Source organism: Ranitomeya variabilis, chromosome 4 (genome assembly GCF_051348905.1).
Source record: "Ranitomeya variabilis isolate aRanVar5 chromosome 4, aRanVar5.hap1, whole genome shotgun sequence".
NCBI lineage: Eukaryota > Metazoa > Chordata > Amphibia > Anura > Dendrobatidae > Ranitomeya > Ranitomeya variabilis.
In genome coordinates, this window is record NC_135235.1 from 383,174,465 (window position 1) to 383,462,822 (window position 288,358).

The window sequence follows — 288,358 nt, forward strand, 5'->3', positions numbered from 1 at the left end:
TTGGTAACCAGGGTAAACATCGGGTTACTAAGCGCGGCCGTGCGCTTAGTAACCCGATGTTTACCCTGGTTACCCGGGTGCTGCAGGGGGACTTCGGCATCGTTGAAGACAGTTTCAACGATGCCGAAGTCGTTCCCCTGATCGTTGGTCGCTGGAGAGAGCTGTCTGTGTGACAGCTCCCCAGCGACCACACAACGACTTACCAACGATCACGGCCAGGTCGTATCGCTGGTTGTGATCGTTGGTAAATCGCTATGTGTGACGGGGCCTTTAGCAGAAAGGATTTAGATTCTGAAATGTGGCCTGATTTCACGGACGTGGCTCGCGGAAAGCCTGGTGGGGTGTGACTAAGCGATCACCAGGCTGTTTACTAGAGCCTCTGAGGGTGAGGTTAGACTAGACTCCCGATGAACGCCAGGTGCCACTCCAGGACAGACCAATGGTCGCGCAGCAGCTGGACCCAGAAGGACAGACTGGATGGAGTAGCAGGCAGAGCTTGTGTCAGAGTGCAGCAGACAGGGTCTGCACCAGAGTGCAGCAAGCAGGATTTGTACTAGAGTGCAGCATGCAGGAATTGCACTTAGATTGCAGCAGGCAGTATTTGCATCATATGCAGCAGGCAGTATTTGCATCAGAGTGCAGCAGGCAGGAATTACACTGGAGTGCAGCAGGCAGGATTTGCATCAGAGTGCAGCAAGCAGGATTTGCACTAGCGTGAAGCAACCAGGACTTGCACTGGTTAGCAACCTTGCACAACATAGACTGTAAACAGGAAGGTTGCTCAAGCACCTCCCCGGTGGGGAGGAAGCAACATATACATAATGTCCCACAGCCATTGGCTGGGGAGGAAATAGCAAGTGCAGGCACTGACCCTTTAAGAAGGCTGGAGCACACGCACGCATACCCTAAGGATATGGTTAGAGAACTGGCTGGAAGCATGCAGAGCATGGGGAAGGGAAGAACTGTCTGCAGCATGGGTGACTGAAGAGACATGCCGGAGACCCTGCCTGTCAGAGCCGGCATGGTGCTAACACCTGATATCTGGACCACACCATTATCAGAAAGAATTTAGATTCTGAAATGTGACCTAGTGTCTGGACCATTATTATTAGGGATTAGGGTGTGTAACACCCCAGGAAGCCTGTTGTTACAGTGGTATTGCCTTCCTCACGGGGAAGGGTGATGCCATGCCTGGAAGCGACAAGGATCCCTTTAACAGGTAACATGTACATACAACACTGTTCTGACTCCAGGCCAGAAAGGGGAGCTCTAGACCTGGTGTCAGGGTAGCATGCCTTTATATATTCTGGCTGAAGGAGGAGTTAGCTAGTCAGTCAAGAGGAGAGCTGGAGCTAAGCAGATGTCTGGTTCTGCAACTCCTGTCAGAGCAGTCTGTAGGAGACTGTGAGGGGAGAAAAAGTAAAGGAGAGAGAGAAACTGGAGTGGAGCTGCGACTGGGCTCACTCCAGGCTCAAGTGCAGAAACCGGAGGCCGGAATTCCGAGGTTGTGGGGGTAACTGTATGCCCAACAGCAGAAACCAGCGGGCAGGAGATTCCAAGTCTCCTAGCCACCATTACACCAGAAGGCACAGCAGCAGATAGAGCCCAGAGTCACCACGAGAAGGGAAACATGTAAAACAGCTCGATTTGCCTGCCTTGCGGGTAGTGTCCACCTAAAAGGGACAGAGAGAAAGAGAGGACCTTGTATGAAGTCTCAGACAGCGAGGAACTTAAAACACTGCGCAGTAAGGAAGGCTTCCAAACCCACCTGGCTAGGGGGATTCCGAATCGCTTCCAGGCTGCCTGGATTCCAAAGACCACCTGTAACCTGTACCTGAACTGCATCCATAAAAGGTAAAGAGACTGCAACCTTGTGACCTCCAATTCTTTCCTGCACTTCACCATCTATCATCCTTACCAACTGCACCGGGAGCCCTCGGGACTAAGTTCTACCTGTGGGGAACTATACCATCTCTGCTGCAATACCATCATCCCCAGAAGACCCCTTTAAGCAGCGTCGGCCATCCCTGGCTGAGTACCACAGGAACACTACTCATTAGACTTTATTTTCTCACTTAAAAACCCCTTTTATTGGATGCCCAGGGCCACGGACCGGGTCACTGCCACTGTAACACATCCCTTTAAGAACTGTACTGACCCGGTACCGAGTACCCCAAGGTCCTAGTGGGCACTCCAGGGTGCACCAAAGTGCCATAAGCATATATAACCAAATATAATACTAAACTGGGTGCTACACCCTGCATTGAAGGTACAATAACATTAATGGGTGAAGAAAGAATGCTATTAGGATGTGCACACCTAATCTATATATATAATTGTCTAAGGGGTACTTCCGTCTGTCTGTAACGGAAATCCCGTGCAGTCCTGCCGCGAATTCGCCCTTCCCTACTCCCCTCCAGTCAGTGCCCCCTCCCTACTCCCCAGTCAGTGCCCCCATAGTGGTTTAGCAGTCCGTTAAACGGACCGCGTTACACCGCGGCATAACGCGGTGTAACGCAGTCTGCTAACGCTGCTATTAACCATGTGTGACCAACTTTTTACTATTGATGCTGCCTAGGCAGCATCAATAGTAAAAAGATCTAATGTTAAAAATAATAAAAAAATTAAAAAAATAATTATTCTCACCTTCCGGCGCCTTTCCCGTTCCTCGCGACGCTCCGGTCCCAAGAATGCATTGCGGCAATGCCCGGACATGACGTAGTGGTCTTGCGAGATGATGACGTAGCGGTCTCGCAAGACCGCTACATCATCACATGTTATTGCCGCAATGCATTCTTGGGACCGGAGCGTCGCGAGGAGCATTGTTAAACGCCTGGGCTGGATCCGGGGGCCGCTGGAAGGTGAATATATAACTATTTTTTATTTTAATTCTTTTTTCAACAGGGATCTGGGGCCCACATTCCTATATACTACGTGGGCTGTGTTATATACTGCATGGCCTGTGTTATATACTGCATGGCCTGTTATATACTATGTCTCTCTGCTATATACTATGTGGGCTGCGCTATATACGTGGCTGTGCAATATGCTACGTGGCTGTGTTATATACTGCATGGGCTGTGTTATATACTGCGTGGCCTGTGTTATATAGTACGTCTCTGTGCTGTATACTACATGGGCTGTGTTATATACTGCGTGACCTGTGTTATATAGTATGTCTCTAAGCTATATATTACATGGGCTCTGCTATATACTACATGGCTGTGCTATATACTACGTGGCTGTGTTATATACTACGTGGCTGTGCTATATACTGCGTGGGCTGTGCAATATACTATGTGGCTATGCAATATACTACATGGCTGTACTATATACTATGTGGCTTTGCAATATACTACGTAGCTGTGTTATATACTACGTGGCCTGTGTTATATACTACGTGGCCTGTGTTATATACTACGTGGGCTGTGTTATATACTGCATGGGATGTGTTATATACTGCATGGGCTGTGCTATATACTACTATACATATTCTAGAATACCCGATGCGTTAGAATCGGGCCACCATCTAGTACATGAATGTAATTGCCTTGTAATGTTTTCATTTACCGTTCTGTCCAGATGTCATCGTATCCCAGAATTCCAAGTGGAGGAAGTTCACTGACTGCCATATTGGGACACCTAAGTGATGGGTGTCTCAATATGGAAACTGCTGCTGCTACCAACCTATTGCGCGGTACAATCAGCGGAACACCATCGCACCACACACACACACTCACACTCCCACACACACAATCTATACACCATACACACTCACACACACGCTATACGCCTCACACACTCACACACACTCTATATGCCTCACCCACTCACACGCACTCTATAGACCATACACACTCACACACTCTATACGCCTCACACACTCACACACTCTATACGCCTCACACACTCATGCACACTCTATACACCTCACACACTCACACACTCTATACGCCTCACACACCCTCTATATGCCTCACACACACTCTATACGCCTCACACACTCACACACTCTATATGCCTCACACACTCACACATTCTATACGCCATACACTCACACACACACTCTATACGCCTCACACACACTCCATACACCTCACACACTAACACAAACTCTATATGCCTCACACACTCACACACACTCTATACGCCTGACACACTCACACACACTCTATACTCCTCACTCACTCACACACACTCTATACACCACACACACTCTATACGCCATACACACTCACACACACTCTATACGCCTCACACACACTCTATATGCCTCACACACACTATACGCCTCACACACACACTCACAAACGCGCTATACGCCATACACACTCACACACACTCTATACTCCATACACACTCACACACTCACGCAGCCTCTTGCACGTTACCACCGGTGGAACACTGTCGCGAACACACCACCAACGGGATCAGATGAGTGATTCACTGACTGCTGCCATCTTTGTACAGGAGGAGCACATGCGCAGTTTTAATGTGACTGCCGCTATCTGTCTGCACAAAGATGGCGGCAGTCTGATTTACTGTGCCTGCACGAATTACGCACAGGTGCAGTGAATCATTTGGCTGATCCCGGCAGCAGATGTGCGACGTGTCTACAGGCAGAGGAAGCCAGTCACATTAAAAATTGACTGTGTCTGACTGTGTACGGAGCATACCACATCTCCTGGGTAGGGGAGGAAGCAAAAGACAATACTGACATTACAGCAGGGCATCACAGTGGATTCATTTTGTGAGGTAAAATATTTCACTAACTATTTTTAAAACATATTTTACCTCAAAAAATGTATCTGGAGCGCCCACAAGGGCAATGGAGTACTCGGTACCGGGTCCTTCGGTTCACAGGGGGATGTCACGGTGGCTGACCCGGTCCAAGGCCCTTGGGACGTCCGTGTTTTAGGGAAAGGTCTTTAAAGGGATAGAGTTTATATTCGTGACGCCACCTGTGGTTTTCGGTCAGGGTGACCGACGCGGCTTAAAGGTGCCCGCTGGGGTGATGTTATGGCAGCTAGATGGTATACCTTCCCACAGGTGAAGTATGTCCCCAGGGCTTCCCAGTGTGTAGATGATGGATGGTGTGAGGCGCAGTGAAGAACGAGGACACAAGGTTGCAGTCTCTTTACGTTTTACTGAAGGCTTCAGCATCTATAGTCCAGAGCACTGGATCACAGGGCAGGCAGAGTCCTGCTGGTTTGGATGCAAGCAAAGAGTCCCCTTGTCCAGGTAGAAATCAGTAGCCTTCCTCTAGCACCTTGGTGTTGTAGTGCCTTACTGCTAAGCATCTCATAAGGTCCTCACAGATGTTGTAGATGTTGTGTCTCTCTCTCTGTCCCCCAGATGGATAGGACAAACCTGTATGACCGGTGGCTTGAGGTGTTTTACAGGGACTCTATCATGCCTCAGCCTCTAAGCGGTGCCACCTTGCCTACTGGGTGTAGGGGCGGATCAGTAACATGTAATTAGCTGTCCTGTCGGTCTCTGGAGCAAGGCATAAAGGACTGTTGCTCCCTCGGTGTTCCAGCTACCGGGATCCTGCGCCTCAGAAGGAGGCAGCCTGTATAGGGCAGAACTCCTCCTGGTATCCACACCTTTGCTATGACTTCTTCACCCTCTCTACAATACAGTTCTCTTTCAGTGTCCGTTCTTAGGAACTGCCGCACTTAGGGCAGGCACAGCTCCGTGTCCTTCTGTCTCAGCCTCTGACAGGCTCCCACCCCTGCCAGGGACCAACTACCTAAGCGAAGCTCAGCCAGCAACTGCCTAACTTCCTCCCCAGGCAACCAGTTTTACCTAAGTGTGAAGAGTGCCCCAATAAATAGGAGCATAGCTCCCCCTGGTGGCCTGGTGGAGTGCGAAATGTGTTGCATGTTTGTGATACCTGGATTCGGTTGTCATCCCTTGCCTCCAAACGTAACATCACTCCCCCCTAGAGGAGAATGATATTACTGCAACGACCAGGAACCTGGGGCGCTGCATATCCTCTGCGATCTAGTGTAATGTCAGTATTGTCTTTGAGGCGAGAACACAGCACAGGAAGGAGAGAAATGGGGGGGATAGCACATGGGGTAGACAGGTCAAAGAACAGAGCACAGACGGGAGAAGTCAGCACATGGGGAAAGAGAGAGTGGATAGGTGGGTGAGCACCTGGGGGAGAGATTCTCAATGCTGCAAAGCCTGCCCCCATCGCGACATTATCCCATCGGGCCTCCATCTAGTACATGAATAAGTATTTAACTTTCTTGATACAAATGGGACTCACATAAGAGTAATAAAATCACTTAAAAACATGCAATAACCCAAAACCATACCCCTACCCATATATATATATAACTAACTAGCCATGAGCTCAAATAGCCATGCACTAGAGGAGAAGTCATATGAATGCAGTGCCTAGTGACAACAAGGGTATGAAGAAGACCTATAGGGCAATTACATGAATAATTAAAGATGAGAGTGACCCAAGCTACTAATAAAGGTATATGTTGTAATAAACACAAGCTACAACCCTAGGCGTCCACAAGGAGGAGCAATAGAAACACAGACTGTGGAGAGAAATAATCTCCATGAGACAAGTCACAAGCAGGTCACAGGCAGAAACACCTCCTGCAAGGCAAACAGATGTGATCTAATAACATACCCATGGAAAGAGACAACTAAAAAGCACAATGGAGTTTGACATCAGGCTAGGGTAAGCCTGATAAAAAGGAGAGAGCCAGCATGTATTAGGTCTGCTCCCATTAGGGTATGTTTCCACGGTTAGGAACCGGCAGCGCTTTGGACGCAGAACATGTCCGCTGCGTCCAAAGCGCTGCCGGCTTTAGAACGCAGGTGATTCCGCATGTGTTCACTAAACCATGTGGAATCACCATGCCCAATACATTGAATGGGAAATTTATCTTGTGGAGATGGAGCGTCTCTGCAAGATAAATTGACATACTGCAGTTTCAAAAGACGCGTCGCATGTCCTTCACTGCAGGGAAGCCGGAGGCGTACCTGCACACATACTGGAGATGGGATTTCTTCAAATCCCATCCACTATGCTGTAACTTCTGGCTGCTGCGGGTTTGATGCTGCGGATAAACGCAGCGTCAAACCAGCAGCGTTTACTGACCATGAAAAAATACCCTTAACCCCTTAATCCCATATGACATACTATCCCGTCGAGGTGACCTGGGACTTAATTCCCAGTGACGGGATAGTACGTCATATGCAATCGGCCGCGCTCACGGGGGGAGCGCGGCCGACCGTGGCCGGGTGTCAGCCGACTATCGCAGCAAAATGTTACCAATAAAAACGTCAACTCGTCCCGCAAAAAACAAGACACCTCACATGACTCTGTGGACCAAAATATGGAAAAATTATAGCTCCCAAAATGTGGAGACGCAAAAACTATTTTTTGCAATAAAAAGCGTCTTTTAGTGTGTGACAGCAGCAAATCATAAAAATCCGCTAAAAAACCCGCTTTAAAAGTAAATCAAACCCCCCTTCATGACCCCCTAAGTTAGGGAAAAATAATAAAATTAAAAAAAGTATTTATTTCCATTTTCCCATTAGGGTTAGGGTTAGGGCTAGGGTTAGGGTTAGGGCTAGGGTTAGGGCTAGGGTTAGGGTTGGGGCTAGGGTTAGGGTTGGGGCTAGGGTTAGGGCTACAGTTAGGGTTGGGGCTAAAGTTAGGGTTAGGGCTGGGGCTAAAGTTAGGGTTACGGTTGGGGCTAAAGTTAGGGTTAGGGTTCAAGTTAGGGTTAGGGCTACAGTTAGGGTTGGGGCTAAAGTTAAGGTTAGGGTTTGGATTACATTTACGGTTGGGATTAGGGTTAGGGGTGTGTCAGGTTTAGGGGTGTGATTAGGGTTATGGTTGGGATTAGGGTTAGGGGTGTGTTGGAGTTAGGGGTGTGGTTAGGGTTGGGATTAGGGTTAGGGGTGTGTTGGGGTTAGGGGTGTGGTTGGGGTTAGGGGTGTGGTTGGGATTAGGGTTAGGGGTGTGTTTGGGTTAGGGTTTAAGTTACAATTGGGGGTTTCCACTGTTTAGGCATATCAGGGCTCTCCAAACACGACATGGCGTCCGATCTCAATTCCAGCCAATTCTGTGTTGAAAAAGTAAAACAGTGCTCCTTCCCTTCCGAGCTCTCCCGTGCGCCCAAACGGGGGTTTACTCCAACACATGTGGTATCAGTGTACTCAGGACAAATTGGACAACAACTTTTGGGGTCCAATTTCTCTTGTTACCCTTGGGAAAATAAAAATTTTGGGGGCTAAAAAACCATTTTTGTGGGAAAAAAATATTTTTTTATTTTTAAGGCTCTGCGTTATAAACTGTAGTGAAACACTTGTGGGTTCAAAGTTCTCACAACACATCTAGATAAGTTCCTAGGGGGGTCTAGTTTCCAATATGGGGTCACTTGTGGGGGTTTCTACTGTTTAGGTACATCAGGGGCTCTGCAAATGCAACGTGACGCCTGCAGACCAATCCATCTAAGTCTGCATTCCAAATGGCGCTCCTTCCCTTTCGAGCTCTGCCATGCGTGCAAACGGTGGTTCCCCCACATGTAGGGTATCAGCGTACTCAGGAAAATTTGGACAACAACTTTTGGGGTCCAATTTCTCCTGTTACCCTTGGAAAAATACAAAACTGGGGGCTAAAAATTAATTTTTGTGGAAAAAAAATGATTTTTTATTTTCACGGCTCTGCGTTATAAACTGTAGTGAAACACTTGGGGGTTCAAAGTTCTCACAACACATCTAGCTAAGTTCCTTGGGGGGTCTAGTTTCCAATATGGGGTCACTTGTGGGGGTTTCTACTGTTTAGGTGCATCAGGGGCTCTGCAAATGCAATGTGATGCCTGCAGACCAATCCATCTAAGTCTGCATTCCAAATGGCGCTCTTTCCCTTTCCGAGCTCTGCCATGCGTGCAAACAGTGGTTCCCCCCCATGTAGGGTATCAGCATACTCAGGACAAATTGGACAACAACTTTTGGGGTCCAATTTCTCCTGTTACCCTTGGGAAAATACAAAACTGGGGCTAAAACATTATTTTTGTGGAAAAAAAAAGAATTTTTATTTTCACTGCTCTGCGTTATAAACTGTAGTGAAACACTTGGAGGTTCAAAGCTCTCACAACACATCTAGATAAGTTCCTTATGGGGTCTACTTTCCAAAATGGTGTCACTTGTGGGGGGTTTCAATGTTTAGGCACATCAGTGGCTCTCCAAACGCAACATGGCGTCCCATCTCAATTCCAGTCAATTTTGCATTGAAAAGTGAAAAGGCGCTCCTTCCCTTCCGAGCTCTGCCATGTGCCCAAACAGTGGTTTACCCCCACATATAGGGTATCAGCGTAATCAGGACAAATTGCACAACAATGTTTGGCATCCAATTTATTTTCTTACCCTTGGGAAAATAAAAAATTGAGGGCGAAAAATCATTTTTGTGAAAAAATATGATTTTTTATTTTTACGTCTCTGCATTATAAACTTCTGTGAAGCACTTGGTGGGTCAAAGTGCTCACCACACCTCTAGATAAGTTCCTTAGGGGGTCTACTTTCCAAAATGGTGTCACTTGTGGGGGGTTTCAATGTTTAGGCACATCAGTGGCTCTCCAAATGCAACATGGCGTCCCATCTCAATTCCTGTCAATTTTGCATTGAAAAGTCAAACGGCGCTCCTTCCCTTCCGAGCTCTGCCATGCGCCCAAACTGTGGTTTACCCCCACATATGGGGTATCGGCGTACTCAGGACAAATTGTACAACAACTGTTGGGGTCCATTTTCTCCTGTTACCCTTGGTAAAATAAAACAAATTGGAGCTGAAGTAAATTTTTTGTGAAAAAAAGTTAAATGTTCATTTTTTTTTAAACATTCCAAAAATTCCTGTGAAACACCTGAAGGGTTAATTAACTTTTTGAATGTGGTTTTGAGCACCTTGACGGGTGCAGTTTTTAGAATGGTGTCACACTTGGTTCTTTTCTATCATATAGACCCCACAAAATGACTTCAAATGTGATGTTGTCCCTAAAAAAAATGGTGCTGTAAAAATGAGAAATTGCTGGTCAACTTTTAACCCTTATAACTCCCTAACAAAAAAAAAATTGGTTCCAAAATTGTGCTGATGTAAAGTAGACATGTGGGAAATGTTACTTATTAAGTATTTTGTGTGACATATCTCTGTGATTTAAGGGCATAAAAATTCAAAGTTGGAAAATTGCGAAATTTTCCAAATTTTTCCCCAAATTTCTGCTTTTTTCACAAATAAATGCAGGTAGTATCAAATAAATGTTACCACTGTAATGAAGCCCAATATGTCTCGAGAAAACAGGGTCAGAATCACCAGGATCCATTGAAGCGTTCCAGAGTTATAACTTCATAAATGGACAGTGGTCAGAATTGTAAAAATTGGCCCGGTCATTAATGTGCAAACCACCCTTGAGGCTTAAGGGGTTAATGTTATTGGACCACACTATTAGCAGAAAGTATTTAGATTCTGAAATGTGAACTCTCCTGCTTGCACCACACTATTAGCACAAATAATTTGGATGCTGGAAGGTTCAATTGACACAGTACCCTATCTGGCTAAACTAGCTGACACTAAAATGCCTAGCTAACTATCTGACTACTTGCAGCAACAGCAGAAGCAGCCTCTCTGTGCTATCACACTGACAAAATGATGCAAAAACAACATATCTGCTTTTTATATGGAGAGGGACATGTGACTTCGGCAGCCAATGACAGAAGCCCTTACGTCTGGATGTTGTGGATAGTTTCTGCGCCCTCATTGGGTCCCGGAATCTCCACACATTTAAGTTAATAAAAAAAAAATACAGTCATCCGCTCCTCTGACATCTCCCCACCCGCTCCCCTCATCAAACACATCCCCCACTCATCATACAGCACCACTATCCTAGCCAAAGTTCTAACAAAAGCATTAGTGGAAACTCCCTGATTTACTGAGCTTTGCCAATTTTGAGTAAAAATGCTCTGGAATCCGAACACAAATCCAAATGTAGAATGTTCGTGCCGAATTTGAGATTGGCGTACATTTTCTAAACAAGGTTGCTTATTTCTAGTCCCGAACCTATGGGTGGAGGACATCTCCATGCTTGACAAAGTAGGGGACTTGGACACCCTCTTCCTTGTATTTGAAAATCTTGCCATCAGTACCTTCTGCCTGAGGACCAGTGGATCTGGTTCTTAATCCCGTGGCTCAGGATAAAGGCCCTGGAAATCTTTTGGTACCTCTGCCCAGCGAGACCACCCCAAGCTATGAGGAAATCAAGTAGGCTCTGGTCTGGCAGTACAATGTGACCCCTGAGATGTACTGGAAGAAGCTCCGGAGTAAGCAGCGGAGTCTTGCAGACAACTGGGCTGATCACATGTGGACCCTACTGAGAGCAGTTGATCAATGAACCTCAGGATTGGAGCTCACCTCCGTCCAGCAGTTGAAAAAGCTCATCATGACTGAACAATTTCTGTGAAACTGCCCGGAGGACCTTCAGCAGTATCTCAAAGACCGGAAGCCAAAGGGGCCCTCGGCAACAGCGACACATGCAAACAAGTATTCCAACAACAGGACTCCAGAGGCCAAGAAACTTTCTGGCTGGAGAGGGAGCAAGATGAACTTGGTGTCTGCTGTCCCTGCCCCTAATCCCAAGGGGGCACCTGCCCATGCTTTCCTCTCCACGTCGGTAGCAGAGCTCCGACATAGTCATCTCAGATAACCTGGACACTTCAAAGCCATGGGTTCCCAGTGCCAGAAGGGTCCGTCACCATCCCTGAAACTGATTATTGCTTTTTGTGTGGGAGGGGGTGGTATGAGGTTCCTTGATAACCATCAGCCAGTCAGCATAGGCCCGGTCATGGGACCTGAGCTGGTGTCCCCACAGGATTTGGTACGTGGAAACAGCACTGTCTATCGCCATAGTGTATTTGTACTTGGGCGCCAGGAGGGTAGTGCAGGAGGTGGTGGTTATCTTTAATATTCCCATGAGTGTTTTGCTGGGGACAGACTGTCATGTGAGATTGTCACAGAGGGAATAGACAGCTAGCTAAAGGGGAGCATGCAATTGAGAGCAGGGCAGTCCAAGGAGAGGTAGGGCTCCCAGGCGAGTACTCATTGCAGAGTTCCTCCAGAACTGGGATGTCAGAGGGCCAGGTCAGTCAGTCTCGACTGGCGACTTGGCCGGAAGAGGAGGAGAAGCGGGCACTACCTGCTGTTGCAGTGGCCGTGGCCACTGTTAAACACAGTGGTAGCACCAGAGCCCAAGAGGCCATTCAGGAAACCAACAGTTTCCCCTCTTCTGAACAAGTGACTGCTGTGTCAGACGGAAGCCAGGAGACAGGTCCCGGGGAACTGACAGAAGATGTGGTGGTCTCGTCTTAGGGTTAGGGTTGGGGTTAGGGTTTGGGTTAGGTGTAGTTTTAGGCTTAGGGTTGGGGTTGGGCTTAGGGTTACAGTTAGTATTGGGCTTAGGATTAGTTTTAGGGTTTGGTTTAGGCTTAGGGTTCGATTTAGTGTTGGGCTTAGGGTTAAGTTTAGTGTTGGGCTTAGTGTTACAGTTGAGCTTAGGGTTAGGTTTAAGGTTGGGTTTAGTGTTAGTGTTGGGCTTAGGGTTAGTGCTGGGTTTGGGTTAGGCCGGGGTCACACTTGCGAGTGTGATGCGAGAAACTCGCACGAGTCTCTTGCATCAATACCCAGCGCTTCCGCTGGCACTCAGGACTGGAGTGTGCAGCCGCATGTATTTCTATGCAACCGCACATTCCGGTCCCGAGTGACAGCGGCAGCGCTGGGAATTTATGCAAGAGACTCGCGCGAGTTTCTCGCATCACACTTGTTAGTGTGATCCCGGCCTTAGGGCTGGGGTTGGTCTTAGGGTTGGGTTTAGTATTAGGGTTGGGCTTAGGGTTAGGGTTAGTATTGGGAGCCCTGTAAATGTGACATGTCGGCCGCAATCTATATCAGCCAATTTGTGTTCCCTAATTCAAACTGTGCTTCTTCCGTTCCGATCACTTCCATTTGTCCAACAGAACTTTTTGGTTATGTGTGGGGAATCGCTATGCTATAAAAAAAAAGTGTGTAACAAAGGATGGGGTCCACATTTTAGTGTTACCTTTTGCAAAAGTGAAACATTGGAGCTAAAGCAACATTCTAGAGGTAATTTTTTTTTCATTCCACTTTGCATTAATTCCTGTGTAGCACATGAAGGGTTAAAAAATGACAGTTTTGAAATATTTCAGGGGGTGCACTTTTTAAAATGGTATCACTTTGGGGGAGTTTCCAATATATAGGCCCTTCAAAGTTAATTTAAATCTGAATAGGTCATAAAGAAACAGGTTTTGTAAATTTGTGGAAAAAATGAGAAATTGCTGCAAAACTTTTAATCCCTCTAACATCCTAACAAAATAAAATAATGTTTGAAAAAGATGCAGATGTAAAGTAGACATAGTGGAAATGTTATTTATTAATTATTTTATACAGCATGACTAACTGTTTAAGAATATAAAGACTGAAAATGTGAAAATTGGGATTTTTTTTCAACATTTTCACCAAAATTGCGATATTTTCACAAATAAATGCAAATCATATCAAACAAATTTTACCACTATTATGAGGTACAATATGTCACAAAATAACATTCCCAGAATTGGTGGGATCCATTGAAGCATTCCAGAGTTATTACATCAAAGTGACAGTGGTCAGATTTAAAAAATTTTGCCAGGTCAGTAAGGGCAAAATTAGCTTGGTAACTAAGGGGTTACGGTGATAATGCTGTTTTTCTGATTATCATAGCTGGTTGGAAAAGCTGGATATTGAGGAATAAGAGCTACTGCAGAAGAAGTTGAGACTCCCAAATGGGAAACTGTTGGATGAATGTTGTGGGCCAAGCCATCAGTCTGCATTACAAAAACCTGCTGGGGAAGAAAAAATAATTATTAAATACCTTGACGTACAAAGATTGCTATATTCCATTTTTTAAAGTATATTTATGCTTGAAAGTTTGTGAAACCATTAGAATTTTCCATAAATGTTTATCTAAAGCTACAAAAATGCAGAATTGCAGTTTTTTGGTCATCCCCAAAAGAATTAAAGGGAACCTGTCAGCAGGATTGTGCACAGCAACCTACAGACAGTGTCAGGTTGGCACTGTTATACTGATTAGGCCGGGGTCACATTTAAGGTATGAAAAATCGGTCCGAGTCTCCCTGCCGAGAGTCGCACAAGTGTTCTCCATATGGTCATCCGTGTGTACTCTGTTTGCAATGCATTGATGCAATTTCCTCACATATATGTATCCGTATGACATCCGTATGCAATACGATTTTAACATGAGCTATTACATACAGCAGCTCTCTGTCATTTACACATCGTTTTAAAACGAAATATTCTTCAAAACACACACATATGCAGCTCTGGCACAAATTAAGAGACCACTGCAAAATGTTCAGTTTGTCTGATTTTTCTCTTTATAGGTATATTTTTGAGTAAAAGGTAAATTTTTCATTTATTCTATAAACTACTGACAACATGTTTCCGAATTTCAAAGCAATAATTTTGTATTTTTTTCTGAAAAGGAGAAATGATCAAAATTACAAAAAAAAACAAGTGCTTTCAGACCTCGAATAATGCAAAGAAAACAAGTTCATAATCATTTAGAAACAACAATATGAATGTTTTAACTCAGGAAGAGTTCAGAAATCAACATTTTGTGGAATAACCATAATTTTTAATGACAGCTTTCACGAGTCTTGGCATGCTTTCCACCAGTCTTTTCACACTGCTCCTGGCGCAAAAAATTTAAGCAGTTCTTTGTTTGATGGCTTGTGACTATCCATCATCCTCTTGATTACATTCCAGAGGTTTTCAATGGGGTTCAGGTCTGGAGATTGGGCTGCCCATGACAAGGTTTTAATGTGGTGGTCTCTTTTTGCCATTGCTGTGTATCTATCTATCTATCTATCTATCTATCTATCTATCTATCTATCTATCTATCTATCTATCTATCTATCTATCCCTGTCCCCATTGCTGTTCTGCATAGGAACCCCTCAGTCAGATAATTACAGAGTCTTGCTATGGATACAAGATCAAGAGTGGAAGCATCATCCGCCACCTCCTCTACATGTATGACATCAAGCTATATGCAAAAAACCAACAAGACGTCAATTCATTGATCCACCTGACAAGGATTTACAGCAAAGACATTGGGATGTCCTTCGGACTGGAGAAGTGCAGCTGGTTGGTAATAAAGAGAGGCAAGGTAGTCAAGACTGATGGAGTGGAATTACCAGCAGGGCACATAGCAGATGTAAGGACAAGCTACAAGTTCCTCAGCATCCCACAGGTATACGGTAACCATGATGAGGAGGCAAGGAAAGCAACAACATCCAAATACCATCAAATGGTAAGACAGGTCCTGAAGAGCTAGCTCAATGCAGAGGCATAGCTAGGGTTTTGGTTCAGGGAGGGCGAAACTTCTGAGCGGGCCCCTAACCAGGTAACCTTGATTACAACTTGGTGACACACCCTAATAGTGGAGGAGAGCCTCTGCAGATAACCGCACTGTTGCTAAAAATAATCTCTATATATAGACCAATATTGATATTACCGCCATATGGTCAGTGGTAGATACCAGTCCTACAGAACATATAAGAGATTTCAGCACAGTTACAGATGGTGACTTACAGAGGACGATCTTTCTGATGGAATCATTCACTTTTCCCGATTTCTCCATCTGGCCCAGACCCACATGACTTTTTCCAGCCAGGACTTGTCTGCAGAGATTACAACAAAGATACATTTCGCTTCTCATTTTCCAGCCCCATCACCATCTATTCCCAACCTGCACAAACTCCTCAACCTGCTGATACTCTAAATACTGAGCCGCTGCTGCCGTATCTGTCCCTATTACTGCATCTGCTCTGTGGAACAGTGTGCCTCTAGATGGTAAAAAAAACCTCTAGAATATAGTAATGCCAAGTGCAAGTGCCCGATAAAACAGTGCCCACATTTTGTCCCCTAGAAACCTAGAAAGTAATAATGCCCTCTCTGCCCCTTTGACAGTCACAGTAACCCGAGTTCCCTATAACAATAAGTGCCCACTTTACATGTAATAATGTCCCGAGTCTCCCCCTGTACAGCTCCCTTATACACAGTTTAATGACCCCTCACTATATACTACCACTCACACAGTATACTGACCGCTTAGTAGCCACTAAACTGTTTAATGTCTCCAAAATTGAATGATGCCCCCCTCAGTGTAATCTCTACACTGTATGATGAACCCCTAGATAGCCCCCATATAGTATAATGCACCAGATAGTTCTCAATATAGTACAATGAACTCCTCGTAGGCCTCTGGAGCATTACAATTTGTTGGTTCCATTAAACTCTCAAAATGGCCAGAAAAAAAAAACTTTCATGTGAAACTCGACAGTCTATTCTTGTTTTTAGAAATGAAGGCTATTCCATGCAAGAAATTGCCAAGAAGCTGAAGATTTCCTACAACGGTGTGTACTACTCCCTTCAGAGGAGAGCACAAACAAGCTCTAACCAGAGTAGAAAGAGAAGTGGGGGGCCCCGCTGCACAACTGAGCAACAAGACAAGTACATTAGAGTCTGTAGTTTGAGAAATCGACCCCTCACAGGTCCTCAACTGGCAGCTTCATTAAATAGTACACGCAAAACGCCAGTGTCAATGTCTACAGTGAAGAGGCGACTCCGGGATGCTGGCCTTCAGGGCAGAGTGGCAAAGAAAAAGCCATATCTGAGACTGGCTAATAAAAGGAAAAGATTAATATGAGCAAAATAACACAGACATTGGACAGAGGAATATTGGAAAAAGTGTTATGGACAGACAAATCCAAGTTTGAGGTGTTTGGATCACACAGAAGAACATTTGTGACACGCAGAACAACTGAAAAGATGCTGGAAGAGTGCCTGACGCCATCTGTCAAGCATGGTGGAGGTAATGTGATGGTCTGGGGTTGCTTTGGTGCTGGTAAAGTGGGAGATTTGTTCAAGGTAAAAGGGATATTGAATAAGGAAGGCTTTCACTCTATTTTGCGACACCATGCCACACCCTGTGGTCAGCGCTTGATTGGAGCCAATTTCATCGTACAACAGGACAATGACCCAAAGCACACCTCCAAATTATACAAGAATTATTTAGGGAAGAAGAAGGCAGCTGGTAATCTATCTGTAATGGAGTGGTCAGCGCAGTCACCAAGTCAACCCCATTGAGCTGTTGTGGGAGCAGTTTGACTGTATGGTACGCAAAATGTGCCCATCAAGCCAAACCAACTTGTGGGAGGGGCTTCTGGAAGCATGGGGTGAAATTTCTCCAGATTACCTCAGCAAATTAACTGCTAGAATGCCAAAGGTCTACAATGCTGTAATTGCTGCAAAGGGAACATTATTTGACGAAAGCAATACTTGAAGGAGAAAATTACTATTTCAAATAAAAATCTTTTTTTTCCAAACCTTGTCAATGTCTGGACTAGATTACCAATTCATTTGGCAACTCATTTGATTAATAAAAGTATGAGTTTTCATGGAAAACACAAAATTGTCTGGGTGACCCTAAACTTTTGAACGGTAGTGTCTATATCTAATATACAGTTATATGAAAAAGTTTGGGCACCCCTATTAATCTTAAGCTTAATGTTTTATAAAAATTGTTTTTTTTGCAACAGCTATTTCAGTTTCATATATCTAATAACTGTTGGACACAGTAATGTTTCTGCCTTGAAATGAGATTTATTGTACTAACAGAAAATGTGCAATCTGCATTCAAACAAAATTTGACAGGTGCATAAGTATGGGCACCCTTATCATTTTCTTGTTTTAAATACTCGTACCTACTTTTTACTGACTTACTAAAGCACTTTTTTTTGTTTTGTAACCTCATTGAGCTTTGAACTTCATAGCCAGGTGTATGCAATCATGAGAAAAGCTACTTAAAGTGGCCACTTACAAGTTGTTCTCCTGTTTGAATCTCCTCTGAAGAGTGGCATCATGGGCTCCTCAAAACAACTGTCAAATGATCTGAAATCAAAGATTATTCAACATAGTTGTTCAGGGGAAGGATACAAAAAGCTGTCTAAGATTTAACCTGTCAATTTCCACTGTGAGGAACATAGTAAGGAAATGGAAGAACGCAGGTACAGTTCTTGTTAAGGCCAGAAGTGGCAGGCCAAGAAAAACATCAGAAAGGCAGAGAAGAAGAATGGTGAGATCAGTCAAGGACAATCCTCAGACCACCTCCAGAGAGCTGCAGCATCAACATGCTGCAGATGGTGTCACTGTGCATCGGTCAACTATACAATGCACTTTGCACAAGGAGAAGCTGTATGGGAGAGTGATGCGAAAGAAGCCTTTTCTGCAAGCACGCCACAAACAGAGTCGGCTAAGGTACGCAAAAGCACATTTGGAGAAGCCAATTTCTTTTTGGAAGAAGGTCCTGTGGACTGATGAAACCAAGATTGAGTTGTTTGGTCATACAAAAAGGCGTTATGCATTGCGGCAAAAAAACACAGCATTCCAAGAAAAACACTTGCTACCCACAGTAAAATTTTGTGGAGGTTCCATCATGCTTTGGGGCTGTGTGGCCAATGCCGGCACCGGGAATCTTGTTAAAGTTGAGGGACGCATGGATTCCTCTCAGTATCAGCAGATTCTTGACAATAATGTTCATGAATCAGTGACAAAGTTGAAGTTACGCAGGGGATGGATCTTTCAGCAAGACAATGATCCAAAACACCGCTCCAAATCTACTCAGGCATTCATGCAGAGGAACAATTACACTGTTCTGGAATGGCCATCCCAGTCCCCAGACCTGAATATTATTGAACATCTGTGGGATCATTTGAAGAGGGCTGTCCACGCTCGGCGACCATCAAACTTAACTGAACTGGAATTGTTTTGTAAAGAGGAGTGGTCAAAAATACCTTCATCCAGGATCCAGGAACTCATTAAAAGCTACAGGAAGCGACTAGAGGCTGTTATTTTTGCAAAAGGAGGATCTACTAAATATTAATGTCACTTTTCTGGTGAGGTGCCCATACTTATGCACCTGTCAAATTTTGTTTGAATGCAGATTGCACATTTTCTGTTAGTACAATAAACCTCATTTCAAGGCAGAAACATTACTGTGTCCAACAGTTATTAGATATATGAAACTGAAATAGCTGTTGCAAAAAAAACAATTTTTATAAAACATTAAGCTTAAGATTAATAGGAGTGCCCAAACTTTTTCATATAACTGTATAAAGCTGAATGTGTGTGTGTGTGTGTGTGTGTGTGTGTGTGTGTGTATGTGTGTATGTATGTGTGTATGTCCGAGATTTGCATCTGCACCGTCGCAGCTACAGCCACAAAATATTGCACAGTCACATGTCTGGACCCCGAGAGCGTCATAGGCTATGTTGTGAGGCAAAATTTTAACCCTGCGCTTTCCAATTCACCAAACAATTTTGCCCCTATCTACATAATGGGGAAAAAGTGAAAGGAAAAGTGTTGAAGACAAATTGACAGTTGCCAGATGTGAGCAAGGGGGACTTAAAGAATGAGAGTGATGGCGCCAAAGAGTATATACCGTACAGTTGCTAAGGTGGGGCCCCGACATGGGATACTCACCACACATGGGGATATGAACACACACAAAACGCGCCACACACTACCACGTGCTTGAACACATATACCACCTTCAGTACACATTTCACCACACATACACCAACCTCACCACATAAAAGTCGAAACACAAAAGTCACAGCTCAAAACTCACCACGCGCAAAATTCGCCACATGCAAAACTAGGCTCATGCAAAATTAGGCTCACGCAAAACTAGCCACTCGTGCAAAACTCACCTCATGGAAAACTCGCCACACGCAAAACTTGCACATGTGGAAAAATTGCCACATGCACAAAAGTTGCAACACATGCAAAAGTTGCCTCACAGAAAACTTGCACATACTCAAAACGCACCACACAGAAAAAATTCACCACGCGCAAAACACGCCATGCGCAAAACTTGCTGCACACAACTTGCTACTAGAGATGAGCGGTGTTCGAGTTGAACTGTTCGCCAATTTCAAATTTGAGCTGTTTTGGGCGGTGTTCGAGTCATTCGACGAACCCGAACAATTTGCTTAAAATTCGGCTGTTCGAGTTTCTGTTCGATAACTGTTCGTTCACCAAAAGCCTAGCTTGATTTGCACATTAAAGCTGTTTATCATTGTTAATAGACTGTTTCAGTGTATAGTGGGCGGTGGGGGATAGAAAATAACGCCGATCTCCTTTTTTTTTTTCTTTCCCGCATTTACAGAGGGGCGGTGCAGTCTCTCAGCCTATCAGCAGTGCACACACACACAGCAATGTGCATGTGATGCACACAAGCAAGGGCATGCGTCATTGGCTGTGTATGTCACATGTCCTTGCCCTATAAGAACCAGCCATTTGCCCCGTCGCCACCATTTCCTCACTGCTGCAGCTTAGTGTTAGACGGCACCGCTGCTGCTGTGGGCGCTATACAAACTAAGAGTGTTTTTTTGGAGCGAATTGTCAGAGAGATAGGTTTAGGGAGTCGGGAGGAGTCGGGACTAGTTGTAATATCAGCCCTTTTCAGGGTAGGTTACAGCAGTTCATAGCACTGTTTGCTAGGCAGGTCTGAGCCAGTGCTGTGCAAGTGTTAGTCACAGCATTTGGTGTAATCTAGCTCAGCCAATCCTTTTGGGCTAGTAGCATTGTCTGATAGTCATCTGAGTAGCCCGCCTGTGAAGCTAGCTACACCGCCTGTGTATCTCAATTTTTACTGCATCTAACCTAATAAATCGTTTTGGGGTTTAGGGCTTAGTAGCAGTGTCTGCACGTCAGCAGAGTAGCCCGCCTGTGAAGCTAGCTACACCGCCTGTGTATCTCAATTTTTACTGCATCTAACCTAATAAATCGTTTTGGGGTTTTGGGCTTAGTAGCAGTGTCTAGGGTTGAGCGACCTTTACTTTTATAGGATCGGGTCGGGTTTCACGAAACCCGACTTTTTCAAAAGTCAGGTCGAGTGAAATCGTCCGATCCTATAAAAAAGTCGGGGTCGGGGTCGGCCGAAACTCGAAACCCAATGCAGTGCATTGGGTTTCCAATGGTTCCCAGGGTCTGAAGGAGCGGAAACTCTCCTTCAGGCCCTGGGATCCATATTTAAGTGTAAAATAAAGAATTAAAATAAAAAATATCGCTATACTTACACTCTGACGGGCCCTGGTACTAACCGGGAACTTTCTTTCCTTAGAATCAGCCTTCCAGGACCTCGCGGTGACGTCGCGGTGACGTCGCGGTGACGTCGCGGCTTGTGATTGGTTCGCGGCCGCCCATGTGACCGTGACATCACCGGAGGTCCTGGAAGGGCTGATTCTTAGGAAGGAAGGCTGCCGGAACGAAGCCGAGGGTGAGTATATACCTATTAGGTATATACTCACTCTCGGACACGCCCTGCGTCGTCAAAAAATCAGATTTTTGTGATCAGTCAAGATCACCACACGATGCTTAGCTCCCTCGAGCCAATGTCGCCACTCCTCAAATGCCCACTTCATAGCCAACAACTCCCGATTACCAACATCATAATTCCGCTCGGCAGGCAAAAACTTTCTTGAAAAGTAAGCACAAGGCTTCATCACAGAGCAATCAGAGCTTCTCTGCGACAAAACAGCCCCTGCTCCAATCTCAGAAGCATCAACCTCGACCTGAAAAGGAAGAGAGATATCAGGCTGACATAAAACTGGAGCCGAAGAAAACCGGCGCTTCAGCTCCTGAAAGGCTTCCACGGCCGCAGGAGACCAATTAGTCACATCAGAACCCTTCTTGGTCAAATCCGTCAAGGGTTTAACCACGCCAGAAAAATTAGCAATGAAGTGACGGTAAAAATTAGCAAAACCCAAGAACTTCTGAAGACTCTTAACAGATGTATATGTACCTCAAGAAAATATTTACTGACAAATCAATAAATAATTTTTAATCAAATTCATTTTATTTATATTAAAAGAACATTACACAACAATTATCAATGTTTTATTAAAAAGATTTTTTACCGTTAAAATAACTGAAAATATATAAAAGTATATAAAAAAAAAATATATATATAAATATATAAACTGTATGTGGGGGGCTGTGGTACACAAAACTCGACTGGCAAAATCAGTAACAATAAATCACATAAAGTGCTGATGCAATCAAATCAGGATTAAATGTACATTAAATATTAAAAGTGCAGTCATAAACCGGCCATAATGTGCAAAAATATGCAGAAGAATTGGAGGAAAAGTTTTTTTATATATGAATGATACAAATATAAGCACCTAATTGATATACAATTGGAAAAATCAAATAAATATATAAATAAATATAAAAGATATATAATATAAAAAAAGATAAATGATAAATAATAACCCAAATGAATATAAACAAATATATAGTGAATGTGTCGAGTGTAATCAATTATATTGTAGCCAATTGTACATCTATAATCATGCACATAGTATGCAAAGGCATACACAAATGGAAGCCGGACCTTACCAACGCGCGTTTCGCACCTGCTTCGTGACGAAGCAGGTGCGAAACGCGCGTTGGAGTGGTGTGTGTGGGGCACTCCCTGACGAAGCAGGTGCGAAACGCGCGTTGGAGTGGTGTGTGTGGGGGCTGCGGTGCACTTGTCCGTTTGGTAAGGTCCGGCTTCCATTTGTGTATGCCTTTGCATACTATGTGCATGATTTGAAGAGTGTGTTACAACTAATAACATTATTATTGCACTTTAGAATTTGGAGGGTTAATAATATACTATGGCAGTATTATAGATGTACAATTGGCTACAATATAATTGATTACACTGTTATCAATTGTTCACATTCCGACACACATATATATATTATATATACTTTTTTTATTCACATTCACAGGTATTTGCTTGATGTGTTCATTTATATAAAATTTAGAGTTATTGCTTTTTTAGCTTTCTCACATATGATTTTGCAAATTGTGTGTTAATTGCAACTTTCACACTTATTATTTATTAGTATATATACATATATAGATATTTATTCATTGCACAGTATTTACTTCAATATATTACATCGACACATTCACTATATATTTGTTTATATTCATTTGGGCTATTATTTATCATTTATCTTTTTTTATATTATATATCTTTTATATTTATTTATATATTTATTTGATTTTTCCAATTGTATATCAATTAGGTGCTTATATTTGTATCATTCATATATAAAAAAACTTTTCCTCCAATTCTTCTGCATATTTTTGCACATTATGGCCGGTTTATGACTGCACTTTTAATATTTAATGTACATATAATCCTGATTTGATTGCATCAGCACTTTATGTGATTTATTGTTACTGATTTTGCCAGTCGAGTTTTGTGTACCACAGCCCCCCACATACAGTTTATATATTTATATATATATATTTTTTTATATACTTTTATATATTTTCAGTTATTTTAACGGTAAAAAATCTTTTTAATAAAACATTGATAATTGTTGTGTAATGTCCTTTTAATATAAATAAAATGAATTTGATTAAAAATTATTTATTGAGTTGTCAGTAAATATTTTCTTGGGGTACATGTTTGTTGTGCAATATTTACTGGATAGATTATATTTTGAGAATTATTTGGTATTTCTTTTCTATATAGGATTTTTTTCTTAACAGATGTAGGCCGAGTCCAGTCATGAATAGCCTGGACCTTGACTGGGTCCATCTCAATAGTAGAAGGAGAAAAATTAAACCCAAAAAGGAAACCTTCTGTACTCCGAAGAGACATTTTGAGCCCTTCACAAATAAGGCATTAGCACGCAGGACCTGAAACACCATCCTGACCTGCTTCACATGGGACTCCCAATCCTCAGAAAATACCAAAATGTCATCCAGATACACAATCATAAATTTATCCAGATATTCTCGGAAGATGTCATGCATGAAGGACTGAAACACAGAAGGAGCATTGGAGAGTCCAAAAGGCATCACCAAGTACTCAAAATGGCCTTCGGGCGTATTAAATGCTGTTTTCCATTCATGCCCCTGCTTAATACGCACAAGGTTATACGCACCACAAAGATCTATCTTGGTGAACCAACTGGACCCCTTAATCCAAGCAAACAGATCAGACAATAATGGCAAAGGATACTGAAATTTGACCGTGATTTTATTTAGAAGACGATAATCTATACAAGGTCTCAGAGAACCATCCTTCTTGGCCACAAAAAAGAATCCTGCACCAAGAGGGGATGAGGACGGCCGAATATGTCCCTTCTCCAAAGACTCCTTTATATAACTCCGCATAGCGGCATGTTCTGGTACAGACAAATTAAAAAGTCATCCCTTAGGGAACTTACTACCAGGAATCAAATTTAAAGCACAATCACAATCCCTATGAGGAGGTAGGGCACCGGATCTGGGCTCATCAAATACATCCTGGTAGTCCGACAAAAACTCAGGGACCTCAGAAGGAGTGGAAGAAGCAATTGACACCAAAGGAGCTTTGCCATGAATCCCCTGGCAACCCTAACTTGACACAGACATAGCTTTCCAATCCAGAACTGGATTATGGGCCTGCAGCCATGGCAGACCCAAAACGACAACATCATGCAAATTATGCAGCACAAGAAAGCGAATCACCTCCTGATGTACAGGAGTCATGCACATGGTCACTAGAGTCCAATACTGAGGCTTATTCTCAGCCAATGGTGTAGCATCAATTCCCCTCAGTGGAATAGGGAATTCCAAAGGCTCCAGGACCAAACCACAGCGCCTGGCAAACGACAAATCCATCAGATTCAGGGCAGCACCTGAATCCACAAAAGCCATAACCGAGTAGGATGACAAAGAACAAATTAAAGTAACAGACAAAATGAATTTAGGCTGTATAGTACCAACAGTGACAGGTTTAGCGATTTTTTTTAAGCGCTTAGAGCATGCTGAGATAACATGAGTAGAATCACCACAGTAAAAGCACAACCCATTTTGACGTCTATGACTTTGCCGCTCAATTCTGGTCAGAATTCTGTCACATTGCATAGACTCAGGTCTCTGTTCAGAAAACACCGCCAGATGGTGCGCAGATTTGCGCTCCCGCAAACGCCGATCAATCTGAATGGCCAAAGCCATTGAGTCATTCAGACTAACAGGCATGGGGAACCCCACCATAACATTCTTAATGGCTTCAGAAAGACCTTCTCTGAAATTTGCAGCCAGGGCACACTCATTCCATTGAGTAAGCACCGACCATTTCCTAAATTTTTGACAATACACCTCTGCTTCATCCTGTCCCTGACAGAGGTCCAGCAAAGCCTTTTCTGCCTGGTTCTCAAGATTAGGTTCCTCATAAAGCAGTCCAAGCGCCAAAAAAAACGCATCCACATTCAGCAATGCAGGATCTCCTGGCGCCAGGGAGAAAGCCCAATCTTGAGGGTCGCCACGTAACAAGGAGATAACAATTTTAACTTGCTGAGCAGAATCACCAGAGGAACGAGGTCTCAAGGAAAGAAATAATTTACAATTATTCTTAAAATTCAGAAACCTAGATCTATCTCCAGAAAACAACTCAGGAATAGGTATTTTTGGCTCTGACATAGGACTGCGAACAACAAAATCCTGAATGCTTTGCACCCTTGCAGCAAGATGATCCACACTAGAAGTCAGGCTCTGAATATCCATGTCTGCAGCTGAACTCAAAGCCACCCAGAGATTAAGGGGATGAGAGAAGCTGGACAGACTGCAGCAAAGGGAGAAAAAAAAAATTGAACTCAGGACTTCTCTTATCCCACTTCTGCGATGCATTAAACACTTTTTGGCCTGCTGTACTGTTATGATCCTTAGTGGCTGAGGATCACAGAACTGACTAGCTAAGTTACTGAACACAGAACGAGCTCTAGGGAGGTGGTAACTGGACTGACCGCAATCCTGATCCTTACCGAACACACTAAAGGTAGCTGGTGAACGTGCCTGAATTCCTAGACGTCTCGACGCAGCCTGAGAAACTAGCTACCCCTAGAGAGAAAGAAAGTAAGACCTCACTTGCCTCAGAGAAATAACCCCAAAGATATAGAAAGCCTCCAACAAATAATAACGGTGAGGTAAGGGGAAAATACAAACGTAGAAATGAAACAGATTCAGCAAATGAGGCCCGCTAATACTAGATAGCAGAAGACAGATAGGAAACTGTGCGGTCAGTAGAAAACCCTATACAAAATATCCACGCTGAGAATTCAAGAACCCCCACACCAACTAACGGTGTGAGGGGAGAAACTCAGCCCGCTAGAGCTACCAGCAAGCGAGGAAATCACATATTAGCAAGCTGGACAAGGACAGATAATAAACCAAGAAACATATTGAACACTGATGATCAAAAAATGAACAAACAGAAACTTAGCTTCTCTTGGAGAGACTGATAACGAAGGTAGTCAGGAGAGATCAAAATAGCACTGAATACATTGACAGCAGGCAACAACTGAAAGTCCAGGTGAGCTAAATAGGAAACCAACCAGCAGATAATGAGACAGCTGATCCCAGCCACAGACCTGCAGAATGACAAAAAGAGCCACCAGAGGGAGCCCAAAGATAGCACTCACACAGTACCACTTGTGACCACAAGAGGGAGCCCAAAAACAGAGTTCACAACAGAGCAGTGTCTGCATGTCAGCAGAGTAGCCCGCCTGTGAAACAAACTATACCGCCTGTGTATCTCAATTTTTACTGCATCTAATTCAGTTAATAGTTTTGGGCCTAGGAGCAGTGTCTGCACGTCAGCAAAGTAGCCCGCCTGTGAAACTAACTACACCGCCTGTGTATCTCTATTTTCACTGCATCCAATCCAGTTAATAGTTTAGGGCCTAGCAGGAGTGTCTGCACGTCAGCAAAGTAGCCCGCCTGTGAAACTAACTACATCGCCTATGTATCTCTATTTTCACTGCATCTAATCCAGTTAATAGTTTTGGGCCTAGGAGCAGTGTGTGCACGTCAGCAGAGTAGCCCCCCTGTGAAACAAACTGTACCACCTGTGTATCTCAATTTTCACTGCATCTAATCCAGTTAATAGTTTTGGGCCTAGGAGCAGTGTCTGCATGTCAGCGAGTAGCCCGCCTGTGAAACAAACTATACCGCCTGTGTATCTCAATTTTTACTGCATCTAATCCAGTTAATAGTTTTGGGCCTAGGAGCAGTGTCTGCACATCAGCAGAGTAGCCAGCCTGTGAAACAAACTATACCACCTGTGTATCTCAATTTTTACTGCATCTAATCCAATTAATAGTTTAGGGCCTAGGAGCAGTGTCTGCACGTCAGCAGAGGAGCCCGCCTGTGAAACTAACTACAACGCCTGTGTATCGCTATTTTCACTGCATCTAATCCAGTTAATAGTTTAGGGCCTAGGAGCAGTGTCTGCACGTCAGCAGAGTAGCCTGCCTGTGAAAAAACTATACCGCCTGTGTATCTCAATTTTTACTGCATCTAATCCAGTTAATAGTTTTAATAGTTTTGGGCCTAGGAGCAGTGTCTGCACGTCAGCAGAGTGTCAGGACTCTGAACATTTTAATTACCTTTTGTGCATTACTGCCCTTTTCCAAGATGGCGTCTTTGGTCTCATGTGCACTGTGTCTTCCTGCTATATAACTCCACCCCAGCCTTTAGTCTGTGCTAGAGTATTCTGCCTTGCATCCAGCTCCTGACGACTCCCTGGCTTTGCACCTTCACCTGCACATGCTCCAGTGAATCTGTGTGGAGATCCTGCTACTCAGCTCTGAGTTTCTGCTGCATACATCGGTTTCCAGTAATCCTCCATCTGGCTGCTTGTGTTTGTTTCCATCTGCATTTGCTGGACATGTAAGCTGTTGCTGCTCTGCTTAAACCTGAGACTTTTACCCAGGCCTCCCTGGTTGTGGTAGATATTATTTGAACTGCCTTATAAGCATATCTATCTGTGTTTGGACTACCAAGGACTTATTCGTGTCAAGTATCCTCAAGAATAATTGTGCATCATAGACTTTCTGCGTGATTGCATTTTCCTCTGAAGTTTCCTATAGACTGTTAAGCTACGTTTAATATTTACACCAAGTGTTGTGGACTTGAGTTTCTCTTTGCACCTGTTTGAATCACCGTGTGATAATATAGACTTTACCACTTATAAAACTGTGTCCTGTAGTTGTCTTGTTCCATGCAATGAGTCTCCTGAGTTATCCCTTATAATCTTTACAGGATACTCTAGCCTCAAAAGAGGAGACTGCTGGAACAATGACTGCAGAAAGCAGACTAGAGCAGGTGTTCTCTATAATTAGATCACTGCAGAAAGATGTGGAAGGTCTGCAAAAGAAGTTTGGAAGCTTTGAACACAATGAACAAGTGTTTGGACAAACTTTGCAGGACTTAAGCACCCGCATGGCAGCCCAGGAAAAGAAACTTGCTGGTATAGAGTCCCATTATGGACGGGCTTTTCAGGACATAAGCACACAAATGGCTGCACAAGCGACTTTACCATCTGGGCAACCGCACCAGCTAGCACACCTAAGTTGCCCCCATTCAGATTTAATGGTGATCGCGACAAATTTCGTGGCTTTGTGAATCAATATATGCTATATTTTGATGTGCATGCTGACTGTTTTCCTAATGATAGATCCAAAGTATTGTGTGTAATAATGCTGCTGACTGCACGAGCGCTCGCCTGGGCGAATCCGATGATTGAGTCTCGTGACCCGCGGTTAAATAATTTGGACGATTTTTTGGCCGCTATGGCATTAATGTTTGATGACCATAATCGCCGTGCAACCACTGAATCTGCTTTATTGTCTTTACGCCAGGCTAAACGTTCTGTTATTGAGTATGCTACTGAATTCAGGAGATTAGCGGTAGATACTAATTGGGACAGTTATGCACAATTACCTATTTTTTAAAGGGGTCTGTCTAGCATTGTAAAGGATTAATTAGCTCCCTCTGAATCACCACAAGAGCTAGAAACATTTATACAGCATTGTGTGCGCATTGACATTCGCCTTACTGAGCGTAGGCAGGAGAAGTTTGCTGCATATAACCGTATTTCTAACTTTTCCCTTCCTTCCAAAGAGCCTGCAGGTAAAACATCTCGAGAGGTAGAGGAGGTGCCCATGCAAATTGATTCTGTTCAGAGGCGCGAGAGTAATGAGCACCGGGAGCATCGCCTTCAAGAAAGTCTATGTTTCTACTGCGGCCAGTCTGACCACTTTCTAATCAACTGTCCCAAGTGTCCCAAGCGGCCTAACAAGGTGCTAGCAGCAGTAGGGGAGTATGACAACTATGATGATGAATCTGACATCTCTGAATGTAGCCTGCCTTTAAACGCTGTATTCCATTCACTTTCTATGACTTCACCAGCCAAGGAGCTAAATGAAAAGAACTCTCACTGTTCTCTCCCAATTAAGATCCTGTGTACAGGACAGTGGATTTCCAGTGCAGCTATGATTGACTCTGGTGCAGGTGGCAATTTTATGGATATCGCATTTGCCAAGGAACATGGTATTGAAATTCAGCAAAGAGCCTCTCCAATTACCATCGAAACAGTGGATGGGTCCCCTTTAATCTCCGGGCCTGTGGATCAGGAGACCGTACCCCTTGAGATTTTGTTGGAGCCTAATCATCAAGAGCAACTCTCTTTCTTCTTAATTTCTTCTCCTCATTTTCCTGTGATTTTAGGCATCCCTTGGCTGCGTTCTCAGAATCCAACTATCAACTGGGAGACCAAGGAGATTATCTTTCCAACAAGGAGCAAATCAGCATTAACTGAAGCTGTCCCCAAGTCCACAGCTACGGAACCACCGGTACAGGTATTTACTTTACCTTCAGCATATAAAGAGTTCTCTGACATCTGTGACAAGAAGAATGCAGATCAGCTTCCTCCACACAGGCATTATGACTGTCCCATTGAGTTGCTTCCTGGGGCAGCTATTCCTTTTGATAACGTATATCCTTTGGCGGCACCTGAACTTCAAGCCGTAAAGGAGTATATTGATGAAAATCTGGCCAAAGGCTTCATACGTCCTTCTTCTTCACCAGCAGGGGCACCTATTTTTTTTGTAAAGAAGGATGGGTCCCTGAGACCCTGTGTGGACTATCGAGAGCTCAATAAGGTAACCGTACAGAATTGTTACCCTTTGCCTCTGATTCCCGAATTACTGGAAAGAGTCCACCATGCTAAGGTGTTCTCTTAACTGGATCTTCGTGGGGCTTATAAATTGGTGCGTATTCGTCCAGGGGATGAGTGGAAGACAGCATTCCGATGCCGGTATGGACACTTTGAATATCTTGTGATGCCCTCCGGGCTTTGTAATGCCCCTGAAACGTTTCAACACCTTGCTAATGACATTTTCAGAGATTTGTTGAACCAGTTTGTGGTGATCTATTTGGACGATATTCTAATCTTTTCTGACTCTCTACAGGAACATGAAGAACATGTCAAAACTGTTTTAAGATGTCTGAAAGAGAACCAACTGTATATCAAGCCGGAGAAATGCGAGTTCCATCGTTCTGAGATATAGTTCTTGGGTTATATTATCTCTCCCCAGGGGCTGAACATGGAATCTGGTAAGATTCAGGCTATCCTTGACTGGCCGGTACCCAAGAATGTTAAGGAGTTGCAACGCTTTATTGGTTTTGCAAATTTCTACAGACGTTTTATTCGAAATTTTTCTGATATTGTCCGTCCCATTACTTCCTTGACAAAGAAGGAAAAGCCCTTTAAGTGGTGATCACAGGCTCAAGAAGCTTTTGATCGGCTTAAGATCTGTTTCACATCAGCACCGCTGTTGATACATCGAGATCCAACACTTTCTTTCATTGTGGAGGTGGACGCTTCTAATAATGCTTTGGGGGCTATTCTCTCCCAAAGAACTGGAGAGAAGGGTGTTGTGAATTTGCTTTTTGCTCCCTCTAGTGGTTACTAATTTTTTGACTCTGGTTTTTCTGTCATTCCTTTTATCCGCACCTGGGTCGTTAGTTAGGGGTGTTGCTATATAAGCTCCCTGGACCTTCAGTTCAATGCCTGGCAACTTAGTTATCAGAGCTAGTCTGCTGTGCTCTTGTCTACTGATCCTGGTTCCAGTTATATCAGCTAAGTCTGCCTTTTGCTTTTTGCTATTTGTTTTGGTTTTGTATTTTTGTCCAGCTTGTTCCAAATCAATATCCTGACCTTTGCTGGAAGCTCTAGGGGGGCTGGTGTTCTCCCCCCGGACCGTTAGACGGTTCGGGGGTTCTTGAATTTCCAGTGTGGATTTTGATAGGGTTTTTGTTGACCATATAAGTTACCTTTCTTTATTCTGCTATCAGTAAGCGGGCCTCTCTGTGCTAAACCTGATTCATTTCTGTGTTTGTCATTTCCTCTTACCTCACCGTCATTATTTGTGGGGGGCTTCTATCCAGCTTTGGGGTCCCCTTCTCTGGAGGCAAGAAAGGTCTTTGTTTTCCTCTACTAGGGGTAGCTAGATTCTCCGGCTGGCGCGTGTCATCTAGAATCAACGTAGGAATGATCCCCGGCTACTTCTAGTGTTGGCGTTAGGAGTAGATATATGGTCAACCCAGTTACCACTGCCCTATGAGCTGGATTTTTGTATTCTGCAGACTTCCACGTTCCTCTGAGACCCTCGCCATTGGGGTCATAACAGTTTGCCAGGCCAGTATTAAATGTTTAATGCATTGCAGAAGAGGGATTATAAGAAAGAAGATTCTGAGTTTTTTTTTTTTTTTTTTTTCTTCTTCCCCTTTACCTCAGAGTGGCTATGCTTGCTGCAGACATGAATGTCCAGACCTTGATTACAAGTGTGGACCAGCTGGCTACTCGTGTGCAGGGCATACAAGACTATGTTATCAGAAATCCTAGGTCAGAACCTAAAATACCGATTCCTGAACTGTTTTCCGGAGACAGGTTTAAGTTTAGGAATTTCGTGAACAATTGTAAATTGTTTTTGTCCCTGAGACCCTGTTCATCTGGAGATTCTGCTCAGCAAGTAAAAATTGTTATTTCGTTCTTACGGGGCGACCCTCAGGATTGGGCTTTTTCGCTGGCGCCAGGAGATCCGGCATTGGCTGATCTTGATGCGTTTTTTCTGGCGCTCGGTTTACTTTATGAGGAACCCAATCTTGAGATTCAGGCAGAAAAGGCCTTGCTGGCTATGTCTCAGGGGCAGGACGAGGCTGAAGTGTATTGCCAAAAATTTCGGAAATGGTCCGTGCTGACACATTGGAACGAGTGTGCACTGGCCGCTAATTTTAGAAATGGCCTTTCTGAAGCCATTAAGAATGTTATGGTGGGTTTTCCCATTCCCACAGGTCTGAATGATACTATGGCACTGGCTATTCAAATTGACCGGCGGTTGCGGGAGCGCAAAACCGCAAATTCCCTCATGGTGTTGTCTGAACAGACACCTAATTCGGTGCAATGTGATAGAAAAACCGCAAATTCCCTCATGGTGTTGTCTGAACAGACACCTGATTTAATGCAATGTGATAGAATCCTGACTAGAAATGAGCGGAAAATTCATAGACGCCGGAATGGCTTGTGCTACTACTGTGGTGATTCTACACATGTTATCTCAGCATGCTCTAAACGTATAGCTAAGGTTGTTAGTCCTGTCACCGTTGGTAATTTGCAACCTAAATTTATTCTGTCTGTAACTTTGATTTGCTCACTGTCATCTTATCCTGTCATGGCGTTTGTAGATTCAGGTGCTGCCCTGAGTCTCATGGATCTCTCATTTGCTAAGCGCTGTGGGTTTACTCTTGAACCATTAGAAAATCCTATTCCTCTTAGGGGTATTGATGCTACACCATTGGCAGCAAATAAACCGCAGTATTGGACACAGGTTACCATGTGCATGACTCCTGAACACCGCGAGGTGATACGTTTCCTGGTTTTACATAAAATGCATGATTTGGTTGTTTTAGGGCTGCCATGGTTACAGACCCATAATCCAGTCCTTGACTGGAAGGCTATGTCAGTGTCTAGTTGGGGCTGTCGTGGTATTCATGAGGATTCCCTGCCTGTGTCTATTGCTTCTTCTACGCCTTCGGAAGTTCCGGAGTATTTGTCTGATTATCAGGTGTCTTCAGTGAGTCTGAGTCCAGTGCACTGCCTCCTCATAGGGACTGTGACTGTGCTATAGATTTGATCCCAGGCAGTAAGTTTCCTAAGGGAAGACTGTTTAATCTGTCGGTACCTGAACATACCGCTATGCGTTCATATATCAAGGAGTCTCTGGAGAAAGGACATATTCGTCCGTCTTCTTCCCCTCTTGGTGCGGGATTCTTTTTTGTGGCAAAAAAGGACGGATCTTTGAGACCTTGTATTGATTATCGGCTTTTAAATAAGATCACTGTCAAATTTCAGTATCCTTTACCGCTGTTGTCTGACTTGTTTGCCCGGATTAAGGGTGCCAAGTGGTTCACCAAGATAGACCTTCGTGGTGCGTACAACCTTGTGCGCATTAAGCAAGGTGATGAATGGAAAACCGCATTCAATATGCCCGAAGGTCATTTTGAGTACTTGGTGATGCCTTTTGGGCTCTCCAATGCGCCTTCAGTTTTTCAGTCCTTTATGCATGACATTTTCCGGAAGTATCTGGATAAATTTTTGATTGTTTATCTGGATGATATTTTGTTTTTTTCTGATAATTGGGATTCGCATGTGGAGCAGGTCAGGTTGGTCTTTAAAATTTTGCGTGAAAATTCTTTGTTTGTCAAGGGCTCAAAGTGTCTCTTTGGTGTACAGAAGGTTCCCTTTTTGGGGTTCATTTTTTCCCCTTCTGCTGTGGAGATGGACCCAGTCAAGGTCCGAGCTATTCTTGATTGGACTCAGCCCTCGTCAGTTAAGAGTCTTCAGAAGTTCTTGGGCTTCGCTAACTTCTACCGTCGTTTTATTGCTAATTTTTCTAGCATTGTGAAACCTTTGACGGATATGACCAAGAAGGGCTCCGATGTAGCTAACTGGGCTCCTGCTGCCGTGGAGGCTTTCCAGGAGTTGAAACGCCGGTTTACTTCGGCGCCTGTTTTGTGCCAGCCTGACGTCTCACTTCCCTTTCAGGTTGAGGTGGATGCTTCGGAGATTGGGGCAGGGGCCGTTTTGTCGCAGAGAGGCCCTGGTTGCTCTGTTATGAAACCTTGTGCCTTTTTCTCTAGGAAGTTTTCGCCTGCCGAGCGAAATTATGATGTGGGCAATCGGGAGTTGTTGGCCATGAAATGGGCATTTGAGGAGTGGCGTCATTGGCTCGAGGGTGCTAAGCATCGTGTGGTGGTCTTGACTGATCACAAAAATCTGATGTATCTCGAGTCTGCTAAACGCCTTAATCCGAGACAGGCCCGCTGGTCATTGTTTTTCTCCCGCTTTGATTTTGTTGTCTCGTATTTACCAGGTTCAAAGAATGTGAAGGCCGATGCTCTTTCTAGGAGCTTTGTGCCTGATGCTCCTGGAGTCGCTGATCCTGTTGGTATTCTTAAAGATGGAGTTATCTTGTCAGCTATTTCTCCGGATCTGCGACGTGTGTTGCAGAGATTTCAGGCTGATAGGCCTGAGTCTTGTCCACCTGACAGACTGTTTGTCCCGGATAAGTGGACCAGCAGAGTCATTTCCGAGGTTCATTCCTCGGTGTTGGCAGGTCACCCGGGAATTTTTGGCACCAGAGATCTGGTGGCCAGGTCCTTTTGGTGGCCTTCCTTGTCAAGGGATGTGCGGTCATTTGTGCAGTCCTGTGGGACTTGTGCTCGAGCTAAGCCTTGCTGTTCTCGTGCCAGCGGTTTGCTCTTGCCCTTGCCTGTCCCGAAGAGACCTTGGACACATATCTCCATGGATTTCATTTCTGATCTTCCGCTATCTCAGGGCATGTCCGTTATCTGGGTGATATGTGATCGCTTCTCCAAGATGGTCCATTTGGTTCCTTTGCCTAAGCTGCCTTCCTCTTCCGATCTGGTTCCTGTGTTTTTCCAGAACGTGGTTCGTTTGCACGGCATCCCTGAGAATATTGTGTCAGACAGAGGATCCCAGTTCGTTTCCAGGTTCTGGCGATCCTTTTGTAGTAGGATGGGCATTGATTTGTCGTTTTCGTCTGCTTTCCATCCTCAGACTAATGGACAGACGGAGCGAACCAATCAGACTTTGGAGGCTTATTTGAGGTGTTTTGTCTCTGCTGATCAGGACGATTGGGTGACATTCTTGCCGTTGGCTGAGTTTGCCCTTAATAATCGGGCTAGTTCCGCCACCTTGGTTTCGCCTTTTTTCTGCAACTCTGGTTTCCATCCTCGCTTTTCTTCGGGTCATGTGGAGCCTTCTGACTGTCCTGGGGTGGATTCTGTGGTGGATAGGTTGCAGCAGATCTGGAATCATGTGGTGGACAACTTGAAGTTGTCACAAGAGAAGGCTCAGCGCTTTGCCAACCGCCGCCGCGGTGTGGGTCCCCGACTACGCGTTGGGGATTTGGTATGGCTTTCTTCCCGCTTTGTTCCTATGAAGGTCTCCTCTCCCAAATTTAAACCTCGTTTTATTGGGCCTTACAAGATATTGGAAATCCTTAATCCTGTATCTTTTCGTCTGGATCTTCCTGTGTCGTTTGCTATTCACAATGTATTTCATAGGTCCTTGTTGCGGCGGTACATTGTGCCTGTAGTTCCTTCTGCTGAGCCTCCTGCTCCGGTGTTGGTTGAGGGCGAGTTGGAGTACGTGGTGGAGAAGATCTTGGATTCTCGCCTCTCCAGGCGGAGGCTTCAGTACCTGGTCAAGTGGAAGGGCTATGGTCAGGAGGATAATTCCTGGGTGGTCGCCTCTGATGTTCATGCGGCCGATTTAGTTCGGGCCTTTCATGCCGCTCGTCCTGATCGCCCTGGTGGTCGTGGTGAGGGTTCGGTGACCCCTCACTAAGGGGGGGGTACTGTTGTGAATTTGCTTTTTGCTCCCTCTAGTGGTTACTAGTTTTTTGACTCTGGTTTTTCTGTCATTCCTTTTATCCGCACCTGGGTCGTTAGTTAGGGGTGTTGCTATATAAGCTCCCTGGACCTTCAGTTCAATGCCTGGCAACGTAGTTATCAGAGCTAGTCTGCTGTGCTCTTGTCTACTGATCCTGGTTCCAGTTATATCAGCTAAGTCTGCCTTTTGCTTTTTGCTATTTGTTTTGGTTTTGTATTTTTGTCCAGCTTGTTCCAAATCAATATCCTGACCTTTGCTGGAAGCTCTAGGGGGGCTGGTGTTCTCCCCCCGGACCGTTAGACGGTTCGGGGGTTCTTGAATTTCCAGTGTGGATTTTGATAGGGTTTTTGTTGACCATATAAGTTACCTTTCTTTATTCTGCTATCAGTAAGCGGGCCTCTCTGTGCTAAACCTGATTCATTTCTGTGTTTGTCATTTCCTCTTACCTCACCGTCATTATTTGTGGGGGGCTTCTATCCAGCTTTGGGGTCCCCTTCTCTGGAGGCAAGAAAGGTCTTTGTTTTCCTCTACTAGGGGTAGCTAGATTCTCCGGCTGGCGCTTGTCATCTAGAATCAACGTAGGAATGATCCCCGGCTACTTCTAGTGTTGGCGTTAGGAGTAGATATATGGTCAACCCAGTTACCACTGCCCTATGAGCTGGATTTTTGTATTCTGCAGACTTCCACGTTCCTCTGAGACCCTCGCCATTGGGGTCATAACAGAAGGGTCTGCTACATCCTTGTGCTTTATTTTCCCATGGACAAACCTCAGCAGAGAAGAATTACGATGTGGGAGACAAGGAATTGCTGGCTATTATTGCGGCTTTCAAGGAATGGAGGCATCATCTGCAAGGAGCTGCACAACAGATCGTAGTGCTTACTGACCATCGCAATCTAGAGTTCCTCAGATCCGCTAGATGTCTTTCTCCTCGTCAGGCTCGTCGGAATTTATTTTTAAATCAATTTAATTTTGTTATCTCGTACCGTCCAGGTTCTCGTAATGGGAAGGCTGATGCTTTATCCCGAATCCATGCTGCGGATTCCGTACCTGGAGCCCCATCCAAGACCATTCTATCTGATGCCAATTTCATCGTAGTTATCCACGATCAGGACTTGTGGAAGAAGTGCAGGGAGACTTATGACGGTGATGTATTTCTGGCCAACCCACCTGTTGATATTAATCTTGTCTTTAAGGGTGGCATGTGGTTCAGAGATCGACGTATCTACATCCCTGAAGCCGTCTGTCTGCAGATCCTCAAGTTGGTACATGACTCCAAGTTGGCTGGTCACAGGGGGGTACAGAAGACACAAGAGTTCCTAAGCCGATTTTTCTGGTGGCCAACTTGCCTGAAGGATACTAAGGACTATGTTCTCTCTTGCGAGGTATGTGCTCATTACAAGACTCCTCGTGTGGCACCTACGGGTCTCCTGCAACCGTTACCTGTTCCGTCGTGACCTTGGGGGTCTATATCAATGGACTTTATTGTGGAGCTGCCTACATCGGGGGGCATGAATACGATCATGGTAGTAGTTGATCGCCTGACTAAAGCCGCCCATTTTGTTCCATGCACCGGCCTCCCCTCAGCTAAGGATACAGTGAACTTGGTTATTCAGAATGTCTTCCGGCTGCATGCGGTCCTGGATGAGATCATCTCTGACCGTGACGTACAGTTCACTTCAAGATTCTGGAAGGGGTTTTGCTCTGCACTCAATATTAATGTCTGTCTCTCTTCCGCTTACCATCCCCAGACAAATGGTCAGACTGAGCGTACCAACCAGACGTTGGAACAATATCTAAGATGCTATGTTAGCCATCTCCAAGATGATTGGTTGGAATTACTGCCTTTAGCCGAATTTTCATACAATTCTCAGAGCACCTCCACTAAGTTCACTCCTTTCTTTGCCAATCTGGGTTATCATCCATGTATCTTACCTAGGTCTCCGATTAATTCTCCGGTTCCAGCAGTTGAGGAAAGGCTGACTGAGATGAGGCAAAATCTGGAGGTTCTGAAGGAATCCCTGACCACGGCTCAAGAACGTTATAAGAGATCGGCTGATAGATTCCGGAAACCTGCACCCATGTTCAAGGTAGGAGATTCCGTGTGGTTATCAACTAAGAATCTGAAGTTAAACGTTCCTTCACAAAAACTTGGACAGAAATTCATTGGCCCTTTCAAGATCAACGGTATTGTGAGCTCTGTGGCCTGCCATCTGAAGCTGCCTAGGACTATGAAGGTACACCCAGTTTTTCATGTATCTCTAGTAAAGCCTGTATCCTAATACCTTCCAGGGACGTGTTGTGCCAGCTCCGCAGCCTGTGGTGATTGATGGGCAAGAACAATTTGTGGTGGAGGAAATTATTGATGGCTGTGCTAGATATTATTTGAACTGCCTTATAAGCATATCTATCTGTGTTTGGACTACCAAGGACTTATTCGTGTCAAGTATCCTCAAGAATAATTGTGCTTCATAGACTTTCTGCATGATTGCATCTTCCTCTGAAGTTTCCTATAGACTGTTAAGCTGCATTTAATATTTACACCAAGTGTTGTGGACTTGAGTTTCTCTCTGCACCTGTTTGAATCACCGTGTGATAATATAGACTTTACCACTTATAAAACTGTGTCCTGTAGTTGTCTTGTTCCATGCAAAGAGTCTCCTGAGTTATCCCTTATAATCTTTACACAGAGTAGCCCGCCTGTGAAACAAACTATACCGCCTGTGTATCTCAATTTTTACTGCATCTAATCCAGTTAATAGTCCAAACAAAAGATAATATACTCGCACTGCTGTCCCATGCGATCACCTATTAGCGTGCTACAATACGCTGTACCAGCTCCTATACCCCCTACTCAGTGCATGGGCGTATGGGGTGCTCAACCAAAAAGAGGTAATAATATAAAAAAGAAAAAAAAGTGATCAGCACTCACCATTCCTGATGCTATAAAAAGTCTTTATTAGGACATGGACACGGACAGGGAGAGCATGGTGTCCAGGGATGACAGCTGTTTCGCGCTACATGCGCTTCCACAGATCCCGATGTCCATCGGGATCTGTGGAAGCGCATGTAGCGCGAAACAGCTGTCATCCCTGGACACCATGCTCTCCCTGTCCGTGTCCATGTCCTAATAAAGACTTTTTATAGCATCAGGAATGGTGAGTGCTGATCACTTTTTTTTCTTTTTTTTCTTTTTTTCTTTTTTATATTAATCCAGTTAATAGTTTTGGGCCTAGGAGCAGTGTCTGCACGTCAGCAGAGTAGCCCGCCTGTGAAACAAACTATACCGCCTGTGTATCTCAATTTTTACTGCATCTAATCCAGTTAATAGTTTTGGGCCTAGGAGCAGTGTCTGCACTGTCCGATGAGCCCTGGTGCAATATGTTAGGACGTATAACCTGGGCCAATGAGCTCAAGAGATGGGGCAAATCACGCTGCAGGAGTGGTCTCAGATCAGGGACCTATGCACCCTTCTGCACAGTTTTGAAATAGCAACGAAGATGTTTAGTGCTGACGATGCCATTATCAGCATGACCATTCCGGTGATTTACATGCTGGTGCACACCTTACACAGTGTTCTGAGTCAGGTGGTGGAACAAGAGGAGGAGGAGGAACAGGATGAGTCATATGCAGAAGGAATCATATCTCCAAGGTCAAGAAGGTTGGCAGCACCAAGGCGGCTGGCATTGGTGGCTGGGGAGAGGGATTAACAAGGGCGCATGGTAGCAGCCAAACTGTTGAGGAAGGTGCAGGAGGCGAAGAAGTGGAGGATGAACTGGCGCTGGGCATGGAAGACTCATCAGATGAAGGAGACCTTGATCAAATTTCTGTTTTGCGAGGTTGGGGGGAGAGGGCAGACGAAGGAAGCATGATTCTCACCTCGCCACCACCAAGACAACAAGGACTTGGTCCTCCTGGATGCACAAGACACATGAGTGCCTTTTGCTGCAGTACCTGCAACATGACCCTCGGATTGTCAGAATCCGAAGTAATGCCGACTACTGGGTTGCCACACTCTTAGATCCCCGGTACAAAAGCAAATTTGGCAAAATAATTCCTGCCATAGAAAGGGATTCACGCATGCAGGAGTATCAGCAGAGACTGTTACAGAATCTAACATCTGCTTTTCCACAAAATACCAGTGGTGCACGTAGTCAATCTCTGAGTTCTAACTTGCCAACCGTGGGACTATCGAGTCATCACTCTAACCGTAACAGTAACATCGTATCTGGTGGTAACAGCAATTTTTTCCAATCGTTTCAAGATTGTTTTAGACCATCCTTTGCAAGGCCACAGGAGACAAGAAGTCTGACAGCCAACGCCTAGAGAGGATGGTACAAGAGTATCTCCAAGTTAACATTGATGCCATGACTGTGGAACTGGACCCTTGCTCATTTTGGGCTTCCAATCTTGAAAAATGGCCTGAGCTCGCCACTCACGCCTTGGAGATCTTGTCGTGCCCCGCAGCCAGTGTTCTCTCTGAACGTGTGTTCAGCGCTGCTGTTCGTGTGCTGACAGATAAGCGCACGCGGCTGTCCAGTGACAATGTAGACAGAATAACGTTCATCAAGATGAACAAATCCTGGATCCTCAAGGACTTTTCTACCCCTGTGTCATCTTGGGGAGTCTAAAAGCTTGATGATTTTTGAAAATCACCTCACCAACTGTTTTAAAAAACTCTGGCGAAATTTATGCCACTTAAGTGGTGTCTGTGGCCGAATTTTTTGAAAAAATGGAGACTCTTTTATGTAGTCCCCTTGCTGAGTTTTACATGACGTTGCCATCATCAATTCCAGGTGGGTGGGGTCATCTGCAGAGTTGTTTACTCATACTATGGCCTGGGATTCAGAGATCTGCTCCAAAGCTTCAGTGTCTGCTAGTCAGCAGAGTAGTCCAGCCACCCACCGCCTGTTTACCTAAGTACTATTTTTAACGGCATCTGGCCCAGGAAATCCTTTTGGGCCTAGTAGGATTTAGTGCTGCTCAGCAGCGTACCCCACCCATGAAGCAAGCTACACCGCCTGTTTACCTAACTACTATTTTGTAACGGCATCTAGCCCGGGAAATCCTTTTGGGCCTAGTAGAATTTAGTGCTACTCAGCAGCGTACCCCACCCATGAAGCAAGCTACACCGCCTGTTTACCTAACTACTATTTTGTAACGGCATCTAGCCCAGGAAATCCTTTTGGGCCTTGTAGAATTTAGTGCTACCCAGCAGCGTACCCCACCCATGAAGCAAGCTACACCGCCTGTTTACCTAACTACTATTTTGTAACGGCATCTAGCCTGGGAAATCCTTTTGGGCCTAGTAGAATTTAGTGCTATTCAGCAGCGTACCCCACCCATGAAGCAAGCTACACCGCCTGTTTACCTAACTACTATTATGTAACGGCATCTGGCCCAGGAAATCCTTTTGGGCCTAGTAGTAATTTCTGCTACTCAGCAGAGTACCCCACCCATGAAGCAAGCTACACCGCCTTCTTTCTCAATCTAACCCCTCGGCTCTGGGGTGTCCACTCACCCTTCAGCTCTCTTCTTCTCACAGGTGGACTACTGTTGTGAACTCTATTTCTGGGCTCCCTCTTGTGGTCACAAGTGGTACTGTGTGAGTGCTGTCTTTCTGCAGGTTTGTGACTGGCATCAGCTGTCTCGTTATCTGTGGGCTGGTTTTCTATGTAAGCTCACTTGGACTCTCAGTCTATGCCTGCTGTCGTTGTATTCAGTGCTATTCTGATTGCTCCTGTCTACATCCGTAATCAGTCTCTCCATGAGAAGTTAAGTTCTGTTTGCTTATTCTTGCTCATCTATGTTCAATATGTTTCCTAGAATATTATGAGTTTTGTCCAGCTTGCTAATATGTGATTTCTCTGCTTGCTGGTAGCTCTGGGGTGTTGAGTTGCTCCCCCCACATCGTTAGTTGGTGTGGGGGTTCTCGCATTCTCTGCGTGGATATTTTTGCATAGGGTTTTTTACTGACCGCACAGATCCCTTGCTATTTTCTGCTATCTAGTGTTAGCGGGCCTCATTTGCTTAACCTGTTTCATCTCTGCGTTTGTCTTTTCCTCTTAACTCACCGTTATTATTTGTGGGGGGCTGTTCTATATCTTTGGGGTTATTTCTCTGAGGCAAGTGAGGTCTTACTTTATCTCTAGGGGTAGTCAGTTTCTCAGGCCGTGAAGAGACGTCTAGGATTTCAGGAAACGTTCCACGGCTACCTTTAGTGTGTTTGGTTAGGATCAGGTTTTGCGGTCAGTCCAGTTACCACATCCCCAGAGCTAGTCCTATTTTCTCTGACTTAGCTGGTTAGATTTGTGATCCTAAGCCACTGGGATCATAACAGACTACCGCGTGTTTTCACACTGTGGTGAATCTTTTGGGCCCAGGCATAAGAAGTCGTCGAGGTAATGGATAATATGTGCCGCCTTACAAACGTCCATGACGACACATTCGAGGAAGCAACTAAATGCCTCAAATAGTGAGCAGGATATGGAGCACCCCATGGGCAAACAGCGATCTATGTAGTATGCTCCTTCACAGAAGCAGCCCAATGGGAGGACACTATTTGGAGGCACAGGTAGTAACTGGAACGCCCCCTCAATGTCTGTTTTGGCCATTAGGGTGCCCCTTCCCAACTTCTTGACCCGCCTGATTGCCTCATCAAAGGAGTAGTACTGTACTTGGTTCTGCGTCGATGTTGTCGTTTACTGACCTGCCCCTTGGATATGACAAATGGTGGATTAGTCTGAATGTATTGGGTTCATTTTTTGGCACAACTCCCAACAGGGGTACCACTACGTCTTCTAAGGAAAGTGTTCTGAATGGACCCGCCGCCATTCTACCTAAAGATATTTTTTCTTTTTTTTTTTCTTTTCAAGACGTCTGGGTGTTGGTAGAGAGAGTTTAGATTTTTACTCTAGCCTTTCTTGATTTTAGAAGGGCATGACATGCCTATATCTGTGTCTCCTCCTCCTTTTGCTCCTCCACCTCTTTTCTTTTCGCATGACTATATGTAGTTGTGACTAGTGTTGAGCGATACCGTCCGATACTTGAAAGTATCGGTATCGGAAAGTATCGGCCGATACCGGCAAAGTATCGGATCTAATCCGATACCGATACCCGATACCAATACAAGTCAATGGGACTCAAGTATCGGACGGTATCCCTGATGGTTCCCAGGGTCTGAAGGAGAGGAAACTCTCCTTCAGGCCCTGGGAACCATATTAATGTGTAAAATAAAGAATTAAAATAAAAAATATTGCTATACTCACCTCTCCGACGCAGCCTGGACCTCACCGAGGGAACCGGCAGCGTTCTTTGCTTAAAATGCGCACTTTTCCTTCCTTCCGTGACGTCACGGCTTGTGATTGGTCGCGTGCCGCCCATGTGGCCGCGACGCGACCAATCACAGCAAGCCGTGACGTAATTTTCAGGTCCTTCTAGGCATTCAGTATTTTAAAATTACGTTCCGGCTTTGTGATTGGTCGCGTCGCGGTCACATGGGCGCGACCAATCACAAGCCGTGACGTCACGGGAGGCAGGAGACGCGCGCATTTTTAAAATTACGCCACGGCTTGTGATTGGTTGCGTGCCGCCCATGTGACCGCGACGCGACCAATCACAGCAAGCCGTGACGTAATTTCAGGTCCTGATGCCTATTTCTGCATTCAGGACCTGAAATTACGTCACGGCTTGCTGTGATTGGTCGCGTCGCGGTCACATGGGCGGCACGCAACCAATCACAAGCCGTGACGTAATTTTAAAAATGCGCGCGTCTCCTGCCTCCCGTGACGTTACGGCTTGTGATTGGTCGCGTCGCCCATGTGACCGCGACGCGACCAATCACAAAGCCGGAACGTAATTTTAAAATACTGAATGCCTAAAAGGACCTGAAAATTACGTCACGGCTTGCTGTGATTGGTCGCGTCGCGGCCACATGGGCGGCACGCGACCAATCAGAAGCCGTGACGTCACAGAAGGAAGGAAAAGCGCGCATTTTAAGCAAAGAACGCTGCCGGTTCCCTCGGTGAGGTCCAGGCTGCGTCGGAGAGGTGAGTATAGCAATATTTTTTATTTTAATTCTTTATTTTACACATTAATGTTGTATTTTACACATTAATGTTGTTTCGATACCGATACCCGATACCACAAAAGTATCGGATCTCGGTATCGGAATTCCGATACCCGCAAGTATCGGCCGATACCCGATACTTGCGGTATCGGAATGCTCAACACTAGTTGTGACTTTTCCATGTGTTTGTTGTGTCTTCTGAGCAGTTTGTCAGCTTTTGGACACCTTTTAAGGTATTTTCTATGTGTTTTCCATGTGTTTGTATGTGTTTGTGTTTGCCTGGCATTGGTTTCGACGAACCGAACTGAACCCGAACACTAGGGAGGTGGCTCATCTCTACTTGCTACACTAACCTGTCACATGCAACTTGACACACAAAAAGTTGCTACAAACATGTCGCCACACAAAACTCATCTCACAAAAGTCACTACATGCATGTCGCCACACGCAACTCAACACACACAACTTGACACATGAAACTCGCCCTAAAACACACACAAGTATTATCCTTCAAAATTAAAAATCTGATTAATAAGCAGACAAACTACAAGAGCAACAAATGTACCATATAAGAAATACGGCAGCTGTCAGTCATATGACCTGTCTATTATGTGTATGTGTGAGCTAATATATACTGCCAGGGGGGAGGGCTTCCTGTTGGCTGGGGATTTATCAGGCTGCCAATTTAGCTTACAAATACTGAGGTAAAAATACTGACCAAATAACGTGTGAACGAGGTCTAATACAGGAGGAGATGACATACAGGTACATACTATATACAGGGGAGATGACACACAGGTATATACTATATGCAGGAACAGATGACACACAGGTATATACTATATACAGGAGGAGATGACTTACAGGTATATAGTATATACAGGAGATGACATACAGGTATTCACTATATATAGGAGGAGATGACATACAGGTATATACTATATACAGGAGGAGATGACACACGTATATACTATATACAGGAGGAGATGACATACAGGTATATACTATATAAAAAAGGAGATGACACATAGGTATATAGAGGAGGAGATGACATACAGCAGGTATATACTATATACAGGGGAGATGACATACAGGTATATTCTATACACAGGAGATGACATACAGGTATATACTATATATAGGAGGAGACGACATACAGGTATATACTATATACAGAAGAGATGACATGCAGGTATATACTATATACAGGAGGAGATGAAACATAGGTATATACAATATACAGGAGGAGATGACATACAGCAGGTATATACTATTTACAGGAGAGATGACATACAGGTATATACTATATACAGGGGAGATGACATACAGGTATATACTATATACAGGAGATGACATACAGGTGTATACTATATATAAGGGACATGACAAACATGTATATACTGAGGGGAAAATGAGAGGTGTGAGGTGAAAATGAGAGGTGTGAGGTGAAAATAAAAAGGTATGAGTGCAAAATGAGAGAAGTGAGGAAAATAATGGAGTGATGGGAAAATGACAAGTGTTAGGGGGGAATAAGAGGAGTGGGGGGGAATGAGAGGAGTGAGGGGGAAAATAAGAGGCGTGAGGGGGGAAATTAGAGGTGTGAGGGAGAAAATGAGAGATGTGAGGGGGAAAATGAAAGATGTGAGGGGGAAAATGAGAGGCGTGATGGGAAAATAAGTGAGGTGCTATAACTAACCACAGATATTTACTATGCCCAGGCAACGCCGGGCTCTTCAGGAACAGATGACACACAGGTATATACTATATACAGGAGGAGATGACTTACAGGTAAATAGTATATACAGGAGGAGATGACATACAGGTATACACTATATATAGGAGGAGATGACATACAGGTATATACTATATACAGGAGGAGATGACACACGTATATACTATATACAGGAGGAGATGACATACAGGTATATACTATATAAAAGAGGAGATGACACATAGGTATATAGAGGAGGAGATGACATACAGCAGGTATATACTATATGCAGGGGAGATGACATACAGGTATATTCTATACACAGGAGATGACATACAGGTATATACTATATATAGGAGGAGACGACATACAGGTATATACTATATACAGAAGAGATGACATACAGGTATATACTATATACAGGAGGAGATGAAACATAGGTATATACAATATACAGGAGGAGATGACATACAGCAGGTATATACTATTTACAGGAGAGATGACATACAGGTATATACTATATACAGGGGAGATGACATACAGGTATATACTATATACAGGAGATGACATACAGGTGTATACTATATATAAGGGACATGACAAACATGTATATACTGAGGGGAAAATAAGAGGTGTGAGGTGAAAATGAGAGGTGTGAGGTGAAAATGAGAGGTGTGAGGTGAAAATGAAAAGGTGTGAGTGCAAAATGAGAGAAGTGAGGAAAATAATGGAGTGATGGGAAAATGACAGATGTGAGGTCGAAATGACAAGTGTTAGGGGGAAATAAGAGGAGTGGGGGGGAATGAGAGGAGTGAGGGGGAAAATAAGAGGCGTGAGGGGGGAAATTAGAGTTGTGAGGGAGAAAATGAGAGATGTGAGGGGGAAAATGAAAGATGTGAGGGGGAAAATGAGAGGCGTGATGGGAAAATGAACGCCGGGCTCTTCAGCTAATATATATATATATATATTTATATATATGTAAAGACTATTACCCCACTTGCCACTGCTACAGGCAAAGAGGGAAATCTTAGAGATGCGCCTTTTCTGGGGTGGCTGAATGCTAATATTTTTAGCCGGGGGGGGGGGGGGCAGTATCCATGGCTCCTTCCTAGACTGTTAACATCAGCCCGCAGCTGTCTGCATAGCCCTTGCTTGTTATTAATTATTTTTTTGGGGGGTCCATTATTTTCATAGCTAGCAAAGGCTAAGTATACAGTTCTGAGCTGATATTAACAGCCTGGAAAGCTCCATGGGTATTTACCCCTTACCAGGCTATAAACATCTGCCCCAGTCGCTGGCTTTCCCTCTGTTGGTTAGGAAAATTGTGCGGGAGCGCACGCCATTTTTTTTCCGAAAACTAATTTTTTATTAAATACATGTACAGTAATTTGCACACACACTATACTAATTGTATTTGTCACATACATCTATATATCTACCTATTCTATTTGTATTTACTGTATGCAATCCATCTGTTTCTATCCTGTTGGCTGTTGCAGTGATTTTACAGAACACGGCAGATAATTTACCAGCTTTTCTTCTATCTATCTCTCAATGCAATATATATATATATATATATATATATATATATATATATATATATATATATATATATACAGTACAGACCAAGTTTGGACACACCTTCTCATTTAAAGATTTTTCTGTATTTTCATGACAATGAAAATTGTACATTCATACTGAAGGCATCAAAACTATGAATTAATATATGTGGAATTATATACTTATCAAAAAAGTGTGCAACAACTGAAATTACGTCTTATATACTAGGTTCTTCAAAGTAGCCACCTTTTGCTTTGATGACTGCTTTGCACACTCTTGGCATTCTCTTGATGAGCTTCAAGAGGTAGTCACCGAAATGGTCTTCCAACAATCTTGAAGGAGTTCCCAAAGATGCTTAGCACTTGTTGGCCCTTTTGCCTTCACTCTGCGGCCCAGCTCACCCCAAACCATCTCGATTGGGTTTAGGTCTGGTGACTGTAGAGGCCAGGTCATCTGGCATAGCACCCCATCACTCTCCTTCTTGGTCAAATAGCCCTTACACAGCCTGGAGGTGTGTTTGGGGTCATTGTCCTGTTGAAAAATAAATGATGCTCCAACTAAACGCAAACCGGATGGAATAGTATGCTGCTGCAAGATTCTGTGGTAGCCATGCTGGTTCTGTATGCCTTCAATTTTGAATAAATCCCCAACAGTGTCACCAGCAAAGCACCCCCACACCATCACACCTCCTCCTTCATGCTTCACGATGGGAACCAGGCATGTAGAGTCCATCCTTTCATCTTTTCTGCATCACAGAAAGACACGGTGGTTGGAACCAAAGATCTCAAATTTGGACTCATCAGACCAAAGCACATATTTCCACTGGTCTAATGTCCATTCCTTATGTTCTTTAGCCCAAACAAGTCTCTTCTGCTTGTTGCCTGTCCATAGCAGTGGTTTCCTAGCAGCTATTTTACCTTGAAGGCCAGCTGCACAAAGTCTCCTCTTAACAGTTGTTGTAGAGATGTGTCTGCTGCTGGAACTCTGTGTGGCATTGACCTGGTCTCTAATCTGAGCTGCTGTTAACCTGCGATTTCTGAGGCTGGTGACTCGGATAAACTTATCCTCAGAAGCAGAGGTGACTCTTGGTCTTCCTTTCCTGGGGCGGTCCTCATGTGAGCCAGTTTCTTTGTAGTGCTCGATGATTTTTGCCACTGCACTTGGGGACACTTTCAAAGTTTTCCCAATTTTTTGGACTGACTGACCTTCATTTCTTAAAGTAATGATGGCCACTCATTTTTCTTTACTTAGCTGCTTTTTTCTTGCCATAATACAAATTGTAACAGTCTATTCAGTAGGACTATCAGCTGTGTATCCACCCGACTTCTGCACAACACAACTGATGGTCCCAGCCCGATTTATAAGGCAAGAAATCCCACTTATTAAACCTGACAGGGCACACCTGTGAAGTTAAAACTATTCCCTGTGACTACCTCTTGAAGCTCATCAAGAGAATGCCAAGAATGTGCAAAGCAGTCATCAAAGCAAAAGGTGGCTACTTTGAAGAACCTAGAATATAAGACATAATTTCAGTTGTTTCACACTTTTTTGTTGAGTATATAATTCCACATGTGTTAATTCATAGTTTTGATGCCTTCAGTGTGAATTTACAATTTTCACAGTCATGAAAATACAGAAAAATCTTAAAATGAGGAGGTGTGTCCAAACTTTTGGCCTGTATTGTATATATATATATACACTCACCGGCCACTTTATTAGGTACACCATGCTAGTAACGGGTTGGACCCCCTTTTGCCTTCAGAACTGCCTCAATTCTTCGTGGCATAGATTCAACAAGGTGCTGGAAGCATTCCTCAGAGATTTTGGTCCATATTGACATGATGGCATCACACAGTTGCCGCAGATTTGTCGGCTGCACATCCCAAAGATGCTCCATACAAGGCAGGATGGATCCATGCTTTCATGTTGTTTACGCCAAATTCTGACCCTACCATCCGAATGTCGCAGCAGAAATCGAGACTCATCAGACCAAGCAACGTTTTTCCAATCTTCTACTGTCCAATTTCGATGAGCTTGTACAAATTGTAGCCTCAGTTTCCTGTTCTTAGCTGAAAGGAGTGGTACCCGGTGTGGTCTTCTGCTGCTGTAGCCCATCTGCCTCAAAGTTCGACGCACTGTGCGTTCAGAGATGCTCTTAGGCCTACCTTGGTTGTAACGGGTGGCGATTTGAGTCACTGTTGCCTTTCTATCAGCTCGAACCAGTCTGCCCATTCTCCTCTGACCTCTGGCATCAACAAGGCATTTCTGCCCACAGAACTGCCGCTCACTGGATTTTTTTTCTTTTTCGGACCATTCTCTGTAAACCCTAGAGATGGTTGTGCGTGAAAATCCCAGTAGATCAGCAGTTTCTGAAATACTCAGACCAGCCCTTCTGGCACCAACAACCATGCCACATTCAAAGGCACTCAAATCACCTTTCTTCCCCATACTGATGCTCGGTTTGAACTGCAGGAGATTGTCTTGACCATGTCTACATGCCTAAATGCACTGAGTTGCCGCCATGTGATTGGCTGATTAGAAATTAAGTGTTAACAAGAAGTTGGACAGGTGTACCTAATAAAGTGGCCGGTGAGTGTATATATATATATATAATTGTCTCCACGTCTCTGATTGGTCGAGGCCGCCAGGCCTCGACCAATCAGCGACGGGCACAGTATCGACGTAGATGTCATAATGGTTGCCATGGCGACGATGATGTCATAAAGGTTGCCTCGACCAATCAGCGACGGGCACAGTCTGCCGCGAATTCTGGAATCATCATTGTCCATATACTACGGGGACATGCATATTCTAGAATACCCGATGCGTTAGAATCGGGCCACAGTCTAGTATATATATAATTGTCTAAGGGTTTTTCTGTCTGTCCTGGAAATCCCACGTCTCTGATTGGTCGAGGCCGCCTGGGCCTCGACCAATCAGCGATGGGCACAGTATCGACGTAGATGTCATAATGGTTGCCATGGCGACGATGATGTCATAAAGGTTGCCTTGACCAATCAGCGACGGGCACAGTCTGCCGCGAATTCTGGAATCATCATTGTCCATATACTATGGGGACATGCATATTCTAGAATACCCGATGCGTTAGAATCGGGCCACAATCTAGTATATATATATACATGCAGTGCCCCAGGGTCCTGGTCGTTGCAGTAATGTCATTCTTCCACCAGGGGGAGTGATGTTACGTCTGAAGGCAATAAAGGAGATCTTCTTACCAGGTATCACAAACCATACACCACACTTCACACTCAAGTCCACTAGGGGTAGCTATGCTCCTATCTATTAGGGCACTCTTCACAATTAGGTAAAACTGGGGGTCTGGATAGGAAGTTAGGCAGAAGCTGACTGGGCTTCACCCAGGCAGCACCTGTCAGGCAGCCAGAGGGGAAGGAGGAACATCTAGGAGCTGCAGACAGAGTGGTCCTTGACAGGGGTGGGATCCTGTCAGAGGCCTAGACAGAAGGCCATGGAACTGCGCCTGCCCCACATGCGGCAGCATCCTAAGAAAGAGACACAAACAGCGAATTGTGTTGTAGCGGGTGAGAAACGAAGTCATAGCACAGGAGAGGAAACCAGAAGGAGTTCTGCCCTGCAAAAGGCTGCCTCCTTCTCAGGCACAGGATCCGGTAGCCGGAACACCGAGGGAGCAATCGTCTCCAAGCCTTGCTCCAGAGACAGGCAGGACAGATAATTCCACGTTACCTGCCCGACCAATACCCAGGAGGCATGGTGGCAGCTTGTGGGGGCTGGGGCGTGCTATAGTCCCTGTAAAAAGCCTCAGGCCATCAGTCATACCGGTTGTTCCTATCCATCTGGGGGACAGAGAGAAAGACATTACATCTAGAACATTTACAACAGTTGTGAGGACCTTATGAGAGGCTCAGCTGTAAGGTACTACAACATCCAGGCACTAGAGGAAGGCTACTGATTTCCACCTGGATAAGGGGACTCTGGATTTGCCTTCAGACCGACCGGACTCTGCCTACCCTGTGGTCTGTACCCTGGACTGTGGATGCTGAAGCCATCAGTAAAAAGGTAAAGAGACTGCAACCTTGTGTCCTCGTTCTTCACTGCACCTTACATCATTCACCATCTACACTCTGGGAATCCCTGGGGAATCACTTCACCTGTGGGAAGGTATACCATCTAGCTGCCACAACATCACCCCAGCGGACCCCTAAGCAGCGTCGGTCACCCTGAACGAATACCACAGGTGGCGTCACAAACATTATCCCTTTAAAGACCTTTCCCTTATTTTCAACGGACGTCCTGAGGGCCACGGACCGGGTCAGCCACCGTGACATTCCCCATCGAGAACCGAAGGGCCCGGTACCGAGTACCCCATAGCTCTACTGGGGCGATCCATACACACATCTATTCGAATATTCTATGTGTATACATCTATTCTATCTATTCTATTCTAACCTGTCACTCTGTGATTATACTGTACGCGGCAAATGATTTGCCAGCTTTTCTTCTATCTATGTCTGTGTGAGTCACTGACATCTATATGCAGCCCTGGCAAAAACTAGGAGACCACCACATCAAAACGCTGTCATGGGCAGCCCAATCACCAGACCTGAACCCCATTGAAAACCTCTGGAATGTAATCAAGAGGATGATGGATAGTCACTCACAAGCCATCAAGCAAAGAAGAACTGCTTACATTTTTGCACCAGAACCAGTGTGAAAGACTGGAGGAAAGCATGCCAAGACGCATGAAAGTGGAGCGGCCCCCAGACGCAGGGCAGCGGGGTACTCGGTACCGGGTCTCTCGGTTCTGGGAATGTCACGGTGGCCCGACCCGGTCCGTGGCCCTGCTAAGGGGCGCCCAATAAAAGGTGTAGGTGATGGTGTTGGTTTCAGTAAATGATGAGGACACAGGGTTGCAGTCTCTTTACCTCTTTACTGAAGGCTTTGGCATCCACAATCCAGAGCATGCTAACAGGGCTAGCTGAGACCGGCCGGTCCGAAGGCACATCCAGAGATCCCTTTCCAGGTGGAAATCAGTAGCCTTCCTACTAGCGCCTGGGTGTTGTAGTACCTCCCTGCTGAGCACCACGGGATAGTCCTCGCAACTGTCGTGTATGTTTCTGTTCTCTCTCTCCGTCCCCCAGATGGTTTGGATAGGATGCACCCGTATGACGGGGTAGGCCTGGAGTTATTTTATAGGGACCCTAGAGACGCCCCTCTCCCACAATTGCCTCCGTTGTCTTCATTAGGTGTAAAAGGTGAGACAGCCAACCTAAAGTTACTGTAACTGCCCTGCCGTAGTTCGAAGTAATGCGTAGAGCCTATTACTTCCTCGGCGTTTTGGCCGCCGGCTACACGCCTCAGAAGGATGTTGCTGATCTTGGAGCACGACTCCTTCTGGTTTTATCTCCTTTGTGCTGTGATCTCGTTTCTCACTTCTCCACAATATACCTCGCTTCGTGTCCTTTCTTAAGATGCCGCCGCAATGAGGTGCAGGCACAGCTCCGTAACGATCTGTCCTTTTGCTAGGCCACTGTCACGATCCCACCCCTGACAGGGACCCCCCTGAATCTTCCCAAGTAACGCTCTCCTCTCACTAGATGTTACCTGGGCAAAACCCAGTCAGCTTCCCTCTAACTTCCTGTCCAACCCCCAGTTTTACCAGAGTGTGAGGAGTGGCCTAATACATAGAACCCTTTGCTCCCCCTGGTGGCCGGAGTGTGAAGTGTAATGTGTGACTGTGATACCTGGTCAGGTGAACTCTTTTAGTACAATCAGACGTACCATCACTCCCCTTAGCGGCAGAGCGACGTTACTGCAACGACCAGGACTCTTGTCATTAGAAATTATGGTTATTCCACAAAATGTTGATTTCTGAACTCCTCCTGAGTTAAAACATTAGTATTGTTGTTTCTAAATGATTATGAACTTGTTTTCTTTGCATTATTTGAGGCATGAAAGCACTGGGTTTTTTAAAAATTTTCGACCATTTTTCTTTGTCAGAAAAATAAAATTACAAAATGTATTGCTTCGAAATTCGAAGACGTTGTCAGAAGTTTATAGAATAAAAGAGCAATTTATATTTTACTCAAAAATATACCTATAAAGAGAAAAATCAGACAAGCTGAGCATTTTGTGGTGGTCTCTTAATTTTTGCCAGAGCTGTATATATGTATTCTATGTGTATATATCTATTCTATCTATTCTATTCTAACCTGTCAGTGTGATTTTACTGTACACCGCACATGAATTGCCAGCTTTTCAAAGGACACCAGTGTGTAAACTTTGGACAGCACTCGCCTGGTCCGTGTGATGTCCGATGTTTTCTCGCACTCGTAGGCTTGCATTGGCGAGACTCAGCTGATATACGAGTAAAATCGCGGCATGGGGGGTCTTAATGTGGTGCTAGGTTTATGTATTCATCAGTATGGCTTCTGACAGGTCACTAATCGCAGTGACCTGCCCCCTATTATAGATAAAGAATATATAAATATATATATATATACAGTACAGACCAAAAGTTTGGACACACCTTCTCATTTAAAGATTTTTCTGTATTTTCATAACTATGAAAATTGTACATTCACACTGAAGGCATCAAAACTATGAATTAACACATGTGGAATTATATACTTAACAAAAAAGTGTGAAACAACTGAAATTATGTCTTATATTCTAGGTTCTTCAAAGTAGCCACCTTTTGCTTTGATGTGACTGCTTTGCACACTCTTGGCATTCTCTTGATGAGCATCAAGACAGAGCTAGATGTGGCCTGTGCCTGCCACGCACTGATACTCTGAAGGTGGTGGCCCTGATTGTAGCTTGCAGCAGTTGGGACCTCGTAGCCGGTGAGTTTTGCAGGTTGGCTTTTGTGGTGAATGTGTCTCCGCCCCTGTGAACTAACAACATGGGCCGTGTGTATGGAGCTTTGCGTGTGGAGTGACTGTGGCTATCAGAGAGGGCGGGGATATGTGGAATGGGCGTGGCTTGATACATACACACATACATACACTCAGCTTTATATATATATATAGCCACCGCCATTTTGGAGAAGGACATTTTTTTTCAAAAATATATATATCCATATACTGTATATATACAGTACAGACCAAAAGTAAATCATTCAGCTGCCGCAATGAAAACTAAATCTCCGAGCAGTCATAAATACTCGGAGGTCACCCGAGCGTGCTCGGGAAAACCCGAGCAACGAGCACACTCGCTCATCACTACTTAACAGAATATAAGAATCTTCTAAAAAGTCTATATTCATTATTTTTGCTGACATTTAAGATTCCTTCCAGAATGTTTTGTGTGGGATACTCAAGGCCAGGGAGTGATTCCTACTCCCAAGACATGTGGATGGTTATTAAAAACAATGTTCTCATTAAAAATATAATCAACCTGTGAGAAAAGGTTTCTCTTATCTTGTAGTAATGGAAATGTTCCAAATGTACAGTGGGGCAAAAAAGTATTTAGTCATTCAGCAATAGTGCAAGTTCCACCACTTAAAAAGATGAGAGGCGTCTGTAATTTACATCATAGGTAGACCTCAACTATGGGAGACAAACTGAGACAAAAAAATCCAGAAAATCACATTGTCTGTTTTTTTATCATTTTATTTGCATATTATGGTGGAAAATAAGTATTTGGTCAGAAACAAACAATCAAGATTTCTGGCTCTCACAGACCTGTAACTTCTTCTTTAAGAGTCTCCTCTTTCCTCCACTCTTTACCTGTAGTAATGGCACCTGTTTAAACTTGTTATCAGTATAAAAAGACACCTGTGCACACCCTCAAACAGTCTGACTCCAAACTCCACTATAGTGAAGACCAAAGAGCTGTCAAAGGACACCAGAAACAAAATTGTAGCCCTGCACCAGGCTGGGAAGACTGAATCTGCAATAGCCAACCAGCTTGGAGTGAAGAAATCAACAGTGGGAGCAATAATTAGTAAATGGAAGAAATTCAAGACCACTGATAATCTCCCTCGATCTGGGGCTCCACACAAAATCCCACCCCGTGGGGTCAGAATGATCACAAGAACGGTGAGCAAAAATCCCAGAACCACGCGGGGGGACCTAGTGAATGAATTGCAGAGAGCTGGGACCAATGTAACAAGGCCTACCATAAGTAACACACTACGCCACCATGGACTCAGATCCTGCAGTGCCAGACGTGTCCCACTGCTTAAGCCAGTACATGTCCGGGCCCGTCTGAAGTTTGCTAGAGAGCATTTGGATGATCCAGAGGAGTTTTGGGAGAATGTCCTATGGTCTGATGAAACCAAACTGGAACTGTTTGGTAGAAACACAACTTGTCGTGTTTGGAGAAAAAAGAATACTGAGTTGCATCCATCAAACACCATACCTACTGTAAAGCATGGTGGTGGAAACATCATGCTTTGGGGCTGTTTCTCTGCAAAAGGGCCAGGACGACTGATCCGGGTACATGAAAGAATGAATGGGGCCATGTATCGTGAAATTTTGAGTGCAAACCTCCTTCCATCAGCAAGGGCATGGAAGATGAAATGTGGCTGGGTCTTTCAACATGACAATGATCCAAAGCACACCGCCAGGGCAATGAAGGAGTGGCTTTGTAAGAAGCATTTCAAGGTCCTGGAGTGGCCTAGCCAGTCTCCAGATCTCAACCCTATAGAAAACCTTTGGAGGGAGATGAAAGTCCGTGTTGCCAAGCGAAAAGCCAAAAACATCACTGCTCTAGAGGAGATCTGCATGGAGGAATGGGCCAACATACCAACAACAGTGTGTGGCAACCTTGTGAAGACTTACAGAAAACGTTTGGCCTCTGTCATTGCCAACAAAGGATATATTACAAAGTATTGAGATGAAATTTTGTTTCTGACCAAATACTTATTTTCCACCATAATATGCAAATAAAATGATAAAAAAACAGACAATGTGATTTTCTGGATTTTTTTGTCTCAGTTTGTCTCCCATAGTTGAGGTCTACCTATGATGTAAATTACAGACGCCTCTCATCTTTTTAAGTGGTGGAACTTGCACTATTGCTGACTGACTAAATACTTTTTTGCCCCACTGTATGTAACTCGTATATCGATGTCCTTCGATGTTGATTGTAAAACTAGATGTAAACCCAGATGAATCAGACACTCTGCCTTATCCTTTCTGAGGTGATTTTTGAGCTGTCTCCTCATATATGAGATATAGACCTGAGTGTTGATTCGATCTCAGTCATGTCTGGCCATTTCATTACATAAAAAGATTTTCCTTACAATCACTACTTGGGTAATCATTTAGTTAACTTGTGTTGCAAATCTGTAGTGTTGAATATATGATGTGAAATGTTTTTATGTGCAATATAATCATTATAATTTGTTATAACTAACCATAGTTAGTTACTATGCCCAGGCAACACCGGGCTCTTCAGCTAGCATATATAATAATCATTATGTAATATAGGGGGCAGGTCACTGAGGGATCAGTGACCTCTCAGAAGCCATACTGATGAATACATAATCCAAGCACCACATGAAGTCCCCCCACAGGACGCCCCGTAGCACGAGCATATCATTAACTCAAAACTGAAAATAATGAATAAACAACAACCATAAGACGGATTTCATCACCAGGTATCATTTTAACCAGTATAACGGCGCCGACCTAATAGTGTCTGTAGGTCACTGTGCACAATCCTGCTGACAGGTTCTGTTGAAGAAAAAGTTATCATAAAGGCATATGTACTCAAAACTACTATTCTAAGGGAAGATGATCTATATCATAAGCCTGGAAAAGCCCTTTAAGAATAAAGGCCCCGTAAAGCACTTTGAAAATTCACAAAAATTTTGTGTGCAACACGAAGTTGATCAAACATTTGATTTTTGGTATTTGACCAGTTTCAGACAGCTCTGCCAAAATGACCCACCCGTCAAATTCTTCAAAACTGGCAGTGTTATTTTGCACCAAAAATGTTACTCCTGGTCTTAGGCTACTTTCACACTAGCGTCGTACGACGCACGTCGCAATGCGTCGTTTTGGAGAAAAAAATGCATCCTGCAAAATTGCTTGCAGGATGCGTTTTTTCTCCTTAGACTAACATTAGCGACGCATTGCAATACGTCTCAACCGTCGTGCGATGGTTGCGTCGTGTTGCGTCGTACCGTCGGCACAAAAAAAGTTGCATGTAACGTTTTTTGGTGCGTCGTGTCCAGCATTTCTGACCACGCAAGCGCGGCCGGAACTCCGCCCCCTCCTCCCCGGAGCTCACAATGGGGCAGTGGATGCGTTGAAAAACTGCATCCGCTGCCTCCGTTGTGCGGCACTTTCACAGTATGCGTCGGTACGTCGCCACATCGCATTGCGACGTGCGTCGTACGACGCTAGTGTGAAAGTAGCCTTAACTGAAGCAACAGTTCTGGCAAGATGCACAAAGGCGAAGGAGACTGATAAGGTGGACAAAATTCATTAAAGGTGTTTGTCCAGACTTGGGATTCTAGTCTGCAGTCATTCTATGCCTATGTTCTTTCAATTTGCATACATGTGGTCACATGCCAACTCGATGTGTGTGGCCTCAGTACAAGTGAATTGAGCAAAGCCTGACACGTTTAGTCTGAATGTGGCCAGAAGTATGCAAATTGATGATGTCAACACAGAGAATCTTGACAGCATGCACTATGAGGATTCACAAGTCTACAGTCACATATAGTGATTGCAGACTTGAAGCCAAAGTCTGGGAACCCCTTTAGGTGGTAGTACCTCTTAATGAATTTGGCACATCTTATTGCAGCATGTCCCTCATTTAGACTTGCGTACGAAATGCCAGTCTTAATGAATCAGGACCAAAATGTCAATGGTGCCCATTCTTTCTGAACAAAGCCACTCCTCTTACCTGTTGGGAGACAGCATTCCCTATCAGAGAACTACATCCAAATGATGAGATGGCAATAGACACACACAACTCCAAGACGGTGGCAATAATCAATGATATGAATACAATCTCCCTGACTACCTGTAACCAAAAACAACACAGTCCACAGTCACATTTTTTATGTGTCAACCAGACACAATTATATTTTGTAAGTTACCTATTGAACTGTATAAATGAATTAATAAAAAAACTAAACGGAATTATATCAATAACTAGAGAATTAAAAGATAATAAGTAGTCTAACTTTAAGCTACGGTCTTGCACACGTCATGTTGTATTAGATCATAATTGCATTAGATCATAAATGTCATTGCAAATAAAACACCTAACCTGTGTCCATAATAGCATCCCACACTGTGTAACCTTGTATCCTCAAATGCATGAACCGCCTTCAGACACGGATAAGCTAACAGACAGGGACAGGAATCTCCCGCACGGCAACAGATTTTAACTGATCGTTCATCTCAGGGTGCACTGAAGCGGCAGGATCCTGCCCTTGGGGCCCGGTGAGCAGAAGAGTGGCTGCTTGCCGGGCCCCATACGCCAGTATGGGCAGTAATGCCCTGATGGCGACCCTGAAGTACACTTCTGATAAGTGATAACACCTACTTACCGTACATTTATCGAAAATGGGCTAATTACGGGCCCATAAATTTATCTTGATTGCTAATACTCAAAAAAATGGTCCAAGTGTCATCAATGTTTTAGATCGGAGTTTCCTCAGTGTTTGGTCCGTGTGTCAGTTTTTACCATCAATTTTCATCAATGATTACGTATGTTTGGATATAAATAAACAAAATTACAAAGCTTCTCCTATCCTTAGAAGTTTTAATCATGGACAGCACACGAACTGCAAACAGATGTCATCCATGTGCTGTCTGAGATTTTATGGATTTGATACTTATAATATATATAGTATTGATCACGGTACAAAACGGACATGTCCATGATGCACGGACACTAGGTCAGCCAAAAAAATACCCAGCCCCATAGATTATAATGAGTACTTGTTCTATTCGTGAAAACCATGGATAGAACATGTATGTGAAAAACAGACATCTGAATGAGGCCTTTGAGAAAGTAATTAAATGATGTCACACAGAAAATGAGGAGAGGAGGAAAAAGGGTTTTGCACCATAAAATCTAAATAAGCAACAAGTATGATTTCATCTTATACTACAAGCACTGGCCTGTTTTACAAGGGTTCTTCCTATGGTACCTGGTGTAGAAATCAACCTATAATTTGTAACAAGTGATCCCAGAATTTAAGTGACTTGTTGGTGAATGCCGATATCGGGAGTTTACGGCCTGGTCCACAACAAACATATCTTTTCACATCCAAAAAAGGTATTTACCCATGTTTGAGTTGTGGCCAGTGCTCTAATGTTATGAATGGTGATCACATTATTCACCCTTACTGAACCTTAAAAAATTCTGAATTGTTCTGGATACATGAATTACAGATAGTAGCGTAACTTGAAGCTTGTGGACCTCAATACAAAATCATAGGTCTTTAATTACTGTCTGTTCATATTGGCCATTTGAGAGCCCCCAGTGTGCTGTGCCAGTGTGCGATTGCAACCCCTGCACCTATTATAGCTACGCCCCGGATTACAGACCCCTATCCCCACAGGGTTAAATCGTGAAATTGTTTTAATCTTTTGACTAACTATACTAGGGATAATTAACATTTTTTTCTGTCAAGGATCATTTGAATATTTATACCATCATTCGGGGGCTGTACAAAATTATCAATTAATTAACTCACCCCTAATATGATGGCTGGAGCTGCTGCTCAGTGGCAGCACCATGCTCTTGCTTGCTCGCCACTGCCATCCGCTCCTAAGTCCGCATCCTCAGAATGCAGTCAGTGGTAAATCCATTGGTGGAGGACAGCCATTCAGCATGTGAGACAGCAGACGTGATGACATCATTACATTGTGTCTGCTGTACGGAGACTCAGTGCACTAGAGACCAGAACAGAGTGCCGGGGGAACAGAAGCAAGGTAAATATGTGTTTTTTTATGGGATGTGTGCATATATATAGGAGGCTATGTGGGGACTTATACTGTATTTGGGAGGCAATGTGGGGGCTCATATTGTATATAGAGAGGCTGTGTGGCATGGGGTTAATATTGTATATGGGAGACTATGTGAGTGCTCATAGTGTATATAGGACACTATGTGAGGGCTCACACTGTATAAAGAGAGGCTATGTGGGGGGCTTATATTGCATGCAGGGGGCTATGTGGGGACTTTTGGGGTGGCAATTAGGACTTCTGCTACGGGGCCCCATGATTTCTATGCATGTCCTCGTGTACTTATGAATATATGATTCATTAGATACTTTTGACATGTTACAGTATTACAGTTTTTTCTTTCTGGATTTTTAAATTACAGCTTTTATTTTATTGATATTTATATAATTCTTAGTCAGCTCAACTTTCATTGGACGCCCGTTAGCAGGGTCACGGACCGGGTCTAGCCACCGTGACAACTCCAGAACTGAGACAGAGAGGCCCGGTGCTGAGTGTCCCGCGGCCCTGCGTCTGGGGGCGCTCCACATACATGGTTTAATGCATGAAAAAAAATCAAAAAGGGAGCTAAGAAAAAGAGGTAAGGGTGTACATAGTCACATGTTGTAAGTCAGAAACACATAAAAAATATAAATGTGTACATGTCTCCAATCCTGCCCCATGTCTCCAATCATACCTCGATATCTTTCACCCTGCCCTCTATCTCCATTCTGCCCCATCTCTATTCTGCCCCAATAATGGGGCGATCGATTTTCCTTTCTGGCTGAAAGCGCGCACTCGCCAGCGAATGACGATAATGTCAGATGCCAGCGACGTGCACGCTGACGTCAGCTGCCAGTCTCCTATTGGCTCATGGCTTTAACTATTGTTATGCGGGCCCGGGCCCTCATGCAAGGGAGTGTAACTGAACCCTGCCACCGTAATGCCCTGATGGTGGCCCTGAATGTGTATATATACCTATCTTTTGTTTAAGGAAAGAATGAATGTACTTAAGAAAAATGTGTTGGAGAGTGAAAATGTGCCAATATAGAGAGAGGAAAAAAAAAGAAAGAATGATGTGAAGGAGAACACAGAAATTTTCTAAACACAGGGTTTTTCCTAGATTTACTGTGTTCTCCTTCACTTCGTATACCGGCATCATTAAATAGCTATATGCATAACAAGGTACCCTTAGAAGTTTTCTTTCTTTCACTCACCGGGTTGCTATTATAATTTCTTTTTTCCTCTCTCTATATTGCCACATTTTCACTCTCCAACGCATTATTCTTAAGTACATTCATTATTTCCTTAAATTAATGATTATATATATATATATACTGTATATATATATACCGTATATATATTTTTTCATGTGTTTCATTCTGGCTCACGACATGTGACTATGTACACACCTGCCTCTTTTCCTTAGCTCCTTTTTTATTTTTTTCATGCATTTAACCATGTAGGTGTACTGTTATTGATTCTTTGTATGGTGTCCTGAAGAAGGAGTTGGTGTGACTCTGAAACGCGCTGACAATAAACCAGCATTTACCAATCGTGGATGTCATTTTTCCAGTAAGCGCAGAATACTTCCATTGCCTGAGCAACTTTTTTCTAAGATTAAAAATAAGGAAACATGGATACAGTCTTTAAGCTTTATTGCATAGTAATAAATATAAAATCCCCATGCTACTGGTCAAAAACAGCCCTGATGCGTTTTGCCATATACAGTGCCTTGCGAAAGTATTCAGCTCCCTGGAACTTTTCAACCTTTTCCCACATATCATGCTTCAAACATAAAGATACCAAATGCAAATTTTTGGTGAAGAATCAACAACAAGTGGAATACAATTGTGAATTGAACGAAATTTATTGGTTATTTAAAATTTTTGTGGAAAATCAAAAACTGAAAAGTGGGGCGTGCAATATTATTCGACCCCTTTAACTTAAAGGGACTCTGTCACCTGAATTTGGAGGGAACAATTTTCAGCCATAGAGGCGGGGTTTTTGGGTGTTTGATTCACCCTTTCCTTACCCGCTGGCTGCATGCTGGCTGCAATATTGGATTGAAGTTCATTCTCTGTCCTCCATAGTACATGCCTGCGCAAGGCAAGATTATGATGCCATAATTTATATAAGGGGGCTGTGTATGGACTCATACTTTATGTAGAGGGTGCTGTGTGAGAGCTCATATTGTTTGAAGTGGGTGCTGTATGGGGTGTGGTAGATCAGCTCACTCAGCAGTACATGGAGGTGGACATGAGAACAGTGTCTCTTTAAAAACTTCCTTTTATTTATTTATTATAAATAGTATAAATAAGCCAAGGTTTAGTAAAACAAACACGTCCCTGTAGGCAAAACAGCAAAAGAAAGCAAAATCGTAGCACAAAGCACAGTTCCTTCATCTCACCGTTAGCAGAACACACAGTTCAGGTTGGTTCCAGCATAACCACTTCTCTGGAGTGTTCCTCTCCAGATACTGAACATCTACTGCCTGTGGAGGCCAGCTATTTAAGAACCAGACCACATCCTGGGGTAGAGATAAGGTGGAAAACCTCCCACCCACTCCATGGATGTCCACATAAAACCCAGCCCATTAAACAAATTAGCTGTAAACCCCTCGCAGCACTTAGTGTGGTGGAGGAAAATCTCTTGGCTTTACATCACTGATGCCATTAAGCACAGCAAAACATATCTCCTCTCCAGCACTTTACCAGTGACTTTGTCACAGGGGGATCATACTGTATATAGGGGGCTATGTGGGGACTCATGCTACATATAAAATGCACATTCTAGTGGGTTAAAACACTAAGTGGCTTCAGTTGGGAAACTATTTCTTTATATATGCTGCAATACATGCCCCTGTAAAGCCAAGGAACAGACTCACTCACAATCTAAGGACACTTCCATGAATAAAGAATGGTATCTAATCATCATCCAGTAGCAAATTCTCCCAATGATCCAGGAGCAATTTTGTGAGGAACAATTCTTTATCCAGAAGTGGAGTGTCATGTCTCAAGGCAAACGTTATAACTAAGTGGCTCAGTGAATAAAGCACTGACATTTTGGTTCCATGGACAAGACACTCCCCAGATCTTAAACCCATTGAGAATCTGTGGTCAATCATCAGAAAACACAGAAAGCTGTCAATCAAGTACTAGGCGTAGGGTTATTCACATACCTAGCTCTGATCCTGTGGTGCTAATATCTTGTTGATAAAACACAGTCTGGTGAGTGACATATTTTTGGAATCAGGGTGTCATGGTTAGGACAAGGTTATGTTCTGTACTCTCAGGGTTAATGTTCTTAGCCTCTCTTTCAAGATGGGAGGGCTATTTATACTTGCTCCTAACCTGGTATCCTTGTCAGCTATAGGTTTTTCTGCAGTCTGTATGCTTGACCTCTGAAGTGTGTGCTGGCTTGCTTTGTGTCTTGCTGTCACTTGCTTTATTCGTTTTCCTGGATTACTGACTTCTGGCTTGGCTTCTGACTATTCTTTGACTCTCCCTGTTAGTATCTTGTAATCTCCTGGCTAAGACCTCTGTTTGTTTCACTATTCTTTTATGCTTGTCCCTTCTCTGTTTCCCTGGAGTCTGGCTCCGCCCCCGGACCGCCTCCCACTCTGTCACATGATCGTAGGTCCTTTTGCTTTACGTGGTCACTCTGTCTCATGTAAAAGGTCCCGTTGGTGTTCATGTTATTTATCCGGTTTCTGGTCCAGCTCCGTTGCTGCTGGGTGCAGTTTCCCCTGCAGCATTAATACCTGGGTATCGTGACACAGGGTCTCTGTCCCTACTTCATGCTACTGTGAGATTACACAGCAAAAAACTGCTGATAGTTGAAAATAAACGGTCAGGGGTGGGCTTCTTTCCTAAAGCAGCCATGTTTTTCTAATTCTGGAATGCTCGTTTAAATATGCATACATAGACAGTAGTCATCTTGTTCCTCCAGTGCAGCAAATCAATAAGCTTTCAGCTTGTGGGAACTTCCAGAGCCATCACATCTATGCCAACTATTGGCATGGCTGTGTTGAGCCATCTCAACATGTGACCCGGCCTGTATGAACGCTGGATCATGGGTGGCACCGCCATTGTGCTCTGACTAGTGTAGGGACAGTATAAAATAAATAAATAATTTTAAAAAAGACATGGGTCCGCCCTATTTTAATAGCCTGCCAAGGAAAAGCAGACTTATGTGAGCTGGTCTTGTTATACTGAGAAGTGGGCAATATCCATGGACTTTCCCAGACTATTAATATCAGCCGCCAGCTGTTTGCTTTGCCTTTGCTGGTTATTAAAAATGTGGGGCGCCCCCCAAAAATGAAGTGGGCTCCCACCAATTTTTAATAACCAGCTAAGGCAAAGACGACAGCTGGGGGCTATTACTAACCCCTTCCCGACCTGTGACGCCACATAGGCGTCATGAAAGTTGGTGCCAATCCGACCTGTGATGCCTATGTGGCGTCATGGAGGGATCGTGTTCCTGCAGATCGGGTGAAAGCGTTAACTTCAATTTCACCCGATCTGCAGGGACAGGGGGAGTGGTACTTTAGCCCAGGAGGGGTGGCTTTGCCCCCACGTGGCTTCGATCGCTCTGATTGGCTGTTGAAAGTGCAACAGCCAATCAGAGCAATTTGTAATATTTCACCTATGAAATTTGGTGAAATATTACAATCCAGCCATGGCCGATGCTGCAATATCATCGGCCATGGCTGGAGACCGTGATCTGACCCCCCCACCGACCGTTGTCAGTCTTTCCTCCCCTCTGTTTTGTGCTCCGCTGTCCTCCGCTGATTTCCTCTCCCCTTCTTTCCCCTCCAGTGTCCCCCCGCTGTCCGATCCCACCTCCCGTACCTCTGGAGTCCCGGGACCCTCCCGGTGTCCGTCCGGCATCTTCGATGGGCGACACCATCTTCCTAAATGGCGGGCGCATGCGCAGTGTGCCCACCGAATCTGCCGGCCGGCAGATTCATCACAGGTACATTTTGATCACTGTGATAGGTTATATCACAGTGATCAAAATAAAAAAAATAGTAAATAAATGTTATGACCCCAATGGCGAGGGTCTCAGAGGAACGTGGAAGTCTGCAGAATACAAAAATCCAGCTCATAGGGCAGTGGTAACTGGGTTGACCATATATCTACTCCTAACGCCAACACTAGAAGTAGCCGGGGATCATTCCTACGTTGATTCTAGATGACACGCGCCAGCCGGAGAATCTAGCTACCCCTAGTAGAGGAAAACATAGACCTTTCTTGCCTCCAGAGAAGGGGACCCCAAAGCTGGATAGAAGCCCCCCACAAATAATGACGGTGAGGTAAGAGGAAATGACAAACACAGAAATGAACCAGGTTTAGCACAGAGAGGCCCGCTTACTGATAGCAGAATAAAGAAAGGTAACTTATATGGTCAACAAAAACCCTATCAAAATCCACACTGGAAATTCAAGAACCCCCGAACCGTCTAACGGTCCGGGGGGAGAACACCAGCCCCCTTAGAGCTTCCAGCAAAGGTCAGGATATAGATTTGGAACAAGCGGGACAAAAATACAAAACCAAAACAAATAGCAAAAAGCAAAAGGCAGACTTAGCTGATATAACTGGAACCAGGATCAGTAGACAAGAGCACAGCAGACTAGCTCTGATAACTACGTTGCCAGGCATTGAACTGAAGGTCCAGGGAGCTTATATAGCAACACCCCTAACTAACGACCCAGGTGCGGATAAAAGGAATGACAGAAAAACCAGAGTCAAAAAACTAGTAACCACTAGAGGGAGCAAAAAGCAAATTCACAACAGTACCCCCCCCTTAGTGAGGGGTCACCGAACCCTCACCACGACCACCAGGGCGATCAGGACGAGCGGCATGAAAGGCACGAACTAAATCGGCCGCATGAACATCAGAGGCGACCACCCAGGAATTATCCTCCTGACCATAGCCCTTCCACTTGACCAGGTACTGAAGCCTCCGCCTGGAGAGGCGAGAATCCAAGATCTTCTCCACCACGTACTCCAACTCGCCCTCAACCAACACCGGAGCAGGAGGCTCAGCAGAAGGAACTACAGGCACAATGTACCGCCGCAACAAGGACCTATGAAATACATTGTGAATAGCAAACGACACAGGAAGATCCAGACGAAAAGATACAGGATTAAGGATTTCCAATATCTTGTAAGGCCCAATAAAACGAGGTTTAAATTTGGGAGAGGAGACCTTCATAGGAACAAAGCGGGAAGAAAGCCATACCAAATCCCCAACGCGTAGTCGGGGACCCACACCGCGGCGGCGGTTGGCAAAGCGCTGAGCCTTCTCCTGTGACAACTTCAAATTGTCCACCACATGATTCCAGATCTGCTGCAACCTATCCACCACAGAATCCACCCCAGGACAGTCAGAAGGCTCCACATGCCCCGAAGAAAAGCGAGGATGGAAACCAGAGTTGCAGAAAAAAGGCGAAACCAAGGTGGCGGAACTAGCCCGATTATTAAGGGCAAACTCAGCCAACGGCAAGAATGTCACCCAATCGTCCTGATCAGCAGAGACAAAACACCTCAAATAAGCCTCCAAAGTCTGATTGGTTCGCTCCGTCTGTCCATTAGTCTGAGGATGGAAAGCAGACGAAAACGACAAATCAATGCCCATCCTACTACAAAAGGATCGCCAGAACCTGGAAACGAACTGGGATCCTCTGTCTGACACAATATTCTCAGGGATGCCGTGCAAACGAACCACGTTCTGGAAAAACACAGGAACCAGATCGGAAGAGGAAGGCAGCTTAGGCAAAGGAACCAAATGGACCATCTTGGAGAAGCGATCACATATCACCCAGATAACGGACATGCCCTGAGATAGCGGAAGATCAGAAATGAAATCCATGGAGATATGTGTCCAAGGTCTCTTCGGGACAGGCAAGGGCAAGAGCAAACCGCTGGCACGAGAACAGCAAGGCTTAGCTCGAGCACAAGTCCCACAGGACTGCACAAATGACCGCACATCCCTTGACAAGGAAGGCCACCAAAAGGACCTGGCCACCAGATCTCTGGTGCCAAAGATTCCCGGGTGACCTGCCAACACCGAGGAATGAACCTCGGAAATTACTCTGCTGGTCCACTTATCCGGGACAAACAGTCTGTCAGGTGGACAAGACTCAGGCCTATCAGCCTGAAATCTCTGCAACACACGTCGCAGATCCGGAGAAATAGCTGACAAGATAACTCCATCTTTAAGAATACCAACAGGATCCGCGACTCCAGGAGCATCAGGCACAAAGCTCCTAGAAAGAGCATCGGCCTTCACATTCTTTGAACCTGGTAAATACGAGACAACAAAATCAAAGCGGGAGAAAAACAATGACCAGCGGGCCTGTCTCGGATTAAGGCGTTTAGCAGACTCGAGATACATCAGATTTTTGTGATCAGTCAAGACCACCACACGATGCTTAGCACCCTCGAGCCAATGACGCCACTCCTCAAATGCCCATTTCATGGCCAACAACTCCCGATTGCCCACATCATAATTTCGCTCGGCAGGCGAAAACTTCCTAGAGAAAAAGGCACAAGGTTTCATAACAGAGCAACCAGGGCCTCTCTGCGACAAAACGGCCCCTGCCCCAATCTCCGAAGCATCCACCTCAACCTGAAAGGGAAGTGAGACGTCAGGCTGGCACAAAACAGGCGCCGAAGTAAACCGGCGTTTCAACTCCTGGAAAGCCTCCACGGCAGCAGGAGCCCAGTTAGCTACATCGGAGCCCTTCTTGGTCATATCCGTCAAAGGTTTCACAATGCTAGAAAAATTAGCGATAAAACGACGGTAGAAGTTAGCGAAGCCCAAGAACTTCTGAAGACTCTTAACTGACGAGGGCTGAGTCCAATCAAGAATAGCTCGGACCTTGACTGGGTCCATCTCCACAGCAGAAGGGGAAAAAATGAACCCCAAAAAGGGAACCTTCTGTACACCAAAGAGACACTTTGAGCCCTTGACAAACAAAGAATTTTCACGCAAAATTTTAAAGACCAACCTGACCTGCTCCACATGCGAATCCCAATTATCAGAAAAAACCAAAATATCATCCAGATAAACAATCAAAAATTTATCCAGATACTTCCGGAAAATGTCATGCATAAAGGACTGAAAAACTGAAGGCGCATTGGAGAGCCCAAAAGGCATCACCAAGTACTCAAAATGACCTTCGGGCGTATTGAATGCGGTTTTCCATTCATCACCTTGCTTAATGCGCACAAGGTTGTACGCACCACGAAGGTCTATCTTGGTGAACCACTTGGCACCCTTAATCCGGGCAAACAAGTCCGACAACAGCGGTAAAGGATACTGAAATTTGACAGTGATCTTATTTAAAAGCCGATAATCAATACAAGGTCTCAAAGATCCGTCCTTTTTTGCCACAAAAAAGAATCCCGCACCAAGAGGGGAAGAAGACGGACGAATATGTCCTTTCTCCAGAGACTCCTTGATATATGAACGCATAGCGGTATGTTCAGGTACCGACAGATTAAACAGTCTTCCCTTAGGAAATTTACTGCCTGGGATCAAATCTATAGCACAGTCACAGTCCCTATGAGGAGGCAGTGCACTGGACTCAGACTCACTGAAGACATCCTGATAATCAGACAAATACTCCGGAACTTCCGAAGGCGTAGAAGAAGCAATAGACACAGGCAGGGAATCCCCATGAATACCACGACAGCCCCAACTTGAGACTGACATAGCCTTCCAGTCCAGGACTGGATTATGGGTCTGTAACCATGGCAGCCCTAAAACAACCAAATCATGCATTTTATGTAAAACCAGGAAACGTATCACCTCGCGGTGTTCAGGAGTCATGCACATGGTAACCTGTGTCCAATACTGCGGTTTATTTGCTGCCAATGGTGTAGCATCAATACCCCTAAGAGGAATAGGATTTTCTAATGGTTCAAGAGTAAAACCACAGCGCTTAGCAAATGAGAGATCCATGAGACTCAGGGCAGCACCTGAATCTACAAACGCCATGACAGGATAAGATGACAGTGAGCAAATCAAAGTTACAGACAGAATAAATTTAGGTTGCAAATTACCAACGGTGACAGGACTAACAACCTTAGCTATACGTTTAGAGCATGCTGAGATAACATGTGTAGAATCACCACAGTAGTAGCACAAGCCATTCCGGCGTCTATGAATTTTCCGCTCATTTCTAGTCAGGATTCTATCACATTGCATTAAATCAGGTGTCTGTTCAGACAACACCATGAGGGAATTTGCGGTTTTTCTATCACATTGCACCGAATTAGGTGTCTGTTCAGACAACACCATGAGGGAATTTGCGGTTTTGCGCTCCCGCAACCGCCGGTCAATTTGAATAGCCAGTGCCATAGTATCATTCAGACCTGTGGGAATGGGAAAACCCACCATAACATTCTTAATGGCTTCAGAAAGGCCATTTCTAAAATTAGCGGCCAGTGCACACTCGTTCCAATGTGTCAGCACGGACCATTTCCGAAATTTTTGGCAATACACTTCAGCCTCGTCCTGCCCCTGAGACATAGCCAGCAAGGCCTTTTCTGCCTGAATCTCAAGATTGGGTTCCTCATAAAGTAAACCGAGCGCCAGAAAAAACGCATCAAGATCAGCCAATGCCGGATCTCCTGGCGCCAGCGAAAAAGCCCAATCCTGAGGGTCGCCCCGTAAGAACGAAATAACAATTTTTACTTGCTGAGCAGAATCTCCAGATGAACAGGGTCTCAGGGACAAAAACAATTTACAATTATTCACGAAATTCCTAAACTTAAACCTGTCTCCGGAAAACAGTTCAGGAATCGGTATTTTAGGTTCTGACCTAGGATTTCTGATAACATAGTCTTGTATGCCCTGCACACGAGTAGCCAGCTGGTCCACACTTGTAATCAAGGTCTGGACATTCATGTCTGCAGCAAGCATAGCCACTCTGAGGTAAAGGGGAAAAAGAAAAAAAAAAACTCAGAATCTTCTTTCTTATAATCCCTCTTCTGCAATGCATTAAACATTTAATACTGGCCTGGCAAACTGTTATGACCCCAATGGCGAGGGTCTCAGAGGAACGTGGAAGTCTGCAGAATACAAAAATCCAGCTCATAGGGCAGTGGTAACTGGGTTGACCATATATCTACTCCTAACGCCAACACTAGAAGTAGCCGGGGATCATTCCTACGTTGATTCTAGATGACACGCGCCAGCCGGAGAATCTAGCTACCCCTAGTAGAGGAAAACATAGACCTTTCTTGCCTCCAGAGAAGGGGACCCCAAAGCTGGATAGAAGCCCCCCACAAATAATGACGGTGAGGTAAGAGGAAATGACAAACACAGAAATGAACCAGGTTTAGCACAGAGAGGCCCGCTTACTGATAGCAGAATAAAGAAAGGTAACTTATATGGTCAACAAAAACCCTATCAAAATCCACACTGGAAATTCAAGAACCCCCGAACCGTCTAACGGTCCGGGGGGAGAACACCAGCCCCCTTAGAGCTTCCAGCAAAGGTCAGGATATAGATTTGGAACAAGCGGGACAAAAATACAAAACCAAAACAAATAGCAAAAAGCAAAAGGCAGACTTAGCTGATATAACTGGAACCAGGATCAGTAGACAAGAGCACAGCAGACTAGCTCTGATAACTACGTTGCCAGGCATTGAACTGAAGGTCCAGGGAGCTTATATAGCAACACCCCTAACTAACGACCCAGGTGCGGATAAAAGGAATGACAGAAAAACCAGAGTCAAAAAACTAGTAACCACTAGAGGGAGCAAAAAGCAAATTCACAACAATAAAGCCCCTCCTTATCACCCCCATAGGTAGGGAAAATAATGAAATAGATAAAATATATTTATATTTATTTTTCCACTAGGGTTAGGGCTAGAACTAGGGTTAGGGTTAGGGCTAGGGTTAGGGCTAGGGTTAGGATTAGGGTTAGGGTTAGGGCTAGGGTTGCAATTAGGGTTAGAATTAGGCTATGTGCACACGGTGTGGATTTGGATGCGGATACGCAGCGGATTGGCCGCTGCGGATTCGTGGCAGTTTTCCATCACGTTTACAGTACCATGTAAACCTATGGAAAACCAAATCCGCTGTGCCCATGGTGCGGAAAATACCGTTCGGAAACGCTGCGTTGTATTTTCCGCAACATGTCAATTATTTGTGCGGATTCTGCAACGTTTTACACCTGTTCCTCAACAGGAATCTGCAGGTGAAATCTGCACAAAAAACACTGTAAATCCGCAGTAAATCCGCAAGTAAAACGCGGTGCATTTTACCTGTGGATTTTTCAAAAACGGTGCAGAAAAACCGAACACAATTCCGCAACATGGGCACATAGCCTTAGGGTTAGGGCTGGAACTAGAGTTAGGGTTGGAATTAGGGTTAGGGTTGGAATTAGGGTTAAGATTAGGGTTAGGGGTGTGTTGAGGTTAGGGTTAGGCTTGTGGTTAGGGTTATGGTTAGGGTTGGGATTAGGGTTGGTTGTGTGTTGGGGTTAGGGTTGGGATTGGGTTAGGGTTGGGATTAGGGTTAGGGTGTCAGGACTCTGAAGATTTTTTACCTTTTGTGCATTACTGCCCTTTTCCAACATGGCGTCTTTGGTCTCATGTGCACTTGTCTTCCTGCTATAAAACTCCACCCCAGCCTTCAGTCTGTGCTAGATTATTCTGCTTTGCATCCAGCTCCTGATTAATCCCTGGCCTTGCACCTGCACCTGCTCCTGTGAACCTGTGTTGGAGATCCTGCCACTCTGCTCTGAGTTCCTGCTGCATACACCAGTGTTCAGTAATCCTCCTTCATCTGCTGCTCGTGTTACTTCCATCTGCATTTGCTGGACATGTAAGCTGTTTCTGCTCTGCAAAACCTGAGACTATTAACGAGGCCTCCCTGGTTGAGCTAAGATATGATTTGAACTGCCTTATAGCATATCTATCTGTGTCTGGACTAAGTCAAGGATCTATTCGTGACAAGTTTCCTCAAATATAACTGTTGCTTCATAGACTTTCTGTTTGTTTGCATCTACCTCTGAAGTTTCCTATTGACTGCTAAGCTGCGTTTATTATTTGCACCAAGTGTTGTGGACTTGAGTTTCTCTCTGCACCTGCTTGAATCACCGTGTGATAATATAAACTTTACCACTTATAAAACTGTGTCCTGTTGTCTTGTTCCACGCAAAGAGTCTCCTGAATTATCCCCTATAATTATTACAGGATAATCTAGCCATAAAAAAAAGAGACTGCTGGAACAATGACTGCAGAGAGCAGATTAGAGCAGGTGTTTTCCATAATTAGATCACTGCAGAAAGATGTGGAAGGTCTGCAAAAGAAGTTTGGAAGCTTTGAACACAATCAACAAGTGTTTGGAAAAACTTTGCAGGACTTAAGCAATCGCATGGCAGCCCAGGAAAACAAACTTGCTGGCATAGAGTCCCAGTATGGACGGGCTTTTCAGGACATAAGCACGCAAATAGCTGCACAAGTGACTTTACCCTCTGGGCAACCGCCACCAGCTAGCCCACCTAAGTTGCCCCCATTCAGATTTAATGGTGATCGCGACAAATTTCGTGGCTTTGTGAATCAATGTATGCTATATTTTGATGTGCATGCTGACCGTTTTCCTACTGATAGATCCAAAGTATTGTGTGTAATAATGCTACTGACCTCACGAGCGCTCGCCTGGGCGAATCCGATGATTGAGTCTCGTGACCCACGGATAAATGACTTGGATGATTTCTAGGCCACTATGGCATTAATGTTTGATGACCCTAATCGCCGTGCAACTGCTGAATCTGCTTTGTTGTCTTTACGCCAGGCTAAACGTTCTGTTATTGAGTATGCCATTGAATTCAGGAGATTGGCGGTAGATACCAATTGAGACAGTTATGCACAATTGCCTATTTTTAAAAGGGGTTTGTCTAGTATTATAAAAGATGAACTAGCTCGCTCAGAGTCACCACAAAAACTAGAGACATTTATACAGCATTGTGTGCGCATAGACATTCGCCTTACTGAACGTAGGCAGGAGAAATTTGCTGCATATAACTGTATTTCTAACTTTTCCCTTCCTTCCAAAGAGCCTGCAGGTAAAACATCTCGGGAAGTGGAGGAGGTGCCCATGCAAATTGATTCCGTTCAGAGACGCGAGATCAATGAGCGCCGGGAGCATCGCCTTCGTGAAAGTCTATGTTTCTACTGCGGCCAGTCTGACCACTTCTTGATCAATTGTCCTAAGTTTCCTAGACGGCCTAACAAGGTGCTAGCAGCAATAGGGGAGTATGACAACTGTGATGATGAATCTGACATCTCTGAATGTAGCCTGCCTTTAAACGCTGTATTCCATTCACTTTCTATGACTTCACCCCCCAAGGAGATGAAGGAAAAGAACTCTCACTGTTCTCACTGTTCTCACTCTCACTGATAGCCTCTATCTTTACTACGGCCACTGTACCCCTGATGAACCCCCGTTATACAAATGGGGGGGAAACACGTCGGGTAATACTTGGGGAGATGGATGTCCAGCATTTGATGTGACACTGGAATCTTTGCAGAGATGCACACAATCCTTGAGAAGCCTGCAGATGAGTATTAAGGCTATGATATCTATTCTATGGCAATGGTGATAATTATGTCTCCATCTGGGAAGCATTGTCTTTCTGGGATCCCAGGCTTGAGTGACATACTGGATTGATTACTGCATTATGTATGTTTGAGCAGTAGTAATTTTATATGCTGCCCTAAGGTTATATCATGAGCACGTGCTGATTGTTACTAATATTTATTGCTGGTTTCATCCTGTCTTGGTTTCCGCTTTTTTTAGGAGTAGATACTTTTTACTGATATTTGTTATTACTGTTATCATGATGTCTTCATATGATTGAGACTTCTATCATCTTTTCACTCCTTTATTTTGGAAACTGAGTATTTGAGACATCTTGAACAAATTTATCATTAATACATCTTGTTCACCCATTTTCCTTTTTTTGGGCTAATAAGGATTTATTTTGTCTTATCCTAGATGCCCAATGTTGAATCAAATGATCCTTGTGTGGATTAGTTGAGATACAGTCTATTTTCCTTATCATTTTTTTCTCGTTTTGTATTTTTGTATTTTTGGTTTTTGGGTGTTTGTGGGACATTTCTTTATTCTTTCCCTATTTTAGGGACTTTGTAGGGTCCCTAGGGTTAGTCGACGGTGAGTGGGGGCGCCTACCGTTTTACATTAGGGTGCCAACCCCCACTGATAGGTAGGGCCCTTCCATAGGGTTCTTTTAGGGCCTTTTTAGGGTTCCATAATCAGGGAATCCTAGGGATTTTTGAGGGCGAGTCGACGTTGAGTGGGGGCGCCCACCGCAGTAAAGTAGGGTGCCTACCCCCACTGCCAGGTAGAACTAAGTTTAGTTTTTTCCTAGGGCTCTTTAGGTACACAAATTATTGCCCCAATATTATTTCTTCTATTTGTCTGGAAAGAGTTTTTTATTATTGTATAATAAAAGTTACATTTTAGGGATCCTTGTTGTTTTTTGGTTCTTGCAGCTATGATGATGACTCTGGTGCAGGTGGCAATTTCATGGATATCGCATTTGCCAAGGAACATGGTATTAAAATTCAGCAAAGAGCCTCTCCAATTACCATGGAAACAGTGGATGGGTCACCTTTAATCTCTGGGCCTGTGGATCAGGAGACCGTACTCCTTGAAATTTTGTTGGAGCCTAATCATCAGGAGCAACTTTCTTTCTTGCTAATTTCTTCTCCTCATTTTCCTGTCATTTTAGGCATTCCTTGGTTGCGTTCTCAGAACCCAATTATCAACTGGGAGACAAAGGAGATTATCTTTCCAACAAGGAGCAACTCAGCGTTAACAGAAGCTGTCCCTGAGTCCACGGCTACGGAACCACATGTACAGGTATCTTCTTTACCTCCAGCATATAAAGAGTTCTCTGACCTCTGTGACAAGAAGAATGCAGATCAACTTCCTCCACACAGGCATTATGACTGTTCCATTGAGTTGCTTCCTGGGGCAGATATTCCTTTTGGTCACCTATACCCTTTGACGGCACCTGAGCTTCAAGCCTTAAAGGAGTATATTGATGAAAATCTGGCCAAAGGCTTCATACGTCCTTCTTCCTCACCAGCAGGGGCACCCATTTTTTTTGTAAAGAAGAAGGATGGCACCCTGAGACCCTGTGTTGACTATCGGGAACTCAATAAGGTAATAGTACGAAACCGTTACCCTTTGCCTCTGAATCCCAAATTACTGGAAAGAGTCCGCCACGCTAAGGTGTTCTCTAAGCTGGATCTTCGTGGGGCTTATAATTTGGTGCATATTCGTCCAGGGGATGAGTGGAAGACAGCGTTCAGATGCCGGTATGGACACTTTGAATCTCTTGTGATGCCCTTCGGGCTTTGTAACGCCCCTGCAGCATTTCAACACCTTGTTAATGACATCTTCAGAGATTTGTTGGACCAGTTTGTGGTGGTCTATTTGGACGATATACTAATCTTTTCTGACTCTCTACAGGAACATGAAGAACATGTCAAAACTGTTTTAAGACGTCTGAAAGAGAACCAACTGTATATCAAGCCGGAGAAATGGGAGTTCCATCATTCTGAGATACAGTTCTTGGGTTATATCATCTCTCCCCAGGGGCTGAACATGGAATCTGGTAAGATTCAGGCTATCCTTGACTGGCCGGCACCCAAGAACGTTAAGGAGGTCCAAAGTTTTATTGGTTTTGCAAATTTCTACAGACGCTTCATTCGAAATTTTTCTGATATTGTCCGTCCCAGTACTTCCTTGACAAAGAAGGAAAAGCCCTTTATGTGGTCATCACAGGCTCAAGAAGCTTTTGATCGGCTGAAGATCTGTTTCACATCAGCACCGCTGTTGATACACCCAGATCCAACACATCCTTTCATTGTGGAGGTGGATGCTTCTGATAATGCTTTGGGGGCTATTCTCTCCCAAAGAACTGGAGAGAAGGGTCTGCTACATCCTTGTGCTTTCTTTTCCCGTAGACTAACCTCAGCAGAGAAGAATTACGATGTGGGATACAAGGAATTGCTGGCTATTATTGCGGCTTTCAAAGAATGGAGGCATCATCTGCAAGGAGCTGCACAACAGATTATAGTGCTAACTGACCATCGCAATCTAGAGTTCCTTAGATCCGCTAGATGTCTTTCTCCTCGTCTGGCTCGTTGGAAATAATTCTTAAATCAATTTAACTTTGTTATCTCGTACCGTCCAGGTTCTCGTAATGGGAAGGCTGATGCTTTATCCCGAATCGATGCTGAGGATTCCGTACCTGGAGCCCCGTCCAAGACCATTCTATCTGATGCCAATTTCATCGGAGTTATCCACAATCAGGACTTGTGGAAGGAGTGCAGGGAGGCCTATGAAGGTGATGTATTTCTGGCCAACCCACCTGTGGATATTAATCTTGTCTTTAAGGGTGGCATGTGGTTCAGAGATCGATGTATCTACGTCCCGGAGGTCGTCCGTCTGCAGATCCTCAAGTTGGTACATGACTCCAAGTTGGCTGGTCACAGGGGGGTACAGAAGACACAAGAGTTCCTGAGCCGATTCTTCTGGTGGCCAACTTGCCTGAAGGATACCAAGGACTATATTCTCTCTTGCGAGGTATGTGCCCATTACAAGACTCCTCATGTGGCACCTACGGGTCTTCTACAACCATTACCTGTTCCATCCCGCCCTTGGGGGTCTATATCAATGGACTTTATTGTGGAGCTGCCTACATCGGGGGGCATGAATACAATCATGGTGGTAGTTGATCACCTGACTAAAGCTGCTCATTTTGTTCCGTGCACCGGCCTCCCCTCTGCTAAAGATACAGTGAACTTGGTTATACAGAATGTCTTTCGGTTGCATGGGGTGCCGGATGAGATCATCTCTGAACGTGGAGTACAGTTCACTTCAAGATTCTGGAAGGGGTTTTGCTCTGCACTCAATATTAATGTCTGTCTCTCTTCTGCTTACTAACCCCAGACAAATGGTCAGACTGAGCGTACCAACCAGACGCTGGAACAATATCTAAGATGCTATGTCAGCCATCTCCAGGATGATTGGTTGGAGTTGTTGCCGCTAGCCGAATTTTCATATAATAATTCTCAGAGCGCCTCCACTAAATTTACACCTTTCTTTGCCAATCTGGGTTATCATCCGTGTATTTTACCTAGGTCTCCAATTAATTCTCCGGTTCCAGCAGTGGAGGAAAGGCTGACTGCGATGAGACAAAATCTGGAGGTTCTGAAGGAATCCCTGACCACGGCTCAAGAACGTTATAAGAGATCGGCTGATAGATTCCGTAAACCTGCACCCATGTTCAAGGTAGGAGATTCCGTGTGGTTAGCAACTAAGAATCTGAAGTTAAATGTTCCTTCACAAAAACTTGGACAGAAATTCATTGGCCCTTTCAAAATCAACGGTATTGTGAGCTCTGTGGCTTGCCGGCTGAAGCTACCTAGGACAATGAAGGTACACCCAGTTTTTCATGTATCTTTACTAAAGCCTGTATCTCCTAATACCTTCCAGGGATGTGTTGTGCCACCTCCGCACCCTGTGGTGATTGATGGGCAAGAACAATTCGTGGTGGAGGAAATTATTGATTCCAGGATTTGCAGGAATCGGCTCCAATATCTGATAAGATGGCAGGGATATCCCCCTGAGGAAGACTCTTGGGAACCTGTGGAAAACATCAATGCCCAACAGAAGATTTCTCGTTTTCATCAGAGATTCCCTGAGAAACCAGGTCCAGGATCGTCCTGAGGCCGCTTCTAAGGAGGGAGTAATGTCAGGACTCTGAACATTTTTTACCTTTTGTGCAATACTGCCATTTTCCAACATGGCATCTTTGGTCTCATGTGCACTTGTCTTCCTGCTATAAAACTCCACCCCAGCCTTCAGTCTGTGCTAGATTATTCTGCTTTGCATCCAGCTCCTGATTAATCCCTGGCCTTGCACCTGCACCTGCTCCTGTGAACCTGTGTTGGAGATCCTGCCACTCTGCTCTGAGTTCCTGCTGCATACACCAGTGTTCAGTAATCCTCCTTCATCTGCTGCTCGTGTTACTTCCATCTGCATTTGCTGGACATGTAAGCTGTTTCTGCTCTGCAAAACCTGAGACTATTAACCAGGCCTCCCTGGTTGAGCTAAGATATGATTTGAACTGCCTTATAGCATATCTATCTGTGTCTGGACTAAGTCAAGGATCTATTCGTGTCAAGTTTCCTCAAGTATAACTGTGCTTCATAGACTTTCTGTTTGTTTGCATCTACCTCTGAAGTTTCCTATTGACTGCTAAGCTGCGTTTATTATTTGCACCAAGTGTTGTGGACTTGAGTTTCTCTCTGCACCTGCTTGAATCACCGTGTGATAATATAAACTTTACCACTTATAAAACTGTGTCCTGTTGTCTTGTTCCACGCAAAGAGTCTCCTGAATTATCCCCTATAATTATTACATAGGGTTGTGATGGGGTTAGGGTTGTGGTTAGGGGTGTGTTGGGGTTAGGGTTGTGATTACTGTTATGGTTAGAGTTGGGATTAGAGTTAGGGGTGTGTTGGGGTTAGTGTTGGAGTTAGAATTGATGGGTTTCCACTGTCTATGCACATCAGCGGGTCTCCAATCACGACATGGCGCCATCATTGATTCCAGCCAATCTTGCATTCGAAAAGTCAAATGGTGCTCCCTCTCTTCCGAGCCCCGACGTGTGCCCAAACAGTGGTTTACCCAAACATATGGGGCATAAGCGTACTCAGGAAAATTGTACAACAATTTTGGGGGTCTAATTTCTCCTGTTACCCTTGGAAAAATAAAAAAATGGGGGCTAAAAAATTATTTTTGTGGGGGAAAAAAAGATTTTTTATTTTCACGGCTCTGCGTTATAAAATTCAGCGAAGCACTTGGGGGTTCAAAGTGCTCACCACAAATCTAGATAAGTTCCTTGGGGGGTCTAGTTTCCAAAATGGGGTCACTTGTCGCGGGTTTCTACTGTTTAGAAACATCATGGGCTCTGCAAACGCATCGTGACGCCCGCAGACCATTCCATCAAAGTCTGCATTTCAAAACGTCACTACTTCCTTTCCGAGCCCCAATGTGTGCCCAAACAGTAGTATACCCCCACATATTGGGCATCAGCGTACTCAGGACAAACTGGACAACAACTATTGGGGTTCATTTTCTCGTGCTACCCTTGTGAAAATAAAAAATTGATTTTTTGTTTTCATTGCCATGCGTTATAAACTTTTGTGAAGCACATGGTGTTAGGAGTCGAGTTTCCTCTGCTGCACAGGGGGAATCTCGATCCGTGTCTGCTGCGGTCTCCCATTCTGCATCGGCCGCAGTGGAGCCTGCTCAGCGGAGACGTCGGTCCCAGCGTCTCACTAAGACTGATACTGTGCAAAGGGTTACTGCTGCCTCTCCAGGCTCTGCTATTGTACCCTGCACTGATCTGCGGCGAGCAGGCTTTTTTGGGACTAAGTCCTGCTTTGCACACACTGAGCATGCCCAGGGTAAGATCTCTCAGTGGAGATCAAAGGTCACATGCTCACGTACTGCAGCCAAATCTATTGGTCCTTCTAGGAAGGTCCTGTAGGTGCGCAGGCTCTGTAGCAGCCTCTCATTGGTCCTTCTAGGAAGGTCCTGTACGTGCAGCAGCTATTTAAGGCTCGCATGGCCACACGGCCATGCGCTAGTATCTTCCTAAGTTATGTGCTTTGCGCCAGTGTGGTCATGTGTTTGTATGTGTTCAGGGACCCGGCTGAAATAAGCCCCTAGAATGCTGGCACCTCCGGCGAGGAGATTGTGTTTGTGTGTATTCAGGGACCTGGCTGAAATAAGCCCCTAGAATGCTGGCACCTCCGGCGAGGAGTTTTGTGTGCATGCATGACCACTGACTGCTCTCATTTGGGTAGTTAGCCTGTGCCTCTGTGAAAGTTTAACAGGGCACAGAGGTTTGCTTTCCTGGCCGCTCTGTGAAGCTAACAGAGCTGGTTCATACCACCATATAGTGCCGCCAATTACTTAGCAGCAGGTTCTTTCCTGCACGGTGGATCCCGGGTTGCGAACGCACCAATCCCATCTAATAAATATATTCGGTGCGTTCCGCCAACCCTAACACTTGGGGGTTCAAAGTGCTCACCACACATCTAGATAAGTTCCTTGGCGGGTCTAGTTTCGAAAATGGGGTCACTTGTGGGGGGTTTCTACTGTTTAGGCACATCACGGGCTCTGCAAACGTAACATGACAACCGCAGACCATTCCATCAAAGTATGCATTTCAAAATGTCACTACTTCCTTTCCGAGCCCCAACGTGTGCCCAAACAGTGGTTTACCCCCACATATGGGGCATAAGCGTACTCAGGAAAATTGGACAACAATTTTGGGGGTCTAATTTCTCCTGTTACCCTTGGAAAAATAAAAAAATGGGGGCTAAAAAATTATTTTTGTGGGGAAAAAAAGATTTTTTATTTTCACGGCTCTGTGTTATAAAATTCAGCGAAGCACTTGGGGGTTCAAAGTGCTCATAACAAATCTAGATAAGTTCCTTGGGGGGTCCAGTTTCCAAAATGGGGTCACTTGTCGTGGGTTTCTACTGTTTAGGAACATCAGGGGCTCTGCAAACGCATTGTGACGGCCGCAGACCATTCCATCAAAGTCGGCATTTCAAAACGTCACTACTTCCTTTCCGAGCCCCAACGTGTGCCCAAACAGTGGTTTACCCCCACATATTGGGCATCAGCGTACTCAGGACAAACTGGACAACAACTATTGGAGTTCAGTTTCTTGTGGTACCCTTGTGAAAATAAAAAATTGCGGGCTAAAAAATCATTTTTTAGGAAAAAAATGATTTTTTATTTTCATTGCCCTGCGTTATAAACTTTTGTGAAGCAGTTGGGGGTTCAAAGTGCTCACCTCACAACTACATAAGTTCCTTGGTGGGTCTAGTTTCCAAAATGGGGTCACTTGTGGGGGGTTTCTACTGTTTAGGCACATCAGGGGCTCTGCAAACGTAACATGACAACCGCAGACCATTCCATCAAAGTCTGTATTTCAAAAAGTCACTACTTCACTTCCGAGCTCTGCCATGCACACAAACAGTGGTTTACCCCCACATATGGGGTATCAGCATACTCAAGGCAAACTGGACAACAACTTCTGGGGTCCAATTTCTCCTGTTACCCTTGTAAAAATAAAAAATTGCAGGCTAAATATAATTTTTGAGGATAGAAAAATGATTTTTTATTTTCACGGCTCTGCGTTATAAACTTCTGTGAAGCACTTGGGGGTTCAAAGTGCTCACCACACATCTAGATAAGTTCCTTAGGGGCTCTAGTTTGCAAAATGGGGTCAATTGTGGGGGTTTTCTACTGTTTAGGCACATCAGGGTCTCTGCAAACGTAACATGACAACCGCAGACCATTCCATCAAAGTCTGTATTTCAAAACGTCACTATTTCCCTTCCGAGCTCTGCCATGCACCCAAACAGTGGTTTACCCCCACATGGGGTATCAGCATACTCAAGGCAAACTGGACAACAACTTTTGGGGTCCAATTTCTCCTGCTACCCTTGTAAAAATAAAAAATTGCAGGCTAAAAAATAATTTTTGAGGAAAGAAAAATTATTTTTTATTTTCACGGCTCTGCGTTATAAACTTCTGTGAAGCACTTGGGGTTTCAAAGAGCTCACCAGACATCGAGATAAGTTCCTTGGGGGCTCTAGTTTCCAAAATGGGGTCAATTGTTCGGGGTTCCTACTGTTTAGGCACATCAGGGGCTCTGCAAACGTAACATGACAGAGAAAAAAGCAGAGATGGTTACCTGCTGAAGCCTCCAAACAAATGCACCAGCAGGGCGCATCGGACCCGATTAATGATGGCAAAAACACAGGTGCAAAAAATACCGATGAAACAACCACTTTCAATCCAGTATTGGTTGTTTGGCATTAGTGCACAAAAAGATAAGCGATAATAGTCTGTATGTGGCATTGTTCACACAAGCAATGCAGAGCATCTGGTCTACAGCCTATTACTAACGCACATACAGGCGGGCTGCCCAGTGCTACAAAATGCATGCTGTGTGAATAGAGGCCTACAGTTTACAGAGCCATCTTGGTCCGACTGCGCCCTGCAAGATAAAGTGCAAAAAAACCATATATCGATGTATGTAAGGTATTAGTTTATATTGAGGCCTCAATACATAAGCCGGCAACCCACGTCAAGTGTCCTTACATTTTTGCCGGTCCTAACGCTAAACATTGAGTAAAAGCTCACAGACACAAAAAGAGGACTTAAAAATCCTCCAGAAAATTGACAAAAAAAAATCACAGAGAAAAAAGCAGAGATGGTTACCTGCTGAAGCCTCCAAACAAATGCACCAGCAGGGCGCATCGGACTCTTGGGGTCACTTGTGGGGGAGCTCCAATCTTTAGGCACACAGGGGCTCTCCAAACGCGACATGGTGTCCGCTAAAGATTGGAGCCAATTTTTCATTCAAAAAGTTAAATGGCGCTCCTTCCCTTCCGAGCCCTGTTATGTGCCCAAACAGTGACTCCCCCCACATATAGGGTAACGGCGTGCTCAGGACAAATTGTACAACAACTTTCGGGGTCCAGTTTATCCTTTTACCCTTGGGAAAATAAAAAAATTGTTGCTAAAAGTTCATTTTTGTGACTAAAAAGTTAAATGTTCATTTTTTCCTTCCATGTTGCACCTGAAGGGTTAATACACTTCTTGAATGTGGTTTTGAGCACCTTGAGGGGTGCAGTTTTTAGAATGGTGTCACTTTTGGGTATTTTTAGCCATATAGACCCCTCAAAGTGACTTCAAATGTGAGGTGGTCCCTAAAAAAAAATGGTTTTGTAAATTTTGTTGTAAAAATGAGAAATCGCTGGTCAAATTTTAACCATTATAACTTCCTAGCAAAAAAAAAAATTTTGTTTCCAAAATTTTGCTGATGTAAAGTAGACATGTGGGAAATGTTATTTATTAACTATTTTGTGTCACATAACTCTCTGGTTTAACAGAATAAAAATTAAAAATTTGAAAATTGCTAAATTTTCAAAATTTTCGCCAAATTTCCGTTTTTTTTTTGTTTTTTTTTACAAATAAACGCAAAAATTATCGACCTAAATTTATCACTAACATGAAGCTCAATATGTCACGAAAAAACAGTCTGAGAATCGGTAGGATCCTTTGAAGCGTTCTTGAGTTATTACCTCATAAAGGGACACTGGTCAGAATTGCAAAAAATGGCCAGGTCATTAAGGTCAAAATAGGCTGGGTCATGAAGGGGTTAATAGGCTGGAAAGGTCCTTGGATATTAGCCCTTTCCCAGCCTAATAAGACTAGCTCCCATCCGTCCCAGAAATAGCACATCGATTATATGCGCCAATTCTGGATCTTAGCTTCAGCTCTTCCAGATTGCTCTGGTGTTGTGGCAATCAGGGTAATAGTTTTTGAGGTTGATGTCAGCTGGTATCAACTCTAGTGGTTAGTAATGGGGAGGAGGTGTCTATCAGACACCCCCACTACATAACCCTGTATTTAAAAATAAAAATAAAAAGACACACACACAGGAAAAAAAGTTTATTTGAATAAAGACTCCCAGGCACAGTCTCTGGTTTACCCATTTATTATTAAAACATAATCCCAGCAGCTCTGAAGTAATCCATTGTGTTTCCCATCCAGAAATTCCCTTCTGCAACCTTTGGAGCGTTGTTCTGAGAATGACGCTTCATAGGTTACTCGTAGTCATGTTTCATGGGTGATGACATCAGTAATGTCATCACCCTTAAGATATAAACTTGACTTCATGCCATACACATAGAAGGGAGCCCGCTACAACATGGAGAGTATATAGTGTTGGGTGAGTGCTGGGGTTTTTCTCTTATGTCTTTATTTGTGATTAAATGGACTGATCTAATTCTTTAGTGCCACCTTCACACTAGCATTTGTCATTCTGTTTTATGTTCCATTATAGGAACCGAAAAATAGAACACATACAAGAAATGGCTCCTCCTATAACAGACACTTGTATCACTAGTTCAACCACCTTAACTATAATGAAATCTGCTACGTTTCAATTTGAGTTCTTCTTATTTAGCCATTTAAAAATTTTGCAGCATGTTGTTCTTTTTTTGTGCATATGTGAGATGGTGAAATAGCCCCCATTGCCCATGACCATACAGGTGCCTTTGACAAAATTATATAATCAAAAAGTTAATTTATTTCAGTTCTTCAATACAAAAAGTGAAACTCATATATTCTATACAGTCATTACAAACAGAGAGATCTATTTCAAGTGTTTATGTTAATGTTGATGATTATGGCTTATCTCAGTAAATTAGAATAATTAACAAAATACATGCTTCCTAAGCATTTAAAAAGGTCTTTTAGCCTGTTTCAGTAGGCTCCACAATCATGGGGAAGGCTGCTAACTTGACAGATGTCCAGAAGGCAGTCATTGACATACTCCACAAGGAGGGTAAGCCACAAAAGGTAATTGCTAAAGAAGCTGGCTGTTCACATAGCGCTATATCCAAGCATATTAATGGAGAGTTGAGTGGAATGAAAAAGTGTGGTAGAAAAAGGTGCACAAGCAACCGGGATAACCGGAGCCTTGAAAGGATTGTTAAGAACAGGCCATCAAATATTTGGGGGAGATTCAGAAGGAGTGGACTGCTGCTGGAGTCATTGCTTCAAGAGCCACCACATACAGACGTATGCTACATGGGCTACAAGTGTCGCATTCCTGGTGTCAAGCCACTAATGACCAATAGACAACACCAGAAGCGTTTTACCTGGGCCAAGGAGAAAATTAACTGGACTGTTGCTCAGTGGTCCAAGGTGTTGTTTTCAGATGATTGTAAATAATTACTTTTTGGGTTTTCATTGGCTGTAAGCCATAATCATCAACATTAACAGAAATAAACACTTGAAATAGATCATTCTGTTTGTAATGACTCTATAAAATATATGAGTTTCACTTTTTGTATTGAAGAACTGAAATAAATTAACCTTTTGATGATATTCAAATTTTGTGAGAATCACCTGTATGTATCTGGTTAAAGATGTGGATAGTAAGCCTTGTAAACACCGTTCATCAACCAGCTTACCAGAGTGGCATAGATGTGCACATCTGTGTCTGCATGAGTGTAAACATTGTATCTTTTGTATATAAGTTTAATCACCTTCTTGATGCCAACAATGATGTGGTACAACTTTACATGGACTGAAATGCCATATTTGGTCACTATATGTCGCTGTTTCCTAAGCACAACTGAAAGACTGCAATACATGTGTACTCTGCAAAACACACACACACAAGCACAGGAAATAAATTAATGTTGAGATATACCGGTCGATCCCACATTAGAAGCAGTTCCCGGCAGTACCAATGAACTGATATTTTGATGTGGCTCTGCCCAGCTTGAGACAGAGGTGGAGCTACAGAGATGGATGTAAATCATAGGAAGAAGAGCGTGGCCATCCTGGGTGCAGTCTGGAACTACAGAGGACAGAAAGAAGACAAGTCATTGACGGATCCAGTGACATCCGCATGAGGAAGCATCCCACTGAGACCAGAGCAACGGCGGTGTGATACTGATCTGGCCTATGAACAGATCCTAAGCAGATGGGAGAAGATTACGGCTAGGAATGCCACTATAAGGGTATGGCTCCACGGTCCGTTTCGCCGGCAGGATCGCCGCAGCGGCGAAGCCGCTCGGCGCTAAGCCCCGCCCCCTTAATGGGACGCGATGGTGCCGGATGTGTACAGTACACATCCGGGATCATCGCACTCCTCGCCATAGGGCCCTGTGATATGCCTTGCGGGGACGCTGCGTCCCCGCAAGGTGTACGGACATGCTGCGTTCTGAAAAGACGCGCAGCATGTCCGGAGTCGCAGGGCCGCCGCGTGCGGGTTTCCACGCATAGTGGAGACGGGATTTCATAAAATCCCCTCCACTATGCAGGAACATCTGGACGCTGCTTGTTTGACGCTGCAGCGTCAAACAAGCAGCGTTTACTGACCGTGGAAACATACCCTAAGATGGCAAAAGTCTGGGACCTAGCATGAGCAGTGCAGGGAAATAAAGTCACAGACAGCAGTGGTACAGCTCATCTGCCAGAGGGGGTCCTCACCCATCTGCAAGCACTGATCATTTGTCCGGAGCAGACCCGGGTCGGTGAGATAACCAAGGCCTACTGCAGCACTGCAGTGGGTAACTGCAGTGGTTAACAGTGCATGCACCTCACCATATTTTGACACCAAAATACTCGAGCCTGAGATAAGGCCTGTAGTTGGTTAGATAAGCATATTGACCGTGACAGTGACAGCAATTGTGGCCTATCAGCATCCTGTACGTTCAGTTTTGCTGCTACATCACCTGTTTCTTCATTATTATTGATTCTGTGTTTACCATAAAGCTTCAATTCTCACCTAGGTGCTGTCAAGACACGCAATGAACTTCAGGCTATGCTTGAGTTTGCCCAGGCAGGAGCTTATGAAGAACATTAGAGTTACATGATATTTGCTTAAGCTCTTCAAACTAATTTCCGGTTAAGGTAATCGGAAGTTGGTTTATACAGGCTCACACGTAGGCAAATATATTGTGAATATATTTGGAACATATTATAGGACGCCATGCTGTACAGCACAAGAGTCTTGGCCTTTCAGCTGAGTGTCTGTGGATTTCTTTAAATTTTTCCCCTCCTCTTAGTTAAGTTCACCCACACGATTAAGTAAAATACTTTGGGTGAATGAACTGGTGTTGGAGTTGTTTTCTTCTTTCGTGACTTCGCTGTATCCTGGGAAACCCAACTTGGAACATGGCTTACATACACATAATAAAATATACTAGTGCATATATATGAACTGTCTAAAGTCTTCTTGCTACTCACCCATACAGTGACGCACGACTCATCACAGGAATAGCCCCCATTTATCACCACGTCAACTATAAGAATGACAAATTCCAATGATGATATCACAGCACTCACAATGTTCCAGCCCAAACTGCCACGAACCTGCAAAAAACATGTAAACTATTGAACTTGTCCTTTGGAAAAATATTGTGAAATGTCAATTTGGGGCAAGTTTGTTTAAAGTGAATCTGTCAGTAGTATCAACCCTTCTAAGCCATCCATGTAATGACTCCTTTCATTTAAAATAATCTCTGGGGGCAGCTTCGTAGGGAGATTTATGTCCGACTTATAGATCTTAACAGCTCATGTAAGAAAAGTTAGGTTTTATCTGTAATTAATACTGACTGATTGTCTTTAAGTGTACTTTATAACTAGGAATGAGCTAACGTACCCGATGATGCTCGAACATCACTCCAGTACTTGGGTGCTCAGATGTGCTTGGCACTCGAAGAGCAGTGGCTGGTGCTGGATTGAAGCTCAAATTCTTGCCCTGAATCTTTGACGCCTGTTACACAGCCAATGAACATGCGGAGATTGCCTGCCAGTCACTGCAATGCCAAAGCCATCTGGCTGGCTGCATTACCTCATCAGAGGTTATAAAAGGACAGGCGCCACCACGCTCGGCACACTGACACCATTGCACAGCTCAGAGACTGTTGTGATTAGAGGGACAGAGTAGTTGTCCATGCCTGCCTGTGCACAGTTGTACGAATCAGAGTCCTCTAGTGGTGATACTGGTACTGATGCTAAACCATCATACTAAGGCCACGTTCACAAGTTCACTATTTGGTCAGTATTTTACATCAGTATTTGTAATCAAAACCAGGAATGGGTGATAAACACAGAAGTGGTGACGTGTCTCTATTATACTTTTCCTTTGATTGTTCCTCTCCTGGTTTTGGCTACAAATACTGAGGTAAAATACTGACCCAATACTGAACGTGTGAGTGTGGCCTAAGAGTCCTTGCTGTTTGTATCAGACGCATTCTTCATTTAGACTAGGGATAGCTGCAGGAGCAGGGAGAGTGGCTAAATACAGCCTCTAGGCAGGGCTTAGGGCTTTGCAGTCCGTTGCTAAATACAGTGCCTACAAGTAGTATTCAACCCCCTGCAGATTTAGCAGGTTTACACATTTGGAATTAACTTGGCATTGTGACATTTGGACTGTAGATCAGCCTGGAAGTGTGAAATGCACTGCAGCAAAAAAGAATGTTATTTCTTTGTTTATTTTTTTTTTAAATTGTGAAAAGTTGTTTCAGAGGGTCATTTATTATTCAACCCCTCAACCCACCAGAATTCTGTTTGGTTCTCCTAAAGTATTAAGAAGTAGTTCAGGCACAAAGAACAATGAGCTTCACATGTTTGGATTAATTATCTCTTTTTCCAGTCTTTTCTGACTATTTAAGACCCTCCCCAAACTTGTGAACAGCACTCATACATGGTCAACATGGGAAAGACAAAGGAGCATTCCAAGGCCATCAGAGACAAGATCGTGGAGGGTCACAAGGCTGGCAAGGGGTACAAAACCCTTTCCAAGGAGTTGGGCCTACCTGTCTCCACTGTTGGGAGCATCATCCGGAAGTGGAAGGCTTATGGAACTACTGTTAGCCTTCCACGGCCTGGACAGCCTTTGAAAGTTTCCTCACGTGCCGAAGGCCAGGCTTGTCCGAAGAGTCAAGGCTAACCCAAGGACAACAAGGAAGGAGCTCCGGGAAGATCTCATGGCAGTGGGGACATTGGTTTCAGTCAATACCATAAGTAACGTACTCCACCGCAATGGTCTCCATTCCAGACGAGCCTGTAAGGTACCTTTACTTTCAAAGCGTCATGTCAAGGCTCGTCTACAGTTTGCTCATGATCACTTGGAGGACTCTGAGACTGACTGGTTCAAGGTTCTCTGGTCTGATGAGACCAAGATTGAGATCTTTGGTGCCAACCACACACGTGACGTTTGGAGACTGGATGGCACTGCATATGACCCCAAGAATACCATCCCTACAGTCAAGCATGGTGGTGGCAGCATCATGCTGTGGGGCTGTTTCTCAGCCAAGGGGCCTGGCCATCTGGTCCGCATCCATGGGAAGATGGATAGCACGGCCTACCTGGAGATTTTGGCCAAGAACCTCCGCTCCTCCATCAAGGATCTTAAGATGGGTCGTCATTTCATCTTCCAACAAGACAATGACCCAAAGCACACAGCCAAGAAAACCAAGGCCTGGTTCAAGAGGCAAAAAATCAAGGTGTTGCAGTGGCCTAGTCAGTCTCCTGACCTTAACCCAATTGAAAACTTGTGGAAGGAGCTCAAGATTAAAGTCCACATGAGACACCCAAAGAACCTAGATAACTTGGAGAAGATCTGCATGGAGGAGTGGGCCAAGATAACTCCAGAGACCTGTGCCGGCCTGATCAGGTCTTAGAAAAGACGATTATTAGCTGTAATTGCAAACAAAGGTTATTCCACAAAATATTAAACCTAGGGGTTGAATAATAATTGACCCACACTTTTATGTTTAAAATTTATAAAAATTTAACTGAGCAACAAAACTTTTTGGTTTGTAAGATTTATGCATCTGTTAATAAATCCTGCTCTTGTTTGAAGTTTGAAGGCTCTAACTTATTTGCATCTTATTAAACCTGCTAAATCTGCAGGGGGTTGTATACTACTTGTAGGCACTGTATATACCTGCTGCACATGACCACATTTTTTTTTTAAGGGGAGGGGATTTACTATATTATCAACCATACAGTTTAATGTGCTTAGTGTTACAATATGGTGGTATATAAAACTCCAAAAGAAGTAAAAATTAAAAATTTCTGGATTCAATTAGTCATCCTTAGACTTTTTAGCATAGTTAGGGTTACATTATGGTGGTATATAAACCTCCCCCCATAAAAGTTCAATTTTTTTCCAAATTTAATTAGTCATCTGTAGAGTTTAACGCTCTAGTTTCAGATGATTCATGGCGGCAGTCATCCCTCGATACTCGGTCACCAGTAGCCACTATTTCGTCTGGTGTTGCATCCCCACCTTGTGCCAACAGGTGTCCAGGAACAGCCCCCATGCTCTTACCAATGCTTTTACTGGGATTGTACACTTAATGGCGAACACTTGGACAAGCACTTGTGGCCAGGGATGCTACATATTCCTCTCGACACACTGGGTGAACATTGTGAACATTGTGGAGGCAGGGGCCGATTCCCACCCTGGCATGGCACATGTGCTACCGACACCAAGGATAGCTGGCTCTACTTCTATCATGGTTTTCTCCACCACCTACACCTGTTCCTGCACCCCCTCCTGCTCCTCCTCATCCTCCATCTTCAATTTGTTATCTCAGAGCACATTGTCCACATCAACATGAAGCTCTGCTGGATTGCTTCAGCAAAGCGGCAACTTGGATCTGCTGAAGCCAGTTTGTCTAGGAGACAAACCGCACACCATGGCAGAGTTATTGAAAGGAATAACAGACAAGACACATCTGTGGCTCTCACAGCTGAACCTACAACCAAGCATGGTCTTGTGTGATAATGGCTGTAACCTGGTGGTGGCTGGCTCACGTGATAAACTTGGTGGTTCAGCTGTGTCTGAAAACCTACCTAGATTTACAAGAGCTTCTGTTCAAGGTATGCCACATCAGCGCCCATTTATGCAAGTAGGCTACAGCTGCCACCACTCTGACAGTGCTGCAGCAGTGCATACAAGTGCCAGCTCACTGGCTAGTGTGCGACGTCTCCACGTGCTGGAACTCCACACTGCACATGCTGGCAATGTTATGTGAGCAGCATAAGCCAGTTCTCAAATACCAGCTCCAATATGCCCATTGGTATTCTGGGTAGCCTCCGCAAATAACAAGTGAAGCGTCACCATGAATGTCTGACATTTGTGTGGTTCTCCAAGACTTTGAGGACTCAACAAAGATAGTGGGAGGCAATGACTCCATAATCAGCGCATCTGTCCCTACATAAACAGTTGCTGCTCACAATTAAAGCTGAAACTTGTGGGTCAGGTGGACAAGCAGGAAGACAAGAGACAGGGAGATACTACCCAACCCATTCTCATCTCATCTGCTCAATGTGGATTGGATAACAATAAGAAGGTGGAGTGTTATGATCCTTAGTGGCTGAGGATCACAAATAGACCAGCAAGTGAATAAACTAAGGACAAGCTCTAGGGAGATGGTAACTGGACTGATCGCAAATCTGAACCTATCCAACACAAATAGAGGTAGCCGGTGAACGTGCCTAAAAAATTCCTAGACGTCTCGAGCCAGCCTGAGGAACTAGCTACCCCTAAAGAGAAAGAAAGACCTCGCTTGCCTCCAGAGAAATAATCCCCAAAGATATAGAAGCCCCCAACAAATATTAACGGTGAAGTAAGAAGAAGGCACATACGTAGGGATGAAATCAGATTCAGCAAAAGAGGCCCACTAGTACTAGAAAGCAGAAAATAGAGCAGGGGTCTATGCGATCAATAAAAAACCCTTACAAAATATCCATCCTGAGATTTCAAGAACCCACGCACCAACTAATGGTGTGTGGGGAGAAACTCAGTCCACTAGAGCATCCAGCAAGCGAGGGAATCACATTTTAGCAAGCTGGACAAGAAAACATGATAAACACTGCTGATCAAAAAATGAGCAAACAAAACTTAGCTTGTCCTGGATGGACTGGGAGCAAGGTAGTCAGAAGGAATCTGAGTAGCACTGATTACATCGACAGCCGGCAACAACAACAAGTGGAAGTAAAACAGAGCTATATAGGAACCTCCCAGAGGATAACGAACCAGCTGATAGCCAGAGACCAGCAGGATAACAAACAAAGCCACCAGGGGGAGCCCAAAGCAAAAGTCACACCATACCACCAGTGACCACAAGAGGGAGCCTGAAAACAGAGTTCACAACAGTACCCCCCCCTTAAGGAGGGGTCACCGAACCCTCATGAAAACCCCCACGGCGATCAGGATGAGCCACATGGAAGGTACGAACCAAATCGGCCGCATGAACATCCGAAGCGACAACCCAAGAATTATCCTCCTGACCATAGCCCTTCCACTTGACCAAATACTGGAGCCTCCGTCTAGAAACACGAGAATCCAAGATCTTCACCACGTATTCCAATTCTCCCTCAACCAGAACCGGGGCAGGAGGCTCAACCGGAGGAACCACAGGTACCACATACCTCCGCAACAACGAGCGATGGAACACATTATGAATAGCAAATGATGCCGGGAGGTCCAGACGGAATGACACAGGGCCAAGGACTTCCAGAATCTTATAAGGACTGATAAACCGAGGCTTGAACTTAGGAGAGGAGACCTTCATAGGAACGAAGCGAGAAGACAACCACACCAAGTCCCCAACGCGAAGTCGGGGACCCACACAGCGACGGCGGTTGGCAAAGAGCTGAGCCTTCTCTTGTGACAACTTCAAATTGTCCACCACATGATTCCAAATCTGATGCAACCTATCCACCACAACATCCACTCCAGGACAATCAGAAGGCTCCACCTGACCCGAGGAAAAACAAGGATGAAACCCCGAATTACAAAAAAAAGGAGAAACCAAAGTAGCAGAACTAGCCCGATTATTAAGGGCAAACTCGGCCAACGGCAAAAAAGTAACCCAGTCGTCCTGGTCAGCAGAAACAAAACATCTTAAATAAGTCTCCAAGGTCTGATTAGTTCGCTCGGTTTGGCCATTCGTCTGAGGATGGAAGGCCGACGAAAAAGACAATTCAATGCCCAACTTAGCACAAAAGGTCCGCCAAAATCTAGACACAAACTGGGATCCTCTGTCAGAAACAATGTTCTCAGGAATCCCGTGCAAACGAACCACATTTTGAAAAAACAGTGGAACCAACTCGGAGGAGGAAGGCAACTTAGGCAAGGGCACCAAATGGACCATCTTAGAAAAACGATCACACACCACCCAGATGACAGACATTCTCTGAGAGACAGGGAGATCTGAAATAAAATCCATGGAAATGTGCATCCAAGGCCTCTTCGGGACAGGCAAAGGTAACAGCAAACCACTGGCACGAGAACAGCAAGGCTTCGCCCGAGCACAAATTCTACAAGACTGCACAAAGGAACGCACATCCCGCGACAAGGAAGGCCACCAAAAAGACCTGGCCACCAAGTCTCTGGTACCAAATATTCCAGGATGGCCCGCCAACACCGAAGAATGAACCTCGGAGATGACTCTGTTGGTCCATCTATCCGGGACAAACAGTCTCTCCGGTGGACAGCGGTCAGGTCTATCCGCCTGAAACTCTTGCAGCACACGTCGCAAATCTGGGGAGATGGCAGACAAAATCACCCCTTCTCTAAGGATACCAGCCAGCTCTGAATCTCCAGGAGAGTCAGGCACAAAACTCCTAGAAAGAGCATCAGCCTTCACATTCTTCGAACCCGGCAGGTACGAGACCATGAAATCAAAACGAGAGAAAAACAACGACCAACGAGCCTGTCTGGGATTCAGCCGCTTGGCCGACTCGAGATAAATTAAATTCTTGTGATCAGTCAAGACCACCACACGATGTTTAGCTCCCTCGAGCCAATGTCGCCACTTCTCAAATGCCCACTTCATAGCCAACAGCTCCCGATTACCAACATCATAATTCCGCTCGGCAGGCAAAAACTTTCTTGAAAAGAAAGCACATGGCTTCATCACAGAGCCATCGGGGATTCTCTGCGACAAAACAGCCCCCGCTCCAATCTCGGAAGCATCAACCTCCACCTGGAAGGGAAGTGAGACATCTGGCTGACATAAGACCGGAGCCGAAGAAAACCGACACTTCAGCTCCCGAAAGGCCTCCACAGCCGCAGAAGACCAATTAGTCACATCAGAACCCTTCTTGGTCAAATCCGTCAAAGGCTTAACAACGCCAGAAAAATTAGCTATGAAGCGACGGTAAAAATTAGCAAAACCCAAGAACTTCTGAAGACTCTTAACAGATGTAGGCTGCGTCCAGTCATGAATAGCCTGGACCTTGACTGGGTCCATCTCAATAGTAGAAGGAGAAAAAATGAAACCCAAAAAAGAAATCTTCTGGACTCCAAAAAGACATTTTGAGCCCTTCACAAATAAAGCATTGTCACGCAGGACCTGAAAGACCATCCTAACCTGCTTAACATGAGACTCCCAATCATCCGAAAAAAACAGAATATCATCCAGATACACAATCATAGACTTATCCAGATATTCACGAAAGATGTCATGCATAAAGGACTGAAAGACTGAAGGAGCATTAGAAAGTCCAAAAGGCATCACCAAGTACTCAAAATGGCCTTCAGGCGTATTAAATGCAGTTTTCCATTCATCACCCTTTTTTATACGCACAAGGTTATACGCACCACGAAGATCTATCTTGGTGAACCAACTAGACCCCCTAATGCGAGCAAACAAATCAGTTAACAATGGCAAAGGATACTGAAATTTGACCGTGATTTTATTCAAAAGGCGATAATCAATACAGGGTCTCAGGGAACCATCCTTTTTAGCCACAAAAAAGAATCCTGCACTAAGAGGGGATGAGGACGGGCGAATATGTCCCTTCTCTAAAGACTCCTTTATATAACTCCGCATGGCAGCATGCTCCGGGACAGATAAATTGAAATGTCGTCCTTTAGGAAACTTACTACCAGGAATCAAATTTATAGCACAATCACAGTCCCTATGAGGAGGTAGAGAATTGAGTTTGGGCTCCTCAAATACATCCTGGTAGTTTGACAAAAACGTAGGGACTTCCGAAGGAGTGGACGAAGCAATTGACACCACAGGAGCGTCACCATGAATTCCCTGACAACCCCAACTTGACACCGACATAGCTTTCCAATCCAGGACTGGATTATGAGTCTGCAACCATGGTAGACCCAACACGACGACATCATGCAAATTATGCAGTACAAGAAAGCGAATCACCTACTGATGAACAGGAGTCATGCACATGGTCACTTGTGTCCAGTACTGAGGTCTATTCGTAGCCAATGGTGTAGAATCAATTCCCCTTAGTGGAATAGGGAATTTTAAAGGCTCCAAATCAAAACCACAGCGCCTGGCAAATGACCAATCCATCAGACTCAGGGCGGCACCTGAATCTACAAAAGCATTAACCGGGTAAGATGACAGGGAACAAATCAGGGTAACAGACAAAATGAACTTAGGCTGTAAAGTACCAATGGTGACAGATTTATCAACCTTTTTTTGTGCTTAGAGCATGCTGAGATAACATGAGCTGAGTCACCACACTAAAAGCACAACCCATTTTGCCGTCTATAATTTTGCCGTTCACTTCTGGTCAGAATTCTGTCACATTGCATAGATTCAGGTGTCTGTTCAGAAGACACCGCCAAATGGTGCACAGGTTTGCGCTCCCGCAAACGCCGATCAATCTGAATGGCCAGAGTCATTGACTCATTCAGACCTGCAGGCGTAGGGAACCCCACCATGACATTCTTAATGGGTTCAGAAAGACCTTCTCTGAAATTTGCAGCCAGGGCACACTCATTCCACTGAGTAAGCACCGACCATTTCCGAAATTTCTGGCAGTACACCTCTGCTTCATCTTGCCCCTGCGAGAGGGCCAATAACGTTTTTTCAGCCTGGTTCTCAAGATTAGGTTCCTCATAGAGCAATCCAAGGGCTAGGAAAAACGCATCTACACTAAGCAATGCAGGATCCCCTGGCGCCAATGCGAAGGCCCAATCTTGAGGGTCACCACGCAAAAAGGAAATGATAATCTTAACTTGCTGAACGGCATCATCAGAGGAACGAGGTTTCAAAGAAAGAAACAACTTACAATTGTTCCTAAAATTCAGGAACCTAGATCTATCTCCAGAAAACAACTCCAGAATAGGTATTCTAGGCTCTGACATAGGACTGTGAACAACAAAATCCTGAATACTTTGAACCCTAGCAGCAAGATGATCCAGACTGGAAGCCAAGCTCTGGACATCCATGTCAGCAGCTGAACTCAGAGCCACACCAAGATTAAGAGGAGGAGAGAAGCTAGCCTCAGCAGCTAGACACACGGCAACAACAACAACAAAAAAAAATAAAAATAAAAATTCTCAAGGCTTCTTTTCTCCTGCTTCTGCCATGCAATTAACACTTTAATGGCCGGCTGTACTGTTATGATCCTTAGTGGCTGAGGATCACAAATAGACCAGCAAGTGAATAAACTAAGGACAAGCTCTAGGGAGATGGTAACTGGACTGATCGCAAATCTGAACCTATCCAACACAAATAGAGGTAGCCGGTGAACGTGCCTAAAAAATTCCTAGACGTCTCGAGCCAGCCTGAGGAACTAGCTACCCCTAAAGAGAAAGAAAGACCTCGCTTGCCTCCAGAGAAATAATCCCCAAAGATATAGAAGCCCCCAACAAATATTAACGGTGAAGTAAGAAGAAGGCACATACGTAGGGATGAAATCAGATTCAGCAAAAGAGGCCCACTAGTACTAGAAAGCAGAAAATAGAGTAGGGGTCTATGCGATCAATAAAAAACCCTTACAAAATATCCATCCTGAGATTTCAAGAACCCACGCACCAACTAATGGTGTGTGGGGAGATACTCAGTCCACTAGAGCATCCAGCAAGCGAGGGAATCACATTTTAGCAAGCTGGACAAGAAAACATGATAAACACTGCTGATCAAAAAAATGAGCAAACAAAACTTAGCTTGTCCTGGATGGACTGGGAGCAAGGTAGTCAGAAGGAATCTGAGTAGCACTGATTACATCGACAGCCGGCAACAAGTGGAAGTAAAACAGAGCTATATAGGAACCTCCCAGAGGATAACGAACCAGCTGATAGCCAGAGACCAGCAGGATAACAAACAAAGCCACCAGGGGGAGCCCAAAGCAAAAGTCACACCATACCACCAGTGACCACAAGAGGGAGCCTGAAAACAGAGTTCACAACAGTGGAGGCTGAGGAACAGTAGCTGGTTACAAGAGGCTAGTACCCACATAAGCTTTGTCCCGTCTCTCCTACATGGATGGACTCAGGAGAGGAATGAGGAAGAAGAGATGAAAGAGGAGGAGTTGGAGAGTAGTCATCATGGATACAGGGAAGTGTTGGCTGTAGGGAGCTTGGCACATATGGCCGACTTTATATACCTCTGCCCTCGCGTTACATTTATCTTGGCCAAAAAAGAGTACTGGATGTTCATCCTGCTACACTCTCGCTACAAGAACCTTGCATTTGTCCTTCCTGAGGTGAGAGGTCTATTAATATGTTGCTATACCAAAGGCCATTGTGGAAAATATGCAGAAAACAGTCCCATCAGACACTAGGGGTAGGAGGCAAGCTTCCTTGCCTAACTAAGGAGGAGAGATGAGGTAGACACACACCAGGTACAACAGAGGCAATTGTACACTTTCAAAGGACTGGGCCAAATTCATAACACTCTCCCAGCATCCAGGCCCTGATGACCGGGTATTTTTGACAAGGGGAAAAGTTTTTAAACATGGTTGATCAATACCTGGCCGACAAAGCCAGCACAGTCCCTAAATCTTCTGTGACCTTCAACTATTGTGTCTCAAAGCTGAACACCTGGCATAAGCCATCTCTCTGTCCCATGGAGGTGTTGTGCTGCCCTGCCGCTAGCATCTTGTCTGAGCAGTGTTGCCACCAGGAGGGTCATAACAGACAGGTGCTTTCACCTGTCAACAGAAAATGCTGACAGGCTCACTCTGATAAAAATGAATAAAGCACAAAAAGTGTTTTTAATCTTCAATATTTGAATGAGGCCCTTCAGTTGTTGCCTTCTAGGGTGTATGTATGACCCTCCTTTTATTTTTTTTTTCTGGCTTTGTACTGTGTGCAGAGCTTTTATGAGTGGAGGAGTACCACAATACACTTTGTTCACAATATTTGAATGAGGCACTACTGTGGGTACTTCCATGGATGTATGGATGACCCTGCTTATAATTTTTGGCAGGCTTTGCACTTAGTAAATAGCTTTTAAGAGTCTAGGAGAACCATCACATGACAATTTGAACAACATATGTATGATTCCCTACTTTATGTCTAATACATGTGTATTTGAATCACTCTTCCATCAAATTTTTGACAGTTCTTGCTTCCTTCACAAATGTCACTGAAATTTCCAATTTTTTAATAGAAACTTCAATTTTGGTTTCCTTAAATTATATTCTTTAAGCCATTTTTAATGTATCTTTATTTACAAGCCATTAAACAGGAAAGAATGTTTCTTAACATTTTTTTTCCTGTAAACCCTATATTCTTGTCAGTTTTAAATGTTTTATTGTCAGTCCTTAAATTGGAGTGAGAGTATGACACCATTGTTCTCAGCTGCAATCTGGGAGTCAGAGATGCTTTCAGGGGTCTTACCGTGTTGTTCTCCATCCATTCAGAACTTTTTCAATCCTTTTCAACATTTTCACTGTAGGGTTTGCCGTAAAAATGCTCAGATTTCCCATTGACTCTCATCATACTCATTACTCAAAACAAGCATCCGAGCATTAGGAATTGTTTGGTTCGAGTAAAGAGCATCTGAGAATTTTAGAACTTGCTCATCCCTATCCAAATATGGATCTAGTACTAAAGAAGGTGAAACAATAACTTACTGATCATTTAAATAATTTTATAGAGGTTTTCTGGGCTGAATAGTCAGCAGTTACACTGTGCGACAACACGCTTCAGTGCTATTTTTGTCACAATTCCTGTTGTGAATTAGACTTTTTTGGCTCCCTCTTGTGGTCACTAGTGATATGACTCTGGGATTGTCTTTCCTCAGTTTGGCACCCACCTGGGTCGTTAGTCCAGGGGTGTTGCTATATAAACTTCCTGAATTCTCAGTCTGGTGCCTGGCATCGTTGTAATCAGTTCCTTTCTGTTTGCTCCTGTCTGCTGGTCCTGGATCTTGCAAAATTAAGCTAAGTCCTGCTTCTTGGTTTTTTGGTTATTTGCATTGCTCTTATTTTTTTGTCCAGCTTGTACTAAATGTGATTCCTGATTTTTGCTGGAAGCTCTAGGGGGCTGGTATTCTCCCTCCGGGCCGTTAGACGGTTCGGGGGTTCTTGAATATCCAGCGTGGAAATTTTGATAGGGTTTTTGCTGACCGTATAAGTCATCTTACTATATTCTGCTATTAGTCAGTGGGCCTCTCTTTGCTAAATATCTAGTTCATTCTTACGTTTGTCTTTTCTTCTTACCTCACCGTTATTATTTGTTGGGGGCTTGTATCCAACTTTTGGGGTATTTTCTCTGGAGGCAAGAAAGGTCTTTCTTTTCCCTTCTAGGGTTAGTTAGTTCTCCGGCTGGCGCGAGACGTCTAGAACCAACGTAGGCACGTTCCCCGGCTGCTGCTATTTGTGGTGCTAGGATTAGATATACGGTCAGCCCAGTTACCACTGCCCTATGAGCTTTTTTTTGTGTTTGCAGACTTGGTATTTATTTCTGAGACCCTCTGCCATTGGGGTCATAACAGTATGCCAGGCCAAAGTTGAATGTTTAATGCATTGCAGAAGTGGGATAATAAGAAAGGAAATTCTGAGGTTTTTTTTTTTTTTTTTTTCCTCTCTTTCTTCCTCCCCTTTACCTCTGAGTGGCTTGAGCTTGCTGCAGACATGAATGTCCAGACCTTGATTACAAGTGTAGATCAGCTTGCTGCTCGTGTGCAGGGCATACAAGATTTTGTTACCAGTAGTCCAATGTCTGAACCTAAAATACCTATTCCTGAACTGTTCTCTGGAGACCGATTTAAGTTTAGGAATTTCAGGAATAATTGTAAATTGTTTCTATCTCTGAGACCCCGTTCATCTGGAAACTCAGCTCAGCAAGTTAAAATTGTTATCTCTTTCTTACGGGGCGACCCTCAGGATTGGGCTTTCTCGCTAGCGCCAGGAGATCCGGCATTGGCAAATATTGATGCGTTTTTTCTGGCACTCGGATTGCTTTACGAGGAACCCAATCTTGAAATTCAGGCAGAAAAAGCCTTGCTGGTAGGGTTGAGCATTCCGATACCGCAAGTATCGGGTATCGGCCGATATTTGCTGTATCGGAATTCCGATACCGAGATCCGATACTTTTGTGGTATCGGGTATCGGTATCGAAACAACATTAATGTGTAAAATAAAGAATTAAAATAAAAAATATTGCTATACTCACCTCTCCGACGCAGCCTGCACCTTACCGAGGGAACCGGCAGCGTTGTTTGCTTAAAATTCGCGCTTTAACTTCCTTACGCGAAGTCCCGGCTTGTGATTGGTCGCGCGCCGCCCATGTGGCCGGGACGCAACCAATCACAGCAAGCCGTGACGTAATTTCAGGTCCTTCAGGATTTTAAAATTACGTTCCGGCATTGTGATTGGTTGCGTCGCGGTCACATGGGCGACGCAACCAATCACAAGCCGTGACGTCACGGGAGGCAGGAGACGCGCGCATTTTAAAATGCGCGCGTCTCCTGCCTCCCGTGACGTCACGGCTTGTGATTGGTTGCGTCGCCCATGTGACCGCGACGCAACCAATCACAGCAAGCCGTGACGTAATTTCAGGTCCTTCAGGATTTTAAAATTACGTTCCGGCGTTGTGATTGGTTGCGTCGCGGTCACATGGGCGACGCAACCAATCACAAGCCGTGACGTCACGGGAGGCTGGACACGCGCGCATTTTAAAATGCGCGCATCTCCTGCCTCCCGTGACGTCACGGCTTGTGATTGGTTGCGTCGCCCATGTGACCGCGACGCAACCAATCACAACGCCGGAACGTAATTTTAAAATCCTGAAGGACCTGAAATTACGTCACGGCTTGCTGTGATTGGTTGCGTCCCGGCCACATGGGTGGCGCGCGACCAATCACAAGCCGGGACTTCGCGTAAGGAAGTTAAAGCGCGAATTTTAAGCAAACAACGCTGCCGGTTCCCTCGGTAAGGTGCAGGCTGCGTCGGAGAGGTGAGTATAGCAATATTTTTTATTTTAATTCTTTATTTTACACATTAATATGGTTCCCAGGGCCTGAAGGAGAGTTTCCTCTCCTTCAGACCCTGGGAACCATCAGGGATACCGTCCGATACATGAGTCCCATTGACTTGTATTGGTATCGGGTATCGGTATCGGATTGGATCCGATACTTTGCCGGTATCGGCCGATACTTTCCGATACCGATACTTTCAAGTATCGGACGGTATCGCTCAACACTACTTGCTGGCTATTTCTCAGGGCCAGGATGAAGCTGAAGTGTATTGCCAAAAATTTCGGAAATGGTCCGTGCTTACTCAGTGGAATGAGTGTGCTCTGGCCGCAAATTTCAGAAATGGCCTTTCTGAAGCCATTAAGAATGTGATGGTGGGTTTCCCCATTCCTACAAGTCTGAATGATTCCATGGCGCTGGCTATTCAAATTGACCGGCGTTTGCGGGAGCGCAAAGCCGCTAATCCTCTGGTGGTGTTGTCTGAACAAACACCTGATTTAATGCAATGTGGTAGAATTCAGACTAGAAATGAACGGAAAAATCATAGATGTCAGAATGGGTTGTGTTTTTACTGTGGTGATTCTACACATGTTATATCAGCATGCTCTAAACGCCTAATAAGGGTTGTTAGTCCTGTCGCCATTGGTAATTTGCAACCTAAATTTATTTTGTCTGTGACTTTAATTTGCTCATTGTCCTCCTACCCTGTTATGGCGTTTGTGGATTCAGGTGCTGCCCTGAGTCTTATTGATCTGTCATTTGCCAAGCGCTGTGGTTTTGTTCTTGAGCCGTTGGTAAATCCTATCCCTCTTAGAGGTATTGATGCTACGCCATTGGCGGAAAATAAACCGCAGTTTTGGAAACAGGTAACCATGTGCATGACTCCTGAACATCGGGAGGTGATTCGTTTTATTGTTCTGCATAAAATGCATGATTTGGTCGTTTTGGGTCTGCCATGGTTACAGACCCATAATCCAGTCTTGGATTGGAAGGCAATGTCTGTGTCAAGTTGGGGCTGTCAGGGAATTCATGGTGATTCCCCGCCGGTGTCTATTGCTTCCTCTACTCCTTCGGAAGTTCCTGAGTATTTGTCTGATTATCAGGATGTATTCAGCGAGTCCAGGTCCAGTGCTCTGCCTCCTCATAGGGACTGTGACTGCGCTATAGATTTGATTCCAGGTAGTAAATTTCCTAAGGGAAGATTATTTAATCTGTCTGTACCTGAGCATACCGCAATGCGTTCGTATATCAAGGAATCTCTGGAGAAGGGGCATATCCGTCCATCCTCTTCCCCTCTTGGTGCGGGATTCTTTTTTGTGGCCAAGAAGGACGGATCTTTGAGACCTTGTATTGACTATCGGCTTCTGAATAAAATCACTGTTAAATTTCAGTATCCTTTGCTTCTGTTGTCGGACTTGTTTGCCCGGATTAAAGGTGCCAAGTGGTTCACCAAGATAGATCTTCGTGGTGCGTACAACCTTGTGCGCATTAAGCAAGGAGATGAATGGAAAACTGCATTTAATACGCCCGAAGGTCATTTTGAGTACTTGGTGATGCCTTTTGGGCTCTCTAATGCTCCTTCAGTGTTTCAGTCCTTTATGCATGATATTTTACGGAAGTATCTGGATAAATTTATGATTGTTTATCTGGATGATATTCTGTTTTTTTCTGATGATTGGGACTCGCATGTAGAGCAGGTCAGGATGGTGTTTCAGGTTTTGCGTGAGAATGCTTTGTTTGTTAAGGGCTCAAAGTGTCTCTTTGGAGTACAGAAGGTTCCCTTTTTGGGTTTTATTTTTTTTCACCTTCTGCGGTGGAGATGGACCCAGTCAAGGTCTGAGCTATTCATGATTGGACTCAACCCACGTCAGTTAAGAGTCTTCAGAAGTTCTTGGGTTTTGCTAACTTCTACCGTCGTTTTATCGCTAACTTTTCTAGCGTTGTTAAACCTTTGACGGATATGACCAAGAAAGGTTCAGATGTTTCTAACTGGGCTCCTGCAGCCGTGGAAGCTTTCCAAGAGTTGAAGTGCCGGTTTACTTCGGCGCCTGTTTTGTGCCAGCCTGATGTCTCACTTCCCTTTCAGGTTGAAGTGGATGCTTCTGAGATTGGGGCAGGGGCCGTTTTGTCGCAGAGAGGCCCTGGTTGCTCTATAATGAGACCATGTGCTTTTTTCTCTAGGAAGTTTTCGCCTGCTGAGCGGAATTATGATGTTGGCAATCGGGAGTTGTTGGCCATGAAGTGGGCATTTGAGGAGTGGCGTCATTGGCTCGAGGGTGCTAAGCATCGTGTGGTGGTCTTGACTGATCACAAAAATCTGATGTATCTCGAGTCTGCTAAACGCCTGAATCCTAGACAGGCCCGTTGGTCATTGTTTTTCTCCCGTTTTGACTTTGTGGTCTCGTATTTACCAGGTTCAAAGAATGTGAAGGCTGATGCTCTTTCAAGGAGCTTTGTGCCTGACTCTCCTGGAGTCGCAGAACCAGTTGGTATTCTTAAAGAGGGAGTTATTTTGTCAGCCATTTCTCCGGATTTGCGACGTGTGTTGCAGAGATTTCAGGCTGGTAGACCTGACTCTTGTCCACCTGACAGACTGTTTGTTCCTGATAAGTGGACCAGCAGAGTCATTTCCGAGGTTCATTCCTCGGTGTTGGCAGGGCATCCGGTAATTTTTGGCACCAGAGATTTGGTGGCTAGGTCCTTTTGGTGGCCTTCCTTGTCGCGGGATGTGCGGTCTTTTGTGCAGTCCTGTGGGACTTGTGCTCGAGCTAAGCCTTGCTGTTCTCGTGCCAGCGGGTTGCTCTTGCCCTTGCCTGTCCCGAAGAGGCCTTGGACACACATTTCCATGGATTTCATTTCAGATCTTCCGGTGTCTCAGGGCATGTCTGTCATCTGGGTGGTATGTGATCTCTTTTCCAAGATGGTCCATTTGGTATCTTTGCCTAAGCTGCCTTCCTCTTCCGATCTGGTTCCTTTGTTCTTTCAGAATGTGGTTCGTTTACACGGCATTCCTGAGAATATTGTGTCTGACAGAGGATCCCAGTTTGTTTCCAGGTTCTGGCGATCCTTTTGTGCTAAGATGGGCATTGATTTGTCGTTTTCGTCTGCCTTTCATCCTCAGACTAATGGACAAACGGAGCGAACTAATCAGACTCTGGAGGCTTATTTGAGGTGTTTTGTTTCTGCTGATCAGGATGATTGGGTGACCTTCTTGCCGTTGGCTGAGTTTGCCCTTAATAATCGGGCTAGTTCCGCTACTTTGGTTTCGCCATTTTTCTGCAACTCTGGTTTCCATCCTCGTTTTTCCTCGGGACATGTGGAGCCTTCTGACTGTCCTGGGGTAGATTCCGTGGTGGATAGGTTGCAGCAGATTTGGAATCATGTGGTGGACAACTTAAAGTTGTCACAGGAGAAGGCTCAGCATTTTGCCAACCGCCGCCGCGGTGTGGGTCCCTGACTTCGTGTTGGGGATTTGGTATGGCTGTCTTCTCGATTTGTTCCTATGAAGGTCTCCTCTCCTAAATTTAAGCCTCGCTTCATCGGTCCTTACAAGATATTGGAAATCCTTAATCCTGTGTCCTTTCGCTTGGATCTTCCGGTGTCGTTTGCCATTCACAACGTGTTCCATAGGTCTTTGTTGCGGCGGTACGTTGTGCCTGTGGTTCCTTCTGTTGAGCCTCCTGCTCCGGTGTTGGTTGAGGGCGAGTTGGAGTATGTGGTGGAGAAGATCTTGGATTCTCGTCTCTCCAGGCGGAGGCTTCAGTATCTGGTCAAGTGGAAGGGCTATGGTCAGGAGGATAATTCCTGGGTGGTTGCCTCTGATGTGCATGCGGCCGATTTAGTTCGTGCCTTTCACGCTGCTCATCCTGATCGCCCTGGTGGTCTTGGTGAGGGTTCGGTGACCCCTCCTTAAAGGGGGGGTACTGTTGTGAATTAGACTTTTTTGGCTCCCTCTTGTGGTCACTAGTGATATGACTCTGGGATTGTCTTTCCTCAGTTTGGCACCCACCTGGGTCGTTAGTCCAGGGGTGTTGCTATATAAACTTCCTGAATTCTCAGTCTGGTGCCTGGCATCGTTGTAATCAGTTCCTTTCTGTTTGCTCCTGTCTGCTGGTCCTGGATCTTGCAAAATTAAGCTAAGTCCTGCTTCTTGGTTTTTTGGTTATTTGCATTGCTCTTATTTTTTTGTCCAGCTTGTACTAAATGTGATTCCTGATTTTTGCTGGAAGCTCTAGGGGGCTGGTATTCTCCCCCCGGGCCGTTAGACGGTTCGGGGGTTCTTGAATATCCAGCGTGGAAATTTTGATAGGGTTTTTGCTGACCGTATAAGTCATCTTACTATATTCTGCTATTAGTCAGTGGGCCTCTCTTTGCTAAATATCTAGTTCATTCTTATGTTTGTCTTTTCCTCTTACCTCACCGTTATTATTTGTTGGGGGCTTGTATCCAACTTTTGGGGTCTTTTCTCTGGAGGCAAGAAAGGTCTTTCTTTTCCCTTCTAGGGTTAGTTAGTTCTCCGGCTGGCGCGAGACGTCTAGAACCAACGTAGGCACGTTCCCCGGCTGCTGCTATTTGTGGTGCTAGGATTAGATATACGGTCAGCCCAGTTACCACTGCCCTATGAGCTGGTTTTTTGTGTTTGCAGACTTGGTATTTATTTCTGAGACCCTCTGCCATTGGGGTCATAACAAATTCCCCTGTATTCGCAGTGTGATTAGGTGGTCATGTGAATATATTATGCGATTTGCATACTTGCAGTTATGTGCTGACTAGATTATCATCTGCCTCTGAGAGAAGCGGCTAAGGCTCTAGTTAGCGTGTAATTGCAACTATGAAAATTACATATTGCATTCAAGTGACCACCTATTCACGCTGCAAATATAAGGGAATAACGACACACTATCAATGGTTGATCTGCTGCATATGAAACAGTGCTTTTATTTAAAAAAAGCAAACAAAAAAACAAGCAGCCTAGTAAGTGATACATCGCTAGAATCAGGGGCTTGACCCTTATATCATATTGCTGTCATACTTTCAACAAGCTTTATTAGTCTGTCAAATGTGAACCGCAACATGAATGTACAATAAGAAGTCTGTGTTCGTAGTTTGGAACCAACATTAGGTGTCTGGTACGAATCTCAAAATTTACAGTTCGTGTCCACTCATGCCTACTCATAATCCTTTAACAATGTTAGATTAAACGCTTTGATCCCTTTCAACACTAAGTCTATATAATATCAAGTTGCCTGGTTCTCATTCATACAGTGCTCTACACTTAGTACTGTGTTGTGGCTTCTGTCTAAATCTCTTAAAAATGGGATTCTGATAGAATCCCCGATGGAGTAATTCACTATACTAATGCAGTTGGAGTCACTTTATACTCCATTTGGTGTAGAAATGGACTATAGACTAAGCATGTCTAAAAAATGGAACATGGCCAGAATAGTGGCTTGATGGAGTCCAAAATGAGTCCGTCTGGCTCATTATATTGAATGGCTCAGACGGGAGTTTTGTCTCAAGTACATTTTTGCTGGGTTTTAATGGAAACCCATCGCTACTCAGCATAGAGCACTGTATGAATGTGGTGAACTAGGCCTTACAATGCGGGATAGCAGTAACATACAATGTCCACATAATGGATCAATTCAGTGCCCAAATAATACTTACTTGCAGTAAATAAACTCTTCTTCTAAACATAATAGCATCTTAATTTACTGTTTATATTTCCCCTTCAGAACATATAATATTTTTGCTATACCCCGAACCATCTCCACAGGATGATCCCACATTAGGTATTACATTACTCACCAGACAGCTGGATTGGATGTTTTCTGCTGCAACTGACAAAGATCCGGAGATAATATACTGCATAAAGGAATGCAGAGAAAAATATTTCACCTATGCATACATTTAATAAACGTATATGTACATGATATAGTGAAGCTGTACTTCTATTGAACTGATTTATTATGTTCTAACAGCTTTCAAGAGTTATAGGTACACATTAAGAACAGTGAAACTCAATGTTATAGAAAGATATACAATGTCTGTTTCTCCATCAACATAGCCGTATTAAAGAGTAACTAAACCTTTGCTAAAATCTTTGATATTTTTGTACCTTTTTAATTGCAAGTAGATTTGTGGGGTCCAGTCCTGAGACCACCCTCAATTGCTCGAAACAACCTAGGAAATGCTCAGCTTGGGAGACAGGAGCCATTAAATGAGGGGTTGTGTGGGCCATGGAATGAGGGACTGTGCAGGGGCATGAAATGAGGTGCTGTATGGAGAAGCATGAATTGAGGGGTTGTGTGTGGGGGCCATGAAATGAGGGTCTGTGGGAGGGGGCCATAGAAAGAGGGACTATGCAGAGGGTATGAAATGAGGTGCTGTGCAGGTGGCCATCAAATAGGCTGTGTGGTATGGACAGCAAAGTATATGAGGATCTGTAGCGACAATGCAGTATATAGGGCTGTGGAGAACATTCTACTGCGAGCTACGGTAAATTTCATATTGTTTGTGGACCAAAATACTGTATGGGGTGCTGTAGGGGCCATCAGAATAAACATAAGGGGCTGTTCTGGACATCATACTATTTATGGGGTGCTGTGGTAGACATTATTCTATATATAGGGGCTGTGGTGGGGACCATACTATATATTGTCGGCTTGTTGTGGATATTATACCATATGGGGCGCTGTGGTGACCATCATACTGTGTAAGGGAACAGTGTGAGGACTGGTTACCATTTGAACAGGGCAGCGTCGTGTATAATATGAGGACATGTGTGAAGAAGGTTAACATAATTGATATGTGGGCTTAAGAAATTACTACCTTCTCCTTGCGTTCTTTGCGCTCCTTTGACCATTTTCTACATTGTCCCAGATACTATCCTCCATTGGAGGTTTATGGCTGGAGCTGCAATGGACTGCTCATTAATTTAATTTACCTCATTCACCGCTTTCCTGGCGCTCCCCAGTGACTGCTACTTTCACTGATTTTTACTTTACATTCCCTAATAGCTCAGTGTGTTATTAAGTTGATTCCCAAGGGAAAGGTCACTGGTTTGAATCAATGAACAAACATGAAAAAGATTTCTGAAGAAAAGAGAAACAGCATCATGCAGTTCATCGATAACGGTCTATCGGCCCAAAACATTGCCAAACTGCATCATGTGAGTGCCATTACAGTTGGAAGAATACAAAATAAAGTTCATCCATTCAAAAGCCAGGAAATGGACGTCCAGGCAAAAATATCGGAGTCAACAAGTCGGTTCATCACAAGGTCTATCAGTTTTGGCACAACAAGCATGGCAGTGGAGGTAGCTCGTATGCTTCTTAATAGTGATATCACAGATGTCCATGCAAGCCCCATGAGTCTGGAATGGCGGCCCGAAAAAAGATAAAGAAGCTTCAACTTCAATATCATCATAAGACGTGTCAGCTTGAGTTTGCAAAAAAGTACGAAGATTGCAAATGGCTGATTTGGAGAGATAAGACGAAAGTCAATATTCTAGGCTCTGATGAGTGCTACTGGAACACCGGGAGGCAGTGAAAGTGAGATATGGAGCCTGAAAGTCAAAAGTTCAAAACATTGTTACCCTTTTGAACATACCTTGTTCCGGCCCTGATAAAACCCCATTTGACACTCTCCTCAAATGAAACATCACAATTTGTACAATTTCATGGCTCTTTAAATTTTTTTCCAAAGTTCTGAATTTTGAACTGAAAGTCCCCAAAAATGGCAGAATTGCATTTTTTTCACCATTTCACACCACTTAGAATTCATTTTCCTAATTTTCTGTATACTATATGGTCAAATGAATAATGTCATTTAAAACTACAACTCATTCCATGGAAAACATGCCCAACCAAGTGCTACAGAGCGAATGTACTCGGTACTGAAGTTCACAAAGCAAGTGGTCAGGGGCGCACACTGACAGCTTGGGGCCCCTGTGCAAGAAATGTGTCTGGGCCCCCCTCCTTTTATGGCGACAAAGCTACATACACTGCTCAAAAAAATAAAGGGAACACTTAAACAACAGAATATAACTCCAAGTAATTCAAACTTCCGTGACATCAAACTGTCCACTTAGGCTATGTGCACACGTTGCGGATTAGGCTTAGGAATTTCAGGTGCGGATTCTGCATCTCTTGGCAGAAAACGCAGGTGCGGATTTGTCGCATTTTTAATGCGGATTTTGTGTGTTTTTGGTGCGGATTTGCTGCGGATTTTTGCGGATTTAATGCGTTTTTTACCCCTGCGGATTTCTATAATGGAATGAGTACAAAAATGCTGCAGATCCGCAAAAAAGAAGTGACATGCTGCTTCATTTAATACTCAGCGTTTCCACACGGAATTGTCCACACCATCAGCACAGCGGGTTTTTTTTGCCATTGATTTACATTGTACTGTAAATCACTTGCGGATCTGCAGCGTTTCTGCACCGCATAATGATGTTTTGGTCACTTTTAAATGTTGGTTGTGCTTTCACACTCGTGGTAGCATGAGACTGACTCTACAACCCACACAAGTGGCTCAGGTAGTGCAGCTCATCCAGGATGGCACATCAATGCGAGCTGTGGCAAGAAGGTTTACTGTGTCTGTCAGCATAGTGCCCAGAGGCTGGAGGTGCTTCCAGGAGACAGGCCAGTACACCAGGAGACGTAGAGGGGGGCCATAGAAGGGCAACAACGCAGCAGCAGGACTGCTACCTCAGCCTTTGTGCAAAGAAGAACAGGAGGAGCACTGCCAGAGCCCTGCAAAATTACCTCTAGCAGGCCATAAATGTGCATATGTCTGCACAAACGGTTAGAAACCGACTACGTGAGGATGGTCTGAGTGCCCAACATCCACAGATGCGGGTTGCGCTCACAGCCCAACACTGTGCAGGATGCTTGGCATTTGCCACAGAACACCAGGATTAGCCAATTTGCCACTGGCGCCCTGTGCTCTTCACAGATGAAAGCAGGTTCACACTGAGCACATGTGACAGACATGACAGACTCTGGAGATGCCATGGAGAGCGATCTGCTGCCTTCAACATCCTTCAGCATGACCGGTTTGGCAGTGGGACAGTAATGGTGTGGGGTGGAATTTCTATGGAGGGCCACACAGCCCTCCATGTGCTCGCAAGAGGTAGCCTGACTGCCATTAGGTACCGAGATGAGATCCTCAGACCCCTTGTGAGACCAAATGCGGGTGCGGTTGGTCCTGGGTTCCTCCTAATGCAGGACAATGCCAGACGTCATGTGGCTGGAGTGTGTCAGCAGTTCCTGCAAGATGAAGGCATTGAAGCTATGGACTGGCCCGCCTGTTCCCCCGACCTGAATCCGATTGAACACATGTGGGACATCATGTCTTGCACCATCCACCGTCACGTTGCACCACAGACTGTCCAGGAGTTGGCGGATGCTTTAGTCCAGGTCTGAGAGAAGATCCCTCAGACCATCCACTGCCACATCAGGAGCATGCCCAGGCATTGTAGGGAGATCATACAGGCACGAAGAGGTCACACACACTACTGAACATCATTTCCTTGTCTTGAGGCATTTCCACTGAAGTTGGATCAGCCTGTAACTTCATTTTCCACTTTGATTTTGAGCATTTTTCCAACTCCAGACTTCCGTGGGATATTAGTTGTGATTTACGTTGATCATTTTTAGGTTTTATTATTCTCAACACATTCCACTATGTAATACTATGTAATGAATAAAGACTTACAACTGGAATATTTCATTCAGTGATATCTAGGATGTGGGATTTTAGTCTTCCCTTTATTATTTTGAGCAGTATATATATATATATCTCCACGCACACATACATGTGTATATATATATATATATTACAGTCTCCTTTATTATGTATATTGCATATTATTATACAGTGCCCTCTCTTGTTATGTACAGCACCATCCCTTACATACAGTATTGGATTATATTGAGCCCTGTTTTTTATTGCATACGGTCCTGTCTTGCAATGATGGCTGATGGAGCATGGGAAAGCTTCTTTTCTAATGGAGGAGCTGATGGATTGTTAGTCTGGTCACCGACTCCTCCTTCAGCAGTCATTTTATATCTAACAAGAGAGTTTGAGTCCTGTCTTCCCCTTATTCCGGTCTGGTCATGCCAGGGGTTAACTTTCTTAGCCTCAGTCTGGTCTCAGGTCAGTTATAGTTCTGCCTTCAGCATGTGTAGCTGACTCTGGTATATCCTGATTTGTCCTGCTGCTTTAGCTTCCTGAACCCATGTTTCTGTTTTCCCCATCCCCGTCTTGACTCAGTGTTTCCCTTTAATGTGTTTCCTCCCCTGGTTTTGACTTGGCTTGTATACTGACCTGCTTTGTCTGCTTTTTGTCTTCCTTTGGTACTGCACTACTGACCAATATCTACCCAGCTTGTTTGACATTCCTGCTGCCACCTAGTGGTAGTCTCGCTGCTGCACGACAGGCCTGCTTTGTCTAGGTGCAGCCCTCCTTCCTCTCTATAGCCATCTAGTGGAGCTTGCACCTACCTGCATTGCAGCAGCGTGACATTATAACTGACCACTGACAGATTTTTTTTCTTTGCTTCGCTCCTTATGGATCCACTGCACACTCTTGCGGGTCTGATGTCACATCTGACGTAAATGATGCAGGATTTGTCAGTGGAACATGGGGCTCTTGTTTCCTCTCACAATCAATTTCAGTGGGAACTTACTTAAACTGTAAAATCTTTTCAGGGTTTTATGGCAAAATCAGCTGATAGGCAATCTAACACCACAGATATTTCCTTACACTCTCCTGAACCTACAGTCCGGCTCCCTAATACTTTCTCCAGAAAGAAGGAGAAGTTTGTTACATTCAGAGAGAGTTGTAAGCTACATTTTTCCCTCAGACCCAAATCCACTGGAGATGAGAGTCAACAGGTGGGGATAATTATTTCATTAATCCGAGAGGGTCCTCTAATCGGGGCTTTTTCTTTACCTGCTACTGGCCCTGAATGTATGTCTGTGGACATGTTCTTTGAGGCTTTAGGACTGATTTATGATGAATAAGACCGGGTCAGGGTGGCAGAAGACATGATCATAGGTCTCTCCCAGAGCAAACACTCTGCTGAACGGTATTGTTCTGAGTTTAGACGGTTGTCCACAGAGGTGTTTTGGAATGACTCTGCTTTGAGATGCCAGTTTTGGAATATCTCAAGGATGAGCTGGCCCTCCATCCACCACCCATTTCCCTGGAGGAGGCCATGACCCAGGCCATTCGTATGGACCAGAGGTTATGGGAAAGAGGAATTATCTAGCGTGAGATTCCTGTATTGCCTGCTAAGTCTGAGGTGATGCCATTCTCGGAGACCATAGAGATTTTTGCCACCAACTCCAAGGAGAAGGAAAGGAAGTGACGACGTGATGGGAAATTATGTTTTTATTGTGGAGATTCGGGACATTAGAAGAAGGACTGCCCCTTTGGTCCATCTATTAACAAGCTTCTGAGTCTGGGTGACTGTTAAGAAGGTCACCCAGACTCTCAGGTACCATTTTCATCATTTCAAAAAGTTTTGTTAGAGGTGGAACTGTGTTATGGAGGTGGTTACGTATCCACTTCAGCTTTTGTGTTCTGTGAAACTTCCATGAACTTCACTGACTATAGTCTGGTGTCCAAGTTGAAGTTAGGGACACTTAGGCTAGAGACTCCCATCCATACTATTGCCATTGATAAGACACCATTGGCTTAAAATGTTAAGTTTGTCTCTGAGGAGCTCTTCCTCAAGGTGGGTTCCTTGCACCAGGAAGAAATTTCATGTTATGTTATGAATAATCTTCCTGCGGGACTGGTGTTGGGGTTCCCCTGGTTATAGAGGTATAATCCTGTTATAGACTGGGGATCTCATGACATTGTTAAATTAAATGGGGTCCTAATTTTTCCAATGGTTGTCTTTCTGCTATTTTCATGTCTGATATTAATCTGGAGGGTATTCCGGAGAACCTGAAGGATTTTGGGGACGTGTTCTCCGAAAAAGAGGCTGAGGTCTTGCCACCACATCGTCCCTATGATTGTACAATTAATCTTATTCCGGGTCTTAAATTGCCCAAGGCCCATTTGTACAATCTTTCTGGCCCGGAACGTACCGATATGAAAAACTATATCTCTGGTAGTCTACGCAAAGGTCACATCCGTCCTTCTGTCTCACCTGTGGCTGCTGGATTCTTTTTTGTTAAAAAAAAGATGGTGGTTTATACCCGTGCCTCAATTTTCAGGAACTAAATAAATTTATGGTGAGAAATACCTACCCTCTCGCACTCATTCCAGATCTTTATAACCAATTATCTGGGGCTCAGTGGTTTATGAAACTCGATCTCAGGGGAGCATATAACCTTATCCGCATTTTGGAAGGGGATGAGGGTAAAACAGCATTTCTCACCTCCGAGGGTCTGTTAAAAAATTTGGTCATGCCCTTCGGTCTCACGAACGCTCCAGTGGTGTTTAAGAACTTCATGAATTATGTTTTTTATGATTTTATCGTGTGCTTTATGGTGGTATACCTGAATGATATCCTTGTTTTCACACCTGACAAGGAATCCCACATTGGTCATTTACGTGCTGTTCGCTAAACCCGAGAAATGTTTGCTTTGTGTCCAGGAGCTTTCCTTTCTGGGGATCATCCTTTCTGCCAATGGGTTTCGGATGGATCCCGGGAAGGTACAGGCCATTGTTAATTGGGTGCTTCCCAAAGACCTCAAGAGTCTACAGCGTTTTCTGGGTTTCGCCAATTATTATCGAAAATTCATCAAGGGGTTTACTCAGGTTGTCAAGCCACTCACCGGTCTCACTTGCAAAAGGGCTGATCTCGAAGTCTGGTCACCTTTGGCGGTTGAAGCATTTTCTACACTAAAGAAGTGTTTTATGTCTGCTCCTGTATTGGTTTAGCCTGATCCGTCAGAACTGTTCATTGTAGAGGTGGACGCATTGGAGGTGGGAGTGGGTGCGGTATTGTCTCAGGGACCCGTTACTTTGACCAATTAAGACCATGTGCCTTTTTCTCCAGTAAGTTTTCTTCTGCAGAGAGGAATTATGATGTTGGTAACCGGGAGTTATTGGCCATAAAATTGGCTTTTGAAGAATGGAGGCACTTTTTGGAAGGGGTGGCTCATCGGATCACAGTGATTACGGACCACAAGAACCTGTCTTACATTGAGTCTGTCAAGCGGTTAACTCCTAGGTAGGCGAGGTGGTCGCTTTATTTTCTCGTTTTCATTTTCTATCACCTTTGGGCCTGGTTCCAAGAATGTCACGGTGGATGCCTTATTTCGCAGTTTTGATCTGTTATCACCCCCAAACCTCTTTTCTCCATTCTTCAGCACGGGGTGGTTGTAGCTGGGGTATCCTCTGAATTGGAGCGTGAAATTCAGAAATCTCAGTCTCTTGTTTCTCCCTCTTTGCTTGATAATAAGCTCCTTGTCCCGATTCAGTACCGTTTGAGGGTTCTCCGGGAGTTTCACGATTCTGCTCTCAGTGGGCACTCGGGGATCTCAACCACACGTAAAGCCATTGCTAGGCTGTTTTGGTGGTCATCTATGACCTCTGATGTCGCTGTGTTTGTGTCTGCTTGTGATACCTGTGCCCGTGCTAAGAACTAATAAAGAACTGGAATAACCGGCCGGCCGGGGAATTGGTGCCATTGCCAATTCTGGATAGACCTTGGACTCATTTGTCCATGGATTTTATCACTGATCTCCCTCCTTTCAATGGCAAAACTGTAATCTGGGTAGTGGTTGACAGATTCAGTAAACAGGTGCATTTTGTACCTCTGGTTTAATTGCCTAATGCAGAAACACTATCTAAGTTGTTTGTTGAGCATGTTGTTCGGTTGCATGGCATGCCTTTGAGTGTGGTTTCTGATAGAGGTGTACAATTTGTGTCCAAATTTTGAAGGGCATTTTGTAAAAAATTGGGTATTTGCTTGACCTTCTCCTCTGCCTATCATCCCGAGACCAACGGTCAGACGGAGTGGACCAATCAGTCACTTGAACAGATTTTGCGGTTTCTTGCTACATCTCAGCAGGATGATTGGTGTTCTTCTTTGCCAGTGGCTGAGTTTGCATTTAACAATCAGATTAACCAGTTCACTGGCACCTCTCCGTTCTTTTGTAATTACGGCTTTCACTCCCATTTTGACAAATTTTCCAGGCTGGATTCAGGATGTCCATGGGCTGATACGGCAGTTCAACGGTTGGGGGAGGTGTGGAGGGAGGTCCAAAAGAACATTGGGGGGAGCTCAGGCAAAAATAAACATTTTGCTGATAAGCGACGGTCTGTGGGACCTATATTCCTGGTAGGCGATAAAGTGTGGTTGTCTACCAAGAACATTCATCTGAAAGTTCCTTCTACTAAGCTAGGACCCAAGTTTATTGGTCCTTACGGATCATTGAGGTTGTCAATCCAGTTGCCTTTCGTTTACGCTTACCTTGTCGCTTCGGATCCCCAATGTGTTCCATAAGTCCCTTCTTAAGTAATTTGTACTTTCCTCTGCTCTGTCTCCATCCCTTCCACCTCCTGTCTCTGTGGATGGCCAGATTGAGTATGAAGTGGAACGGATTGTGGATTCTCGCATGGTCTGCAATTTACTTCAGTATTTGGTCCACTGGAGTGGTTAAGGTCCTGAGGATTGATCTTGGGTCCTGGCGCGATCTGTCCATGCTGATTGATTGGTTCAGGCTTTTCATATACCTTATCTTGGGAAACCTGGGTGTCCGGTTGCCGCCCCTTGAGAGGAGAGTACTGTCATGATCCAGACTGGGTTTGAGTCCTGTCTTCCCCTTTTTCTGGTCTGGTCATGCCAGGGGTTAACTTTCTTAGCCTTAGTCTGGTCTCAGGTTTGCTATTTATCCCCGCTGTGTCCTGCAGACAATGTCAGTTATAGTTCTGTGTGTAGCTGACTCTAGTATATCCTGATTTGTCCTGCTGCTTTAGCTGCCTGAACCAGTGTCCCTGTTTACCCCATCTCTGTCTTGACTCAGTGTTTCCCTTTAATGTTTTTACTCCCCTGGTTTTGACTTGGCTTGTATACTGACCTGCTTCTGTCTTTTGTCTTTGGCTTATCTGCTCCTAACTGTTACTGACCTTTTGGCTTGTCTCTGACTCTGTGTTTTGTCTATTCCTTTGGTACTGCGCTACCGACCAATATCTACCCGGCTTGTTTTACTTTCCTGCTGCCACCTAGTGGTAGCCTTGCTGCTGCACGACAGGCCTGCTTTGTCTAGGTGCAGCCCTCCTTCCTCTCTAGAGCCATCTAGTGGAGCTTTCACCTACCTGCATTGCAGCAGCGTGATAAGTACACTATATGCTAAGGGGCTGTGTTATATATAATAAGTGAGTACACTACATACTAAGGGAATGTGTTAGACATTTATAAGCGATAATAACATCTTCTTCCACCTCCCCATTTCTAAATCCATTATAAATCCCCCTTCCTCCCTACCCAATCCCCCATACCCCTAATTGTCCTCCTCCCCTGCTTCCACTTATTGCCCTCTTCACCACCTCTATCATTGCCTTCTCCCCCACCACCCTCATCATTGCCCATTCCACCACCTCTATCATTGCCTATTCCACCACTCCATCATTTCCTCCTTCCCACTATCCCCATTATTGCCCTTTCTCCATCATTGTCCTTTCCACTATCACCATCATTGCCTCCTCCCCATCACCCCCATTATTGCCAATTCCACCACGACCATCATTGTCCTTTCCACCACCAACATTGCCATTTCCCCACCACCCCCATTATAGAAGAAGAAGTGCCCCAAAATGTATATCTTTACATAGAGATGTGTTTAGTGCATGTTTTGGGTATTTCCCCCACATGTATACCACATGAAGCAAAGCCCTCCCCCCTCCAGCCTGCTGTAGAACAAAGCCGCCATGAGCTGGAAAAACACTGAGGAGGTATCTCTTAGTGGACAATAGACTCGTGACCTCATCCCCACACACCTGGGGCTGGACACACCTCTTCTTGGTTGGACATAAAAGGGACAACACATGTGTTTAGAGGCCTCTCTTGCTGTGGCTGCATTGCCTGGAATCACCATGGATGGTGGATAAGTATACTCTATATACCCTTTTCTTACTAGGCCCTGTAACCTCTTATGCCTTAGGGTTAGTAAGCTATAGATTGGGAGGTCTGATATTGCATATGTGACTTGGGTAATTTAGACAGGTAATTCAGGGTGGGTTATTACTGTGTGATATTGTTATATTACTGCATAGTGTAGTGATATTACTGTATTAGGCTACTTTCACATTTGCGTTTGGAGCCGCTGCGGAGGGCTGTGGACTTCCTCCGTGAAGCCCCGCCCTCCGCCGCTAGCTCCGCCTACTTCTGCATGCGGCCGGCATGCGACCTGGGTACCTATATTTAACATTAGGTACGCAGGTCGTGCCGCAGTATGCGGATGCTGCCGCATGCGTCGTTTTGACGATGCGGAGACCAGCGTAGGACGCAGCTCGTAGCAATTTTTTTTTTTTTTCCGCATCGTCAAAACGACGCATGCGGCAGCATCCGCATACTGCGGCACGACCTGCGTACCTAATGTTAAATATAGGTACCCAGGTCGCATGCCGGCCGCATGCAGAAGTAGGCGGAGCTAGCGGCGGAGGGCGGGGCTTCACGAAGGAAGTCCACAGCCCTCCGCAGCGGCTCCAAACGCAAATGTGAAAGTAGCCTTAGAGTTGTAGTATCTGTATATGTATATATATATATATATATATATATATATATATATATATATATATATATATATATATATATAGTCGCCAGCTTGGGTATAAATATATATGTATGTTATAGACTGCAGACTTGTGTGTGTGTAATAAATACCCTTTATTGATACACGGTTTTGTCTCAGTTAGTGTATAGTATAAGGAAAAGATAACGTTGTGGTATTATTAAGTGGATATTAATTATTAATAGCCAAGTTCATGATAATAGTTAATATCTGACCTCAATAGAGGTGTAAGGAGGTTTCCCCCTTCTGGTAACTATAAGTTTAGTAAATTGTGGAGGAAAATCCTGTCCTTTTTCAATGGCGAGCTACAGGCCCACTGTTTAGATTTTGTTTTACATGTTTAGCTGTGTGAATTTCTGGTCATCATCTGTGAACTGATCAGGCCGGAAGGACGTGGACAGATTACGTTGATACAGGGTGAGGGCCCTGTTGTGTAATTCTGTGCTTTCAGAGCGCTGATAGTTCAGACGGGTGACGCAGATTTTCAATATAAGCTATACACGGAACAAAATCAATAACAGAGAACCAAGTCTTCTGATTTTTAACGTTTTTCTTTTTCCTTTGCTTGAGTATAATCTAGTTTGGTGTGATCTTTGCCAGTCCATTGTTCCAAAGAGTCATAGTCGTTCTCAAGGTAAAGTCCAGGTTCTCAAGGTAAAGTCCAGAGTTAAAAGGACCTTTTCAAGCAGCAGAGAAGGGACAAGGAGGACGACCAAGATGGCTTCAGGAATCGTGAGTATGGACTTATCGATAGTGTTGAGCGATACCGTCCGATACTTGAAAGTATCGGTATCAGAAAGTATCGGCCGATACCGGCAAAGTATCGGATCTGATCCGATACCGATACCCGATACCAATACAAGTCAATGGGACTCAAGTATTGGAAGGTATCCCTGATGGTTCCCAGGGTCTGAAGGAGAGGAAACTCTCCTTCAGGCCCTGGGATCCATATTAATGTGTAAAATAAAGAATTAAAATAAAAAATATTGATATACTCACCCGTCCGGAGGCCCCTGCACCTTACCGCTGTTAACCGGCAGCCTGCTTTGCTTAAAATGAGCGCGTTTAGGGCCTTCCATGACGTCACGGATTCTGATTGGTCGCGTGCCGCTCATGTGACCGCCACGCGACCAATCAGAAGCCGTGACGTCATCCCTCAGGTCCTAAATTCCTAGAAGGGAATTTAGGACCTGAGGGATGACGTCACGGCTTCTGATTGGTCGCGTGGCGGTCACATGAGCGGCACGCGACCAATCAGAATCCGTGATGTCATGGAAGGCCCTAAACGCACTCATTTTAAGCAAAGAAGGCTGCCGGTTCACAGCGGTGATGTCCAGGGGCCTCCGGAGAGGTGAGTATATCAATATTTTTTATTTTAATTCTTTATTTTACACATTAGTATGGATCCGATACCGATTCCCGATACAACAAAAGTATCGGATCTCGGTATCGGAATTCCGATACCGCAAGTATCGGCCGATACCCGATACTTGCGGTATCGGAATGCTCAACACTACTTATCGACCCTTAAAAGATTAGCAAAGCACAGTTAATTTCACCCAGTAACCCCCACTGTACCCAAATCTGCAGAAATGCTGTGGTCTGCCCTATTGGAACAAGCATGTGTCCATGACAGCATGTGCATACAGAAACGGTCGGTCTTGAATAAATCAAGTAAACGACTACAAATGTTAGCCAAACTGATCTGTGTGTATGAGGAATCCCTGTGTAATGCAGATTCCCCAAATTTCCACTGCCAGTGTTGTGTGACCATACCTCCCAACTTTTGAAGATGGGAAAGAGGGACAAAGTTAGCGGCGCGCAAAGCGCGCCGCGGCAAATTTTAGGCCACGCCTCTGACCACACCCATTCATAATTAGTCACACCCATATCCACGTCCCAACTACACCCATTTAGCACTGCTGATCACACTGTTTCATATACAATAGTTATAAACAAAAAAATATGGCCACACAGTGCTCCATACTGTATAATGACCGCACATGACGCTCCATACTGTATAATGGCCACACATGACGCTCCATACTGTATAATGGCCACACATGACGCTCCATACTGTATAATGGCCGCACATGACGCTCCATACTGTATAATGACCGCACATGATGCTCCATACTGTATAATGACCGCACATGATGCTCCATACTGTATAATGACCGCACATGATGCCCCATACCGTATAATGGCCGCACATGATGCTCCATACTGTATAATGACTGCACATGATGCTCCAGACCGTATAATGACCACACATGATGCCCCATACTGTATAATGGCCACACATGACGCTCCATACTGTATAATGGCCACACATGATGCTCCATACTGTATAATGACCGCACATGATGCTCCGTATTGTATATTGACCGCACATGATGCTGCATACTGTATACTGGCTGCACATGATGCTCCATATTGTATAATGACTGCACATGATGCCCCATACTGTATAATGGCCACACATGACGCTCCATACTGTATAATGGCCGCACATGATGCTCCATACTGTATAATGACCGCACATGATGCTCCATACTGTATAATGGCCGCACATGATGCTCCATACTGTATAATGACCGCACATGATGCTCCGTATTGTATATTGACCGCACATGATGCTGCATACTGTATACTGGCTGCACATGATGCTCCATATTGTATAATGACTGCACATGATGCTCCATACTGTATAATGGCCGCACATGATGCTCCATACTGTATAATGACCGCACATGATGCTCCATACTGTATAATGACCGCACATGATGCCCCATACTGTATAATTGCCACACATGACGCTCCATACTGTATAATGACCGCACATGATGCCCCATACTGTATAATTGCCACACATGACGCTCCATACTGTATAATGAACACACATGACGCTCCATACTGTATAATGACGGCATGCATACCGTATAATGGCCCCACATGATGCTCCATACCGTATAATGGCCGCACATGACGCTCCATACTGTATAATGACCGCACATGATGCTCCATACTGTATGATGACCACACATGATGCTCCATACTGTATAATGACCGCACATGATGCTCCATACTGTATGATGACCACACATGATGCTCCATACTGTATGCTGGGTGCACATGATGCTTCATACTGTATAATGACCACACATGATGCTCCATACTGTATAATGACCGCACATGATGCTGCATACTGTATAATGACCGCACATGATGCTCCATACTGTATAATGGCCACAGTTCTCCATACTGTATAATGACATACAGGCACGCAGCTCACACACACACGCTCACACACATGCACACGCACACAGCTCACACACACGGCCCACACACACGCAGCACACACACAGCTCACACACGCACGCAGCTCACACACATGCAGCATCACACACACAGTATCACACATACACACGCAGCATCACAAACGCAGCTCACAAACACATGCAGCTTTGACACAAATGCATCACATACGCAGCCTTCACACACACACCCATCACACACACACGCAGTCATCACACACACACACGCAGTCATCACACACACACACGCAGCCATCACACACACACACACACACGCAGCCATCACACACACACACGCAGCCATCACACACACACACCCAGCCATCACACACACGCAGCCATCACACACACACACGCAGCCATCACACACACACACCCAGCCATCACACACACGCAGCCATCACACACACACACCCAGCCATCACACACACACACACCCAGCCATCACACACACACCCAGCCATCACACACACACCCAGCCATCACACACACACACCCACCCACAGCCAGGTTGGCACTAGGAGGGTGCTGGCTGGCACTGTTAGAGGTGTTACAGTGCTACCTGTGGATGGAGAGGTGCATTGACACACTGCACTATCTGGTTTGCAGGCTTCTCCCTGCCGCCCCTTATCCGCCATACACAATGCATGCCGGTGTGTGCCGGTAATGATGACCGCCTCCCTCCCCCTCACACGCCGCTGCCGCCTCCGAGTGACACAAGGACCAGACTCTGCGCCTCAGCATCGGGTACGTACCACAGATTCCCGCGCATGCGCGTTGCGGTGCGTGGTGGGGGAGACACCAGGCTGGAGTCGGCGCCGCGCACGCAGCTGGTCCCTCCTTCCCCGATCTCCTGGCCCAGATTTACTAAACAAAGGCTGCAGAGTGTGATCATGCCGGCCGCTTACGTCACTGACCCCGCCCGGAGTGCGGGACTAGTCCTAATCGTCTCTACGTCCCGGAAGTGGGCGGGGCTTCACCGGCGGCCGCAAATTCGGGATTTTAAATGCCCGAAGCGGGACAGCGGGACCCCGGTGCCAAAGCGGGACTGTCCCGCTGAAATCGGGACGGTTGGGAGGTATGGTGTGACTAATGTGCAGAGAGTGTGTGCCTTACAGACACAACTGGCAGAGAATGAACAGTATAATGTGGACAGAGAAAAGCAGATTGCCAGCCTTGAATCACAACTGCTGAAAATGAAAAATCATTGTGTTGATATGGAGGCCCAGCTGATTCAGTCAGGGGCTGAGATCAGAGCTGTGAAGGAAATGGCAGCAGCCAGTGATGCCATAATTACTCAGTGCAGTGTGGAGCGGGATATTAGCTCTCAACTGATTACTAGTCTGAAAAATATCATCAATGATTTTTCAAATGTGGTGCCGGCCTTCTCTTTGTCTCTGAACACAAGGTCAGATCCCCGACCAATTGTGCCCTGTGCAGGGCAAAAAGGGGGAGTGATGGAACAGGTGAGGGATCAAATATTTTATCAAATTTTAATCCAATAACGAAAAGTAATGACAGATATGTGCTGTCTAAATTACAAAGAAAGTGTAAACGTGATATTGTTAAGAGTGCATCCTTAGTAATGGAAGAGTTTAAAAGTTCCAGACAGAAGGAAATATGTTTTGTCCGGGCCCCTAAATCAGGCATGGCATGTGTTAGATGTTATGCCTGTGCTGGCTCCGGCCATATTGCCAGGTACTGCAAATGGCCGGGTACAATGAAGGAGAGGAAATATTATTCTGTGAAATGTTTTAAATGTGGTCACGTTGGACATATTGCAAGGAACTGTTACTGCACAAGTAATTGTGAGGGGCCTAGCAATATTGTCAAGGAGCACAGGCATTTTCACAGATATAATGGCATTTTCTCTCAGTCTGTGCCCAGCCATGGGCAGACTCCTCAAAATGGCCAATTACAACCAGGGAGGCTACTGAGGCCTTGATGTAAACTCAGATTATAAGAGTTTCTATCTGGCCTCTGGTATTTCTGATTGTTTGTTTTGTTTTAGTTCCTTTTATTCTTCTTCTATTTGCTAAGTTTGCTCTTTTGTCATTGTAATGTATTGTTAGACCAGTGTGGTTTAAGGTACCGTCACATTAAGCGACGCTGCAGCGATATAGACAACGATGCCGATCGCTGCAGCGTTGCTGTTTCGTCGTTGTGTGGTCGCTGGAGAGCTGTCACACAGACAGCTCTCCAGCGACCAACGATGCCGAAGTCCCCGGGTAACCAGGGTAAACATCGGGTTACTAAGCGCAGGGCCGCGCTTAGTAACCCGATGTTTACCCTGGTTACCAGTGTAAATGTAAAAAAAAACAAACACTACATACTTACATTCCGGTGTCTGTCGGGTCCCCCGGCGTCTGCTTCCCTGCACTGTGTAAGCGCCGGCCCTAAAGCAGAGCGGTGACGTCACCTGTTATGGTTTCCAATGGCAAGGAAACATCAGAAGCATAGAATAAACGGACAAGCTCTCGGGTGATGGAAACTAGAGCTGACCGCGATGCTAAACCTACACACCACACTAGAAGTAGCCAGGGGGCATTCCTGCGTTGTCTCTAGATGCCGCGCGCCAGCCGGAGAACTAACTACCCCTGGTAGAAGAAAACACAGTCCTGGCTTGCCTCCAGAGAATGTCCCCACAGGAGATAGCAGCCCCCCACATATAATAACGGTGAGAGCAGATGAAAAGACACACGTAGTATGAAAGCAGATTTAGCACAGAGAGGCCCGCTAACTAAATAGCAGAAAGATACAACAGAGGACTTCGCGGTCAGCTGCAAAACCCTTCAAAACACCATCCTGAAATTACCTTAACTCATGTGACAACTCATGCCACTGGAGTGGTAATTTCAGCCCAACAAGAGCTTCCAGCTGCAGAGATTCACATAAGTGCAAACTGGACAAAACATACAAAAATAGACTAAAGGACTAAAGTGTCCAACTTAGCTGAGCAGAAAACTGGGAGCAGGAACATGCAACAGAATCACTCTGGATACATTGATGGCCAGCATTAGAATGACTGAGGAGCAAGGTTAAATAGGATACTCCCACATCCTGATAGGAACAGGTGAACTGAAGGCAAAGCTTGCAGGACACCAGTACCACAAGAGACCACCGGGGGAGCCCACGAACCGAATCACAACAGTCACCGCTGTGCTCTGCTTTACGGCCGGCCGGCGCTGACACATTCAGTGCAGGGAAGCCGCCGGCGGGGGACGTGACAGACATCAGAAGGTGAGTATGTAGTGGTTTTTTTTAACTTTTACAATGGTAACCAGGGTAAATATCAGGTTACTAAGCTCAGCCCTGCGCTTAGTAACCCGATATTTACCCTGGTTACAAGTGAACACATCGCTGGATCGGTGTCACACACACCGATCCAGCGATGACAGCGGGTGATCCAGCGACGAAATAAGGTGCTGGCTTTCTAGCTCCGACCAACGATGTCACAGCAGGATCCTGATCGCTGCTGCGTGTCAAACACAACGATATCGCTATCCAGGACGCTGCAACGTCACGGATCGCTATCGTTATCGTTGTTAAGTTGTTCAGTGTGAAGGTACCTTTAGACAGGAGGCAGAAGGGCCTTATCTGAGGTGCAATGTGATTGCAATGATGATAGGATTTGTTAGTTGCTGTTTTTTTGCTGTTTTCTATCAGAACCCCTGTGAAGTAAATCAGGTTATTTACTGGTACTTGTGTTTTTTAGCTCCAGTTTTCCATAGAATTCATAATGATAAGAGTAACACAGATCACAGGATAATAGAGTCACATCCATGGATTTGTTGCTGGAACTAATATAGGTAGGGAGGTGTGTGTTCACCTAAGGGTATTGTCACACTCTGCAACTTTCCAACGATCACGACCAGCGATACGACCTGGCCGTGATCGTTGGAAAGTCGTTGTGTGGTCGCTGGAGAGCTGTCACACAGACCGCTCTCCAGCGACCAACGATGCCGAAGGCCCCGGGTAACCAGGGTAAACATCGGGTTACTAAGCGCAGGGCCGCGCTTAGTAACCCAATGTTTACCCTGGTTACCATCGTAAAAGTAAAAAAAAACAAACAGTACATACTCACATTCCGGTGTCCGTCAGGTCCCTTGCAGTCTGCTTCCCGCTCTGACTGAGTGCCGCCGTAAAGTGAAAGCAGATCACAGCGGTGACGTCACCGCTGTGCTCTGCTCTTACTTTCTGGCCGGCAGTCAGTCAGAGCGGGAAGCAGACTGCAAGGGACCTGACGGACACCGGAATGTGAGTATGTACTGTTTGGTTTTTTTTACTTTTACGATGGTAACCAGGGTAAACATCGGGTTACTAAGCGCGGCCCTGCGCTTAGTAACCCGATGTTTACCCTGGTTACAAGCGAACGCATCGTTGGATCGGTGTCACACACACCGATCCAACGATGACAGCGGGAGATCCAGCGACGAAAGAAAGTTCCAAACGATCTGCTACGACGTACAATTCTCAGCAGGGTCCCTAATCGCTGCTGCGTGTCAGACACAGCGATATCATATGGATATCGCTGGAACATCACGGATCGTACCGTCGTAGTGACAAAAGTGCCACTGTGAGACAGTACCCTAAGCTTTGAAGTTCAGCTGTAAAACTGACTTTGTTTGTTTGTTTTCCTGTGTATCTTAGATTGGATAAAGGGTGTTGTTACGTGATACGTGAACTAAGATAGGCGAGGAAGCATGGACAGATAACGGATGTACACGATGGAGTGTCATGTTAGGGTATGTGCACACGCTGCGGATTCTGCTGCGGATCCGCAGCGGATTTGACGCTGCGGATCCGCAGCAGTTTTCCCAAAGTTTACAGTACTATGTAAACCTATGGGGAAAAAAAAACGCTGTGCACATGCTGCGGAAAATTCCGTGCGGAAACGCAGCGGATTATTTTCCGCAGCATGTCAATTCTTTGTGCGGAGTCCGCAGCGGTTTTCAACCAGCACCAATAGGAAAGTGCAGTTGAAAACCCGCAGAGGAATCCGCAGAAGAAACCGTGAGAAAATCCGCAATGAAAAACGCAGCGTGTGCACATACCCTTATACTGTGTGCTGACCTTGAAGTTTGGACAGACAACATGGTTTTGTTTAAGACCTGATGCAGGATACAACTAGAGTCAGTGTACCTTAGATTAACGTTTAGTTTTCCTAGGGTGTTAAGTAGCTGCGAGGGTTGTATGTTTCTCTTTTGAATTGTGGAAAACTGGTAGGGGTGTCTGTATAGAAAACAGAAGCAATTGACTAGGAAAATAAAATTGCATTCATTTTGTGGGGTTCAGGAGAGTTGAGGCATTAGCTAATTACTGGGCAGCTGAAGAAAGGTCAACAGGGGGAAGTCACCCTGAAGTAAAAGTATAAAGAATGAGTGAGTTTGGGGGGACAGGGAAGCATCAAATAAGGATGTTTAGTAACTGCACTGGGAGATCTCCCAGAGCATATTGTCCCTTTTGTCCCATTTTAGGTATCTATGTAGAAGAGCACCTGTCAGTCCAGAGAAGAAGTATTGACCTTTGCCCAGATGCCCCTGAGAGACTCCAGAATGCCCCTCTTATGTTTGGTGCCGAGCTGAAACATCTCTCAGATTTCAGCGATGAGGAGGAGACTGTAATGAAATCCAACGCCACTTCGTTCTGTCATTTTCCTCCTGGTCATTATTTTATATATATATTGGACTGTTATCTGCAGGAGAACCAAAAGACTGGACACCAAACTGCAAGGAAGTCAGGCTGAGCACCAGTTACTCAGCCAGAGAAGGGGGTTAAGGACATAAGAAAAATCCAGTCCTTTAACCCGAATCCAATATATATTGTATATAAATAGTTATGTTATATTCATTGTTGTGTTACTGGGTAGTAATTCCATATGCGTGCATATAGACACTTTAGGTGTAAGTCCAGGACTACCTGTACATTGACATACTCAGTAAGTGTGTTCATGTGAAGGTGTTCATGCATTTACAGCCAGTAGATAACTCCAACTGTACGTGGATCAATGATCTTCATGTGCATTATGGATCAGTAGCAGCCATGCTATTTTAGCTTAAGTCTCTATATGCATTATGGAATTGTAATGTAATGTGTTTTGTGTGAATGGGGAAAAAGAGTGAGGTTCTCTAGGGACAGGTCCCCTCAGCTTTTAAGTTATTTGCCACTTTAACCCTAGCAATGGTGAAGTTCGTAAGGGATGGACTGAATGTCGGTTAGAATTAGACGGTGTAATTTTCCCGCAGTCCACTTAGGTATTGTGACATCACTCCCTACTTTAGAAATTCTGACCTGCCTAGTAAAGATCTGCATATCTGTCCATGGAGGAATCTCATCAACTATCTTCAATCAAGATTACAGAAGAGCCTGATGGAAGTCGTGTCTGATGCATGTCTGATGAAAGTCGTTCCCAGTGCCTGAGTCCAGTCGTTTCCAGTGCCTGAGTCCGTGAAAAAAAACAAAAAACCTGTGACATCCAGCAGTCTCATCTTGCCAGACATACTCAAAATCCTGCTGAATCAAGCTATAGGAGAGTAACGTGAAGTCTGACAGGGTGACAGGTGCAGACAGGATGATGTTGACTGACCTATGGACTGTGAGGGTGAAGCCTTCCAGAGTCTCACCGGTCACAACTGGAGAAAGATGACATTTGACATTGTGATAGGCCGACACCTGAAGACCGGTAACGACCACAGAGAAAAGACATAGCAAAAAGACTTTGATAACAAAAGACTCAAGAAAGAAGAAGGTGTACTCTGTGGATAGAGATGTGGGTTACGGTGAATGGCAGGGAAGAGCTGATGGCCGTGTGGATGATGTTTAGGTACCTAAGTGCAGTATTATGCTTCATTCCATCCTGAACTGTCACTAGTTATAAATGGGGTTGAGTAAGCCAATAAATCCCAGCACAAAACGTCCCTCAAATTTCATTGTCGTGTTCTCGACAACAGGGGGAATGTAGAAGAAGAAGTGCCCCAAAATGTATATCTTTATATAGAGATGTGTTTAGTGCATGTTTTGGGTATTTCCCCCACATGTATACCACATGGAGCAAAGCCCTCCCCCCTCCAGCCTACTGTAGAACAAAGCTGCCATGAGCTGGAAAAACACTGAGGAGGTGTCTCTTAGTGGACAATAGACTCGTGACCTCATCCCCACACACCTGGGGCTGGACACACCTCTTCTTGGTTGGACATAAAAGGTACAACACATGTGTTTAGACTCTATATCCACTTTTCTTACTAGGCCCTGTAACCTCTTATGCCTTAGGGTTAGTAAGCTATAGATTGGGAGGTCTGATATTGCATGTGTGACTTGGGTAATTTAGACAGGTAATTCAGGGTGGGTTATTACTGTGTGATATTGTTATATTACTGCATACTGTAGTGATATTACTGTATTAGAGTTGTAGTATCTGTATATGTGCATATATATATATATATATATATATATATATATATATATATATATATATATATATTTATAGTCGCCAGCTTGGGTATAAATATATATGTATGTTATAGACTGCAGACTTGTGTGTGTGTAATAAATACCCTTTATTGATACACGGTTTTGTCTCAGTTAGTGTATAGTATAAGGAAAAGATAACGTTGTGGTATTATTAAGTGGATATTAATTATTAATAGCCAAGTTCAGGATAATAGTTAATATCGGACCTCAATAGAGGTGTAAGGAGGTTTCTGTCATGTCGGACGCTGTTCAGACCAGGTCGTCCGACAGACAGCGGTAGTTCCGCTTTTGACCACTTTTTGCTCGTTGGCGTCGGCAAGATTTTGTCTAGCTGTTCCGGGGTTAATTTACCTGATCCTCGGATTGGAAGCTGGGCCATGCCCATTGCCTTTAAATAGCTCTCCTGATCATTGGGCGTCGCCGATTATAGCTTCTGTCTTGTGCGTTGTTATCTCGGTCTGGTGAGGAGAGCTGGTGGTTGGAGATTCGTTGCTGGTGGTGTATTTTCCTTTGTCTTATTTACTCCTTCCTATATTTGTATTTTTTTTGCCCTGCACATTTATAGTGTATTCCTGAGTGACTGCGGCATGGTGTATATTTTCCTTTATCCTTGTCTGTGCTTACTGTGGGTATTGGGGAATAATATCTTCACTGGGTGGTGGGTGGAGGTTTCAGCCTAGGGCTGAGCTCAGGAGACAGGGCGAGGGTCGAGGCCTGGACATGCACACCTTCAGTGTAAACTTCAGGTAGAGGGTCAGTCAGGATTTCCCTAGTCTGAGGGAAATTGCAGGGGCCCGGGTTATTAGCTCTCGCTCACCTAGTCTCTCCCTGACAGTTTCCCCCTTCTGGTAACTATAAGTTTAGTAAATTGTGGAGGAAAATCCTGTCCTTTTTTATCCATCATTGCCCATTCCACCACCTCCATCACTGCTTTCTCCCCCACCACCCCCATCATTGTCCTTTCCACCACCTACATCATTGTTTTCTCCCCCACCACCCCATCATTGCCCTTTCCACTACCTCCATTATTGCTTTCTCTCGCCACCCTTTCAATGCCCTCTCCATCACCCCATCTTTGCCTTCTCCACCACCACCCCATCATTGCCCTTTCCACCGCCTCCATCATTGTCTTCTCCCCCACCACCTCCATCATTGCCTCCTTCCCCACCACACCATCATTCCATCATTGTCCTTTCCACCACCACCATCATTACCTTTACCCCACCACCTCATCATTGCCCATTCCACCACCTCCATCATTTCCTCCTCCCCACCACCCCCATTATTGCCCTTTCGACCACCAACATCATTGTCCTTTCCACCACATCCATCATTGCTTTCTCTTCCACCTACACATAGTCACACAGCACCATTCACCTCTCTGCACCTTCCCCCGCAGCGCTATGCACGCACACACACCACCACTCATCTCTACACATGCACACGCACACCACCTCTCACCTCACGCACACTCTCCCACAGCCACAACACAAACACACGCACATGCACATGCTGATGATGTCATCCAGCCACGCTGCTGACTGCTGTGTGATACAGGAAGCGCAGCCAGGAAGCTTGATGGATTGCAGGGACATCTCCCTGCCTGCCGCACAGGATTGCAATCTGGCCAGGAGACCCCCGGAGTCTTGGGGCCGGATAAACAGGTCAGATTGCCCTATTTATTAGCCACCATGCAGAGGACCCCTCCACATCTGGGCCCCGGTGCAGCCGCACCTGCTACACATGCGGTATGTCCGCCCCTACCAGGGGTACAAGCAAATAGCAGTGGGGACCCTGAAACAGTGAAGAGTGGAATTGAGGCAGAGTGTAGGTTGGATTCTGGAAGTATCTGTGAATAAATACTTTGCTGAGGCACCTAGGTGAAGCCAAAGCATATCCAGCAGGAAGCTATAAGAAGGTTGAAGGGGCGAGTTTGCTGATTCATTCAACAGAAAATCATAAAACTTGAAACTCTGTAAAAGCACCACTCCAGCTGTTTTTTTTTTATTTCAGCACTGGAGTGGTGCATTAATGTAAATTCCCTGACCCTAGTGTTATACTTACCAGATGCTGTCTTCAACTCTTCAGCACTGCTTTGGTCATCCAGTGCCATCTTATGACCGTAGCTTCTGACTGACCAGAAGTTAGAGGTAATGATGACAAGTTCTCAGTGTAAGGGTATGGGTCCACGGTCAGTAAACGCTGCTTGTTTGACGCTGCGCAGAGCTGCAGCGTCAAACACGCAGCGTCCAGATGTTCCAGCATAGTGGAGGGGATTTTTTGAAATCCCGTGTCCACTATGCGTGGAAACACGCACGCGTCGGCCCTGCGACTCCGGACATGCTGCGCGTCTTTTCAGATCGCAGCATGTCCGTGCTACCTGCGGCGACACAGCGTCGCCGTAAGTAATATCACAGGGCGCTATGCGAGGGTGCAATGATCCCGGATGTGTACAGTTAACACATCCGGCATCATCGCGTCCCAGAAAGGGGGCGGGGCTTAGCGCCGAGCGGCTTCGCCGCTCCGGTGATACCGCCGGCAATCCTGAACGTGGACACGCACCCTAAGAGTTTATGAAACCCTTGTCCTGGCCTCATTCTGGCTCTCATAGACTTTCATTTACTTGTGACTTCTGTATCACCCATCAAACACTGAGACAATACAGCAGGTCACAAATTGTAGACGACCGGAGCTGCTGATAATAGATGAAGACCGTGACTGGTAAGTATAAGACTAGGGGCAGGGAACTTACATTAGTAATATCACTCCAGCGGTAAAATTAAAAAACGCTTTAATTACAGAAGATGTATTTAAAAAGCACTTCAGTTAAACACAGCCAAAGGCAGGATTGTGTGCATAATTCCAATGAGCGTATATTAAGATAACTATCCCTTAAAGGAACCTTTCAGCTTCACCAGGCCTCAAAATGCCACTATGTCTTTATTAAGCCTTTTATGTAATTCCTGTGGCATAAAATAAATTATAACTGGCCTTGTCATATTCTAATTAGTGAGTGATTAGTCATGGAGGTTTTATTTTCCCCACATTAATCATGTTATCACATCCCCGTGTGTATGACTGACATGATTGCTCAGAGTCGTCACCTCTTTGAAAATCTCTGGTTCCCCAGAGTGGTGCGCTGTGCATGCCCAAAGAAACAGCAGTCACACAGGTGAACCAGCAGCTAGCACCAAATCCTTGCAAATCCCATGGCTGGCTGTATCCAGTGTCACTGCGTCTCCCCTTGTATGTGCAGTACAGCTATATAGCTGAGGAGCCCATATTCCGGCTTCATTGTACAATGCCAAGGACACCGAAATTTGCAAAAGGCCGAAGGTGTCTCCGCGTTTACAAATGATGTCACTCACGCCAACAGGAGAGGAATGATCACTAATAAAATTGTTTGGTCCCCACAGAGTCTGGATATTGTCAGCGCTGCAGCATATCCTTAAATCATATAGGAAGAGGAGCTGCCAACAAAAATATTTTTAAATTAACAATAAATATGTGATCAGCAGAAATTTACACAGCCAATAATCGTTGTAATAAGTCAAATATAACATACACTTTCACAAAATTAAAGACAGATTTTTACAGGTGTAATTTTAAGAAATTTCCAGATCAGTCTATTAATACTTACAATAGCTGCACCCCAAAAATGTATAGCTATTTCTGTAGTCAAACTGTGATTATAAACTCCTTCAGTGCACACAAGGATTGTCCCAAAAGCAACTTGGATAAAGGCCATTGTAATCTGAATAATCTGTGAATAAGAAATATAATTTACCATCAAATCAGCTTTCAAACTTCCTTAAGCAGCGTGTTATGCACTATTATGATTGATGAAGAAACCTCTTTAACCCCTTAAAGACTGCTGAGTGATTTATTCCACAGCACCACTTTTTTATAGTGCTGACTGAGGATTAATTCTATAGTGCCACCTGATGGGCAAAAAATGCCGCTAGTATTGGCTGTAAATGACAGCTGACACCTTGATGCTTTGGTTCCGTTCTGCTTTAGAACCAGTCTGGGCTGTTTAACCCCTTAAATGCCTCTGCCATGACAGCAATATCTAGAACTCTCGCTTTAAGGCCGGGGTCACATTTGCAAGAAATTTGCACGAGTCTCGCACCTCAATACCCGGCACTTCCGCCATCCCTCGGACTGAAGCATTCAGCTGCATAGAAAAACATGCAGCCGCTCACTCCAGACCCGAGTGCAGGCGGCAGTACCAGGTATTCAGGTGCGAGACTCGTGAGAGTTTCTCGCAAGTGTGACCCTAGCCTAACTCTAGTACTGTTGTACATGAGACTAGCGATCAAAGTAAAATTTATTCTTGGCCTATAGTGGGACTAACTGAAAAAGTAAAGGAGAAAAAAAATCAACACAATTTGCAAAAATATTAAAAAACAAGAAAAAAAATCATGAAAAAAATTAAGGAAAGCCGTTCTAAAACTAACAATGCAACTTTTATGACAAAATAAAAAAGTACAGTACAAGTATAATAAGTATTGTCACATCTGGAATTACTCAAACTATAAACTCCTGCGTTATTTATTCAGTAAAAACACCTTTCAAAAAAATAGATCTTCATCATGCTGACACACAAAATAAAATTGAATAAAAATCTATACCAATAAAAATTTCAACTCATACTACAAAAATTAAGTCCTCATAAAGCTCTGTTGGCCAAAAAATTTAAAAGTAATAGCTCTCAGAAAATGGCTATGAACATTTTATTTTTTTCATAAAAAGGATTTTCAGTGTGTAAAAGTAACAAAACATAAAGAAAAAATGTAAATCTGGTATTGCTGTAATTGCACTGACCCAAACAATAAAGCAGTCTTATCACTTATATATCAATCAAACCGCAAGGTGAACCGATTCAGGGGTTTCCGTGTAAACCTACAAAAAAGTTATTCAGACGAAACCACAGATTGAACTCGTCACTATAATGAGGCAGATGGAGGAACTTCAGACTCTGATAGGGCCTCTGTTCCAGAAAAGTCTGTCCGTTAGGCTGGAGTCATACTAGAGAGGAATACGGATGAGTACTATGCGAGAAAAAATCGTATAGCACTCGGCCCAATGTTAATCTATGAGGCAGCTCTCATCATCAGTTTTTTTCTCGGCCGTATTATACGTGCGAGTGAAATCGCAGCATGCTGCGCTTTGCACCGTATATCGGCCAAGACTCCCCAATGATGTGTGCAAGAAAAACTCGCACACCAGACCATCAGTTCGACTTGCGAGAAATACTCAATGGTGTCCTTTTGAAAGGCTGGCAATTCAGTGTGGTGTACAGTAAAATCACTCTGACAGGTTAGAAAGAATAGATTAAATAAATGTATACACATAGTATAGATATATATATATATATATATATATATATATATACCGTATTTTCCGGCGTACAAGACGACTTTTTAACCCCTGAAAATCTTCTTAAAAGTCGGGGGTCGTCTTGTACGCCGGGAATCGCCTTGTACGCCGGGTGTATATGGTGGGTGGGGGGGGGGAGTGATCCTGATGACGACGAGGGGGCGTCTCACAGAAAAGTGAGTATCCCTCATTACCTTATCATAGCGCTGCAGCGTGGGGTCTCTGTGCTGGGAGCGGCGGCGGCTGCTGTGCTGTGGCGGCTCCTCTTCTGCAGTGTGGGGCCTCTGGTGCTGTGGGGCGGTGGCGGCGGCGGCGTATCTTCATGCAGTCGGGGCTCCTCCGGCATCTCAGCCTGGAAGCCCCGCCGGCAACTCCATCGGTGTAATGCGCTGGCCTCCGGGAAAATGGCCGCTGCTTAGATTCAGATCTCGTTGAGATCTGAATCTGAGCATGCGCAGCCCCCAGCGGCCGGGCCACCGCATCGCACCTATTGAGCTGCCTCCGGGAAAATGGCCACTGCTCAGATTCAGATCTCGTCTCCCGAGATCTCGGGACGAGATCTGAATCTGAGCAGCGGCCATTTTCCCGGAGGCCACCTGACCGCATTGTACCCATGGAGTTGCCGGCGGGGCTTCCAGTCTTTGAGATGCCGGAGGAGCCCCGACTGTATGAAGATACGCCGCCGCCACCGCCCCACAGCACCAGAGGCCCCACACTGCAGAAGAGGAGCCGCCACAGCACAGCACAGCACAGCACAGCACAGCAGCCGCCGCTCCCAGCACAGAGACCCCACGCTGCAGCGCTATGATAAGGTAATGGGGGATACTCACTTTCCTGTGAGACGCCCCCTCGTCCTCATCAGGATCACTCCCCCCCCCCCAAAAGGCACATATTCACCGGCCCTATAAGACGACATAGGGTGTATAAGAAGACCCCCGACTTTTAAGAAGATTTTATTTTTTAACTGGTAAAGTTGGGGGGTCGTCTTATACGCCCAGTCGTCTTATACGCCGGAAAATACGGTATATATATATATATACAGTACTGCCCAAAAGTTTGGACACACCTTCTCATTTAAAGGTTTTTCTGTATTTTCATGACTATGAAAATTGTACATTCACACTGAAGGCATCAAACCTATGATTTAACACATGTGGAATTATATACTTAACAAAAAAGTGTGAAACAATTGAAATTATGTATTATATTCTGGGTTATTCAAAGTAGCCACCTTTTGCTTTGATGACTGCTTTGCACACTCTTGGCATTCTCTTGATGAGCTTCAAGAGGTAGTCACCGGGAATGGTCTTCCAACATTCTTGAAGGAGTTATCAGAGACGCTTAGCACTTGTTGGCCCTTTTGCCTTCACTCTGCGGTCCAGCTCACCCCAGACCATCTTGATTGGGTTCAGGTCTGGTGACTGTGGAGGCCAGGTCATCTGGCGTAGAACCCCATCACTCTCCTTCTTGGTCAAATAGCCCTTACACAGCCTGGAGGTGTGTTTGGAGTCATTGTCCTGTTGAAAAATAAATGATGGTGCAACTAAACGCAAACCGGATGGAATAGCATGCCGCTGCAAGATGCTGTGGTAGCCATGCTGGTTCAGTATTCAATTTGGAATAAATCCCCAACAGTGTAACCAGCAAAGCACTCCCACACCATCACACCTCCTCCTCCATGCTTCACGGTGGGAACCAGGCATGTAGAGTCCATCCGTTCACCTTTTCTGCGTCACACAAAGACACGGCGGTTGGAACCAAAGATCTCAAATTTGGACTCATCAGACCAAAGCACAGATTGTAATAATTATAGGGGATAATTAAGGAGACTCTTTGCGTGGAACAAGACAACAGGACACAGTTTTATAAGTGGTAAAGTTTATATTATCACACGGTGATTCAAACAGGTGCAGAGAGAGACTCAAGTCCACAACACTTGGTGCAAATAATAAACGCAGCTTAGCAGTCAATAGGAAACTTCAGAGGTAGATGCAAACAAACAGAAAGTCTATGAAGCACAGTTATTCTTGAGGAAACTTGACACGAATAGATCCTTGACTTAGTCCAGACACAGATAGATATGCTATAAGGCAGTTCAAATCATATCTTAGCTCAACCAGGGAGGCCTGGTTAATAGTCTCAGGTTTTGCAGAGCAGCAAACAGCTTACATGTCCAACAAATGCAGATGGAAGTAGCAGCAGCAGATGAAGGAGGATTACTGAACACTGGTGTATGCAGCAGGAACTCAGAGCAGAGTGGCAGGATCTCCAACACAAGTTCACAGGAGCAGGTGCAGGTGCAAGGCCAGGGAGTAATCAGGAGCTGGATGCAAAGCAGAATAATCTAGCACAGACTGAAGGCTGGGGTGGAGTTTTATAGCAGGAAGACAAGTGCACATGAGACCAAAGACGCCATGTTGGAAAAGGGCAGTAATGCACAAAAGGTAAAAAATGTTCAGAGTCCTGACATTACTCCCTCCTTAGAAGCGGCCTCAGGACGATCCTGGACCTGGTTTCTCAGGGAATCTCTGATGAAAACGAGAAATCTTCTGTTGGGCATTGATGTTTTCCACAGGTTCCCAAGAGTCTTCCTCAGGGGGATATCCCTGCCATCTTATCAGATATTGGAGCCAATTCCTGCGAATCCTGGAATCAATAATTTCCTCCACCACAAATTGTTCTTGCCCATCAATCAACACAGGCTGCGGAGGTGGCACAACACGTCCCTGGAAGGTATTAGGAGATACAGGCTTTAGTAAAGATACATGAAAAACTGGGTATACCTTCATTGTCCTAGGTAGCTTCAGCCAGCAGGCCACAGAGCTCACAATACCGTTGATCTTGAAAGGGCCAATGAATTTATGTCCAAGTTTTTGTGAAGGAACATTTAACTTCAGATTCTTAGTTGCTAACCACACGGAATCTCCTACCTTGAACATGGGTGCAGGTTTACGGAATTTATCAGCCGATCTCTTATAACGTTCTTGAGCCATGGTCAGGGATTCCTTCAGAACCTCCAGATCTTGTCTCATCGCAGTCAGCCTTTCCTCCACTGCTGGAACCGGAGAATTAATTGGAGACCTAGGTAACATACACGGAAGATAACCCAGATTGGCATAGAAAGGTGTAAATTTAGTGGAGGCGCTCTGATAATTATTATATGAAAATTCGGCTAACGGCAACAACTCCAACCAATCATCCTGGAGATGGCTGACATAGCATCTTAGATATTGTTCCAGCGTCTGGTTGGTTGTCATGAATCCCCAATGGCTAGGGATAGCACAGGACAAGCAAAGTACAAATAAATAACGGACGAGCTCTAGGGTGATGGAACCTGGGCTGACCGCTGCCCTACGCCTGACAAACGCAACTAGAGATAGCCAGGGAGGGTGCCTACGTTGGTTCTAGACGCCACGCACCAGCCTAAGAGCTAACTAGTACTGCAGAGAAAATAAAGACCTCACTTGCCTCCAGAGGAATGAACCCCAAAAGATATAGTTGCCCCCTCACATGTATTGACGGTGAAATGAGAGGAAGGCACACACATAGAGATGATATATATAGATTTAGCAAATTGAGGCCCGCTGTAAATTAGAAAGCAGAACGATACAAAAGGGGACTGAGCGGTCAGCAAAAAACCCTAATCAAAAAACCATCCTGATATTACAAGAACCCATGTGCCAACTCATGGCACATGGGGAGAACCTCAGTCCACTAGAGCTACCAGCTAGCATAGAGACATAATAAGCAAGCTGGACAAAAAACCAAACAACTGAAAATCAGCACTTAGCTTATCCTGAAAGATCTGGGAGCAGGTAGGCAGGAACCAAACAGAGCACATCTGAATACATTGATAGCCGGCAAGGAAATGACAGAAAGGCCAGGTAAAATAGGAAACACCCAGCCTCTGATGGACAGGTGGAAACCAAAGGCCGCAACCCACCAAAGTCACCCAGTACCAGCAGTAACCACCAGAGGGAGCCCACAAACAGAATCCACAACAGTACCCCCCCCTTGAGGAGGGGTCACCGAACCCTCACGAGAACCCCCAGGGCGATCAGGGTGAGCTCTATGGAAGGCGCGAACCAAATCAGTCGCATGAACATCGGAGGCGATCACCCAGGAATTATCCTCCTGACCATAACCCTTCCACTTAACCAAATACTGGAGTTTGCGTCTGGAAACACGAGAATCCAAGATCTTCTCAACAACATACTCCAATTCTCCCTCCACCAGCACCGGAGCAGGAGGCTCAACCGAAGGAACAACGGGCACCTCATACCTCCGCAACAACGACCGATGGAACACATTATGAATAGCAAACGATGCTGGGAGATCCAAACGAAAAGATACAGGGTTAAGAATCTCCGAGATCCTATAAGGACCGATGAACCGAGGCTTGAACTTAGGAGAAGAGACCTTCATAGGGACAAAACGAGAAGACAACCACACCAAATCCCCAACAAGAAGTCGGGGACCCACGCGGTGACGGCGATTAGCAAACTGCTGAGTCTTCTCCTGAGATAACTTCAAATTGTCCACCACCTGATTCCAAATCTGATGTAGCCTGTCCACCACCATGTCCACTCCAGGACAATCCGAAGACTCCACCTGACCAGAGGAAAAACGAGGATGAAACCCCGAATTACAAAAAAAAGGAGAGACCAACGTGGCAGAACTAGCCCGATTATTAAGAGCAAATTCGGCCAGTGGCAAAAAAGCAACCCAGTCATCTTGGTCAGCAGAAACAAAACACCTCAAATAAGTTTCCAAGGTCTGATTAGTTCGCTCCGTCTGGCCATTCGTCTGAGGATGGAATGCAGACGAGAAAGACAAATCAATGCCCATCTTGGCACAAAACGTCCGCCAAAATCTAGACACAAACTGGGATCCCCTGTCAGAAACGATATTCTCCGGAATCCCATGCAAACGAACCACGTTCTGAAAAAATAAAGGGACCAACTCAGAGGAGGAAGGCAACTTAGGCAAGGGCACCAAATGAACCATCTTAGAAAAGCGGTCACACACAACCCAGATAACGGACATTTTCTGTGAAACCGGGAGATCAGAAATAAAATCCATGGAAATGTGCGTCCAAGGCCTCTTCGGGATGGGCAAGGATAACAACAACCCACTGGCCCGAGAACAGCAAGGCTTAGCTCGAGCACACACTTCACAAGACTGCACAAAGGTACGCACATCCCTAGACAAGGAAGGCCACCAAAAAGACCTGGCCACCAAGTCTCTAGTACCAAATATTCCAGGATGACCAGCCAACACAGAAGAATGGACCTCGGAGATGACTCTACTGGTCCAATCATCCGGAACAAACAGTCTTTCTGGTGGACAACGATCCGGTTTATCCACCTGAAACTCCTGCAATGCACGTCGCAAGTCTGGGGATACGGCGGACAATATTACCCCATCCCTAAGGATACCAGTAGGCCCAGAGTCTCCAGGAGAGTCAGGCACAAAACTCCTGGAAAGAGCATCTGCCTTCACATTCTTTGAACCTGGCAGGTATGAAACCACGAAATTGAAACGAGAAAAAAACAATGACCAACGAGCCTGTCTAGGATTCAAACGCCTGGCAGACTCAAGGTAAATGAGATTCTTGCGATCAGTCAAGACCACCACACGATGTTTAGCACCCTCAAGCCAATGACGCCACTCCTCAAATGCCCACTTCATGGCCAAAAGCTCCCGATTACCCACATCATAATTGCGCTCGGCGGGCGAGAATTTTCTAGAGAAGAATGCACATGGCTTCATCACCGAGCCATCAGAACTTCTCTGTGACAAAACCGCCCCCGCTCCAATCTCGGAAGCATCAACCTCAACCTGAAAAGGAAGTGAAACATCTGGTTGACACAACACAGGAGCAGAAGAAAACCGGCGCTTAAGTTCCTGAAAGGCCCCCACAGCCGCAGGAGACCAATTAGCAACAACAGCACCCTTTTTAGTTAAATCAGTCAAAGGTTTAACAATACTGGAAAAATTTGCAATGAACCGACGATAAAAATTAGCAAACCCCAAGAACTTCTGTAGGCTCTTAACAGATGTAGGTTGTGTCCAGTCACAAATTGCCTGAACCTTAACGGGATCCATCTCAATAGTAGAAGGAGAAAAAATGTACCCCAAAAAAGAAATCTTCTGGACTCCGAAGAGACACTTTGAGCCCTTCACAAACAGAGAATTGGCCCGCAGAACCTGAAACACCTTCCTGACCTGTAGAACATGAGACTCCCAGTCATCAGAAAACACCAAAATATCATCCAAATACACAATCATAAACTTATCCAGATATTCACGGAAAATATTGTGCATAAAGGACTGAAAGACTGACGGAGCATTGGAGAGTCCAAAAGGCATTACCAAATACTCAAAATGGCCCTCAGGCGTATTAAATGCGGTTTTCCACTCATCACCTTGTTTTATCCGCACCAGATTATACGCACCGCGAAGATCTATCTTAGTGAACCACCTAGCCCCCTTAATGCGAGCAAACAAGTCAGTCAATAATGGCAATGGATACTGATATTTGACTGTAATCTTATTCAGAAGGCGATAATCTATACAAGGCCTCAGGGAACCATCTTTTTTTGCCACGAAAAAAAAACCTGCTCCCAGAGGGGACGAAGATGGACGAATATGTCCCTTTTCCAAGGACTCCTTAATATAATTCCGCATAGCAGTATGCTCTGGCAGTGACAGATTAAATAAACGACCCTTAGGGAACTTACTGCCAGGAATCAATTCTATAGCACAGTCACAATCTCTATGAGGAGGGAGCGAATTGAGCTTAGGCTCCTCAAAAACATCCCTATAGTCAGACAAAAACTCAGGGATCTCAGAAGGAGTAGATGAAGCGATAGAAATCGGAGGTGCATCATCATGAACCCCCTGACATCCCCAGCTTAACACAGACATTGTTTTCCAGTCCAGGACAGGATTATGAGTTTGTAACCATGGCAGACCCAGCACTAGTACATCATGTAAATTATACAGTACAAGGAAGCGAATCACCTCCTGATGAACGGGAGTCATGCGCATGGTCACTTGTGTCCAATACTGCGGTTTATTCATAGCCAATGGTGTAGAGTCAATTCCCTTCAGAGGAATAGGGACTTCCAGAGGCTCCAGACTAAAACCGCAGCGTTTAGCAAATGACCAATCCATAAGACTCAGGGCAGCGCCCGAATCCACATAGGCATCAACGGAAATGGAAGACAGTGAAAAAATCAGAGTCACAGACAAAATGAACTTAGGCTGCAGAGTACCAATGGCAAAAGATTTATCAAGCTTTTTTGTGCGTTTAGAGCATGCTGATATAACATGAGCTGAATCACCACAATAAAAACACAATCCATTTTTCCGCCTATAATTTTGCCGTTCACTTCTGGACTGAATTCTATCACATTGCATAGTCTCAGGTGCCTGTTCAGAAGACACCGCCAACTGGTGCACGGGTTTGCGCTCCCGCAAACGCCGATCAATCTGAATGGCCATAACCATAGACTCATTCAGACCTGTAGGCGTAGGGAACCCCACCATAATATCCTTAATGGCCTCAGAAAGACCATTTCTGAAGTTTGCAGCCAGGGCGCACTCATTCCACTGAGTAAGCACCGACCATTTCCGAAATTTTTGACAATATATTTCCGCTTCATCATGCCCCTGAGAGAGGGCTAATAAAGCCTTTTCAGCCTGAATCTCCAGGTTGGGTTCCTCATAGAGCAATCCCAATGCCAGAAAAAACGCATCCACACTGAGCAATGCAGGATCCCCTGGTGCCAATGCAAATGCCCAATTCTGAGGGTCGCCCCGCAGGAAAGATATTACAATCCTGACCTGTTGAGCAGGGTCTCCAGAGGAGCGAGATTTTAAAGAAAGAAACAATTTACAATTGTTCCTGAAATTCAGGAAGGTAGATCTATCTCCAGAGAAGAACTCTGGAATAGGAATTCTAGGTTCAGACATGGGAGTGTGAACAACAAAATCCTGTATGTTTTGAACTTTTGCCGCGAGATTACTCAGGCTGGAAGCCAAACTCTGGACATCCATGTTAAACAGCTAAGATGAGAGCCATTCAAGGGTTAAGAGGAGGTAAGAAGCAGCTAGACAGCAATTAAGGGCTAGGCAGCAAAACTCTGAAGGGAAAAAAAAAAAAAAAAAAAATTTCCCTTAAACACTTCTTTTTCTCCTGCTTCAGCCCAAACAATTAACACTTTGTGGGCCGGCTATACTGTCATGAATCCCCAATGGCTAGGGATAGCACAGGACAAGCAAAGTACAAATAAATAATGGACGAGCTCTAGGGTGATGGAACCTGGGCTGACCGCTGCCCTACGCCTGACAAACGCAACTAGAGATAGCCAGGGAGCGTGCCTACGTTGGTTCTAGACGCCACGCACCAGCCTAAGAGCTAACTAGTACTGCAGAGAAAATAAAGACCTCACTTGCCTCCAGAGGAATGAACCCCAAAAGACATAGTTGCCCCCTCACATGTATTGACGGTGAAATGAGAGGAAGGCACACACATAGAGATGATATATATAGATTTAGCAAATTGAGGCCCGCTGTAAACTAGAAAGCAGAACGATACAAAAGGGGACTGAGCGGTCAGCAAAAAACCCTAATCAAAAAACCATCCTGAGATTACAAGAACCCATGTGCCAACTCATGGCACATGGGGAGAACCTCAGTCCACTAGAGCTACCAGCTAGCATAGAGACATAATAAGCAAGCTGGACAAAAAACCAAACAACTGAAAATCAGCACTTAGCTTATCCTGAAAGATCTGGGAGCAGGTAGGCAGGAACCAAACAGAGCACATCTGAATACATTGATAGCCGGCAAGGAAATGACAGAAAGGCCAGGTAAAATAGGAAACACCCAGCCTCTGATGGACAGGTGGAAACCAAAGGCCGCAACCCACCAAAGTCACCCAGTACCAGCAGTAACCACCAGAGGGAGCCCACAAACAGAATCCACAACAGTTGGTACACTCAGTCTGACCATTTGTCTGGGGATGGTAAGCAGAAGAGAGACAGACATTAATATTGAGTGCAGAGCAAAACCCCTTCAAGAATCTTGAAGTGAACTGTACTCCACGGTCAGAGATGTTCTCATCCGGCACCCCATGCAACCGAAAGACATTCTGTATAACCAAGTTCACTGTATCTTTAGCTGAGGGGAGGCCGGTGCACGGAACAAAATGAGCAGCTTTAGTCAGGCGATCAACTACCACCATGATTGTATTCATGCCCCCCCCGATGTAGGCAGCTCCACAATAAAGTCCATTGATATAGACCCCAAGGGCGGGATGGAACAGGTAATGGTTGTAGAAGACCCGTAGGTGCCACATGAGGAGTCTTGTAATGGGCACATACCTCGCAAGAGAGAACATAGTCCTTGGTATCCTTCAGGCAAGTTGGCCACCAGAAGAATCGGCTCAGAAACTCTTGTGTCTTCTGTACCCCCCTGTGACCAGCCAACTTGGAGTCATGTACCAACTTGAGGATCTGCAGACGGACGACCTCCGGGACGTAGATACGTCGATCTCTGAACCACATGCCACCCTTAAAGACAAGATTAATATCCACAGGTGGGTTGGCCAGAAATACATCACCTTCATAGGCCTCCCTGCACTCCTTCCACAAGTCCTGATCGTGGATAACTCCGATGAAATTGGCATCAGATAGAATGGTCTTGGATGGGGCTCCAGGTATGGAATCCGCAGCATGGATTTGGGATAAAGCATCAGCCTTCCCATTACGAGAACCTGGACGGTACGAGATAACAAAGTTAAATTGATTTAAAAATAAGTTCCAACACGCCTGACAAGGAGAAAGACATCTAGCGGATCTAAGGAACTCTAGATTGCGATGGTCAGTTTGCACTATGGTCTGTTGTGCAGCTCCTTGCAGATGATGCCTTCATTCTTTGAAAGCCGCAATAATAGCCAGCAATTCCTTGTCTCCCACGTCGTAATTCTTCTCTGCTGAGGTTAGTCTACGGGAAAAGAAAGCACAAGGATGTAGCAGACCCTTCTCTCCAGTTCTTTGGGAGAGAATAGCCCCCAAAGCATTATCAGAAGCGTCCACCTCCACAAAGAAAGGATGTGTTGGATCTGGGTGTATCAACAGCGGTGCTGATGTGAAACAGATCTTCAGCCGATCAAAAGCTTCTTGAGCCTGTGATGACCACTTAAAGGGCTTTTCCTTCTTTGTCAAGGAAGTAATGGGACGGACAATATCAGAAAAATTTCGAATGAAGCGTCTGTAGAAATTTGCAAAACCAATAAAACGTTGGACCTCCTTAACGTTGTTGGGTGCCGGCCAGTCAAGGATAGCCTGAATCTTACCAGATTCCATGTTCAGCCCCTGGGGAGAGATGATATAACCCAAGAATTGTATCTCAGAACGATGGAACTCGCATTTCTCTGGCTTGATATACAGTTGGTTCTCTTTCAGATGTCTTAAAACAGTTTTGACATGTTCTTCATGTTCCTGTAGAGAGTCAGAAAAGATTAGTATATCGTCCAAATAGATCACCACAAACTGGTCCAACAAATCTCTGAATATGTCATTAACAAGGTGTTGAAATGCTGCAGGGGCGTTACAAAGCCCGAAGGGCATCACAAGAGATTCAAAGTGTCCATTCCGGCATCTGAGTGCTGTCTTCCACTCATCCCCTGGATGAATACGCACCAAATTATAAGCCACACGAAGATCCAGCTTAGAGAACACCTTAGCATGGCAGACTCTTTCCAGTAATTCGGGAATCAGAGGCAAAGGGTAACGGTTTTGTACGGTTACCTTATTGAGTTCCCGATAGTCAACACAGGGTCTCAGGGTCCCATCCTTCTTCTTTACAAAAAAAAGGGTGACCCTGCTGGTGAGGAAGAAGGACGTATGAAGCCTTTGGCCAGATTTTCATCAATATACTCCTTTAAGGCTTGAAGCTCAGGTGCCACCAAAGGGTATACGTGACCAAAAGGAATATCTGCCCCAGGAAGCAACTCAATGGAACAGCCATAATGCCTGTGTAGAGGAAGCTGATCTGCATTCTTCTTGTCACAGAGGTCAGAGAACTCTTTATATGCTGGAGGTAAAGAAAATACCTATACATGTGGTTCCGTAGCCGTGGACTCAGGGACAGCTTCTGTTAACGCTGAGTTGCTCCTTGTTGGAAAGATAATCTCCTTTGTCTCCCAGTTGATAATTGGGTTCTGAGAACGCAGCCAAGGAATGCCTAAAATCACAGGAAAATGAGAAGAAATTAGCAAGAAAGAAAGTTGCTCCTGATGATTAGGCTCCAACAAAATTTCAAGGGGTACGGTCTCCTGATCCACAGGCCCAGAGATTAAAGGTGATCCATCCACTGTTTCCATGGTAATTGGAGAGGCTCTTTGCTGAATTTTAATACCATGTTCCTTGGCAAATGCGATATCCATGAAATTGCCACCTGCACCAGAGTCAATCATAGCTGCACTGGAAATCCACTGTCCTGAACACAGGATCTTAATAGGGTGAGAACAGTGAGAGTTCTTTTCCTTCATCTCCTTGGGGGGTGAAGTCATAGAAAGTGAATGGAATACAGCGTTTAAAGGCAGGCTACATTCAGAGATGTCAGATTCATCATCACAGTTGTCATACTCCCCTATTGCTGCTAGCACCTTGTTAGGCCGTCTAGGACACTTAGGACAATTGATCAAGAAATGGTCAGACTGGCCGCAGTAGAAACATAGACTTTCACAAAGGCAATGCTCCCGGCGCTCATTGATCTCGCGTCTCTGAACGGAATCAATTTGCATGGGCACCTCCTCCACTTCCCGAGATGTTTTACCTGCAGGCTCTTTGGAAGGAAGGGAAAAGTTAGAAATACGGTTATATGCAGCAAATTTCTCCTGCCTACGCTCAGTAAGGCGAATGTCTATGCGCACACAATGCTGTATAAATGTCTCTAGTTCTTGTGGTGACTCCAAGCGAGCTAGTTCATCTTTTATAATACTAGACAGACCCCTTTTAAAAATAGGCAATTGTGCATAACTGTCCCAATTGGTATCTACAGCCAATCTCCTGAATTCAGTGGCATACTCAATAACAGAACTTTTAGCCTGGCATAAAGACAACAAAGCAGATTCAGCAGTTGCACGGTGATTAGGGTAATCAAACATTAATGTCATAGCGGCCAAGAAATCATCCAAGTCATTTAACCGTGGATCACGAGACTCAATCATCGGATTCGCCCAGGCGAGCGCTCGTGAGGTCAGTAGCATTATTACACACAATACTTTGGATCTATCAGTAGGAAAACGGTCAGCATGCACATCAAAATATAGCATACATTGATTCACAAAGCCACGAAATTTGTCGCGATCACCATTAAATCTGAATGGGGGCAACTTAGGTGGGCTAGCTGGTGGTTGTTGCCCAGAGGGTAAAGTCACTTGTGCAGCTATTTGCATGCTTATGTCCTGAAAAGCCCATCCATACTGGGACTCTATGCCAGCAAGTTTGTTTTCCTGGGCTGCCATGCGATTGCTTACGTCCTGCAAAGTTTGTCCAAACACTTGTTGATTGTGTTCAAAGCTTCCAAACTTCTTTTGCAAACCTTCCACATCTTTCTGCAGTGATCTAATTATGGAAAACACCTGCTCTAATCTGCTCTCTGCAGTCATTGTTCCAGCAGTCTCCTTTTTTTTTATGGCAAGATTATCCTGTAATAATTATAGGGGATAATTCAGGAGACTCTTTGCGTGGAACAAGACAACAGGACACAGTTTTATAAGTGGTAAAGTTTATTTTATCACACGGTGATTCAAACAGGTGCACAGAGAAACTCAAGTCCACAACACTTGGTGCAAATAATAAACGCAGCTTAGCAGTCAATAGGAAACTTCAGAGGTAGATGCAAACAAACAGAAAGTCTATGAAGCACAGTTATTCTTGAGGAAACTTGACACGAATAGATCCTTGACTTAGTCCAGACACAGATAGATATGCTATAAGGCAGTTCAAATCATATCTTAGCTCAACCAGGGAGGCCTGGTTAATAGTCTCAGGTTTTGCAGAGCAGCAAACAGCTTACATGTCCAACAAATGCAGATGGAAGTAACACGAGCAGCAAATGAAGGAGGATTACTGAAAACTGGTGTATGCAGCAGGAACTCAGAGCAGAGTGGCAGGATCTCCATCACAGGTTCACAGGAGCAGGTGCAGGTGCAAGGCCAGGGATTAATCAGGAGCTGGATGCAAAGCAGAATAATCTAGCACAGACTGAAGGCTGGGGTGGAGTTTTTTAGCAGGAAAACAAGTGCACATGAGACCAAAGACGCCATGTTGGAAAAGGGCAGTAATGCACAAAAGGTAAAAAATGTTCAGAGTCCTGACACAGATTTCCACTGGTCTAATGTCCATTCTTTGTGTTCTTTAGCCCAAACAAGTCTCTTCTGCTTGTTGCCTGTCCTTAGCAGTTATTTTACCATGAAGGCCTGCTGCACAAAGTCTCCTCTTAACAGTTGTTGTAGATATGTGTCTGCTGCTAGAACTCTGTGTGGCATTGACCTGGTCTCTAATCTGAGTTGCTGTTAACCTGCGATTTCTGAGGCTAGTGACTCGGATAAACTTATCCTCAGAAGCAGAGGTGACTCTCGGTCTTCCTTTCCTGGGGCGGTCCTCATGTGAGCCAGTTTGATGGTTTTTACCACTACACTTGGGGACACTTTCAAAGTTTTCCCAATTTTTCAGACTGACTGACCTTCATTTCTTAAAGTAATGATGGCCACATGTTTTTCTTTACTTAGCTGCTTTTTTCTTGCCATAATACAAATTTTAACAGTCTATTCAGTAGGAATTAGGAATATCAGCTGTGTATCCACCAGACTTCTGCATAACACAACTGCTGGTCCCGACCATTTATAAAGCAAGAAATTCCACTGATTAAACCTGACAGGGCACACCTATGAAGTGAAAACCATTCCCGGTGACTACCTCTTGAAGCTCATCAAGAAAATGCCAAGAGTGTGCAAAGCAGTCATCAAAGCAAAAGGTGGCTACTTTGAAGAACCTAGAATATAAAACATAATTTCAGTTGTTTCACAATTTTTTGTTAAGTATATAAATCCACATGTGTTAATTCATAGTTTTGATGCCTTCAGTGTGAATGTACAATTTTCATAGTCATGAAAATACAGAAAAATCCTTAAAAGAGGAGGTGTGTCCAAACTTTTAGTCTGTAATATATATATATATATATATATATATATATATATATATATATATATATATATATATATATATATATATATATTTATATATACTAGATGGTGGCCCGATGCTAACGCATCGGGTATTCTAGAATATGCATGTCCACGTAGTATATAGCACAGCGACGTAGTATATTGCCCAGCCACGTAGTATATTACCCAGCCACGTAGTATATTGCACAGCCCACGTAGTATATTGCCCAGTCACGTAGTATATTGCCCAGCCACGTAGTATATTGCACAGCCCATGTAGTATATTGCCCAGTCACGTAGTATATTGCCCAGTCACGTAGTATATTGCCCAGCCACGTAGTATATTGCCCAGCCACGTAGTATATTGCCCAGCCACGTAGTATATTGCGCAGCCCACGTAGTATATTGCGCAGCGACGTAGTATATTGCCCAGCTACGTAGTATATGGCCCAGTCACGTAGTATATTGCCAAGTCACGTAGTATATTGCCCAGTCACGTAGTATACTGCACAGCGACAGAGTATACAGCACAGAGCCACTTAGTATACAGAGTTAAAATAAAAAATAAACATATACTCACCCTCTGTAGGCCCGTTGAAGTCCTGGCCCTGTGCGCAGTGCAGGCGTCAGCTTCCGGTCCCAGGGTGTGATGACGTCGCGGTCACATGACCGTGACATCATGGCAGGTCCTTCTCGCGCAGGACCTGTGATGACGTCGCGGTCACATGACCGTGACGACCGCAGGCGGCAGCTTCCGGTCCCAGGATGGTATGCCAGAAGGACCTTCCATGACGTCACGGTCATTTGACAGCGACGTCATGGAAGGTCCTTCTCGCAGGGCCTGTGATCACGTCGCGGTCACATGACCATGACGTCATGGAAGGTCCTTCTGGCATACCATCCTGGGACCGGGAGCTGCCGCTTGCATGGAGCGGTCACCGTAGCGACGCTAGGAGCGCGAAAGGCGGCGGATGGTGAGTATAGCAGGTTGTTTTTTTTATTATTATTTTTAACATGACATATTTTTACTATTGATTCTGCATAGGCAGAGTCAATAGTAAATAGTTAGGGACACACAGGGTTAATAGCAGCGGTAATGGAGTGCGTTACACTGTTACCGCTGCCATTAACCCTGTGTGAGTGGTGACTGGAGGGGAAGGGGATTATGGAGCGGGCGCCAGGCAGTGATTGCTGGGGACTAAGGGAGGGACTAATCGGACTGTGGCCATCGCTGATTGGTCGCGGCAGCCATGACAGGCACCTGCCGAGACCAATCAGCGACTTGGATTCCATGACAGACAGAGGCCTTGACCAATGAATATCCGGGACAGACAGACGGAAGTACCCCTTAGACAATTATATATATAGATATCTATATATATCTATATATCTATATATATATAAATATATATATATATATATACTGCTTAAAAAAAAGGGAACACTTAAACAACAGACCATAACTCCACAACAGAATATAACTCCAAGTAAATCAAACTTCTTTGAAGTCAAACTGTCCACTTAGGAAGCAACACTGTTTGACAATCAATTAAACATGCTGTTGTGCAAATGGAATAGACAACAGATGGAAATTATTGGCAATTATCAAGACACACTAAATAAAGGAGTGGCTCTGCAGGTGGGGACCACAGACCACATCTCAGTACCAATGCTTTCTGGCTGATGTTTTAGTCACTGTTGAATGTTGATTGTGCTTTCACACTCGTGGTAGCATGAGGCAGACTTGACAACCCACACAAGTGACTCAGGTAGTGCAGCTCATCCAGGATGGCACATCAATGCGAGCTGTGGCAAGAAGGTTTGCTGTGTCTGTCAGCGTAGTGTCCAGAGGTTGGAGGTGCTACCAGGAGACAGGCCAGCACACCAGGAGAGGTGGAGGGGGCCATAGAAGGGCAACAACCCAGCAGCAGAACCACTACCTCAGCTTTTGTGCAAAGAAGAACAGGAGGACCACTGCCAGAGCCCTGCAAAATGACCTCCAGCAGGCCACAAATGCGCATGTGTCTGCACAAACAGTTAGAAATGACTCCATTTGGATGGTCTGAGTGCCCGATGTCCTCAGATGTGGGTAGCGCTCACAGCCCAGCACCGTGCAGGATGCTTGGCATTTGCCACAGAACACCAGGATTGGCAAATTCACCACTGGCGCCCTGTGCTCTTCACAGATGAAAGCAGGTTCACACTGAGCACATGTGACAGAAATGACAGAGTCTGGAGACACTGTGGAGAGCGATATGCTGCCTGCAAGATCCTTCAGCATGACCGGTTCAGCAGTGCATCAGTAATGGTGTGGGGTGGCATTTCTTTGGAGGGCCCCACAGCCCTCCATGTGCTCGCCTGAGGTAGCCTGACTGCCATTAGGTACCAAGATGAGAACCTCAGACCCCTTGTGAGACCATATGCTGTTGGCCCTGGGTTCCGCATAAATGTAGGACAATGCCAGACGTCATGTGGCTGGAGTGTGTCAGCAGTTCCTTGAAGATGAAGGCATTGAAGCTATGGACTGGCTCCCCGTTCCCCAGACCTGAATACGATTGATCACATTTGGGACATCATGTCTCGCACCATCCACCAACGTTACATTGCACCACAGACAGTCCAGGAGTTGGCGGATGCTTTAGTCCAGGTCTGGGAGGAGATCCCTCAGGAGACCATCCGCCGCCTCATCAGGAGCATGCCCAGGCATTGTAGGGAGATCATACAAGCACGTGGTGGCCACACACACTACTGAGAATCATTTCCTTGTCTTGAGGCATTTCCACTGAAGTTGGATCAGCCTGTAACTTCATTTTCCACTTTGATTTTGAGCATCATTCCAACTCCAGACCTCCGTGGGATATTAGTTATGATTTATGTTGATCATTTTTAGGTTTTATTGTTCTCAACACATTCCACTATGTAATGAATAAAGATTTGCAACTGGAATATTTCATTCAGTGATATCTAGGATGTGGGATTTTAGTGTTCTTTTTTTTTTTTTTTTTAGCAGTGTATATGCACCTAGTCTATGTGTATAAATCTATTCTATCTATTCTATTCTAACCTATTCTATTCTATACTGTACGTGGCATCTCCCGGCTTTTAATCTATCTATCTAGGAATCCAAAAAAAGGTTCACATCTATTTGAACCGAAACGTTGCTGAGATGGGCTAATAAAAGTAGCTCCTTTTTCACTGAGAATGGTGTCCTGCCTCCATTTTTTTGGATTCCTATAATTGAGGTTTGGTATATGCCTGGGGTCCCCCACTATTTTTGATAGCCAGCCAATGTAAAGTAGAGAGCTTCGGGTTTATATTATCAGTCTGGGAAGGTTCCTGGTTATTGCGCCCTTCCCTGCCTAAAAATACAAGCCCACAGCTGCTCCAGAATTGGCCATCACATTAGATGTGCCAATTCTGGTGCTTTGCCTATTTCTTCCTGATTGCCCTGGAACGGTGGCAATCGGAGTAATGGTAGTTAAGGTTGATGACAGCTGTGATTTGTCAAAAATCACAGCTGTCATCAAGCCCTGGGGTTAGTAATGGAGAGGTGTCTATCAGACTCTCCCATTACTAACCCGGTAATAAAAAAATAAAAATACACATGCAGAAAAAAATACTTAAATTAAATGAAAACTCCTCCACACTATCCCTCATTCACCAATTTATTGAAAATCTAATGCATGTCCACAGTAATCCACCGTGTCCAATGTAGTCCAGAAATGGATACCTGAAAAACATAAAAAGACAGAAATAAACACAAAAGACAGTCCTTCATTCACCAATTCAGAACCAAAAATGTTCTCACGAAGCTCCAATGTAGTCCACGTTTCCAGAATCTTGCTCCGGCGACTGTGATTAGCAGTAAAGTTCCTGCTTTTCACAGGTGACGGGTTAGAGCTTTGTGGGAACATTTTTACAAATAAATTGGTGAACGAAGGACCTCTTGTGTTTATTTCTGTCTTTTTCTGTTTTCCAGGTGTCCATTTCTGACACCCATAATGTGGTGGTGCACCATCTTGGGTCTCAGGTCTGAGCATTCCTACTTGAACAGTTTCCTGGAAAGTGGATTGGTCGTCGTGGACCAGATGAATAGCCATCAAGGTCTCCCAATCTGACTGCCTTAGACTTTTATCTTTGGGGTCATCTGAAGGCAATTGTCAATTTTTTTTTCTCGCACCCATTGATTTACATTGGCGAGTCTAGTCCAAGATACACAGCGAATCGCAGTATGCTGCGATTTTTTTTCTCAGTCCAATTTTGGCTGAGAAAAAAAATCGCAAATGAGATGTCTCCCATTGAATAACATTGGTCCGAGTGCAATCCGATTTTTTATCGGATTGCACTCATCCGTTTTTCTCGTAAGTGAGTATGAGCCCTAATACTGATCGTGGGAACGTACCCTAACTGCTACCTAACGTTACTACTTGCACACAATTTGACTTACAGTAACAATATGTCCTTTGTATGAACAAAATAGCTTTTAAAAAACATTATATTCAGGTTATTTTTTGCATTATTTTGCATTGGATATACATGTTGTCTGGCTTTGAAGTCAAAGAGAGGGTATCACGTAGCTTAAAAAGTTGTTGTGATAGAGAAAAACTGGGGTCACTTTTAGATTAAGAAGCCAAAAGTTAAGGTACCATCACATTAAGCGACTCTGCAGCGATATCGACAACGATGCCGATCGCTGCAGCGTCGCTGTGTGGTCGCTGGAGAGCTGTCACACAGACAGCTCTCCAGCGACCAACGATGCCGAAGTCCCCGGGTAACCAGGGTAAACATCGGGTTACTAAGCGCAGAGCCGCGCTTAGTAACCCGATGTTTACCCTGGTTACCAGTGTAAATGTAAAAAAAAAACAAACACTACATACTTACATTGCCGTGTCTGTCGCGTTCCTCGCCTTCAGCTTCCCGCACTGACTGTGAGCGCCGGCCCTAAAGCACAGCGGTGACGTCACCGCTGTGCTTTGCTTTACGGCCAGCACTGACACATTCAGTGCAGGAAGCTCTGAGCAGCAGCGTGGATGCCGGGGGACGTGACAGACATCAGAAGGTGAGTATGTACTGGTTTTTTTTTACTTTTACAATGGTAACCAGGGTAAATATCGGGTTACTAAGCGCGGCCCTGCGCTTAGTAACCCGATATTTACCCTGGTTACCATTGTAAAACATTGCTGGCATCATTGCTTTTGCTGTCAAACAGGACGATACACGCCGATCTGACGACCAAATAAAGTTTTGGACTTTCAGCAACGACCAGCGATATCACAGCGGGATCCAGATCGCTGCTGCGTGCCAAACACAACGATATCGCTATCCAGGACGCTGCAACGTCACGGATCGTCGTCGTTCTCGTTGCAAAGTCGTTTAGCGTGAAGGTACCTTTAGTCAAAACAAGCATCATGTTTAACTAAATGAAAATTGTGTTCCCCATTGTTATGTAAATTAGGTTACTTGTGTTTTTCAGTTGTTTTTGTGACTGTGTTTTTGTACAAGGGCTTTGCATCGTGTTTTCTCTTCTTTTTAGTATGTTATGGTAAGCTGCTTTGTTTTTTATACTTCCTGGTATTTGGCTTTCACAAAACTTTATTGATACAGTTATGTGCGAATTACATGTATTTTTAATTTGTTTCCTCAGTGGAGTCACTCTAAAGACACTTATGAGTTTTTTAACTGTGGATTTTCTGCATTTTAATATGATTCTATGAGGAAAATCAGCACAACACCCAGGCGCTAGAGGAAGGCTACTGATTTCCACCTGGATAAGGGGACTCTAGAATTGCCTTCGGACCGGCCGGACTCTGCCTACCCTGTGGTCTGTACCCTGGACTGTGGATGCTGAAGCCTTCAGTAAAGGTAAAGAGACTGCAACCTTGTGTCCTCGTTCTTCACTGCGCCTCTCACCATCCACCATCTACACACTGGGAAGCCATGGGGATACACTTCACCTGTGGGAAGGTATACCATCTAGGTGCCATAACATCACCCCAGCGGACCCCTCAAAGCAGCGTCGGTCACCCTGACCGAATACCACAGGTGGCGTCACGAACACTTTCCCCTTAAAGACCTTTCCCCTTTTACAACGGACGTCCCTAGGGCCACGGACCGGGTCAGCCACCGTGACATCCCCCTTGAGAACCGAAGAACCCGGTACCGAGTACCCCTTAGCCCTACGGGGGCGCTCCAATCTTTTGGTGTCACGAACAGGATCTACTTAAGCCTGAAAATCGGGTCATGTGCGCCTAACAACTGTGCCAGAATTGTGCTTGAACTGTTTTGTGCTGAAAGACTGTGTATTGCAAAAGACCGCCAAAACCGCCGCCATTACAGCGCCGGAGAAGAAGAAGGGCGTGCCAACATGGGAGAAGACTACCAAAGCGGCGCCAAAAGTGACGACCACCCCCTCCGACTGCTGCTACGAGATGAAGACATGCCCATCAGTCAAAGAGGTCGACCCCCTGATTTGCAATGGCGGGAACAAGGAGAAGTAGCTCCGCCCCCAGAAAATGGAGGAGCAGCATGTGTTAGGAGTCGAGTTCCTGCCTCTGCACAGGGGGAATCTCGAGCCATCTCCGCTGCGGTCTCCCATTCTTCTCCTGCCGCAGTGGAGCCTGCTCAGCGGAGGCGTTGGTCCCAGCGTCATGCTCAGTATGACACTGTGCGAAGGGTTACTGCTGTCGTTCCAGCTTCTGCCATTGTGGCCAGTACTGGTCAGCAGCGAGCAGACGTCTTTGGGACTAAGTCCTACTTTTCCTCTTCTGAGCATGCCCTGTTGTGAAATTGGATTTTGGGCTCCCCCGGTGGCCACTGGTGGAATTGAACTGGTGTGCATCATCCCCTCTGTTCACCTGTTTCCATCAGGATGTGGGAGTCGCTATTTAACCTTGCTCCTCTGTCACTTCCATGCCGGTCAACATTGTAATCAGAAGCCTTTCTGTGCATGTTCCTGCTGCTAGACAACTCCCAGCTAAGTTGGACTTTAGTCCTCGTTTGTTTTTGAATATATGTCACACAGTACACATAAAATAAATTGCAAATAAATCAAATTTTCATTCATATATCTGTATATGTAAAGAAAGTATACAGAAATTTTATATGCGTCACCCAAGTGCACTGTGTAACAATCGCTGTGGAAACCACAGCAGCAGCCAGACTAGAACCAAAACAATTCAGTAAGGGTCAAAAGAACCAAATGAAATACCAGGACATGGACTTATCAGAATATATTTTTATTATTATTGTGCGTGACAATGGTTACAAAATATATTAAAATTACATAAATCCACACTTATAAAATATATAAATATTAAATGTAAAAACTACAAAACATGCGCTGCACCAGGAAGATCAGGATGAAAGTGTAAAATACCACTCCTAACTCCAGCCCCACTACAATAACAGGATGTCTTGGATTACGCTGACACCACGTAATTAGAGATTTCTCTGCCAAGTCCAACTCAATAAAAAACGGTAAAAAAGTGCACAAGTGCCAAATCCAAATTAAAATGTCTATGCCAAATTCAACTCAGTATAAAACAATAAAAAAGTGCACAAGTGCTAAATCCAGATTAGAGTAACCAATTATGATTATAAATCGATGCCAATCACTGCATAAAGTGACAGAGTGCAGAAAGTGTAAATAGCGCAACTCAGTATAAAGCAATATAAAAGTGCATACGTGCCAAATCCAGATTAAAGTAACCAATTATAATTATAAATTGATGGCAGTCACTGCATAAAGTGACAGAGTGCAGAAATTATAAATAGCACAAGAATTTATCCACAAAAAGTGCCTAGTAAAGTGTCAGTACATGTTGGAGATAGCTAATTATCGAAAAAATTGTGTCAGCGATTATATATTAGTATATACCTGCTGGGGCTGAATCCTGGACCTGCGCTTCTCCCGACGCGCGTTTCGGATTCGATATATCCTTCTTCAGGAAGAAGGATATATCGAATCCGAAACGCGCGTCGGGAGAAGCGCAGGTCCAGGATTCAGCCCCAGCAGGAGGATATATCGAATCCGAAACGCGCGTCGGGAGAAGCGCAGGTCCAGGATTCAGCCCCAGCAGGTATATACTAATATATAATCGCTGACACAATTTTTTCGATAATTAGCTATCTCCAACATGTACTGACACTTTACTAGGCACTTTTTGTGGATAAATTCTTGTGCTATTTATAATTTCTGCACTCTGTCACTTTATGCAGTGACTGCCATCAATTTATAATTATAATTGGTTACTTTAATCTGGATTTGGCACGTATGCACTTTTATATTGCTTTATAATGAGTTGCGCTATTTACACTTTCTGCACTCTGTCACTTTATGCAGTGATTGGCATCGATTTATAATCATAATTGGTTACTCTAATCTGGATTTAGCACTTGTGCACTTTTTTATTGTTTTATACTGAGTTGAATTTGGCATAGACATTTTAATTTGGATTTGGCACTTGTGCACTTTTTTACCGTTTTTTATTGAGTTGGACTTGGCAGAGAAATCTCTAATTACGTGGTGTCAGCGTAATCCAAGACATCCTGTTATTGTAGTGGGGCTGGAGTTAGGAGTGGTATTTTACACTTTCATCCTGATCTTCCTGGTGCAGCGCATGTTTTGTAGTTTTTACATTTAATATTTATATATTTTATAAGTGTGGATTTATGTAATTTTAATATATTTTGTAACCATTGTCACGCACAATAATAATAAAAATATATTCTGATAAGTCCATGTCCTGGTATTTCATTTGGTTCTTTTGACCCTTACTGAATTGTTTTGGTTCTAGTCTCGTTTGTTTTTGCATTTTGTTCCAGTTCACAGCTGTAGTTTCGTTTCTGTGTCTGGAAAGCTCTTGTGATCTGAAATTGCCACTCTGATGTTATGAGTTAATACTAGAGTCTTAAAGTAATTTCAGGATGGTATTTTGATAGGGTTTTCAGCTGACCATGAAAGTGCCCTTTCTGTCTTCCTGCTATCTAGTAAGCGGACCTCAATTTTGCTAAACCTATTTTCATACTACGTTTGTCATTTCATCTATAATCACCGCCAATATATGTGGGGGCCTCTGTCTGCCTATCGGGGAAATTTCTCTAGAGGTGAGCCAGGACTATATTTTCCTCTGCCAGGATTAGTTAGTCCTCCGGCCGGCGCTGGGCGTCTAGGGATAAAAAACGTAGGCAACGCTACCCGGCTACTGTTAGTTGTGCGGCAGGTTTAGTTCATGGTCAGTTTAGTTTCCATCCTTCCAAGAGCTAGTACTTATGTTTGCTGGGCTATGTTCTCTTGCCATTGAGAACCATAACAATGCCCATGGTAAGATCTGTCATTGGAGATCAAGGGTCACATGCTCAGGTACTGCAGCAAATCCTATTGGTCCTCTAGGAAAGTCCTGAAGGTGTTCAACGTCTGTGGCAGTCTCTCATTGGTCCTTCTAGGAAGGTCCTGTACTTGCTGCAGCTATAAGAGGTGCGCATGACCACACGGCCATGCGCTAGTGTCAATTTATGTGCGAGCTCAGCGCCAGTGTGGTCATGTTTGTGTGTGTATTCAGGGACCTGGCTGAAATAAGCCCTTAGAATGCTGGCACCTCCGGCGAGGAGTTGCGTGTTTGTATTTGACTGCATGACCACCATCTGCTCTACTAAGAAGCTGTGTTCCTCTGTGAGCCAAACAGGGCACAGCGTTATCCTTGCTAACGGACTCTGTGAAGTAACAGAGTCTATTTATATTACTAAATTGTACCACCATATCTAGCTGCAGGTGCTTTCCTGCACGGTGGATCCCGGGGTTGCGAACGCACCAACTTCTTCTAATATATATATTCAGTGCGTTCCGCCAACCCTAACAGTACACTAGCGCCAGGATCTGGCTAGTTATGGAGGACACACAGCAATCCATGCGGAACATCCAGCAGCTGGAGGGTAGGTTGGTGGCTCTCGAGCGCATAACCTCAGCTGTGGACGTAACCACTGTTGCTGTACAGGCTGCTAGCGTGGCTGCAGCAACCATGTCCACTGCCACCCCTGTTCCGACTCTATCTCGCCTCCCGCTGCCAGAAAAATTTTCTGGTGATAGTAAATCTTGTAGGAGTTTCGTGAGCCAGTGCTCTATACATCTCGAGCTTCTGGCCGCACGTTTCCCCACAGAGCGGGTTAAGGTGGAATTTATTGTGTCTCTCCTGTCGGACAGGGCGTTGGAGTGGGCTACGCCACTGTGGGAGCGTGGCGATCATGTTGTGCAGAGTGCTCCATTGTTCCTGAGCACTCTGAAACAGGTCTTTTTAGGACCTCGTGTCACCCATGATACTGCGCTCCAGCTGTTGGCATTGACTCAGGGCTCGTCCTTGGTCAGCCATTTTGCCGTCCAGTTTCGCACCCTAGCATCTGAGCTGGAGTGGGTGGATAAGGCCCTTATTCCGATATTTTGGAGGGGGCTGGCTGACCACGTGAAGGACGCTCTGGCAACTAGGGAGATTCCCGCCACACTGGAGGAGTTAGTAACTGTATCCACTCGTATTGGCCTCCGTTTTCACGAGCGGAGGTTAGAGTGGGCCCAGTGTAGGCAGAGGTTTCGGCTACCAAAGATTCCTTTACCAAACCTCTGGAATCTCCGGTCCTGGTCCCTGAGTCACATGAGGCCATGGTAGGGTCACGAGCGGGATCTAAGTCCCGGACCGCTCGTGCACTCCAGGCTTGTCATGTTTGCCAGCAGTCAGGACATCTTGCCACCAGATGTCCTCAGCGGTCGTGGGAACGTCAGCGTGTAGTGGTAGTAGGTGGAGGTACACTAGACACGGCGACGTTTGCCTCCAAATTGTCCTTTAAGGGGACAATTACTATAGCCTCATTTACCCACTCGGTAGAGCTCTGCGTGGATTCTGGGGCGGAGGGCAATTTTATGTCTTCTGCCTTCGCCCAACGTCATGCAATTCCCCTGGTAATGTTAGCTCAACCAGTAACAGTAAGTGTGGTAAATGGGTCGACACTGCCCTCACAGATTACACACCAGACCATCCCTTTCAGTCTGTCCTTGTTGCCATCTCATCAGGAGATTATTTCTCTGCTCAACATTCCTGAAGGAATTGATGAGGTCCTGTTAGGGATGCCTTGGCTACGGTACCACTCTCCTCATATCGAGTGGTCCACAGGCAGAATTTTGGGATGGGGTGAATCTTGTGGGCGTAGATATCAGAGGGAGAGCGTTCAGGTTGCTACAACAGAGGTACCCGCAGATCTTTCCTCTCTGCCCAAGCAGTATTGGTCCTATGCTGACGTGTTCTCCAAAAGGGCTGCGGAGACCCTTCCGCCTCACCGCCCCTATGACTGACCTATTGACCTCTTGCCTGGTGCTGAGCCTCCCCGGGGTTGAGTCTATCTGTTATCTCTCACGGAGACGGAGGAAATGTCTCAGTACATCCAGGAAAATCTGGCAAGAGGATTCATTAGAAAGTCAGTATCACCCGCAGGGGCTGGGTTCTTCTTTGTGCAGAAGAAGAGTGGAGAACTGCGTCCATGCATAGACTACAGGGGTCTTAACGCCATCACCGTTAAGAATAAATATCCTCTGCCCCTGATATCTGAGCTTTTTGATAGGCTTCAGGGAGCAAGGGTGTTTACTAAACTAGATCTGCGGGGTGCTTACAACCTGATTCGCATTCGTGAAATGGACAAATGGAAGACGGCTTTTAACACCAGGGATGGGCACTATGAATATCTAGTGATGCCCTTTGGGCTCTGTAATGCCCCAGCCATTTTCCAAGACTTTTTAAATGATATCTTATGGGATATGCTCTCCACCTCGGTCATAATCTATCTGGATGATATTCTCATCTACTCTCCAGATATTGACTCCCACCAGAGAGATGTTTGCAGAGTCTTCGACCTCTTATGAACTAACTCCCTCTACGCCAAATTGGAGAAATGTGTGTTTGAGCAGGAGTCCTTACTAGTGTTGAGCATTCCGATACCGCAAGTATCGGGTATCGGCCGATACTTAGCGGTATCGGAATTCCGATACCGAGATCCGATACTTGCCGCGTATCGGATACCGGAATCGGAAGTTCCCAGGATTCAAACTGCACAAATTTGTACGAAATCAGCCAATGAGAATGATTCCAAGTGTGGGCACATCCTGTTCAGCATGGAGGGCCTGAAACTACTGGCAAGGCTGTGATTGGCTGCTGAAATGATGTCATGATGCAGTTTAAAAGTCGCTGGCGCCATTTTGCGCTCACACTGCTGTGAATTCAGTTAGTGACAGGACGCTGTTTGCTGACTGAGGGCCAGTTTAGAGATAGCGATTTGCTTCTTTGTGCTTTTCAAAGGCTAATTTAGCAACCGCTGTGTTCACCTACTAATCACCTTGCTTTTGCCTTGTAGCGCTGTTTTCACAGCGATCTGCAAGGTCTGTGTGTGTGTGTGTGTGAGTGCAGCCCACTCTCTAGTCTGAGTGCAGCCATAGGCCATCCATAGCTGGTTGTATTCAGTTCAGGGAGGGTGGTTCATTGCCTCATACTGTTCTTTTTTTTTTTTTTTTTTTTTTCAAGTAGTGTAGTCTGCTGCTCATTTTTTCAAAAAATTCCTATTAGTGTCTTTCCACCCGTCTCCAGCTAACTTGTGGAAAAACACTACATAGGATAACGTAGAGGAGGGTTTTTGGGCCTTGCAGCGCCGTTTACGGCTGTCTGCACGGTCTCCGTGTGACTGCAGCTCGCCCTGTAGTCTGTGAGCAGCCATAGCCTGGTTGTCTCCAGCTCAGGGTTCTTCACTGCGTCATACCGTAAAATCAATTTTCCTTTTGTTTTAAGTAGTGCAGGCTGCTGCACATTTTTTCAAAAAATTCCTATTAGTGTCTTTCCACCCGTCTCCAGCTAACTTGTGGAAAAACACTACATAGGATAACGTAGAGGAGGGTTTTTGGGCATTGCAGCGCCGTTTACGGCTGTCTGCACGGTCTCCGTGTGACTGAAGCTCGCCCTGTAGTCTGTGAGCAGCCATAGCCTGGTTGTCTCCAGCTCAGGGTTCTTCACTGCGTCATACCGTAAAATCAATTTTCCTTTTGTTTTAAGTAGTGCAGGCTGCTGCACATTTTTTCAAAAAATTCCTATTAGTGTCTTTCCACCCGTCTCCAGCTAACTTGTGGAAAAACACTACATAGGATAACGTAGAGGAGGGTTTTTGGGCCTTGCAGCGCCGTTTACGGCTGTCTGCACGGTCTCCGTGTGACTGCAGCTCTCTCTGTTGTCAGTTCAGCCCCAAAAAAATAAATAAATAATAAAGTTCACCAAACACACCAGTGACACCACTTTACATTTGTGTAGGCCACATTAGCTCATATTAAAGTCTAGTCCACACTTTAGAAAATTAGTGTTTCTTATACCTGTTAGGAGTTGTTCGGGAATAAGCACACTAAGCCGTACTTTTCTGCTTATCTTTATCAGTCAACCAAGATGGAGAAGGCAGGGAGTAAGGCACGTGGGCGTGGGCGCGGAGCAGGGAGAGGACGTGGGGATTCTGTGCCTGCTGCGGGAACCGGTGACTCATCAGCACCCACTTTCACCAGGGAACAGTCCTTCATGCGCAGCTTTGTCGCAGAGCGCCGTACACCGCTGCTGCGTGAAGAACAAATTGAAGCCGTTGTCGGATGGATGGCAGCTAATGCATCAACTTCAATTAGTGCCACATCCTCTCAGACACAGAGCACTGGAGAGCAGCCATCTGTCTCTTCACCACCTGCCAAATTGCCCAGGCAGACAGAGATCCCAGGACAGGAGCCGTCTCTACTTCTGTTCTCTGAATCTCTTGGCTTGGAAACAGGGGGCCAGCCAAGCAGCATTGGAGAAATGGAAGAAGAGGCAGGGTGCAGTGATGCCCAACTGCTTTTTCTCTCTTCCTCTGAAGAGGCGGGTGGGCCAGTGGCTCCGGTCACCACATCGCAGGACGCATCCGCTGATGACACTCAGGTGCCACTTTCTGGTGCGTGCTCTGCTGCTGAGACTACCCAGGAGGAGCAGTTGGGGGCAGAGGGTAGTGTAGATGATGAGGTCCTTGACCCATCTTGGCGTGAGGGACAGGAAGGTGGTGGGAGCAGCTCCGAGGAAGAGATTCCCCGTACGGCCCAAAGAGGGAGAGGGAGGGGGAAGGCTGCGGATCCTGCAGCCTCCGCTTTAGCACCCGTTAGGAGCATGTCTCTTCCAAAAGCCAAAAAGGGCGCTACCAAGACTTGCAGTGCCTGGTCCTTTTTTGACACAGTTGCAGATGACATTTGCTATGTCAAATGCAAGGTGTGTCATCACAAAGTCAAAAGAGGTCGAAATGTCAGCAACCTCAATACCTCCAACATGTGGAAACATGTGCGCACCAGGCACGCGGCGGAGTTAGAAAGACACACTGAAGAGCTAGGCCAACCAACAGCGGCAGCTACCACCTCTTCAGCTCGTGTTGCCTCTTCCTCCAGCTCACACGCAGCTGGTTCGGCTTCCTCCCAGGATCGCCGTGGAAGAACCTCTGGACCTGTTGTCCAGAGACCCGCTGTAATTCCACCCGCAGCACCACTTTCCCAGTCATCCACACACTCCCAGCCCAGTCTACAGCCATCGGTAGTACAGGCATGGGAGAAAAGGCGGCCTTTCTCGTCAAACCACCCACGAGCACAGGCTCTGACTGCAGGCATTGCCAAACTTCTGTCACTGGAAATGCTGTCATTCAGGCTGGTGGAGACTGACAGCTTCCGTGACTTGATGTCATTGGCAGTCCCACAGTACAATGTGCCCAGCCGCTTTTACTTCAGCAGGCAAGCCGTCCCTGCCCTGCACAAGCATGTGGAGGGACACATAAAACACGCGCTACTGAATGCCGTCAGTAGCAAGGTCCACCTCACCACCGATGCGTGGACCAGTCAACATGTACAGGGGCGATACCTTTCCCTCACTGCCCATTGGGTTAATGTCGTTGAGCCGGGTACAGATCGTGCGAGTGGCACAGGACGTGTCCTGCCCACTCCAAGGATTGCAGGAATCCATTCTGTACGCATTGACTCCTCCTCTTACACCAGTTCCTCAGAATCATCGCTGCAGGAGCCGTCACAGTCCACCTCCACATGGACCCATGATGAACGTTTACCTGTTACGACCGACATGAGCACAGCCGTGGCCAAACGTCAACAGGCCGTCTTGAAATTAATTTCTTTGGGGAATCGAAGCCACACAGCGCAGGAGCTCTGGAATGCCATCAAGCAGGAGAGCGATGTGTGGTTTGTGCCAGCGAATCTCCAGCCAGGCATGGTAGTGTGTGATAATGGCCGAAATCTGGTGGCAGCTCTGGGCCTCGGCAACCTCACTCACATCCCATGTCTGGCACATGTGCTCAATTTGGTCGTGCAGAGTTTTTTGAGGGACTATCTGGATCTTGATGCACTGCTGCACAAGGTCCGCCTAGAGTGTGCTCACTTGCGGCGTTCCAGCACAGCAAAAGCGCGCATTGCGGCTCTGCAGCGCCGACACCGCCTGCCGGAACATCGCATCATATGTGACCTACCTACCAGGTGGAATTCCACGTTACATATGTTGGAGCGGTTGTGTGAGCAGCAGCAAGCTGTAATGGAGTACCAGCTGCTTCAGGTGCAAAGAAGTCGCACTCAGCGCCGTTCAGACTTCACAACCACAGAGTGGGCCACTATGAATGACGTCTGCCAGGTTTTGCGTCCCTTCGATTATTCCACGCGGATGGCGAGTGCAGATGATGCACTAGTCAGCATGACTGTCCCCCTTATCTGCCTGCTTGAAAAATCACTGCAAGCGCTAAGGGATGATGTTGTGGAAGAGGTGGAGGATGAGGATTCACCATTTCCATCATCTTCTGGACAGTCAGCGCCACATAGTTCCTCACAAACGCGTAGGCAGGGGACAGTTTGTGAGGAGGATGAGGAGGAGTCAATGGAGGAGGAAGACATCCGTCCAGAGGAGGGAGTTACACAATTGTCCAGTAGTCAGTGTGTACAGTGAGGGTGGGGTGATGACGAGCGGGCAGAGATCACGCCTCCAGCAGGGGACAGCGTTTCTTGGGCAGTTGGCAGTCTGCAGCACATGGTGGATTACATGCTGCAGTGCCTGAGAAACGACCGCCGCATCGCCCACATTCTCAACATGTCTGATTATTGGGTGTTCACCCTCCTCGATCCTCGCTACCGGGACAACGTAGAAAGCCTCATCACACCGTTGAACCGGGAGCGAAAAATGCGGGAGTACCAAGACACACTGGTGAATTCCATCATCTTCTCCATTCCAAGTGAGAGAAGTGCTGCTAGTGCATTACAAAGCAGCTCAGTGCGTCCAGGCAGTGGTGGAGGCTCTGCACAAAGAGGGAGCAGAAGCAGTGCCTCTGCCCAAGGCAAGACCAGTATGGCCCAACTGTGGCACAGTTTTCTGTGCCCGCCACAAAAGTCTACACCATCACAGACGGCTCCAGTCAGCAGGAGGCAACGGTTCCGTCAGATGGTGACAGACTACATGTCTTGCCCTCTTGCTGTACTCCCAGACGGCTCTTCACCTTTCAAGTTTTGGGTCTCAAAGCTGGATACATGGCCAGAGCTAAGCCAGTATGCATTGGAGGTGCTGGCTTGCCCTGCGGCTAGTGTATTATCGGAACGCGTCTTTAGTGCTGCAGGTGGTGTACTAACTGACCGTCGCATGCGACTATCCTCCGATAACGTTGACCGGCTTACTTTCCTGAAAATGAACAAGGCCTGGATCTCGCAGGAATTTGCCACTCCTCTTCCTGATTTAATAATTAGGTGACTGTCTACGTTATCCAGGTCTCCTGTTGTGTTCATCTTTCTACCACCTGAACTTAAATTCCTGGGCTCCAACACCGCCAGTTGAGGCTCTGAAGTGCCGTCTGCACAGTCAAAACATACGACCCAGTGTTATTGGGTTTCAGTAACGTCAGCTGATCCCCAGCTGTGTAGCCGGCAATGTGTCCTGCGACCGCCACGCTGACACAACAACTGAAATGTAAGGGAACCTGTCCCCCCCCCAAGGCGTTTGTTACTGAAAGAGCCACCTTGTGCAGCAGCTGCGCCTGTGCAGCCGTGCTGGCCGAGAGCCCGCCTCGCATTGTCTTCTGATTTAATCCCACTGGGGGCCTGAGATCCATGGACATGCGCAGTGCATATCTGAACCTCCGCCTCTCACTCATCTCCCTATGCCTTCTTCAGACTGTGTGCCGTCAGCTGATCCCTAATAGCATGCCACGGCCGTGACGCCGCACAGTCTGAAGAAGCCGTAGGGAGGGGAGTGAGAGGCGAGGATATGCACTGCGCATGGCCACGGATCCCAGGCCCGCGGTGGGATTACATTAGACGACACTGCTAGGCGGGCTCTCGGCCAGCGAGGCCGCACAGGCGCAGCCAGCCTGACACCAAATGATGTCAGAAGATGGGCAGCGCTAAGTGTGCCTGGCCAAGGGATAACATAACAGCGCAGGCTCCGGGACGGAATCAAACAACGCTGAGGAGCCGGGGCACGGCGCCGGGGGGGTAAGAATGATGGCTGTGCTGCGTCATATTACGAAGGAAAGTCCGACCTCCGGAACGGTCTCACGGTTTCAGGGGACACATTTTATAAGTGTTTAGTTCTGTGTTTGCAAGGAGCATAATGAAAAGAGCCACCTTTTCCTTTTGCATCTTTTGTGCTGCACAAGCTGGCTCTTTCAGCTACAAACGCCTTGGGGGGGGGGGTTAAAGGTTCCTTTTCGACTTTCTCCAATCAGGCTTCGGCCTACATTGTGTTCCTCTGCTTCTGCTGTCCCTGGGCTCCAACACCGCTAGTTGTTGCCTGGTAGTGCTGTACGCACAGTCAACAGTCGCTCCTCTGTTATTGGGGTTCAGTAACGTCAGCTGTTCCCCAGCTGTGTGTGTGGCAATCCCTCCTATCTCCTCCACCTCCTCCTCCTCCTGTCCCTGGGCTCCAACACCGCCAGTTGCCATCCAGAAGTGCTGCCCGCACAGTCCCAACAGTCCCTCCTCTGTTATTGGGGTTCAGTAAAGTCAGCTGTTCCCCAGCTGTGTGTGTGGCAATCCCTCCTATCTCCTCCACCTCCTCCTCCTCCTGTCCCTGGGCTCCAACACCACCAGTTGCCGTCCAGAAGTGCTGCCCGCAAAGTCCCAACAGTCCCTCCTCTGTTATTGGGGTTCAGTAACGTCAGCTGTTCCCCAGCTGTGTGTGTGGCAATCCCTCCTATCTCCTCCACCTCCTCCTCCTCCTGTCCCTGGGCTCCAACACCGCCAGTTGCCGTCCAGAAGTGCTGCCCGCACAGTCCCAACAGTCCCTCCTCTGTTATTGGGGTTCAGTAATGTCAGCTGTTCCCCAGCTGTGTGTGTGGCAATCCTGTCCTATCTCCTCCACCTCCTCCTCCTCCTGTCCCTGGGCTCCAACACCGCCAGTTGCCGTCCAGAAGTGCTGCCCGCACAGTCCCAACAGTCCCTCCTCTGTTATTGGGGTTCAGTAACGTCAGCTGTTCCCCAGCTGTGTGTGTGGCAATCCCTCCTATCTCTTCCACCTCCTCCTCCTCCTGTCCCTGGGCTCCAACACCGCCAGTTGCCGTCCAGAAGTGCTGCCCGCACAGTCCCAACAGTCCCTCCTCTGTTATTGGGGTTCAGTAACGTCAGCTGTTCCCCAGCTGTGTGTGTGGCAATCCCTCCTATCTCCTCCACCTCCTCCTCCTCCTGTCCCTGGGCTCCAACACCGCCAGTTGCCGTCCAGAAGTGCTGCCCGCACAGTCCCAACAGTCCCTCCTCTGTTATTGGGGTTCAGTAACGTCAGCTGTTCCCCAGCTGTGTGTGTGGCAATCCCTCCTATCTCCTCCACCTCCTCCTCCTCCTGTCCCTGGGCTCCAACACCACCAGTTGCCGTCCAGAAGTGCTGCCCGCACAGTCCCAACAGTCCCTCCTCTGTTATTGGGGTTCAGTAACGTCAGCTGTTCCCCAGCTGTGTGTGTGGCAATCCCTCCTATCTCCTCCACCTCCTCCTCCTCCTGTCCCTGGGCTCCAACACCGCCAGTTGCCGTCCAGAAGTGCTGCCCGCACAGTCCCAACAGTCCCTCCTCTGTTATTGGGGTTCAGTAACGTCAGCTGTTCCCCAGCTATGTGTGTGGCAATCCCTCCTATCTCCTCCACCTCCTCCTCCTCCTGTCCCTGGGCTCCAACACCGCTAGTTGCCGTCCAGAAGTGCTGTCCGCACAGAGCCAAACACCTCGCCAATGTGATAGTGGGGTTCAGTAATGCCTGCTGCTCCCCTGCTGTGTATACGGCAACGTGTCCTGCAACCGCCACGCAGGCACAACAAGTTAAATTTAAGGGAACCTGTCCCCCCCCCCCAGGCGTTTGTTACTGAAGGAGACACCTTGTGCAGCAGTAATGATGCAAAGGGAAAAAGTGCCTCTTTTCGTGGTGCTCCTTGCACATGCTGAACCTAACACTTATAAAATGTGTCCCCTCACACGGTTAAACCGTCCGGTCGGTGGAACTTTCCTTTGTCATGTGACGCAGCACAGCCGTCATTCTTACCCCCTTGGCGCCATGCGCCTCCTCCTCAGCGTTGTTTGAATCTGTCCCGGAGTCTGCGCTGTTATGTTATCCTTTGGCCAGGCACACTTAGCGCTGCCCGTCTTCTGACATCATTTGGTGTCAGGATGGCTGCGCCTGTGCACATTTCAAAAGTGTTAGGTTCAGCATGTGCAAGTACCATAATTAAAAGAGCTAAGTTTACCTTTTCCAGCATTAGTGCTGTACAAGATGGCTCTTTCAGCTACAAACGCCTGGGGGGGGGGTTAAAGGTTCCCTTTCAACTTGCTCCAGTGCAAGCTGCGGCCTACACTCTGCTCCACCTGCAGAGCCCGGGCTCCAACACCGCTAGTTGCTGTCCGGAAGTGCTGGCTGCACAGAGAAAAACACCTCGCCAATGTGTCAGTGGGGTTCAGCACCGCCAGCTGTTCCCCTGCTGTGTAGCCGGCAACGTGTCCTGCAACAGCCACGCAGACACAACAGACCCAAAGCTGCCGCCAGTGCAGGCTTCGGCCTACACTCTGCTCCACCTGCTCCTCCTGCTGACCCTGGGCTCTAACACCGCCAGTTGGTGCCCGGTACTGCTAGCTACACAGAGAAAAACACCAGCCAATGTGTCAGTGGGGTTCAGCACCGCCAGCTGTTCCCCTGCTGTGTAGCCGGCATCGTGTCCTGCAAAAGCCACGCAGACACAAGAACTGAAATTGAAGGGAACCTTTCCCCCCTCCCCCAGGCGTTTGTATGTTTCACAGCCACCTTGTACAGCAGTAATGCTTCATGTGTGCAAGGTGGCTCAGAAACTTATTCCCCTTGCACACGTGGAACTGAACCCATCTAAAATGTGTCCTCTGTGACCATTTAACCTTCCCGGAGGTGTGACTTTCCTTTGTAATGACACGCTGCAACCCCCTTGGTAGCGCTGCCCGTCTTCTGGCATCATTGTTTGGCTGGCTGCGCCTCTGCGGCCGCCCTGACCCACACAACGCCCCTCGGTGTCTTATTCATTTTGACTGCGAGGGTGTGATTGATGGGCATGAGCAGTGCCTATCTTCGCCTGGCACTTATCTCCTTCCGCCTTCTTCACACTGTGTTGCCTCAAGGCCGTGGCATGCCATAAGGGATCAGCTGGCGCCGCACAGTCTGAAGCAGGTGTAAGGACCCGAGTGTGAGAGGCGAACATATGTACTGCGCCAGGCCATGACTCCCAGCCCCGCAGTGTTTTAACAATGTAAAGACACTGCGGGGCTGGGATTCATGGTCATCGCGAACCGCACCGGCCAACATTAAATGATGTCAGAAGATGGGCAGCGCTAACAGCGCAAGGCCAAGGGATAACACGACAGCGCAGACTCCTGTGCAGCAAATAACGATGCTCAGGAGGCCGCGCCAAGCACCAAGGTGGGATTTTTGACAGCTGTGCTGCGTCTCATTACAAAGGGAACTCACGCCTTCAAAACAGTTTGACTGCGTAAGGGCCTAAATGTTATACGTGTTTCTTTCTGCGTGTGCAAGGAGCAAAATTAAAAGAGCAACCTTTGACTTGTGCAGCATTACTGCTGCCCAAGCTGTGGCTCTTGTAGTTTGTAACCCCTGAGGGGGGGTTAAAGGTTACCTTTAAAATCGGTTCAATTAGGCTTCGGCCTACACTCTGCTCCACCTGCAGAGCCCGGGCTCCAACACCGCTAGTTGCTGTCCGGAAGTGCTGGCTGCACAGAGCAAAACACACGCCACTCTGTCAGTGGGGTTCAGCACCGCCAGCTGTTCCCCTGCTGTGTAGCCGGCAACGTGTCCTGCAACAGCCACGCAGACACAAAGCTGCCGCCAGTGCAGGCTTCGGCCTACACTCTGCTCCCTCTCCTCCTGCTGACCCTGGGCTCTAACACCGCCAGTACTGCTAGCTGCACAGAGAAAAACACCAGCCAATGTGTCAGTGGGGTTCAGCACCGCCAGTTCCCCTGCTGTGTAGCCGGCAACGTGTCCTGCAAATGCCACGCAGACACAAGAACTGAAATTGAAGGGAACCTGTCCCCCCTCCCCCAGGTGTTTGTATGTTTTCCAGCCACCTTGTACAGCAGTAATGCTGCATGTGTGCAAGGTGGCTCATAAACTTATTCTCCTTGCACACGTGGAACAGAACACGTCTACAATGTGTCCCCTGAGACCATTAAAACGTCCCTAAGGTGTGACTTTACTTTGTAATGACACGCAACAACCCCCTTGGTAGCACAGCCCTTCTTCTGACATCATTGTTTGGCTGGCTGCGCCTCTGCGGCCGCCCTGACCCACACAACGCCCCTCGGTGTCTTATTTATTTTGACTGCGAGGGTGTGATTGACGGGCATGAGCAGTGCATATCTTCGCCTGTTGTCACTCATCTCCTTCCGCCTTCTTCAGACTGTGCGGCTTCATGGCCGTGGCATGCGATAAGGGATCAGCTGACGCCGTACAGTCTGTAGCAGGTGTAAAGACACGAGCGAGAGGTGAACCTATGTACTGCGCCAGGCCATGAATCCCAGACCCGCAGTGTTTTAACTATGTAAAGACACTGCGGGGCTGGGATTCATGGGCATCGCGAACCGCACCAGCCGACATGAAATGATGTCAGAAGATGGGCAGCGCATGGCCAAGGGATAACGCAACAACGCAGACTCCTGTACATCAAAATGCGATGCTCAGGAGGCCGCGCCAAGCACCAAGGTGGTATTTTTGCCAGCTGTGCTGCGTCTCATTATGAAGGGAACTCCCGCCTCCAAGACAGATTGACTGTATAAGGGCCAAAATGTTGTACGTGTTTCATTCAGCTTGTGCAAGGAACAAAATTAAAAGAGCAACCTTTGACTTGTGCAGCACTACTGCTGCATAAGGCGTGGCTCTTCTACTTTGTAACCCCTGAGGGGGGGTTAAAGGTTACCTTTAAAATTGGTTCAATTAGGCTTCGGCCTACACTCTGCTCCCCCTGCAGAGCCTGGGCTCTAACACCGCCAGTTGGGGCCCGGTACTGCTAGCTGCACAGAGAAAAACACCAGCCAATGTGTCAGTGGGGTTCAGCACCGCCAGCTGTTCCCCTGCTGTGTAGCCGGCAACGTGTCCTGCAACAGCCACGCAGACACAAAGCTGCCGCCAGTGCAGGCTTCGGCCTACACTCTGCTCCCTCTCCTCCTGCTGACCCTGGGCTCTAACACCGCCAGTTGGGGCCCGGTACTGCTAGCTGCACAGAGAAAAACACCAGCCAATGTGTCAGTGGGGTTCAGCACTGCCAGCTGTTCCCCTGCTGTGTAGCCGGCAACGTGTCCTGCAAATGCCACGCAGACACAAGAACTGAAATTGAAGGGAACCTGTCCCCCCTCCCCCAGGTGTTTGTATGTTTTCCAGCCACCTTGTACAGCAGTAATGCTGCATGTGTGCAAGGTGGCTCATAAACTTATTCTCCTTGCACACGTGGAACAGAACACGTCTACAATATGTCCCCTGAGACCATTAAAACGTCCCTGAGGTGTGATTTTAGTTTGTAATGACACGCAACAACCCCCTTGGTAGCACAGCCCTTCTTCTGACATCATTGTTTGGCTGGCTGCGCCTCTGCGGCCGCCCTGCCCGACACAACGCCCCTCGGTGTCTTATTTATTTTGACTGCGAGGGTGTGATTGACGGGCATGAGCAGTGCATATCTTCGCCAGGCTGTCACTCATCTCCTTCCGCCTTCTTCAGACGGTGCGGCTTCATGGCCGCGGCATGCGATAAGGGATCAGCTGACGCCGCACAATCTGTAGCAGGTGTAAGGACACGAGCGAGAGGCGAACATATGTACTGCGCCAGGCCATGAATCCCAGCCCCGCAGTGTGAAACACTGTAAAGACACTGCGGGGCTGGGATTCATGGGCATCGCGAACCGCACCAGCCGACATGAAATGATGTCAGAAGACGGGCAGCGCATGGCCAAGGGATAACGCAACAACATAGACTCCTGTACAGCAAAATGCGATGCTCAGGAGGCCGCGCCAAGCACCAAGGTGGGATTTTTGACATCTGTGCTGCGTCTCATTACGAAGGGAACTCTCGCCTCCAACACAGTTTGACTGTATAAAGGGCTAAATGTTATACGTGTTTCATTCAGCGTGTGCAAGGAGAAAAATTAAAAGAGCAACCTTTGACTTGTGCAGCACTACTGCTGCATAAGGTGTGGCTCTTCTAGTTTGTAACCCCTGAGGGGGGGTTAAAGGTTACCTTTAAAATTGGTTCAATTAGGCTTCGGCCTACACTCTGCTCCCCCTGCAGAGCCTGGGCTCTAACACCGCCAGTTGGGGCCCGGTACTGCTAGCTGCACAGAGAAAAACACCAGCCAATGTGTCAGTGGGGTTCAGCACCGCCAGCTGTTCCCCTGCTGTGTAGCCAGCAACGTGTCCTGCAACAGCCACGCAGACACAAAGCTGCCGCCAGTGCAGGCTTCGGCCTACACTCTGCTCCCTCTCCTCCTGCTGACCCTGGGCTCTAACACTGCCAGTTGGGGCCCGCTACTGCTAGCTGCACAGAGATAAACACCAGCCAATGTGTCAGTGGGGTTCAGCACCGCCAGCTGTTCCCCTGCTGTGGAGCCGGCAACGTGTCCTGCAACAGCCACGCAGATACAACAGACCTACAAATGCCTCCAGTGCAGGCTTCGGCCTACACTCTTCTCCCCCTGCTGACCCTTTGCTCCAACACCGCTAGTTGGGGCTCTAGGAAGACAAGCTTGAATAGGTCCCCATCCTGGTTCCAGCACCGTCAGCTGGTTCCGGGCAGAGCCTTTGGCTTAGGTGCCTCCCTCTGGGTATCCGAGTTCCACCAACGTCAGGTGGTCCTTGGTAGTGCTTTCAGGCACGGGTACCTCCTGCTTAGTAACCGGGTTCCAGTAACGTCAGCTGGTCCTCGGTAGTTCCATTGGCTCTTGGACCTTCGGCTACCCATCCGGGTTCCAGTACCGTCAGCTGGTTCTCGGCAGTGTCTTTTGCTCTTGTACCTTCTGCTCCCCATCCTGGTTCCAGTACCGTCAGCTGGTTCCGGGCAGAGCCTTTGGCTTAGGTGCCTCCCTCTGGGTATCTGAGTTCCACCAACGTCAGGTGGTCCTTGGTAGTGCTTTCAGCACGGGTACCTCCTGCTTAGTAACCGGGTTCCAGTAACGTCAGCTGGTCCTCGGTAGTTCCATTGGCTCTTGGACCTTCGGCTACCCATCCGGGTTCCAGTACCGTCAGCTGGTTCTCGGCAGTGTCTTTTGCTCTTGTACCTTCTGCTCCCCATCCTGGTTCCAGTACCATCAGCTGGTTCCGGGCAGAGCCTTTGGCTTAGGTGCCTCCCTCTGGGTATCCGAGTTCCACCAACGTCAGGTGGTCCTTGGTAGTGCTTTCAGGCACGGGTACCTCCTGCTTAGTAACCGGGTTCCAGTAACGTCAGCTGGTCCTCGGTAGTTCCATTGGCTCTTGGACCTTCGGGTAGCCATCCGAGTTCCAGTTCCATCAGCTGTTTCTCGGCATTTTCTCAGCCTTCTTGTACCTTCTGCTACATTTCCAAGTTCAAGACCCTAAAGACGACGACCCGGAAGACTACCCCTAAGATGACGACGACACCAGAGACGACAACCACTGAGATGACGACGACCCTGGAGACGATGACCCTGAAGACCACCCCGATGACGACGACCCCGGAGACGACGACCCTGGAGACGACGACGACCTGGAAGACCGAGAAGCAGAAGAACAAGAGGCTGCAAAACAAAGAGCAGAAGAACATTAAGCATAAGACTAAATATCAGAGCAAAATATATTATCTAAATTATAAGCAGAAGAAGACTAAGCAGTGTATGGGGGTGAGTCCGTTCCTCCTCGTGGTGCCCCTGGATAAAGCCTGATGCTGCAGGCCAAACTGAACGCGGACAAATGTAACTGTTTTGTGACAGGCAGAACGGAAGGTGTAATCTTCTAACTTTTATAGATAACAACTACGGGAATGCCTGTCACAAATAAGAATATGATGAAGAAGTTGAATATGAAGAAGATAATAGTAAAATAAAAAGAATATGAACAATGTAACAAAAAAAATAATAGGTAGAAGATGAAGAAGAAGATGAATAAGGTGAAGAAGAAGTTGATGTCAAAGAAGCTGATGATGAGGATAATGAAGAAGAAAGTGTGGGAGAAGTAAAAAAGAAGGTGAGGGGCGTGGAAGTAGTGAAACATCAATATCTGACAAAATAAAAAAAAAATTAACATAGTCAAAATCTTTCTAACGCCGAACGTCATAAAAAACAAAACAAAATCCTGCTATTCTATTATATTGGGCTAAACCTCTGTGCCTTTAATGTCTCCGCCACATCCCCCAATACATCCTACATTATTCTTAGTTGTTTTCCTTCATGTAGAATGAACCTACAAGTTAAGAAAGGGTTTATTTTAATTCCGATATTTTCGTCCCATTGACTTGCATTGGGATCGGGTATCGGTATCGGATTAGATCCGATACTTTGACGGTATCGGCCGATACTTTCCGATACCGATACTTTCCGATATCGGAAGGTATTGCTCAACACTAGTCCTTACCTTTCCTGGGCTATATCTTCTCCGCCCAAGGATTGGCTATGGATCCTGCCAAATTACAGGCTGTGATGGACTGGCAAGAACCCCATTCCCTTATAGCGGTGCAGCGCTTTATGGGGTTCATTAACTATTATCGCCAGTTCATTCCTCATTTCTCAACTTTGGTAGCTCCCTTGGTAGCCCTCACCAAGAAGGGAGCAAATCCCAAATTGTGGTCTGTGGAGGTCTCCAAGGCTTTCACTTCTATTATATCTCATTTTGCTAGCGCTCCCATTCTACATTGCCCCGATGTAGATAAGCCATTTATAATGGAGGTGGATGCCTCTTCCGTTGGTGCTGGAGCAGTCCTCTTCCAAAAGGATGCTCAAGGTCGAAAGCATCCTTGCTTCTTCTTTTCCAAAACCTTCACACCAGCGGAGAGGAACTATTCCATCGGGGACAGAGAGTTGCTAGCAATGAAGTTAGCCTTCTCAGAGTGGAGACATCTCCTGGAGGGGGCTCGTTTTCCCTTCCAAGTATTCACAGACCACAAGAATTTGGTTTATTTACAGACCGCCCAGCGGCTAAATTCTCGCCAGGCCAGATGGTCCTTGTTCTTCTCTCGGTTCCATTTCACCCTCCATTTTCTTTCCGGGGAGAAGAATATTCGTGCCGACGCTCTCTCTCGCTCCGTTGTATCATCTGAGGAGGAGGAAGAGGAGCCTCAGCTTATTGTCCCTTCCGAGAGCCTGAGAACTGTGGCCCCGGTTTCGCTAGAGTCTGTGCCTCCGGGCAAGACTTTTGTACCATCCAGTTTGCGTCCAGAGGTTCTCTCTTGGGCTCATTCGTCTAGGGTGGGTGGACATTTTGGGACCAAAAGGACATCTGAGCTCCTGGCGAGGACATATTGGTGGCTGCATATGGCCCGTGATGTCGCAGACTATGTTCGGGCATGTGTCTCCTGCGCCAGGAACAAGTCTCTTCGTCAATGGCCAGCTGGGTTGCTTCATCCCCTGCCGGTGGCAGACAGACCCTGGGAGATGGTCGGGATGGATTTTGTGGTGGGCGTACCTAAGTCTCGTAGCTGCACCATTATTTGGGTTATCACCGACCATTTTTCCAAAATGGTGCACTTGGTGCCTCTTCCACGGCTACCATCTGCACGGGCTCTGGTGGTGTTGTTTATCAAACACATATTTCGCTTACATGGTATGCCGGACAAAATTTTCAGTGACCGGGGTCCCCAGTTTGCGTCTCGTTTCTGGAGAGAGCTTTGTCGTCTACTCAGCATTGAGTTGAATCTCTCTTCAGCTTATCATCCCGAGACGAATGGGTTGGTAGAGAGGGCCAACCAGACCTTGGTCACATATCTTCAACATTTTGTCTCAGCCAGGCAGGATGACTGGGCATCCTTGCTACCATGGGCGGAGTTTGCGCTGAATAACGCCGTAGCCGACTCCACTGGACAGACCCCATTCCTCCTAAACTATGGTCAGCATCCGCGGGTACCTGTCCCTATGCCCATGTCTTCCGCTGACTCCAGGGTGGCATACTGGGCTGTGGAGGCGCAGGACATTTGGGACCGCACTCAGGATGCCATTCGGGCCTCCAAGGAGAGAATGAGGTCCTCCGCTGATGCACATCGGCGCCCCGATCCGACCTTTGCTCCTGGCGACTTAGTGTGGCTCTCCGCCCGTAACATCAGGCTGCGAGTTGAGTCCACTAAGTTTGCTCCTCGCTACCTGGGTCCTTTCAAGGTCCTTGAACAGGTTAACCCAGTGGTCTACCGTCTGGCCCTTCCGCCACGTCTGGGTATCACTGACACCTTTCATGTGTCCCTCTTGAAGCCCGTATACATGTCCCGGTTTTCCGAGTCATCTGCTGGGACATCGGGTTCGTCTACGGATGATTATGAGGTGAATGCTATTTTGGGGTGCAAGGTGGTACGTGGCAAAAAATTTTATTTGGTGGACTGGAAGGGTTATGGTCCTGAGGACAGGTCCTGGGAGCCTGCTGAGAATATTCAGCTCATTGCTGCCTTCGAACGAGGTGGGGTCCAGGGGGGGAGGGGCCTAGGAGGGGGGGGTAATGTTAGGGATCAAGTTCCTGCCTCTGCACAGGGGGAATCTCGAGCCATCTCTGCTGTGGTCTCCCATTCTTCTCCTGCCGCAGTGGAGCCTGCTCAGCGGAGGCGTCGGTCCCAGTTTCATGCTCAGTCTGACACTGCGAAGGGTTACTGCTGTCCTTCCAGCTTCTGCCATTGTGGCCAGTACTGGTCAGCAGCGAGCAGACGTCTTTGGGACTAAGTCCTACTTTTCCTCTTCTGAGCATGCCCAGGGTAAGATCTCTCATTGGAGATCAAGGGTCACATGCTCAGGTACTGCAGCAAATCCTATTGGTCCTCTAGGAAGGTCCTGAAGGTGTTCAACGTCTGTGGCAGTCTTTCATTGGTCCTTCTAGGAAGGTCCTGTACTGGCTGCAGCTATAAGAGGTGCGCATGACCGCACGGCCATGCGCTAGTGTCAATTTATGTTCGAGCTCAGCACCAGTGTGGTCATGTTTGTGTGTATATTCAGAGACCCGGCTGAAATAAGCCCCTAGAATGCTGGCACCTCCGGCGAGGAGTTGCGTGTTTGTATTTGACTGCATGACCACCATGTGCTCTACTAAGTAGCTGTGTTCCTCTGTGAGACAAACAGGGCCCAGCGTTATCCTTGCTAACGGACTCTGTGAAGTAACAGAGTCTATTTATATTACTAAATTGTACCGCCATATCTAGCTGCAGGTGCTTTCCTGCACGGTGGATCCCGGGTTGCGAACGCACCAACTTCTTCTAATATATATATTCGGTGCATTCCGCCAACCCTAACAGCGTGCATGTGCTGCCGCAGACCCCGGAGCAGAGTAACCGGCGGTTACCTGAACAACGACGAAGTGACCCAGAGCCATCCCAGGCGACCGGAGGCGAACCCGAACTCACCGCTGCTGGAGGATCCGGACTTCTTGGATCCACAGGTGGAGGAGCCCAGCCATCAACTCCTGGATGCAGAGCCGACAACGGTGAAGAAATGGAAGTCGGAGCTGTGCAGGAAGATCGCACTGGAAGAACCGCGGTCCGAGCAGCAGCAGACTCCAGCGTCCTCATCAGCGGAGCGGATCGACATTGGTGGAACCACATCAGATGCAGGTACAGAAAACGCTCATGCCCCACCGACCGATCCTGCTCCAGTGACCGCTCCTCGCCCACACTGTGACCAACCACCAGCCGCCGCTGGTCAGTGCGGGAAGCAGACGGCGAGGGACCTGACGGACACCGGAATGTAAGTATGTACTGTTTTTTTTTTTTTACATTTACGATGGTAACCAGGGTAAACATCGGATTACTGAGCGCGGCCCTGCGCTTAGTAACCCGATGTTTACCCTGGTTACCCGGGGACTTCGGCATCGTTGGTCGCTGGAGAGCTGTCTGTGTGACAGCTCCCCAGCGACCACACAATGACTTACCAACGATCACGGCCAGGTCGTATCGCTGGTCGTGATCGTTGGTAAATCATTTACTGTAACGTGTTGTGAATTAGACTTTTTGGCTCCCTCTTGTGGTCACTAGTGGTATGACTCTGGGATTGTCTTTTTTCTGTTTGGCACTCACCTGGGTCGTTAGTCCAGGGGTGTCGCTATATTAACTTCCTGGATCCTTAGTCCAGTGCCTGGCATCGTTGTAATCAGATCCTTCTGTTGCTCCTGTCTGCTGGTCCTGGCTCTTGCAAAATTAAGCTAAGTCTTGCTTCTTTGTTTTTTGAGTTACTTGCTTTGCTACTATTTTAGTCCAGATTGTACTAAATGTGATTTCTGACCTTGATGGAAGCTCTAGGGGGCTGGTGTTCTCCCCCCGGCCGTTAGACGGTTCGGGGGTTCTTGAATATCCAGCGTGGATATTTTAATAGGGTTTTTGCTGAACATATAAGTCATCTTACTATATTCTGCTATTAGCTAGTGGGCCTCTCTTTGCTAAATACCTAGCTCATTCTTATGTTTGTCTTTTCCTCTTACCTCACCGTTATTATTTGTTGGGGGCTTGTATCCAACTTTTGGGGTCTTTTCTCTGGAGGCAAGAAAGGTCTTTCTTTTCCCTTCTAGGGTTAGTTAGTTCTCCGGCTGGCGCGAGACGTCTAGAACCAACGTAGGCACGTTCCCCGGCTACTTCTATTTGTGGTGCTAGGATTAGATATATGGTCAGCCCAGTTACCACTGCCCTATGAGCTGTTTTTTTGTGTTTGCAGACTTGGTATTTATTCCTGAGACCCTCTGCCATTGGGGTCATAACAGTATGCCAGGCCAACATTGAATGTTTAATGCATTGCAGAAGTGGGATATAAGAAAGGAAATTCTGAATTTTTTTTTTTTTTTCCTCTCTTCCTCCCCTTTACCTCTGAGTGGCTTGAGCTTGCTGCAGACATGAATGTCCAGACCTTGATTACAAGTGTGGACCAGCTTGCTGCTCGTGTGCAAAGCATACAAGATTTTGTTACCAGTAGTCCTATGTCTGAACCTAAAATACCTATTCCTGAACTGTTTTCTGGAGACCGATTTAAGTTTAGGAATTTCAGGGATAATTGTAAATTGTTTCTATCTCTGAGACCCCGTTCATCTGGAGACTCAGTTCAGCAAGTTAAAATTGTTATCTCTTTTTTACGGGGCGACCCTCAGGATTGGGCTTTCTCGCTAGCGCCAGGAGATCCGGCATTGGCAAATATTGATGCGTTTTTTCTGGCGCTCGGATTGCTTTACGAGGAACCCAATCTTGAGGTTCAGGCAGAAAAAGCCTTGCTGGCTATTTCTCAGGGCCAGGATGAAGCTGAAGTGTATTGCCAAAAATTTCAGAAATGGTCCGTGCTTACTCAGTGGAATGAGTGTGCTCTGGCCGCAAACTTCAGAAATGGCCTTTCTGAAGCCATTAAGAATGTGATGGTGGGTTTCTCCATTCCTACAAGTCTGAATGATTCCATGGCGCTGGCTATTCAAATTGACCGGCGTTTGCGGGAGCGCAAAACCGCTAATCCTCTGGTGGTGTTGTCTAAGCAAACACCTGATTTGATGCAATGTGATAGAATTCAGACCAGAAATGAGCGGAAAAATCATAGACGTCAGAATGGGTTGTGTTTTTACTGTGGTGATTCTACACATGTTATATCAGCATGCTCTAAACGCCTAACAAGGGTTGTTAGTCCTGTCGCCATTGGTAATTTGCAACCTAAATTTATTTTGTCTGTGACTTTAATTTGCTCATTGTCCTCTTACCCTGTTATGGCGTTTGTGGATTCAGGTGCTGCCCTGAGTCTTATGGATCTGTCATTTGCCAAGCGCTGTGGTTTTGTTCTTGAGCCGTTGGTTAATCCTATCCCTCTGAGGGGTATTGATGCTACGCCATTGGCGGAAAATAAACCGCAGTTTTGGACACAGGTAACCATGTGCATGACTCCTGAACATCGGGAGGTTCTAATGTTGCTAACTGGGCTCCTGCAGCCGTGGAGGCTTTCCAGGAGTTGAAGCGCCGGTTTACTTCGGCGCCTGTTTTGTGCCAGCCTGATGTCTCACTTCCCTTTCAGGTTGAAGTGGATGCTTCTGAGATTGGGGCAGGGGCCGTTTTGTCGCAGAGAGGCCCTGGTTGCTCTGTGATGAGACCTTGTGCCTTTTTCTCAAGGAAGTTTTCGCCTGCTGAGCGGAATTATGATGTTGTCAATCGGGAGTTGTTGGCCATGAAGTGGGCATTTGAGGAGTGGCGTCATTGGCTCGAGGGTGCTAAGCATCATAGTAACATAGTAACATAGTAACATAGTTAGTAAGGCCGAAAAAAGACATTTGTCCATCCAGTTCAGCCTATATTCCTATATTCCATCATAATAAATCCCCAGATCTACATCCTTCTACAGAACCTAATAATTGTATGATACAATATTGTTCTGCTCCAGGAAGACATCCAGGCCTCTCTTGAACCCCTCGACTGAGTTCGCCATCACCACCTCCTCAGGCAAGCAATTCCAGATTCTCACTGCCCTAACAGTAAAGAATCCTCTTCTATGTTGGTGGAAAAACCTTCTCTCCTCCAGACGCAAAGAATGCCCCCTTGTGCCCGTCACCTTCCTTGGTATAAACAGATCCTCAGCGAGATATTTGTATTGTCCCCTTATATACTTATACATGGTTATTAGATCGCCCCTCAGTCGTCTTTTTTCTAGACTAAATAATCCTAATTTCGCTAATCTATCTGGGTATTGTAGTTCTCCCATCCCCTTTATTAACTTTGTTGCCCTCCTTTGTACTCTCTCTAGTTCCATTATATCCTTCCTGAGCACCGGTGCCCAAAACTGGACACAGTACTCCATGTGCGATCTAACTAGGGATTTGTACAGAGGCAGTATAATGCTCTCATCATGTGTATCCAGACCTCTTTTAATGCACCCCATGATCCTGTTTGCCTTGGCAGCTGCTGCCTGGCACTGGCTGCTCCAGGTAAGTTTATCATTAACTAGGATCCCCAAGTCCTTCTCCCTGTCAGATTTACCCAGTGGTTTCCCGTTCAGTGTGTAATGGTGATATTGATTCCTTCTTCCCATGTGTATAACCTTACATTTATCATTGTTAAACCTCATCTGCCACCTTTCAGCCCAAGTTTCCAACTTATCCAGATCCATCTGTAGCAGAATACTATCTTCTCTTGTATTAACTGCTTTACATAGTTTTGTATCATCTGCAAATATCAATATTTTACTGTGTAAACCTTCTACCAGATCATTAATGAATATGTTGAAGAGAACAGGTCCCAATACCGACCCCTGCGGTACCCCACTGGTCACAGCGACCCAGTTAGAGACTATACCATTTATAACCACCCTCTGCTTTCTATCACTAAGCCAGTTACTAACCCATTTACACACATTTTCCCCCAGACCAAGCATTCTCATTTTGTGTACCAACCTCTTGTGCGGCACGGTATCAAACGCTTTGGAAAAATCGAGATATACCACGTCCAATGACTCACCGTGGTCTAGCCTATAGCTTACCTCTTCATAAAAACTGATTAGATTGGTTTGACATGAGCGATTTCTCATAAACCCATGCTGATATGGAGTTAAACAGTTATTCCCATTGAGATAATCCAGAATAACATCCTTCAGAAACCCTTCAAATATTTTACCAACAGTAGAGGTTAGACTTACTGGCCTATAATTTCCAGGTTCACTTTTAGAGCCCTTTTTGAATATTGGCACCACATTTGCTATGCGCCAGTCCTGCGGAACAGACCCCGTCGCTATAGAGTCCCTAAAAATAAGAAATAATGGTTTATCTATTACATTACTTAGTTCTCTTAGTACTCGTGGGTGTATGCCATCCGGACCCGGAGATTTATCTATTTTAATCTTATTTAGCCGGTTTCGCACCTCTTCTTGGGTTAGATTGGTGACCCTTAATATAGGGTTTTCATTGTTTCTTGGGATTTCACCTAGCATTTCATTTTCCACCGTGAATACCGTGGAGAAGAAAGTGTTTAATATGTTAGCCTTTTCCTCATCATCTACAACCATTCTTTCCTCACTATTTTTTAAGGGGCCTACATTTTCAGTTTTTATTCTTTTACTATTGATATAGTTGAAGAACAGTTTGGGATTAGTTTTACTCTCCTTAGCAATGTGCTTCTCTGTTTCCTTTTTTGCAGCTTTAATTAGTTGTTTAGATAAAGTATTTTTCTCCCTATAGTTTTTTAGAGCTTCAATGGTGCCATCCTGCTTTAGTAGTGCAAATGCTTTCTTTTTACTGTTAATTGCCTGTCTTACTTCTTTGTTTAGCCACATTGGGTTTTTCCTATTTCTAGTCCTTTTATTCCCACAAGGTATAAACCGCTTACAGTGCCTATTTAGGATGTTCTTAAACATTTTCCATTTATTATCTGTATTCTTATTTCTGAGGATATTGTCCCAGTCTACCAGATTAAGGGCATCTCTAAGCTGGTCAAACTTTGCCTTCCTAAAGTTCAGTGTTTTTGTGACTCCCTGACAAGTCCCCCTAGCGAAAGACAGGTGAAACTGTACAATATTGTGGTCGCTATTTCCTAGATGCCCGACCACCTGCAGATTTGTTATTCTGTCAGGTTTATTCGATAGTATTAGGTCTAAAAGTGCTGCTCCTCTGGTTGGATTCTGCACCAATTGTGAAAGATAATTTTTCTTGGTTATTAGCAGAAACCTGTTGCCTTTATGGGTTTCACAGGTTTCTGTTTCCCAGTTAATATCCGGGTAGTTAAAGTCCCCCATAACCAGGACCTCATTATGGGTTGCAGCTTCATCTATCTGCTTTAGAAGTAGACTTTCCATGATTTCTGTTATATTTGGCGGTTTGTAACAGACCCCAATGAGAATTTTGTTACCATTTTTCCCTCCATGAATTTCGACCCATATGGACTCGACATCCTCATTACCTTCGCTAATATCCTCCCTTAAAGTGGACTTTAGACAAGACTTTACATAGAGACAAACCCCTCCTCCTCTCCGATTTTTACGATCCTTTCTAAACAGACTGTAACCCTGTAAGTTAACTGCCCAGTCATAGCTTTCATCTAACCATGTCTCGGTTATTCCCACTATGTCAAAGTTACCTGTAGATATTTCTGCTTCTAGTTCTTCAATCTTGTTTGTCAGGCTTCTGGCATTTGCGAGCATGCAGTTTAGAGGATTTTGTTTTGTTCCAATCTCCTCGCTGTGGATTGTTTTAGAAATGTTCTTACCTCCCTTCTGAGTATGTTTTCCTGGGTCTTCTTTGTTCGAGTCTAATGTTTTTCTTCCCGTCCCCTCTTCTTCTAGTTTAACGCCCTCCTGATGAGTGTAGCGAGTCTTCTGGCGAATGTGTGTTTCCCAGGTTTGTTGAGGTGTAGTCCATCTCTGGCGAGGAGTCCATCGTACAAGTAATTCACATCGTGTGGTGGTCTTGACTGATCACAAAAATTTGATGTATCTCGAGTCTGCTAGACGCCTGAATCCTAGACAGGCCCGCTGGTCATTGTTTTTCTCCCGTTTTGACTTTGTGGTCTCGTATTTACCAGGTTCAAAGAATGTGAAGGCTGATGCTCTTTCAAGGAGCTTTGTGCCTGACTCTCCAGGAGTCGCAGAACCAGTTGGTATTCTTAAAGAGGGAGTTATCTTGTCAGCCATTTCTCCGGATTTGTGACGTGTGTTGCAGAGATTTCAGGCTGGTAGACCTGACTCTTGTCCACCTGACAGAATGTTTGTTCCTGATAAGTGGACCAGCAGCGTCATTTCCGAGGTTCATTCCTCGGTGTTGGCAGGGCATCCGGGAATTTTTGGCACCAGAGATCTGGTGGCTAGGTCCTTTTGGTGGCCTTCCTTGTCACGGGATGTGCGGTCGTTTGTGCAGTCCTGTGGGACTTGTGCTCAAGCTAAGCCTTGCTGTTCGCGTGCCAGCGGGTTGCTCTTGTCCTTGCCTGTCCCGAAGAGGCCGTGGACACACATTTCCATGGATTTCATTTCAGATCTCCCGGTGTCTCAGGGCATGTCTGTCATCTGGGTGGTATGTGATCGCTTTTCTAAGATGGTCCATTTGGTACCTTTGCCTAAGCTGCCTTCCTCTTCCGATCTGGTTCCTGTGTTCTTTCAGAATGTGGTTCGTTTACACGGCATTCCTGAGAATATTGTGTCTGACAGAGGATCCCAGTTTGTTTCCAGGTTCTGGCGATCCTTTTGTGCTAGGATGGGCATTGAGTTGTCGTTTTCGTCTGCCTTTCATCCTCAGACTAATGGACAAACGGAGCGAACTAATCAGACTCTGGAGGCTTATTTGAGGTGTTTTGTTTCTGCGGATCAGGATGATTGGGTGACCTTCTTGCCGTTGGCTGAGTTTGCCCTTAATAATCGGGCTAGTTCTGAACATTGGTTTCGCCATTTTTCTGCAACTCTGGTTTCCATCCTCGTTTTTCCTCGGGACATGTGGAGCCTTCTGACTGTCCTGGGGTAGATTCTGTGGTGGATAGGTTGCAGCAGATCTGGAATCATGTGGTGGACAACTTAAAGTTGTCACAAGAGAAGGCTCAGCGTTTTGCCAACCGCCGCCGCGGTGTGGGTCCCCGACTTCGTGTTGGGGATTTGGTATGGCTGTCTTCTCGATTTGTTCCTATGAAGGTCTCCTCTCCTAAATTTAAGCCTCGCTTCATCGGTCCTTACAAGATATTGGAAATCCTTAATCCTCTGTCCTTTCGCTTGGATCTTCCTGTGTCGTTTGCCATTCACAACGTGTTCCATAGGTCTTTGTTGCGGCGGTACGTTGTACCTGTGGTTCCTTCTGTTGAGCCTCCTGCTCCGGTGTTGGTTGAGGGCGAGTTGGAGTACGTGGTGGAGAAGATCTTGGATTCTCGTCTCTCCAGGCGGAGGCTTCAGTATCTGGTCAAGTGGAAGGGCTATGGTCAGGAGGATAATTCCTGGGTGGTTGCCTCTGATGTGCATGCGGCCGATTTAGTTCGTGCCTTTCACGCTGCTCATCCTGATCGCCCTGGTGGTCTTGGTGAGGGTTCGGTGACCCCTCCTTAAGGGGGGGGTACTGTTGTGAATTAGACTTTTTGGCTCCCTCTTGTGGTCACTAGTGGTATGACTCTGGGATTGTCTTTTTTCTGTTTGGCACTCACCTGGGTCGTTAGTCCAGGGGTGTCGCTATATTAACTTCCTGGATCCTTAGTCCAGTGCCTGGCATCGTTGTAATCAGATCCTTCTGTTGCTCCTGTCTGCTGGTCCTGGCTCTTGCAAAATTAAGCTAAGTCTTGCTTCTTTGTTTTTTGAGTTACTTGCTTTGCTACTATTTTTGTCCAGCTTGTACTAAATGTGATTTCTGACCTTGCTGGAAGCTCTAGGGGGCTGGTGTTCTCCCCCCGGCCGTTAGACGGTTCGGGGGTTCTTGAATATCCAGCGTGGATATTTTAATAGGGTTTTTGCTGACCATATAAGTCATCTTACTATATTCTGCTATTAGCTAGTGGGCCTCTCTTTGCTAAATACCTAGCTCATTCTTATGTTTGTCTTTTCCTCTTACCTCACCGTTATTATTTGTTGGGGGCTTGTATCCAACTTTTGGGGTCTTTTCTCTGGAGGCAAGAAAGGTCTTTCTTTTCCCTTCTAGGGTTAGTTAGTTCTCCGGCTGGCGCGAGACGTCTAGAACCAACGTAGGCACGTTCCCCGGCTACTTCTATTTGTGGTGCTAGGATTAGATATAGGGTCAGCCCAGTTACCACTGCCCTATGAGCTGGTTTTTTGTGTTTGCAGACTTGGTATTTATTCCTGAGACCCTCTGCCATTGGGGTCATAACAGTAACGGTACCCTAAGCCCGTGGGGGTCAATAGACTGTTTTGCATTTAAATAAAGTAAACCCGTGGGGGTTAGTTAATGACTTTTTTGCACTTAAATAAAGATAGAATGTTTGCCTATGCACTTAGTAAATAGTAAATAGTGTACCTGTACGGGTAATTGTATTTCATAGTTAGTCAGTACATCTGTTATTGGTCAGCAATGTATATATGTTCTTTGTTGTGAAATTGGATTTTGGGCTCCCCCGGTGGCCACTGGTGGAATTGAACTTGTGTGCATCATCCCCTCTGTTCACCTGTTCCCATCAGGATGTGGGAGTCGCTATTTAACCTTGCTCCTCTGTCACTTCCATGCCGGTCAACATTGTAATCAGAAGCCTTTCTGTGCATGTTCCTGCTACCAGACAACTTCCAGCTAAGTCGGACTTTTGTCCTTGTTTGTTTTTTGCATTTTGTTCCAGTTCACAGCTGCAGTTTCGTTTCTGTGTCTGGAAAGCTCTTGTGATCTGAAATTGCCACTCTGATGTTATGAGTTAATACTAGAGTCTTAAAGTAATTTCAGGATGGTGTATTGATAGGGTTTTCAGCTGACCATGAAAGTACCCTTTCTGTCTTCCTGCTATCTAGTAAGCGGACCTCGATTTTGCTAAACCTATTTTCATACTACGTTTGTCATTTTCATCTTAAATCACCGCCAATATATGTGGGGGCCTCTGTCTGCCTTTCGGGGAAATTTCTCTAGAGGTGAGCCAGGACTATATTTTCCTCTGCCAGGATTAGTTAGTCCTCCGGCCGGCGCTGGGCGTCTAGGGATAAAACGCAGGCTACGCTACCCGGCTACTGTTAGTTGTGCGGCAGGTTTAGTTCATGGTCAGTTTAAGTTTCCATCCTTCCAAGAGCTAGTTCCTATGTATGCTGGGCTATGTTCTCTTGCCATTGAGAACCATAACAGTTTGACCGGCCCACAAAGGGTTAAATTAATTGGCAGAGAAAGGAGAGAAAAAAGAAGTCTGCTGAAAAATTTTTTTTTTTTTTTTTTTTTTTCCTTCAGTTCTGAGTGTGCTTTCAATTGAATCACTTGCAAGTCTGCCTATATTGCAGCCTTCCTCTCTCTCTCTCCTTCTAATCCTGGAATGGCTCTGTGTTCACCTGTTTAAAATGGATATTCAGAGTTTAGCTGCAGGTTTGAATAATCTCACCACGAAAGTTCAAAATTTACAAGATTTTGTTGTTCATGTTCCTATATCTGAACCTAGAATTCCTTTGCCTGAATTTTTCTCGGGGAATAGATCTTGCTTTCAAAATTTCAAAAATAATTGCAAGTTGTTTTTGTCCCTGAAATCTCGCTCTGCTGGAGATCCTGCTCAGCAGGTCAGGATTGTGATTTCCTTGCTCCGGGGCGACCCTCAAGATTGGGCTTTTGCATTGGCTCCAGGGGATCCTGCGTTGCTCAATGTGGATGCGTTTTTTCTGGCCTTGGGGTTGCTTTATGAGGAACCTCATTTAGAGCTTCAGGCGGAAAAAGCCTTGATGTCCCTATCTCAGGGGCAAGATGAAGTTGAAATATACTGCCAAAAATTCCGTAAATGGTCTGTGCTTACTCAGTGGAATGAGTGCGCCCTGGAGGCGAATTTCAGAGAGGGTCTCTCTGATGCCGTTAAGGATGTTATGGTGGGGTTCCCTGTGCCTGCGGGTCTGAATGAGTCCATGACAATGGCTATCCAGATCGATAGACGTCTGCGGGAGCGCAAACCTGTGCACCATTTGGCGGTGTCTACTGAGAAGACGCCAGAGAATATGCAATGTGATAGAATTCTGTCCAGAAGCGAACGGCAGAATTTTAGACGAAAAAATGGGTTGTGCTTTTATTGTGGTGATTCAACTCATGTTATATCAGCATGCTCTAAGCGTACTAAGAAGCTTGATAAGTCAGTTTCAATTGGCACTTTTCAGTCTAAGTTTATTCTATCTGTGACCCTGATTTGTTCTTTATCATCTATTACCGCGGATGCCTATGTCGACTCTGGCGCCGCTTTGAGTCTTATGGATTGGTCCTTTGCCAAACGCTGTGGGTATGATTTAGAGCCTCTTGAAACTCCTATACCTCTGAAGGGGATTGACTCCACCCCATTGGCTAGTAATAAACCACAATACTGGACACAAGTAACTATGCGAATTAATCCGGATCATCAGGAGATTATTCGCTTTCTTGTGCTGTATAATCTACATGATGTGTTGGTGCTTGGATTGCCATGGCTGCAATCTCATAACCCAGTCCTCGACTGGAACGCTATGTCTGTGTTAAGCTGGGGATGTAAGGGGATGCATGGGGACGTACCTTTGGTTTCCATTTCGTCATCTATTCCCTCTGAGATTCCTGAATTCTTGTCTGACTATCGTGACGTTTTTGAAGAACCTAAGCTTGGTTCATTACCTCCGCACCAGGAGTGCGATTGTGCCATAGATTTGATTCCGGGTAGTAAATACCCTAAGGGTCGTTTATTTAATCTGTCTGTGCCTGAACATGCTGCTATGCGAGAATATATAAAGGAGTCTGTTGTGAAATTGGATTTTGGGCTCCCCCGGTGGCCACTGGTGGAATTGAACTTGTGTGCATCATCCCCTCTGTTCACCTGTTCCCATCAGGATGTGGGAGTCGCTATTTAACCTTGCTCCTCTGTCACTTCCATGCCGGTCAACATTGTAATCAGAAGCCTTTCTGTGCATGTTCCTGCTTCTAGACAACTCCCAGCTAAGTGGACTTTTGTCCTTGTTTGTTTTTTGCATTTTGTTCCAGTTCACAGCTTCAGTTTCGTTTCTGTGTCTGGAAAGCTCTTGTGATCTGAAATTGCCACTCTGATGTTATGAGTTAATACTAGAGTCTTAAAGTAATTTCAGGATGTGTTTTGATAGGGTTTTTAGCTGACCATGAAAGTGCCCTTTCTGTCTTCCTGCTATCTAGTAAGCGGACCTCGATTTTGCTAAACCTATTTTCATACTACGTTTGTCATTTTCATCTAAAATCACCGCCAATATATGTGGGGGCCTCTGTCTGCCTTTCGGGGAAATTTCTCTAGAGGTGAGCCAGGACTGTATTTTCCTCTGCCAGGATTAGTTAGTCCTCCGGCTGGCGCTGGGCGTCTAGGGATAAAACGCAGGCTACGCTACCCGGCTACTGTTAGTTGTGCGGCAGGTTTAGTTCATGGTCAGTTTAGTTTCCATCCTTCCAAGAGCTAGTTCTTATGTTTGCGGGGCTATGTTCTCTTGCCATTGAGAACCATAACAGTTTGACCGGCCAGCAAAGGGTTAAATTAATTGGCAGAGAAAGGAGAGAAAAAAAGAAGTCTGCTGAAGATTTTTTTTTTTTTTTTTTCTCTCAGTTCTGAGTGTGCTTCCAATTGAATCACTTGCAAGTCTGCCTATATTGCAGCCTTCCTCTCTCTCTCTCCTTCTAATCCTGGAATGGCTCTGTGTTCACCTGTTTAAAATGGATATTCAGAGTTTAGCTGCAGGTTTGAATAATCTCACCACGAAAGTTCAAAATTTACAAGATTTTGTTGTTCAGGTTCCTATATCTGAACCTAGAATTCCTTTGCCTGAATTTTTCTCGGGGAATAGATCTTGCTTTCAAAATTTCAAAAATAATTGCAAGTTGTTTTTGTCCCTGAAATCTCGCTCTGCTGGAGATCCTGCTCAGCAGGTCAGGATTGTGATTTCCTTGCTCCGGGGCGACCCTCAAGATTGGGCTTTTGCATTGGCTCCAGGGGATCCTGCGTTGCTCAATGTGGATGCGTTTTTTCTGGCCTTGGGGTTGCTTTATGAGGAACCTCATTTAGAGCTTCAGGCGGAAAAAGCCTTGATGTCCCTATCTCAGGGGCAAGATGAAGTTGAAATATATTGCCAAAAATTCCGTAAATGGTCTGTGCTTACTCAGTGGAATGAGTGCGCCCTGGCGGCGAATTTCAGAGAGGGTCTCTCTGATGCCATTAAGGATGTTATGGTGGGGTTCCCTGTGCCTGCGGGTCTGAATGAGTCCATGACAATGGCTATCCAGATCGATAGACGTCTGCGGGAGCGCAAACCTGTGCACCAGTTGGCGGTGTCTACTGAGAAGACGCCAGAGAATATGCAATGTGATAAAATTCTGTCCAGAAGCGAACGGCAGAATTTTAGACGAAAAAATGGGTTGTGCTTTTATTGTGGTGATTCAACTCATGTTATATCAGCATGCTCTAAGCGTACTAAGAAGCTTGATAAGTCAGTTTCAATTGGCACTTTTCAGTCTAAGTTTATTCTATCTGTGACCCTGATTTGTTCTTTATCATCTATTACCGCGGACGCCTATGTCGACTCTGGCGCCGCTTTGAGTCTTATGGATTGGTCCTTTGCCAAACGCTGTGGGTATGATTTAGAGCCTCTTGAAACTCCTATACCTCTGAAGGGGATTGACTCCACCCCATTGGCTACTAATAAACCACAATACTGGACACAAGTAACTATGCGAATTAATCCGGATCATCAGGAGATTATTCGCTTTCTTGTGCTGTATAACCTACATGATGTGTTGGTGCTTGGATTGCCATGGCTGCAATCTCATAACCCAGTCCTCGACTGGAAAGCTATGTCTGTGTTAAGCTGGGGATGTAAGGGGATGCATGGGGACGTACCTTTGGTTTCCATTTCATCATCTATTCCCTCTGAGATTCCTGAATTCTTGTCTGACTATCGTGATGTTTTTGAAGAACCTAAGCTTGGTTCATTACCTCCGCACCGGGAGTGCGATTGTGCCATAGATTTGATTCCGGGTAGTAAATACCCTAAGGGTCGTTTATTTAATCTGTCTGTGCCTGAACATGCTGCTATGCGAGAATATATAAAGGAGTCCTTGGAAAAGGGACATATTCGTACTTCGTCATCTCCCTTAGGAGCCGGTTTTTTCTTTGTGTCTAAGAAAGATGGCTCTTTGAGGCCGTGTATTGATTATCGGCTTTTGAATAAAATCACGGTTAAATATCAATATCCGTTGCCACTGCTGACTGATTTGTTTGCTCGCATAAAGGGGGCCAAGTGGTTCTCTAAGATAGATCTCCGTGGGGCGTATAATTTGGTGCGAATTAAGCAGGGGGATGTGTGGAAAACCGCATTTAATACGCCCGAGGGCCACTTTGAGTATTTGGTGATGCCTTTTGGCCTTTCAAATGCCCCTTCAGTCTTTCAGTCCTTTATGCATGACATTTTCCGTGATTATTTGGATAAATTTATGATTGTGTATCTGGATGATATTCTGATTTTTTCGGATGACTGGGACTCTCATGTCCAGCAGGTCAGGAGGGTTTTTCAGGTTTTGCGGTCTAATTCCTTGTGTGTGAAGGGTTCTAAGTGCGTTTTTGGGTGACTGCCTCTGATGTTCATGCCTCCGATCTGGTCCGTGCCTTTCATAGGGCTCATCCTGATCGCCCTGGTGGTTCTGGTGAGGGTTCGGTGCCCCCTCCTTGAGGGGGGGATACTGTTGTGAAATTGGATTTTGGGCTCCCCCGGTGGCCACTGGTGGAATTGAACTTGTGTGCATCATCCCCTCTGTTCACCTGTTCCCATCAGGATGTGGGAGTCGCTATTTAACCTTGCTCCTCTGTCACTTCCATGCCGGTCAACATTGTAATCAGAAGCCTTTCTGTGCATGTTCCTGCTTCTAGACAACTCCCAGCTAAGTGGACTTTTGTCCTTGTTTGTTTTTTGCATTTTGTTCCAGTTCACAGCTTCAGTTTCGTTTCTGTGTCTGGAAAGCTCTTGTGATCTGAAATTGCCACTCTGATGTTATGAGTTAATACTAGAGTCTTAAAGTAATTTCAGGATGTGTTTTGATAGGGTTTTTAGCTGACCATGAAAGTGCCCTTTCTGTCTTCCTGCTATCTAGTAAGCGGACCTCGATTTTGCTAAACCTATTTTCATACTACGTTTGTCATTTTCATCTAAAATCACCGCCAATATATGTGGGGGCCTCTGTCTGCCTTTCGGGGAAATTTCTCTAGAGGTGAGCCAGGACTGTATTTTCCTCTGCCAGGATTAGTTAGTCCTCCGGCTGGCGCTGGGCGTCTAGGGATAAAACGCAGGCTACGCTACCCGGCTACTGTTAGTTGTGCGGCAGGTTTAGTTCATGGTCAGTTTAGTTTCCATCCTTCCAAGAGCTAGTTCTTATGTTTGCGGGGCTATGTTCTCTTGCCATTGAGAACCATAACAGGAGTCCTTGGAAAAGGGACATATTCGTCCTTCGTCATCTCCCTTAGGAGCCGTTTTTTTCTTTGTGTCTAAGAAAGATGGCTCTTTGAGGCCGTGTATTGATTATCGGCTTTTGAATAAAATCACGGTTAAATATCAATATCCGTTGCCACTGCTGACTGATTTGTTTGCTCGCATAAAGGGGGCCAAGTGGTTCTCTAAGATAGATCTCCGTGGGGCGTATAATTTGGTGCGAATTAAGCAGGGGGATGAGTGGAAAACCGCATTTAATACGCCCGAGGGCCACTTTGAGTATTTGGTGATGCCTTTTGGCCTTTCAAATGCCCCTTCAGTCTTTCAGTCCTTTATGCATGACATTTTCCGTGATTATTTGGATAAATTTATGATCGTGTATCTGGATGATATTCTGATTTTTTCGGATGACTGGGACTCTCATGTCCAGCAGGTCAGGAGGGTTTTTCAGGTTTTGCGGTCTAATTCCTTGTGTGTGAAGGGTTCTAAGTGCGTTTTTGGGGTTCAAAAGATTTCCTTCTTGGGATACATTTTTTCCCCCTCTTCCATCGAGATGGATCCTGTCAAGGTTCGGGCTATTTGTGATTGGACGCAACCCTCTTCTCTTAAGAGTCTTCAGAAACTTTTGGGCTTTGCTAACTTTTATCGTCGATTTATTGCTGGTTTTTCTGATGTTGTTAAACCATTGACTGATTTGACTAAGAAGGGTGCTGATGTTGCTGATTGGTCCCCTGCTGCTGTGGAGGCCTTTCGGGAGCTTAAGCGCCGCTTTTCTTCCGCCCCTGTGTTGCGTCAGCCTGATGTTGCTCTTCCTTTTCAGGTTGAGGTCGACGCTTCTGAAATCGGAGCTGGGGCGGTTTTGTCGCAAAGAAGTTCCGACTGCTCCGTGATGAAACCTTGTGCTTTTTTTTCTCGTAAATTTTCGCCCGCCGAGCGGAATTATGATATTGGGAATCGAGAGCTTTTGGCCATGAAGTGGGCTTTTGAGGAGTGGCGTCATTGGCTTGAGGGGGCTAGACATCAGGTGGTGGTATTGACCGACCACAAAAATTTAATTTATCTTGAGTCCGCCAGACGCCTGAATCCTAGACAGGCGCGCTGGTCGTTGTTTTTCTCTCGGTTTAATTTTGTGGTGTCATACCTACCGGGTTCTAAGAATGTTAAGGCGGATGCCCTTTCTAGGAGTTTTGAGCCTGACTCCCCTGGTAATTCTGAACCTACAGGTATCCTTAAGGATGGAGTGATATTGTCTGCCGTTTCTCCAGACCTGCGGCGGGCCTTGCAGGATTTTCAGGCGGATAGACCTGATCGTTGCCCACCTGGTAGACTGTTTGTTCCTGATGATTGGACCAGTAAAGTCATTTCTGAGGTTCATTCTTCTGCGTTGGCAGGTCATCCTGGAATCTTTGGTACCAGGGATTTGGTGGCAAGGTCCTTCTGGTGGCCTTCCCTGTCAAGAGATGTACGAGGCTTTGTGCAGTCTTGTGACGTTTGTGCTCGGGCCAAGCCTTGTTGTTCTCGGGCTAGTGGATTGTTGTTGCCCTTGCCTATCCCGAAGAGGCCTTGGACGCACATCTCGATGGATTTTATTTCGGATCTTCCTGTTTCTCAGAAGATGTCTGTCATCTGGGTGGTGTGTGACCGTTTCTCTAAGATGGTCCATTTGGTTCCCCTGCCTAAGTTGCCTTCTTCTTCCGAGTTGGTTCCTCTGTTTTTTCAAAATGTGGTTCGTTTGCATGGTATTCCGGAGAATATCGTTTCTGACAGAGGAACCCAATTCGTGTCTAGATTTTGGCGGGCATTCTGTGCTAGGATGGGCATAGATTTGTCTTTCTCGTCTGCTTTCCATCCTCAGACTAATGGCCAGACCGAGCGGACGAATCAGACTTTGGAGACATATTTGAGGTGTTTTGTGTCTGCAGATCAGGATGATTGGGTTGCTTTTTTGCCTTTAGCGGAGTTTGCCCTCAATAATCGGGCCAGCTCTGCCACCTTGGTGTCTCCTTTTTTCTGTAATTCGGGGTTTCATCCTCGATTTTCCTCCGGTCAGGTGGAATCTTCGGATTGTCCTGGAGTGGATGCTGTGGTGGAGAGGTTGCATCAGATTTGGGGGCAGGTGGTGGACAATTTGAAGTTGTCCCAGGAGAAGACTCAGCTTTTTGCCAACCGCCGGCGTCGGGTTGGTCCTCGGCTTTGTGTCGGGGACTTGGTGTGGTTGTCTTCTCGTTTTGTCCCTATGAGGGTTTCTTCTCCTAAGTTTAAGCCTCGGTTCATCGGCCCGTACAAGATATTGGAGATTCTTAACCCTGTGTCCTTCCGTTTGGACCTCCCTGCATCTTTTTCTATTCATAATGTTTTTCATCGGTCATTGTTGCGCAGGTATGAGGTACCGGTTGTGCCTTCCGTTGAGCCTCCTGCTCCGGTGTTGGTTGAGGGCGAGTTGGAGTACGTTGTGGAAAAAATCTTGGACTCCCGTGTTTCCAGACGGAAACTCCAGTATCTGGTCAAATGGAAGGGATACGGTCAGGAGGATAATTCTTGGGTGACTGCCTCTGATGTTCATGCCTCCGATCTGGTCCGTGCCTTTCATAGGGCTCATCCTGATCGCCCTGGTGGTTCTGGTGAGGGTTCGGTGCCCCCTCCTTGAGGGGGGGGTACTGTTGTGAAATTGGATTTTGGGCTCCCCCGGTGGCCACTGGTGGAATTGAACTTGTGTGCATCATCCCCTCTGTTCACCTGTTCCCATCAGGATGTGGGAGTCGCTATTTAACCTTGCTCCTCTGTCACTTCCATGCCGGTCAACATTGTAATCAGAAGCCTTTCTGTGCATGTTCCTGCTACCAGACAACTTCCAGCTAAGTCGGACTTTTGTCCTTGTTTGTTTTTTGCATTTTGTTCCAGTTCACAGCTGCAGTTTCGTTTCTGTGTCTGGAAAGCTCTTGTGATCTGAAATTGCCACTCTGATGTTATGAGTTAATACTAGAGTCTTAAAGTAATTTCAGGATGGTGTATTGATAGGGTTTTCAGCTGACCATGAAAGTACCCTTTCTGTCTTCCTGCTATCTAGTAAGCGGACCTCGATTTTGCTAAACCTATTTTCATACTACGTTTGTCATTTTCATCTTAAATCACCGCCAATATATGTGGGGGCCTCTGTCTGCCTTTCGGGGAAATTTCTCTAGAGGTGAGCCAGGACTATATTTTCCTCTGCCAGGATTAGTTAGTCCTCCGGCCGGCGCTGGGCGTCTAGGGATAAAACGCAGGCTACGCTACCCGGCTACTGTTAGTTGTGCGGCAGGTTTAGTTCATGGTCAGTTTAAGTTTCCATCCTTCCAAGAGCTAGTTCCTATGTATGCTGGGCTATGTTCTCTTGCCATTGAGAACCATAACAGTTCTTGTTTGTAACGTTCAAGTGTCCTCACCTCCCATAACGGGAAGCACAGTTAAATTAATTTGTTTTATAGCATTTCAAAAATTTGCATGTCTTTTGCTAATGTATTGTTGTTTTCTTTTCCCAATTCCGGAGTACTGGATTTAATGGAGGGCATTGCAGCACCCCAGGGTCCTGGTCATTGCAGTAATGTCATTCTTCCACCAGGGGGAGTGATGTTACGTCTGAAGGCAATAAAGGAGATCTCTTTACCAGGTATCACAAACCATGCAACACACTTCACACTCCAGCCCACCAGGGGGAGCTATGCTCCTATCTATTAGGGCACTCTTCACAATTAGGCAAAACTGGTGGTCTGGATAGGAAGTTAGGCAGAAGCTGACTGGGCTTCTCCCAGGCAGTACCTGTCAGGCAGACAGAGGAGAAGGAGGAACACCTAATAGCTGCTGGTAGAGTGGTCCCTGACAGGGATTGGATCCTGTCAGAGGCCTAGACAGAAGGCCACGGAGCTGCATCGGCCCGGCGTGCGGCAGCATCCTCAGAAAGAGACACGAACAGCTAATTGTATTGTAGAGGGTGAGAAACGAAGTCATAGCAAAAGGAGAGGAATCCAGAAAGAGTTCTGCCCTGCAAAGGCTGCCTCCTTCTGAGGCGCAGGATCCGGTAGCCGGATCACCGAGGGAGCAACAGTCTCTATGCCTTTCTCCATAGACCGGCAGGACAGCTAATTCCAAGTTACTGATCCACCCTATACCCAGGAGGCACGGTGGCAACTTGTGGGGGCCGGGGCATGCTAGAGCCCCTGTAAAAAGCCTCAGGCCATCAGTCATACGGGTTTGTCCTATCCTTACCATCTGGGGGACAGAGAAAGAGACATAACATCTAGAACATCTACAACAGTTGTGAGGACCTTATGAGAGGCACAGCAGTAAGGTACTACAACACCCAGGCGCTAGAGGAAGGCTACTGATTTCCACCTGGATAAGGGGACTCTGGAATAGCCTTCGGACCGGCCGGACTCTGCCTACCCTGTGGTCTGTACCCTGGACTGTGGATGCTGAAGCCTTCAGTAAAGGTAAAGAGACTGCAACCTTGTGTCCTCGTTCTTCACTGCTCCTTTCCCATCCACCATCTACACACTGGGAAGCCATGGGGATACACTTCACCTGTGGGAAGGTATACCATCTAGCTGCCATAACATCACCCCAGCAGACCCCTCAAAGCAGTGTTGGTCACCCTGACCGAATACCACAGGTGGCGTCACGAACACTTTCCCTTTAAAGACCTTTCCCTTTTACAACGGACATCCCTAGGGCCACGGACCGGGTCAGCCACCGTGACATCCCCCTTGAGAACCGAAGGACCCGGTACCGAGTACCCCCTAGCCCTACGGGGGGGGCTCCATAAGCATGCCTAAAGAGACAGGACATCAGCAGAACAGACACAAAAAGGAGTCCAATGTGACTCTGTCTGCTTTATTATACTGAGTGGTTCCATCAAGTGTTTCGTCTGAATCACAATTTTTGGAGACTTAGATGGAAATGTAAGTGCTCAGTGTAGATCACTGGATAAATGTGAGATCAAAAAATGTTATGCACCCAAAATGTTACCAATAGAAACATCAGCTTACAGGTGCTTCTCACAAAATTGGAATATCATCAAAAAGTTAATTTTTTTCAGTTCTTCAATGCAAACAGTGAAACTCATATTATATAGAGTCATTATAAACAGAGTGATCAATTTCAAGTGTTTATTTTTGATAATGTTGATGACTATGGTTTACAGTCAATGAAAACCCAAAAGTCATTATCTCAGTAAATTAGTATAATTAACAAAAAAAAACACCTGCAAAGGCTTCCTAAGCATTTAAAAAGGTCCCTTAGTCTGTTTCAGTAGGCTTCACATTCATGGGGAAGACTTCTGACTTGACCGATGTCCAGAAGGCAGTCATTGACACATTCCATGAGGAGGGTATGTCATAAAAGGTTATTGCTAAAGCTGGCTGTTCACAGAGTGCTGTATCCAAGCATATTAATAGAAACTAGAGTGGAAGGAAAAAGTGTGGTAGAAAAAGGTGCACAAGCAACCAGGATAACCGCAGCCTTGAAAGGATTGTTAAGAAAAAGCCATTCAAAAATTTTGGGGCGATTCACATGGAGTGGACTGTTTGCTGGAGTCATTGCTTCAAGAGCCACCACACACAGACGTATCCAGGACATGGGCTACAATTGTCGCATTCCTTGTGTGAAGCCACTCATGACCAATAGACCAGAAGCGTCTTACCTGGGCCAAGGAGAAAAAGAACTGGACTGTTACTTAGTGTTCCAAGGTGTTGTTTTCAGATTAAAGTAAATTTTGCATTTCATTTGGAAGTCAAGGTCCCAGAGTCTGGAGGAAGAGAGGAGAGGCACACAATCCAAGCTGCTTGAGGTCTAGTGTGAAGTTTCCACAATCAGTGATGGTTGGAGAGCCATGTCATCTGCTGGGGTAGGTCCACTGTGTTTTATCAAGACCAAAGTCAGCGCAGTCATCTATCAGAAAATTTTAGAGCACTTAATGCTTTTCTCTGCTAACAAGCTTTATGGAGATGGAAATTTAATTCTCCAGCAGGACTTGGCACCTGTCCACGCTGCCAAAAGTACCAATACGTAGTTTAAAAACAACAATATCAGCATCACTGTGCTTGATTGGCCTGCAAACTCTCCTGACCTTGATCCCATAGAGAATCTACGGGTATTGTCAAGAGGAAGATGAGAGACACCAGACTTCAATAATGCAGATAAGCTGAAGGCAGCTATCAAAGCAACCTGGGCTTCCATAACACCTTATCAGTGCCACAGGCTGATTGCCTCCATGCCACTCCGAATTGATGCAGGAATTGATGCAAAAGGAGCCCCGACCAAGTACTGAGTGCATTTATTGAACATACGTTTCAGTAGGCCAACATTTTGGATGTTAAAATCATTTTCAAGCTGGTGTTATCTCTAATTAAGTGAGATAATGACTTTTGTGTTTTTATTGGCTGTTAAGCCATAATCATCAACATAAACAGAAATAAACACTTGAAATAGATCTCCCTGTTTGTATTGACTATATATATGAGTTTCACTTTTTGTATTCACGAATTGAAAAATTACCTTTTTGATGATATTCTAATTTTTTAAGAAGCATCTTTATTTCACAATAGACATGTCCCATCTCAGGTCCATTATCTGTCATTATCTGGCAGTAGTTTCCGATGACATGTGGGGTCTCACAATTTTCGAGAGTAAAGGCGTAACAAATTGTGGGAGTCATTTTCACCTATTAATCCTTGTGAATTAAAAATTTGAAACGAACCAAAAATTACATTTTTACCACTAAACTAATCTACAATATTTCCAGGGCCTAGTGTTATACAATTCTGTGAGGCACCTGTGATTTTAAAATACCCACTACACTCCTAGATGAATTCTGTATTCCTAGAGCAGTGACATTTTCTCCACATGGGGTGGAAAACGTAACCTCCGTTGTCGGGTACTCCCGGAGATCCCCATGTATGCATACCATCCCCACTTTCCATCCTTTGGGGTTGTCTCCGGCAACAAGGGACCCATGAAGCATAGTCAATAAGCTCCCCAAGTCCAAGAGAGCATTCGTCGGGTACCCGTTAATGAGTACCTTGCACAGTTGGGGTTTGGTGTCAGCAGTGCCTGCAGTGGTGGGGTTGTAATAATTATAGGGGATAACTCAGGAGACTCTTTGCGTGGAACAAGACAACTACAGGACACAGTTTTATAAGTGGTAAAATCTATATTATAACACGGTGATTCAAACAAGTGCAGAGAGAAACTCAAGTCCAACAACACTTGGTGTAAATATTAAACGTAGCTTAGCAGTCTGTAGGAAACTTCAGAGGAAAATGCAATCACGCAGAAAGTCTATGAAGCACAATTATTCTTGAGGATACTTGACACAAATAAGTCCTTGTTTTAGTCCAAACACAGATAGATATGCTTATAAGGCAGTTCAAATAATATCTTCGCTCAACCAGGGAGGCCTGGGTAAAAGTCTCAGGTTTTTGCAGAGCAGCAACAGCTTACATCTCCAGCAAATGCAGATAGAAGTAAACACGAGGAGCAGATGAAGGAGGATTACTGGAAACTGGTGTATGCAGCAGGAACTCAGAGCAGAGTAGCAGGGTCATCACACAGATTCACAGGAGCAGGTATATAGCCAGGGAGTCACCAGAGTCAGGAGTTGGATGCAAGGCAGAATACTCTAGCACAGACTGAAGCCTGGGGTGGAGTTTTATAGCAGGAAGACACAGTGCACATGAGACCAAAGACGCCATCTTGGAAAAATGCAGTAATTCACAAAAGGTAATAAAAAATATTCAGAGCCCTGACATTATTTCCTCCTTAGAAGCGGCCTCAGGACAATCCTGGACCTGGTTTCTCAGGGTATCTCTGATGAAAACGAGAAATCTTCTGTTGGGCATTGATGTTTTCCACATTTTCCCAAGAGTCTTCCTCAGGGGGATATCCCTGCCATCTTATCAGATATTTGAGCCGATTCCTGCGAATCCTGGAATCAACAATATCCTCCACCACAAATTGTTCTTGCCCATCAATCACCACAGGCTGTGGAGGTGGGACAACACGTCCCTGGAAGGTATTAGGAGATACAGGCTTTAGTAAAGATACATAAAAAACTGGATGTACCTAATGGTAGGAGTCGGGTTCCCACTGCTGCACAGGGGGAATCTCGAGCCGTGTCTGCTGTGGTCTCCCATTCTGCATCTCCCGCAGTGGAGCCTGCTCAGCGGAGACGTCGGTCCCAGCGTCTCACTGAGTCTGATACTGTGCAAAGGGTTACTGCTGTCTCTCCAGGCTCTGCTATTGTACCCTGCACTGATCTGCGGTGAGCAGGCTTTTATCTGGTGGACTGGAAGGGTCACGGTCCAGAAGAAGGAACCTGGGAACCTGTGGAGCACATTCGGGCTCCGCTGCTCATTGCAGCTTTTGAGCGTAGCGAGGCTCAAGGAGGGGGGCCCTAGGAGGGGGGTAATGATAGGAGTCGGGTTCCGGCTGCTGCACAGGGGGAATCTCGAGCCATGTCTGTTGTGGTCTCCCATTCTGCATCGGCCGCAGTGGAGCCTGCTCAGCGGAGACGTCGGCCCCAGCGTCTGATACTGTGCAAAGGGTTACTGCTGTCTCTCCAGGCTCTGCTATTGTACCCTGCACTGATCTGCAGTGAGCAGGCTTTTCTGGGACTAAGTCCTGCTTTGCACACACTGAGCATGCCCAGGGTAAGATCTCTCAGTGGAGATCAAGGGTCACATGCTCAGGTACTGCAGCAACTTCCATTGGTCCTCCAGGAAGGTCCTGTACCTGATCAAGTTCTGTGGCAGCCTTCCATTGGTCCTTCTTGGAAGGTCCTCTAGGTGCTGCAGCTATATAAGGTTCTCATGACCGCACGGCCATGCGCTAATGTCAAATATGTACGAGCTCAGCGCCAGTGTGGTCGTGTGTGTGGTCAGGGACCCGGCTGAAATAAGCCCCTAGAATGCTGGCACCTCCGGCGAGGACTTTTGTGTATGCAGTCAGGGACCCGGCTGAAATAAGCCCCTAGAATGCTGGCACCTCCAGCGAGGAGTTTATGTGTGAATTCAGGGCTGGCTAATAGCCGATAGAATTCCGGCTCCACCGGAGAGGAGCTGCGTGTTGGTTGGACTGCATGACCATTGTCAGCTCTACACAATAGCTGTGTCCCCTGTGAGCTAAACAGGGCACAGCATTCTCTTTACTACGGGCTCTGTGAAGTAACAGAATTCGTTTACTCTAATTTGCTTCGCCGCCTTACTTAGCAGCAGGTTCTTTCCTGCGAATGCAGCTATCCCATCTGATAAATATATTCGGTGCGTTCCGCCAACCCTATCAGTACACTAGCGCCAGGATCTGGCTAAGTAATGGCGGATGAACAGCGATTGCAGGGGTACATCCAGCTGCTGGAGGGCCGGTTGGCGTCTCTTGAGCGTGCAACCTCGGCGGTGGATGTTACCGCAATAGCTGTTCAGGCTGCTAGCGTGGCTGCAGCAGCTTTACCCACTGCCACCTCTGTTCCGACTTTATCTCACCTCCCATTGCTTGAGAGATACTCTGGGAACAGTAAGTCCTGTAGGGGTTTCATGAGCCAGTGTGGTATACACCTCGAGCTCCTGGCTGCATGTTTTCCCACAGAGCGGGCAAAGGTGGCATTCATAATCTCTCTCCTGTCGAACAGAGCGTTGGAGTGGGCTATGGCACTGTGGGAGCGCAACGATCATGTGGTGTGGAGTGTTCCTCGGTTTCTGGACACTCTGAAACAGATCTTTGTAGGACCTCAAGTCACCCATGATACAACGTTCCAACTTCTGGCTTTGACTCAGGGTTCAACCATGGTCAGCCATTTTGCCATTCACTTCCGGACATTAGCGTCTGAGTTGGAATGGCCAGATAAAACCCTCATTCCCGTATTTTGGAGGGGGCTGGCTGACCATGTGAAGGATGCCTTAGCCACTAGGGAGATTCGGGGAAACGTCAGCGTCTAGTGGCAGTTGGAGGAGGTACACTAGACACGGCGACGTTTACGTCTAAGTTGTCCTTCAAGGGGACAATTACCATAGGCCCATCCACTCTTATGGTAGAGCTATGCGTGGACTCTGGGGCGGAGGGTAATTTTATGTCATCCGCTTTTGCCCAGCGTCACGCAATACCCCTGGTTATGCTCGCCAAACCAGTAACCGTTTGAGTGGTAAATGGGTCGACACTACCCTCACAGATTACCCACCAAACCATTCCTTTCACTCTTTCTGTGTCTCCATCACATCAGGAGATTATCTCCCTATTAGTCATTCCTGAGGGAATTGATGAGGTCCTGTTGGGGATACCATGGATACGCTATCATTCTCCTCATATAGAGTGGTCCTCAGGGAGAATTTTGGGATGGAGTAAATCCTGTGAGGGTAGATGTCAGAGGGAGTGCGTTCAGGTTGCTACTACAGAGGTACCCGCAGATCTTTCCTCTCTCCCCAAGCACTATTGGCCCTATGTGGACGTGTTCTCCAAAAGGGCTGCGGAGACCCTTCCTCCTCAATGCCCCTATGACTGTCCTATTGACCTCTTTCCTGGTGCTGAGCCTCCCCAGGGTCGAGTCTATCCGTTATCTCTCCCGGAGATGGAGGCAATGTCTCAGTACATCCAAGAGAATCTGGCAAGAGGTTTCATTAGGAAGTCAGTGTCACCTGCAGGGGCTGGGTTCTTCTTCGTACAGAAGAAGAGTGGAGACTTACGTCCATGCATAGACTACAGGGGTCTTAACGCCATCACCGTTAAGAACAAGTACCCATTACCCCTGATATCTGAGCTTTTTGCTAGGCTACAGGGAGCAAGGGTATTTACTAAATTAGATCTGCGGGGTGCTTACAACCTGATTCACATAAGTGAGGGGGACGAATTGAAGACGGCTTTTAACACCAGGGATGGGCACTATGAATATCTGGTGATGCCCTTTGGGCTCTGTAATGCCCCAGCCGTTTTCCAAGACTTTGTGAACGACATCTTCCGGGATATGCTCACCACCTCGGTCGTAGTCTATCTGGATGATATTCTCATCTACTCTCCAGATATTGACTCCCATCGGAGAGATGTTCGCAAAGTCTTCGACCTCTTACAGGCAAACTCCCTCTACGCCAAGTTGGAGAAGTGTGTGTTTGAGCAGGAGTCCTTGCCTTTCCTTGGTTATATCATCTCTGCCCAGGGTTTGGCTATGGATCCTGCCAAGCTACAGACTGTGATGGACTGGCAGGAACCCCATTCACTTAAAGCGGTGCAGCGCTTTATGGGGTTCATTAATTACTATCGTCAGTTCATCCCACACTTCTCAACTTTTGTAGCTCCCTTGGTTGCCCTCACCAAGAAGGGAGCAAATCCCAAGTTGTGGTCAGAGGATGTCTCCAAGGCCTTCCTCTCGGTTAAGTCACACTTCGCTAGTGCTCCCATTCTACATCGCCCTGATGTAGATAAGCCACTTATCATGGAGGTGGATGCCTCATCCGTTGGTGCTGGAGCAGTCCTTTTCCAAAAGGATGCTCAAGGTCCGAAGCATCCATGCTTCTTCTTCTCCAACACCTTCACACCGGCGGAGAGGAATTATTCCATCGGGGACAGGGAGTTGCTAGCCATGAAGTTGGCTTTCTCAGAGTGGAGACATCTCTTGGAGGGAGCTCGCTTTCCCTTCCAGGTTTTCACTGACCACAAAAACTTAGTATATCTACAGACGGCCCAGCGGCTGAATTCTCGCCAGGCTAGATGGTCTCTGTTCTTCTCCCGTTTTCATTTTACGCTTCATTTTCTCTCCGGGGAGAAGAACATTTGCGCCGACGCTCTCTCCCACTCCGTAGTGTCATCTGAGGAGGAGGAGCCTCGGCTTATTGTCCCTTCTGAGAGCCTGAGAACTGTAGCTCCGGTTTCGCTAGAGTCTGTGCCCCTGGGCAAGACTTTCATGCCAGCGAATTTGCGACCGGAGGTTCTCTCTTGGGCTCACTCGTCCAGAGTGGGTGGGCATTTTGGGACCAAAAGGACATCCGAGCTTTTGGCGATAACGTACTGGTGGCCTCATATGGCCCGTGATGTCGGGGACAATATTCGGGCGTGTGTTTCCTGCGCCCAGAATCGGTCTCCTCGGCAACGGCCTGCTGGGTTGCTTTACCCCCTACCGGGCTCTACCGGTGGCAGACAGGCCTTGGGAAATGGTCGGGATGGACTTCGAGGTGGGCTTACCCAAGTCGCGTAGCTGCACTGTTATCTGGGTTGTCACCGATCATTTCTCTAAGATGGTGCACTTGGTGCCGCTTCCACGGTTACCTTCTGCACGGGCTTTGGCGGCGTTATTCATAAAGCACATTTTCCGTTTACATGGAATGCCTGATAAAATTGTCAGCGAACGGGGTCCCTAGTTCGCGTCTCGGTTTTGGAGAGAGCTCTGCCGTTTACTCAGCATAGAGTTGAATCTCTCTGCATACCATCCCGAGACGAATGGGTTGGTAGAGAGGACCAACCAGACTCTGGTGACATACTTGCGACATTTTGTCTCTGCTAGGCAGGATTATTGGCCATCTTTGCTACCTTGGGCCGAATTTGCCTTGAACAACGCCGTAGCCGATTCCACTGGGCAGACTCCTTTTCTCCTTAATTACGGCCAGCATCCGCATGTCCCTGTGCCCATGCCCATGTCATCCACCGATTCTAGGGTGGCAAACTGGGCGGTGGAGGCACGTGACATCTGGGACCGCACACAGGATGCCATCCGGGCCTCCAAGGAGAGAATGAGGGTTTCTGCTGATACACACCGGCGCCCAGCTCCGACCTTTGCTCCTGGTGACTTAGTGTGGCTCTCCGCCCGTAACATCAGGCTGCGAGTTGAGTCCACTAAGTTTGCGCCTCGCTACATTGGCCCGTTCAAAGTTCTGGGACAGGTCAAACCTGTGGTCTACCGTTTGGCCGTGCCTCTATGCCTTGGTATCACCGACACTTTTCACTTTTCCCTCTTAAAGCATGTTCATTTGTACCGATTTTCTGAGTCATCTGACTGGACATCGGGTTCATCCTCGGATGAGTTTGAGGTGAATGCTATCGTGGGGTGCAAGGTGGTACGTGGCAAGACATTTTATCTGGTGGACTGGAAGAGTCACGGTCCAGAAGAAGGAACCTGGGAACCTGTGGAGCACATTCGGGCTCCGCTGCTCATTGCAGCTTTTGAGCGTAGCGAGGCTCAAGGAGGGGGGCCCTAGGAGGGGGGTAATGATAGGAGTCGGGTTCCCGCTGCTGCACAGGGGGAATCTCGAGCCGTGTCTGCTGTGGTCTCCCATTCTGCATCGGCCGCAGTGGAGCCTGCTCAGCGGAGACGTCGGCCCCAGCGTCTGATACTGTGCAAAGGGTTACTGCTGTCTCTCCAGGCTCTGCTATTGTACCCTGCACTGATCTGCAGTGAGCAGGCTTTTCTGGGACTAAGTCCTGCTTTGCACACACTGAGCATGCCCAGGGTAAGATCTCTCAGTGGAGATCAAGGGTCACATGCTCAGGTACTGCAGCAACTTCCATTGGTCCTCCAAGAAGGTCCTGTACCTGATCAAGTTCTGTGGCAGCCTTCCATTGGTCCTTCTTGGAAGGTCCTGTAGGTGCTGCAGCTATATAAGGTTCTCATGACCGCACGGCCACACACTAGTGTCAAATATGTACGAGCTCAGCACCAGTGTGGTCGTGTGTGTGGTCAGGGACCCGGCTGAAATAAGCCCCTAGAATGCTGGCACCTCCGGTGAGAAGTTTTGTGTATGCAGTCAGGGACCCGGCTGAAGTAAGCCCCTAGAATGCTGGCACCTCCGGCGAGGAGTATATGTGTGAATTCAGGGCTGGCTAATAGCCGATAGAATTCCGACTCCACCGGAGAGGAGCTGCGTGTTGGTTGGGCTGCATGACCACTGGCGGCTCTAGACAATAGCTGTGTATCCTGTGAGCTAAACAGGGCACAGCGTTCTCTTTACTACGGGCTCTGTGAAGTAACAGAATTCGTTTATTCTAATTTGCTTCGCTGCCTTACTTAGCAGCAGGTTCTTTCCTGCACGGTGGATCCTGGGTTGCGAACGCACCTATCCCATCTAATAAATATATTCGGTGCGTTCCGCCAACCTTAACACCTTCATAGTCCAAGGCAGCTTCAGCCGGCAGGCCACAGAGCTCACAGTACCGTTGATCTTGAAAGGGCCAATGAATTTCTGTCCAAGTTTTTGTGAAGGAATGTTTAACTTCAGATTCTTAGTTGCTAACCACACGGAATCTCCTACCTTGAACATGGGTACATGTTTACGGAATCTATCAGCCGATCTCTTATAACGTTCTTGAGCTGTGGTCAGGGATTCCTTCAGAACCTCCAGATTTTGCCTCATCGCAGTCAGCCTTTCCTTCACTGCCGGAACCGGAGAACTAATTGGAGACCTAGCTAAGATACACGGATGATAACCCAGATTGGCAAAGAAAGGTGTAAATTTAGTGGAGGCTCTCTGAGAATTGTTGGTACGCTCAGTCTGGCCATTTGTCTGGGAATGGTAAGCAGAAGAGAGACAGACATTAATATTGAGTGCAGAGCAAAACCCCTTCCAGAATCTTGAAGTGAACTGTACTCCATGGTCAGAGATGATCACATCCGGAACCCCATGCAACCGAAAGACATTCTGTATAACCAAGTTCACTGTATCTTTAGCTGAGGGGAGGCCGGTGCACGGAACAAAATGAGCAGCTTTAGTCAGGCGATCAACTACCACCATGATTGTATTCATGCCCCCCGATGTAGGCAACTCCACAATAAAGTCCATTGATATAGACCTCCAAGGGCGGGACGGAACAGGTAATGTTTGTAGAAGACCCGTAAGTGCCACATGAGTCTTGTAACGAGCACATACCTCGCAAGAGAGAACATAGTCCTTGGTATCCTTCAGGCAAGATGGCCACCAGAAGAATCGGCTCAGGAACTCTTGTGTCTTATGTGCTCCCCTGTGACCAGCCAACTTGGAGTCATGTACCAACTTGAGCATCTGCAGACGGACGACCTCAGGGATGTAGATACGTCGATCTCTGAACCACATGCCACCCTTAAAGACAAGATTAATATCCACAGGTGGGTTGGCCAGAAATACATCACCGTAATAGGCCTCCCTGCACTCCTTCCACAAGTCCTGATCGTGGATAACTCCGATGAAATTGGCATCAGATAGAATGGTCTTGGACGGGGCTCCAGGTACGGAATCCGCAGCATGGATTTGGGATAAAGCATCAGCCTTCCCATTACGAGAACCTGGATGATACAAGATAACAAAGTTAAATTGATTTAAAAATAAGTTCCAACGAGCCTGACGAGGAGAAAGACATCTAGCGGATCTAAGGAACTCTAAATTGCGATGGTCAGTTAGCACTATGATCTGTTGTGCAGCTCCTTGCAGATGATGCCTCCATTCTTTGAAAGCCGCAATAATAACCAGCAATTCCTTGTCTCCAACGTCGTAATTCTTCTCTGCTGAGGTTAGTCTACGGGAAAAGAAAGCACAAGGATGTAGCAGACCCTTCTCTCCAGTTCTTTGGGAAAGAATAGCCCCCAAAGCATTATCAGAAGCGTCCACCTCCACAATGAAAGAAAGTGTTAGATCTGGGTGTATGAACAGCGGTGCTGATGTGAAACAGATCTTAAGCCGATCAAAAGCTTCTTGAGCCTGTGATGACCACTTAAAGGGCTTTTCCTTCTTTGTCAAGGAAGTAATGGGATGGACAATATCAGAAAAATTTTGAATTAAGCGTCTGTAGAAATTTGTAAAACCAATAAAACATTGGACCCTCCTTAACGTTCTTGGGTACCGGCCAGTCAAGGATAGCCTGAATCTTACCAGATTCCATGTTCAGCCCCTGGGGAGAGATGATATAACCTAAGAACTGTATCTCAGAACGATGGAACTCGCATTTCTCCAGCTTAATATACAGATGGTTCTCTTTCAGATGTCTTAAAACAGTTTTGACATGTTCTTCATGTTCCTGTAAAGAGTCAGAAAAGATTAGTATATCGTCCAAATAGATCACCACAAACTGGTCCAACAAATCTCTGAAAATGTCATTAGCAAGGTGTTGAAACATTGCAGGGGCGTTACAAAGCCCGAAGGGCATCACAAGATATTCAAAGTGTCCATTCCGGCATCTGAACGCTGTCTTCCACTCATCCCCTGTACGAATACGCACCAAATTATAAGCCCCACGAAGATCCAGTTTAGAGAACACCTTAGAATGGCGGACTCTTTCCGGTAATTTGGGAATCAGATGCAAAGGGTAACGGTTTCGTACGGTTACCTTATTGAGTTCCCGATAGTCAACACAGGGTCTCAGGGTCCCATCCTTCTTTTTTGCAAAAAACATAGGTGCCCCTGCTGGTGAGGAAGAAGGACATATGAAGCCTTTGGCCAGATTTTCATCAATATACTCCTTTAAGGCTTGAAGCTCAGGTGCCGCCAAAGGGTATACGTTACCAAAAGGAATAGCTGCCCCAGGAAGCAGCTCAATGGGACAGTCATAATGCCTGTGTGGAGGAAGCTGATCTGCATTCTTCTTGTCACAGATGTCAGAGAACTCTTTATATGCTGGAGGTAAAAAAAATACCTGTACATGTGGTTCCGTAGCAGTGGACTCAGGGACAGCTTCTGTTAATGATGAGTTGCTCCTTGCTGGAAAGATAATCTCCTTGGTCTCCCAGTTGATAATTGGGTTCTGAGAACGTAACCAAGGAATGCCTAAAATCACAGGAAAATGAGGAGAAGAAATTAGCAAGAAAGAAAGTTGCTCCTGATGATTAGGCTCCAACAAAATTTCAAGGGGTACGGTCTCCTGATCCACAGGCCCAGAGATTAAAGGTGACCATCCACTGTTTCCATGGTAATTGGAGAGGCTCTTTGCTGAATTTCAATACCATGTTCCTTGGCAAATGCGATATCCATGAAATTGCCACCTGCACCAGAGTCAATCATAGCTGCACTGGAAATCCACTGTCCTGAACACAGAATCTTAATAGGGAGAGAACAGTGAGAGTTCTTCTCCTTCAGCTCCTTGGGGGGTGAAGTCATAGAAAGTGACTGGAATACAGAGTTTAAAGGCAGGTTACATTCAGAGATGTCAGATTCATCATCACAGTTGTCATACTCCCCTACTGCTGCTAGCACCTTGTTAGGCCGTCTAGGACACATAGGACAATTGATCAAGAAGTGGTCAGACTGGCCGCAGTAGAAACATAGACTTTCACGAAGGCGATGCTCCCGGCACTCATTGATCTCGCGCCTCTGAACGGAATCAATTTGCATGGGCACCTCCTCCACTTCCCGAGATGTTTTACCTGCAGGCTCTTTGGAAGGAAGGGAAAAGTTAGAAATACGGTTATATGCAGCAAACTTCTCCTGCCTACGCTCAGTAAGGCGAATGTGTATGCGCACACAATGCTGTATAAATGTCTCTAGCTCTTGTGGTGACTCAGAGCCAGCTAGTTCATCTTTTACAATACTAAACAGACCCCTTTTTAAAAATAGGTAATTGTGCATAACTGTCCCAATTGGTATCTACCGCTAATCTCCTGAATTCAGTAGCATACTCAATAACAGAACGTTTAGCCTGGCGCAAAGACAATAAAGCAGATTCAGCGGTAGCACGGCGATTAAGGTCATCAAACATTAATGCCATAGTGGCCAAGAAATCATCCAAGTTATTTAACCGTGGGTCACGAGCCTCAATCATCGGATTCGCCCAGGCGAGCGCTCGTGCGGTCAGCAGCATTATTACACACAATACTTTGGATCTATCATTAGGAAAACGGTCAGTATGCACATCAAAATATAGCATACATTGATTCACAAAGCCACGAAATTTGTCGCGATCACCATTAAATCTGAATGGGAGCAACTTAGGTGGGCTAGCTGGTGGCAGTTTCCCTAGAGGGTAAAGTCGCTTGTGCAGCTATTTGCATGCTTATGTCCTGAAAAGCCCGTCCATACTGGGACTCTATGCCAGCAAGTTTGTTTTCCTGGGCTGCCATGTGGGTGCTTAAGTCCTGCAAAGTCTGTCCAAACACTTGATGATTGTGTTCAAAGCTTCCAAACTTCTTTTGCAGACCTTCCACATCTTTCTGCAGTGATCTAATTATGGAAAACACCTGCTCTAATCTGCTCTCTGCAGTCATTGTTCCAGCAGTCTCCTCTTTTGTGGCTAGAGTATCCTGTAATAATTATAGGGGATAACTCAAGAGACTCTTTGCGTGGAACAAGACAACTACAGTACACAGTTTTATAAGTGGTAAAGTGTATATTATAACACGGTGATCCAAACAAGTGCAGAGAGAAACTCAAGTCCTCAACACTTGGTGTAAATATTAAACACAGCTTAGCAGTCTATAGGAAACTTCAGAGGAAAATGCAAACACGCATAAAGTCTATGAAGCACAATTATTCTTGAGGATACTTGACACGAATAAGTCCTTGTTTTAGTCCAAACACAGATAGATATGCTTATAAGGCAGTTCAAATAATATCTTAGCTCAACCAGGGAGGCCTGGGTAAAAGTCTCAGGTTTTTGCAGAGCAGCAACAGCTTACATGTCCAGCAAATGCAGATGTAAGTAAACACGAGCAGCAGATGAAGGAGGATTACTGGAAACTGGAGTATGCAGCAGTAACTCTGAGCAGAGTAGCAGGATCACCACACAGGTTCACACGAGCAGTTATATAGCCAGGGAGTCACCAGAGTCAGGAGCTGGATGCAAGGCAGAATACTCTAGCACAGACTGAAGCCTGGGGTGGAGTTTTATAGCAGGAAGACACAGTGCACATGAGACCAAAGACGCCATCTTGGAAAAGGGCAGTAATGCACAAAAGGTAATAAAAAATGTTCAGAGTCCTGACAGGGGTAGTCCATGGGTTCAGATGTCAAAGGGCAGTTGGCAACCACATCTCCGGGCCCTTGGCATCGCCAACACTTAATAGCTGCATCCCGAGTGAACCTTGGGACCATTTTAGGGGACAAGGGTCTATTGTCCCTCTCCCTTTGGGATACCCCCTCAGTATGGGCTCGGTCCAGATTGGCCCAAGTGGAGGGTCGTGGACTTTTCCCAGACTCCGGGGCTGGCGGGGCCTTACGTGACAGCTGAAGTGGGGCAGTGTCCCATATAAAGTTCTGAGTGGCTATATACCACTCCACCAGTCCAACCACCTGGTCCATAGTGCCCAAATCCCCTTGCCCCACCTAACGCTGTATGGCTGCTGTCAGAGCCCTCATCAACCCGTCTACCACCACCCTCTCTACCATCTGTAACAGGTAGAACAGGCTGAAGCCATTTCAAGTCATAGACCTGAGACCTGGCAGGGCGAGACTCGGCAAAGGACCATTTGAACACCCGTTGGGCCTGCACATATGTATTAACCCCCAGTCAGACACGGATCTCACCTCTTAGTTTCTCATAGTCCAGGGCATTCTCCTGACTGAGGGCCAAGTAGGCCTTCTGGGCATCTCCTGTCAGGAAGGGGGCCACCACTTCAGCCCACTGGGAAAACAGCAAGCTCTATCGCTCCGATGTGCACTCGAACACTGTAAGGAAAGCCTCCATATTGTCCTCAGGACTCATCTTCCTCAGTGCCAACAGGACCTTGTACCGGGCCTCAGAACGGATCAAGGTTGTTGGTGAGGGTGCCTCTCGCAGAGCCACAATCTGTTGCAAAATCAAATTGTTGGTTTGCTGCTACTGCTCCTGCAACTTCTGCTGTTGCACATGAAAGAGGGACAGCTGTCTTAGTATTTCCTTCATCTTGTCAGCCTGTTTGAGCTGCAGCGTTGCAGGCCTAATAACCGGCATGCAGTAAACTTTGGGGTATGCCTCAGTTCACACTGCCCGCATTCTCCAGCCATATGTGGTGCAGCGGTGTCCATGCTGTGCAGTGATGAGGCAGTGACCCAGGTAAGTTCAAAGCAAATGTAGGTTTAATGTCCAATAACTTACAAAAAAAAAGAAATGGTATCCTCCGGATTGCAGCCAGAAAACAAAACAGTCCGTGACTTGTTGCCATGGGCGACTGCACCGCCGTGTATGTTTAGGTTCCAAGGTTCTTTGGCTCCATTTGGCCCTGTGTTGCCACACACAGGTTGAGCTCTGCAGAGCCTACTGCTCTGCCTGCTTGCAAGACCAAAACTGACACATCAACCCTCTGCTGCAGGGATTTTTACAAAAGAACCTGTGGCCGTTGACCACATGGAAAACTTGGTCTGGGGGGAGGAAACCGACTGCTCCACTACCATCCTGTAGTCCATTTAAAAAATTAAACCCTAGAGCAGGTTTTCTTAAATCTGCCTTGGACAAATAGCTTGCCCAAAGTCAACACTCACTTTTATTCTGCATTGCAATCACAGCTATGCCTGTGACTGCAATGCACTCATATGGCCTCAATATGCTTGTGTGCACATCCTTGTGGACACATATCGACCCTCACATATGACCTCGGTCACTGCCTCACTCCCTTGTGTGAATTAAAAATGTAAAGCCAAAGTAACATTTTAATGGAAAAACCTTAAATTTTTTGCTTTCAAAAACCTTAAATTTTTTGCTTTCATGGCCCAAACTTATAACATTCACTGATAGAATTTGTGCTTTAAAAATGCTCACAATACCCATAGAAGAATTCTTTGTTTAGATTCCCAAATGAGGTCAATTGGGGGTGTTTCTTCTTTTTTTAGCAAACAAATTTGTGCTCCAAAAATCATGTAGTGCTATTTGCTTTTTAAACCCTGTCTCCTTGAGAAAGCACATCCTCGAAACGTGCGTCGGGGCATCTATGGCATTTGCAGATGGGTGATCAACTGCACTCTGAGAAAGGCTCACTGTTTATCCCTTTCCATGTGGTTTGACTGAATATTTTTTTAATAATTTACATTTATGCACTTGCTTACCATTTTTGACATCCCTGGTCTCAAGGGCCTATAAAATTTTTTGCTCTGACTACCCACAGCCTGACCTCATTCTGCTTTACCACTCAACTTACTTGATTATTTCCTCTATTTGTACCCTCTCACATGTATCATGTTCAATTCTTGATTCATGTTTTGTTTTATGTGTATTTTTTAATGTGTATAAATTTTGAATAAAACTCATTTTATCTTTACATTTACCTCTTTTGAGTGGTGTTTTTGGATACTTTGTATACATTTTTAGGTTGTGTAGAATCATAAAATGTTAGAGGTGGAAGGGACCTCAAGGGTCATCGTGTCCAATCCCCTGGCAATGCAGAGCAGGATTCACTAAACCATCTCAGACAGATGTCTGTACAGCCTCTGTTTGAAGACTTCCATTCAAGTAGAACTCACCACCTCTTGTGGCAGCCAGTTCCACTCATTGATCACCCTTACTGTCAAAATGTTTTCTAATGTTCTAATCTGTATCTTCACCCTTTCAATTTCATTACATTGCTTCTCGTGTTTCCTTGTGCAAATGAGAATAAGGATCATCCCACTACACTGTGACATCCCTTCAGATATTTGTAGACAGCTATTAAGTCTCCACTTAGCCTTATTTTTTGCAAGCTAAACATTCCCAGATCTTTTAACCATTCCTCATAGGACTTTACAGTCCGCTTACCATTCTGGTAGTGTCAAGGGTGTGTCAGGTGTGACACAGAGTTGTTCTGAATCCGGCTGTAGAAGGTCATTGAGCTTGGTTCTACAAGCACCCTCTTGAGCTTTTTATCTCTGATGTATAGTGATATCCTTTGTCTTCTGGGACCTAGCAGTGACCTCCACCTTTTAATGCTGATTGACACACCATTGCTGGATGTTTATGTACCTTTAGTCTATTCAGAAGGCACTGGTGATAGCTACATTTTCCTATGTCAGGGCAGTCAGGGTTTAGGCTTCTGCTCGGCAATAGGTGGGGGACCTATTTGGATGTGAGGTAAGTCAGGGAGTTGTCAGTTCTGGCTGGGGATCTCCACTTCCCCCTTCCTTAGTGTTTGGGCTTCCCCACCCTATTCCTGTAGTTTTGCACTTAGTTTTTCCCTTACCCTGTGTGACAGGTAGCTTTTCTCTGAACTTGCTGCATGTTATTTAGACTCTATGCTTCTCTTAATACATCCTAGAACTGTTTGCCTTTTTTGATGCTGCATCACAGTGTTAACTCATGTGCAGTCTGTGATCTATTAGCATACCCAAGTCTTTTTTACACATGCTGCTGCAAAGTGTTATTCCTCCCATTTTGTAGATGTAATTTTCATTTTTCTTGTCCATATATAGAATCTTGCATTTCTCCCAGTTAAATACTACTCTATAAGTCGCTTGACATTGTTCAACCATATTTAGATCCATCTGAATCCTTTCTCTGTTTTCTCTAGTGTTAGCTATCCCTCCTAGCTTTGCATTGTCTGCAAATTTGATCAGTTTACCTTTAGTTCCCTTATCTAGATCATTTCTAAAAATTTTGAAAAAAACTGGGGCCTGCTATTATTTCTACTTGTATTAGCAGGGTTCTCAAAAGAATTCATTAACTGCAAATTTTTTCCTAGTTGAAAATTTACTCTAAATTTACCCTCCAAAATAGTACTTTTTCCTTTCCAAGGTCTTTTATTTACACAAATTGTAGTATTTGGCAACATATAGGATATTACGACATTCAGGATAAATTGCGTAATAAATTTTGGGGTCCATGTTCCCCTATTACCTCTTGAGAAAATGAAAAATTTACAGCTAAAGCAATATTTCTATGGAAAATAATTACTTTTTTATTATTTCATTCAACTTTGCCTTAAATTTATGTGGCACCAGAAGGGTTAACAAATTTTCTGATAGCATTTTTGAACAATTTGAATGGTGCAATTCTGGGGATTTTCCAGTATATTGGCCCCTCAAAGTCACTGCAAAACTGAATAGATTCGTTAAAATAGGATTGGTATATTTCCTTGAAAATAATTAAAAGCTCCAAAATTTGAACCCTTCTAACGTCCTAAAAAATAAAAGGACCCATGAAAAATTATGCTGATTGCTGAGTAAATTTTCATCCAATTTCAGATATCGTCATAAAAAAGACAAAACATATTGAACTACATTTACTGCAAACATAAGGTACAATATGTCAAGAAAGATGACAGAATTGCAGAATCACTAAGTCACATAAAGTGATACTGGTCAGATATGAAAAATGGAGCTTGGTCATTAAGGTCAAAATTGTCTTTGCCACTATTGAGTTAAATGGCACACTAAAAATGTTGAAGGAAAAAAACACATTCACCACTCTTCTCAGGAAGTGGATGTCTGATAGCTACCATTGCCAATCATATTTTTTTCATTAAAGGATTTGTTCTCTATTATTTTCTCAACCATAAATAAGGTGCTAAAAGTTTTAAGTAACAAGTAAAACTTGAGTCAAAATTTACCCATTTACCCCAAGAGACTTTGGTTGTCCTTTGAGAAAAATTAGATGAAATGTTGGCCTTTGTGGAGGAACCAATAAAGGTGGATTCCAGTTTGATGATGTTGCAACCGGAATCCTTCCACTGTTTGTCACCATGCCCATTGTATAAAGTTTCTGCAAAGTTAAAGACAAAGGTTATGAGTCTGACTTCGTAAAAATGTCTCAATTTATTCTCTTTATTTTTTTATCACCAGATGCAAATTGCTCCTATATAAATGACAGTATATTTTAGTTGTGTTTACCTAGGTCATCTTCTTTTTATATCTTGCTTTATTAAAGATTGAATAATATAAAACATTTATTATTCCTACCAATTTACTAAAAGTCTTTGAAGAGTAACAGTCATTTTAAGTGGAAGGGGGACGAGGTTGAAGCTAGATGCCTCCTTATCCACCTTCCACAGAATCTCATCAGTAGCAATTATCTTCACAGAATACAGATGTTAAAGTAGCTCAACAAATACAGTGGCATTATTAACAATAATTAATAATTAATTATATTGTTATAATAGTCATTGTAATGCCCTGATAACGGACAGAATCCCGGACCGATCGTCAATATCATAAAGAGCAAAACAAAAAAGGAAAAAACGATCATCAAGCCCAAAAATATATGAAAATATAGAAATACTTTATTGAAAATCCATACAAAGAACAGGTTTAAAAGATGGAGGAGACCACAGTGCATATGTATAGTTTACAAAAACGGGACGTCAGTGTGCTGACGAAATTATCAAATATTAAATTATCACGGCAAACAACTATTAATAAATATAGAATATTATAGCTATATTATCCCCCCCAAAAAAACTTTATCTGTGATAGGTTAATCTATTATATGCTAGGAACAATGATATCATACGGCAATCCATCACAAAAGCAGCGTGCAAGGGACAGCAACATCAAAAGAAGCATTCATATGCAGTATATATCCCAAATAAATATACCTATAGTGATGACCTATAGACCAACCAGAGAGGCAAATTGGGGAGATGCCAGCAACACTGACAGGGCATACTGTTACTGTTATGGACCTGGTGGTTAGGTGCACCAGGAATGACCTGATAGTTAAACACGGAATCAGGACAAGCTCTGGGGAAATGGGAACTCTGCTGACCGCAAACCCTACTCCTATCAACACAACTAGAAATAGCCGTGGAGCGTGCCTGACTCTGCCTAGACGCCTCTTCACAGCCTAAGAGCTAACTACCCCTAAAGAAAGGAAACAAAGCCTCACTTGCCTCAGAGAAATTTCCCCAAAGGTAAAAGCAGCCCCCACAAGTATTGACTGTGAGTTAAGAGGAAATCACAAACACAGGATGCTTTGCTTTAGCAAAGAGAGGCCAGTCTAACTAAACAGATTGAGGATAGAAAAGGGATCTTTGCGGTCAACACAACAAACTACAAAAACCACGCAGAGTGTGCGAAAAATACCCCCGCACCGACTCACGGTGCGGTGTGCCACTCTGCACCCCCAGAGCTTCCAGCTAGCCAGGCAGTTTCATGATAGCAAGCTGGACTAGAACTTAGCAAGAAAAACCATAAGTAACAAATGAACAAGCCGGAACTTAGCTTTTCCTGGAGTAGACAGGTCCTCAGAAAGATCCAGGAGAGATCTGAACCAGTACTAGAACATTGACAGCTGGCATGGAGTAACGATCTGAGTGGAGTTAAATAGAGAATCCTAGCCTAGCCCTAAACGAGGGCAGCTGGGGAAGGAATCTCAGAACCAGCAGCTCCCCTCACAGCCACCAGAGGGAGTCCAAGGACAGAACTCACCGAAGTACCATTCATGACCACAGGAGGGAGTTCGAGAACGGAATTCACAACAGCATGCCCCCTGACGAAGGCTCTGCGGAAACTCGCAGTGATGGGGGTGGTGGAGGAGAAGGAAATGATGGTGGTGGTGGGGGATGCAATGATGATGGTGGTGGGGGATGCAATGATGATGGTGGTGGGGGAGGCAATGATGACAGTGGTGGAGGCAATGATGATGATGGTGGTGGTGGGGGAGGCAATGATGATGGTGGGGGGGCAATGATGATGGTGGTGGGGGAGGCAAAGATTGGGAGGCAGTGTACTGGGCAATGATGGGGTGGTGGGAGAGAAGGCAATGATGGTTGTGGTGGAAAGGACAATGATGATGGTGGTGGGGGAGGCAATGATGGAGGTGTTGGAATGGGAAATGATGGGGTGGTGGGGAGAAAGCAATGATGGTTGTGGTGTAAAGGACAAAGATGGTAGTGGTGGAAAGGACAATGGTGGTGGGGGAGGAGGAAATGATGGAGGTGCTGGGTGAGAAGGCAATGATGGAGGTGGTGATGAGTTCAATGATGGAGGTGGAGAGGGAGAACAATGATGGTTGTGGAGGGGGGCTGCATTATACCCCTTTAGGGGGGCTGCATTATACCCTATGAGGAGGCTACATTATAATTCTTTGGGGGCTGCATTATTCTCTCAGGTAGTTTGGAGCGGCCCCCAGACGCAGGGCGGCGGGGGAACTCGGTACCGGGTCTCTCTCGGTTCTGGGGATGTCACGGTGGCCTGACCTGGTCCGTGGCCCTGCTAAGGGGCGCCCAATTAAAGATGTAGGTGCAGGTGTAGGTCGCAGTAAATGACGAGGACACAGGGTTGCAGTCTCTTTACCTCTTTACTGAAGGCTTCAGCATCCGCAATCCAGAGCACTGCTAACAGGGCTGGCTGAGACCGGCCGGTCCGAAGGCACATCCAGAGTTCCCTTTGCAGGTGGAAATCAGTAGCCTACCTACTAGCGCCTGGGTGTTGTAGTACTTCCCTGCTGAGTACCACGGGATAGTCCTCACAACTGTCGTGTATGTTTTTGTTCTTTCTCTCCGTCCCCCAGATGATATGGATAGGATGCACCCGTATGACGGGGTAGGCCTGGAGTTATTTTATAGGGACCCTAGAGATGCCCCTCTCCCACAATTGCCTCCGTTGTCTTCATTAGGTGATTAAGGTGAGGCAGCCAACCTAAAGTCAACTGCCCTGCCGTTGGTTTGAAGTAATGCGTAGAGCCTAATACTTCCTCGGCGTTCCGGCCACCGGCTACGCGCCTCAAAAGGATGTTGCCGATCTCGGGGCATGACTCCTTCTGGTTCTTTCGCCTTTGTGCTGTGATCTCGTTTCTCACTTCTCCACAATATACCTTGCTTCATGTCCTTTCTTAGGATGCCGCTGCAATGAAGTGCAGGCGCGGCTCCGTAACGATCTGTCCTTTTGCTAGGCCACTGTCAGGATCTCACCCCTGACAGGGACCCCCCTGAATCTTCCCAAGTAATGCTCTCCTCTCACTAGATGTTACCTGGGCAAAACCCAGTCAGCTTCTCCCTAACTTCCTATCCAACCCCCAGTTTTACCAGAGTGTGAGGAGTGGCCTAATACATAGAACCCTTTGCTCCCCCTGGTGGCCGGAGTGTGAAGTGTAATGTGTGACTGTGATACCTGGTCAGGTGAACTCTTTTAGTGCAATCAGATGTACCATCACTCCCCTTAGTGGCAGAGCGATGTTACTGCAACGACCAGGACTCTGGGGCCTGCAGCTACATCATACTATATGAGGGGAGCTGCATTATGCCCTATGAGGAGGCTTCAGTATATTCTATGGTGGGCTGCCTTATGAGGGGGTTGCATTATACTCTGAGGGGGCTACATTATATTCTGTGTAGGGGCTGCTGCTACAGATCTGCAACACAGGACTAAGGTAGAAGGGGGAAAACTGACCCTGCACTATGACTAGGCTGAAACCCTATGATGGAGTGGGTGGCCCATTCCTTGCGGATAGACCCACCGACGATCCTAGATTAATCTCAAGCGAAGACCTATAGATAATGGGAAGGGGTACCCTAAAAGAACTAAGGACTGGGTACAAAAACGGGTCACCTCCTAGTAGAAAACACAGAGAAGGCTGCAGAAACCAATAGAGAACAGAAACTAAGGCTAGCAGAACCAGAGGTACCAGTACTGCACAAATAACAAACACAGAACACCAAGCAAAGCACCAAGCTAGAGCACAAGCAGATTAACACTGTTGTCCAGCAAGGACTCGGAGGCAGGTGCTGGTTAATAAAGAGTGAAACAAACACCTGGCCCAAGACAAACCCAGCACCAGAAGAAAAAGACCAGCAGCCAAAACTCCACAAGAAAATTGCGGATAGTATCAAACTAAACAGATTCTAACAGCTGCATTATATTATATGTGGGGGCTGCATTACTCTCTCAGGTGGCTACATCATACTATATGAAGGGAGCGGCATTATTCCCTATAAGGGGGCTACAGTATATTCTATGGGGGACTGCCTTATGAGGGGGTTGCATTATACTCAGGGGGCTACATTATATTCTGTGGAGGAGCTGCATTATACTATATGAGGGGGGTTACATTATGCCATATGAGGGTGCTACATTATATTCTATGGGGGGCTGCATTATATTTTGTGGGGTGCTGTATTATACACTATGAGAGAGGTTACATTATATTCTATGAGGGGGGCTACTTTATATTCTATGAGGGGGCTACCCCAACCCCTGCGACATAATTAAGACATGTACTACCTTTTATTATACCCTGATATTAGCGTGTTTTACCACACAATTGATGGTCTAGAATTTATTTCTATGTAGCTACATAGTCAGCCCCAAGAATGATTTTCTCTGGTGAACCCAAGGTTCTCCAGTCCGACGCTGGTACCATCTATATGCTGTTGAGACTCAGATCTACCTCTCTGGCCCAGATGTCACCTCTCTGCTGTCCAGAATCCCAGAGTGTCTATCAGTCATAGTCTCCTTCTTCTCCTCTTGCTTCTTCAAGCTCAATGTGGACAAATCTGAACTAATTATCTTTCCTCCATCTCGCATATCTTTACTACCTGATCTATCTATCACAATAAATGAAATCACACTTTCCCCTGTCCAGGAAATCTGCTGCCTCGGAGTAACCCTTGACTCTGCCCTGTCCTTCAAACCACACATCCAAGCTCTAGCCACCACCTGTCACCTCCAGCTCAAAAATATTTCCAGGATCCATCGTTTGCTCAACCCTCACTCTACCAAAATGCTTGTGCATGCCCTAATCATCTCCCACCTCGACTACTGCAACATCCTTCTTTGTGGCCTACCTTCTAACACTCTCACACCCCTCGAGTCCGTCCTTAACTCTGCTGCCTGACTAATTAATCTCTCTCCTCACTACACTCCTGCTTCTCCTCTTTGCAAATCCCTTCACTGGCTCCCAATTTCCCAGCATATCTAGTTTAAACTACTGACACTAACCTACAAAGCCATCCATAGCCTTTCTCCTCCATATATTTCCGAACTAATCTCCCAATATCTTCCCTCACGTAATCTCCGGTCCTCCCAAGACCTCCATCTCTCCTCCACGCCTATTCGCTCCTCACCCAAGCGCCTCCAAGATTTCTCCCAAATATCCCCCATCCTCTGGAATTCTGTGCCCCAACACGTCCAGTCATCCACCACATTTGGATCCTTCAGACAGAACCTAAAAACCCATCTCTTCAAAAAAGTTTACAACCTGCCATGACCACGCAACCAACTCAACACCATCGGAGCTACTGCAACCCCCCGACCTACTGTCTCCTTCCCCATAATCCTGTAGAATGTAAGCTCGCAAGGGCATGGTCCTCTTCCCTCTGTATCAGTCTGTCATTGTTAGTTTTGTTGTTTACTGTAAGTGATATTTGTATTTTGATGTAACCCCTTCTCATGTACAGCACTATGTAATCAATGGTGCTATATATAAAAATAATAATAATAATAATAATGGAAAATAGAAGCATTAACTAGGTAGAAATGCAAAATGAGCAATTCTAAGTACACAGTTCTGTATAATATGACGACTATAATATATTAACCCTTTCTGACATTTTTGTAATACTATGTCCCTCTGCCCTGGGCCTATCTGATCAGGGACATATTATTATGACATCGCAGTCGCCCATGCACACGGGCTGTACGTGGGTGAACGCCGCCAGGTGTCAGCTGATTCTGACAGCTGACGTCTAGCACTAAGTGCCAGGAACAGTCATGCACCGCGTCCAGCACTTTAACCTCATAAATGCTGCGATCGAATGCGATCACGGCAGTCCAGGTGCCGGATGAGGGCTGACAGACCCTCTGCCTTTGGATTGGAGACCCCGCAGTGTGACGCAAGGTCCCTATTGTTGCCATGGTGACTCGTGAAATCAAAAATGATTGTCCCATATTGGAACAAAGTAAAAAAGTTTAAAAAAGGTAAAAAAAAGCTAATAATTGTAAAAATATTTTTTAAAAATATCAAAAATAAAAAAAATCAAAACATATTGTATCTATAACTATTTGAATGCAAAAAATATAAGCAATAAAAGTACACATATTTGATATCGCTGCCTCTGCAATGACCTGACCTATAAAACTGTCCCACTAGTTAAACCCTTTAGTGAATACCATAAAAAATAATTTAAAAACAATGCTTTATCATCATACCACCAAAGAAAAAGTAGAATAAAACACGACCAAAAGTCGGATATAAATAAACATGGTACCACTGAACAAGCTGCAATATAGCTCCATCAGCAGAAAAATAAAAATGTTATAGCTCTCAGAACAAAGCGATGCAAAAATAATATTTTTTTTTTATTGTGTAAAAGTGTCAAACTCAAAACATAAAAAAATATAAATGAGGTATCTCTGTAATCGTACAGATCTGAAAAATAAAACTGCCATATCAATTTTAGCACACACGGAATGGCATAAACCCCCCAAAAAGAAATTCCTGAATTGCTGTTTTTTGTTCATTCTGCCTCACAAAAATCAGACTAGAAAGTGATAAAAAAAATCATGTGCCCGAAAATGGTACCAAAACAAACGTCAACTCATCCCACAAAAAACAAGCCCTCACATGACTTTGTGGGCCAAAATATGGAAAAAATACAGCTCTCAAAATGTGGTGATGCAAAAACTATTTTTTGCCATAAAAAGCGTCTTTCAGTGTGTGAGAGCAACCAAACACAAAAACCAGATATAAATCTAGTATCACTGTAATCGCACCGACCTGAAAAATCAAGTCGTCTAATCATTGATACCGCACGAGCAACAGCGTAAAAAATAAATAAAATCAATTCTTCACCTGTTGTTGATTTTTTCATTCTGCCTCCCAAAGATTACAGTAAGGCTTATCACACATTTATCCTGTGTTCTGCGCTGAGCGCTTGCACTGGGCTTTCCATGTAAATCTCTGAAATACGTGAATCAGACGGAACCCCAGAAGGAAGATTCCCTATAATGAGGCAGATGGAGGCACTGTTGGCACCGTCTGAGCTGTGATCAGGCGGTGTCCATCATTTTAGGATTGCATAAAAGTGCCGTTGGCCACAGTTCTGCGCAATTCTGAAAAGAAGGACACCGCTGAACAGATGCCAGATGGAGTCCAGAGTAACTCTGCTGCCGCATTTTAGTGAATGAATCCCTCGGGGTTTCATCTGAATCATGACACTTAGAAATTTAGATGGAAACCCCAAAGTAAGTGGTCAGCTGAGAGTGCCAGATAAATGTGATCCCAAATGTGGAAATTTTACATTCAAAAAGTCAAATGAGGCTCCTTCCTTTCCAAGTCCTGTAGTGCATCCAAATAAGTAGTCCCTCATATTGGGTATCGCTGTAGTCAGGAGAAATTGCACAACAAATTATATGGTGCAATTTTTCCTGTTACCCTTTTGAAAAGGTAATATATTGTGCTAAAGACATATTTGTGAGGAAAATTTGAGTTGTTTTTTTTTATTTTTACTACTCGACTTTATAAACTTCTGTAAAGCACCTGAGGGTTCAATATGCTCACCACACATCTAGATTTGTTCCCTGAGAGGTCTAGTTTTCAAAACGGTGTCTTGTGGGAGATTTTCTCCGTTTAGGCACATTATAGGCTCGCCAAACGCGACATGGCATCCGCTAAATATACCAGGAAATTTTGCATTTGAAAAGTAAAATTGCCCTCCTTCCCTTCCAAGCTCTGCCGTGAACCAAAACAGTGGTTTTCTCTCTTACATGGGATATCGGTGTACTCAGAAGAAATTAAACTGAAGAAAACAAAAAGAAAAGAGACAGCACCAACTGGGGAACATCCTATATATAAATATCACATATCAGAGATCAAAGATAGCAAAATATATAATTTTATTATTATTCATAAGAGTCCAAAAACACACAAAGACATGAGTAAAACCATTTAAAAACAATGTGACAACATACCCCAATGAGAGGTAGAACCCCCCTGGAACCACACCTACACAGCTGGTAATAGTGCCGTATCAGCAAGCAAGGCTGAACAAATGTTAGAAAACATGCCACATATAATGAGCTTTGAGACGACAATATTTGAGGGCACACAATACCGATATGTATAAATCAGTCACTGTTAGTAGGTGCACAGTATACCTGTATCACAGCAACATGGCTAAATATAATCCCTATACCATGTCTATACAAATAGGAATGGAAAAACCAACATACCGGTTATGTGCACTAATTCAAGACAGCAGCAAATCCTAGTAAAATACTATACAATAGGGGGACCAGCCGGATTTTCCTCCCTAAAGTAACCAAGTAGTGACATGCCCCAGAATAATCGTAGTAGATGAAATAAGAAGGCTCAAAAAAGGCTCAAAGAAGAGAGACATTACTATCTACCCCATGGAAAAATTTCCCATGTCAGGAGAAACCACCAATGGAGCATGCCTCACAGCTGTCTCTGTGGAAAAAAGAAAGAAAAGACCAGGGGGGGTTCAGAGAGCCTTTTTTGAGCCTTCTTATTTCATCTACTATGATTATTCTGGGGCATGTCACTACTTGGTTACTTTAGGGAGGAAAATCCAGCTGGTCCCCCTATTGTATAGTATTTTACTAGGATTTGCTGCTGTCTTGAATAAGGGTACCGTCACACATTGAAATTTCCATCGCTACAACGTTACGATTCATGACGTTCTAGCGATATCGTTACGATATCGCTGTGTCTGACACGCTACTGCGATCAGACACCCTGCTGAGAATCGTACGTCGTAGCAGATCGTTTGGAACTTTCTTTCGTCGCTTGATCACCCGCTGACATCGCTGGATCGTTGTGTGTGACAGCGATCCAGCGATGTCTTCGCTTGTAACCAGGGTAAACATCGGGTAACTAAGCGCAGGGCCGCGCTTAGTAACCCGATGTTTACCCTGGTTACAAGCGTAAACGTAAAAAAACAAACCGTACATACTCACCCGTCGGTGTCCTTCAGGTCCCTTGCCGTCTGCTTCCTGCTCTGAGTGCCGGCCGGAAAGTGAGAGCAGATCACAGCGGTGCTGCGCTCTGCTCACTGTACGGCTGCACTCAGAGCAGGAAGCAGACGGCAAGGGACCTGAAGGACACCGACGGGTGAGTATGTACGGTTTGTTTTTTTACGTTTACGCTGGTAACCAGGGTAAACATCGGGTTACTAAGCGCGGCCCTGCGCTTAGTTACCCGATGTTTACCCTGGTTACCCGGGGACTTCGGCATCGCTCCAGCGCCGTGATTGCAACGTGTGACCGCAGTCTACGACGCTGGAGCGATTTCAATGTGTGACGGTACCCTTAGTGCACATAACCGGTATGTTGGTTTTTCCATTCCTATTTGTATAGACATGGTATAGGGATTATATTTAGCCATGTTGCTGTGATACAGGTATACTGTGCACCTACTAACAGTGACTGATTTATACATATCGGTATTGTGTGCCCTCAAATATTGTCGTCTCAAAGCTCATTATATGTGGCATGTTTTCTAACATTTGTTCAGCCTTGCTTGCTGATACGGCACTATTACCAGCTGTGTAGGTGTGGTTCCAGGGGGGTTCTACCTCTCATTGGGGTATGTTGTCACATTGTTTTTAAATGGTTTTACTCATGTCTTTGTGTGTTTTTGGACTCTTATGAATAATAATAAAATTATATATTTTGCTATCTTTGATCTCTGATATGTGATATTTATATATAGGATGTTCCCCAGTTGGTGCTGTCTCTTTTCTTTTTGTTTTCTTCAGTGCATTATTTGACACACCTTGGGTCGATTGCCCTCCATTATTTGTTTTATTGTGGTTGGTGCCCTCCATTTCTTGTCAGTTCTCAGAAGAAATTAAACAACACATTTTGATGTCCATTTTTTCTTGTTACCCTTGTAAAAAAAAATTGGATCTGAAAATTTTGAATTTTTTTTTTGTGAAAAAAGTTAAATGTTCATTTTTTCCCCCACATTCCAAAAATTCCTGTGAAGCACTTGAAGGGTTATTAAACTTCTTGAATGCGATTTTGAGCGCGTGGAGGGGTGCAGTTTTTAGAATGGGGTAAAACTTTGAGGTATTTTCTATTATGTAGACCCCTCAAAGTGACTTCAAATGTGATGTGGTCCCTAAAAAAATGGTTTTGTAAATTTTGTTAGAAAAATGAAAAATCGCTGGTCAAATTTTAACCCTTATAACTTCCTAGCAAAAAAAATTTTTATTTCCAAAATAGTGCTGGTGTAAAGTAGACATGTGGGAAATGTTACTTATTAACTATTTTGTGTGACATATCTGGGTGATTTAAGGGCATGAAAGTGAAAAGTTTGAAAATTGCTAAATTTTCAAAATCTTCGACAAATTTCCATTTTTTTCACACATAAACACAAATCATACTGAAGAAATTCTCCCACTACCATGAAGTACTATATGTCTTGAAAAAACAATGTCAGAATCACCAGGATCCCTTGAAGCGTTCTAGAGTTATAACCTCATAAAGGGACAGTGGTCAGAATTATAAAAATTGGCCTGATCATGAACGTGCAAACCACCCTAGGGTGTTGAAGGGGTTAAGTGGATACAAATTTTGATGGGAGTACGACTTTAAAAGAGTTCTCCCCAAATGAAAAAAATACAGGTAAAAAAAGAAATGTCATGAAATAAATTCCAAAATAGATTTAAGTAGTAAATCAGGTTTATTTTCTCTAGGGAGGTAATTACTATAGACAGTAAATTAAAATGCTGGTCATTTTGTAACATATACAGTACTGTCTCCAGTGACAGCAGCAGGGATTCCAGCTGCACATGCTCATATGCATCTGTCCTATTAATATTGTAGACTATTTTACTGTACCACAATTATTTCATTCCTAGACAAAATGTGTGTAATTTGCTAATTAAAGACATTTAGAAATGTATTTATAATTTTATATTTTTTTAACCATTTAACTTTTAGTGAGAAAAACATCCAACAACCATGTTCCATTTTCACGCATAGGCAAATCAATAACAAAAGAGTAGATTGCAATGAGACAGCAGATGTGATATTTTCGAGATAAACAAGCATCAAGAAATAGCCACTCTGATATTTAGGTACAAATCAGGCTCTCAACCATATTAGTAAAGGGAAATTGTCAACAAATTTTTGCTGCCTAATCTGAAAGCAGCATAATGTAGAGATAGAGATCCTGATGAAAGTGATGCACCGCTTACTGGGCTGCTTGCTGGAGTTTTGATAAAATCAGTTTTCTCAACAGGAGATTATCACTGGAGGACTAGCAAACCTGCTGCCAGTTAATCCACCATATTCAGGAGGTCTGTATAACCACCACCAATTGGCAGCTTTCTGCTTATGCACAGTGTACACAGAAAGCAGCCAATCAGTGGTGGAGGAGGGGTTAAACAGAGCTCAGCATTCAGAGACCTTGTAGATCTTCAGAAGAGAAATCAGTTTGTAATTAAAATTTTGGCAACTGGTAGTAATTGATTCATCGCTGGAATCAGGGTCTTTCACCATAGATAATGATGCTTTCTGAAAGGGTATCAAAAACTTGGTAACATTTTTCCTTTAACCCCTTAATGACCGCCGATTAACGGTGCTGTGGAAAAAGTGAATAGCGCCCACCAGAGTCGGATTTTCTCTGGGGTCTCAGTTGCCGGGGGTAGCCGAGACTCCAGAGAACATGATTTGGTTTTTTTTTACCGATCCCCAGGTTGCGATCGCCGGTAATTAACCGTTTACCGGTGGTCGCAAAAAAAACCCAAAAATGTGATTTCCCATTTAATTTCTCTGTCCTCCGATGTGATCGCACATCAGAGGACAGAGAAGTGGGGTCCCCGATCGCCCCACGATACTCACCTGTCTCCCCCAGTGCTCCTCGTGGCTCCCGAAGGGCGCCGCCATCTTGTTCCAGCCAAAAAATGGCGGGCGCATGCACCGTGTGCCCGCCGGCTGGCACCGGAAGATCTTTGGGGTCTCGGCTGCCGGGGGTAGCCGAGACCCCAAAGAACATGATCGGGGTTGGTTTTTACCGACCCCTGTTTTGCGATTGCCGGTAATTAACTGTTTACAGGCGGCCGCAAAAAAAAAAAAAAAAGCGACGTGTGATCGCACATCAGAGGACAGAGAAATAGGGGGATTCGGGGACCCTGTTATACTTACCGGTGTCCCTGGGTCTTCCTGCGTCCCCTCCTGCCCGCCGGCTTCTTCATCTGGTAAGAAAATGGCGGGCTCATGCTCTGTCATGATCTGTCAGCCGACAGCTAGAGGAGTTGGGGCTAAATTTAGGGCTAGGGTTAGGCTTCTTTCACACTTGCGTCGGTACGGGGCTGTCGTAATGCATCGGCCTGACGTACTGACGCATGTTGTGAAAATTGTGCACAACGTGGGCAGTGGACGCAGTTTTTCAACGCATCCGCTGCCCAGTCTATGTCCTGGGGGGAGGGGGTGGAGTTACGGCCATGCATGCGCGGTCGAAAATGGTGGGCGTGACGTACAAAAAAACGTTACATTGAACTTTTTTGTGACGACGGTCTGCCAAAACACAACGGATCCAGGGCACGACGGACGCGACGTGTGGCCATCTATCACGATCCATCGGCAATTCAAGTCTATGGGCAAAAAACGCATCCCGTGGGCACCTTTGCAGGATCCGTTTTTTGTCCAAAACGACGGATTGCGACGAATGCCACACGATGCAAGTGAGAAAGTAGCCTTATGGCTAGGGTTAGGGTTGGGGCTAAAGCTAGGGCTAGGGTTAGGGTTAGGGCTAAAGTTAGGGCTAGGGTTAGGGTTAGGGTTGGGGCTAAATTTAGGGTTAGGGCTAGAGTTAGGGCTAGGGTTAGGGTTGGGGCTAAAGTTAGGGTTAGGGCTAGGGTTAGGGTTGGCATTAGGGTTATGTTTGGGATTAGGGTTAGGTTTGGGATTAGGATTAAGGTTAGGGTTGGGATTAGGGTTAGGGGTGTATTGGGATTAGGGTTAGGTTTGAGGTTAGGGTTGAGATTAGGATTAAGGGTGTGTTGGATTTAGGGTTTTGATTAGAGTTATGGTTAGGGTTGAGATTAGGGTTGTTTTGGGGTTAGGGTTGTGATTATTGTTAGGGTTGTGATTAGGATTAAGGATCGGGTTGGGATTAGGGTTAGGGGTGTGTTGGGGTTAGGGTTGGAGTTAGAATTGGGGGGTTTCCACTGTTTAGGTACATCAGGGAGTCTACAAACACGAAAGCCAATTTTGCGCTCAAAAAGTCAAATGGTGCTCCCTCCCTTCTGAGGTTTGCCGTGCGCCCAAACAGTGGTTTACCCCCACATATGGGGCATCAGCATACTCGGGATAAATTGTACAACTTTTGGGGTCCAATTTCTCCAGTTACCCTTGTGAAAATAAAAACTTGAAGGCTAAATTATCTTTTTTGTGGAAAAATTATTTTTTTTATTTTCACGACTCTGCATTATAAACTTCTGTGAAGCACTTGGGCATTCAAAGTTCTCACCACACATCTAGATAAGTTCCTTGGGGGTCTAGTTTCCAAAATGGGGTCACTTGTGGGGGGTTTTACTGTTTAGGTACATCAGGGGCTCTGCAAACGCAACTTAACGCCCGCAGACCATTCTATCAAAGTCTGCATTCCAAAACGGCGCTCCTTCCCTTCCGAGCTCTGCTGTGCGCCCAAACAGTGGTCCCCCCCACACATGGGGTATCAGCATACTCAGGACAAATTGGACAACAACTTTTTGGGTCCAATTTCTCTTGTTACCCTTGTTAAAATAAAAACTTAGGGGCTAAAAAATCTTTTTTGTTGAAAAAAAAAAAATTTTTTATTTTCACAACTCTGCATTATAAACTTCTGTGAAGCACTTGGGCATTCAAAGTTCTCACCACAGATCTAGATAAGTTCATTGGGGGGTCTAGTTCCCAAAATGGGGTCACTTGTGGGGGGTTTCTACTGTTTATGTACATCTGGGGCTCTGCAAATGCAACATAATGCCCGCAGACCATTCTATCAAAGTCTGCATTCCAAAACGGCGCTCCTTCCCTTCCGAGCTCTGCCATGCGCCCAAACAGTGGTCCCCCCACATATGGGGTATCAGCCTACTCAGCATAAATTGCACAATAAATTTTGGGGTCCAATTTCTCCTGTTACCCTTGTGAAAGTAAAAATTTGGGGGTGAAAAGATCATTTTTGTGGAACAAATATGATTTTATTATTTTCATGACTCTACATTATAAACTTCTGTGAAGCAGTTGGGGGTTCATAGTGCTCACCACACATCTAGATAAGCTCCTTGGGGGGTCTAGTTTCCAAAATGGGGTCACTTGTGGGGGGTTTCTACTGTTTAGGTACATCAGGAGCTCTGCAAATGCAACATGACGCCCACAGACCATCCCATCAAAGTCTGCATTCCAAGCGGCGTTCCATCCCTTCCGAGCCCCGATGGGTGCCCAAACAGTGCCCCCCCCCCCACATATGGGGTATCAGCATACTCAGGACAAACTGGTCAACAGATTTTGGGGTCCAATGTCTCCTGTTTACCCTTGAGAAAATAAAAAATTGCAGGCTAAAAAATCATTTTTGAGGGAAAAAAAAATATTTTTTATTTTCACGGTTTTACTTTAAAAAATTCCTTTAAAGCACTTGGGGGTTTAAAGTGCTCACCACACATCCAGATAAGTTCCTTAAAGGGACACTGTCACCTGAATTTGGAGGGAACAATCTTTAGCCATGGGGGCGGGGTTTTCGGGTGTTTGATTCACCCTTTCCTTACCCGCTGGCTGCATGCTGGCTGCAATATGGGATTGAAGTTCATTCTCTGTCCTCCATAGTACACGCCTGCGCAAGGCAAGATTGGAAAAACCCTGCCCCTATGGCTAAAGATTGTTCCCTCCAAATTCAGGTGACAGTGTCCCTTTAAGGGGTGTAGCTTCCAAAATGGGGTCACTTGTGCGGGGTTTCTACTGTTTAGGCACATCAGGGGCTCTCCAAACGCGACATGGCGTCCGATCTCAATTCCAGCCAATTCTACATTGAAAAAGTAAAACGGCACTCTTTCTCTTCCAAGCTCTGCGGTGCGCCCAACAGGTTTACCCCCACATATGTGGCATCGATGTACTCAGGAGAAATTGCACAACAACTTTTGTGGTCTTATTTTGTTCTGTTACCCTTGTGAAAATAAAAATTTGGGGGCAAAAAGATTATTTTTGTAGAAAAAATGCGATTTTTTTATTTTCACGGCTCTACGTTATAAACTTCTGTGAAGCACCTGGGGGTTTAAAGTGCTCACCACACATCTAGATAAGTTACTTAAGGGGTCTAGTTTCTAAAAAAGGTGTCACTTGTGGAGTGTTTCCACTGTTCAGGCACACCAGGGGCTCTCTAAACATGACATGGCATCCGATCTCAATTCCAGTCAATTCAGCATTGAAAAAGTCAAACGGCGCTCCTTCTCTTCCAAGCTCTACCCAAACAGTGGTTTACCCCCACATATGGGGTATCGGCATATTCAGGAGAAATTACATAACACAATTTATGGTTACATTTCTGTTTTTACACTTGTGAAAATAAAAAAAAATGGTTCTGAATTAAAATGTTTGCAAAAAAAGTTAAATGTTCATTTTTTCCTTCCACATTGTTTCAGTTCCTGTGAAGCACGTAAAGGGTTAATAAACTTCTTGAATGTGGTTTTGAGCACCTTGAGGGGTGAAGTTTTTAGAATGGTGTCACACTTGGTTATTTTCTATCATATAGACCCCTCAAAATGACTTCAAATGTGATGTGGTCCCTAAAAAAAAATGGTGTTGTAAAAATGAGAAATTGCTGGTCAACCTTTAACCCTTATAACTCCCTAACAAAAAAAAATGTGTTTCCAAAATTGTGCTGATGTAAAGTAGACATGTGGGAAATGTTATTTATTAACTATTTTTTGTGACATATCTCTCTGATTTAAGGGCATAAAAATACAAAATTTGAAAATTGCAAGATTTTAAAAATTTTCGCCATATTTCCATTTTTTTCATAAATAATCGCAAGTAATATCGAAGAAATGTTACCACTATCATGAAGTACAATATGTCACGAAAAAACAATCTCTGAATCAGCTGGATCTGTTAAAGCGTTTCAGAGTTATAACCTCATAAATTGACAGTGGTCAGAATTGTAAAAATTGGCCTGGTCATTAAGTACCAAATTGTCTCTGTCACTAAGGGGTTAAGACAATGCAAGAAGATTCCATTATACCACTTTTTTAGAAGTCACCGTAATATTTAATGGTCAATGACAATTCATTTCATAATGACATTAACTTTATGGGTTTTGTCCTATTCCTGGAGAATCTGGTTCCTTCCGGTCTTTACTAAATGGTTCTATCTGTAAACACAAGAAATGCAAGGAACTGTCCCACTTCAGCCAGTGATTGGCTGAGTTGATGTTTCTCTTGTGTCATGATTAGTGTTGAGCGATACCGTCCGATACTTGAAAGTATCGGTATCGGAAAGTATCGGCCGATACCGGCAAAATATCGGATCCAATCCGATACCGATACCCGATACCAATACAAGTCAATGGGACTCATGTATCGGACGGTATTCCTGATGGTTCCCAGGGTCTGAAGGAGAGGAAACTCTCCTTCAGGCCCTGGGAACCATATAAATGTGTAAAAGAAAGAATTAAAATAAAAAATATCGCTATACTCACCTGTCCGACGCAGCCGGGACTTCAGCGAGGGAACCGGCAGCGTTGTTTGTTTAAAATTCGCGCTATTACTTGGTTACGTGAATTCCCGGCTTGTGATTGGTCAGGTCGGCCATGTTGCCGGGACGCGGACCAATCACAGCAAGCCGTGACGAAATTACGTCACGGCTTGCTGTGATTGGTCCGCGTCCCGGCAATATGGCCGCCCTGACCAATCACAAGCCGTGACGTCACGGGAGGCTGGACACGCGCTCATTTTAAAATGGGCGCGTGTCCAGCCTCCCGTGACGTCACGGCTTGTGATTGGTTGCGCCGCGGTCAACCAATCACAAGCCGGGAGGCTGGACGCGCTCATTTTAAAATGGGCGCGTGTCCAGCCTCCCGTGACGTCACGGCTTGTGATTGGTTGACCGCGGCGCAACCAATCACAAGCCGGGAGGCTGGACGCGCTCATTTTAAAATGGGCGCGTGTCCAGCCTCCCGTGACGTCACGGCTTGTGATTGGTTGCGCCGCGGTCAACCAATCACAAGCCGGGAGGCTGGACGCGCTCATTTTAAAATGGGCGCGTGTCCAGCCTCCCGTGACGTCACGGCTTGTGATTGGTTGCGCCGCGGTCAACCAATCACAAGCCGGGAGGCTGGACGCGCTCATTTTAAAATGGGCGCGTGTCCAGCCTCCCGTGACGTCACGGCTTGTGATTGGTCAGGGCGGCCATATTGCCGGGACGCGGACCAATCACAGCAAGCCGTGACGTAATTTCGTCACGGCTTGCTGTGATTGGTCCGCGTCCCGGCAACGTGGCCGACCTGACCAATCACAAGCCGGGAATTCACGCAACCAAGTAATAGCGCGAATTTTAAACAAACAACGCTGCCGGTTCCCTCGCTGAAGTCCCGGCTGCGTCGGAGAGGTGAGTATAGCGATATTTTTTATTTTAATTCTCTCTTTTACACATTTTAACATTAATGTTGTTGCGATACCCGATACCCGATACCACAAGAGTATCGGAATCCCGGTATCGGAATTCCGATACAGCAAGTATCGGCCGATACCCGATACTTGCAGCATCGGAATGCTCAACACTAGTCATGATGGGATCAAGAACTAGAGACCAGCAAGGAACAAATAAGTGTCAGAACATGAGTGCGCGAAATTGATGAGGTATCTCTTCCTTTGTTATTTTTTTTTAACCCCTTTCTGCCATTGGACGGAATAGTACACCCGACGGCAGAACCCCTGCTTTCATGTGGGCTCCGGCGGTGAGCCCGCATCAAAGCCGGGACATGTCAGCTGTTTTGAACAGCTGGCATGTGCCCACAAAAGCCGTAGGTGGAATAGCGATCCGCCCGAGCCTATTATCTAGTTAAATGCCACATCATTCTCTTCCGTATTTCGGATGACAACCTATTTAACCCCTTAATGACATCGGGCGTAATAGTTCGCCGAAGTCGGACGCCTTCCCTTTGATTTAGGCTCTGGTGGTGAGCCCAAATCTTTCCAGGGACATGTCAGCTGTTTTAACAAGTTAAATGCCTCTGTCAAACACTGACAGTGGCATTTAACTAGTGCTTCCGGCCATTGGGCCGGAAATGCGCGCATCGCTGACCCCGTCACGTGATCCGGGGTCAGCGATGAGTCGGCATGACAACCAGAGGTCTCCTGAAGACCTCTATGGTTGTTGTTTTCAGATTTTCGACCCTGTGGTCGGCGCTCATAGCAATGCTGTAATTCAGCTACATAGGAGCCATTTGAGCATCGCCTCTATGTAGCAGAGCCGATTGGGCTATGCCAGCTTCTAGCCTCCCATGGAGGTTATTGAAGCATGGCAAAAGTAAAAAAAAAAATGTTTTAATAATATGAAAAAAAATAAAAAAAATATAAAAGTTCAAATCACCCCCTTTTGCCCCATTCAAAATAAAACAAGAAAAAAAATTAAACATACACATATTTGGTATCGCCGCATTCAGAATCGCCTGATCTATCAATAAAAAAAGGATTAACCTGATCGCTAAATGGTGTAGAGATAAAAAAAAATTAAAACGGCAGAATTACGTTGTCGCTGTGACATTGCATTAAAATGCAATAACGGGCGATCAAAAGAATGAATATGCACCAAAATGGTATCAGCTCGGCACGCAAAAAATTAGCCCTCACCCGACCTGAGATCACGAAAAATGAAGATGCTACGGGTCTCGGAAAATTGCACAATTATTTTTTTTTTTTAGCACTTAGATAAAAAAGAACCTAGACGTGTTTGGTGCCTATGAACTCATAATGACCAGGAGAATCTAGCATTAGAATTTAGTGAACCTAGCAAAAAAGTCAAACAAAAAACAAGGGTGGGATTGCACTTTTTTGCAATTTCACTGCACTTGGAATTTTTTTCCTGTTTTCTAGTACATGTCCAATGATGTCATTCAAAATTACAACTCGTCCCTCAAAAAATAAGCCCTTACTTGGCCATATTGACAGAAAAAGAAAAAAGTTATGGCTATGGGAAGGAGGAGAGCGAAAAACGAAAACGCAAAACTGCAAAAAAGCTCCGGGGGTTAAGGGCTTAAACCACTCTGAACGCATTGTCTAAAAAAGTTTTCCCTTCTGAACAACCCCTTTAAAGTTTTAGTTTAAGAGTCTAAGTAGGTCCCATAGGTCAATACTGACATGACACATACACATGTCTATTCTAATAACACAACCTGCCCATGACCCCTGCCAATACCTTATTTCACCTCTTTATTAATTTATGGTAAAATAATAACCAGTGAAATGATAAAAGATAAAGTAAAGGTAAAGCTACCTTCCACCCATTTTAGTGGTGCTCCCTAAGCCTTAGTAGCTCAGACACATTCTGTAGACCTTTTTCGATTGTCAATCCAATTCTTAATAAAAAATGAACTCGACTGAATAGACTCACCTAGTGCTGAACCTTCAGAATTCTTCAAAGCAAATCGTCACTTGCAGTGCTTCATATAAATTAGATGTTGGTTTTGAGGATACTTATACCGTGTGATGTTACATTTTGTTTTCTGAGTTGTTGCCATGGATGGGCTGAATTGTGTCATCCAGTAGTAACTTATCCAGTAGCAACTGATATTTCACACCTCCCTCATTGTATGTTTGTATAAAGGTTTCTGTAAAGTAATCTATTTACACAGCAGGTAAAGATGTCTGACCTGCTCATTCAACATAAACATATGCAATGGCATGTAAAAGTTTGGGCACCTCTTTTCAAAATTAGTGTTAGGCTACGTGCCCACGTTGCAGAAATGCTGCAGATATGTCTGTAGCATTTCCGGAACTCCCTGCCGCGGGTAAAATGCATGCGGAATTTGCATGCGTTTTCCCGCAAAACACAAGCGTTTTGCAAGCGTTTTTAGCTTGCAGAATGCTTGTGCTTTTCCAAGTGATTTGAAGTAATTGACAGGTTGGTCACACTTGTCAAGCATAGTGCTTGACAAGTGTGACCAACGTTTTACTATTGATGCTGCCTATGCAGCATCAATAGTAAAAGATAGAATGTTAAAAATAATTAAAAAAATGAAAAATATGGTTATTCTAACCTTCTGACGGCCCCCAATCTCCTCAGCGGCGCTCCGGGTACATTCCGTTCCCAGGGATGCTTTGCGCGAAGGACCTTTGTGACATCACGGTCGCATGACTGCGATGTCATCCCAGGTGATTCACGCAATGTATCCCTGGGAACGGAAGCCGCCACGTGCATCACTGAGAGGCGGGAGGACTCCGGGGGCCATCAGATGGTAAGTATATCCCTATTTTTTATTTTAATTCTTTTTTTTACAGAAATATGGTTCCCAAGGGCCTGGAGGATAGTCTCCTCTCCTCCAGACCCGGATGCCATCCGAACATGAAGCTCTCACTTTATGCCTGGTGGGCATAGCCACATGCGTAAAGAGAGCATTTCAATGCAATCCTATGGCTTCGGAATCGCCGCGATTCCGCAGAAATAATGAACATGCTGCGGATTTTACCGCTATGCAATTCCGCAGCGGGAAAATCCGCAGCATGGGCACAGAAACTGCGGAATCCCATGGGATTGTTTGGGAATGCAGTTTTTAAGCATTTTTATGAATTTCCACTTCGGCAAAAAACGTGGCAGAAATACATAAAAAACGCATTGTGGGCACACAGCTATATTGTGCACAGTTAAGCAAGTTGAAGGTGAAATGATCTCTAAAAGGCCTAAAGTTAAAGATGATACATTTTCTTAGTACAAAAAGGAAAATGGGCCCATGCAAAATTTTGGGCACATTTGGAGATTTGTGTGTTTAGATAACTTTGACCAAGGCTCCAGACCTTAATTAGCCTTTTAGGGTTATGGCTTGTTCACTATCATCATTAGGAAAGGCCAGGTGTTGCAAATTTCCCAGCTTTAGAAAAACCCAGCCTCCTCTAATCTGCAGGCAAATCATAACCCCTGCTTGACTGTAAAGGACCTTCAGAAAGATTTAGCAGACTGTGGAGTTGTGGTACATTGTTCTACTGTACAGAGACACCTCCAAAAATATGACCTTCATGGAAGAGTCATCAGAAGAAAACTTCTCCAGTGTTCTCACCATAAAATTCAGCATCAGAAGCATGCAAAAAAAAAAAACATTTAAACAAGCCTGATGCAATTTGGAAACAAGTCCTGTGGACCAATGAGGTTAAAATTGAATTCTTTTTCCACAATCATCAAAGTTATGAGGGGAGAAAAAAGGGCACCGAATTTCAGGAAAAGAACACATTGCCAACCATTAAGCATGGGGGTGGAGAAATCATGCTTTGGGGTTGTGTTGCAGCTAGTGGCACAGGGAACATTTCTTGGGTAGAGTGAAGAATTTATTCAATTAAATGTTACAGAACCCCCCAGCACCAAGAATATGTTATGCAGTATATGTATGTATAATAGGTTCAATGTGAAATGCATCAGTCCACAGGTTGCGCCCCTGGACAAGATATTTTCCTTCTGACCTCCCCCACCTTTGTAATTCCCACAGTAAATATCGGCAGGCTCCGGCCACCTGTGGCTATTGTAATGTATGTCTGGCCTGCTGTTTTTCTATTGGCCTGCCCTCTGTATCTGTGTTATATATTCTGTGTGCTGTGAATAAAGTGTTGTTAGACTGGAAATACGTGGAGAAGCAGTGAGATTTTATATGCACCCATGTAACCAAACAATTCCAGCCAGTGTCCTTCATTCAGAATCCAGCCAAGGCAGAGTGGACCTCCTGAAACACGGGGTGATACCTAAAGAGGTACTACAGCACAGTAGACCCCGTTACATTAAATTTTAAGAAATTCTTCATGTAAACATAACACCAAAAAAGCTGAAGTGTGAATTTGGAAAGAGGATGGGTTCTACAAATGGATAATGATCCTAATCACAAGTCAAATTCCACAATAGACAACCTCAAAAGGCGCAAGCTGAAGGCTTTACAATAGCCCTCACAGTCCCCTAATCTGAACATCATTGAAAAGCTGTGGCTAGACCACAAAATATCAGTGCATGCAAGATGACCCAGGAATCTCACAGAACTGGAAGAATTTTCCAAGGAAGAATGGATGAAAATCCCTCAAACAAGAATTGACAGTCTCTTTTCTGGATAGAAAAAGCATTTAGAAGCTGTGATTAGTGTTGAGCGATACCTTCCGATATCGGAAAGTATCGGTATCGGAAAGTATCGGCCGATACCGTCAAAGTATCGGATCTAATCCGATACCGATACCCGATCCCAATGCAAGTCAATGGGACGAAAATATCGGAATTAAAATAAACCCTTTATAAACTTGTAGGTTCATTCTACATGAAGGAAAACAACTAAGAATAATGTAGGATGTATTGGGGGAGGTGGCGGAGACATTAAAGGCACAGAGGTTTAGCCCAATCAAATAGAATAGCAGGATTTTTATTTTTTTTTATGACGTTCGGCGTTAGAAAGATTTTGACTGTTATTTTTTTTTATTTTATTTTGTCAGATATTGATGTTTCACTACTTCCACGCCCTTCACCTTCTTTTTTACTTCTCCCACACTTTCTTCTTCATTATCCTCATCATCAGCTTCTTTGACATCAACTTCTTCACCTTATTCATCTTCTTCTTCATCTTCTACCTATTATTTTTTTTGTTACATTGTTCATATTCTTTTTATTTTACTATTATCTTCTTCATATTCAACTTCTTCATCATATTCTTATTTGTGACAGGCATTCCCGTAGTTGTTATCTATAAAAGTTTGAAGATTACACCTTCCGTTCTGCCTGTCACAAAACAGTTACATTTGTCCGCGTTCAGTTTGGCCTGCAGCATCAGGCTTTATCCAGGGGCACCACGAGGAGGAACGGACTCACCCCCATACACTGCTTAGTCTTCTTCTGCTTATAATTTAGATAATATCTTTTGCTCTGATATTTAGTCTTATGCTTAATGTTCTTCTGCCCTTTGTTCTGCAGCCTCTTGTTCTTCTGCTTCTCGGTCTTCCAGGTCGTCGTCGTCTCCAGGGTCGTCGTCTCCGGGGTCGTCGTCATCGGGGTGGTCTTCAGGGTCATCGTCTCCAGGGTCGTCGTCATCACGGTGGTTGTCGTCTCCGGGGTCGTCGTCATCGGGGTGGTCTTCAGGGTCATCGTCTCCAGGGTCGTCGTCATCACGGTGGTTGTCGTCTCTGGTGTCGTCGTCATCTTAGGGGTGGTCTTCCGGGTCATCGTGTTTAGTCTCTTGAACTTGGAAATGTAGCAGAAGGTACAAGAAGGCTGAGAAAATGCCGAGAAACAGCTGATGGAACTGGAACTCGGATGGCTACCCGAAGGTCCAAGAGCCAATGGAACTACCGAGGACCAGCTGACGTTACTGGAACCCGGTTACTAAGCAGGAGGTACCCGTGCCTGAAAGCACTACCAAGGACCACCTGACGTTGGTGGAACTCGGATACCCAGAGGGAGGCACCTAAGCCAAAGGCTCTGCCCGGAACCAGCTGACGGTACTGGAACCAGGATGGGGAGCAGAAGGTACAAGAGCAAAAGACACTGCCGAGAACCAGCTGACGGTGCTGGAACCCGGATGGGTAGCCGAAGGTCCAAGAGCCAATGGAACTACCGAGGACCAGCTGACGTTACTGGAACCCGGTTACTAAGCAGGAGGTACCCGTGCCTGAAAGCACTACCAAGGACCACCTGACGTTGGTGGAACTCGGATACCCAGAGGGAGGCACCTAAGCCAAAGGCTCAGCCCGGAACCAGCTGACGGTACTGGAACCAGGATGGGGAGCAGAAGGTATAAGAGCAAAAGACACTGCCGAGAACCAGCTGACGGTGCTGGAACCCGGATGGGTAGCCGAAGGTCCAAGAGCCAATGGAACTACTGAGGACCAGCTGACGTTACTGGAACCCGGTTACTAAGCAGGAGGTACCCGTGCCTGAAAGCACTACCAAGGACCACCTGACGTTGGTGGAACTCGGATACCCAGAGGGAGGCACCTAAGCCAAAGGCTCTGCCCGGAACCAGCTGACGGTGCTGGAACCAGGATGGGGACCTATTCAAGCTTGTCTTCCTAGAGCCCCAACTGGCGGTGTTGGAGCCCGGGGTCAGCAGGAGGAGGAGATGGAGCAGAGTGTAGGCCGAAGCCTGCACTGGCGGCAGCTTTGGGTTTGTTGTGCCTGCGTGGCAGTTGCAGGACACGTTGCCGGCTGCACAGCAGGGGAACAGCTGGCGGTGCTGAACCCCACTGACACATTGGCTGGTGTTTTTCTCTGTGCAGCTAGCAGTACCGGGCCCCAACTGGCGGTGTTGGAGCCCGGGCTCTGCAGGGGGAGCAGAGTGTAGGCCGAAGCCTAATTGAACCAATTTCAAAGGTAACCTTTAACCCCCCCTCAGGGGTTACAAAGTAGAAGAGCCACAGCTTATGCAGCAGTAGTGCTGCACAAGTCAAAGATTGCTCTTTTAATTTTTCTCCTTGCACACGCTGAATGAAACACGTATAACATTTAGCCCTTTATACAGTCAAACTGTGTTGGAGGCGCGAGTTCCCTTCGTAATGAGACGCAGCACAGATGTCAAGAATCCCACCTTGGTGCTGGGTGCAGCCTCCTGAGCGTTGTTATTTGCTGTACAGGAGTCTGCGCTGTCGTGTTATCCCCTGGCCTAGCGCTGTTAGCGCTGCCCATCTTCTGACATCATTTAATGTCGGCCGGTGCGGTTCGCGATGACCATGAATCCCAGCCCCGCAGTGTCTTAACATTGTTAAAACACTGCGGGGCTGGGATTCATGGCCTGGCGCAGCACATATGTTCGCCTCTCACACTCGGGTCCTTACACCCGCTTCAGACTGTGCGGCGTCAGCTGATCCCTTATTGCATGCCACGGCCATGAAGCCGCACAGTCCGAAGAAGGCGGAAGGAGATGCGGGACAGGCGAACTGATGCACTGCTCATGCCCATCAATCACACCCTCGCAGTCCCAAGAAACAAGACACCGAGGGGCGTTGTGTGGGTCAGGGCGGCCGCAGAGGCGCAGGCAGCCAAACAATGATGCCAGAAGACGGGCAGCGCTACCAAGGGGGTTGCAGCGTGTCATTACAGAGGAAAGTCACACCTCCGGGACAGTTAAATGGTCACACAGAGGACACATTTCAGACGTGTTTTCAGTTCCACATGTGCGAGGAGAATAAGTTTATGAGCCACCTTGCACACATGCAGCATTACCGCTGTACAAGGTGGCTGTAAAACGTACAAATGCCTGGGGGAGGGGGGACAGGTTCCCTTCAATTTCAGTTCTTGTGTCTGCGTGGCTTTTGCAGGACACGATGCCGGCTACACAGCAGGCGAACAGCTGGCGGTGCTGAACCCCACTGACACATTGGCTGGTGTTTTTCTCTGTGCAGCTAGCAGTACCGGGCCCCAACTGGCGGTGTTGGAGCCCGGGGTCAGCAGGAGGAGGAGATGGAGCAGAGTGTAGGCCGAAGCCTGCACTGGCGGCAGCTTTGGGTCTGTTGTGCCTGCGTGGCAGTTGCAGGACACGTTGCCGGCTGCACAGCAGGGGAACAGCTGGCGGTGCTGAACCCCACTGACACATTGGCTGGTGTTTTTCTCTGTGCAGCTAGCAGTACCGGGCCCCAACTGGCGGTGTTGGAGCCCGGGCTCTGCAGGGGGAGCAGAGTGTAGGCCGAAGCCTAATTGAACCAATTTCAAAGGTAACCTTTAACCCCCCCTCAGGGGTTACAAAGTAGAAGAGCCACAGCTTATGCAGCAGTAGTGCTGCACAAGTCAAAGGTTGCTCTTTTAATTTTTCTCCTTGCACACGCTGAATGAAACACGTATAACATTTAGCCCTTTATACAGTCAAACTGTGTTGGAGGCGCGAGTTCCCTTCGTAATGAGACGCAGCACAGATGTCAAGAATCCCACCTTGGTGCTGGGTGCAGCCTCCTGAGCGTTGTTATTTGCTGTACAGGAGTCTGCGCTGTCGTGTTATCCCCTGGTCTAGCGCTGTTAGCGCTGCCCATCTTCTGACATCATTTAATGTTGGCCGATGCGGTTCGCGATGACCATGAATCCCAGCCCCGCAGTGTCTTAACATTGTTAAAACACTGCGGGGCTGGGATTCATGGCCTGGCGCAGCACATATGTTCGCCTCTCACACTTGGGTCCTTACACCCGCTTCAGACTGTGCGGCGTCAGCTGATCCCTTATCGCATGCCACGGCCATGAAGCCGCACAGTCCGAAGAAGGCGGAAGGAGATGCGGGACAGGCGAACTGATGCACTGCTCATGCCCATCAATCACACCCTCGCAGTCCCAAGAAATAAGACACCGAGGGGCGTTGTGTGGGTCAGGGCGGCCGCAGAGGCGCAGGCAGCCAAACAATGATGCCAGAAGACGGGCAGCGCTACCAAGGGGGTAGCAGCGTGTCATTACAAAGGAAAGTCACACCTCCGGGACGGTTAAATGGTCACACAGAGGACACATTTCAGACGTGTTTTCAGTTCCACATGTGCGAGGAGAATACGTTTATGAGCCACCTTGCACACATGCAGCATTACCGCTGTACAAGGTGGCTGTAAAACGTACAAACGCCTGGGGGAGGGGGGACAGGTTCCCTTCAATTTCAGTTCTTGTGTCTGCGTGGCTTTTGCAGGACACGATGCCGGCTACACAGCAGGCGAACAGCTGGCGGTGCTGAACCCCACTGACACATTGGCTGGTGTTTTTCTCTGTGCAGCTAGCAGTACCGGGCCCCAACTGGCGGTGTTGGAGCCCGGGGTCAGCAGGAGGAGGAGATGGAGCAGAGTGTAGGCCGAAGCCTGCACTGGCGGCAGCTTTGGGTCTGTTGTGCCTGCGTGGCAGTTGCAGGACACGTTGCCGGCTGCACAGCAGGGGAACAGCTGGCGGTGCTGAATCCCACTGACACATTGGCTGGTGTTTTTCTCTGTGCAGCTAGCAGTACCGGGCCCCAACTGGCGGTGTTGGAGCCCGGGCTCTGCAGGGGGAGCAGAGTGTAGGCCGAAGCCTAATTGAACCAATTTCAAAGGTAACCTTTAACCCCCCCTCAGAGGTTACAAAGTAGAAGAGCCACAGCTTATGCAGCAGTAGTGCTGCACAAGTCAAAGGTTGCTCTTTTAATTTTTCTCCTTGCACACGCTGAATGAAACACGTATAACATTTAGCCCTTTATACAGTCAAACTGTGTTGGAGGCGCGAGTTCCCTTCGTAATGAGACGCAGCACAGATGTCAAGAATCCCACCTTGGTGCTGGGGTCAGCCTCCTGAGTGTTGTTATTTGCTGTACAGGAGTCTGCGCTGTCGTGTTATCCCCTGGCCTAGCGCTGTTAGCGCTGCCCATCTTCTGACATCATTTAATGTCGGCCGGTGCGGTTCGCAATGACCATGAATCCCAGCCCCGCAGTGTCTTAACATTGTTAAAACACTGCGGGGCTGGGATTCATGGCCTGGCGCAGTACATATGTTCGCCTCTCGCTTGGGTTCTTACACCCGCTTCAGACTATGCGGCGTCAGCTGATCCCTTATCGCATGCCACGGCCATGAAGACGCACAGTCCGAAGAAGGCGGAAGGAGATGAGGGACAGGCGAAGAAATGCACCGTTCATGCCCATCAATCACACCCTCGCAGTCCCAATAAATAAGACACCGAGGTGCGTTGTGTGGGGCAAGGCGGCCGCAGAGGCGCAGGCAGCCAAACAATGATGCCAGAAGACGGGCAGCGCTACCAAGGAGCTTGTTGCGTGTCAATACAAAGGAAAATCACACCTGAGGGATGTTTTAATGGTCGCAGAGGACTCATTTTTAGACGTGTTCACTTCAACATGGGCAAGGAGAATAAGTTTCTGAGCCACCTTGCACACATGCAGCATTACTGTCGTACAAGGTGGCTGTAAAACGTAAAACCGCCTGGGGGAGGGGGGACAGGTTCCCTTCAATTTCAGTTCTTGTGTCTGCGTGGCTGTTGCAGGACACGTTGCCGGCTACACAGCAGGGGAACAGCTGGCGGTGCTGAACCCCACTGACACATTGGCTGGTGTTTGTCTCTGTGCAGCTAGCAGTACCGGGCCCCAACTGGCGGTGTTAGAGCCCAGGGTCAGCAGGAGGAGGAGAGTGAGCAGAGTGTAGGCCGAAGCCTGCACTGGAGCAAGTTGAAAGGGAAACTTTAACCCCCCCCCCCAGGCGTTTGTAGCTGAAAGAGCCATCGTGTACAGCACTAATGCTGGAAAAGGTAAACTTAGCTCTTTTAATTATGGTCCTTGCACATGCTGAACCTAACACTTATGAAAAGTGTCCCCTCCTACCGTGATACCGTCCGGTAGGTGGAACTTTCCTTTGTGATGTGACGCAGCACAGCCGTCATTCTTACCCCCTTGGCGCCGTGCGCCGCCTCCTCAGCATTGTTTGAATCAGTCCCGGAGCCTGCGCTGTTAGGTTAGCCCTTGGCCATGCACACATTTTGCGCTGCCCGTCTTCTGACATCATTTGGTGTCAGGCTGGCTGCGCCTGTGCGGCCGCGCTGGCCGAGATCCCGCCTCGTACTGTCTTCTGATTTAATCCCACTGGGGGCCTGAGATCCGTGGCCATGCGCAGTGCATATCCTCGCCTCTCACTCCCCTCCCTACGGCTTCTTCAGACTGTGCGGTGTCACGGCCGTGGCATGCTATTAGGGACCAGCTGACACCGCACAGTTTGAAGAAGCCGTAGGGAGATGAGTGAGAGGTGGAGGTTCAGATATGCACTGCGCATGGCCACGGATCTCAGGCCCCCAGTGGGATTAAATTAGAAGACAGTACGAGGCGGGATCTCGGCCAGCGCGGCCGCACAGGCGCAGCCAGCCTGACACCAAATGATGTCAGAAGACGGGCAGCGCAAAATGTGTGCATGGCCAAGGGCTAACCTAACAGCGCAGGCTCCGGGACTGATTCAAACAACGCTGAGGAGGCGGCGCACGGCGACAAGGGGGTAAGAATGACGGCTGTGCTGCATCACATCACAAAGGAAAGTTCCACCAACCGGAAGGTATCACGGTAGGAGGGGACACTTTTCATAGGAGGGATTGCCACACACACAGCAGGGGAACAGCTGACGTTACTGAACCCCAATAACAGAGGAGGGACTGTTGACTGTGCGCACAGCACTACTGGACGGCAACTAGCGGTGTTGGAGCCCAGGGACAGGAGGGGGAGGTGGAGGTGGAGGAGGTAGGAGGGATTGCCACACACACAGCAGGGGAACAGCTGACGTTACTGAACCCCAATAACAGAGGAGGGACTGTTGGGACTGCGCGTACAGCACTACCAGGCAACAACTAGCGGTGTTGGAGCCCAGGGACAGGAGGGGGAGGTGGAGGTGGAGGAGGTAGGAGGGATTGCCACACACACAGCAGGGGAACAGCTGACGTTACTGAACCCCAATAACAGAGGAGGGACTGTTGACTGTGCATACAGCACTACTGGACGGCAACTAGCGGTGTTGGAGCCCAGGGACAGGAGGGGGAGGTGGAGGTGGAGGAGGTAGGAGGGATTGCCACACACACAGCAGGGGAACAGCTGACGTTACTGAACCCCAATAACAGAGGAGGGACTGTTGACTGTGCGTACAGCACTACCAGGCAACAACTAGCGGTGTTGGAGCCCAGGGACAGGAGGAGAAGCAGAGGAACACAATGTAGGCCGAAGCCTGATTGGAGAAAGTCGAAAGGGAACCTTTAAACCCCCCCCCAAGGCGTTTGTAGCTGAAAGAGCCAGCTTGTGCAGCAAAAAAGATGCAAAAGGAAAAGGTGGCTCTTTTCATGATGCTCCTTGCAAACACAGAACTAAACACTTATAAAATGTGTCCCCTGATACCTTGAGACCGTCCCGGAGGTGGGACTTTCCTTCGTAATATGACGCAGCACAGCCGCCATTCCTACCTCCTTGGCGCCGTTCCCCGGCTCCTCAGCGTTGTTTTGATTCCGTCCCGGAGCCTGCGCTGTTATGTTATCCCTTGGCCAGGCACACTTAGCGCTGCCCATCTTCTGACATCATTTGGTGTCAGGCTGGCTGCGCCTGTGTGGCCGCGCTGGCCGAGAGCCCGCCTCGCAGTGTCTTCTGATTTAATCCCACTGGGGGCCTGAGATCCGTGGCCATGCGCAGTGCATATCCTCGCCTCTCACTCCCCTCCCTACGGCTTCTTAAGACTGTGCGGTGTCACGGCCGTGGCATGCTATTAGGGACCAGCTGACACCGCACAGTCTGAAGAAGCCGTAGGGAGATGAGTGAGAGGTGGAGGTTCAGATATGCACTGCGCATGTCCATGGATCTCAGGCCCCCAGTGGGATTAAATCAGAAGACACTGCGAGGCGGGCTCTCGGCCAGCGCGGCCGCACAGGCGCAGCCATCCTGACACCAAATGATGTCAGAAGACATGTGTGTGTGGCAATCCCTCCTACCTCCTCCACCTCCACCTCCCCCTCCTGTCCCTGGGCTCCAACACCGCTAGTTGCCATCCAGTAGTGCTGTATGCACAGTCAACAGTCCCTCCTCTGTTATTGGGGTTCAGTAACGTCAGCTGTTCCCCTGCTGTGTGTGTGGCAATCCCTCCTACCTCCTCCACCTCCACCTCCCCCTCCTGTCCCTGGGCTTCAACACCGCTAGTTGTTGCCTGGTAGTGCTGTACGCGCAGTCCCAACAGTCCCTCCTCTGTTATTGGGGTTCAGTAACGTCAGCTGTTCCCCTGCTGTGTGTGTGGCAATCCCTCCTACCTCCTCCACCTCCACCTCCCCCTCCTGTCCCTGGGCTCCAACACCGCTAGTTGCCGTCCAGTAGTGCTGTGCGCACAGTCAACAGTCCCTCCTCTGTTATTGGGGTTCAGTAACGTCAGCTGTTCCCCTGCTGTGTGTGTGGCAATCCCTCCTATGAAAAGTGTCCCCTCCTACCGTGATACCTTCCGGTTGGTGGAACTTTCCTTTGTGATGTGATGCAGCACAGCCGTCATTCTTACCCCCTTGGCGCCGTGCGCCGCCTCCTCAGCGTTGTTTGAATCAGTCCCGGAGCCTGCGCTGTTAGGTTAGCCCTTGGCCATGCACACATTTTGCGCTGCCCGTCTTCTGACATCATTTGGTGTCAGGCTGGCTGCGCCTGTGCGGCCGCGCTGGCCGAGATCCCGCCTCGTACTGTCTTCTAATTTAATCCCACTGGGGGCCTGAGATCCGTGGCCATGCGCAGTGCATATCTGAACCTCCACCTCTCACTCATCTCCCTACGGCTTCTTCAAACTGTGCGGTGTCAGCTGGTCCCTAATAGCATGCCACGGCCGTGACACCGCACAGTCTGAAGAAGCCGTAGGGAGGGGAGTGAGAGGCGAGGATATGCACTGCGCATGGCCACGGATCTCAGGCCCCCAGTGGGATTAAATCAGAAGACAGTACGAGGCGGGATCTCGGCCAGCGCGGCCGCACAGGCGCAGCCAGCCTGACACCAAATGATGTCAGAAGACGGGCAGCGCTAAGTGTGCCTGGCCAAGGGATAACATAACAGCGCAGGCTCCGGGACGGAATCAAACAACGCTGAGGAGCCGGGGCACAGCGCCAAGGGGGTAGGAATGACGGCTGTGCTGCGTCATATTACGAAGGAAAGTCCCACCTCCGGGACGGTTTTACGGTATCAGTGGACACATTTTATAAGTGTTAAGTTCTGCGTGTGCAAGGAGCTAAACAAAAATAGCTACCTTTTCCTTGTGCAGCATTACTGCTGTACAAGGTGGCTCTTTCAGTAACAAACGCCTTGGGGGGGGGGGGACAGGTTCCCTTACATTTCAGTTGTTGTGTCAGCGTGGCGGTCGCAGGACACATTGCCGGCTACACAGCTGGGGATCAGCTGACGTTACTGAAACCCAATAACACTGGGTCGTATGTTTTGACTGTGCAGACGGCACTTCTGAGCCTCAACTGGCGGTGTTGGAGCCCAGGAATTTAAGTTCAGGTGGTAGAAAGATGAACACAACAGGAGACCTGGATACTGTAGACAGTCACCTAATTATTTAATCAGGAAGAGGAGTGGCAAATTCCTGCGAGATCCAGGCCTTGTTCATTTTCAGGAAAGTAAGCCGGTCAATGTTATCGGAGGATAGTCGCATGCGACGGTCAGTTAGTACACCACCTGCAGCAGTAAAGACACGTTCCGATAATACACTGGCCGCAGGGCAAGACAGCACCTCCAATGCATACTGGCTTAGCTCTGGCCATGTATCCAGCTTTGAGACCCAAAACTTGAAAGGGGAAGAGCCGTCTGGGAGTACAGCAAGAGGGCAAGACATGTAGTCTGTCACCATCTGACGGAACCGTTGCCTCCTGCTGACTGGAGCCATCTGTGATGGTGTAGACTTTTGTGGCGGGCACAGAAAACTGTGCCACAGTTGGGCCATACTGGTCTTGCCTTGGGCAGAGGCACTGCTTCTGCTCCCTCTTTGTGCAGAGCCTCCACCACTGCCTGGACGCACTGAGCTGCTTTGGAATGCACTAGCAGCACTTCTCTCAGTTGGAATGGAGAAGATGATGGAATTCACCAGTGTGTCTTGGTACTCCCGCATTTTTCGCTCCCGGTTCAACGGTGTGATGAGGCTTTCTACGTTGTCCCGGGAAGCGAGGATCGAGGAGGGTGAACACCCAATAATCAGACATGTTGAGAATGTGGGCGATGCGGCGGTCGTTTCTCAGGCACTGCAGCATGTAATCCACCATGTGCTGCAGACTGCCAACTGCCCAAGAAACGCTGTCCCCTGCTGGAGGCGTGATCTCTGCCCACTCGTCATCACCCCACCCTCGCTGTACACACTGAGTACTGGACAATTGTGTAACTCCCTCCTCTGGACGGATGTCTTCCTCCTCCATTGACTCTTCCTCATCCTCCTCACAAACTGTCCCCTGCCTACGCGTTTGTGAGGAACCACGTGGCGCTGACTGTCCAGAAGATGATGGAAATGCTGAATCCTCATCCTCCACCTCTTCCACAACATCATCCCTTAGCGCTTGCAGTGATTTTTCAAGCAGGCAGATAAGGGGGACAGTCATGCTGACTAGTGCATCATCTGCACTCGCCATCCGCGTGGAATAATCAAAGGGACGCAAAACCTGGCAGACGTCATTCATAGTGGCCCACTCTGTGGTTGTGAAGTCTGTACGGTGCTGACTGCGACTTCTTTGCGCCAGAAGCAGCTGGTACTCCATTACAGCTTGCTGCTGCTCACACAACCGCTCCAACATATGTAACGTGGAATTCCACCTGGTAGGTAGGTCACATATGATGCGATGTTCCGGCAGGCGGTGTCGGCGCTGCAGAGCCGCAATGCGCGCTTTTGCCGTGCTGGAACGCCGCAAGTAAGCACACTCTAGGCGGACCTTGTGCAGCAGTGCATCAAGATCCGGATAGTCCCTCAGAAAACTCTGCACGACCAAATTGAGCACATGTGCCAGACATGGGATGTGAGTGAGGTTGCCGAGGCCCAGAGCTGCCACCAGATTTCGGCCATTATCATACACTACCATGCCTGGCTGCAGATTCGCTGGCACAAACCACACATCGCTCTCCTGCTTGATGGCATTCCAGAGCTCCTGCGCTGTGTGGCTTCGATTCCCCAAATAAATTAATTTCAAGACGGCCTGTTGACGTTTGGCCACGGCTGTGCTCATGTCGGTCGTAACAGGTACACGTTCATCACGGGTCCATGTGGAGGTGGACTGTGACGGCTCCTGCAGCGATGATTCTGAGGAACTGGTGTAGGAGGAGGAGTCAATGCGTACAGAATGGATTCCTGCAATCCTTGGAGTGGGCAGGACACGTCCTGCGCCACTCGCACGGTCTGTACCCGGCTCAACGACATTAACCCAATTGGCAGTGAGGGAAAGGTATCGCCCCTGTCCATGTTGACTGGTCCACGCATCGGTGGTGAGGTGGACCTTGCTACTGACGGCGTTCAGTAGCGCGTGTTTTATGTGTCCCTCCACATGCTTGTGCAGGGCAGAGACGGCTTGCCTGCTGAAGTAAAAGCGGCTGGGCACATTGTACTGTGGGACTGCCAATGACATCAAGTCACGGAAGCTGTCAGTCTCCACCAGCCTGAATGACAGCATTTCCAGTGACAGAAGTTTGACAATGCCTGCAGTCAGAGCCTGTGCTCGTGGGTGGTTTGACGAGAAAGGCCGCCTTTTCTCCCATGCCTGTACTACCGATGGCTGTAGACTGGGCTGGGAGTGTGTGGATGACTGGGAAAGTGGTGCTGCGGGTGGAATTACAGCGGGTCTCTGGACAACAGGGCCAGAGGTTCTTCCACGGCGATCCTGGGAGGAAGCCGAACCAGCTGCGTGTGAGCTGGAGGAAGAGGCAACACGAGCTGAAGAGGTGGTAGCTGCCGCTGTTGGTTGGCCTAGCTCTTCAGTGTGTTTTTGTAACTCCGCCGGGTGCCTGGTGCGCACATGTTTCCACATGTTGGAGGTATTGAGGTTGCTGACATTTTTCCCTCTTTTTATTTTGTGATGACACACCTTGCATTTGACATAGCAAATGTCATCTGCAACTGTGTCAAAAAAGGACCAGGCACTGCAAGTCTTGGGAGCGCCCTTTTTGGCTTTTGGAAGAGACATGCTCCTAATGGGTGCCAAAGCGGAGGCTGCAGGATCCGCAGTCTTCCCCCTCCCTCTCCCTCTTTGGGCCATACGGGGAATCTCTTCCTCAGAGCTGCTCCCACCACCTTCCTGTCCCTCACGCCAAGATGGGTCAAGGACCTCATCATCTACACTACCCTCTGCCCCCAACTGCTCCTCCTGGGTAGTCTCAGCAGCAGAGCACGCACCAGTAAGTGGCACCTGAGTGTCATCATCAGCTGATGCGGCCTGCGATGTGGTGACCGGAGCCATTGGCCCACCCGCCTCTTCAGACTCAGAGAGAAAAAGCTGTTGGGCATCACTGCACCCTGCCTCTTCTTCCATTTCTCCAATGCTGCTTGGCTGGCCCCCTGTTTCCAAGCCAAGAGATTCAGAGAACAGAAGTAGAGACGGCTCCTGTCCTGGGATCTCTGTCTGCCTGGGCAATTTGGCAGGTGGTGAAGAGACAGATGGCTGCTCTCCAGTGCTCTGTGTCTGAGAGGATGTGGCACTAATTGAAGTTGATGCATTAGCTGCCATCCATCCGACAACGGCTTCAATTTGTTCTTCACGCAGCAGCGGTGTACGGCGCTCTGCGACAAAGCTGCGCATGAATGACTGTTCCCTTGTGAAAGTGGGTGCTGATGAGTCACCGGTGCCCGCAGCAGGCACAGAATCCCCACGTCCCCTCCCTGCTCCGCGCCCACGCCCACGCCCACGTGCCTTACTCACTGCCTTCTTCATCTTGGTTGACTGATAAAGATAAGCAGAAAAGTACTAACGGATTTGTGTGCTTATTCCTGAACAACTCCTCCTAACCGGTATAAGAAACACTAATTTTCTAAAGTGTGGACTAGACTTTAATATGAGCTAATGTGGCCTACACAAATGTAAAGTGGTGTCACTGGTGTGTTTGGTGAACTTTATTATTTATTTATTTTTTGGGGGCTGAACTGACAACAGATAGAGCTGCAGTCACACGGAGACCGTGCAGACAGACGTAAACGGCGCTGCAAGGCCCAAAAACCCTCCTTTACGTTATCCTATGTAGTGTTTTTCCACAAGTTAGCTGGAGACGGGTGGAAAGACACTAATAGGAATTTTTTTAAAAAATGTGCAGCAGCCTGCACTACTTAAAACAAAATGAAAATTGATTTGGCGGTATGACGCAGTGAAGAACCCTGAGCTGGAGACAACCAGGCTATGGCTGCTCACAGACTACAGGGCGAGCTGCAGTCACACGGAGACCGTGCAGACAGCCGTAAACGGCGCTGCAAGGCCCAAAAACCCTCCTCTACGTTATCCTATGTAGTGTTTTTCCACAAATTAGCTGGAGACGGGTGGAAAGACACTAATAGGAATTTTTTGAAAAAATGTGCAGCAGCCTGCACTACTTAAAACAAAATGAAAATTGATTTGGCGGTATGACGCAGTGAAGAACCCTGAGCTGGAGACAACCAGGCTATGGCTGCTCACAGACTACAGGGCGAGCTGCAGTCACACGGAGACCGTGCAGACAGCCGTAAACGGCGCTGCAAGGCCCAAAAACCCTCTATGTAGTGTTTTTCCACAAATTAGCTGGAGACGGGTGGAAAGACACTAATAGAATTTTTTTGAAAAAATTAGCAGCAGACTACACTACTTGGAAAAAAAAAAAAAAAGCGCTACAAGGCAAAAGCAAGGTGAATAGTAGGTGAACACAGCGGTTGCTAAATTAGCCTTTGGAAAGCACAAAGAAGCAAATTGCTATCTCTAAACTGGCCCTCAGTCAGCAAACAGCGTCCTGTCACTAACTGAATTCACAGCAGAGTGATCGCAAAATGGTGCCAGCGACTTTTAAACTGCATCATGACATCATTTCAGCAGCCAATCACAGCCATGCCAGTAGTTTCATGCCCTCCATGCTGAACAGGATGTGCCCACACTTGGAATCATTCTCATTGGATGAATTTGTGCATTTTGAATCTGGGAACTTCCGATTCCGGTATCCGATACGCGGCAAGTATCGGAATACCGGTATCGGAATTCCGATACCGCAAGTATCGGCCGATACCCGATACTTGCGGTATCGGAATGCTCAACACTAGCTGTGATACTTTCAAAAGTGGGTGCTATTAGGTATTAACCATGAAGGGTGCCCAAACATTTGCATCAGCCCATTTTCATTTTTGCAATTTGTAAAATGTAAAAAATATATAGAGATTTTTATTTTTGCTTAAAATACAAAGGAAATATGTCATCTTTAATTTTAGGCCTTCTATAGATCATTTCATCTTCAACTTGCTTAAAAGGGTTGTCCACTACTTTCAATTAACCCCCAATGTATCCCCCCGGGGCCCCTAATGAATTTTGTAAATACCTTCTGTTGCCGATACTGCCTGTGAGCGGCGCTATGCCAGCGGCTGAGTCCGGGTCACGTCACCCCCAGGCTGCAGCCGCCGCTATCCACCGACATTACGTTAATTTCCTGACTCTGGAAATTGATGTGACATCATCAGCAGGCGTGACCCAGCCTCCACAGACAGTGGTCACTCATCAAGATTGACTGGGCTGTGGGCGGTGCTGGGGTCTGCGGGCTGTGCAGGGGGGTCTGTGGGCTGTGCTAGGGGTCTGCGGGCTGTGCGGAGGGTCTGCAGGCTGTGTGTGTGTTTGCGTATGCAGGCATCGTCCAATGGGACTGCAAGTCCCATCGGGCCATGCCTGCTACACTGTCAGTAAGTGACACATTAGCCAATGACAGGACATTAGTAGTCCCATCATCCGGCTAAAAAAAAACATACAGAACATACAACATATAACATACAGAACATACATATAACATACAACACATAACATAGATTACATACTTACCAATCACCTATTTCCCTGAAGCCCTCGTCTCCTTTAATAAAAATAACATAATAAAGCAACCTACACTTACCTTTCTGCCATAGTCCAATTAATAACGAGGGTCCCACAACGATCTCCCGTGTAGAACACTGACATCAGGTGATGTCAGTGCTCTACAGAGGCTCCAGCGATGAAATGATAGGCAGAGGTAATCCTCTGCTGTGTATCCCTCCGCTGCCGGGAAAGAGGTCCCATAACCCTAACTCTAACCCTAATTTTCACGCAGCATTGCTGTAAAGTGAGAGTCTGAACTCAGGTACTGTAACCTCAGTAATGCACTGCAGGAGCCATTGTCTCCTGTTGTGAATTCTGCTTTTGGGCTTCCTCCGGTGGTTGTAGGTGGTAATGCAGTTGCCCCTGAGTTGCAGTCCTGGTCAGGTGTATCTGCTGAGTGCAGTTCTGACTGGGGTATTTAGGCGTGCAGGATTCATTAGTCCTTGCCAGTTGTCAATTGTTGGGAGGTGTTGGACCTCTGCTTGGTTCCTCCTGCCTTTCTGCCAAATCAGCAAAGATAAGTGTCTGTTTTTTTTTCCTGTAGCACACATGCTATGTGCTTCACAATTCAGTGCTATTCTTTGTGTTTTCTTCTTCAGCTTAGATTGTGTCAGTATTTTCTCAGTCTTGTTGGATTCTCTGGAGTGGCAGATATACATTCCATGTCTTTAGTTAGATTGTGGAACTTTTTGTATTATCTGCTGTGGATATTTTTGGAAGGGTTTTAATACTGACCGCCTAGTAATCTGTCCTATCCTTTCCTATTTAGCTAGAGTGGCCTCTTTTGCTAAATCCTGTTTTCTACCTGAGTGTGGTACAGTCATTATTCGTGGGGGGCTGCCTATCCTTTGGGGGTCTGCTCTGAGGCAAGGTAGCATTCCTATTTCCATCTATAGGGGTATTTAGTCCTCCGGCTGTGTCGAGGTGTCTAGGATTTGTTAGGCACACCCCACGGCTACTTCTAGTTGCGGTGTTAGTTCAGGATTTGCGGTCAGTACAGGTTCCACCGACACCAGAGAAAGTTTCATGCGGCTCCAAGGTCACCATATCACAACAGTACAACTGGCCCATAATGAGTTAAATGCATCTCAGAAGAAGGGAAGAAAGGTGTTGAGCCATTTTTTTTTCTGTAGTCTGTTTTGTCTTTTCTTCCCTCTTTATTTGTGGGTGGCTGAGGAGTCTTGTGCCAGCATGGATGTTCAGGAATTAGCTTCTCGTGTAGACCAGCTTGCTGCTAGGGTACAGGGTATTTCTGATTATATAGTTCAGATTCCTGCTTAAGAGCCGAAGATTCCTACTCCTGATTTGTTTTTTGGTGATAGGTCCAAATTTTGGGGTTTTAAAAACAATTGTAAACTGTTTTTTGCTCTGAGACCGCGATCCTCCGGTGATTCCATTCAGCAGGTTAAAATTGTCATCTCCCTGCTGCGTGGCGATCCACAGGATTGGGCATTTTCCCTGGAATCTGGGAATCCGGCCTTGCTTAATGTAGATTCCTTTTTTCAGGCTTTAGGATTATTATATGATGAACCGAATTCCGTGGATCAAGCGGAGAAAACCTTGTTGGCCCTGTCTCAGGGTCAAGAGGCGGCAGAATTGTATTGTCAGAAATTTAGAAAATGGTCTGTGTTGACTAAATGGAATGATGATGCTTTGGCAGCAATTTTCAGAAAGGGTCTTTCTGAATCCGTTAAAGATGTTATGGTGGGGTTTCCCACGCCTTCCGGTCTGAGTGATTCTATGTCTCTGGCCATTCAGATTGATCGGCGCTTGCGGGAGCGTCAAACTGTGCGTGCTGTGGCGTCATCCTTAGAGCAAAGTCATTGTGGCGACGCTTCTCATGTCATTTCAGTCTGCCCTAAGCGGACAAAAAGGATCGTTAGTTCATTTACTATCAGTACTGTACAACCTAAATTTCTGTTATCGGTGTCCTTGATCTGCTCATTGTCATCATTTTCTGTCATGGCGTTTGTGGATTCAGGCGCCGCCTTGAACTTAATGGATTTTGAGTTTGCCAGGCGTTGTGGGTTTCCCTTGCAGCCTTTGCAGAACCCTATTCCTTTAAGGGGGATTGATGCTACACCTTTGGCTAAAAATAAGCCCCAGTTTTGGACACAGGTGACCATGCACATGGCGCCAGCCCATCAGGAAGATTGTCGATTTCTGGCGTTGCATAATTTGCATGATGTTATCGTGCTGGGTTTCCCGTGGTTGCAGGTACATAATCCTGTGTTGGATTGGAAATCTATGTCTGTGACTAGTTGGGGTTGTCAGGGGGTTCATAATGATGTTCCTTTGATGTCAATCTCCTCTTCTTCCTCTTCTGAAATTCCTGAGTTTTTGTCTGATTTTCAGGATGTACTCGATGAGCCCAAGTCCAGTTCCCTTCCACCGCATGGGGACTGTGATTGTGCGATTGACTTGATTCCAGGCAGTAAGTTTCCTAAGGGCCGACTTTTCAACCTGTCTGTGCCTGAACATACCGCCATGCGGAGTTATGTTAAGGAGTCTTTGGAGAAAGGGCATATTCAGCCATCTTCGCCGTTGGGAGCGGGTTTTTTTTTTTTGTTGCTAAGAAGGATGGCTCCTTGAGACCTTGTATTGATTATCGCCTCTTGAATAAGATCACGGTCAAGTTTCAATACCCTTTACCTTTGCTTTCCGATTTGTTTGCTAGGATTAAGGGGGCTAGTTGGTTTACGAAGATTGACCTTCGGGGGGGCATATAATCTTGTTCGTATTAAGCAGGGTGATGAATGGAAAACTGCGTTTAATACGCCCGAAGGCCATTTTGAATACCTTGTGATGCCATTCGGGCTCACTAACGCTCCATCTGTTTTTCAATCCTTCATGCATGATATCTTCCGGACTTATATTGATAAATTCTTGATTGTATATTTGGACGATATTTTGATTTTTTCCGATGATTGGAAGTCTCATGTGGAACAGGTCAGGATGGTATTTCAGATCCTTTGTGACAATGCCTTGTTTGTGAAGGGGTCTAAGTGTCTCTTTGGGGTGCAGAAGGTTTCTTTTTTGGGCTTTATTTTTTCTCCCTCATCTATGGAGATGGATCCGGTTAAGGTTCAGGCCATTCATTACTGGATTCAACCCACATCCGTGAAGAGCCTTCAGAAATTTTTGGGTTTTGCAAATTTTTATCGCCGTTTCATTGCTAACTTCTCCAGCGTGGTTAAACCCTTGACTGATTTGACGAAAAAAGGCGCTGATGTGGCGAATTGGTCCTCTGCGGCTGTCTCTGCCTTTCAGGAGCTTAAACGCCAATTTACTTCTGCTCCGGTGTTGCGCCAACCAGATGTTTCTCTTCCGTTTCAGGTTGAGATTGATGCTTCTGAGATTGGGGCAGGGGCCGTTTTGTCTCAGAGGGATTCTGTTGGTTCTTTGATGAAACCGTGTGCCTTCTTCTCCCGCAAGTTTTCGCCTGCTGAACGCAATTATGATGTCGGCAATCGGGAGTTGTTGGCTATGAAGTGGGCGTTTGAGGAGTGGCGACATTGGCTTGAGGGAGCTAAGCACCGTATTGTGGTCCTGACCGATCATAAGAATTTGATTTACCTAGAGTCTGCCAAACGGCTGAGTCCTAGACAGGCTCAATGGTCCTTGTTTTTTTCCCGTTTTGATTTCGTGGTTTAGTATCTTCCGGGTTCTAAGAATATTAAGGCTGATGCCCTTTCTAGGAGTTTTTTGCCTGATTCTCCTGAGGTCCGTGAACCGGTCGGCATTCTGAAAGAAGGGGTGGTCCTTTCTGCCATTTCCCCTGATTTACGGCGGGTTCTTCAGGAATTTCAGGCTGATAGACCTGACCGCTGTCCTGTGGGGAAATTGTTTGTTCCTGACAGATGGACTAGTAGAGTGATTTCTGAGGTTCACTGTTCTGTGTTGGCTGGTCATCCTGGTATTTTTGGTACCAGAGATTTGGTTGGTAGGTCTTTTTGGTGGCCTTCGTTGTCACGTGATGTGCGTTCTTTTGTGCAGTCCTGTGGGACTTGTGCGCGGGCCAAGCCTTGTTGTTCCCGTGCTAGTGGGTTACTTTTGCCATTGCCGGTCCCTGAGAGGCCCTGGACGCATATTTCTATGGATTTCATTTCTGATCTTCCGGTTTCCCAGAGGATGTCGGTTATCTGGGTTGTTTGTGACCGGTTTTCTAAGATGGTTCATTTGGTGCCTTTGCCTAAATTGCCTTCCTCTTCAGAGTTGGTTCCATTGTTTTTTCAGCATGTGGTTCGTTTGCATGGTATTCCGGAGAATATTGTGTCCGACAGAGGTTCCCAGTTTGTTTCTAGGTTTTGGCGGGCCTTTTGTGCTAGGCTGGGCATTGATTTGTCTTTTTCTTCTGCATTTCATCCTCAGACAAATGGCCAGACCGAGCGAACTAATCAGACTTTGGAGACTTATTTGAGATGCTTTGTGTCTGCCGATCAGGATGATTGGGTGGCCTTTTTGCCATTGGCCGAGTTTGCCCTTAATAATCGGGCTAGTTCGGCTACTTTGGTTTCGCCTTTTTTTTGTAATTTTGGTTTTCATCCTCGTTTTTCTTCTGGGCAGGTTGAGCCTTCTGACTGTCCTGGTGTGGATTCTGTGGTTGACAGGTGCAGCAGATTTGGGCTCATGTGGTGGACAATTTGGTGTTGTCTCAGGAGGAGGCTCAACGTTTTGCTAACCGTCGTCGGTGTGTTGGTTCCCGGCTTCGGGTTGGGGATTTGGTTTGGTTGTCTTCCCGTCATGTTCCTATGTAGGTCTCTTCCCCTAAGTTTAAGCCCCGGTTTATTGGTCCTTATAGGATTTCTGAGATTATTAATCCGGTGTCTTTTCGATTGGCTCTTCCGGCCTCTTTTGCTATCCATAATGTCTTCCATAGATCTTTATTGCGGAAGTATGTGGTGCCCGTTGTTCCCTCTGTTGATCCTCCGGCCCCTGTTTTGGTTGATGGGGAGTTGGAGTATGTGGTTGAGAAGATTTTGGATTCTCGTTTTTCGAGGCGGAGGCTTCAGTACCTTGTCAAATGGAAGGGTTATGGCCAGGAGGATAATTCTTGGGTTTTTGCTTCTGATGTCCATGCTGCTGATTTGGTTCATGCTTTTCATCTGGCTCGTCCTGATCGGCCTGGGGGCTCTGGTGAGGGTTCGGTGACCCCTCCTCAAGGGGGGGTACTGTTGTGAATTTTGCTTTTGGGCTCCCTCCGTTGGTTGTAGGTGGTAATGCAGTTGCCCCTGAGTTGCAGTCCTGGTCAGGTGTATCTGCTGAGTGCAGTTCTGACTGGGGTATTTAGGCGTGCAGAATTCATTAGTCCTTGCCAGTTGTCAATTGTTGTCGGGAGGTGTTGGACCTCTGCTTGGTTCCTCCTGCCTTTCTGCCAAATCAGCAAAGATAAGTGTCTGTTTTTTTTTTCCTGTGGCACACAATTCACAATTCAGTGCTATTCTTTGTTTTCTTGTCCAGCTTAGATTGTGTCAGTATTTTCTCAGTCTCGTTGGATTCTCTGGAGTGGCAGAGTGGAGTTAGATTGTGGAACTTTTTGTATTATCTGCTGTGGATATTTTTGGAAGGGTTTTAATACTGACCGCCTAGTAATCTGTCCTATCCTTTCCTATTTAGCTAGAGTGGCCTCTTTTGCTAAATCCTGTTTTCTACCTGCGTGTGTCTATTCTTCTCCTACTCACAGTCATTATTCGTGGGGGGCTGCCTATCCTTTGAGGGTCTGCTCTGAGGCAAGGTAGCATTCCTATTTCCATCTATAGGGGTATTTAGTCCTCCGGCTGTGTCGAGGTGTCTAGGGTTTGTTAGGCACACCCCATGGCTACTTCTAGTTGCGGTGTTAGTTCAGGATTTGCGGTCAGTACAGGTTCCACCGACTCCAGAGAAAGTTTCATGCGGCTCCAAGGTCACCAGATCACAACAGTCTCCTGTCAGTTCATCACTGAGAGACCCTATAGAGCAGTGACATCACCTGATGTCACTGTTCTATAGGGGAAATTGTCGTGGGACACTCGTTATTAATTGTACTCCGTTGGACAGGGAATATTCGGCTGGTTTATTTTTTTACTTTTTATTATAAGAGACTGAGTGTGTCGCTTGGTTCTGGGCATGCAATAAAAATATGAAAACCGTGTTGTGTTTTATTTCATTACAATACTTTAGTCTTATGTGTGAGTGTTTTTTTAACTCTTTCCTACTATAGGATTAATAATGGATAGGCATCTTATCGACGCCTCTCCATTATTAACCGGGCTTCCGGGCTTAATGTCCACTTACAATAGCAAGGTGACATTAACCCCTTATTTCCCCATATCTCACTGCTACATGGGAGTGGAAAGAGAGGGGCTAAGTGCCAGAATTGGTGCATCTTAGAGATGCGCGATTTCTGGTTCGGCTGCAGGCTGGTATTTGTAGCCAGGGGGGCAATATCCATGGCCCCTTCCTAGGCTATGAATATCAGCCTGCAGCTGTCTGCGTAGCCTTTCTGGCTATAAAATATAGGGGGACCCCACGTCATTTTTTGGGGGATGCCCCTATTTTAATAGCCAGTAAAGGCTATGCAGACAGCTGTGGGCTGATATTCATAGCCTTGGAAGGGGCCATGGGTATTACCCCCTTCCCAGGCTACAAATATTGGTCCCCGGCCGCCGGCTTTCCCCCCTCTGAAGTTAACTGAAACATATTGTTCATTAAGAAACATGGATATGGATATATCTATATGTATGGAAATATCTATGGATATATCTATGGATATATCTATGGATATACCTATAGATATATCTATAGATATATATATGGATATATCTCTGTATATATCTATCTATCCATCCCATATCTATCTATCCCATATCTATCTATCTTTCTGTCTATCTGTGTGTGTAATGGAGTGTGGGTTGGACAAATGTAAAAGAGGAGGTTGGACAGAAATGACATCACAAATCTTTTTTTTTGGGGGGGGGGGGTTGTGGATGTGCTAAGTGCTGGCTTACAGGCCAGTGCAATGCATCATGGAACTTTTATTAGAGCACAATAAGTCATGAGAAAGGAAGTTGTCGATTCATCCCATGAGAGCTGGAGCCAGCACTGAGGATGTGCTGCCACAGCATGATAAAAAGTAATATTGCTAAAATAAACACAGTGGATGTTTTGAGTGGCACATAATAGCAAGATGTATGAAAAAAAAAAAAGTTATAGTACTGGACAACTTCTTTAACTGTTCACAATAACAGGGGTGCCCAAATTTTTACATGCCACTGTACATGTGTAAGGGGTTACAGAGACTGTTTTATACCCCAAGCAAGACCTGTTTAAACGTTGTTAAATGTTGCTCATGGTATGTGCTGTGATGCTGCTACGGTATAGTGTAATGTGTAAATATGTATGTTGTAGGGAAAGTGCAGTACTTAAGTTAGCCCGCTATATGGGGACACATAAGCACACTAGTGTATATAGTTAACTAATAGGAAGAGTCTGCTGTGGGTAAGCCAAGAGCATTTCCTGTTTTTAGTCAGAAGGTGTCCTGTAGGGCTTTAGAGCCTGGGACAGCGCAGTGACTCCGCAACGTTCAAGTAAAGAGCCCAGTTGGTCCAGGGCCTGATAGTGGCCGAAGGTTACAGCAGAAGTGAGAGTAGCAATGAAAGCAGAAGTCACAGCAGAACAGAGACGCAGGTTGCTCCAAGATGCGGCAGCTTACTATGTGGGCAGATGCCCTTATATCTGGTGTGAAGCGGACAGGAGAACTCCTGAAAGTAGTTAAGCCGGACAGGGAGGAGGACGCTGCAGTACCGAATGGGTTGGTGAGTCCCAGGAACACCCTGGAAGGAATGAGGGAAGACACAGTGAAAGCGAAGGATGCATACTGTGTGGAACCTTATGACATGGCTGTAACTGAAATGGACCTACTGTGTACTGAAGAAAGTAAATTTTTTATTGTTGAGTTGGACCTGGACTTTGTCTCTTTTTGTATAACAATGCCAGCAGCAGTACTTCAGCTGCCTAGATGGGACCCTGACAGTGCAGAAGGTGTAGCCGAAGGTACGCTGAAGAGGGGATATTGTTTTCATGTAATGGGGGACCGGGGCGCGATTAAGCTATATGTCAGCCATGACAACGGCCCTGCTACCCCTCACACATGTACATAAGATCCAGTTGAAGCATCTTTTGTTTATGCATTTATAAAAGGACCATTCACAAATTGTGTCTTTACAAACCATATATTTCTGGACATAGTAGTAGGAATGTGGATTAAAACCTTTTTTTCTTCTTTATTTTCTGCACTCCATTGTGGAGATACAGAGCGCCAAAATTACTACTGCGGAATATGTTCATTTTATTTTCATTCAAAAGGACACTTCATTTCGTTCAGCTTTGTGGGCATGAATTATTAGTCAAAAGAAAAGAAAAAAAAATGCTACCAGCTTACCAATTGTGATATAATGTCCATAGATTCAGGAAATATTCAAAGCATGGATCTTCGGGATTGGTTTCTCCCAGTAGACAAATGTAGGAAGGGATGATGATATCCAGAGCCAGAACCATAAAAATGTAATTCTTTATTAAATAAGCATCACAAAACGGAAATAAAAACAAGCCAAATGTGACACGTAACGTAAAAAGTCCCAATGAATAAATATAATTAGCATGCCCCATTGGCATTAGTGATTAACCCCACATCCCACCAGATCAATTATTATTATTATTATTATTATTTATTTATTTATATAGCACCATTGATTCCATGATGATGTACATGAGATTTCATATGTATCATAAAATTACCAAATACTGTATATCAATAAGAAAAAACAAAATATCAAAATTAATACAGATACAGGTATAAACAAATATATAGAAAAAAAATAAAATTGTGAATACCTAAAAGAAATACATCAAATTGATATCATAGTTAAGATATCCTTAGAAGCAAGTGGCCTTTGAGGATATTGCACATAGCACTTTTTGCACGTTTCATTGTGTATTTTTGGTATGATATATATTTTTTGATATTTTATACACTTTTTTATGGTTTCTTTAACTTCATCACTTTTTACAGCATATGGAATACATGGTCCCCCTTCTTTTGATATTTGTTTTGCCCATTGGGGTATATAGCATATAACAGAAATTGACCTGCCTTATGTAATTGGATATGTGCTCATGTATACATATACATATTAACATGATTTTAATTTTATTTTTGTATATTTTAATGGTTTTCTCTATTGCTATTAAATAAACATATATATTTTAAAATATTCCCTGTCATCTTTCCATAGACATTGAGGGATTCTGGTTAGCTGGGTGGATGAACATACCTGTAGGAAGAATAGTCATGCTGGTTAGAGTGCGATGGTGGCAGATAGCAGGGCACAGTCTTTATTACATGTGGGGACTCCCTAGCAACCAGGCAATCCCCACATGTACTCAGCCTGGCTAATAGCTGTAAATCATTCAGCTGCCGCGATGAAAACTAAATCTCCGAACCCTAAGAAATACTCGGAGATCACCCGAGCAACGAGTATACTCGCTCACATCAACTAGTCCTTAGTAAAATCCTCTGAGCGGATGAAAAGACACGTGGACAAGAGACGTCTGCATTCGCATCTGTTTTCTCCCGTCTCAAGATACCATCCTGTAAGTTGGGTCCTCGCTTCATTGGTCCCTTCGAGGTGTTGAAATAAATGAATACAGTTGCCTACAAACTCAAACTCCCGGCCTCTTTGCGAATCCCCAATTCCTTCTATGTGTCTCTTCTTGTTCTGTCTCCACATAAGGCAAATGGAGGTTTACCTTACTGATATGAGGCTGTGAGAATTCTTACCTCTGTATTCCTAGATGAAGAACAGACAGGACCATTTCCATATTCAGCGTCCACAGGTTTGAATGTAGAACCACAGTGTTGGTACAATTTAAATCTGAGTTTATTTACAACCTGGATACAACCCAATACTTGTGGGTACAATGCAGTAACTTCTCTGAAATCACTAGTTGCAGTTGTTTGCTGATGGTTTGAGGTATTGTTGTTGGTCAGAAATTGATGCTTTCACAGGCCCAGTAAATGTGTGACTTTTCTCACAGCAAGATGAAAAGAAAAAGGCTGCTGAGAGGAAGTGACCCATGAACTGCAGTGAAGACACACCCATATGAATAATAAATTAGAATTACAGATGTCATGAGTAATGACTATTGGCCAACAGATGGCGCATAGCAATATGTATAACAATAGTAATACACATAACTGATGAAGCAATGCAAAACTTATACTGTAAAATACGCCAACTGAATGGCTGAATAGTAATTATATCTGGAGAACAGCATACTCCCCGCCTGAAATTCCATAAGGGATTTTGCTATAGAACTAATGTCCTTTGAAAATAAAGTCCAACAACCTGTAACAATAAAGGCATGTTAGGGTTACTGTGACAGTGTGGAGCCAGAAGACCGCAGCGTCTGATTGCTCCTACTCTGGCGCTGAGAAGAAGCAATTCTCCTTCATTTTAAATGTGTTTATTTCTTCTAGCAGAACGGGGGTTAATTGGCCATATTGGAAATCCCTGTGCTCACAGATGTGCTTGGTTAGCCACTCCTTTTCCCTTCATAATCTGGGCTCTGTTTCTAATCCTCATCAGAGCTAGCATTTGCTACATGGCTATCGGTGGTAGAGGAATACATATGAGGAGAGTTGAAGGATTTATTAGGGACTGTTGCTTGGTATGTGTGCATGGTAATTATAGTGCTTTGGAACAAAGGACTATCTGTAGTCTTATTATTATTACAGTATAAAGCGCAGAGCCCCGCAGCATACAGCGCAGAGCCGCGCAGCATATAGCGCAGAGCCCCGCAGTATACAGCGCAGAGCTCCGCATTATACAGCGCGGAGCCGCGCAGCATACAGCGCGGAGCCGCGCAGCATACAGCACGGAGCCCCGCAGTATACAGCGCGGAGCTCCGCATTATACAGCGCAGAGCCCCGCAGCATAAAGCGCAGAGCTCCGCATTATACAGCGCGGAGCCGCGCAGCATACAGCGCGGAGCCGCGCAGCATACAGCGCGGAGCCGCGCAGCATACAGCGCGGAGCCCCGCAGCATACAGCGCGGAGCCCCGCAGCATACAGCGCGGAGCCGCGCATTATACAGCGCGGAGCCGCGCATTATACAGCGCGGAGCCGCGCAGCATACAGCGCGGAGCCGCGCAGCATACAGCGCGGAGCCCCGCAACATACAGCGCGGAGCCCCACAGCATACAGCGCGGAGCCGCGCATTATACAGCGCGGAGCCGCGCAGCATACAGCGCGGAGCCGCGCAGCATACAGCGCGGAGCCGCGCAGCATACAGGGCGGAGTCGCGCAGCATACAGCGCGGAGCCGCGCAGCATACAGCGCGGAGCCGCGCAGCATACAGCGCAGAGCCGCGCAGTATACAGCGCCCACCAAATCGGACCCAGAGTGGCTACAACTACCAAACCAGCGCCTGAGGGGCAACCAAGTGTGAAAGTCTTGCTGGGGCAACCCGGGCACCATTCCAAAGCACTATCTGTAGTTCCTTCAGGAAATACCCATCTTTTTCTCTCTGTTATCAGCCATTCCCCGTACTGCTGTCAGTCTATTTCTCTCTGTTATCAGCCATTCCCCTGTCCTGCTGTCAGTCTATTTCTTTCTGTTATCAGCCATTCCCCTGTCCTGCTGTCAGTCTATTTCTCTCTGTTATCAGCCATTCCGCGTCCTGCTGTCAGTCTATTTCTCTCTGTTATCAGCCATTCCCCGTCCTGCTGTCAGTCTATTTCTCTCTGTTATCAGCCATTCCCCTGTCCTGCTGTCAGTCTATTCTCTCTGTTATCAGCCATTCCCTTGTCCTGCTGTCAGTCTATTCTCTGTTATCAGCCATTCCCTTATCCTGCTGTCAGTCAGAGTGACCCGGCCCACCAAATCGGACCCAGAGTGACCCGGCCCACCAAATCAGACCCAGAGTGACCCGGCCCACCAAATCGGACCCAGAGTGACCCGGCCCACCAAATCGGACCCAGAGTGACCCGGGCCACCAAATCGGACCCAGAGTGACCCGGGCCACCAAATCGGACCCAGAGTGACCCGGGCCACCAAATCGGACCCAGAGTGACCCGGGCCACCAAATCGGACCCAGAGTGACCCGGGCCACCAAATCGGACCCAGAGTGACCCGGGCCACCAAATCGGACCCAGAGTGACCCGGGCCACCAAATCGGACCCAGAGTGGCCCGGGCCACCAAATCGGACCCAGAGTGGCCCGGGCCACCAAATCGGACCCAGAGTGGCCCGGGCCACCAAATCGGACCCAGAGTGGCCCGGGCCACCAAATCGGACCCAGAGTGGCCCGGGCCACCAAATCGGACCCAGAGTGGCCCGGGCCACCAAATCGGACCCATAGTGGCCCGGCCCACCAAATCGGACCCAGAGTGACCCAGCCCACCAAATCGGACCCAGAGTGGCCCCGCCCACCAAATCCTCAACCCTAAGGAGCTACAACGACCAAACCAGCATCTGAGGGGCACCCAAGTGTGAAAGTCTTGCAGGGGCAGCCCGGGCACCATTCCAAAGCACTATCTGTAGTTCCTTCAGGAAATACCCATCTAGTTATAGTGCTTTGGAACAAAGCACTATACTGTTATTCCACCGTGGTAAACTTCTTCTTATTCTTATTATTCAGTCCGCACGTAATGCGGCCCGAACCGCTAAACTCACAGACTCCAGTGAGGTGTCATTTCGAAGCCAGCGTTCCCGAGAGGTGTGCTAAGTATTTTTCGTGCCGATCGGATTTGTAGTTTTTGCGCAATTTGTGTTTGAAAAAAGTCTTTCAATGCGTTTCAATGGAGAAATTTTCCTATACGTTTATAATGGGCTGGTTTCTGAGGCAATTTCTAAAAATAACTGCCACCTGGCTGATTAGCTCATTGATATGCGCAGTCAGACACAGTTACTATGCCAACTCCTATGAAATCTACATCAGCTCACCAGGTCACAAGTTTTGTCAGATAATATCAGCTCTTAAAGTGACAGTACAGCACAATTCCAAACCACTATCTGTAGTCTTATGATTATTAGACTGTGGCCCGATTCTAACTCATCGGGTATTCTAGAATATGTATGTCCACGAAGTATATTGCACAGCCACGCAGTATACAGTGCAGAGCCGCGCAGTACACAGCGCAGAGCCGCGCAGTACACAGCGCAGAGCCGCGCAGTACACAGCGCAGAGCCGCGCAGTACACAGCGCAGAGCCGCGCAGTACACAGCGCAGAGCCGCGCAGTACAAAGCGCAGAGTCGCGCAGTATAAAGCGCAGAGCCGCGCAGTACACAGCGCAGAGCCGCGCAGTACACAGCGCAGAGCCGCGCAGTACACAGCGCAGAGCCGCGCAGTACAAAGCGCAGAGCCGCGCAGTATAAAGCGCAGAGCCACGCAGTACACAGCGCAGAGCCGCGCAGTACACAGAGCAGAGCCGCGCAGTATACAGCGCAGAGCCGCGCAGTACACAGCGCAGAGCCGCGCAGTACACAGCGCAGAGCCGCGCAGTACACAGCGCAGAGCCGCGCAGTACACAGCGCAGAGCCGCGCAGTACAAAGCGCAGAGTCGCGCAGTATAAAGCGCAGAGCCGCGCAGTACACAGCGCAGAGCCGCGCAGTACACAGCGCAGAGCCGCGCAGTACACAGCGCAGAGCCGCGCAGTACAAAGCGCAGAGTCGCGCAGTATAAAGCGCAGAGCCGCGCAGTACACAGCGCAGAGCCGCGCAGTACACAGCGCAGAGCCGCGCAGTACACAGCGCAGAGCCACGCAGTATACAGCGCAGAGCCGCGCAGTACACAGCGCAGAGCCGCGCAGTACACAGCGCAGAGCCGCGCAGTACACAGCGCAGAGCCGCGCAGTACACAGCGCAGAGCCGCGCAGTACAAAGCGCAGAGTCGCGCAGTATAAAGCGCAGAGCCGCGCAGTACACAGCGCAGAGCCGCGCAGTACACAGCGCAGAGCCGCGCAGTACACAGCGCAGAGCCGCGCAGTACAAAGCGCAGAGTCGCGCAGTATAAAGCGCAGAGCCACGCAGTACACAGCGCAGAGCCGCGCAGTACACAGCGCAGAGCCGCGCAGTACACAGCGCAGAGCCGCGCAGTACACAGCGCAGAGCCGCGCAGTACACAGCGCAGAGCCGCGCAGTACACAGCGCAGAGCCGCGCAGTACAAAGCGCAGAGTCGCGCAGTATAAAGCGCAGAGCCGCGCAGTACACAGCGCAGAGCCGCGCAGTACACAGCGCAGAGCCGCGCAGTACACAGCGCAGAGCCGCGCAGTACACAGCGCAGAGCCGCGCAGTACACAGCGCAGAGCCGCGCAGTACACAGCGCAGAGCCGCGCAGTACAAAGCGCAGAGTCGCGCAGTATAAAGCGCAGAGCCGCGCAGTACACAGCGCAGAGCCGCGCAGAACACAGCGCAGAGCCGCGCAGTACACAGCGCAGAGCCGCGCAGTATACAGCGCAGAGCCGCGCAGTTCACAGCGCAGAGCCGCGCAGTACACAGCGCAGAGCCGCGCAGTACACAGCGCAGAGCCGCGCAGTACACAGCGCAGAGCCGCGCAGTACAAAGCGCAGAGCCGCGCAGTAGAAAGCGCAGAGCCGCGCAGTACACAGCGCAGAGCCGCGCAGTACACAGCGCAGAGCCGCGCAGTATAAAGCGGAGAGCCGCGCAGTACACAGCGCAGAGCCGCGCAGTACACAGCGCAGAGCCGCGCAGTACACAGCGCAGAGCCGCGCAGTATACAGCGCAGAGCCGCGCAGTACACAGCGCAGAGCCGCGCAGTACAGAGCGCAGAGCCGCGCAGTATACCGCGCAGAGCCGTGCAGTGCACAGCGCAGAGCCGCGCAGTACACAGCGCAGAGCCGCGCAGTATAAAGCGCAGAGCCGCGCAGTGTAAAGCGCAGAGCCGCGCAGTACACAGCGCAGAGCCGCGCAGTACACAGCACAGAGCCGCGCAGTACACAGCGCAGAGCCACGCAGTACACAGCGCAGAGCCGCGCAGTACACAGCGCAGAGCCGCGCAGTACACAGCGCAGAGCCGCGCAGTACACAGCGCAGAGCCGTGCAGTATACAGCGCAGAGCCGCGCAGTATACAGCGCAGAGCCGCGCAGTACACAGCGCAGAGCCGCCCAGTATACAGCGCAGAGCCGCGCAGTACACAGCGCAGAGCCGCGCAGTACACAGCGCAGAGCCGCGCAGTACACAGCGCAGAGCCGCGCAGTACACAGCGCAGAGCCGTGCAGTATACAGCGCAGAGCCGCGCAGTATACAGCGCAGAGCCGCGCAGTACACAGCGCAGAGCCGCCCAGTATACAGCGCAGAGCCGCGCAGTATACAGCGCAGAGCCGCGCAGTACACAGCGTAGAGCCACGCAGTATACAGCGCAGAGCCGCGCAGTATACAGCGCAGAGCCGCGTAGTATACAGCGCAGAGCCCCGCAGTATACAGTGCAGAGCCCCGCAGTATACAGCGCAGAGCCGTGCAGTACACAGTGCAGAGCCGCGCAGTACACAGCGCAGAGCCGCGCAGTATACAGCGCAGACACACGCAGTACACAGCACGGACACGCGCAGTACACAGCGCAGAGCCGCGCAGTACACAGCGCAGAGCCGCGCAGTATACAGCGAAGAGCCACGCAGTATATAGCGCAGAGCCGCGCAGTACAAAGCGCAGAGCCGCGCAGTATACAGCGCAGAGCCGCGTAGTATACAGCGCAGAGCCGCGTAGTATACAGCGCAGAGCCACGCAGTATACAGCGCAGAGCCACGCAGTATACAGCGCAGAGCCACGTAGTTATACTGCCCAGTCACGTAGTATATTGTCCAGTCACATAGTATACTGCATATCCCTGTTAAAAAAAAAAAAAGAATTAAAATAAAAAAGTTACATACTCACCTCCTGGAGCGGCCGGTATCTGATGGTTGTTGCACCTCCTAGAGCGGCCGGTACACGATGCTTGTTGCACCTGGAGTGGCCGGTACCCGATGCTTGTTGCGCGCTCCGGTCCCAAGAGTGCATTGCGGTCTCATGAGATGATGACGTAGCGGTGTTGTGAGACAGAAAGACGGAAGTGCCCTTAGACAATTATATAGTAGATTACCCCGCTCACCAAATCGGACCCCGAGGGGCCCGGCTCACCAAATCGGACCCAGAGTGACCCCGCCCACCAAATCGGACCCAGAGTGACCCCGCCCACCAAATCGGACCCAGAGTGGCTCCGCCCACCAAATCGAACCCAGAGTGACCCCTTCCACCAAATCAGACCCAGAGTGACCCCTTCCACCAAATCGGACCCAGAGTGACCCCACCCACCAAATCGGACCCTGAGGTGCCCAGCCCACCAAATGAGACCCTGAGGTGCCCAGCCCACCAAATCGGACCGAGTGACCCCACCCACCAAATTGGTCCCTAAGGTGCCCCGCCCACCAAATCGGACCCAGAGTGGCTCCGCCCACCGAATCGGACCCAGAGTGGCCGCGCCCACAGAATCGGACCAAAAGTGACCCCGCCCACCGAATCGGACCTAGATTTACCCCGCCCACAAAATCAGACCCAGATTGACCCAACCCACCAAATCGGACCGCCTGAGGGGCACCCAAGTGTGAAAGTCTTGCAGGGGCAGCCCGGGCACCATTCCAAAGCACTATCTGTAGTTCCTTCAGGAAATACCCATCTAGTTATAGTGCTTTGGAACAAAGCACTATACTGTTATTCCACCGTGGTAAACTTCTTCTTATTCTTATTATTCAGTCCGCACGTAATGCGGCCCGAACCGCTAAACTCACAGACTCCAGTGAGGTGTCATTTCGAAGCCAGCGTCCCCAAGAGGTGTGCTAAGTATTTTTCGTGCCGATCGGATTTGTAGTTTTTGCGCAATTTGTGTTTGAAAAAAGTCTTTCAATGCGTTTCAATAGGGAAATTGTCCCATACGTTTATAATGGGCTGGTTTCTGAGGCAATTTCTAAAAATAACTGCCACCTGGCTGATTAGCTCATTGATATGCGCAGTCAGACACAGTTACTATGCCAACTCCTATGAAATCTACATCAGCTCACAAGTTTTGTCAGATAATATCAGCTCTTAAAGTGACAGTACAGCACAATTCCAAACCACTATCTGTAGTCTTATGATTATTAGACTGTGGCCCGATTCTAACTCATCGGGTATTCTAGAATATGCATGTCCACGTAGTATATTGCACAGCCACGCAGTATACAGTGCAGAGCCGCGCAGTACACAGCGCAGAGCCGCGCACTACACAGCGCAGAGCCGCGCAGTATAAAGCGCAGAGCCGCGCAGTACACAGCGCAGAGCCGCGCAGTACACAGCGCAGAGCCGTGCAGTACACAGCGCAGAGCCGCGCAGTATAAAGCGCAGAGCCGTGCAGTACACAGCGCAGAGCCGCGCAGTACACAGCGCAGAGCCGTGCAGTACACAGCGCAGAGCCGCGCAGTATAAAGCGCAGAGCCGTGCAGTTCACAGCGCAGAGCCGCGCAGTACACAGCGCAGAGCCCCGCAGCATACAGCGCAGAGCCCCGCAGTATACAGCGCAGAGCCCCGCAGTATACAGCGCAGAGCCCCGCAGCATACAGCGCAGAGCCCCGCAGTATACAGCGCAGAGCCCCGCAGTATACAGCGCCCACCAAATCGGCCCCTGAGGGGCCCCACCCACCAAATCGGACCCAGAGTGGCTACAACTACCAAACCGGCGCCTGAGGGGCACCCAAGTGTGAAAGTCTTGCTGGGGCAACCCGGGCACCATTCCAAAGCACTATCTGTAGTTCCTTCAGGAAATACCCATCTATTTCTCTCTGTTATCAGCCATTCCCCGTACTGCTGTCAGTCTATTTCTCTCTGTTATCAGCCATTCCCCTGTCCTACTGTCAGTCTATTCTCTCTGTTATCAGCCATTCCCCGTCCTGCTGTCAGTCTATTCTCTCTGTTATCAGCCATTCCCCTGTCCTGCTGTCAGTCTATTCTCTCTGTTATCAGCCATTCCCCTGTCCTGCTGTCAGTCTATTCTCTCTGTTATCAGCCATTCCCCGTCCTGCTGTCAGTCTATTTCTCTCTGTTATCAGCAATTCCCCTGTCCTGCTGTCAGTCTATTCTCTCTGTTATCAGCCATTCCCTTGTCCTGCTGTCAGTCTATTCTCTGTTATCAGCCATTCCCTTATCCTGCTGTCAGTCAGAGTGACCCGGCCCACCAAATCGGACCCAGAGTGGCCCGGGCCACCAAATCGGACCCAGAGTGGCCCGGGCCACCAAATCGGACCCATAGTGGCCCGGCCCACCAAATCGGACCCAGAGTGACCCAGCCCACCAAATCGGACCCAGAGTGGCCCCGCCCACCAAATCCTCAACCCTAAGGAGCTACAACGACCAAACCAGCATCTGAGGGGCACCCAAGTGTGAAAGTCTTGCAGGGGCAGCCCGGGCACCATTCCAAAGCACTATCTGTAGTTCCTTCAGGAAATACCCATCTAGTTATAGTGCTTTGGAACAAAGCACTATACTGTTATTCCACCGTGGTAAACTTCTTCTTATTCTTATTATTCAGTCCGCACGTAATGCGGCCCGAACCGCTAAACTCACAGACTCCAGTGAGGTGTCATTTCGAAGCCAGCGTCCCCAAGAGGTGTGCTAAGTATTTTTCGTGCCGATCGGATTTGTAGTTTTTGCGCAATTTGTGTTTGAAAAAAGTCTTTCAATGCGTTTCAATAGGGAAATTGTCCCATACGTTTATAATGGGCTGGTTTCTGAGGCAATTTCTAAAAATAACTGCCACCTGGCTGATTAGCTCATTGATATGCGCAGTCAGACACAGTTACTATGCCAACTCCTATGAAATCTACATCAGCTCACAAGTTTTGTCAGATAATATCAGCTCTTAAAGTGACAGTACAGCACAATTCCAAACCACTATCTGTAGTCTTATGATTATTAGACTGTGGCCCGATTCTAACTCATCGGGTATTCTAGAATATGCATGTCCACGTAGTATATTGCACAGCCACGCAGTATACAGTGCAGAGCCGCGCAGTACACAGCGCAGAGCCGCGCACTACACAGCGCAGAGCCGCGCAGTATAAAGCGCAGAGCCGCGCAGTACACAGCGCAGAGCCGCGCAGTACACAGCGCAGAGCCGTGCAGTACACAGCGCAGAGCCGCGCAGTATAAAGCGCAGAGCCGTGCAGTACACAGCGCAGAGCCGCGCAGTACACAGCGCAGAGCCGTGCAGTACACAGCGCAGAGCCGCGCAGTATAAAGCGCAGAGCCGTGCAGTTCACAGCGCAGAGCCGCGCAGTACACAGCGCAGAGCCCCGCAGCATACAGCGCAGAGCCCCGCAGTATACAGCGCAGAGCCCCGCAGTATACAGCGCAGAGCCCCGCAGCATACAGCGCAGAGCCCCGCAGTATACAGCGCAGAGCCCCGCAGTATACAGCGCCCACCAAATCGGCCCCTGAGGGGCCCCACCCACCAAATCGGACCCAGAGTGGCTACAACTACCAAACCGGCGCCTGAGGGGCACCCAAGTGTGAAAGTCTTGCTGGGGCAACCCGGGCACCATTCCAAAGCACTATCTGTAGTTCCTTCAGGAAATACCCATCTATTTCTCTCTGTTATCAGCCATTCCCCGTACTGCTGTCAGTCTATTTCTCTCTGTTATCAGCCATTCCCCTGTCCTACTGTCAGTCTATTCTCTCTGTTATCAGCCATTCCCCGTCCTGCTGTCAGTCTATTCTCTCTGTTATCAGCCATTCCCCTGTCCTGCTGTCAGTCTATTCTCTCTGTTATCAGCCATTCCCCTGTCCTGCTGTCAGTCTATTCTCTCTGTTATCAGCCATTCCCCGTCCTGCTGTCAGTCTATTTCTCTCTGTTATCAGCAATTCCCCTGTCCTGCTGTCAGTCTATTCTCTCTGTTATCAGCCATTCCCTTGTCCTGCTGTCAGTCTATTCTCTGTTATCAGCCATTCCCTTATCCTGCTGTCAGTCAGAGTGACCCGGCCCACCAAATCGGACCCAGAGTGACCCGGCCCACCAAATCGGACCCAGAGTGACCCGGCCCACCAAATTGGACCCAGAGTGACCCGGCCCACCAAATCGGACCCAGAGTGACCCGGCCCACCAAATCGGACCCAGAGTGACCCGGCCCACCAAATCGGACCCAGAGTGACCCGGGCCACCAAATCGGACCCAGAGTGACCCGGCCCACCAAATCGGACCCAGAGTGACCCGGGCCACCAAATCGGACCCAGAGTGACCCGGGCCACCAAATCGGACCCAGAGTGACCCGGGCCACCAAATCGGACCCACAGTGACCCGGGCCACCAAATCGGACCCAGAGTGACCCGGGCCACCAAATCGGACCCAGAGTGACCCGGGCCACCAAATCGGACCCAGAGTGACCCGGGCCACCAAATCGGACCCAGAGTGACCCGGGCCACCAAATCGGACCCAGAGTGACCCGGGCCACCAAATCGGACCCAGAGTGACCCGGCCCACCAAATCGGACCCAGAGTGACCCGGCCCACCAAATCGGACCCAGAGTGACCCGGCCCACCAAATCGGACCCAGAGTGACCCGGCCCACCAAATCGGACCCAGAGTGACCCGGCCCACCAAATCGGACCCAGAGTGACCCGGCCCACCAAATCGGACCCAGAGTGACCCGGGCCACCAAATCGGACCCAGAGTGACCCGGGCCACCAAATCGGACCCAGAGTGACCCGGGCCACCAAATCGGACCCAGAGTGACCCAGCCCGCCAAATCGGACCCAGAGTGACCCAGCCCGCCAAATCGGACCCAGAGTGGCGCCGCCCGCCAAATCGGACCCAGAGTGGCGCCGCCCGCCAAATCGGACCCAGAGTGGCGCCGCCCGCCAAATCGGACCCAGAGTGGCGCCGCCCGCCAAATCGGACCCAGAGTGGCGCCGCCCGCCAAATCGGACCCAGAGTGGCGCCGCCCGCCAAATCGGACCCAGAGTGGCGCCGCCCGCAAAATCGGACCCAGAGTGGTGCCGCCCGCCAAATCGGTCCCAGAGTGACCCCGCCCACCAAATTGGTCCCAGAGTGACCCCGCCCACCAAATTGGTCCCAGAGTGACCCCGCCCACCAAATCGGACCCATAGTGGCCTCACCCCTTTAGGGGCTACAACTACCAAGCCAGCGCCTGAGGGGCACCCAAGTGTGAAAGTCTTGCTGGGGCAACCCGGGCACCATTCCAAAGCACTATCTGTAGTTCCTTCAGGAAATACCCATCTAGTTATAGTGCTTTGGAACAAAGCACTATACTGTTATTCCACCGTGGTAAACTTCTTATTCTTATTATTCAGTCCGCACGTAATGCGGCCCGAACCGCTAAACTCACAGACTCCAGTGAGGTGTCATTTCGAAGCCAGCGTTCCTGAGAGGTGTGCTAAGTATTTTTCGTGTCGATCGGATTTGTAGTTTTTGCGCAATTTGTGTTTGAAAAAAGTCTTTCAATGCGTTTCAATGGAGAAATTTTCCTATACGTTTATAATGGGCTGGTTTCTGAGGCAATTTCTAAAAATAACTGCCACCTGGCTGATTAGCTCATTGATATGCGCAGTCAGACACAGTTACTATGCCAACTCCTATGAAATCTACATCAGCTCACCAGGTCACAAGTTTTGTCAGATAATATCAGCTCTTAAAGTGACAGTACAGCACAATTCCAAACCACTATCCGTAGTCTTATGATTATTAGACTGTGGCCCGATTCTAACTCATCGGGTATTCTAGAATATGCATGTCCACGTAGTATATTGCACAGCCACGCAGTATACAGTGCAGAGCCGTGCAGTACACAGCGCAGAGCCGCGCAGTACACAGCGCAGAGCCGCGCAGTACACAGCGCAGAGCCGCGCAGTATAAAGCGCAGAGCCGCGCAGTACACAGCGCAGAGCCGCGCAGTACACAGCGCAGAGCCGTGCAGTACACAGCGCAGAGCCGCGCAGTATAAAGCGCAGAGCCGTGCAGTACACAGCGCAGAGCCGCGCAGTACACAGCGCAGAGCCGTGCAGTACACAGCGCAGAGCCACGCAGTATAAAGCGCAGAGCCGTGCAGTACACAGCGCAGAGCCGCGCAGTACACAGCGCAGAGCCGCGCAGTATAAAGCGCAGAGCCGCGCAGTACACAGCGCAGAGCCGCGCAGTGCACAGCGCAGAGCCGTGCAGTACACAGCGCAGAGCCGCGCAGTTTAAAGCGCAGAGCCGTGCAGTACACAGCGCAGAGCCGCGCAGTACACAGCGCAGAGCCGTGCAGTACACAGCGCAGAGCCGCGCAGTATAAAGCGCAGAGCCGTGCAGTACACAGCGCAGAGCCGCGCAGTACACAGCGCAGAGCCGCGCAGTACACAGCGCAGAGCCGCGCAGTATAAAGCGCAGAGCCGCGCAGTATAAAGCGCAGAGCCGCGCAGTACACAGCGCAGAGCCGCGCAGTACACAGCGCAGAGCCGTGCAGTACACAGCGCAGAGCCGCGCAGTATAAAGCGCAGAGCCGTGCAGTACACAGCGCAGAGCCGCGCAGTACACAGCGCAGAGCCGTGCAGTACACAGCGCAGAGCCGCGCAGTATAAAGCGCAGAGCCGTGCAGTACACAGCGCAGAGCCGTGCAGTACACAGCGCAGAGCCGCGCAGTACACAGCGCAGAGCCATGCAGTACACAGCGCAAAGCCGCGCAGTATAAAGCGCAGAGCCGCGCAGTATAAAGCGGAGAGCCGCGCAGTACACAGCGCAGAGCCGCGCAGTACACAGCGCAGAGCCGCGCAGTACACAGCGCAGAGCCGCGCAGTACACAGCGCAGAGCCGAGCAGTACACAGCGCAGAGCCGCGCAGTACACAGCGCAGAGCCGCGCAGTACACAGCGCAGAGCCGCGCAGTATACAGCGCAGAGCTGCGCAGTACACAGCGCAGAGCCGCGCAGTACAGAGCGCAGAGCCGCACAGTATAAAGCGCAGAGCCGCGCAGTACACAGCGCAGAGCCGCGCAGTACACAGTGCAGAGCCGCACAGTACACAGCACAGAGCCGCGCAGTACACAGCGCAGAGCCACCCAGTATACAGCGCAGAGCCGCGCAGTACGCAGCGTAGAGCCACGCAGTATGCAGCGCAGAGCCGCGCAGTATACAGCGCTGAGCCACGTAGTATACAGCGCAGAGCCCCGCAGTATACAGTGCAGAGCCCCGCAGTATACAGTGCAGAGCCCCGCAGTATACAGCGCAGACACGCGCAGTACACAGCACGGACACGCGCAGTACACAGCGCAGAGCCGCGCAGTACACAGCGCAGAGCCGCGTAGTATACAGCGAAGAGCCACGCAGTATATAGCGCAGAGCCGCGCAGTACAAAGCGCAGAGCTGCGCAGAGCTGCGCAGTATACAGCGCAGAGCCGCGCAGTATACAGCGCAGAACGCGCAGTACACAGTGCAGAGCCGCGCAGTACACAGCGCAGAGCCGTGCAGTACACAGCGCAGAGCCGCGCAGTACACAGCGCAGAGCCACGCAGTATACAGCGCAGAGCCGCGTAGTATACAGCGCAGAGCCACGCAGTATACAGCACAGAGCCACGCAGTATACAGCGCAGAGCCACGTAGTTATACTGCCCAGTCACGTAGTATATTGTCCAGTCACATAGTATACTGCATATCCCTGTTAAAAAAAAAAAGAATTAAAATAAAAAAGTTACATACTCACCTCCTGGAGCGGCCGGTATCTGATGGTTGTTGCACCTCCTAGAGCGGCCGGTACACGATGCTTGTTGCACCTGGAGTGGCCGGTACCCGATGCTTGTTGCGCGCTCCGGTCCAAAGAGTGCATTGCGGTCTCACGAGATGATGACGTAGCGGTGTTGTGAGACAGAAAGACGGAAGTGCCCTTAGATAATTAGATAGTAGATTACCCCGCTCACCAATTCGGAACCCGAGAGGCCCGGCCCACCAAATCGGACCCCGAGGGGCCCGGCCCACCAAATCGGACCCAGAGTGACCCCGCCCCCTAAATCAGACCCAGAGTGACCCCGCCCACCAAATCGGACCCAGAGTGGCTCCGCCCACCAAATCGGACCCAGAGTGACCCCTTCCACCAAATCAGACCCAGAGTGACCCCTTCCACCAAATCGGGCCCAGAGTGACCCCTTCCACCAAATCGGGCCCAGAGTGACCCCGCCCACCAAATCGGACCCAGAGTGACCCCACCCACCAAATCGGACCCTGAGGTGCCCAGCCCACCAAATCAGACCCTGAGGTGCCCAGCCCACCAAATCGGACCGAGTGACCCCACCCACCAAATTGGTCCCTAAGGTGCCCCGCCCACCAAATCGGACCCAGAGTGGCTCCGCCCACCGAATCGGACCCAGAGTGGCCGCGCCCACAGAATCGGACCAAAAGTGACCCCGCCCACCGAATCGGACCTAGATTTACCCCGCCCACAAAATCAGACCCAGATTGACCCAACCCACCAAATCGGACCGCCTGAGGGGCACCCAAGTGTGAAAGTCTTGCAGGGGCAGCCCGGGCACCATTCCAAAGCACTATCTGTAGTTCCTTCAGGAAATACCCATCTAGTTATAGTGCTTTGGAACAAAGCACTATACTGTTATTCCACCGTGGTAAACTTCTTCTTATTCTTATTATTCAGTCCGCACGTAATGCGGCCCGAACCGCTAAACTCACAGACTCCAGTGAGGTGTCATTTCGAAGCCAGCGTTCCTGAGAGGTGTGCTAAGTATTTTTCGTGTCGATCGGATTTGTAGTTTTTGCGCAATTTGTGTTTGAAAAAAGTCTTTCAATGCGTTTCAATGGAGAAATTTTCCTATACGTTTATAATGGGCTGGTTTCTGAGGCAATTTCTAAAAATAACTGCCACCTGGCTGATTAGCTCATTGATATGCGCAGTCAGACACAGTTACTATGCCAACTCCTATGAAATCTACATCAGCTCACCAGGTCACAAGTTTTGTCAGATAATATCAGCTCTTAAAGTGACAGTACAGCACAATTCCAAACCACTATCCGTAGTCTTATGATTATTAGACTGTGGCCCGATTCTAACTCATCGGGTATTCTAGAATATGCATGTCCACGTAGTATATTGCACAGCCACGCAGTATACAGTGCAGAGCCGTGCAGTACACAGCGCAGAGCCGCGCAGTACACAGCGCAGAGCCGCGCAGTACACAGCGCAGAGCCGCGCAGTATAAAGCGCAGAGCCGCGCAGTACACAGCGCAGAGCCGCGCAGTACACAGCGCAGAGCCGTGCAGTACACAGCGCAGAGCCGCGCAGTATAAAGCGCAGAGCCGTGCAGTACACAGCGCAGAGCCGCGCAGTACACAGCGCAGAGCCGTGCAGTACACAGCGCAGAGCCACGCAGTATAAAGCGCAGAGCCGTGCAGTACACAGCGCAGAGCCGCGCAGTACACAGCGCAGAGCCGCGCAGTATAAAGCGCAGAGCCGCGCAGTACACAGCGCAGAGCCGCGCAGTGCACAGCGCAGAGCCGTGCAGTACACAGCGCAGAGCCGCGCAGTTTAAAGCGCAGAGCCGTGCAGTACACAGCGCAGAGCCGCGCAGTACACAGCGCAGAGCCGTGCAGTACACAGCGCAGAGCCGCGCAGTATAAAGCGCAGAGCCGTGCAGTACACAGCGCAGAGCCGCGCAGTACACAGCGCAGAGCCGCGCAGTACACAGCGCAGAGCCGCGCAGTATAAAGCGCAGAGCCGCGCAGTATAAAGCGCAGAGCCGCGCAGTACACAGCGCAGAGCCGCGCAGTACACAGCGCAGAGCCGTGCAGTACACAGCGCAGAGCCGCGCAGTATAAAGCGCAGAGCCGTGCAGTACACAGCGCAGAGCCGCGCAGTACACAGCGCAGAGCCGTGCAGTACACAGCGCAGAGCCGCGCAGTATAAAGCGCAGAGCCGTGCAGTACACAGCGCAGAGCCGTGCAGTACACAGCGCAGAGCCGCGCAGTACACAGCGCAGAGCCATGCAGTACACAGCGCAAAGCCGCGCAGTATAAAGCGCAGAGCCGCGCAGTATAAAGCGGAGAGCCGCGCAGTACACAGCGCAGAGCCGCGCAGTACACAGCGCAGAGCCGCGCAGTACACAGCGCAGAGCCGCGCAGTACACAGCGCAGAGCCGCGCAGTACACAGCGCAGAGCCGAGCAGTACACAGCGCAGAGCCGCGCAGTACACAGCGCAGAGCCGCGCAGTACACAGCGCAGAGCCGCGCAGTATACAGCGCAGAGCTGCGCAGTACACAGCGCAGAGCCGCGCAGTACAGAGCGCAGAGCCGCACAGTATAAAGCGCAGAGCCGCGCAGTACACAGCGCAGAGCCGCGCAGTACACAGTGCAGAGCCGCACAGTACACAGCACAGAGCCGCGCAGTACACAGCGCAGAGCCACCCAGTATACAGCGCAGAGCCGCGCAGTACGCAGCGTAGAGCCACGCAGTATGCAGCGCAGAGCCGCGCAGTATACAGCGCTGAGCCACGTAGTATACAGCGCAGAGCCCCGCAGTATACAGTGCAGAGCCCCGCAGTATACAGCGCAGACACGCGCAGTACACAGCACGGACACGCGCAGTACACAGCGCAGAGCCGCGCAGTACACAGCGCAGAGCCGCGTAGTATACAGCGAAGAGCCACGCAGTATATAGCGCAGAGCCGCGCAGTACAAAGCGCAGAGCTGCGCAGAGCTGCGCAGTATACAGCGCAGAGCCGCGCAGTATACAGCGCAGAACGCGCAGTACACAGTGCAGAGCCGCGCAGTACACAGCGCAGAGCCGTGCAGTACACAGCGCAGAGCCGCGCAGTACACAGCGCAGAGCCACGCAGTATACAGCGCAGAGCCGCGTAGTATACAGCGCAGAGCCACGCAGTATACAGCACAGAGCCACGCAGTATACAGCGCAGAGCCACGTAGTTATACTGCCCAGTCACGTAGTATATTGTCCAGTCACATAGTATACTGCATATCCCTGTTAAAAAAAAAAAGAATTAAAATAAAAAAGTTACATACTCACCTCCTGGAGCGGCCGGTATCTGATGGTTGTTGCACCTCCTAGAGCGGCCGGTACACGATGCTTGTTGCACCTGGAGTGGCCGGTACCCGATGCTTGTTGCGCGCTCCGGTCCAAAGAGTGCATTGCGGTCTCACGAGATGATGACGTAGCGGTGTTGTGAGACAGAAAGACGGAAGTGCCCTTAGATAATTAGATAGTAGATTACCCCGCTCACCAATTCGGAACCCGAGAGGCCCGGCCCACCAAATCGGACCCCGAGGGGCCCGGCCCACCAAATCGGACCCAGAGTGACCCCGCCCCCTAAATCAGACCCAGAGTGACCCCGCCCACCAAATCGGACCCAGAGTGGCTCCGCCCACCAAATCGGACCCAGAGTGACCCCTTCCACCAAATCAGACCCAGAGTGACCCCTTCCACCAAATCGGGCCCAGAGTGACCCCTTCCACCAAATCGGGCCCAGAGTGACCCCGCCCACCAAATCGGACCCAGAGTGACCCCACCCACCAAATCGGACCCTGAGGTGCCCAGCCCACCAAATCAGACCCTGAGGTGCCCAGCCCACCAAATCGGACCGAGTGACCCCACCCACCAAATTGGTCCCTAAGGTGCCCCGCCCACCAAATCGGACCCAGAGTGGCTCCGCCCACCGAATCGGACCCAGAGTGGCCGCGCCCACAGAATCGGACCAAAAGTGACCCCGCCCACCGAATCGGACCTAGATTTACCCCGCCCACAAAATCAGACCCAGATTGACCCAACCCACCAAATCGGACCGCCTGAGGGGCACCCAAGTGTGAAAGTCTTGCAGGGGCAGCCCGGGCACCATTCCAAAGCACTATCTGTAGTTCCTTCAGGAAATACCCATCTAGTTATAGTGCTTTGGAACAAAGCACTATACTGTTATTCCACCGTGGTAAACTTCTTCTTATTCTTATTATTCAGTCCGCACGTAATGCGGCCCGAACCGCTAAACTCACAGACTCCAGTGAGGTGTCATTTCGAAGCCAGCGTTCCTGAGAGGTGTGCTAAGTATTTTTCGTGTCGATCGGATTTGTAGTTTTTGCGCAATTTGTGTTTGAAAAAAGTCTTTCAATGCGTTTCAATGGAGAAATTTTCCTATACGTTTATAATGGGCTGGTTTCTGAGGCAATTTCTAAAAATAACTGCCACCTGGCTGATTAGCTCATTGATATGCGCAGTCAGACACAGTTACTATGCCAACTCCTATGAAATCTACATCAGCTCACCAGGTCACAAGTTTTGTCAGATAATATCAGCTCTTAAAGTGACAGTACAGCACAATTCCAAACCACTATCCGTAGTCTTATGATTATTAGACTGTGGCCCGATTCTAACTCATCGGGTATTCTAGAATATGCATGTCCACGTAGTATATTGCACAGCCACGCAGTATACAGTGCAGACCCGCGCAGTACACAGCGCAGAGACGCGCAGTACACAGCGCAGAGCCGCGCAGTATAAAGCGCAGAGCCGCGCAGTATAAAGCGCAGAGCCGCGCAGTACACAGCGCAGAGCCGCGCAGTACACAGCGCAGAGCCGTGCAGTACACAGCGCAGAGCCGCGCAGTATAAAGCGCAGAGCCGTGCAGTACACAGCGCAGAGCCACGCAGTACACAGCGCAGAGCCGTGCAGTACACAGCGCAGAGCCGCGCAGTATAAAGCGCAGAGCCGTGCAGTACACAGTGCAGAGCCGCGCAGTACACAGCGCAGAGCCGTGCAGTACACAGCGCAGAGCCGCGCAGTATAAAGCGCAGAGCCGTGCAGTACACAGCGCAGAGCCGCGCAGTACACAGCGCAGAGCCGCGCAGTACACAGCGCAGAGCCGCGCAGTACACAGCGCAGAGCCGCTCAGTATAAAGCGCAGAGCCGCGCAGTACACAGCGCAGAGCCGCGCAGTACACAGCGCAGAGCCGTGCAGTACACAGCGCAGAGCCGCGCAGTTTAAAGCGCAGAGCCGTGCAGTACACAGCGCAGAGCCGCGCAGTACACAGCGCAGAGCCGTGCAGTACACAGCGCAGAGCCGCGCAGTATAAAGCGCAGAGCCGTGCAGTACACAGCGCAGAGCCGCGCAGTACACAGCGCAGAGCCGCGCAGTACACAGCGCAGAGCCGCGCAGTATAAAGCGCAGAGCCGCGCAGTATAAAGCGCAGAGCGGCGCAGTACACAGCGCAGAGCCGCGCAGTACACAGCGCAGAGCCGTGCAGTACACAGCGCAGAGCCGCGCAGTATAAAGCGCAGAGCCGTGCAGTACACAGCGCAGAGCCGCGCAGTACACAGCGCAGAGCCGTGCAGTACACAGCACAGAGCCGCGCAGTATAAAGCGCAGAGCCGTGCAGTACACAGCGCAGAGCCGTGCAGTACACAGCGCAGAGCCGCGCAGTACACAGCGCAGAGCCATGCAGTACACAGCGCAAAGCCGCGCAGTATAAAGCGCAGAGCCGCGCAGTATAAAGCGCAGAGCCGCGCAGTACACAGCGCAGAGCCGAGCAGTACACAGCGCAGAGCCGCGCAGTAGACAGCGCAGAGCCGTGCAGTACAGAGCGCAGAGCCGCACAGTATAAAGCGCAGAGCCGCGCAGTATACCGCGCAGAGCCGTGCAGTACACAGCGCAGAGCCGCGCAGTACACAGCGCAGAGCCGCGCAGTACACAGCGCAGAGCCGCGCAGTACACAGCGCAGAGCCGCGCAGTACACAGCGCAGAGCCGAGCAGTACACAGCGCAGAGCCGTGCAGTACACAGCGCAGAGCCGCGCAGTTTAAAGCGCAGAGCCGTGCAGTACACAGCGCAGAGCCGCGCAGTACACAGCGCAGAGCCGTGCAGTACACAGCGCAGAGCCGCGCAGTATAAAGCGCAGAGCCGTGCAGTACACAGCGCAGAGCCGCGCAGTACACAGCGCAGAGCCGCGCAGTATAAAGCGCAGAGCCGCGCAGTATAAAGCGCAGAGCCGCGCAGTACACAGCGCAGAGCCGCGCAGTACACAGCGCAGAGCCGTGCAGTACACAGCGCAGAGCCGCGCAGTATAAAGCGCAGAGCCGTGCAGTACACAGCGCAGAGCCACGCAGTACACAGCGCAGAGCCGTGCAGTACACAGCGCAGAGCCGCGCAGTATAAAGCGCAGAGCCGTGCAGTACACAGCGCAGAGCCGTGCAGTACACAGCGCAGAGCCGCGCAGTACACAGCGCAGAGCCATGCAGTACACAGCGCAAAGCCGCGCAGTATAAAGCGCAGAGCCGCGCAGTATAAAGCGGAGAGCCGCGCAGTACACAGCGCAGAGCCGAGCAGTACACAGCGCAGAGCCGCGCAGTAGACAGCGCAGAGCCGTGCAGTACAGAGCGCAGAGCCGCACAGTATAAAGCGCAGAGCCGCGCAGTATACCGCGCAGAGCCGTGCAGTACACAGCGCAGAGCCGCGCAGTACACAGCGCAGAGCCGCGCAGTACACAGCGCAGAGCCGCGCAGTACACAGCGCAGAGCCGCGCAGTACACAGCGCAGAGCCGAGCAGTACACAGCGCAGAGCCGAGCAGTACACAGCGCAGAGCCGCGCAGTACACAGCGCAGAGCCGCGCAGTACACAGCGCAGAGCCGCGCAGTACACAGCGCAGAGCCGCGCAGTACACAGCGCAGAGCCGCGCAGTACACAGCGCAGAGCTGCGCAGTACACAGCGCAGAGCCGCGCAGTACAGAGCGCAGAGCCGCACAGTATAAAGCGCAGAGCCGCGCAGTACACAGCGCAGAGCCGCGCAGTACACAGCGCAGAGCCGCACAGTACACAGCATAGAGCCGCGCAGTACACAGCGCAGAGCCACCCAGTATACAGCGCAGAGCCGCGCAGTATACAGCGCTGAGCCGCGTAGTATACAGCGCAGAGCCCCGCAGTATACAGTGCAGAGCCCCGCAGTATACAGCGCAGACACGCGCAGTACACAGCACGGACACGCGCAGTACACAGCGCAGAGCCGCGTAGTATACAGCGAAGAGCCACGCAGTATATAGCGCAGAGCCGCGCAGTACAAAGCGCAGAGCTGCGCAGAGCTGCGCAGTATACAGCGCAGAGCCGCGCAGTATACAGCGCAGAACGCGCAGTACACAGTGCAGAGCCGCGCAGTACACAGCGCAGAGCCGTGCAGTACACAGCGCAGAGCCGCGCAGTACACAGCGCAGAGCCACGCAGTATACAGCGCAGAGCCGCGTAGTATACAGCGCAGAGCCGCGTAGTATACAGCGCAGAGCCACGCAGTATACAGCACAGAGCCACGCAGTATACAGCGCAGAGCCACGTAGTTATACTGCCCAGTCACGTAGTATATTGTCCAGTCACATAGTATACTGCATATCCCTGTTAAAAAAAAAAAGAATTAAAATAAAAAAGTTACATACTCACCTCCTGGAGCGGCCGGTATCTGATGGTTGTTGCACCTCCTAGAGCGGCCGGTACACGATGCTTGTTGCACCTGGAGTGGCCGGTACCCGATGCTTGTTGCGCGCTCCGGTCCCAAGAGTGCATTGCGGTCTCACGAGATGATGACGTAGCGGTGTTGTGAGACAGAAAGACGGAAGTGCCCTTAGATAATTAGATAGTAGATTACCCCGCTCACCAATTCGGAACCCGAGAGGCCCGGCCCACCAAATCGGACCCCGAGGGGCCCGGCCCACCAAATCGGACCCAGAGTGACCCCGCCCCCTAAATCAGACCCAGAGTGACCCCGCCCACCAAATCGGACCCAGAGTGGCTCCGCCCACCAAATCGGACCCAGAGTGACCCCTTCCACCAAATCAGACCCAGAGTGACCCCTTCCACCAAATCGGACCCAGAGTGACCCCTTCCACCAAATCGGGCCCAGAGTGACCCCGCCCACCAAATCGGACCCAGAGTGACCCCACCCACCAAATCGGACCCTGAGGTGCCCAGCCCACCAAATCAGACCCTGAGGTGCCCAGCCCACCAAATCGGACCGAGTGACCCCACCCACCAAATTGGTCCCTAAGGTGCCCCGCCCACCAAATCGGACCCAGAGTGGCTCCGCCCACCGAATCGGACCCAGAGTGGCCGCGCCCACAGAATCGGACCAAAAGTGACCCCGCCCACCGAATCGGACCTAGATTTACCCCGCCCACAAAATCAGACCCAGATTGACCCAACCCACCAAATCGGACCGCCTGAGGGGCACCCAAGTGTGAAAGTCTTGCAGGGGCAGCCCGGGCACCATTCCAAAGCACTATCTGTAGTTCCTTCAGGAAATACCCATCTAGTTCTTATTATTATTCAGTCCGCACGTAATGCGGCCCGAACCGCTTCACTCACAGACTCCAGTGAGGTGTCATTTCGAAGCCAGCGTCCCCAAGAGGTGTGGTAAGTATTTTTCGTGTCGATCGGATTTGTAGTTTTGGCGCAATTTGCGTTTGAAAATGTTTTTTCCCCTCATTGTAATGCATTTCAATAGGGAAATTTTCCCATAGGTTATAATGGCCGGGTTTCTGAGGCAATTTGAAATGTACCTGCCACCTGGCTGATTAGCTCATTGATATGTGCAGTCAGGCCCAGTTACTATGCCAAAGCCTGCGAACTGTACATGACCCCAGCACAGTTTTGCCAGATAATATCAGCTCTTAAAGTGATAGCACAGCACAATTTCAAAGCACTATCTGTAGTCTTATTATAATTATTGCCCCGCTCACCAAATCGGACCCAGAGTGGCGCCGCCCGCCAAATCGGACCCGGAGTGGCGCCGCCCGCCAAATCGGACCCAGAGTGGCGCCGCCCGCCAAATCGGACCCAGAGTGGCGCCGCCCGCCAAATCGGACACAGAGTGGCGCCGCCCGCCAAATCGGACCCAGAGTGGCGCCGCCCGCCAAATCGGACCCAGAGTGGCGCCGCCCGCCAAATCGGACACAGAGTGGCGCCGCCCGCCAAATCGGACCCAGAGTGGCGCCGCCCGCCAAATCGGACCCAGAGTGGCGCCGCCCGCCAAATCGGACCCAGAGTGGCGCCGCCCGCCAAATCGGACCCAGAGTGGCGCCGCCCGCCAAATCGGACCCAGAGTGGCGCCGCCCGCCAAATCGGACCCAGAGTGGCGCCGCCCGCCAAATCGGACCCAGAGTGGCGCCGCCCGCCAAATCGGACCCGGAGTGGCGCCGCCCGCCAAATCGGACCCGGAGTGGCGCCGCCCGCCAAATCGGACCCGGAGTGGCGCCGCCCGCCAAATCGGACCCGGAGTGGCGCCGCCCGCCAAATCGGACCCGGAGTGGCGCCGCCCGCCAAATCGGACCCGGAGTGGCGCCGCCCGCCAAATCGGACCCGGAGTGGCGCCGCCCGCCAAATCGGACCCGGAGTGGCGCCGCCCGCCAAATCGGACCCGGAGTGGCGCCGCCCGCCAAATTGGACCCGGAGTGGCGCCGCCCGCCAAATCGGACCCGGAGTGGCGAAGCCCGCCAAATCGGACCCGGAGTGGCGCCGCCCGCCAAATCGGACCCGGAGTGGCGAAGCCCGCCAAATCGGACCCGGAGTGGCGCCGCCCACCAGAGTGGCGCCGCCCGCCAAATCGGACCCGGAGTGGCGCCGCCCGCCAAATCGGACCCGGAGTGGCGCCGCCCGCCAAATCGGACCCGGAGTGGCGCCGCCCGCCAAATCGGACCCGGAGTGGCGCCGCCCGCCAAATCGGACCCAGAGTGGCGCCGCCCGCCAAATCGGACCCAGAGTGGCTACAACTACCAAAACAGCGCCTGAGGGGCACCCAAGTGTGAAAGTCTTGCTGGGGCAACCCGGGCACCATTCCAAAGCACTATCTGTAGTTCCTTCAGGAAATACCCATCTAGTTCTTATTATTATTCAGTCCGCACGTAATGCGGCCCGAACCGCTTCACTCACAGACTCCAGTGAGGTGTCATTTCGAAGCCAGCGTCCCCAAGAGGTGTGCTAAGTATTTTTCGTGTCGATCGGATTTGTAGTTTTGGCGCAATTTGCGTTTGAAAATGTTTTTTCCCCTCATTGTAATGCTTTTCTATAGGGAAATTTTCCCATAGGTTATAATGGCCGGGTTTCTGAGGCAATTTGAAATGTACTTGCCACCTGGCTGATTAGCTCATTGATATGCTCAGTCAGGCCCAGTTACTATGCCAACGCCTGCGAACTGTACATGACCCTAGCAGGACAGTTTTGGCAGATAATATCAGCTCTTAAAGTGATAGCACAGCACAATTTCAAAGCACTATCTATAGTCTTATTATAATTATTGCCCCGCTCACCAAATCGGACCCAGCCCGCCAAATCGGACCCAGAGTGGCGCCGCCCGCCAAATCGGACCCAGAGTGGCGCCGCCCGCCAAATCGGACCCAGAGTGGCGCCGCCCGCCAAATCGGACCCAGAGTGGCGCCGCCCGCCAAATCGGACCCAGAGTGGCGCCGCCCGCCAAATCGGACCCAGAGTGGCGCCGCCCGCCAAATCGGACCCAGAGTGGCGCCGCCCGCCAAATCGGACCCAGAGTGGCGCCGCCCGCCAAATCGGACCCAGAGTGGCGCCGCCCGCCAAATCGGACCCAGAGTGGCGCCGTTCGGCCAAATCGGACCCAGAGTGGCGCCGTTCGGCCAAATCGGACCCAGAGTGGCGCCGCCCGCCAAATCGGACCCAGAGTGGCGCCGCCCGCCAAATCGGACCCAGAGTGGCGCCGCCCGCCAAATCGGACCCAGAGTGGCGCCGCCCGCCAAATCGGACCCAGAGTGGCGCCGCCCGCCAAATCGGACCCAGAGTGGCGCCGCCCGCCAAATCGGACCCAGAGTGGCGCCGCCCGCCAAATCGGACCCAGAGTGGCGCCGCCCGCCAAATCGGACCCAGAGTGGCGCCGCCCGCCAAATC

General features: G+C 46.9%; 1 protein-coding gene across 2 annotated transcripts; it reads right to left on the reverse strand.

Annotated features, from left to right (window-relative positions):
- Window positions 1–13,459: 13,459 nt before the first annotated feature.
- LOC143768943 (membrane-spanning 4-domains subfamily A member 15-like) lies at window positions 13,460–235,411 on the reverse strand. 2 transcript variants are annotated; one of them, XM_077257550.1, is made up of 7 exons: window positions 235,334–235,411; window positions 215,406–215,549; window positions 132,301–132,423; window positions 106,922–106,978; window positions 87,153–87,278; window positions 58,174–58,293; window positions 13,460–13,917 (listed from the first exon to the last, which is right to left on the reverse strand). In XM_077257550.1, the coding sequence occupies exons 2-7, from the start codon at window positions 215,535–215,537 to the stop codon at window positions 13,756–13,758; spliced, it is 720 nt and encodes a 239-aa protein (XP_077113665.1). In that variant the 5' UTR covers window positions 215,538–215,549; window positions 235,334–235,411; the 3' UTR covers window positions 13,460–13,755. The 2 variants fall into 2 exon arrangements, with proteins under 2 accessions (XP_077113665.1, XP_077113664.1); XM_077257549.1 differs by having other exon boundaries at window positions 13,460–13,920.
- Window positions 235,412–288,358: the final 52,947 nt, after the last annotated feature.

Excerpts from the sequence above, each read along its gene's own strand:
- LOC143768943 (XM_077257549.1), bottom strand. The coding sequence starts at position 215,537 with ATGGGCATGGTGACAAACAGTGGAAGGATTCCGGTTGCAACATCATCA. Across the intron at positions 132,424-215,405 it reads GACAACCAAAGTCTCTTGGG|ATTATTCAGATTACAATGGC; the intron begins GTAAATGGGTAA and ends TCTTATTCACAG. Across the intron at positions 13,921-58,173 it reads GGAATGCTGTCTCCCAACAG|CAGGTTTTTGTAATGCAGAC; the intron begins GTAAGAGGAGTG and ends TTTCTTCCCCAG.